At 37.0% G+C, this 288358-nt stretch overlaps 14 protein-coding genes, 1 long non-coding RNA gene and 4 other non-coding genes across 25 annotated transcripts in view; 12 read left to right on the top strand and 7 right to left on the bottom strand.

The window, feature by feature from the left end:
- Positions 1-64906, top strand: part of LOC131521757 (uncharacterized) — a 71585-nt gene extending 6679 nt beyond the window's left edge. Inside the window, exons 11-64 of the mRNA XM_058746792.1 lie at positions 426-591; positions 708-893; positions 6381-6533; positions 6671-6815; positions 7815-7973; positions 8076-8194; positions 8302-8499; positions 8576-8731; positions 9464-9648; positions 9737-9919; positions 10521-10612; positions 10733-10902; positions 10993-11146; positions 11297-11376; positions 11519-11699; positions 12697-12852; positions 12933-13063; positions 13227-13385; positions 13499-13682; positions 14572-14783; positions 14940-15128; positions 15263-15405; positions 15544-15703; positions 16518-16601; positions 16756-16893; positions 17274-17390; positions 17510-17727; positions 17832-18025; positions 18288-18500; positions 18583-18734; positions 19978-20055; positions 20184-20263; positions 20378-20459; positions 22215-22352; positions 23180-23339; positions 23454-23557; positions 23652-23678; positions 24075-24188; positions 26089-26217; positions 26318-26476; positions 27787-27948; positions 28120-28282; positions 29020-29201; positions 29308-29400; positions 32605-32809; positions 33155-33342; positions 33774-33871; positions 50150-50334; positions 50690-50892; positions 50997-51159; positions 52242-52351; positions 53688-53807; positions 54107-54263; positions 64245-64906. Of these exons, the coding sequence (XP_058602775.1) occupies positions 426-591; positions 708-893; positions 6381-6533; positions 6671-6815; positions 7815-7973; positions 8076-8194; positions 8302-8499; positions 8576-8731; positions 9464-9648; positions 9737-9919; positions 10521-10612; positions 10733-10902; positions 10993-11146; positions 11297-11376; positions 11519-11699; positions 12697-12852; positions 12933-13063; positions 13227-13385; positions 13499-13682; positions 14572-14783; positions 14940-15128; positions 15263-15405; positions 15544-15703; positions 16518-16601; positions 16756-16893; positions 17274-17390; positions 17510-17727; positions 17832-18025; positions 18288-18500; positions 18583-18734; positions 19978-20055; positions 20184-20263; positions 20378-20459; positions 22215-22352; positions 23180-23339; positions 23454-23557; positions 23652-23678; positions 24075-24188; positions 26089-26217; positions 26318-26476; positions 27787-27948; positions 28120-28282; positions 29020-29201; positions 29308-29400; positions 32605-32809; positions 33155-33342; positions 33774-33871; positions 50150-50334; positions 50690-50892; positions 50997-51159; positions 52242-52351; positions 53688-53807; positions 54107-54263; positions 64245-64249 (7882 nt within the window). The 3' untranslated portion in view covers positions 64250-64906. The remainder of the gene's footprint in view (positions 1-425; positions 592-707; positions 894-6380; positions 6534-6670; positions 6816-7814; positions 7974-8075; positions 8195-8301; positions 8500-8575; positions 8732-9463; positions 9649-9736; positions 9920-10520; positions 10613-10732; positions 10903-10992; positions 11147-11296; positions 11377-11518; positions 11700-12696; positions 12853-12932; positions 13064-13226; positions 13386-13498; positions 13683-14571; positions 14784-14939; positions 15129-15262; positions 15406-15543; positions 15704-16517; positions 16602-16755; positions 16894-17273; positions 17391-17509; positions 17728-17831; positions 18026-18287; positions 18501-18582; positions 18735-19977; positions 20056-20183; positions 20264-20377; positions 20460-22214; positions 22353-23179; positions 23340-23453; positions 23558-23651; positions 23679-24074; positions 24189-26088; positions 26218-26317; positions 26477-27786; positions 27949-28119; positions 28283-29019; positions 29202-29307; positions 29401-32604; positions 32810-33154; positions 33343-33773; positions 33872-50149; positions 50335-50689; positions 50893-50996; positions 51160-52241; positions 52352-53687; positions 53808-54106; positions 54264-64244) is intronic.
- Positions 64907-70169: 5263 nt separating this feature from the next.
- On the bottom strand, positions 70170-73657 carry asip2b (agouti signaling protein, nonagouti homolog (mouse) 2b). Its single transcript, XM_058796638.1, has 3 exons — positions 73452-73657; positions 72133-72209; positions 70170-71898 (listed from the first exon to the last, which is right to left on the bottom strand). Exons 1-3 carry the CDS (start codon positions 73597-73599, stop codon positions 71713-71715), a joined length of 411 nt encoding a protein of 136 aa, XP_058652621.1. The 5' UTR covers positions 73600-73657; the 3' UTR covers positions 70170-71712.
- A 21647-nt stretch (positions 73658-95304) lies between these two features.
- On the bottom strand, positions 95305-107369 carry LOC131521232 (sorting nexin-16-like). Its single transcript, XM_058745767.1, has 8 exons — positions 107185-107369; positions 103793-103966; positions 102907-102990; positions 102648-102793; positions 97357-97426; positions 97102-97238; positions 95976-96083; positions 95305-95810 (listed from the first exon to the last, which is right to left on the bottom strand). Exons 2-8 carry the CDS (start codon positions 103943-103945, stop codon positions 95717-95719), a joined length of 792 nt encoding a protein of 263 aa, XP_058601750.1. The 5' UTR covers positions 103946-103966; positions 107185-107369; the 3' UTR covers positions 95305-95716.
- Positions 107370-107409: 40 nt separating this feature from the next.
- On the top strand, positions 107410-126483 carry ripk2 (receptor-interacting serine-threonine kinase 2). The gene is made up of 11 exons (XM_058745745.1): positions 107410-108124; positions 109575-109728; positions 109897-110052; positions 111478-111635; positions 112898-112947; positions 114681-114842; positions 119120-119205; positions 119390-119479; positions 119593-119677; positions 121433-121657; positions 122588-126483. The coding sequence occupies exons 1-11, from the start codon at positions 107934-107936 to the stop codon at positions 122968-122970; spliced, it is 1740 nt and encodes a 579-aa protein (XP_058601728.1). The 5' UTR covers positions 107410-107933; the 3' UTR covers positions 122971-126483.
- Positions 126484-127778: 1295 nt separating this feature from the next.
- LOC131521225 (Y+L amino acid transporter 2) lies at positions 127779-140082 on the top strand. Its single transcript, XM_058745755.1, has 10 exons — positions 127779-127993; positions 129091-129611; positions 133468-133593; positions 133821-133965; positions 134673-134796; positions 134905-135008; positions 135088-135184; positions 137369-137518; positions 137608-137791; positions 138569-140082. Exons 2-10 carry the CDS (start codon positions 129092-129094, stop codon positions 138661-138663), a joined length of 1545 nt encoding a protein of 514 aa, XP_058601738.1. The 5' UTR covers positions 127779-127993; position 129091; the 3' UTR covers positions 138664-140082.
- A 4059-nt stretch (positions 140083-144141) lies between these two features.
- wu:fc46h12 (uncharacterized protein LOC568958 homolog) lies at positions 144142-148028 on the top strand. Its single transcript, XM_058797216.1, has 5 exons — positions 144142-144239; positions 145867-145975; positions 146371-146487; positions 147710-147788; positions 147906-148028. Exons 1-5 carry the CDS (start codon positions 144142-144144, stop codon positions 147995-147997), a joined length of 495 nt encoding a protein of 164 aa, XP_058653199.1. The 3' UTR covers positions 147998-148028.
- Positions 148029-148510: 482 nt separating this feature from the next.
- Positions 148511-175323, bottom strand: ccdc39 (coiled-coil domain containing 39). Its single transcript, XM_058794105.1, is given in 24 exon segments — positions 148511-148880; positions 149481-149572; positions 152735-152800; positions 153014-153759; positions 153930-154021; positions 154719-154898; positions 155193-155333; positions 155616-155722; positions 157315-157474; positions 157935-158058; positions 159488-159696; positions 160002-160139; positions 160514-160678; positions 160796-160950; positions 160953-160989; positions 163312-163444; positions 163676-163779; positions 164180-164371; positions 164552-164680; positions 164797-164889; positions 165332-165490; positions 174673-174819; positions 174898-175017; positions 175118-175323. Coding segments are annotated over 21 exon segments (2841 nt in total). The 5' UTR covers positions 175208-175323; the 3' UTR covers positions 148511-148880; positions 149481-149572; positions 152735-152800; positions 153014-153593.
- A 1020-nt stretch (positions 175324-176343) lies between these two features.
- dcun1d1 (DCN1, defective in cullin neddylation 1, domain containing 1 (S. cerevisiae)) lies at positions 176344-181476 on the bottom strand. 3 transcript variants are annotated; one of them, XM_058750886.1, is made up of 7 exons: positions 181364-181476; positions 180521-180734; positions 180229-180397; positions 179993-180123; positions 179814-179896; positions 179090-179186; positions 176344-177185 (listed from the first exon to the last, which is right to left on the bottom strand). In XM_058750886.1, the coding sequence occupies exons 1-7, from the start codon at positions 181439-181441 to the stop codon at positions 177109-177111; spliced, it is 849 nt and encodes a 282-aa protein (XP_058606869.1). In that variant the 5' UTR covers positions 181442-181476; the 3' UTR covers positions 176344-177108. The 3 variants fall into 3 exon arrangements, with proteins under 3 accessions (XP_058606869.1, XP_058606888.1, XP_058606879.1); XM_058750905.1 differs by lacking the exon at positions 181364-181476 and adding an exon at positions 181214-181334; XM_058750896.1 differs by lacking the exon at positions 181364-181476 and adding an exon at positions 180969-181141.
- Positions 181477-184979: 3503 nt separating this feature from the next.
- On the top strand, positions 184980-194583 carry eif4a2 (eukaryotic translation initiation factor 4A, isoform 2). Its single transcript, XM_058750874.1, has 11 exons — positions 184980-185122; positions 185905-185962; positions 188051-188183; positions 188348-188487; positions 191306-191474; positions 191675-191784; positions 192439-192582; positions 192888-193025; positions 193294-193383; positions 193717-193796; positions 193880-194583. Exons 1-11 carry the CDS (start codon positions 185094-185096, stop codon positions 194022-194024), a joined length of 1236 nt encoding a protein of 411 aa, XP_058606857.1. The 5' UTR covers positions 184980-185093; the 3' UTR covers positions 194025-194583.
- Positions 191531-191600, top strand: LOC131533423 (small nucleolar RNA SNORD2). Its single transcript, XR_009269104.1, has one exon. It is a non-coding gene; the product is annotated as a small nucleolar RNA SNORD2 (small nucleolar RNA).
- On the top strand, positions 191824-192001 carry LOC131533494 (small nucleolar RNA SNORA81). Its single transcript, XR_009269132.1, has one exon. It is a non-coding gene; the product is annotated as a small nucleolar RNA SNORA81 (small nucleolar RNA).
- On the top strand, positions 192621-192806 carry LOC131533502 (small nucleolar RNA SNORA81). The gene has a single exon (XR_009269137.1). It is a non-coding gene; the product is annotated as a small nucleolar RNA SNORA81 (small nucleolar RNA).
- LOC131533425 (small nucleolar RNA SNORD2) lies at positions 193144-193221 on the top strand. The gene has a single exon (XR_009269105.1). It is a non-coding gene; the product is annotated as a small nucleolar RNA SNORD2 (small nucleolar RNA).
- Positions 194584-199857: 5274 nt separating the features above from the next.
- On the bottom strand, positions 199858-210194 carry b3gnt5b (UDP-GlcNAc:betaGal beta-1,3-N-acetylglucosaminyltransferase 5b). Of its 3 annotated transcripts, none has more exons than XM_058752301.1 (2): positions 210113-210194; positions 199858-201623 (listed from the first exon to the last, which is right to left on the bottom strand). In XM_058752301.1, exon 2 carries the CDS (start codon positions 201481-201483, stop codon positions 200344-200346), a length of 1140 nt encoding a protein of 379 aa, XP_058608284.1. In that variant the 5' UTR covers positions 201484-201623; positions 210113-210194; the 3' UTR covers positions 199858-200343. The 3 variants fall into 3 exon arrangements, with proteins under 3 accessions (XP_058608284.1, XP_058608265.1, XP_058608274.1); XM_058752282.1 differs by lacking the exon at positions 210113-210194 and adding an exon at positions 206519-206657; XM_058752291.1 differs by lacking the exon at positions 210113-210194 and adding an exon at positions 203619-203956.
- Positions 210195-212673: 2479 nt separating this feature from the next.
- LOC131530561 (uncharacterized) lies at positions 212674-214797 on the top strand. Of its 2 annotated transcripts, XR_009268427.1 has the most exons (4): positions 212674-212940; positions 213438-213487; positions 213846-213944; positions 214081-214797. It is a non-coding gene; the product is annotated as an uncharacterized LOC131530561 (long non-coding RNA). The 2 variants fall into 2 exon arrangements; XR_009268426.1 differs by having other exon boundaries at positions 213438-213944.
- Positions 214798-216276: 1479 nt separating this feature from the next.
- On the bottom strand, positions 216277-251171 carry tbl1xr1b (TBL1X/Y related 1b). 2 transcript variants are annotated; one of them, XM_058752451.1, is made up of 16 exons: positions 250895-251171; positions 247728-247792; positions 242934-243034; positions 241561-241706; positions 241228-241438; positions 236426-236558; positions 235691-235832; positions 235488-235551; positions 235310-235407; positions 235158-235218; positions 234650-234771; positions 232205-232279; positions 231964-232091; positions 231632-231797; positions 227562-227663; positions 216277-218589 (listed from the first exon to the last, which is right to left on the bottom strand). In XM_058752451.1, the coding sequence occupies exons 3-16, from the start codon at positions 242989-242991 to the stop codon at positions 218563-218565; spliced, it is 1533 nt and encodes a 510-aa protein (XP_058608434.1). In that variant the 5' UTR covers positions 242992-243034; positions 247728-247792; positions 250895-251171; the 3' UTR covers positions 216277-218562. The 2 variants fall into 2 exon arrangements, with proteins under 2 accessions (XP_058608434.1, XP_058608435.1); XM_058752452.1 differs by lacking the exon at positions 250895-251171 and adding an exon at positions 249850-250835.
- Positions 251172-263338: 12167 nt separating this feature from the next.
- On the top strand, positions 263339-266574 carry kcnmb2 (potassium large conductance calcium-activated channel, subfamily M, beta member 2). The gene is made up of 4 exons (XM_058761579.1): positions 263339-263385; positions 263538-263708; positions 264738-264933; positions 266290-266574. Exons 1-4 carry the CDS (start codon positions 263339-263341, stop codon positions 266572-266574), a joined length of 699 nt encoding a protein of 232 aa, XP_058617562.1.
- Positions 266575-267849: 1275 nt separating this feature from the next.
- kcnmb3 (potassium calcium-activated channel subfamily M regulatory beta subunit 3) lies at positions 267850-271124 on the bottom strand. Its single transcript, XM_058746778.1, has 4 exons — positions 271038-271124; positions 269923-270116; positions 269206-269374; positions 267850-268212 (listed from the first exon to the last, which is right to left on the bottom strand). Exons 1-4 carry the CDS (start codon positions 271122-271124, stop codon positions 267850-267852), a joined length of 813 nt encoding a protein of 270 aa, XP_058602761.1.
- A 3782-nt stretch (positions 271125-274906) lies between these two features.
- Positions 274907-283620, top strand: mfsd8l2 (major facilitator superfamily domain containing 8-like 2). The gene is made up of 12 exons (XM_058759742.1): positions 274907-274982; positions 275233-275418; positions 275535-275597; positions 276649-276768; positions 276850-276929; positions 277903-278200; positions 278470-278543; positions 279702-279915; positions 280586-280708; positions 280893-281023; positions 281828-281936; positions 283184-283620. The coding sequence occupies exons 1-11, from the start codon at positions 274907-274909 to the stop codon at positions 281906-281908; spliced, it is 1446 nt and encodes a 481-aa protein (XP_058615725.1). The 3' UTR covers positions 281909-281936; positions 283184-283620.
- The last annotated feature ends 4738 nt before the right edge of the window (positions 283621-288358 follow it).

Genomic DNA, 288358 nt, shown 5'->3' with positions numbered 1-288358 from the left:
TTGTGACCTGATCAGATACAATCATTTTTTTTAAATAATTAAGTTCAACAGAAATTCAGATGGCAACGCAAAGTTTCTCGGGGAATGCAATACTTTTGTGAGAGAACTCAAAAACACATAATTTCTTTTTCAATGAACGCATTAGTTTTGCAAGAGAAGGCAATTGTTTTATGAGAGAACAAAGTTTCACTTGGGAACAATACTTTTGCGAGAAAACTTAAAAGGTTTGAAATTTTTATTTCAATGAACGCAAATATTTTGCAAGAGAATGCAAAGTTTCTTGTAAGAGCTCAATACTTTTGTGAGAGAATTCACAAAATGCAATTAAATCTATATTCCAATTATACAGAAATTACAGTGATTGTTTTAAATGTATGTTATATTTTTATTTTCTGATGGTAATGTTGATTTTGGTGCTATGGCAGGCAGCCTCTTGTAGATGCACTGTCAGCCTGTGGAACTGAGGATTGCATCCTTGTCACTACAAACCTCATAATCAACAAAGAAGTTGACCAGGAACATGTTCTACCTCTCCTCAATACTATCAGTTTTGCCTCCCACCCTACCTCATCCATGATTAGCCACCTCAGTGTATGTTTTTGAGTTGTTCAATGAATTAATTTAAATGAATTATAATACAAACGTGGAAGCCTCTTAAACAGAGTGTGACCAAGTTGACATGGATTTGCTGGTCTTTTCTCCTCCAGGCTTTGCTGCAAATACCTCTTATCTGTCCAAAAGCTCTACTGGTTGTGTCTTCACTGGTCCAAGGTCTTTGTCAACAGGAACAGGGTCCATGTAATGATATCTCTGAAGTCCAACAGTTCGTCCATGTTCTGAAGCAGAGTCTTGATGCAGGATGTGAAGTGGACAATCATTTGCAGATCACAGAGGTACAGTCAGTGCTGAGTAGATTACTTACAAATTGTAGTCTGTTTACTTATTACAAATTACATGTTGAAAATTGTAATCAGTACTGTAATCAACAAGATTAGTTATTTTAGATAATGTATTCTGACTACTTTTGGATTACTTTTGTTTATAGATATGTATAGAGATAGTTATAGATATAGATATAGTTATCTATAATTGTTTATAGATTTGCATGGGTTTATTGTTATTAAAAAAAGATAATAAAATATATTTGTCAGGGAAAAACACGGATTCACTTGCAGGTTCAACTCAAAATATTTATTAAAGTCTCAAAACACAAAACTCGGCCGGGGCAGAAGGCCGGGAGCCACAATTCAGGCCAGAGAATGGGGACAGGAAGAAGGGATCAGTCCAATCAAGCCTCCAGTCACTCCACAAGGCAGAGAGGATAATGTGTAGGGAGATCAGCGCCCACAGTCCCGGCGTCGGTGTTGGCGCAACGTCAGAGTGGGGAGAGACAGCGCACAGAGTCCCAGCATCAGTGCTGATGCAACGTCAGAGTGGAGAGTTCCCCGTTGAGCGCGCCGCAAGGGAGGAAGCCGCAGAACACAGCTCCGGGAACGCCAGGACAGGAACTTGGAAACAGAAAATTGGAGAAACGAGAGGCAGAGAGGGGACAGACGAGAAATCAAACTTTAAGCACTAAACTGAACTTGGAGCCTAGGAAGACACGGCAGGACAAAACACGACTAAATAGAAAGTAGGTCACGAGCAAAGCGTAGCGTGTTCACACCACAACGATCAGACATAAGACTACAGACAAGGGGAGCTTAAATAGAGGGAGAATAGATGGATAACTAGTCACAGGTGTGATGGCAGCTAAAGTAGTAAATGAGATAACGATGGGGAGGGGAACCACAAAGACAACGAGCACATGGCAGACTGTCAAAACAAAACCCACGTGATCAACAATAAACACGTACAAAAGACACACACAACTTGCTGATCAGACCGAAGTCATGACAGTACCTCCCCCCCCAGGAGCGCCACCTGGCGCACCCAGGAGGGGCTCACCTCGTCGCTGGCGGAAGTCCTCGACCAGAGTCTGATCCAGAATGTCCCGGGCCGGTATCCAACTCCTTTCCTCTGGACCGTACCCCTCCCAGTCCACCAGAAACTGGAAACCCCGGCCACGCCGTCTAACGTCCAAGAGCTTTCTCACAGTGTACACTGGAGTACCATCCACTATGTGAGGGGGAGGGGGGGTTGGGGAAGAACCAACAGGGTGAAGAGAGGAACGAAACACTGGCTTAACCCTGGATACATGAAAAACAGGGTGAACCTGACCAAGCGTGTGAGGAAGCTTGAGCCGCACTGCCACTGGACTCAGAACCTTGGTGATGCGATATGGCCCAATGAACCTGGGTGCCAGCTTACGAGAAGGCACCCAGAGAGGCAGGTTCTTGGTGGAAAGCCATACTTTCTGACCACACACGTACTGAGGAGCAGGAGTCCTGTGGCGATCAGCCGCTGCTTTGGTCCGTCTGGAAGCCCGGGCCAAGACTTCCTTAGCCCTCCTTAGGTGTGGCGACACCGACCGCAGCTTCGGGTTCCTGAGCAGGGAAAAGAGGTGGTTGGTAACCCATGGAACATTGAAAGGGAGACATACCTGTGGACGCTACAGGAAGGGAATTGTGGGAATACTCGACCCACGGTAGCTGCTGACTCCAGGAGCTCGGACTATGTGATGCCAGGCAGCGGAGAGCTCTCTCGAGATCCTGGTTGGCTCGCTCGGACTGCCCATTGGTCTGAGGGTGAAAACCTGAAGACAAGCTCGTTGAGGTCCCGATCTGTCTACAGAACTCTTTCCAAAACCGGGAGACAAATTGTGGTCCTCTGTCGGAGACCACATCCACCGGAAGACCATGAATCCGGAAGGTGTGGTCCACCACCATCTGTGCAGTCTCCTTGGCGGAGGGGAGTTTGGGCAAGGGAATAAAATGGGCCGCTTTGGAGAAGCGATCCACCACCGTCAGAATCACGGTGTTGCCTCTCGATGGGGGAAGGCCAGAGACAAAATCAAGGGCCAGGTGTGACCAAGGACGAGAGGGAATGGGCAAAGGCTGCAACAGACCAACAGGAGATTGGTTAGAAGTCTTATTTTGAGCACACACCGAGCAAGCCAACACAAACTTCCTGACATCCTGGGCCATGGATGGCCACCAGAATCCGCTAGCGATCTCCGAACCCCTGGATGACAGGTTACCCTGGACTCGTGACCCCACCGAAGGACCTCAGGACGCAGCGCAGCCGGCACAAATAACAGACCCTCCGGACATCTCCTCGGGGCCTCCCCCTCCCACACGGCCTTCTTTACCCACCACTCGACATCCCAAGAGAGGGATCCCACCACCATCCCCTTGGGGAGAATGGTGTCAGGAGCCACATCCCTCCCAGGACCCTCGAACAAACGAGAAAGGGTGTCAGGCTTAGTGTTCTTGGAACCCGGCCGATATGAGAGGGAGAAGCTAAACCGCCCAAAGAAGAGTGCCCAGCGGGCCTGGCGAGCATTCAACCTCTTGGCCGAACGGATATATTCCAGGTCCTTGTGATCCGTCCAGACCAAGAAGATCCGTCCAGTTCCAAGAAGCTGCTCCCTCCAACCAATGGCGCCACTCCCCCAGAGCCAGCCTGACTGCAAGCAGCTCCCTGTTACCTATGTCATAATTTCGTTCTGCAGGGCTCAGGCGGGGAGAGAAAAAGGCACAGGGGTGCACCTTCTCATCTCTAAGGGACCGTTGGGACTGAACCGCGCCTATCCCGACCTCAGAGGCATCTACCTCGACAATAAATTGCCGTTCAGGATCTGGAAGACAAAGAACAGGAGCAGAGATGAAATGGTACTTAAGAACATCAAAGGCCTCCTGAGCCTGAGAATTCCACCTGAACGGTACCTTGGGTGAGGTAAGTGCCGTTAAGGGTGCAGCAACCAGGCTAAAGTTCCGGATGAATCGCCTATAGAAGTTGGCGAACCCCAAGAACCGCTGCAGCGCCTTCCTTGGCCAATCGGCTACGGCCCTTACCTTAGCAGGATCAGCCTTGATCCCCTCCGCTGAAATAATATGCCCCAAGAACGAAACTGACTTGGCGTGGAACACACACTTCTCCGCCTTGGCATAGAGCTGGTTCTCCAGCAGCCGTTGTAGCACCTGACGAACATGTTGAGTGTGTGCCTGCAAGGAGGGAGAGAAGATGAGGATATCATCGAGATACACAAAGACAAATCTGTTTACCATGTCTCTCAACACATCATTGATCAGGGCCTGGAAGACAGCTGGGGCGTTAGTAAGCCCGAAGGGTAAGACCCGGTATTCAAAGTGTCCCGTAGGGGTATTGAAGGCTGTCTTCCACTCATCCCCCTCACAAATACTGACCAAATGGTAGGCATTGCGGAGGTCTAACTTTGTGAAGACCTTGGCTTCCTGTAACAATTCAAAAGCAGATGACATCAGAGGCAGAGGATACTGGTTTCTTATGGTGATGTCATTTAGGCCCCGATGCAGGGCCGCAGGGAGCCATCCTTCTTTACGAAGAAGAACCCAGCGCCAGCAGGTGAGGAAGAGGGACGGATGAGGCCGGCATTTAAGGATTCTTTAATATACTTGTCCATGGCCTCTCTTTCAGGACCAGACAGGGAGTACAAACGCCCCTTAGGCGGAGAAGTGCCTGGGAGGAGATCGATGGCACAGTCGTACGGCCAGTGAGGTGGTAAGGACGTGGCCCGGGACTTACTGAAGACCCGGCAAAGATCGTGGTACTCCACCGGGACTCCGGAGAGATCAGCTGCCTCCACCTGAAACACAGAAGACAAAGAGCCAGGAGACAAGGCAGCACCTAAACAAGCAGCAAGAGAGGACTGACTCCAAGATAACACAGAGTTTCCCGACCAATCCACATGAGGGTTGTGCTGCACCAACCACGGGTGCCCCAGAACAACAGGAGCACCCGGGGAATCAAGGAGGTATAGCTCAATTACCTCACGGTGATTGCCAGAGACAACTAAACTTACTGAAGGAGTGGAGTGGGTGATGGAGGAGAGGAGAAGGCCATTGAGGGAACAGACAGAGATGGGAGAAGGGAGAGGAATGGCAGGAATGCCCCACGCCAGGACAGGAACTTGGAAACAGAGAATTGGAGAAACGAGTGGCAGAGAGGGGACAGACGAGAAATCAAACTTTAAGCACTAAACTGAACTTGGAGCCTAGGAAGACACGGCAGGACAAAACACGACTAAATAGAAAGTAGGTCACGAGCAAAGCGTAGCGTGTTCACACCACAACAATCAGACACAAGACTACAGACAAGGGGAGCTTAAATAGAGGGAGAATAGATGGATAACTAGTCACAGGTGTGATGGCAGCTAAAGTAGTAAATGAGATAACGATGGGGAGGGGAACCACGAAGACAACGAGCACATGGCAAACTGTAAAACAAAACCCACGTGATCAACAATAAACACGTACAAAAGACACACACAACTTGCTGATCAGACCGAAGTCATGACAATATTACCATTAACTGACATCAGAGAACATGCAAATGTGTTGTAAAATTATTGAAATAATAACTTTAAAACTCAGGGGGACTTCAACTAAATATTGGTTTGACTGACAAAAAGTTTGTGAATCCCTGCATCATGTGAACAAAAAAATTCTAAAAAAAGGATGAGGGAGAATCAATAAATTATGAATAATTTACTGCCATTGTGTGAATAATTTGTAATCATGCAATCCACAAAAAAAGTAACTGTAATCTGATTATGAGAGTTTTAAAACATAATATAATCTAATTTCAAGGGCTTAATTTTGGAATCTAATTACGTTATTGTCAGTCCTCTGTCGTGTGTGTCATGTGTTCCTGCCTCTTGTTTCCATATTTGGTCATGTTCCTGTCCTTGTTAAGTGTTATCATTAGTTAAGTCTTGTCCAGCTGTGTTTAGTCATTATCTGTGATTGTCATGTGTATTTAGTTCCTGCCTGTTTAGTTAGTTTTCGTCTGGTCTACTCGTTATTCCCCGGTGTTCCTGTCTGTGTCAACCTTGCCTTGTGTTGCCCTGCCCTGATGTCCTCATTAAAGACTATTATTTTGAAGTTTACTCCTCGTCTCCGTGTTCCTCGTTCCTCGCTGCTGTGTGCACCGTGACAGTTATCCTTTTCAATATTAATTAAACACCAATTGGCAGAATTTTCGTGACATAATATTGATTACTACCAAAATAATTTTAATTAAAAAAATCTAAGTTATGGTGAGACGCTTACAATGGAAGTGACTAGGGGCAATTTTGCCGAGTGCCTCAGTGTAAACCAGATTTTTGCTTTTTACATAGAAATAGTTGGACAAGTGGAAATAATTTTTTTGTCGTAATCGATATTATGCCACAAATAATTGAGCTTGACTTCCACTGAACCTGAAATATTGCTTTAAAGTGTTCTGTACCTCTTGTGCAGCTGCTGCATGTGTTAAAAGCAGTGGAGAATGCAGGAGCGGCTGTATCAGATCTCATCCCCACGTTGAGCCGCTGTGTGCAGAATCAGTCTGTGGTGCTGGAGCTTCGGCTGGCGGCTGTACGAGCATTCAGGAGAATCCCATGCCATCATGACGTCAGTGTCATCAAATTTAAGACATACTGTATATATAACACTTGACGTGAATGCATGTGCTGATACATTTATATTGATGTTATTCCTATTATGGCATGACTTATGTTCTTGCATTATGTTCTTTCTTATGTTATCAGAGGACAGCTCTTGCTCAGGCATTTCAAAGCCAGCAGGAGAATGTGGAGGTCAGAATCGCAGCATATCAGCAGCTCATGACCTGTCCAAACCAGGAGATTTTCACAATTGTGAAGACAACCTTGAGCAATGAGAAGTCTAGTCAAGGTATTGAGTTATCAAATAGTATTTATTATTACTAACTCGATTGTGCTATATTTCAACACTGTTAGAGAAAGTTTAAAATTCAAATACTTTTGATATGGATAGATAAATATTCATAAGAGCAAATTCTTATAGTATTATTCTGCTTGGTGCACTGTAAAAAAAAAAAAGTTGAGCAAACTTAAAGGTTTAAGGCAACCAGCTTCAGCAGATTTTTGAGTTTTCTCAACTTATTTTTGTAGGAGATTTTTGAGTTCTCTCAACTTTTAAGCTTTATAAACTTAGAACAACAAGTTGAGAAAACTCAAAAATCTGCTGAAGCTGGTTGCCTTAAACGTTTAAGTTCTCTCAACTTTAGATTTTTTACAGCACTGTTAAGTTTATACAAAAAAAGTTGAGAAAACTCAAAAATCTCCTAAAAAATAAGTTGAGACAACTCAAAAATCTGCTGAAGCTGATTGCCTTAAACCTTTAAGTTTGCTCAACTTTTTTTTTTTTTTTTTATAGTGTGTGCCTTACAATAAATCACACAATATATCACACAATATATTTGAAATAAAAAACAAAAACATGTTTAGTACCAAGCCTTCCAATTGGGGTAATGGGATGGAAGGTCAGTGCAAAACAAAAATTCTCATTAAAATATGTCCTTAAAAACAGCTTAATATAAATATAATGAAACAAAAAAAAGTGTACCCAAAAAGGTTTTAAAAAGTGCTTAAAAAAACCCTGCATTTACAGTGAAAGCATGATTTTCAATGAAATAAAATTTGAGTTAGAATTCATTTTTTTGGTATTAACAAAAATTATTATTTATTTTTTTTAATTAACAATGAAATTATATCTACATCAGTAGTAAGTCACAAATGGCACCATTTCTTGAGAATGAACCAAATATGTTCTGCATGGAAGAGGTTGCATATTTTCAGCTTTCATTTTTCTAGCACTCTACAGCTATAAAATGAGATACATTTTGATACATTCTCTTTGATATCTCCTCAGTTGGGTCATTTGTTTGGAGTCACCTTTTCAATATCCAGAAAACAGAAGATCCTCTGAAAAAAGACCTAATGGAGTCACTGCCAGATGATATCTTAAGTAAAGACTTTGAAGCTGAAACATGGAAATATTCTTCACATATGGACTACACAGTGGACACAGGTACTACACATAATGTAACATTTAAATCTGTTTACAATACCTTTCTATTTATAACACTGATGTTCTCCCTTTTGTAATGTCTGGGTTTTATGTCTACTCCAGGAGTGGCTGCTGCTAACATCGAGGGAGCTGTAGTTTTCTCCCCTGAATCTTTTCTTCCACGTTATGCTATGGCGAATCTGACAGTTCACATCCTAGGCAGAGCATTCAATCTTCTAGAGGTGAAAATCAAATCTGTTTGACATCTGTTTGTTTTTTCCACAAAACATAAAAATCTAAACTGACACTGTTTACTGTACTGTTCCTGGTCTAATTCTTTTTTTTTTAGATTAGCCTAAGAATGGAAAACCTAGAGCCTTTTCTGAAGAAAATCTTTGAGGAGCATCCTCTAGCATCTGCTGATCACTCCAGACCTAGCAGTCAAACAGACTCTATGAGGAATGAACAGAAAGGACGAAACAGGGACGAGAAACAAGGAGGCAGTGATGGCTGCCAGTCCACAGGTTTAAGTTCCATCAAGACTAAGGTGAGAGTCTTGCAGATTGTGATTTTGTGTTTGTTATTTGGCTCCACATCAGGCATGATCAATATTACTGTTTAAGTTCACAGAGCAGAGGAAAAGAGACAGTAGCCTCCGATGTTGGATGAATGTGAAGATGTTCGGCAACGACCTTGCCTTTATGAGCTGTGATGACCTCCATGCGTATCAGAGAAAGCTATCACTTAGTACAGCTGGTGTTGTTGTCAAGTTGTTAAAGGTAAGAAGTTCTTTCTCAAGCCGTTACTTAAAAGAGTATTTTGGGTTTAATATTGACTTTGGTCACACTTTCACAAATATTTCAACTATCAACTACGACTTTTGCCTCAAACTCCTAATTTGCTGCTTATTAATTGTTAGTAATGTAGTTGTTACATTTAGGTATAGGGTAGGATTAAGGCATCTCAACATGGTCATGCAGAAAAAGGCATTAATATGTGCTTTATGAATACTAATGAACAGTATGCTAGTAAAATGTATATTATATGCATTTAATAGTGAGAAATGGTCGTTAAAAAAAATGTTACCTTTACTTTTTCAATATTATAGCCACAAGATGTGAACAATATGCATTTAAACATAAAAATCTCTTACCAACCTTTTCTATCAAAAGGTATAACCAATTTTATAAATTCATCATCATGATATGTGACTAAAAACGATACAACTCAAATACAACAAGTTTAAACAGAAGAATAAATGTAAATGCTTTTATATAATGATAAGCTTCAATATTTTAAATTGATAAACCTTGATGTTGGCTTTTTCTTAAGAGATAATGTTGTATAATGTGGTGAAAAACTTTATGTCATAAATGCTGTTGAATAAGCTTAATTTGTATTAAACCCTGAATATTATTTTATTGAAACTGAAATATGTCTGTAGTATATTTTCCACTTTTTATGTTGTAAATACTTTGTTGTAATAGTTTAAATATCTTTCCTTTTCCCAGGGTCAAGAGATTAAAATCAGCCAAAGGCCAATTGTTCTGGCAGAGGAACTGGTTTTACCATCTCTCTCTGGATTACCCATGAGGCTAAGCATCAACATGTCCGCTCTGTTCTCCCTCAGACTTAAAGGCATCGCTAACTACAAGAATTGGTCACACTTCTCACTGGCTGGCTATGTCAAACCAAAGTATGTCTGATGAAGTTTTGAAAACGGCAGTGTGCTGTCAGGTTGAAGTCATGATGGCTAGTCATCTCCTGTTTGTCCTTTTACACAGTGCACTGGTTGCCATCTCTGTGAGAGCTGGAGTGGATGGAGCGTTTGGTCGTGTGGGATTAGAGTGGGTCTCTCAACTCAAAACCTTCACCAGTTTGGATGGAGCTGTATTTCTACACCATGGGCAGAGCCTGAAGGTGGTTCTCAATACTCCAGAAGATGTCATGGATGTACTGACCTTCAAGTATGAACATTATTTACATGTTCTTTCGAATATATAAATTAATTATGATATGTTATTTGGGAGAAATAAAGGTACAAATGTCCTGATATCATAATGAAAAAAAGAAATAGTTAAAAAAAGTTCTGTTTTTCTCCTGTCATGTGGTGTGACTACAATTCAGAACAAGTCAGAAGCAGGACGTTATATCAGTTATATCAATTAAATAAAATGTCATCTAGTGCAACTCCCTAAAACTCAAATGTACTTTATGAATTTAAGAATAATTATTCATGATATTTGTGCAAATTTTATTTCAAATTTGAAAATGACTAAGATGTATTCACTTTAGTTTGTAATGACAATGTTATTACTTACGTGGTGGTTGCACCACAGAACATTGTAATAAAATTTAATTCTGGAAAGACATATACATTTTTTTTTTAAACCATAAGAAACTAACAAAATACAAAGAGTACTTTTCTAAGAACTTGTGTTTTAGACTTGTGTTTTTCTGAAAAAAAATCATTTTCTTGAATGTAGACACTTTTATTTGTGACTGACCTATAAACAGCTGTTTTATCTTGACTCTAAAATTACCGCTTGGTTGTCTACACAAAAAAAGCTCCAGAATGTTTCATGTGAGCGGGGACAGTAAGGAGGAGCTCATAGCTACGAGAAATCTCAAGGAGAAGAGCACTTGCACTCCTAAAACATGTGAGCTTATTTAAAACAACATAAAATATACATTTCTTTAAAAAAAAAATTTGTTAGTTTTTTTTGTGGAAAGAACTAAAAGACCGTTTGGTGTCGACATATTTGTATGGTTATTTGCAGGGTCTAAGATGGTTGGGTGGCAGTTGTGCTCTGATGTCACTTATCCTTTGACACTGATGGGAAAAAGCTTTCCACCACTGGGCCCAGTTCTTTTTACTCTCAGACTCCAAAAACTTGACAAAGGTCTCAATCAGTACCTCTTGGAGGCAGCCTATACTTTTGTACCCCAGGTAGGGAAGATTTCTGACAACTATCCATTCGAGTTGAAATAACTTTCTCATTCAATCGCTCTTCCTGTGCTTCTTTTGGATCTTCGACAGAGGAATTCCTGGACGCCGCTGGAAGCCACTCTGCTTCTCTTTCTTGGCACACCGCAATCCACTATCCCCAGAGACATGTCCCTGGATGTCAATCTCAGTCCAAAAAGGCTGATTCTGAAAATAACACATCCTCTAAAAAACATTCTTATTCAAGGTTTCAGAACCACTTAAAAATGGATTTCCTTATGGATATTTTAAGGCTGCATTCAAACTTGAACATGATACAATTGTATTGACATAACATTTACTTTATTGAATTATTTTTGAGAATGTTTAGGATATTTTCCCATCTTTTTAATCACAGCGCAGATTGAAGAATTAAACAACCAACATTCAGGCAGAATCGAACTACTGATAGACAACATCCACCATTATTTTATCAAGGTAAGTGAGAAGAGCAATTGCTTTTTTATGATCAATTTCAAAATCTCAAGAAGGGCGGTTGTGATATATTATTTAAGGTCTTGTCTTATTCAAGAACATGGTTAATTAAAACATAATTAAATCATTCACCATTGTGCCCAAGGGATTACTGGAGACAGTGAATCTTCCTTCAGAGACGAGAGCCCACTTTCATCTTGATGCCAAAGTAGTAGCAGATGGGCATCCATTCTCCCTCTCAGTCAACACCACACATGCTCGCAGCAGGAGGTTCATAATACAGGCTTTGCTTAAAAATGTCTTCAATAAAGATGCATCGCTCTCAGGCAAGTCTTAGCTAATACTTTTTTAACGGTTCCATAAGTACTTTTTTTTCCATTCACTTTCTCATTTTTCATTCATTGGGGATTTCAAAAGATTTGTTTGCGTAAGGTTCTAACCAAACCGACTAGCTCTGAGATGATTCACAACATTACAAACTGAACTACTCATCATATAAGCATTGTAAATGACAAAATGGATTTTGTACAGCATAAAATGACTGATTTTTATTACAGTTTTTTACAATTGCTAGGACATTACTTAAGTCATTTCTTCACACAGCTCTCCTAACTAACTATCAGTTTGGCACAGCAGGTAATTTCACATCCAAAATGCACTAAAACTACCAAAACACTTCATACTCGTGTCTAAAATCAAACCATTCTTCCAAAAATCTAAGATTTGTCACCCAACAAACACACTTTGTCACTCAACGCTGACCTAAAAAACACTAACAACAGTTAGCAGGTATATTGAGAAATGTCGAGTGTGTAAAAAACTGGAATTGATTACATAGCCTAGCATCTTGAAAAAAAAAATTGCATAATTTTTGGATTATTGCATAATAATCAATAAACACTTTCCATCACATACAGGTTTTTTTTTTCCCCAGAAAATAAGAATGAAGATATTTCAAATTTTACATGTATTAGCTTTAATGTATTAAATTGCATATATGGATGGAGGGACAGATGGATTGAGATAGATAGATAGATAGATAGATAGATAGATAGATAGATAGATAGATAGATAGATAGATAGATAGATAGATAGATAGATAGATAGATAGATAGATAGAAAAAAGCTTTTTTCATTGCTTAAAACTATACGTTATGGTAGATCTATCTTGAAAGATACTCAATTTCTCTATGGACAAAATGAATGGGTTTTTTAGTTCCAGAACCGTAAAGTTGTGCTGTATAGTTGTTACTTCTCTTTAACATAATTTATTGTGATGTGATGATTTGCAGCCAGCTTTTTATGTTCTGCTTCACTTCACAGTGCAGTTGGAGAGAAGTCTGGAAGATGGCCAGAGACATTATTCTATAGATGCCGGGTTTCTTTTGCCAAGCGCTGTCAGCATCAGAGCTCTTGGGTTACTGAAGCAAAGGGGCCCAGAGTGGAGCTCTGCTGTGAGGGTCAGGTATGGTGTACAAGGTAAGTAATTTCTACAAATAACATAACGTTTTTAAGACAACAATGCAACAGACTGTTCATTCATTTATTTATTTTTTCAGAGGATTCACAGAACATGCAGGAGTGTCACATGACCCAGAACCTCCACAGCGAGTCTGACCCAGTCCAGATGTACCGTATAACAGCAGCACATAAACTGCACTGTTCCCATTTCATCAACATAAACCACAAGGTCAAATTTATTGTCTCACAAATACAAATGTACTATTTGGTTTCACAGGTTTAAAAAGTTTTCTAACATTGATTCTAGTACTGATTGTTCTTTTGCACTGTAATGCACATAATACGGTTCATGATAACAGATATGGCAACCTTCTGATTGTTTCCACCAACAGATTGAACTTAAACATGAACGGAGCCCATTCAACGTCCAGTCATCACTTGATGTAAGCTTTGGAAAGCAGTGGAACCAGAGCAGCAACAAACACAGGATCCTCTTCAATCAGTCGCTCAGAAACCAGTCTGGACCCGGCCTCACCAGTTATTCTGTGGAGGTTCAGCTTTACTAAAACATTCAGACTGAATCTAGACTGTGTACATCAAATGCGTTCTCCCATTGGTCTTGATTATTATTACGTACCATAATAATGTATACTGCCTTTTCCAGCTCAGCCTGCGACTTCTAGACAGGGGACTGAGTTACAGAACTCAACTTCTGCACTCTTATTTCAAGAAGCAAAGATCTGAGAGCAGCACCCACCTGAAAATCAACTACAACAATCAAATGCCTCTGGTAGCTGGTGTCCACTGGAAGGACGTGTCAACAAAGACCTCCCTTCAAAAGTGGGAAGGTGTGTAAGTATATATTCCCTTATATATTCCAACCAGAATCAAACTCTCATTTGTGAAGTTGTAGATTTTAGAGAGAGACAGTATATCGGTACCATATCTATTATCTGCCAATATTAGAGTTTGTTTTTTTTCTTTCATTTGTCATATTGGTCAACATTGGATTTTTAACTGTGCATGTTCATTTACTTTTTTTTTTCTTCACCTAAAGTTAATCTGGTTAATCTAAATACTTATACTGAATAACACTTTTAAATGTAATCTTTAGCAAATCCCCAAATTAATATCCATATTTCTTATGTTACATTATCATTTTGTAATGCTTAAATTCACTTTATTTAGAGCAGTGATTATCAACCAGGAAGTCATTCACTTCCAAGGGGGTGCAGGATGACTTAAAAGTATTTTAGTTTAATACATTATCATTAATATTTTAATATATAACACAAAATCAAGATAAATAATTGACATCATATTTTTCCCCTCTCAACATTTTGTTTTCATTGAAGAACATACAATTCTTAAAACACTTGGAATGACTTTGAAAATGTAAAAAATCGTGGTACATTTAATCAGTTCTCCCAGTTTCTGTTAATAAAGTTTAGAAACAAGCAACTTTGTCAAAATTAAAGCAGAAACACCATATATATCTCAGCCTATATTGGTTGGGGGCTTTGATTTAGACAAAACAGTAAAGAATTTTGTATCTGCCATTTATCAGTTATTAGATATAACAATAATTGTAGGCTTATCATTGTCCTGAATTTGACAGCGGTGCATCCCCATAGATTTTATTGGAAAGGGCCCATTTGAAAAAATGCCATGAATTTCTACAGTTCTTGTTAATATTCTAGTTCATGTAAAACTGTACTTCATTCATTATGTTCACAGGTTCATTCAACATGGATACTCCATGGCTCTATGTGTACATAGTTCAAAAACTAACTCAGCCCCAGCGTGGCATCACACAGTTCAGCTCTGAGATCACCACAAGGAAACTGGTGAACATCCGAAGTGTTACGCTGGAGGGTTTCTACAAGGATAGAGGCAAAGAACGACAAGGCCAGCTACACCTTTTTACACCAACTGTCAGTTATATTAAGGTTTGTGTACCTTCTATCACCTCTCACTTCGAGTTTTTAAGTATTTCTCCCAAGGTACCTCATTCCTAGCCCTGTTTAGCTGTAGAAATGTTCATATGGTCCCTGGAGAAACTTCAGGATAAGTGCATGATCTGAAGGGTAATGGTGTCGTTGAAGGTTGGTGGATGGAACATGTTGGGCAAGCGTGGAGTTAAAGCTTCATACTCCATCAGCACAGCCTGGACACCAGCGTTGCATGGGCAAATCTACATAATCAACGGCAAGCAAGTGAAGACTCTGGAAATAAGTGCAGGCTATGGCAAGCAGGACCTCAATATTTCCGCAGTTCTCAGTACTCTGGATAAGGTAACAGAAAATGAGTTATATGCTGCTCTTGCAGTTTAAATATGTCCAAAATGTGTACTGGTCCAAATCTTTACATGTTTGCATGAACGTTAGCCATTCTGGACTTCATTGGGGTTTTTTTTCTTTTTGAGCAGAAGCTAAAGAAGAGGCTTTTGATGATGACAATGACCCTGTCGGATCTCAAAAACCCTTTTGCAGAGCTACAGATGGAGGGTGCCATAGAGGAGATACGGAAGGAAAGGAAGGTTTATCAGAAAAGATGGAAGCTAAACTTCAGGTGTGTCTGTAATATGAAAATGACTATGTATAGTAATGATAATGGTGACAGCAGTATAGGAACATAATGACTTTATTCACAGTGCTGTATTACTCAATATCCATAAGCTTGTTTAGTTATGTTTGCTTCTTCCACCAGACAACCATTCAAGTTTCTCCCTCAGAGTCTCATCCTACAGGAGACATTCACAAGTGATCTACATCAGAAAGTTTACACCTTGGAGTCAAAGGTTCTTGTCCATGGAAACAAAAAGGGCATTCACATCCTTACTCTGGGTTTCCAGCCACAGCAGCCGTATGTGAGTCTGAAATCAACACACGGTGTAGTAATTGTGTTCATAGGCTGTACTACAGTATTTGTATATTGTTTTGGTAGAGTCACCCAAGTCTTTTACCCAAGAATTAAAGTCCTGGCAGTTGGTCAGAGTATGTGAGCTTACCGGCTAGCTTAGTTAACTGAAATTTAATGTAAATGCTAGGGCCATACACACAATGCTTAGATGTATTTTTATGCAACAGTTCAATAAACATTGTTATAAGAGTACACATTTACATTTTAGACACAATATTGCCAGTTGCTTGGGTCTATTTTTTGCTGTAGCAATGAAAATAATTCCAAACAAAACCAAACCAGAATCAACAGTTCCGCTTCTCCAAGCAAAATACAGTAGCAGTGTTCCTGAATGACTCGGTTGTTTGAATGGCTGAGTGAGTGATTCAGTGACTCACTCATAAATACGATCACTTTTCTTTTCTGAACATATCAGTAGTGTTTGAATGAATTAGCTGAGTGAATGATTCAACGACTCGTTCATAAAGATGGTCACTTGTTTCATTACTGAATGATTCAGTGTTGTTTAAACAAATGGTTGAGTGAATGATTTCAGTGACTCACTCAAAAAGACAGTAGAACACAAACAAAATTAGCAAAATTAGCTTCCGCCTTGGTAGAGACTGTGTCCCATGGGGGTTTGCGTAGTGCCTAAACGCATTACTGACCCAGACACTTGTTTCATTTCAGTGTTTTTGAACAAATCGGTTGAATGAATGATCCATTGACACACTCATAAAACAGAGCAAAGCTAGCAGTTGTGTAATGTGGTTTATTTTTAGGTGTGCTCTTCAATAGTCCAGTCTTTCAGCACTGAGAGAATTCCCCAAGACTCAAAGATCTGTGTTACTGTCCAAAACCACCAGGTAAACTAGCAGAAATATTTTATGTATCTCATCTCATTGCCGCATTACTCTACAGCTAGTGTCAATTTGAATATAATATAGGATCATAACTTTAAAGTGGGTCCATATTTTGTCTTTGCTCCTGTCAATGTTCTGTCTTCACCTCTCTGTGAAGACTGCTTGTGAAATTCAGGGCAGGTTGTGGGTTGGAAAGGATGAAATACTTGCAGCCTTTGGTCAGGTACAACTTCATGACCTAACTACATCTCAGCATGGTATTACAATGAAAGCCAACCTGTCCCAGCTGTTTCAGGTAAACAATGATGTACACTTTATTTTACTTTTACTTTCCTCTAATCTTTGTAATCAAGTTAGCAAGTGTTTAGCAGTTGATTGTACTCTGTTCTAGTTTACCTTCATGTGAAATACCTGTATACAGTTTGCCTTGGCAATATACAGTACACTGCTGTGAAAAAGTTTTTGCTCCCATCTGATCTTCTGTGTTCTTGCATATATTTGCACTGAACATCATTGGATCTTCAACCAAAACACATGAATACATAAAAGTGACCCTCTCATGTATTTATTATTCAGATAGTCAAATTCAGATGAAGGGCATCAAATTCTTCACAGCATTGATGTGTTGTACATTTACAATTTTTAGGTGGAATTAAATTAAGAGTCTTTTTTCAGACGGATTTCCCGACCTCTGTCAGCCTAGATATTGAGGTGCTCAGAAGTCACAGGAACAACAGCGAGTTCGAATATCATTCTGAAAGCAAAGTAGCCATTGATGACAAGAATTACCATGTAAATACCTTAAAAGTGACATTTTGCGAGTAATTAATTACATATTTCTTAGTTCTGAGTGTTGTTAATGATGTATGAGCTGATATTGAGTGTTTTTATTATTTTTCATGATATTCCAGGCTAATGCAGCAGTAATAGTATCTCCTCTTGGAAACATTGGCAGTTCTGTCAATCTGAAGGCAAATGAAAAAAATGTAACACTTCACTTTAATCTAAACAACAAGATGGCAAAGGGCATTAATACTGTGTGCGTCCATGCTGGCTTTCATCAGACCTTATTCCCAGGGGTCACTTCTGATGGTCAGATTCATTTAGCTGCTAATACTTCTTCAGAAAGGTAAACTGATAACAGAAGTTATGTCTTATTTTAAGACATGTTAACTCATCATTTCTTTGTTTATATTACCTATAATTTTCAGACATCTTTTTTCCTCTCTCTAGTCTTTTCTTGCAGTGTACAGTAAAAAAGAAAGAAGAAACATTTAGTGCTCACTTAAGTGGAACTCTACCGCATGATCAAGAATCGCAGCTATCTCTTTCAGCAGATATTTTCAATTCAATACAAGATCTCGCTGCTTTACCTAATTCAGCTAGTCTGGTTGGAGTACTAACCCAGTCAAAGGGTCTAACTGAAGGTAAATCCAAGATCAATTTGCTGATGCATTTACTCAGTGTGCAAATTCACTTTTCAGTGAAAACAGTTCCGTTTTAGAAAGTTCAGTATCTTTCAGAGACAAAGCCCAAAATTTGGGTAGAATTCAAGTTTATTTATTAATTTCATTCCATGATGGGCGCAGTAAGTTCACAACCCAAATACAATATCTAATTGAATGTGTTTGTCTGATATGTACATGTTAGTGTTTGGTGCTCTCATGTTGTTGTGTGTTTGTGGTGCAGGAGAGCTGACTGTAGTAGTGGATGATGCTGTATATGGACTGGAAGTGACTCGTCAGCATGAGAGGAAGTCTGGAGAAGATCTTAGTGCTTTACTATGTCTAGTTGCTATGGAAGAGTCACTGTGTGTAAACATCAGCAGTAATGTAACACATTGCGGGTGCAGAAGTCTTCATGCCCAGCTGTCTCACTCTATCCCTTGGCTCCGTTCTGCAGGTATGTTCAGCAGCATTAGCAGACTCTTGCCATTGCTGTGTAGTGGAGTGCAGTATGTTTCTATCTCTGTCTGTTGGAGCAGGGCTTCCGTTGAACAGAAGCGCAGGTGTGTATGTGAACTGGAGTGACAGCAGTGTCTGTGCCCAACTGGAGCTGCATGCAGGAGCCAGTGGCCTGACAGCCACGCTGGAGCAGAGTTCACCCCACACCACACAAACTACTGGACAATCTCAGGTTAGAGAATCACAGTCATTCAGTAATTGTGAATCACTGAAAGGCTCCCATAGTTCTCAGATCTCATTGACACCAGCTGAGACACAAGGACAAATGAAGTATTTGTGCAGTTTTTTTTCCTCCTTGTTCCTCTTCTAAGCAATTGAACTGGCTGAATTTCTTAGCTATATGCAAACAAAGAAGTTGCTGTGTATTAATGAAATCACCAGATTCAACTGACGAAAGTCAAGATTTTCAGCGAATAATGAGTCATGAACTACTTTATGGGGGTTTTATGGTACTTTTTTCCTTTTGCAAACTTGACAATCATAGTCTTTCATTCTGCTTAACTTCTTTCATACTCGCTAATGGTGCATTACCATTATTAAATGTATTAATACATTAAACATAAAATTTACTCACCCTCATTCTTCTGTGGAACATGAAAGAAGATATTTTCAAGAATGCTGAAGAAGAGGAAGAACACATTTGTGGCCAGATTTACTAAACAGAGCAAAGATAGATAGACACCAAAAGACAGTTTTGTGCTGGCGCTAAGGTAAGCTGTTAGTAAATCTGGCCCTTGGTTATCATTGATATGGACCAAAACACTGAGACATTTTTCAAAATATCTTCTTTTGCATTCTACACAATATTTATTAAGCAAATAGTTTTGGTGACCATTGACTTCCACTGTATGAACCAAAAAACTTTTTTTTTTTTTTAAATATTGTAAGTTTCACAAAAAAAAGAAAGTCATGCAAGTTTGGAACAACATGAGGGTAAGAAAATTATGACAGAATATTCATTTTTAGGTTAACTATCCCTTTAATATTTCTCACACTGTTTAAAATGTTTTTTATAAAAATATTTTATATTATAAAAATGGAAGGAAAGGTGATCATCATAGATCACAAGGGTCCTTGGCGTCAAAAAGTTTGACAGCTCCTGAACAAGCAGACTTTGCAGTGGAATAAATGAATATGCTAGTCTTGAAACCTCCAAATAGGTTGAACATGGATCAGTGATTGTTTTGAAAACACCTGAGACGCCTACCTTAATCACACTTAAACACAGAGTTATAATCACTTGTTGAAGAATAAGCAAGCATCGGTTTAGTATGCGTTAGTATCCATATGGATGCCCCAGAAACCCCTTCTACACTCTGGGTCATTTCCCATGTTGATGAAGGGAAATGCCTCTGATTCCACACTCCTCTCCTACGAGCAAAGCAAACTGAAGGCACGGAGGCTTGTTTTTACAGGTGAACTGCACAGAGGGGATCGACACAGGCCACCTGCTGGGCGCCTGCTCTGGGCAAGACCAGGAAGACTCACTGAAGGTACGTGGGTGAGAACGTTCAAGAGCGTTTCCTTCTTTTGAAGAATGGTTCAGTGATCATTGTGAACATTGGATTGTGTTTGTATCATATGGTGAGGGACGTCTGAACCCATCCTGATTTTTGTGTAGGTTGGAATCAGAGCCAGTTTTTATAACTCCCAGAGTTCAGCTTTCTCATTTGATCTTCAAGGTCACCACAATACCTCCAGGTAGAATAGTCTTTTGGAGATATCACTAAATTACAGCAATTCATTCTATGCTTTTATTTACTGTAGTGTATATGTATCTGTAGACTATCCAACCAATTTTGATGTCTTTTGTAGCACTGGACTACTGGTGAACATTTCCCACAACATATCTGATTTACATCCATACCTGCCGTTTGAGTTTCACTCAAAATCACAGGTATGACACAATCAGATGACTCTGCACAAAATACTTTTTTTTTTTTTACATAAAATATATATAATAAAAAAAAAGGCACAAAACTACTGAATGCACCTTTAAGTATGCTAGATTTTTGTCATCTCACCTAATATCACCTCGTTATGTGCATGTTTATTTCCCAAAGTAGCTTCCAGTAATCATCTTAGAAATAAAATGATTATTTTGCATTTTTAAACCTTTTTTACAACCCGAATTCCGGAAATGTTGGGACGTTTTTTAAATTTGAATAAAATAAAAACTAAAAGACTTTCAAATCACATGAGCCAATATTTTATTCACAAAAGAACATAGATAACATAACAAATGTTTAAACTGAGAAATTGAACAATTTTATGCACAAAATGAGCTCATTTCACATTTTATGCCTGCTACAGGTCGGGGGTATGTTACACCATGGTGTAGCATCGGGGGCATGCTACACCATGGTGTAGCTTCTCCTCTTCTTTTCAAAACAGTTTGAAGATGTCTGGGCATCGAGGTTATGATTTTTGTGTTGGAATTTGGTCCCATTCTTGCCTGATATAGGTTTCCAGCTGCTGAAGAGTTCATTATCGTCTTTGACATATTTTTCGTTTAATGATGCGCCAAATGTTCTCTATAGGTGAAAGATCTGGACTGCCGGCAGGCCAATTCAGCACCCGGACTCTTCTACTATAGCCATGCTGTTGTAATAGCTGCAGTATTGGTTTTGCATTGTCCTGCTGAAATACACGTCATCTGGAGGGGAGCATATGTTGCTCTAAAACCTTTATATACCTTTCAGCGTTCATAGTGCCTTCTGAAACATGCAAGCTGCCCATACCGTATGCACTTATGCCCCCCCATACCATCAGAGATGCTGGCTTTTGAACTGAATGCTGATAACTCTTTAACCCGGAGGACATGGCGTCCGTGATTTCCAACAAGAATGTCAAATTTGGACTCATCTGACCATAGAACACTTTTCCACTTTGAAACAGTCAATTTTAAATGAGCCTTGGCCCACAGGACACGACGGCGCTTCTGGACCATATTCACATATGGCTTCCTTTCTGCATGATAGAGCTTCAGTTGGCATCTGCAGATGGCACAGAGTATTGTGTTTACCGACAGTGGTTTCTGGAAGTATTCCTGGGCCCATTTATTAATGTCAATGACAGAATCATGCCGATGAGTGATGCAGTGTCGTCTGAGGGCCCGAAGACCACGGGCATCCAACAAAGGTCAACAAAATGTTATGCACTGTAGATGATGAGATTTGCAAAGCCTTTGCAATTTAACGTTGAGGAACGTTGTTTTTAAAGTATTCCACAATCTTTTTACACACTCTCACAGATTGGAGAGCCTCTGCCCATCTTTACTTCTGAGAGACTCTGCCTCTCTAAGACATCCCTTTTATGTTACAGACCTGATGTCAATTAACTTAATTAGTTGCTAGATGTTCTCCCAGCTGAATCTTTTCCAAATTTCTTGCTTTTTCAGCCCTTTGTTGCCCCCGTTCCAACTTTTTTGTGACCTGTAGCAGGCATCAAATTTGAAATGAGCTCATTTATTAGATAAAAGTGTAAAATTTCTCCATTTATTTATGTTATCTATGTTCTATTGTGAATAAAATAATGGCTCATGTGATTTGAAAGTCTTTTAGTTTTCATTTTATTCAAATTGAAAAAACACCCCAACATTTCCGGAATTTGGGTTGTATGTAAAAATGGCTTACATGTTGTTCCATTACAGTTGAGCCACGCACACTCTTCAGTTAAAGGTACTGCAGAACTTCTGGTTGGCATGAGCGGATTGGCTTTTGAAGCAGAGATCTCCAGTACAAACTCTGGCTTTAAACAAGTGCTGGTGTCCAATCACTCAATACCTCAGGTAGTGAAATTATCTGTCATCTGTAATATTATGTTCTTTAAAGGTACGGTCGCATTTACCAATGTTCAGTGAAATCCAGTCATTTTAAAAGGCATTCACACAGTCTGAAATTTCAAACGAGTGCAAAAGATTTCCCCACACAGATTTTGCATCGGATTCAAGTTGGTCACTCAAATATATTTTTTCACTACACTATAAACAATGAACAGTAGGCCTTTTTGACCACAAAAATTTAGCAGAAATTTTACTAATTTGCGGTGCTGGGTAGTAACTGATCATTTAGATTCCATAAACAAATTCCAAAAATGAAGCACTTTTAATTAGACTATTACAATTTAAAATACTCGCAATCAGACTACAGTTACTTTATCGATTACATATTACAATTACATTACAAACACATTCAAATTCCCATTATGTCTTATTTACATGTAATGCAGGGATTCAAGCACCTCAAATATTTTTTGTCAGCTAAACCTCTTTCACCTAATATATTTACTTGAAATACCCCCTGAGATTTTAAGGTAACAAGTTAATAATTAACACATTTACATGTTCATGGTTCTCTGATGTTAGTTAATGGTCACGTGACATGTAGGTAAACAAATATAATATTTAATCTTTTTTAGTGAGAGTGTATTTTAATGATAAAATGTTTTATTTTATTTTTCTTTTCTTTTTTTTACGTTTATTTCATTTAATAGCTTTTCATAAAAAAGAAAAAAAAGAAAGAACCCCCTGCCGTTTCATCAGGAATCCCAGCATGTATGATACTTTACATGCTGTTACATTACATTTTTAAAAATGTGCTATTTCTGTACCACTAGCTGCACTTATTGCCCAGGAATCTGACAGTGAGGACACGCTATGATGGAAAGAGAGGGTCACACACTCTCACACACCGAGCACAATGGGAGAATCAGGATTTAACACAGACCGACTCCTCAGATGATGTCCCACACTTACAAAGTTATCCAGAACTAACAGGTGGATATGCCACATTACTATCGGGATGAAGTTGCTGATCCGTTCACAAATGCCATCGGTTTAATTATCATGAACACTGTATTCTGAAATGCTGACATATCTTTCTTATTATAGGAAAGGCTCAGGGTTGGGGCTTGGATCTTAGGGTAGAGAATGACACTCAAAGAAAACTAGCTGATCTAAGTGTCGACTGGATTCTGTTTGGACGCCATGATCAGGTAAAGCCAGACAGATGTTTCAGGAGTTACTCTTGTGGTTTGGTCATTTGTTATGACATCTTCCAGATATAAGTCTCTTGTGTTTTGTTTTCAGGTCAGAGTTCAAGGCTCTTGGACTTTGGTGAGCAGACAAACAGATTCATTAGAACAGAAACAACTCTTTGTCTCAACATTGACTCACTTTCACATACATGCCCTGTCCCACGGACCCGACCGCGGACAAAACCACAACAAGCAGGTGCACAGCTGCCATTCCCAAACACTCTCTATAGTCTCAAATAATCTCCACGCTTTCAAGGCCTCCTCATATTCCCAGTACTCTCAAATGCTCTTCTTTTTTTCAAGTACTTTCTCTCCATACAAATCTTATCTCTAATACATTCCTCACAACTAATTCTGTCCAATTCTGTCGATTTTCAAACACTTGCCACACTTTCTTTAGGCTGCACTTCCTTTCTAATAGTTGTTAAGATCTAATCTATAAAATCTATGTAAAAGGAGTGTTGTGTGTCTATAGGCCCGTTTTTCTTGGGAGCACGGAAAGCCTGTAAATGTTTCTGTAACAGTGAGTGAGCACTGGCATGATGACTCCAGCAGAGGGCAGGCCTGTATCTTTCTCTCACCAGGACAGGTACACCACCTTTATTTTACAAACACTATTATTACCAGCAATGTCTTAATTACATGGCTCCCTGGAGTACTTGGTAAATAAATCCTGACTGGTAAATATTAACTTTCAGTGATCAAATATTTTTATATGATGGCCATTAAACTATAATTTTCCATACAGCTGTCTTAGTTACGTTCCTGTCTCTTTATCCTGACATAGTAAAATAATGTAAACTCCAAACTCAGATCAATATTTAACATCTGTTTTTTATTTTATTATTATTATTTTAATTTATTTTCATTAATTTTTGAATTTCTTTTGAAATTTGTCATTATCATATTACAGTCATTATCAATAATCTCAATAAATTAGAATGGCGTGGAAAAGTTGATTTATTTCAGTAATTCAACTCAAATTGTGAAACTCGTGTATTAAATAAATTCATTGCACACAGACTGAAGTAGTTTAAGTCTTTGGTTCTTTTAATTGTGATGATTTTGGCTCACATTTAACAAAAACCTACCAATTCACTATCTCAACTAATTAGAATATGGTGACATGCCAATCAGCTAATCAACTCAAAACACCTGCAAAGGTTTCCTGAGCCTTCAAAATGGTCTCTCAGTTTGGTTCACTAGGCTACACAATCATGGGGAAGACTGCTGATCTGACAGTTGTCCAGAAGACAATCATTGACACCCTTCACAAGGAGGGTAAGCCACAAACATTCATTGCCAAAGAAGCTGGCTGTTCACAGAGTGCTGTATCCAAGCATGTTAACAGAAAGTTGAGTGGAAGGAAAAAGTGCGGAAGAAAAAGATGCACAACCAACCGAGAGAACCGCAGCCTTATGAGGATTGTCAAGCAAAATCGATTCAAGAATTTGGGTGAACTTCACAAGGAATGGACTGAGGCTGGGGTCAAGGCATCAAGAGCCACCACACACAGACGTGTCGAGGAATTTGGCTACAGTTGTATTCCTCTTGTTAAGCCACTCCTGAACCACAGACAACGTCAGAGGCGTCTTACCTGGGCTAAGGAGAAGAAAGTCCTCTTTTCAGATGAGAGCAAGATTTGTATTTCATTTGGAAACCAAGGTCCTAAAGCCTGGAGGAAGGGTGGAGAAGCTCATAGCCCAAGTTGCTTGAAGTCCAGTGTTAAGTTTCCACAGTCTGTGATGATTTGGGGTGCAATGTTATCTGCTGGTGTTGGTCCATTGTGTTTTTTGAAAACCAAAGTCACTGCACCCGTTTACCAAGAAATTTTGGAGCACTTCATGCTTCCTTCTGCTGACCAGCTTTTTAAAGATGCTGATTTCATTTTCCAGCAGGATTTGGCACCTGCCCACACTGCCAAAAGCACCAAAAGTTGGTTAAATGACCATGGTGTTGGTGTGCTTGACTGGCCAGCAGACTCACCAGACCTGAACCCCATAGAGAATCTATGGGGTATTGTCAAGAGGAAAATGAGAAACAAGAGACCAAAAAAATGCAGATGAGCTGAAGGCCACTGTCAAAGAAACCGGGGCTACCATACCACCTCAGCAGTGCCACAAACTGATCATTTCCATGCCATGCCGAATTGAGGCAGTAATTAAAGCAAAAGGAGCCCCTACCAAGTATTGAGTAGATATACAGTAAATTAACATATTTTCCAGAAGGCCAACAATTCACAAAAAAAAAAAAATTTCTTATTGGTCTTATGAATTATTCTAATTTGTTGAGATAGTGAATTGGTGGGTTTTTGTTAAATGTGAGCCAAAATCATCACAATTAAAAGAACCAAATACTTAAACTACTTCAGTCTGTGTGCATTGAATTTATTTAATACACGAGTTTCACAATTTGAGTTGAATTACTGAAATAAATAAACTTTTCCACAACATTCTAAGTTATTGAAATGCACCTGTATATTGTATCAGATACAGTCGTTGCTCCCCCTAGTGGAGATGGAGGGATGTGTTGCCGTGGCTCAGGAGGGGAAGGCCTACTCCCAAAACACAGAGCTCAAATGGAAGGACAAGAGGATAACACAAAGCATGAAATACCAGGTGTGGATTATTTAAGGAATTGAAAACTTGTTTGTTGTACTGCCTTTATTTAGTATCTTGGGATCTGAGCTGATCTTTCTCTTTATTGTTTGCTGTTTAGGGAGGAGTAAAAGGAATGCACACGCTCCTCATGGAGCTGGGGGCCCAAAACGTTTCTCCGTCTCCCTGTCCATCTTACACTCTTCTGACCCAGATTCACACCAACCTGAGGGACCGTCTTGAACACCATGTCCAGATCGGCCTTTGTCCGCCACAGCCTGTGAGATCACATACTCGCTGTCATTAAATTACATTAAAACGTGCATATAACAACTTAACATTCACACATATCAACCGTAGAAGGATAGTTCACCCAAATATAAATTCAGTGTTATTTTACTCTGTATTCCCACATCATTACAAAACGTTTTTAAAGAGTTAAAGTAAGTGACATAAATGTCTGTAAATAATACATTTTTTCCTGGTTGAAAAAAATGTGTGTTGAATTGTACTGAATGTGCACTTCTAGTGTACTCCAAATCTTAAGTATGCATTTAAAAAAAACTGTACTTGTAGATAATGTAATATTAACGAAATAAGAGGCCACATGTATGTGTAATTAAAGACGGCACTTTTAAAAAACTGCACTTTGTAATAATGTCAAATTAAAAGTTTTTACTTTAAAGTACATTTTAAATGCTTTAATTATTGTTTGTTGTGCTTTAAAAAGTGCACTTATTTTGATTTGTTGACTAACATACTAAAGCACATGTAATGTACTTGATTGTAATTTTAACTGGGTTATTTTATGTATTGCTGTGTACAAACACCAAGTTCATTATAACAAATGTGTAATTACAAATATATTTAAATTCATCATACAAATTTCAGTACCGTAAAGTGTACTGTCAGTACAATTAACAGTACACTTGAACTACATTTCTAAGAAGTATTTCTAAAATTACAAATAAAGATATACTTAATTCTTACTAAAGTGGGTCAAACAGTTCAACTAATTGCATTTAATATACATTTAAATTAATACATGTTCATTTAATTGTCAATAACATGCAATTAAGTGCCCAAAAATGTTGTATTCAGTACACACAGTAACACTTTAAGGACCAATTCTCACTATTAAATAGTTGCTTTTTAGCATGCATATTAGTAGCATACTGACCGTTTATTTGTTCTTATAAAGCACATATTAATGCCTTATTTTGCATGACCATATTTTAGATCCCTTAATCCAACCCTATACCTAACTAATAAGCAGCAGTTTAGCTTTTTATTGGGGGAAAGCTTTAATATGAGTTCCCTATTCTAAAGTGTAACCGTATGCGCTCAAGTGTATATAGTTTTTTTTTTTTATTATTATGCTATTTCCTTAAAGGAAGTTCACCAAAAAATAATGCGTGCACGCTTTTAAATAGAATATCTATTAAGACTTCAAGAAATTAAAAATGTGCCACCAATAATTGAGTAACTAATAACCAAAATTTGGGTAGTCTCTACAAATATATTAGTAGCCAAAACAAGAAGTCTTAATTTAGTTCAGTGGTAACATTGATACATTTTTTCCCCTCGCAGGCTTTAATTTGGTCTGGATCTCACAGAGTGAACTCAGGCAAGGAGCTGTTTCACACTCACACCCGTGTGTCTGTGTCCGGACACCCTCAGCACAACACCTTCACACTGTCACTCAGAAACATCAGCAGCAGTCAGCGCTCCAACTACTCACTAATCACAGAGGTACTCACACTGCCCAAATCACCCAAATCATTACATTAAAAAAAGTGTAACTTTTCATGGAGGTTGTTGTTATTTCTAGAGTGTAGAAAATATCATAAGCTTACTATAAAACCGTAAAAGCCAATGGAATTTCCTCATCATGATAGAAAAACAAATGTGTGTGATTTACAGTGGCAGGTAGGAAACTGGAGTGTGGAATTGGCCTGCAGTTCCCTGTCTTCAGGCAGGAATGTGGCAATCCAGGTTCATGCAAAACTAGACCGCAGTGAGATGCTATGGCTGCAGGGGGCGCTGGGAAAACACTGCCTTCGAGTTGCTGCTGGATACAACATGGGTGATGATTGCTAGTTAACCCTAAAAAACCTAATGGATCATATTTGATACACAAATTTCTAGGGCCTTAAAATTATCAACATGATTACAACTGTGCTGTTGTACACAATCTACTACATGCCTGTTATCCGATTTATAGTTCATGCATTTTTAGCGAGGAAAAAGCCTTTTAGTATAATTGTAAACACACAGGTTGTTACATGTGACTTTTTGCTGTGAAATCTTTTTATTTATTTTTATTTTTTTAAAGAAGTAAATCTAAGAATAACTTTTATATTGTTTGTAAGATGAGCATTTACTGGATTGAAGCAACTTCGGTTTACTTTATTGTCTAGACATTTAAAAAAAAATAATAATAATGTTAAAATGTGAGTATCAAATATGATGCATCAGGAACATTTAAAGAACATTTATTTGTTTATCTCTAAATCACCATTGTGTCACATTGGATTATATGCCTTGCCCCCTCACCCCCACCCAACAAAAACTTTTGAGTCTTTGATCATAAAAGTAATTGTTTTGTTTTTTCCCCTTTGTTTATGAGTGCCATATTCTCACTTTATCCTCCTATATGAGACACAAAAGCCTGATGTATGAAGTGTGAAACTTTTTTATAAAGATTTTATTTGACTATTATTTAAAATGTCAACTTTATAGGGTTAATAACTTTGCTGTACAAGTGATTATTTATTTAAATTTTTTTTATGAATGACATTTGTTTGCCTTTCTACTTGCCAGAAACGTCTGATGATATCAGAGCGGCGTTCTGTTTGGAGGGACATCGCTGGTTTACCCTGGAGGCTCAGCGAGGCGGTCAGGGCATTGAGAATGAGACCCTTACCCTTATTTCTGTTGGAGCAGCCAATCAGAGTCTGCTTTTTCAAGCTAAGGGATGCAGTGAATGCCTGTGGGCCACGGAGGTGAGGATAGCAAGGAGTTATGATTTTTTTTTTTCATTCTATAAATCTGCCAGATAGCTTGTAAAACATTGTTTTTCATGTCTGGATTGATACCGTATCTTTACAGGCACGCCTCCAGCAGCTGGGGTACCGGATAAGGAGTAAACTGTTGGACAGAGTTCAGAGACTTCAGCATCTACTCTTAACATTCAGAAGACAGGTTTGTTTAATCTCGCAAGCTGTCCTGCTGCATATTTAGACATGTTAAAGGGTTAGGTCAGCAGAAAAAAAACATGTATGCCTTTCTTTCTTCTGTGGACCAAAAAAGAAAAGATATTTTGAAGAATGTCACAGTGTTTTTTTAATCCATACAGTGAAAATCTGTGGGGTTCAATGTTCTGGACACTACTGACTTTTATTGTATGGACAGTTGATGCACTCTTTAAAATATTTGTATTCCACAGAAAGGGTGCTTTGTAAGAGTCATATAGAAAAAAAAGTGTAATGAGCATTTTAGAATCAAATACATACCCTTTCAAAAGTTTGGGGTCATTATTTATTTATTTATTTATTTATTTTTATTAACTTTTATTCAGCAATTTAATTCAGCACATTTATAAAAAGTGACTGTAAAAGTGACCGTAAAGTATAATGTAATGAAAGATTTCTAAATGATGTTTTTTGAATGTTCATTTCATCCTGAATAAAAGTGTATCATGGTTTGAACAATAATATCAATCAGTACAATTGTTTTCAACTTTGATAATAATAAGAAATGTTTCTTGAGCACCAAATCAGTATATTTACTCTAGTAACATATTTGGTAACACTGAAGACTGAGTAATGGCTGCTGAAAATTCAGCTTTGCCATTCCAGGAATAAATTATATTTGAAAATATATTAAAACAGAAAACCATCATTTTGAATTGTAATATTTTACAATGTTACATTTTTACTGTATTTTTGATCAAATAAATGCAGTCTTGATGAGAATAAAAGACTTATTTCAAAACCATTAGGAAATCGTACTAACCCCAAACTTTTGGAAGGTAGTGTGTATTTAATAAATCTCTCAACCAAGGTGCATCCTGGGTTGCTTTTCAAAAGGGATTGAAGGAGTTTCCATATATGCCAGACTATTTGCTCCAACTCATCTAAAAAACAATATTAAAATAAAACTGTAGTTTTGTATAAATTACAAATCGCTCCTGTTACAAACGTAAACTCGGTTCCCTAACATAAGGGATAAACTCATGTTTACTTTGAATACTGAAGCCTGATTTGTTCACGGTTGTGTAGCTGCACAGACAAATGGTGCTTCAACCCACCAAAAGTTGAGGAGCCAGCTGCTATATAAGTTGGCTCTGAGCGCCATTTTAATATGAGCCCCAAGCCACTAGGCTGGAGACTACATATAAGAACTTTCTCCACTTGTAGAGAAGATTAGGTAAATTAAGTGGACAAAATCCATGCCTGGAGGGCACAGACGTCCAAATTCTAAAACCTAGTGAAGGTGGATGGCGACAACCAGTCGGCGTCTGCAGAAATATCACCATTAGACATTTTTTAAAAATTAGAAAAAGTGGAGTTAGGGTTAGTTAGGACCTCCTATAGGACACTGTAAGCCCACTGAGGCATAAGCTAGGGCTATAGAGTTCACTATCCAGCAAGATAGCCTCTGCTTCATAACTGGCAGCGACTTCCGAAGCATACAAAGAGCTGCTCTGAGTGCCGAAATAGGCCAGAGAACTCCACATACATTCTAAGAGCCTGGACCGGGCAGAGTGAATTGGGACCCTGCTCATCCTCTGAATTGGGAAGAGCCAGAAGAGTAATGACTTGTGCTCTGAACGGAGTGGAGAACAGTTTAGTGCTCAAGCCAGTTGTCTTGACCATGTCTTGGCTTGAGGACGTCTCTACAGTCCTTAGATCCAAACTCAAGATGTGGAGCACTAATTGACAGTGCATGCAGGTGCAACCACTAATTGACAGTGCAACCACTCGCTTGACCAATGCTAAAGCTAAAAGGAGAGCAATCTTAAACGACAGGGGCCACAAATCGGCCAAATGGAGTGTCTCAAATGGAATGCCTCCGTAAGGCCTTGAGGATTATAGATAAGTCCCAGGTCAGTACAGTACAAGGACTAGGCAGATTCAATCTCCAAGCTCCACTCAAAAATGTAATGACAAGGTCGTTCTTGCTGACTGAATGACTGGCCAGCCACTAGAGTATGATTCGCTGCGGCTGCCATGTATACTTTGAGGGTGGAAGGGGTGCGCCCCCTATCCTGCAACTCTTGCAAGAAGGTTAACACGGATGACACGTCACAAAAAGATGAATCCACATTTCGTGCTACACACCAGTCAGAAAAGACTGACCATTTAAGGGTGTAGATGCATCCTGTAGACCTGGCTCAAGCCTGCAAAATGGTTTTAGTCACACTCACGGGGAGCTGTACGCTCCTAGATTCAGTCTGTCCAGCACGTGAACTGCTCTCAGTGAGAGTAGTTTACCCTGTGCCCATAAAAGGAGGTGTCGAGTCATCCTGTAGAGGGGGAGTGACCTGAGACCTCCTTGGTGATTTATAAAAGCTTCCAACGTCATCATGTCTGAGTGGACCAAGACGTGGTGCCCCTTAGGAAGGTTTTTAGGGCTAGAAAAGATTCCAGTCTCGAGGCAGTTGATGTACAAGCATCATTCCAAGTCTGCCCAGGAGCCGAACGCTGGTCTGCCCTTGTACAGTGCTCCCCAACCCGAGTTGGAGGCATCTGTAGTGAGATGCTTCCTTCTGGAGGTCAGTCCCAATGGGATTCCTGACTGAAACAGGCAAGAGATTTTCCAAGGGGCTCTGATGCAATGGTGGGTGACCCTGAGGTGAAAACGCCCCAGACACCAAGCATGGGATGGTACATTGGCTTCGAACCAATATTGCAGGGGAGTCACACTCACAGCATGACATTTGCAACAACATTGCTGGAAATGTGAGAAATTTGCTCAGGAATTTCCTCCTGTTGTTGCCGGATTGCCGCATAGTAAGTGCTTGTTGGAGGCGTTCTTCCGCTGCTGTGGCTTTTCTATGGCGAGCAGGTGTAATGGCGCTCAGAGCCGATTTATGTAGCAGTTGGCTCCTCCCCTTTTGGCAAGTTGATGCGCCATTTGTTCATGCAGCTACATGAACGTGAACAAATCAGGCTTCAGTGTTCAGAGTAAACAGGAGTTTACCCTGTAAGTGGTCAATGCACTGTTTGAGACCGTTCGAAAAGGAAGAAAGTATACTGTTCAATCTGAATGTTTCAAACATAAATTCATTTGAGTGTGACCAATTGTTTAGACTTAGGAAATATTTCCATCTACAAAAAGGAAACTATCAAATATCATGTTAATCATGTATCATTACTTACACTGATGCTATCTGTCTTCTAGGCAGGGGACAGTATGTTCCTGTTGGAGTTGAGTGAGGGGCCGCTGTCTCTGACCCAGCGAGCCGAGACTCTGCTGCTGCAGAGAGCAGGAGCGCTGTGGAAAGCGTGGACCACTGGCCCGCTCCGACACACGCTCACACACAGCCTTCCGCATACGCTTCATGTCCTAAATCTCATATCTCAACAGGTCCAACAAGAACTCAGGAGTGAGTTTGCTCTGTCAAGTTTTGTTTGTCACTAATCATTTATTCAGGTTCCCACTGATTTTATTTACAATCACATGCACAGTTTTCTTTGAGCTGCACTGGGTGAATGACAGGAAACACACCTTTATTTTATAAAACCCAGGGCACGCTTAAGTAATTTTCTGGCAATGTGAGATTACGTTATCAGTAATTGATCTTGACAGCGTTATAGTGGCATCACTGCATAAGCATCTGTAAACCAGTCACAATTATGCACCAGCACAACTGTGGTTTCATGTCAGAACCTTTCACTTGGAAATGCCTGTCAGTGTGTATTAGTGTTATTGAAGTTTTAATTTCTTCCAGAACCCCTGGCCACTCTAGCTGGAGCGTACCACGATGTGACAGGGGTGCGTTTGGACACCGCGTGGCAGCAAGGAGTGCAGCTGTGGACCAGAGAGCTGACTGAGCTTTTGCCTGCAATACTTCACGATCCTCACCTGAGGGCACCGTCGCTGACCACATTGCATGTTGCCATCTTTGCAATGGACATGGCAAGAAAGATGCATTAATTTGTTTTCCTGCAGTTATGGGGGTGATGTTTACGTGACACCATTTTCAACTAAAAACTGAAAACTTTTTATGCATTCATTTATGGGCCAGAAAACGCAAACTTCTGAAAACATGCCATGTCTTTGAAAGAAATATTATTATCATCTCTGTGTAAACTACAAAAATGTGAATTTGTAAAAACAGTGGCATCATGCGCATTACATGTTTGGTCTATGGGCATGCACAAGCCTCTTTACAAAGTGACATCACCAACTACTGGCCTGGCATACATAATACAGCATTTTAGTAGTTTTTGTTGATCCATGTGAAGTGGGATTATTTGTCATCTGTGAATTAAACTTTTCTGTTTTTGGTACATCATAGTTGTGTAAAACCTTAATAAGAGGGTGATGATGTATGTCATGTTCTTCAGGTGAGCCAGCAGACCTTTCAGTGGATGGAAGCCCGATTGGCTGCCATGCTAGTGGGTATCAGAAGACAGCTTGCACTAATGTACCAGTTCTCTAAAAGGTATGTAGTAAATCTGCCAGAAACATGGCCCATCATTGTTTGTTGTGCCCGAACAAGGGTTGCTCACTGAACTTGGCTGGTGTGATTCACGTGCTGGTGTGTTTGGGACACATTTACAGTATGTCATCCCCTTGACTATGTCTGTGTGACTTTGTATAAAATTAGTCTCTTAAAGTCTCTTTAAAAACATTTCAGTCATGACAACTCTCGGAAAAGTCTCTCCCCAACAGAGCTGGGAGAAAAAAACAAAGCAATTGATTATGTATGCTGCTGCTATATAATAATAATACGCTTAAATCATCCCTATAGGCAGAAGGGATATAAAAGATAAAACCCCCCAGAACAAGCAGATCTATTGCCAAGACATATGTACTGCTGCTGCTCCGGAGAGCCGTGAGACCGTGTGTTTGCTATCTATGTGAGCCTGGGCCAGCTTTGCCGAATGGCTTAACGCTAGTGAACTATGGCTGTGTGTACCTGATCGGTTGACCAGATAGCTTAAACTAGTGACCTGAGTTAAATGTGTTTCTGGGCTAATGGAGCCCAGATAAATTAACTAGGGGCTTAACAATGTTGAACCTGGGTGATGTACCCTTAGGTTTATTTAACTAATGACCTAAATAACTATGTGTGTCTGAGCCAATAGCTCAAACTTACCTAGGTAGAAACGCGCACTGTGTGTGTCATTAACAAACGGAATCACACTGTAGGCTGATAGATTAAGTACCCCCAGCAACCACCTGACTCGGGCTCAGCGGCCTGAGCAAGTAGTTTTAAATTTGTCATTAAAGTTTTTTGGGTTTTTTTCTAAAGTTACTGCAATGGAAATACTTACCTTTGACTTATTAATAGCTAACAAAATATTTAGCAAAAGAAAGAATCACTGTACTCCCTGTAGTTGTGGTGTCATATGCCCAGGACTAATTCTGCCTCAAAGCAGCTGCTCATTTATTTTGATAATTTAAAATATTTATATTGCATATTGAGAACAATAAATGTTTGCATTATGAACACATCATTGCTAAATGCATGGCTCGTTCCAGAAAGGTCTTGAGCAAGACACTACAGTGACTATATTTAAATGCAGTTGTCTGCTTTTATATTATTGTGTCCAAATTAAAATTGCTACGTAGTAATGCTGTGCATGCTGCTGCTGAGAAATCTCGATGACTGAATGCCTATGCAAGCTGCTACTACCACACAGAGACTGACTGCTGAGAGCTCCATTAATTAGGCATATAAGTAGCTAGGCGAATGCCTACTTTACTCTAACACGGTGTCTACTCCAGACGCCAGCGGGAGTCAATAAACCTGTTACGATCGGTAAAGCTGTCCGCAATGTATACAGTGCGATACGGCCAATGCAACAAAACTTCTGCTACTGCTGCTATTGATAATATTCACTAACATTGCAATACTGTGTTGAAATAAATGCTGTTGCCGTCAATGATATTCACAATGTTGTAGTAGGAATTTACTGTGCGAGCTGTTGCGGTTGTAATATTTAATCAGAATTTGCGAAGCATAAACTACTGCTGCTGTGCGAAACCTGCTGTAAGCCCTGTTTAATAAGCGAAGTAATAAATGCCTGTTGCACTTAAAAGAGTTAATTAACCCTCCATGAGTTATCACTAAATTTTCATGCAACTAAAGTGCTTTCTGCTATACAGCAACAATAATAATATGACTTGCTATGCATGCTATGCATGCTGCTGCTAATATTATTTCTAACCTTGCATCTGAATTTTCTATGCAAGCTATACAATTTGCTAACAATGCGATCTGAATAGCTATGCATACTGCTGCACGAAAGTACTTAGAATTGCTACTGCCCCTTTATTAAATAACAAAACACAACCAATTAATGCTGATTTTGCTTTGAAGATTTCCATAAACCCTGTTGAATTGAATAGCAAAGTAATAAAATGCCTAAATCTCCTAAAGTTCGCTACCATCCAAACGTTATCTTTTCAGTGAATTTCATGCAAGTAAATGTACTTTCTGCTGCCGATGCTATATTAGCAACAATGATGATTGGATTGCCATGCAGACTGCCGCTAATATTTCTAACATTGCGTCTGAATTGCTATGCGTGCTGCTGCTATATAAATTCACTAAACTAGCGATCTGAATAGCTATGCATACTGCTACTACAGCTGCACGACTGTACTTAGAAATGCTATAAGTGTCTTTATTAGCAAGCAAATGGAATCAAATAATACCTATTTCACTTTGAAGAGTTCATAAAATCTACTGTATGCCTTAAATAAGCAAAGAAATAAAATGCCTATGTCACTTTAAAGAGTTACTTACCCCATGCGTTACCACTGAAATTTCAAGCAACTGAAGTACTTTCTGCTGCCGCTGCAGCAAGAAATTTCTGTAGAAATTTGCTATGCATGCTGCTGCTATTAAATTCGTTATGTGCAATCTGAATAACTATGGATACTGCTGCTACAGCTGCACAAGGTACTTAGAATTGCTATTAGCCCCTTTTAAATAACGAAACGCGAATGATGCCTATTCGCTTGAAGAGTTCACATACCATCCATTTGTGTCACTGAAACTTCAGCAATTGTAAGTCGCTTTGTGTGAAAGCCTCTGCAAAATTAATACATGTAAATGTGAACCACGGTCTACCTACTGCTGCTTCAACTAAACGCTTGATTTGATTTGCTACGCATACTGCTATTAATATTTCGCTAATAACGCAATCTGAAATTCTATGGATATTACTGCTACACTCCATAAAAGTACTAGAATTGCTGTAGCCCGTCCATGCATAATCACTGAAATTTCATGCAACTAAAAGTACTTTCTGCTGCCCCTGCTATATTAGCAAATGCTCATTGGTTGCTATGCAGACTGCTGATAATATTTATTTCTAACATTGCATCTGAATTTGCTATGCCATTCTGCTGCTATTAAATTCGCTAAAAATTGCGATCTGAATAGCTATGCATACTGCTGCTACAGCTGCACAAAGTACTTAGAATTAATATGAGCATCTTTATTAAAGAATGAAATGCAAACGAATAATGCCTATTTCACTTTAAAGAGTTCACAAAATCGCTGTACACCCTGTTAAATAAATGAAGTAATAAAAGCGTATTTCAATTTTAAAGAGTTACTTACCCCATGTACTGTCACTGAAATTTCATGCAACCAGACTTTATGCTGCTGCTATAAACAACAGTAATAATTTGACTTGATTTGCTGTGCATACTGCTCAGGGCCGTTTCTAGCCAATTTGACGCCCTAGGCGAAATCCCTATTGCCCCCAAATTATATAAATATATATATATATATATATATATATATAAATTTTTATATATATATATATATATATATATATTATTTTCAGACACCAGTTTCTTGTTACATTCAAATTGGTTGTCATAGTAACGATACTAATTTGTGGAGATTGAGTTCCACAAATCTGAATGCTTTATTTGTAAATTGACTTAAGATAAACATTTTGCACAATTTATTATCTGTAATATCATTGTGTTGCCACTAGATGGCTGTATAGCCCTATGTAAAAATCCCTAGTAGCTAAGACATTGCACATAATTTACACATAAATCACACATAAATTAATTTTATTACATTTGGATACATGTTTATATACCATCAATGCCTACTTTTTGTCTTTATCTGTTTTTTGTTCAATTGTTTTGTTGTTGTTACTTGAAACATTGATTTAAAGTGTCAGTTATTGCATTATTATTTCAGTCAAACCTATAAAACCCTTTGTTGCCCCAAACTACATATAAAAGCCTGATCAGTGGCATAAAAGTAATCAATACAGCTACTTAATCCTTTGCTACTCATTAACGCGTGAACTTCCCCTTTAAATAACGTGACGCTCTGCCCTCTATGTGTGTGTGACGCTTCTCTCATTAAGTGCTGTGTTAGAATTGAATGAATTGATCAGCATTTCGACACCTCAATAAGGATGTATTAAACTCGACAAAGCAGTTTAATAAAGGATTTATTGATCTCGTGAATTAGCGGATTTTATTTTTTTTAATTGGCTGTTAAAGTTTATATGGGAATATTACATGACACGCTGATCCTTTAACAATGCATTGGCGCAAAAAACGCACACCTTTTGGACAAATCTCGCAACACGATTAATCAACTGCCACAAATACTGCCTAAACAAAATACTGATTTTGTGCACTTTATTTACTGTACCAATATTTTAAATTGGCCTTTGAGCTTTATTGCATGGCAAAAAAAAAAAAACGTTACCTTGCCAAAGCACTGACAGAGCCCATTGATTTAATGGCGTTGATGAGCGCTCCAAATGCAAGCATGCAACAATCAGGCAGCAATTCAGAGTGCTCTGGTCAGATTGACAGTACTCTGGCCCAATGATGTTGGGGATCCAGTGGGGGCGGCAGTCATATTTCAGGGTGACCGTGCCACTCTTTATCACAACCCTGCTAAAATGTAGTACCAGTACGTGCGCTCATTGGCGCCCCTTCAGCTGGTGGCGCCCTAGGCGACCGCCTAGCTCGCCTATGCCTAGAAACGGTACTGATACTGCTATTAACAATTCGCTAACATCGCGATCTGAATTCTATGATACTGCTAATTTCTGTTGCTCATAAGTTGTTATGGTTAAATGGGTAAGGCTGATGGCAGCATGACGTTTATGAAGACGGTTATACGGGTTCACCTTGCTTAAACTGTGAACAATGTGAAACGCCAACTGCAACCGACCTCACTAGTGAGGTGTGCATCTGAAGTGATCCGTTCGTGGTTAATGTAGAAATGAATGCCCACAGAAGATATTAAAAGCATTGCGATTTCGGGCAAATATGGTAATCCCCAATTCACTTTACTGTTCTAAAATCTGCGACGCTTGACATTGTATTCTCACATGAGTTACATGACAAGGAAAACTGCTTGCTGCTGCTGCTGTTATATGAATGAATGAGGCATTTATATAGCGCTTTATTGTGTATTGCAATACACCCAAAGCGCTATACAATCATGTGGGGGGTCTCTCCTCAACCACCACCAGTGTGCAGCATCCACTTGGATGATGCGACGGCAGCCACAGAACAACGGTGCCAGTGCGCTCACCACACCAGCTACAGGTGGAGAGGAGAGAGTGTCATAGAGCCAATCAAGTGGATGGGGATTATTGGGAAGCCATGATTGACAAGGGCCAGTGGAGGGAATTTGGCCAGGACACCGGGGTGCACCCCTACACTTTAAGATGAGTGTCATGGGATTTTTAATGACCACAGAGAGTCAGGACGTCTCATCCGAAAGACGGTGCTTTTTTACAGTATAGTGTCCCCATCACTATACTGGGTGTTAGGACCCACACAGACTGCAGGGTGAGCACCCCCTGCTGGCCTCACTAACACCTCTTCCAAGAGCAACCTAGTTTTCCCAGGAGGTCTCCCATCCAGGTACTGACCAGGCTCAGCCCTGCTTAGCTTCCATGGGCAACCGGTCTTGGGCTGAACACACATGCCTAGTAATTACTCCTAATGCGAATACCCTGCACAAAGTTTTACAACTTGTATGTTTTCTAATTCAAGAATGAAAACTGACAAATGCAAAATTGCACTGAAATCAGAGTGAAGACCGTTTACTTATCTAGCTGTTGGGCTTCAGAGAACTCTGAAAGCCCGCTGCAGGAATTTCAGTGGATACTACCCAGCCATATAAATGCAAGGCATTAAGCTCATTGGCTGCATGTCCAGCATGAACCAATCAGCTTGTGCCAAGTCGTTTAACTCTTTGAATATTATCAGTTACGTTAACAACCTGTCAGCTTGCGCCATCTAGAGTTTCATGGCTGAACTATTTATTTTTAAAAACTTAATTTTGATGAGCTCATCAAACATTCTGGTTAATATAAGTACCTTTGCAACTACATGTTAAAGGGGTCATCGGATGCCCATTTTCCACATGTTGATAAGATTCTTTAGGGTTTTAATGAAATGTCTATAACAGAAAAGCCTGATCTGAGAAAGTTATTATTTTTACTGGGGATTAAAAAATTTAAAAAAAGCACTGGGTGGATTTTTATCATTATAGGGTAGATGTGTACACAAACTGCCAACACACATTTATTTTCAAACAACATGTAAAAGTGAATTTTGCATCCGATGACCCCTTTAACGAATTCTCATTAAAGTATTAGTAGAGTATCAGTAGACTTACTAAAGTTATTTATAGTTTATTTATGTTTGGGGACCATCAAAATAAAGTGTTACCCAAAAAAAAATGCTCCTTGAACCCAATCGTTCTTAACCAAAAGAAAACATTACAGGGATATTTCACCCAAATATGAAAATTCTGTCATTAATTACTCACCTTCATGTCGTTCCAAACCCGTAAGACCTTTTTTAATCTCCGGACTACAAATTAAGATATTCTTAATGAAATCCGAGAGCTTTCTGACCCTGCATAGACAGCAACGCCACATATTCAAGGCCCAGAAAGGTAGTAAGGACATTGTTAAAATAGTCCATGTTATGAAGCTTTGAGAATAGTTTTTGTGAATAAAGAAAACAAAAATAATGAATTTATTCAACAGTATCTTCTCTTCTGTATCAGTCTTTGACGCGCATTCACGACAGTACCACAGCGGATACATGTGCATTCCTCTGCTTGTAAACAAGATGCAGCACATCCAGGTTCTACATCAGAATGCCGGCTCCTCCATCAGCAGCACCACATATATGCACTGTGGTATTCTCGTGTAAGTGTATTGAAGGCTGACATGGAAGAGAAGAAATTGTTACAGTAAATGAAGTCATTATTTTTGTTTTCTTTGCACACAAAAAGTATTCTTTCATAAAATTAAGGTTGAACCACCTCTGAAGATGAACCAAGTTGAATGAAGGTTTTATGGGTTTGGAACGACATGAGGGTGATTAATTAAAGGCTAACTAAACCCCTGGTTAGAGCCTAACTCCACCCACTGGCAATATTTGAAAAATGCTGGAAAAGTGGGCAGAGCCCAGCGGAGACAGAGGGGATGAACCGAGGGCGGGGCTGAGCTAACTTAATGCTATCCTAACTGATACAATACTATGCTACTAACTATGCTTCTAACAATACTACACTAACAACTGTATGCTAATTAACTAACTAGGCTACACGAAATAATCTAAACAACTATATAAATGGCTATGCCAACTAGATGCTAATATACGCTATCCTGATCGTTTTCAATACTCGCAATTCCAACTCCTGACTCGCTACAGTGGTTTTGACAGAACAATATGTTTTTATACCAGGGGCTGAGCCTATGCCAAGGGCGTGGTGAGCTCGTGCAGGGGCATGGTTAGGAAGTGCCATCATAAGTCACAGGGGTATGCAACGTCCAATAGGAAAATTCAACTGCATTAGCCACCGTTCAACCTGAAGAGGGCAGCACTCAGACGTTTTTACACCATATATTGTAGAATTAAAACACTTTATAACCAAATGTCAAAACATTTACTCGAATCAATGCACAGCACTAATAAAGACAGTCTTACAGATCATTAACTCAAAAAAAGTTGATTTAGGGTTTAGTTACCCTTTAATGACAGAATTTTCATTTTTGTGTGAACTATCCCTTTAAGTAGTTTGCCATAATCTTTCATTATTATTTCTTTGGGAGAAAAAAAAACGGCTTATTGTAAAATGTTTGACTAAGAACACAGGCAAAACTGGAACAAGCTTGGTAAACCAAAAGTTCAGGTTTTGAAATATGTAGTGCGACTCCCCAAACACCTATGATATTTATGAATTAATTTCATGATATTTATTTAAAAAAATGAACCTTGAAAAAAAGTATAACAGACCATCAGAAATACACCATCTACTGATCATAACATTCACCGCACTCCAAAAGAACAGCGTTTTGAATTTTAAGTTTGCTAGGGACCACCTGGATGTTGCGAGCACTACTGGAGCAATGTTCTGTGGGCAAGTGAGACAAAGTTTATCTGTTTACTAAATATACACAGTGGGATGTTTTGTTAAAAACAGAGCATACCAACACTAAAACCTCATCCCCAACTGTGAAGCATATGTCTGGAGAGGGATGTGGAGCTGATCTGATGCCTGAGGGAGGACTGCTACAGTCATTGAGGGACCAATGAATTTTAAGTTGTACAGCAGATTGTCAGGACATGATCTAAAACTCATGCGGTATGACCACAATCCAAAACACAGAAGTAAATCAACAACAGAATTCTCAAATTGCGTAAATTAGAATGGCCAAAGTTCTGAGCTCAATTTGATTTAAATGCTGTGGTGTGATCTGGAACAGAACGTTCAAGAAGCATCCCAACAATACACATCAGCCGAAACAACTGGGCCATACAACTCCCCTTCACCACATAAAATAAAAGATTATGTCATTATTTATAATATATATTATTTGAATACTTTTGAGCAGGATGAAGATTTGTACATTTTTCTTATTTTGCATCAGAATGTTTCCAAGAAGACAAAATAAGTACAATTTACCCAGATCTTCAAATTATAAAATTTTTCACCCCCCAGATCTTAGTGTAGTGTGTGTCCTTCTTGAGAGTCAGTGAATGTTTGAACCTTTTGCGTATGTAATAGTTGCATATGAGTCCCTCAGCTGTCATCAGTGTGAAAAGATGGATCTCAAATATATACAGTCACTGCTGGAAAAAGTTCAGATTTGCAAAAGATGCTGGAAAACCAAGAAATCTGCAGAACTTGAAGGGGTCTCATGAAACAACCTTCACAAAAAAATAAAATAAATAAAAACAATAATAATAGTCCAGTTATGGTAATGAGTTAATGAATTAAATTAAAGAATTCATCGTATATACAGTATACTTCCATTTGGATGCTATCGTGTTCTGTTCTCCATAGAAATCCATGTTAAAACTTTTTCAGTGTAACTAAATATAAAACTGTGCCTATGGTTCAGCTGTGCTGTTGTTGGCTGCCACAGTAATAGCAAGTAAGCCTACTTGTTTTGCGCACCAGCAAATCTGTCCGTGTCCAGCAGTGTATGTCTTCCATTCCGTGCCAAACAGTGACAAGAAGTCGCTGCACGGAAGAGAGGGGCAGGGTCAGCAGAGCTCATTAGCATTTAAAGCAACATGGACTAAAAAACAGCTTGCTGAAAACAGAGCTGATTTTGACAGGGGGAAAAAGGTGTTTTTTACACTACCATTGAGAAATTTTAACGAAAGTGTGTTTTTCCTTTCATTAAGACCCTAAAGAATCATATCAACTTCTGGAAAATGGACATCCGATGGCCCCTTTAACCCTTAATCACTCCTTGGGGTCTATCTGACCCCAATAGAATTTTCCTTTATTTTTTAAAAGTGTTCCCTTCATCTCAGGGGCATGAGACTCTGTGACTTTTCCTAAATATTAAATTTCCTATCTAAACACACACAAAAAATCTGGACTTGATTTGGTTGTTCTAAAGGACATTTCTGCAAATTTATGTAACGTACAATTCAAAAGACATCAGACAACAACAACAAATTCTAACCTTTGACAAAATATAGATTTTTAATATATTTTAGAATGTTTAAATATATATTCATAATATATATATATATATATATATATATATATATATATCATAAAGTTGCTAGGAGAAGTTGAAACATGAAGAAAAATTTACTTGAAACTGAACTGAAAATGAATGAGTCCCTATGGAACTCTGCTGGATATATGTGGTCATTGCACTTTCTTTCTTTAACTGTAATTCCTAAAGTTTTTCCTCTAACCTGCAGATGGCAGCATTCTATGCCTAACACATGGGCCAATATCTAGAAACCTTTTATATTTAATTTAGGTAATCATTAAGTCATTTTTCATAAGCCAATTTATGGTGTAGTTGAGTAATTGTGCAGTAAATAGGTAAAAAATACATAAATGCATAGTTGAGAAGTAAATAAAAAAAATTATGTATAGTTTATCATATAAAAAAAATTATATTTCCTTATGCAATCCGCTCTTTAAAAGATTGGGGTCTATATGACCCCGAAGAACTTAAGTGTAAAGTCTACTTGAGGAGTGATTAAGGCTTAAGTTAAAATACTTTGTGTGAAATAATAAAATAATGTGTGCTCTTATCATTTTGTAGACAAAATCCTCTTAACTTTGACCCGATTGGGAGCTGTATGTAGGATATGTGCACTTATCTGTTTTCATAGCAGCCAACCTCCAGCCCCTTCGATTGGAACCCTTACCCGCAGCGCAAATCGGACAGGCCGACATGAACCGTCGAGCATTCTGCTCCATGGACGGCCACCAAAACCGCTGCTTGATTAAAACCTATAAGTACGAGTCGCTCCAGGGTGGCAAGCTAGGCTAGAAGAGTGGCCCCACTGTAGGACGCTAGTTCGGACTGACTCGGGCACGAACAGCAGACTCTCTGGGCACCCCGCAGGGACCGTAGCGTCGCATTGCGCAGTGTGGACCTTGGACTCCACCCCCCAGGTGACAGCCGCCACAACCCGTTCGGGATGTAGAATAGCCACAGGAGGAGTGGGTCTAGCCTCAGCTTCAAAGATACGCAACAGTGCGTCAGGTTTACCATTCTTAGAGCCAGGGCGATAAGAAATGGTAAATCTGAAACCTTTCGAAAAATAATGCCCAGCAAGCCTGCCTGGAATTTATTCTCTTGGCAGTGCAGATGTACTCCAGATTCTTATGGTCAGTCCAAACAATAAATGGAAACTCCGTACCCTCTAGCCAGTGACGCCACTCTTCCAGCGCCAGCTTGACAGCTAGTAACTCCCTATTCCTGATGTCATAGTTCCGTTCCGTGGGGGTTAAACGATGAGAAAAGAAGGCGCAGGGATGTATTTTCTCGTCTGAAGATGATCTCTGAGACAACGCTGCCCCAACCCCCACCTCAGACGCATCCACCTCCACAATGAACAGCCGATCCGGGTCAGGGGTAATTAAAATGGGAGCCAAAATGAACCGACTCTTTAAACTCTCAAACGCAGTTTGGGCCTGTGATGACCAACATAATCGTTTCTTAGTGGAGGTGAGATCCGTCAGAGGAAGGGTGACCTGACTAAAGTTCCGAATGAACAGCCTGTAAAAATTCGCAAGCCCCAGAAGACGCTGGACCGCTCTACGATTATCTGGGGTGGGCCAGTCAGCAACAGCCTTTACCTTGGCGAGATCCATTCGGATACCTTCAGGCGAGAGAATAAAACCCAGGAACGGAACCGACCGTGCGTGAAACTGGCACTTCTCCACCTTGGCAAATAAACGATTCTCCAGCAGCCTGACGTGCTGGACATGATCGCTCTTGTTCTGGGAGAAGATCAGGATTTTGTCAATGTACACAAAAACAAACCTATCGACCTTGTCTCTGAGCACGTCGTTGACGAGTGCCTGGGAGACCACCGGGGAGTTTGAAAGGCCTGACCAAATATTCAAAATGCCCTGTATGGGTGTTAAAGGCGTCCATTCGTCCCCCTCCCTAATCAGAACCAAGTGATAAGCACTGCGGAGGTCCAACTTTGTAAAGATGGTTGCCCCCTGCAAGAGCTTGAAGGCCGATGACATCAACGGCAAAGGGTAATGATTCTTTACCGTGATGTCATTCAACCCCCGATAGTCGATACAGGGAACCATCCTTCTTCTCCACGGAGAAGAACCCCGCCCCAGCTGGAGAGGAAGAGGGACGGATAATGCCTGCTACCAGAGAATCGTGAATATACCTCTCCATGGCCTCCCTCTCCGGTCCAGACAGAAAGTAAAGGCGCACCTTAGGTGGAGAAGTACCAGGCAAGAGGTCAGTCGCACTGTCGTACGGGCGGTGCAGAGGCAGAGATGAAGCTCGGGACTTACTGACTTACTCTCAAGTCGTGGTAAGCCTCCGGTACATCCGCCAGGCTCACCGGCTCCTCCTGCAACACAGAACAAGACATGACCAGGGAAAATGCAGCACCCAAACATTGAGCTAAATAGAAAGGGCTCCAAGCCAATCAATATGGGGGTTAGGTTAAACCAACCAGGTGTGACCCAACACCACTGGAGCGGTGGGCGAGTGAATAAGGAGGAATAGGATCTCCTCAGCATGATTACCAGACAAAGTTAACGTAACAAACTTAGTGACATGGGTAATATTAGTGAGTAGGATGCCACAAAGAGTCCTAGCAGAAATAGGTTCGGCCAGGCCAACAGACCAAATCCCCAGGTATGTGGCCAATCCAGAATCCATAAAATCGCCTTCCGCTCTAGAGTTGATTAACGCAGAAACCTGGAAAACAGCTCCCCTGAACCGTAATGAAGCTTGAAACTCTGAACGACAACCAGATGGCAGTCGAGTAGTCGTGACGCTCACCATATGCTCTCCCTTGCGTGATAAGCGTCGCCCAGCTACAGGGCACGAAGCTGTCACATGACCCGCCTCACCGCAGTAGAGACTGATTGGTGACGCAGTTGCTCCCCCACAGTCAACTGTGCTCTTCCGACCTGCATAGGCTCCTCCTCCGGGAGGACGAGGCGTTGAGACAACGTGTCACAAGCTGTTACCGGCTCAGCGCCCGTGACGCGCTCGCGGGGAAACCCCCCTCTTCGGTGCCGGGAACGGAGAGCAATCTGGTCGTCAACTCGAATGGCGAGGTCGATCAACCCATCCAAGCCAGCAGGCATTCTCAAGGGAATAGATAATAGATCTCGTCCTTCACGTGCTCAGCCAAGCCGTGGAGGAAGTGATCCCAGAGTGCTTTCTCGTTCCAGCCACAGGCTGCGGCGAGCGTACAGAACTCAATGGAATAACATGACACGGACTGCTCGCCCTGCTGAAGCAGCGACAAGACTCGTGCCGCCTCAATTCCCAGAGCTGAGCGATCAAACATCTTGCGCAGCTCCTCTGAGAACGCCTCCAACGACTGACAGCAGACATGCTCGCCATCCCACATGGCCGTGCCCCACTCCCTCGCTTGACCCACCAAGAACGTAATGATGTACGCTACCCTGGAAAGCTCCGTGGGAAAACAGGAAGGCTGGAGAGCAAAGATCAGCGAGCATTGGGACAGAAATGACCGACATGAGTTGGGCTCACCCGAGTAAGGAGCGGGTGGATTAAGCCGCGGTTCCGCGTGGCAAGGAACTGCTCCTTCCGGGCCAGGAGTGGGTGTTGCAGCCTGTGCTGCAGAAGGGCTGACCTGTAGCTGGTCCAGCCATTCCACCACCGACCCAGTAGAATGCCCTGCTGCGAGAGGGCTCGGCGCAACTCCGTTTCCTCTGCTGAATCATTATGACATTATGTGTGTACTAGGGCTGCACGATATATCGTTTCAGCATCGATATTGCGATATGCACATCCGCGATAGTCACATCGCAGGATGTGCGATTTTTAGTATACTGACCGTTATATTTATACTGATCGTTTTCGCGACAGCTATCGCATCACACCACCCCGCGACGCACTGTCTTCACTGAACGCGAAAAAGCGACCGTTGCAAATCCTTTGAACTTTGTGTCAGTACGTCATAAAAAGAATGAGGGATTTACTCGCAAGGATTTGCCGTGTCGCGCTGCATCCAGTGTAGACGGCATCACTGATTATAATGGGTTCTATTGTATTTTGTCAGCGCCCTTTGTAGACACGGTGAGAGCCACTCAGATATATGTGAACACTGAATTCCATTCAGTTCCGTGTCTATTTGTGCCTGAAATGACACATACGCGCGAAACTGTCAAAACGCATGTCTCTGCAAGTATCCTTGTAAACACAGTTGCTTATGGCTTAGGTGAAGGTAAAAAATTTATAAAGAAAATGGATAGTATAGGCTCACAGCAGTTTAATGTTCCTAAGGCTTTCAGTGTAATGAATGTTAATCAAACAGCAAAACACAGAGAAAAATCACTTTTGTAGCTTTAACAGATTTATTAGATTTAATTTATACAGTGTTATTTTACATTTGATTATTCAACCAGTATACCTGAATACTGTTAGACTTACTGGAAAAAATATAAAGCACTGTTTATTTATTTTATATCTTTGTTCTGTTATATTTATCTATGTTTGTAATTTGTTCATTTTTCTATGCTGATTTACTCATCTACAATATTTTTTTTCCCAAATAGAGCTTTTCAAGTCATCTGAAGTTTTTTTTTTTTTTTCATATCGCAATATATATCGCAGAAATACAAAATATCGCAATGTGAGTTTTTTCCAATATCGTGCAGCCCTAGTGTGTACAGAGTTTTTGTGCTGTGTATTTTGATTATTTATATATAAAGACACACATACAGTATATATTTTGAAAATATTATATACATGTATATATTTATATTATATAAAAATATATTTAATGTATAAACATAACATATTTTTCTTAAATATATACATGCATGTGTGTGTATTTATATATGCATAATAAATATACACAGTACACCCACATACAGTATATTATGTACACAAACACTTTTATTTTAGATGTGATTAATCGTTGCCCAGCACTGTTTCAATGGTGATTCAGTCAAAAGTACAAAGGCAACACTCTGATATCCAGCATTAAAGTTATATAAAATAAAATGTTATGAGACTTTGCCCTCAGCCAAAACTATTTGCTCATATCTCATGTTTAACCACTATAGAGACATCAAAGCCAGTGACAAATTCCAGAGCTGGCCAAGGTAAGGCTGCTCTCAGTGGGTCCATGAGTGCTGAACGGCTGCTAACGCCCTGGAGCTCACATCTCCGAAAATTTTCATAACGATTTTATTATTTATTACTATTTATTATTGTTATTATTATTGCTCTATTCTTTTTCTATTCAATCTGTTTTATTTTTATTTATAATATAATAAAAAAATAAAAAAAACCTTGCTACGTGTACTGCGTTAAGCTAACTGAGACTTGCTCTTTTGTTGATTTTGATTGCTTCCATTGTCCTCATTTGTTAGCCACCTTGGATAAAAATGTCTGCTAAATGACTAAATCGCATATTTTAAGTCAAAACAATGGCATTCTTGCCTAAAACAAATCTTACAACTACATTCCATGACACAAAAACAGTATTACACCGTCTCCTAACTACACGTGACAAGACAAATTTTGCGTGTCGCCGCTAGTTAGAACAAAACCTCGGATTAATGAAAATGGATTAACAAAGGATTGTTCGAATGGTGGATGAAGAACCCCGATTAACTTCCAAACAAATTCAAGCTGATCTGCAGACACAGGGTACAACAGTGTCAGCTCGCACTATCCGTCGCCATCTGAATGAAAAGGGTTATGGTAGGAGACCCAGGAGGACACCACTGCTGACACAAAGGCATAAAAAAGCAAGACTGGTGTTTGCCAAAACTTATGTGACAAAACCACAATCCTTCTGGGAGAACGTACTGTGGACAGATGAGACAAAAGTAGAGCTTTTTGGTAAAGGACATCATGGCACTGTTTACAGAAAAAGAAATGAGGCCTTCAAAGAAAAGAACACGGTCCCTACAGTCAAACATGGTGGAGGTTCAAAGATGTTTTGGGGTTGCTTTGCTGCTTCTAGCACTGGATTCCTTAACTGTGTGAACGGTATCATGAAATCTGATGATTACCAAAGAATTTTGGGCCGCAACATAGTGGCCAGTGTCAGAAAGCTGCGCCTCCACCAGAGGTCATGGGTCTTCCAGCAGGACAATGACCTGAAACACACTTCAAAAAGCACTCAGAAATGGTTACAAACAAAGCGCTTGAGAGTTCTGAAATGGCCAGCAATGAGTCCAGATCTGAGTCCCATAGAACACCTGTGGAGAGATCTCAAAACAAAAAGGTATCCTTCAAATCTGAATGACCTGGAGCAGTTTGCAAAAGAAGAGTGGTCCAAAATTCCAGTAGAGAGTTGTAAGAAACTCATTCATGGATACAGGAAGCGATTGATTTCAATAATTTTTTCCTAAGGGGGTGCTGCCAAATATTAAGTTAAGGCTGCCAATAATTTTGTCCAGTGCATTTTTTGGGTTCTGTGTGGAATTGTATCAGATTTGTCTTTTCTTCTCTGTTTTTTTGTGTTGTTCCAATGCAAACAAACAAAAAAAGAAAACATGTGAGTACCAAAACATTTGCAACTGCAACAATTTTCTGAGAGAAGGGTTGCATTTTCTGACAGAATTGCAAGGGTGCCGATATTTTTGGCCATGACTGTATTTATATATGTACACATGTGTGTATATATGTATATATTTTGTATATATTTTGATTTGGACTGACGTTAGGAGTGATTAGGAGAAATGTACAGAATATAATTGCAAATTTTTTTCCGCAACCGTCTGTTACTCCAGTGAGGGTGAGGTGATTTTTAGGGTGCCACTTCCTGTGGGCCCATGGCTGAAGGTCAAGGAGGCAGGTGTGACTGAAGTTCTTCTGGAGGAGTTTGTCCTGAAGCCTCTACTGGCCTTGAACTCTTTGAGCCCTACTTCAGAACTCTACCGGCTGAAGAGGAAGATAATGGACAGTCCCGTTAACTGTGAGTTATTGGGTGTTTCAGAGTCTGTCTGCCTCATGGGCCTTACACATGTTTTCTAACACATGTTTTCCAACTCTAGACCACTAATTGAGTTAATGTATACCCCTGAGAGTTTCCTTCTTCAGATGCATTTTCTATTCATGAGACAGAAAAATTTAGGTTCAGCCATGTTTTACTCACCCCATGTCCTTCCAAACTTGTATGATAAAAGATATTTTTAAGTCTGTGTTCAGCATAAGAAAGAAAGTCATAGAGGTATGAAACATGAGTAAATGATGACAGAATCTCATGGGAAACAAATGACTCAGTGATTATTTCCTCACATCTGTCTTTGTACTTTATTTCCTCTGTCCAGATCAGGCATTTCTAGTGGCAGACGTCTATTTGGTGTCATTTGATGGACATCTGTTCAAACTCCCAGCTTCCTGTGACTTCATTCTCGCAGGTGATGTCTTCCAGCACACCTTTAGCATTGCGCTGAAGTCCGACAGGTTCAAACATCGCTCACTTGTGGTGCAAATGCAAAACACAAAGATTGCAATTCACCCAAATGGAGAGGTACATTTTCTTGTTATTATGATGTCTAAAATTGGTTTCTTAGCTGATTTAGAAACTTAATATGATACAATTAAATAGAGTAATACAAAATTTCTTGATTTTAGGTGGAGGTTAATTGCCATGTTGCGCAAATACCATACACTAAACGTGAAGTGGCTATCAGAAAGGATGTGAACTTAATTGAGGTGTCCAATGAGAGAGGACTTCGGGTATCATGTGACACTCATCTAGAAGTTTGCAGTGTGATCCTAGATGGATGGCTTCATGGTAAGATCATTAGCTTTGTTTACTTTATGACTTATTTTTAGCAATTCAATTTTGCCTACCATGAGCTCTGAGCTCTATATGCTGTGTGCACCATGATTTGTTTTACAATAAATAAAAATAACACACACACACGCACGTTGGGTTTCCGTGTTTTCTGTGGGCTTGCCATAGATATAATGATTTTTCTACTGTACAAACTGTATTTTCTATCCCCTCTCCCTAACCATGCCCCTAAACCTACCTCTCATACAAAACTTTCTGCATTTTTAGATTTTCAAAAAAGATTATTCTGTATGATTTATAAGCTTGTACATACACATTTTTTAAATGATAGTAAGTATACAGTATGTTAGGTTTTTCATGTTTTTGAAAGTTTCTAATGCTCACCAAGGATGCATTTATTTGATAACAATTTAAAATAACTGTTTTCTATTTTAATGTTAATGATTGCAAAGTTTTTAATGAACAGAAAGTTAGAAATATCAGTGTTTAAGTCTTTTGATCAATTTAATACATTCTTACTGAATAAAAGTATAATTTCTTTAAAAAAATAAAAATCTTAATGACCCCAAACTTTTGAACAGTATATTATATTATAATATTCTGTACTATATTAATATAAATATAGTATATATTATAGTAATTGTTTAATATGTTGTTACTGATTTGAGTTCATCATTTGCAATGTTTTATGGGATATATAACTAACTCCTTCACAAAAGGCAAAATGCATAGTCTTTTTTCCCCGTTTTTCAAATATTTCTTTTTGCTTTGAATCAAATGTTGTAATATTATGATTCATCTCTGAGCTGGCTGGTTTAGTTCAAAGCCTATAACTAGAACATTTTTAGTGGTTATGGAAAAAAATAAATGTGAAAAATTCTTTTGAACCAAGGCCTCTGAAAAAGTGGGCAGTCACTGTTTTGATCTATTGTAAATGCTAATATGCTGTAACGTGATGATTGTAATGGGTTTAATGGCACTTAAGTTCACTGCTGTCTACAAAGAGTTCAGTACTCTGAGGTGAATCATTGTAATATCCGTCATGATTTAACATGTTATTTTAATGAACTGTTTTTCAGGTGTGTCCGCTGGTCTTTTAGGAACCAATGATAATGAGGCAGCTAATGAGCTGCTTCTGCCAGATGGCTCTCACACACACAGTGTGCTTCAGTTTACTCACAGCTGGCAGGTAGTGAGAGGAATTTGTGAGAAATGTACACCTGTTCAGCATATGGTATCACAGCCAGGCACAAACCACAGACTATTTCTATTATTTTGCTTCATATTTACATACACTGTACATGCCTTTTTTCATGTAATAATACATCAAACATAATGTACAGTATAAGGGCTTAAAGCTATAGTTAGGTCGTCCCAACAGTTTGGTGGTTTTTATGTCCCCATGAAACATTACTGCATATTTTACATAAATTATTAATCAACTTTCATGCCACATAATCTTCACACGGATTAGCTCCTAAGAAATGTTTTTACATTTTTAATAAAAAATGCTAAATTAGCAATTTTATTATATACATTTACATATTCTCATAAAAATACAATTTATTGTAATTTATTATATTATATATATATATATATATATATAAACTCCAAGAACAAATTAAGTATTAGTCTTAAACTTTTCTCTTTTTCTCATTTTTAGAAGATTTATCTTATAGTGTAGACATAAGATGTCCACCCTGTTTTGTCTAAATATACAGGCCATTAAAATGTTTTATTTTTTTTAAATAAATTGTATATATCTATTCAAATTATTGCTAAATGTTAAACTTCTGCTAGCATGTTGCTTTTTCCTATCTAGTAATGGGCTTCATTAGCTTAAAACGTCCCTGTTACACATTGCATTGGAAAAATGTCATGCAACAGGGTGGACAAATTTCCTAGACCACATATGAAACATTTAAAATAATTTAAAAATAATTTTATTTTTACTATACGAGTGTACTATATGAGTATTTCATCTTCTCAGTTTGATATTTACCTCCAAATATCCAAAGAGCACTGTTGATTACGTGAAGAGACCAGTGCAGCATTCTTGGCTCCTGTTGTTTTATCAAAAATGTTTAGTTATACTAGCCTGAGGTTGCCTTTTTTTTTCTTTCTGATATACAGACATTTTTCTCCTTCTCATAACACCAAAATAATAATTGAATTTTTACCATTTCTTTTTCAAAAATTCTGTTCATTCCAAAATCCACCAAACTGTAGGAATGATCCAGTCGACTCATGTCATCGGAACCTGATTTTTTTTTTTTAGAATCAAACCTCCTTATGTCCATTAAACAAAAATGGAAAACTTAATGTTCACACTGATCAGGCATACTGTATAGTGACCAGTGACAAGCTTCAAAAAGAACAAAAGGTACCAAAGAACAGTGTCAATATTGGTCAACATTTTTGTGTTTCGTGGAAAAGAAGAATGTCATGCGGGTGACTAAATAAAGGCAGTTCCATTACATGGACTGTGTGGATCTAATATAATATTTTTATGCTCTTTACTGTAGGTGGATTCAGAATGTGTCAGCGGGAAAGCTGAAATCTGTCAGAATGGCACTGCCGACTCCCTGTCATGCACATCACTGTTCTCCTCCACAAATTCTCCTCTGAGCCCCTGTTTCAGAGTGGTAACTACTGTACTCAGTTTCCTCTCACTCCATGACATGTGCTAACTATTACAAGCCAGTGTATATAAAGATCCCTTTGATTAGATTGATCAAAAGACATCCACTCCTTGGGGAAAGTGAGGAAATGAAAAAGAGAATGAAAGGAATGCAATAGTAAACAACACAATGAACTTCAGATGAAGAATTCTCTCTCTCACACTGCTTTTTGTTTTTACATTGCATTTATGAGCATTCGTTTTTTGTTTTTGTTTGTTTGTTTGTTTGTTTTTATGGATGAAAGTGTTTTCTGTCTTTTTTAGGTGGATCCTGTGCAGTTCATGATGAAGTGTGAAGGACTGGACTGTGCATGTGATGAGCATGCAGATGTTTCCAGACCAGCCTTTTGTGCATTGACCTCTGCCTATATCCATCTATGCCATAGAAACTATGTTCCACTGGAGCTGCCAGTGCAGTGCGGTTAGTATTCCTGCAAACGCAGTGAAATCTATAACCATAATTGAAATAGATAACTGCTAGGGCTGCATGGTTTGGTTAAAATAAAAGAATTTAAAAAATCACATTGCGATTAATCTGACAAATATTGTGGTTTTGATTTGATCTGCAACATGGCAAGCATTTAACATCTCATATTGCTGTTGCCTGGATATATAAAAATAATTTTAAAAACACTGTAAAATCACAATGAAACAGCAAGTCTCATGATAAACAGAGTGTGCAAAAATGATTTTGTGAATTATCAAGTTATGTAATATTTTTCCCACATCCTTTTGTATACCAGTAGTTACTCTTTAATCCTCTATAAAAGAGACAAACTTGGCTGAAAAGGGCTGACCCCAAACTGAACTGAATGAAAAAGCATCCAGTTTTTGTTGCATTCATATTGTATCTGGACTCAGATCACTTTGGTCCACTAAGTTAATTTTTCATGCTCACTTCAATGAAGTCAGTCCTACTGAATAATACATTACAATGTAATACTCATAAAAACTTTGCACACATACCAGAAGTGGAGAAAATTTACATCTGATATGGGTTTCAGAAGTGGGTGTGGCAAAATGGCTCAATAGCGCCACCTATAAAATATAAACGAAGTGCCCCTCGAGCTATGTTTCACAAACATGTACGAAATTCAGTAGACACATGCGACACTCTAATACCTACAAAAAAGTCCCTCCGGTACAAAGTCCGAAACCCAACAGGAAGTCTGTTATTTAGAATTTTCTCTGCAAGTTTTGTGCCATTTCTGCCATTTTCAGGCATTATATTTAAACAAACTCTTTGAGATTTAAATGGATCAACACCACATTTGGTCAGTGTAATCTAAAGCCCTTTGTGACGTTAAATTATGAAGATCTTGAGTTTTCATTGAAGGGCGTGTCCGTGGCGGCCTGACAAACTTCGATGTTTCTCCATAAAATAGGAAGTTGTTATAATTCAGGCATAAAATGTCTGATGTCCCCAAACTTCACATGTTTGATAAGAGTCCACATGCCCATATTCAGTTATTGTCATAGCACCACCTACTGGCAACAGGAAGTGCATGTGACATGTCCTACACTGTAACTAACTCCTCCTTGAGATTTAATGACATCAGCATTATATTCGGTCAGTCCATTATTATGTTAAATTGCGAAGATCTTGAGTTGCCGTTAAAGGGTGTGTTCTTGGCGGCCTGACAAAGTTCGATGTTTCACCATGGAAAAGGAAGTGGCTGTAACTCAGCCATACAATGTCCAATCTGAACACATCTAAAGGCCAAATATTTTGTTATAATCATAATGCCACCTGCTTGCAACAAGAAATCACTTGTTTTACTTACATACAGTTTTACTTGTTTAACTTAAAAATGCAATGTCCAATCTGCACTAGACTTAATATGGTTGGTAAGAGTCCTGGCCTGAAGACATCTAAAGGCCAATATACAGTTATAATCATAGCTCCACCTATTGGCAACAGGCTATGACATAACAGGATATGATATTTACACTAACTGAAACATACCATGTCCAATCTGCACCTTTTTGTTGCGTTGATATAGGCAAGTATTGCTGTGTTTGTATTACATTGCTTCAGGTTTGTATTGCGATGGTTTATAATTCAAATATCAGAGGAGTGTCACTAAAAGTTAATGCTGTATGGTGTTGGAAATATCCCCTACACCAAACCAAACCCAACCCTAGATTTAGATTTAGTCATTTTGCAGACGCTTTTATCCAAAGCGACTTACAATTGGGGAATACATAAAGCGATTCATCTTGAAGAGGCAATCAGACAGACGAAGTGCTTGCAACACCAAGTCTCAGGCATTGTTCAAATAAATACAAACTACCAAAGGAAGGAATAAGTAAAGAGAATTTTTTTTTTAGGATGAAGTCAAGTGCTGTCGAAAGAGATGAGTTTTCAGTTGTTGCTTGAAGATTGACAGGGATCCAGCAATCCGGATAGGGGTGGGAAGATCGTTCCACCAGCCAGGAATGGTGAACGAGAATGTTCTGGAGAGTGATTTTGAGCCTCTCTGTGATGGTACCACGAGGCGTCGTTCACTAGCAGATCTCAGATTTCTGGAGGGGATGTAGTTTGTTAGTAGAGAGTGCAAGTAAACGGGTGCTGAGCCAGTGGTTGTTCTATATGCAAGCATCAGTGTCTTGAACTTGATGCGAGCCGCGACTGGTAGCCAGTGCAGGGAGATAAAGAGAGGTGTAACATGGGCTCTTTTGGGCTCGTTGAAGACCAGTCGTGCCGCTGCATTCTGAATCATTTGTAGAGGTTTGACTGTGTTAGACGGAAGTCCAGCCAGAAGAGCATTGCAATAGTCCAGCCTAGAAATGACAAGGGCCTGGACAAGAAGTTGTGCAGCATGCTCTGTCAGAAAGGGCCTGATCTTTCTGATGTTATATAGTGCAAACCTGCAAGATCGAGCAGTCTTTGCAATGAGGTTTTTGAAGGTCAGCTGATCATCAAAGATTACACCAAGATTTCTGACCGAAGTTGATGGGGTTATTGTTGATGAACCTAACTGGATCGTGAAGTCATGCTGTAGAGTCGGAGTGGCCGGGAGGACAAGCTCAGTCTTTGCCAGGTTGAGCTGCAGGTGATGTTCTTTCATCCATGCCGAGATGTCCGCCAGGCAACCTGAGATCCTTGCAGCTACCGTTGGATCATCTGGTTGAAAAGAGAGGTAGAGCTGTGTGTCATCAGCGTAGCAATGGTATGAGAATCCATGTGCCTGTATGATGGGACCCAGGGATGTAGTGTATGTGGAGAAGAGGAGGGGTCCAAGAACTGATCCCTGAGGAACCCCAGTGACCAGTGTATGTGCTTTGGATACCTCCCCTCCCCAGGCCACCCTGAAAGACCTACCAGTGAGATAGGATTCAAACCAGCGAAGTGGAATGCCAGTGATGCCCAGTGATGAGAGGGTGGACAGGAGTATCTGATGATTGACAGTGTCAAAAGCGGCAGATAGATCCAGCAGAATGAGGACTGATGATTTGGAATGGGCTTTTGCAATTCGCAGGGCTTCAGTGACCGAGAGAAGCGCAGTCTCAGTTGAATGGCCCTCCTGAAACCTGACTGTTTAGCATCCAGTTTGTCGTTCTGTGAAAGAAACAGTGAGACTTGGTTGAAGACAACTCGTTCAAGTGTTTTCACTATGAACGGAAGGAGAGAGACAGGTCTGTAGTTTTCTATAAGAGAAGTGTTTAATGTAGGTTTTTTGAGCAGTGGGGTTACCCGAGCCTGTTTGAACACAATGGGGAAGTTGCCTGTGAGGAGGGATGTGTTGATGATGTGTGTGAGTGCAGGTAAGAGTGTGGGTGAGATTGCTTGGAGAAGGTGTGAGGGATTGGGTCAAGAGGACATGTTGTAGGATGGTTGGAGAGGAGAAGCTTGGATACTTCAGCTTCAGTGAGGGACAGAAAGAGAAGATGGGAGTTTTAGCAGTGGATGTGGTAGGGTGAGGGTCCTGTGTGCGTGGAGGTGAGAACTGACCACTGATTGATCTAGTTTTGTCTGTAAAGAAAGTGGCAAAGTCATCAGCTGTAATAGAGGTGGTGGGAGGTGGTGGAGGGGGACAGAGGAGAGAATTAAATGTTCTGAAGAGATTACGCATGTCTGGAGCGCTGTCGATCTTGTTGCGGAAATGTGAGGATTTGGCAGTGTGGACTTTAGCAGAGAAGGATGTGAGCATAGACTGGTACCTACTGAGGTCCGACAGATCGTTTGATTTGCGCCATTTTCTCTCTGCCGCTCTGAGTGTAGTCCGATGTTCACGAAGAACCTCGGATAACCAGGGGTTGGAAGGAGTGGCCCGTGCTGGCCTAGAGGAGAGAGGACAAATGTCGTCTAGACAAGAGGTTAAGGTAGAGCATAAAGTCTCAGTAGCTGCGTTTACATCCAGAGATGAGAAATGGGTGGGTGAAGGAAGAGAGGAGGATACTACAGAGGAGAGATGGGAAGGAGAAAGGGAGCGCAGGTTTCGTCTAAAAGTAACTGGTAGGGGGGTTGGTGGCACAGGAGAAGCAAAGTGTAATGTAAATGTAATGAAGAAATGGTCCGAAGTATGTAGTGGTTGTACCAGAATGTTATCTGCAGTACAATTGCGTGTGTAAATTAAGTCAAGTTGGTTGCCTGATTTGTGCGTGCTAGTAGTGGTAAGGCGTTTGAGATCAAATGAAGCTAGGAGTGAATGGAAGTCTGTAGCATAAGGCTTGTCTAGGTGAATGTTGAAATCACCAAAGACTAAGAGTGGAGTGCCATCCTCCACGAAAGAGGACAGCAGCCCGTCCAGCTCCTCTAGGAAAGTGGCTAGAATTTGGCTAGGGGGACGGTAAATGACCACAATCTGGAGTTTTATCGGAGCTGATACAGTAATGGCATGAGATTCAAATGAGTTGTAATTGCATAGGGAAGAGCGGGTTGAGTATTTCCAATTGTTAGAAATGAGCAGACCAGTGCCTCCACCCCGGCCAACTAGACGCGGGGTATGAGAGAAAGAGAGATTAGTAGAGAGAGCAGCTGGGGTTGCTGAGTCTTCTGGACGAATCCAGGTCTCAGTCAAGCCCAGGATGCTGAGCGTGGATTTTAAAGAAAAAGCAGAAATGAAGTCAGCTTTGTTGACAGCTGACTGACAATTCCAGAGACCCACAGAGAAGGAAAGAGGTGTAGTGGAGGAGGTAGAGATAAGGCGCAGGTTAGCAGGGTTACGTTGCCGTCTGCGTGGGACGTTAGAGCGTGGTTGAGAGAGAACCGAATGGTTTGGAAACACATGATAGAGGTGGCAGGAAAGAGGATGGAAACAGAGAGTGTGTAAGGAAGGGGAAAAGAAAAGATACTTAAGTGTGTCGCTCGGAGTCGTTGCTCGGTTAAAGTCGCGCAGGAAAAGTCGATGGTCTTTACCCTCGCCGGTCTTCACACGAGGAGGCTGAACGCTTCGCTGATGCTTCCGCGTCAGCGCCGGACCTCTGATAAACACAGCCTAACACACTACAGTGAAAACAGCTGTGGTCGGCTTCTGATTGGCCCAGCCAATAGCCAAGTGCAAATAACTCAAGGCGAAACTAACACTTCGCTTGCAAGGAGCAAAGAAAATGATCCAGGTTCCTTCTTAGCCGAGGTGCAAATTATTATAATTAACAGAAAGTGCAATCAAACATCGAAACCTCAACGAAAATGCAGAATAGAAATAGAAGGGAAACGAAAGTATTCCTTCCTAACAGCAAGTAAATAATTTAAACAACAGATCTATGACCAAGTATCGCAACATTTACGAGCTGCTGTCCGTCTCTTCTGGTGAATATTCGGCTTCTCCCGACTTGTAATAGCGAACAGGCAGTTTAAATACTTTTACAGTCGCTGTGGCCGGCTTCTGATTGGCCCAGCCAATAGCCAAGTGCAAATAACTCAAGACGAAACTAACACTTCGCTTGCAAGGAGCAAAGAAAATGATCCAGGTTCCTTCTTAGCCGAGGTGCAAATTATTATAATTAACAGAAAGTGCAATCAAACATCGAAACCTCAACGAAAATGCAGAATAGAAATAGAAGGGAAACGAAAGTATTCCTTCCTAACAGCAAGTAAATAATTTAAACAACAGATCTATGACCAAGTATCGCAACACTTACGAGCTGCTGTCCGTCTCTTCTGGTGAATATTCGGCTTCTCCCTAAACCTTCCCGATAGCGTTAACAAATGCAAAAGAGCTGTTTTGAGCTGTTTTGTTGAACCGTAGTTTCACGGGGTTCATACCAAAGCTGTTCATCAACCAAGTGCAACGCTGTATAGCGAGAGCTACCTAGTAAACCTACTGAATCAGATAACTCCATGGCAAAGGAGATAGCTCAGGAAGCTAAGGAGGCGCCGGCCATTCAAGGGGCTATGGAGGATGGGCCTTTGTGGCCTTGTCCAGGTTCCCAAGCTCGGCCACTATGGCCATGGGTATATGCCCCCACCCCACCCCAAAATGAGGTTTAGGCGGACCTTTCTGGGACTCAGAATATGCAGGAAAGCTGGCCGGGACCAGCGGAGAATCAGGAGCCGAAGGAGAGCTAGATGGGACCAGCAGAGACGAAGGGGAGTTGGGCTCATGGTTGAGCTCTGTGATGTGAGCGGGCTTCCCGGTTGAGCTCTGCGACATGAGTGGGCTCCTGGTTGAGTTCAGGGACATGCACTGGAGCAGACTCTGGAGGGCATGCTGGAGGTTTTTACAGTCTCTGGCTTAGTTTCTGGAGCGGATTCATGGGCTGTGGTGGATTCTGGAACAAACTCATAAACAGACATGCACAGGGGTGACAGTGTTTGAGTGGAGATGGTGTTCTCCTCAACCTCACCAACTGTGAGGGAAGAACCTCCCAGCCACAACGCATAGTCTATATACTGAATGAGGGAACCTGTGGTAGCGGCTATCGAGATGGTTATCGAGTCCAATCCAGAAAAGAGTCTTCAATGTGCCATCGCTCCAGGGCACAAAATGAATGAGTTCAATAAACTCCTCAACGTACTGCTCCAGAGCCTGATGGATGGAAAAGAGATGATCCTCTGCCCCCATTTGTTTCTAGTCCATCTTTGTCTTGGATCCTGTATTCTGTAATGGAGTGTGGCTGTAGAGAAGCACACGACGATGGAGTAAACAGAAATAGTCTTTAATTCTAACTTAAACACAATGACTAGGAGAATCACAAGGAGCACATACAACCACAAACACATCAACTCAAATCAATACTAATAGATAATGTACTCATAATTAGATATTTAACAAGACATAGGTGAACAGAATGACATAATCAGGCAACACAGGAAAACTAGGTCAAGGGAAAATCACACACAGAGAAAACAACAGACAATGAAACTAAAACTGAATCTAAACCACACACGGAATGTGACACATCTGTTTGCTTTCATATTTAATGTTTCTCTAATTTTATATATATATATATATATATATATATATATATATATATGTAATGAATTCAGCCACCACTAGGGGCCACTGGCGAGCTTACTTAATGCGGATTAACCCCTATGCTACCACCACCTTTAATTCTGACCCGGTCTGGTCCGGGAGGAGCACACAAAACACACTCAACAACAAGAATTACAAAGAAATACACTTTTTATTAGCACCAATAGCAGCCTTATGGCATTGTCTCACTTAAATATCCTGATTACATACACTGGTCATTACAAACCGTGAACACATATTTAAAAGAGAACCCAAGTACTCATTCCAAATTCACAGCAAACTATAAGTGGTGTGATATGTCCTGCAAAACACACTTAGTTAGAAACTCCAATCATAAATCACATGCCCCATATATAATAACCAGCACAGGCAATCAATATACAATTCAGGAGGACAATAATCACTGATGGCTGAACACAACCACAACATACATAAATCTTATGAAATAATTAAAATAATTTCTGACTTCCCTGTCCACGTCCGACGACACCCTGCCATCACTGTGAGGACTCAACCTTCCCCTCCGTGGCAATGATAGGAAGGTCTCTTTCAACCAGTCCGCCAGGTCCACCTACACTCTCTTCCTTATCTACCTAAATTTCGCCCCCCACTATCTACCTCCAGGCCAATAAGTGGGACCCTGGTTTTCTTCACGTCGGTGGTGCTAGCCATCCACGAACGCCACGGATCCCCTTTGTGAACCCAGCAGGCTTAGAAAACATGCAGGTGATCCTCCTTGGTTTCCAGGGCGCCGCTGATGAGCGCTCGGGACACCCGTCACAATATATATATATATATATATATATATATATATATATATACTGTATACGGAAGTGCAAGAGATGATTGACACATCTTGAGTGAACGCGCTCTGACTCATAACACTCGTGCATGTGGAATAAAATGGTCGGTGGTCTCCAGATCACATAATTCAGTGGAGAATTAATAGAAATGTTATTCTGTATGAAGAACGTGAGAATAAATCTGTTCTCAAATACCAGCGATAACAAGAACTCAACACCCGCTTTCTTCTCTCTACTGGGGTACTCTTCTTCGGTGTTTGTTAACAACGCCACCACTCTCACCCTTGTGTGCAACAGCAGCTGCTCCTGGCACCTGACCTAAACTCAAATCTGATTGGACGGCCTGTTTCATCGCGGAGTGAGAGGGGGAAAAAATCGACACACAGGACAAAAAAAAAAATAAATCTTTGCTTTTTCGTGCTGCGAATGATCGTGCCTGTTGTGAATAGCCTAATTAAGGATCTACTGTTTGATTCAAAAGTGTCATCACGCTGAATATTTGTGCCGATTTTCGAGTTCAGTATGCAAAGCGTCTTTAAATGAAAGGGATAGTTCACCAAAAAATGAAAATTCTGTCATTAATTACTCACCCTCATGTCTTCTCCTCCTCATCCCGTAAGCTGTGGCGCGCCGCCATTGTGGAGACAGTATCACGACGCATGCGCTTGATTCCGCATCATGTAAATGATGCATGCGCATACTGACACTTGTGCGTGGTCAACGTAAGCAGTGGCACCATGTAGGGCTGCACGATTAATCGAACGTGAGTGTCATGCACATCCCGTTAGTAAAGCCAGTTCTGTGATTAGAAGTGAATCTCCATCACCTGCTTTGAGATGGAGCAGCATACACAGAGCCGTAGTTCTCTGACAAGCTACACAAAAAAACCGCAGACGATATATTCGTACGATTATGAAATCGAAGAAATCGTTCGTGATAATGACAGCTGTTTGCGTAGCTTCTCAGTGAACTATGGCTCTGTGTAGTAAATGCTGCTCCATCAGAAAGCAGGTTAAAATACCACATTTAATCACATGTTTTTACTCCAAACTCACTTCATGACCTTGATCGTGGTATACCCTTGCTGTCTATGGAGGGTCAGAGAGCTCTCAGATTTTATCAAAAATATCTTCATTTGTGTTCTGAAGATGATCGAAGGTCTTACGGGTTTGGAACAACACGAGGGTGAGTAATTAATGACAGAATTTTCATTTTTGGGTGGACTATCCCTTTCAAAATTTCATACAATGGACATACTGTGTTCATACATTTTTCATATTTGAAAATACCATCCTCACTGTAAAAAGTGTAAGGTGACTTAACTTTAAAAAATTGAGGAAACCCGTTGCCTTAAAATTAAGTACATAATAATTTTTTTTTTTTTTAAAGACAATTCAATTAACTTATTTTTTTAATTATCATTTACTTAAAAATTTTAAGGCAACGGGTTTCCTCAATTTTTTAAAGTTAAGTCAACTTATCACTTTTTACAGTGCTGTAATTGCATCTGTAAGTATTGTCAGTGGTTACACTGGTCTATAATTACACTGTTGACACTACCTCTAACCTTTAAACCCAAATATACCACCAAACCTTTTGCAATTCAACATGAACATAATAGGTACATTGTACCTAACAGTTAATTATTTTATTATTAAATATGTTTATTATTAAAGACTCCTAATATAAAGTGGAACCATTATTATTATTATTATTTACATTTATTTTTGCAAATGTTAACCTGAAACAATTCAACATTTTTAAGAAATGCACCACAGACTCGAATCAAACCAAACTCGTACTGAGACATTTGTGTGGTGTGAGCACAGTGTGATTCATTCTGAGATGATGAAAACATTATGTAATAACATAGACATTATGTTCCAGTCTTTTGCTGTTGAAAAATTGCACAAGGCCATATCCCATTTGCTTGAAAAAAAATGAATATTATTTGTGTCATGACAACTCTGAGAGTTTAGCATGGTAGCAACTGATGCAACAAAAACTAATCGGCTGTGCTATGTGAATAATGATGTGATTATATCAGATTGATTTACAACCTATCAATCTGAACCATCCAGAGTTTCATGACAGAACTTTGTATGTAATAGCAAAGTGAATTCATTTTTATGAAAAGTATTCACAACCTTCATAATTCTTGTGCTTTAATTTCAGTGTAAGAGTGGCGTCTGGTCTACTGCAGTGATGCTGGGACTCCAGTGAAGACATGAGGTGTCAGCTGACCTGTTTGAAAATGAACAGAGACGTGTACAAAATCATTACTATTAGTATCTTTATTACTAATACAATTTTTTTTTTGTAATATGCAGCATTTCATGTAAGAACATAAATTGTTTTATTAATGAAAGAAAATAAGTGTTACAAATTCTAAATGTATTTGTAAAGTTAGAAATTGGTACATAAGTGTAATTTAATCTTTTTATTGTTTTATTGAATCATTTTTTTTTTTTTACATATTACATGTTAGATAACTGTGTTAATTACTAGAGTACTAACAGTAACTAGCCTATGTCTGATTATTACAAGCAGTTCCACAAAGTATACACAAGCATATGTAGTTCTTTAGTATTATTGAGTACTTTTTACTGTACTTTGACCTTTGAAGGTATTTTTGCCACATTCATTTCAAAACAGTTTTTCTAAAAATAAAAAAAATAATCGGCAGTTAAATAAAGATGAAACAATTTGCACACTACACAATTTCACCGTGTGATGGGTGTGCATTTCAAAAAGTTGAAATTTTAATATTAAATATCCTCCTGTGTAAGCTTAAATGTGCATTAGCTCTCTACGTTGTACTTGATTCCCTGCCAATAAAAGAGATTCCAATTCATAGATCTTTCTGTATTAAAGTGATGGCATGCAAACTCATTAGGAAGTTATATCCGTGGGAGATGTTTGGCTGTTGTTCTCCTGTTACTCCTTGGAGCAGGTGCATGACAGGTTTTCCAGACATGAAGGATGGCAGAAATGTTCCTCTTACTTTGAGTGATGATCTTGTGAGGCTCATGTAAGAGCAGCCATGTCAAATCACTAGAAAAACTCAAATGTGCATTTTTGCAGAAGAACACCAGAACAGATATTTATGGTCCTCAAGACGACAGATCTGTGGACTAGTTCTGTCATGCTGCAGATAATTCATGTCAAAGTTTATTTTTAAATATTGCATAGTTTGTAAAAGGCTCAGGGATGGCTGGTTGTAAATATTCACAATGAAAGTGCACTTATTTAACAAGAGTTCATAAAAAGTTTATGGAACACCGATAGACTGCAAAGTGAATAAGCATTTTATGGTACCTTCCTCCCTTTCTTCGTTGATGTTATAATGGGCCTCTCTCCAAGCCTTTAAAAATATAAAAATAAACACTTTAGTTCAGGGACCAATTCTCACTATTAACTAGCTGTTTATTAGCATGCATATTACTAGCATATTGGCTGTTTATTAGTACTTTTAAAGCACGTATTAATGCCTTATTCTGCATGTCCATATTTTAGATCTCTTAATCCGACCTAAATTTAACAACTACCTTACTAACATTTAGGCTAATAAACAGCAGATTAATTGTTTATTGAGACAAAAGTTGAAGTTAATAGTTAATAGGGAGAATTGTTCCTTAAACTTAAACTTAAAAGGTAGTTCTTTTAAACTAAAAATAAGTTAATAATAGCTAAAAATAAATATTCTACTTTTAGTACTGCTTTATTATCAGAGATATAAAAAAATTAGGTAACACTTTATTTTAAGGTGTCCTTGTTACACGTTACATATACTTACTATTATAATAACAATAAATAAATTATTCATAATTACATGCAAGTAACCCTAAACCAAGCCCTAATCCTAACCATAAGGTAAGTACATGTTAATTAACATTACTCAGTATTTAAATGTATAATTACACTGTAACAGGGAAACCTTCAAATAAAGTGTAACCCAAAATTATACTAAAGTATTATTGGCTTATACTGTTTGTACTTAATATTTTGATCAAGCTATACTTGAGAAAATATAATTAAGTCTACTTAAAGTACAGTTAAAAGTATATTTCAGTTATAAAAATGGGTTTCACTTTATTTTGATGGTCCCTTTAACACATTCTATTGACTATAAGTAATGTTGCACCTACATTTCTACTGACTCTCATTAGAGTGTTAGTAGTGTATTAGTTGACTGGTAGGGTTAGGGTTAGATTAAGTTGACACGTTCTTGCAAAGTTACTTATAGTCAGTAGAATATCTGTTGGGAGACCAACACAATAAGGAGTTAGTAGATATGAAGCAGACAGTCTACTAATACTCTTATGAGAGTTTGTTGACGTGTAGTTGCAACATTACTTAGTCTCAACAAAATGTTCAAAAGTGACCATCAAAATAAAGTGTTACCTAAAAATGAATACCTAAATATGTTTCAAGTTTGTTTTATTTATATAGCACATTTAAAAACAAAGCAAGCGCAGCTGACCAAAGTGCTGAACAAAACATAAAACAAAAGCACCCAATATTCCAAGGAAAACCACACATTCATGATGGAAGCTCACAACATGTTGAAAGCCAAAGGAAAAAAAAAAAAGATTTAAGGAGATGAACTAAAAGCAGTTAAAGACTGTGCCGATCTGATATAAGCCCCTATAGGGCCAGCAATAGCAAAAGCTCTATCCCAGGGATCCTCAAATCTGGCCCACGAGCTACACTGTCCTGCAGAGTTTAGCTCTAACCCTAATCAAACACACCTGAGCATGCTCATCAGCGTCTTCAAGATCATTAGAAAATCACAGGCAGGTGAGTTTGATCAAGGTTGGAGCTAAACTCTGCAGCAGATTGGCCCTCCAGGGAAAGATCTGAGGAACCCTGGACTATCTATGCTTTAACCGCAATCTAAGGACAGAAAGGAGTCTCTGTTCACCAGACCTCAGATTTCATGTGGGACTTGATGAAGTATAGCTCAGACAGATTGCTTAAAGTACAAAAATAAAATATACATGCTCAAATGTAAGTATGCTCACTTAAAGAAAGCTTTCAACTATATTTGAGGTATAAAAACCATTAAAGTTTACTTACAAGTATCAGGGTGTGCTTTCATAAGGTAAAAATGGGCTGAGAAGAACATGACTATAGTAAACTATCATTATACCTATGTTTACTGGTAGTATAGTTTACAGTAAATTTGAGAAGCTTAAAAGTAAACTAGTTATGGACTGCTTCTGTTACACTTAAAAATGACACTTTAATAAACTAAAACTGATAAATGTAGTCCCAATCAGTAAATAGTATACTTAATTGATATTAGCATACTTACAACATAAAATAAACTTGACTTTTACTTAAGTTTACTAAATCAAACAAGCTTTAAGTATAGGCTTACTTCTTTTTTGTGAGTTGTTATTCCTGTTGCTACAACAAAAAATGCTGCTTGAATGTCATCCCTTATTATCAACACCTCTTTAAAACCATTAGTTTAAGTAACATCTATATTTAACTGACTTTAGCTATGCACTCTACAAAAAAAGACAGCTATATCTGATATTGCAGAATTCTATTCATTTGTTTTTCATCTCCAATAGTGCGACGCACACAGTCTCTTACATAATATACAAGTTCATGTCCACACTAGGACACATTCCCTCGTCTTTGAAGACACACCACAACTTGTAATGAATCAAGCTCTGCTTAAATAGTATGCAAGGGAGATTTACTGTGTAGTCCTGGCACCAAACCAAATTGCAGATACTTTTAAGAGCTTGAAGAAATATTTCAGCCAGAAATGAAAATTAGCTGACAATTTTCTCAGGCCATCCAAGATGTGAGTTTGGTTCTTCATTGGAACAGAAAGGGAGAAATTTAGCATTACAGTTACTGAATGGGTGCCGTCAGAATGAGAATCCAAACGGCTGATAAAAATATCACAATAGTAATCCACATGACTCCAGTCCATCAATTAATGTCTTGTCAAGTGCTGAAAGTTTGTAAGGAACAAATACATCATTAATGCATATTAACTTTAAACCATAATCCATAATAACGCTTCTTCCAGTGCAAAAGTCCTTCCCCTGTTGTTTTCTCACATCAAAATCCACTGGCATATTAGTTTAGAACTGTTCTGGAATGGTTTCACTTGTAAACGGTGCTTGATCTGTGCATATTTCTCTTCTGATTCAGACAAGATTACTTTTTCACTGGAGAAAGTATTATGGATAAAGGACTTGTATTTTAGCTAGAAGCAACTATTTGTGACCCTGAACCACAAAACCAGTCTTAAGTTGCTGGGGTATATCTGTAGCAATAGCCAAAAATACATTGTATGGGTCAAAATGATAGATTTTTCTTTTATGCCAAAAATCATTAGGATATTAAGTAAAGATCATGTTCCATGAAGATGTTTAGTAAATTTCCTACTGTAAATATATCAAAACTTGCACTGCTAAGAACTAGGGTTGTCACGATACCATAAAAATATCTTACGATACTATACCAGCTGAAGTATCACGATACCAAGTAGTATCACGATACTATGCAGTATTGTGTTAATTCAAAATTCAATTCTACAAAATGAATCAAAATTTAATAAATAAATAGATGTAAGTGAAAACAGACAATATTATTCTCTGAATACTTAATGTGAATGAATGACTGGCTATTGTTTTCCATGAAATAATCTAAACAAAACTCATCTCAGCACTGCACAGAAGCTGCATGAAGTGACATTTAGATGTGGCATTTATACATAATTGCATAAATAATGTTATGAGATTAGTGTTTTAAATACTAAATTCTGAATATAGAAATATGTTGGAAAATAATGTAATATGCCTACTTTTAGACGGGAAACTTAAAAACGGCCAGCAGGTGGCAGAAGTTCGTGATTGAATCACTGAGTCATTCAAATGATTCTTTCAAAACGGCTGAATCCTTCAGGAGCGAATCAAATGACTGTTTTTATGAATGGCTCAGTGAATCAGTGATTCGCCCAAACCAACGCGGATTTGGATTCGAACACAAACGAAACAAAAACAGCGCTCTTGTTCGTGTCGTATTGCCGAACTGTCAGGAGCATTTTTTTTGCTCGCGTATCTTGAAATTTCCGAGTTAGCAGCATGTATATTAAAACATAACATTATAAATTAATTTAAAAAATATATATATAATGATTGATAAGAACCAAGTGCAAAGCCGCTATGCTGATGCGTTCGTGATCGCAAGATGCTTCCAGAAACGAACTATTACACATGTTCTAGAAGTGGTCAAATTAATTAAACTGTGAGAATACTTTCTTGTAAGATATTATGATGTTGAATAAGTGATGCTTGAGCTGCTGTTTTTTAAAATGACATAAGATGGTCTGAATCAGACCCTTTCTTCTGATAAACTGCATGAACAACGACGTGCAAGTGCGACTTTTAATTGCAAACTGAACTGAAGCATCGGGAAACACTCAATACCATATAATGCGTATACACAAAGCACAGCAGAAAGACATTTGGCAATCAACTTGTAATGTTTCTGCTGGCATGAATGTTCAAATGAACGTTTTAAACAGTGTTCTTGCCGTGCATACAACATATCTTACAGTACCGTATGGACGATACTACCGTTTAAAAAATGCAATGGCACCGCGGGTATTTTTAAGCTTTAGTATCGCGATACTACCGTAGTACCGGTGTATCGTGCAACCCTACTAAGAACTTCATTTGGACAACTTTAAAGGCGATTTTCTCAATATTTTGATTTTTTTTGCACCCTCAGATTCCAGATATTCAAATATCTGTATCTCAGCTAAATATTTTCCTATCCTAACAAACCATTAATTATGGATTTATTTATTACAAATACACAGCTTGTTGATTACTTACACTGCTTGTGGATTATTGTGATGTTTTTTGGACTCTCATTCTGACGGCACCCATTCACAGCAGAGGATCATTTAGTGAACAATTGATGCAATGCTAAATTTCTCCAGACCTGTTCAGATAAAGAAACAAACTACATGATATGGGTCAGTAACTTTTTTTTTTAAGCAAATTTTCATTTTTGGGTGAACTGTTCCTTTAAGAAGTATTATAGAGGAAAGTAAAGTTGCCATGATGCAGTTCTAAATGTTTTTATTATAAAGAAAGCACATTGAACATGTTTTAATTTTTTTTCTAATAATATTCAGTCAATATGACCTGACATTGCATAGAACTATATAATGATAACAACTTTTCTCAAAGAAGCTTTTCATCCACAATAGCTTCTTCTTGACATCCACATATACTTTTTTGTGTGTAAATCAGAAAAATGACAGTGGAATCATCACAGTAGAAATGAGCATCTTAAAACTTATTATTAAAAGATCACAGTATGAGGATAACATTAGATTCACATTTACTGCACCTAAAATGATTTGTCTTATTTAAAGCTTTTTTAGGCACTGTTACATTGATTCTGTACTAGTTAAACAGTATATGCCCCTTGCTTAACAAGGGTTGAAAAATATTGAGAATAACAACAAAAATGAAACTTTGCCAGCATGAATTCTACAAGAGTTAACTGTAATTACTGCAACCGAGTCACATTACCGTCATGGTGCAAAAAGAGAGTGAATAACTCGAGTCATATGGATGTTAAACATTCACTTTACAGTTAAATGTCATGATCCATGGTGTGTTACATAGCAGTATGTGAGTATGTAGCAGCACTGGCATAAATTGTGATGGTGCACAGCTGCATAACAGTGGTTCTCATATTTATTCATCTTTGTTAACCAAAAAAAAAAAAAAGAAGTTGTTAGTTCATGTTAGCTCAGGTTCATGTAATAATATTAACAGATGACAACTTTTGATTTTGAATGTTGAAATGAACATTAACTAAGATCAATAAATATGATTTTTCATTGTAAGTTCATGTTAACAAATGAAACCTTATTGTAAGGAGTAACCAAAATGCTTTCTATTTGTTTTGAATATTCCAGATTCAACTGCATTGTGTTTATTACCACAAATATGAATCCCCGCTTGTCCCTCTTTTTCTTTAAAAAAGCAGACATTTTGTGTTACACTGACAATTCACAAAAAAAAGTGACCTTTTCTGTCTACAGTTATTTCCAGTTTTGCAACTTGTAAATTCTAAAACCATAAGTGACAATAAAAATGATTTAAACAGCTTCACAGCTCCAATAATACAAAGAAAAAAAAATGATGTAGGAGCTTTTTTTTAAATCACAAGCTTCACATCTCCTCCAAAAATTGGCCTCGTTCACTTCCAATGTACTGCCTGCGCTTTCTGCTTGTTTTAAAGAAAACATGTGATGGGTCAAAATCATTTCCGTGGTAATCAACATTATGCCAGTTGTACGGAATATTCCTTGAACATCAAAGTATGTAACTAAACTCGAGCAGTATTTTGGCACAATCTTGGTAGAGGCGAGTCAAATTAGATGTGTCATCACCAAAAAAACAAACAAAAATGGCTTTGTATGGTGAATTGCTGAAAGCTGGGAACAAGATACCATCAGACTTCAAGAAATATTTATAAACTAACCAATAAGCAACTTTTCATGACTTTGTTTTTGTATACTAAACAACATTTGATGTCCAATGTGCAGAGCTAAAGTGAAAGCAGCTGAGAAGCACCGATACATAGGTGATTAGGTCTTCTTGGGGCAGAGGTGTCCGAGCCTCCAGCAGTGGCAGATGGTGTTGAAGAGCCTGCAGTGGCAGGAAGCACATGGGTCACAGCAGGGAGTGAGCGGGGAGCAGCTCTCCATCAGACCGGCGCAGCGCCGCGCTGGAGTCTGGGCTGGAGAAACCGCCTCAGGCCTGGGCTTAGGTCTCTGGAGGACACATATTTTCATGAGAAACGAATAAACAGAGTAAAGAACAACTAATGCAGTTCTATTTTCTCAAGGTTTTTAATGTAAAAAGGATTAACTTCCAAATTTCCAAGAAGGAATATTTTATTATTGCTCTTGCAAAAGGACAGATGTGCATTAGTCCACTTGAACAATGATGGTTTTGTTGTATTAGGGTCCACGTTTAAGGAGGACGGTGTGATGTGTGGAACGTACCACCACATGATGTCTCTGCTGAGACAGATAGCGAGTCCTGGCAAAGAGTCGCTTTGGCTTCTCCTGACTCCACGCTCCTGTTGGGATGCACAGATGCACTGAATTAGGACTGTAAATGCATTTATGCGTTTGTGTTTTTCACATTTTAAATCTTAAATGGTAGAAACCCAGGTGGCACTTGAAAAAGAGACAGTGGTAGATTTTCCCGTCAGCCTGTTCACATGAGACGCCTGCCGAAAATAATGAGCCTTTCACTGGAGCTGCTGAGCGCAGGGTAGTGAACGGTGAGACTGTGCGTGGAAAAATGCTAAAAAATCGGTTTTCTTCTAAGCCTCATTAGTGACGTTGACAGTAGCTGCAAATCTCAGAGAAGAAAAGAAGCCTTTGTGTTTGGAAAGCATGTTTATACTGGCCTGATTACTGTATGTGTGAAAAGCAACACGTTGTCAGGTGGCATAGTAAATGATCTAACGTCATGCGATCAGTAGTAAATGATAAAAAGTCTTAATTCATCAGTGAATTCAGCCCAAAAAGGTCACACACAAACATTTAAACGCTGCAAAGTAGCCTACAAAAATGCAATATATGGATTCAAAATAAAAAGCTCAAGTTAAGCAGATTACAAATATTATTGAATATATCTAACCTTATGCTAAATTAATCAGCTGGTTATCATATACAACTATACACATTATATTTTAAACAGTAACTGATGGGTGTAGCCTGATGGTTAAATTAATATATTTGAATATATTGTGACTAAAATACAATTACTTTTTTATATTATAACAATATGTGCATACAGACAACTATATGCATTATACTGTATGTATGTGTATGTATATATATATATATATATATATATATATATATAATTAAGATAAAACTGTAACATTAACTGTAACTTTAATTAAACTGTCATCATATAATATAATATTAAATGTTGGTTTTAGGCTGATGGTTAAATTACTATATTTTATTCATTTTAATTCAAATACACCTATTGTATCATTTAATATAATTATATAAAGCAATTAAAATTTGATAGGTATAATTGAATATAATTATATGTAAACTGAATATTAAATGTTCGTTTTAGGCTGCTGCTTAAATTAAAATATTTATTAGTTTATATATATATATATATATATATATATATATATCATTATTTTTATAATACAATAATATGTGGATACATGCAAATATTTACATTTTGTTGTAAACTGTTACTATCATTGTATTAAATTAAACATTAAATACTGGTTGCTGCTTTAATGATTCGATTTTCTATTAGTTTTAATACAAATATAACATGTTACCTGTTGTTATGGCAGAGCTGTGGTGCGCCACGTCATTTTCGTGCTTTTTGCGCGCATCTATCCTGTTCGCCTCGCATGCGATGGACTGAACAACTGTGAAGAACAAGCAGACGAACAGCACAAATCCTTTCATCATTGCCGTCGTCATTTTCCGATCGAGCGGAGTGTTAAAGTGTGTCAGGTTCAGACTGTCCTCCTAGAGATCACTCAACAAGTGAGGTCCGCGCTGAAGCCCATTCGCTGCGTTTATAAAGCCCAAACTGACCCACGCCCACTCCGAGAGACAGACAGCACTCCTCATTCAACACTCAGCCAAAGTCTGTCTGTGCATTTCACTCATCTATCACAGTGTTGCCAATCATTCAGACAGGTGCATTAAAAAAGAATAGCCTATAGGAATACGACAATATCTAGGCTTGCATTGATCATCTATATCTAACGAAGCCATGAAGAAGCCATCAAGTGCATTTTTAAGTTGCTTGATTACCTGAAGTTCAAAGTTGTTTGCTCTCCAGCTCCATCGAGACTGTTTGTGTGCAGTTTTCAAAAGTCATTTTACAGATGCACAATTGGAGCACACCCTGGGTTTGACTGGGCCATGCCAGGACACTAAACTTCTGAAACCTTAAAATCGCTCTGTGTTTGGGTCACTGGAAGCTCCAAGAGCTCGTGCGGATTCCCAGCATGTCGTCCTCCAGCATTTCTCTGTAGCTCTGCTTTTTTTCCCCCCTTCATGAGTTTTCCAGTCCTTGCTGTTGAAGCATCCTCAGAGCTTGATGCTGCCATCATGCACCAATAACGCCAGAAGTTCAGGTCTGTTGAGCCTTTGATAGGAGTTTAACAGGTGGACTCAGATTTTCCACACTTAAGTTTATTTCAAATACTCAATAAATTAATTCATAAAAGTGTCTTTGGTGTTTTGTTCTAGAATTTTTATCTTGAATTGGCTTGGAATGTTTTATTAGATCATATTCAGTTACTCAAAGAGACCTATGAGGAGATAATTAGTTACATAAGGAGTAGTTGCATCAGGATGGATAAATATTTACACATTCAAAAATGCATTTTCTTTTTTTACACAAAGGAAAAGTAATATTGCTACATAGATTGCTCTTTCATAGCTTAAGAGGCACCAGTTAATATGTGTTTGTGGCTACTGTATATATATATATATATATATAGGTTGTAGATATGCATCACATTTTGTAATCAGTACCAGTTCCAGCTGACCTCGAACAATCCCATTTATAACTGCAATGTTATATAACAACACCTGATAAATCCAATTTAATGCTAAATAAATCTTTGTTCCCACACTTTTAATGAAACCTGTTTAGAATTATGGATACTGCGCATCAATTCATAATATGATATTTCAACACTGTGACAGTGAGTTATCTGAAAGTGATTTACTTTACAGGTTTGCTGGGTTCAACTAAACTTTTATAAATAATTTCACTGCAGCATATTGTTTCTGAGAAATGTTTATTCAGCAAGTGCTAGGAGCTATTCATTTTGACCCAATGTACCACATCACAATAATTCACACAAGTTCAGTCCATCAATTATTGTCTAATGAATTAAAAAGCTGCATGCTTGTAATAAATTCATCATTAATGCATTGCTTCTGGCTAAAATATGAGTCCCCTATTCGTTATATAGCTTTAGATGTACTTTTCCACTGGAGGAAACATTATTATGGATTATAAACTCATATTTTGGTCAGCAGTCACCCTTTAAAGTTAAAATGCATTAAAGATGGATTTTTTTTCTTACAAACATACAGCTTTTCACGTCATAAGGCATTATTTGATGGACTGCTGGGTTATTGTAATGTTTTTATCAACTGTTTGGACTCTCATTCTAACGGCACCTATTCACTGCAGAGGATCCATTGGTGAGCAAGTACACTGTTAGACATTTCTGTAATTTCCACTGTTATTTACTGTATATCACCCAGTGTAATACTGCAAATTTCCTTTACAGTAAATAACTGTAATAACCTTTGCATCATGGGAATTTTCTGTGACGTCAGACCCCACATACAGAGACTTACTGTATTTTTTTAAATTGCTGTATTCTACTGTAACGGTCTCTTTGGCGCCATTATAATGAGGTCGTTTTATTTTCCTCATTTCTTACATTTGGATTGACACAATTTGCCCGGCACCATGTCTACAACGCCGCAGCAGCTTGGGACTGACTACAGGACGTGTTACATTGCTTCTAATGATTGGAAAATATGTGTCAGAAACAGTGCGAGCGCTTGGAGTACATCTGTACGTCAGAAATATACCGGGCATCAGTTTACTGTCCGCATCCACTGTAGATAGTATATATAATGGGTTCTATATTGTTGTCTGTTGTCGAGTTGCGCCGCTCCGCGCCACTCGCGTCCGAGGAGGACATGGAAGCAGCGGGGCAGCGGGGCAGCGGTGGGTTTTTCCCGGGGATGAACCCGCAAGAGTGGAAGAGCTCCTGCGCTGTGTGTCGATGCACCTTAGGAGAGAATAAGCAAGGTAAAAATGTGTGTACGTTTGTCTGTGTGTTTGTGTCAGATTTTTGCACACCAGTTCAATCATTTACTCGTCAACATGGCGGTTACAGAACTTACTATGGTAAACTGCTCTGTCGTTTCTAACAACTTCTGTCAGTTTATTGAATTAAGTTACCTAATTAAAATTGTTTTTAACTATCAATGCTTATCTTATATTAACATTAGGTTAGCTAATGTGAAATTTAGTTCAGGTGTTAGTAGTTAATGTTGGCCAGTAGCCTATTGAGAAAATAAAATCGTATGTTAGCTAGGTTAAACTAGTTTTATGGCTAGCTGCCTTTCTAGTTTTAGAATTAGTTTTGTTATAGTTTTTAATGGAATTTAAAATTTACTGCATTTATTTGTGTTTTAAAGGCAACTGCAATGAAGCATCAAGAAAGACATGAGCAGGCCAGCCACCCTGAGACTGATAATTCATGGTAAGAGAACAACTATGGTTTTGAGAGATTTGTGTATTCTATATGAGGTTTGCCTTTTAAAAGTGTGCTATTTCTACATCTTATTTTTCAGAGAAGACATTTCTGTCAAAGTGGATGGTGAGCAAAAATGGTGGCCACATTTTGGAGCAGCACCTGGGTTTTGCAGATGGCTATGTATTCTTTGGCTGCTTGTCTTTTTCCCCATTATGTTTCTGTTGCCTAAAGATTCTTTGTGAGGATGAATCCAGAGGACACAACATAATGCACTGCAAAACATCCTAAGACAGGAGAAATGGTGAAGATGCACTGTTCCAGCATTGGAAGTCTGTATTTTTAAGTGTTATGCATACAGTGTTTTAAATAAATAATTTGATATTTTGTAATTATTGTGTCTGTTTTAATTGAATGCCAGTAGTACCTATGTAGAGTAAAAAATAAAATGAATTCTATATAAAAATTATAAAATCTAATGAAATGTATATTAAAATGAATGAATTACAGTAGTATACTGATAAATCAAATGCAGTTTGCTACTGTAAATCTTAATTACAGTAACTGACTGGCAACAGTGTTGCTAGTAAGTTATTGTAAAAACCCTTTGAAATGTCTAACAGTGTAATGTACTGCTAAATTTCTCCAAATCTGTTCCAATTTGGATGGTCTTAAGCCCAAGACACACTGCACGATTTTTGGCTGTCCCAGATGAAAGATTGGCATCGTGAAACAATCATGGCGAATCAGAAATCGCCACGGTTGTTTCACGATGCCAGTCTTTCATCTGGGACAGCCGAAATCGTGCAGTGTCTCGGGCTTAAGGGTGAGTACATTTTCAGCAAAAAAAAAAAAAAAATATATATATATATATATATATATTTATTTATTTTATTATTTTTTTTTTTTCATGTTGCTGATCAAGCTGAGCACTGTAATCAACATTCCTGAGTTCTTGTTAGTCTATCTGAAACCACCATAAACTTGGTTACATAAGGTTAAAATGCAGCTCTCTACATGTTGGCAAGGAAATGCATTTTGTATTGATATACAGCATATTACATCTAAAAATAATGGTCTGGGAGATAAGCGGAGTTCATTTGACTGTACTCATGTAAATCTCTCATGTACCCCTTGTTTGTGGGGGTGTACAATGTAGTCTTGTAATAGTGGTTGGTATTTAAGATACGTCAGCTTCACCTGTAGATAACTGCAATTAAGATAAGGTGAAAAACATAAAATGGGATCCAAAATTTTGATATGACATCAAAAAGTTGAAAAATGTAAAGCAAGTGTTATGTAGAAGAAGAAATGTTTAAAGTTCTTCTAGGTCTCTAATCAAATTAAATGTGGAGCCTTCTAAAACGGTGCTGGATAACATGATCATCAGGTTTTGCACAAACTTGTGGAATTCATGTCAGCTCAGATTGTTGTTGAAGCAATAGGTAAATAATGCCACACGATGCTTTTCCCCAGACAAATTAACACACGTTCTGCTTGTAATTTATTTCATTTCCCTGCTCCATCCATCAGTCCTGTATCAACATTTACTCTAGCATGTGTAGATACTCATCTCGTCCCAGAGGTTTCAGGAGTCCCTTGTGTGATACGGTCTTGAGTAATCCCTGATATCTTGCCGTTTTCATGCCGGATAAAATGCAAGTGAATGCAAGTGCCTGCCCGGACTCTGTTCGTTGATTTTTCTGAAAACACATTGCTGCCAAACTGTCACTCAACCGTCTTCGTTCCATAGGTCACATCTCCTTCCAGAGCTGTGCCGTTGTTATTGTATATCCTATTTAGAAAAGGAATTTGGTTTCTGCTGTAAATCTTGTCTGCCCCAAAGTGCCTCAATGTTCAAGACTATACTTTCTCAAATGCACGTGTTGACAAGCCTCTAATGGCTCCCTTATGTTACAGAAATGTGTTCGGTGCAAGAACTTTAAATCTCTTATTTCACACGTACTATGTGCAAGTGTTAATGATGCTTTGCATCAGTGAAGTTCTGTAGCTTCTTATTTGACCATTTTGGGGGTATTTTGAAAAAGGACTAATTAAAAGCCTCAACTGACATTTTTGCAAACTTAAAACGTACCTTTAGATCTTAGTCAGGTAGTGGAATATTTAATTTCTGACAGGAGTGAAAATAAGGCTGTGAGGGATATAAGTACAGTGCATTCAGTGGATTATACAATATATGGATTGGTCAGCTGATAAGTTTTTATGAAAAAAACTTTCAAAAACTTGAACCTTTATACAGTGCATGGCATTATGAGGGAAAAGCTTACGGTCTTTACAGTCTCATTTTCATCTGTGTTAAATTCAGTGTGGCATCTAACCTGATTACAATCTATACATTCAATTCAGTTTCCAGTTGAAATGAACACTAGTGGCCTTAAAGGGTTAGTTCACCCTTTCTTCTTCTTCTTTCAGACGAATCCAGTCGGAGTTATATTAAAAATTATTCTGGCTCTTGCAAGCGTTAGAATGGGAGTAGGTGGGTGTTATATATACATAATAAAACGTGCTTCACATGGCTCCAGGGGTTAATAAAGGCCTCCTGTAGCGACTCGATGTGTTTTTGTACGAAAAAAATCCATATTTGAAACATTATGAACACTTTTCTCTCACTTCCGCTAACTGTTGTAGGTGGAAGCCGTTCTGGGTGGATGACATAGGACTGTATATATATACACAGTCCCCTGAAACAAGAGTCATGTGAGCCAGTTGAATGGCTAAAAGCAAGCTAAAACTGCGTGGCTGCTTCTGCAAATGTTTTTTAAGGACGTTTTTATATCACATTTCATTTTTTTCACACTATCAGTGTTAACTGCAGGTGGTGTTATTTGCAAAGGCAAGTTACGTTATCCTGCATTCCCCTACATTTTTGCGATACATACAACAACCAGCGTAATAAATGGGGACTGAATGGGGGCCGAGATGTAGAAGCCCAAAAAAATCCACCCATCCATCATGAAATGTACTCCACATGGCTCCAGGGGGTTAATAAAAGACTTCTGAAGTGAAGCAGTGCTTTTGTGTAAGAAGATATAGATAACTTTATAAACCGTAGTCTCTAGCTTCCGTTAACTGTCGTAAGAGCGTTCACAAGAGAGTTCCAGTGGATGGCGTAGGATGTAGGTTAGGTGAATTGAGGGTGAGTTAATCATGGAATAATATTTATTTATTTTTCTTCCTTGAATGAACGTTTTTTAAAGGTAATTTTAACGGTAACTTTTTGTCCCCATTAAACATTTTAAATGTAAAGTAAAAAATAAAATAAAGAGAAAGCAATTTTGTTCAAATGTTTAAAATGATGTCCACTCAAACGAGATGAAGACAGTAGTCTAAGAAAAGCTGTTTTATTCTGCATGGGTTGGGTTTCCACACTGAGATCACATTACTAGTCTCATACAACAGAATACTACTGAAGATTTGAGCTTGCACACAACTAGGATTTAAGCACAAAGTCCAAGACCACTGTTCTATGGTCCAGTGAAACAACAAAATTAAACATTTCTTCTTTCACAAAATCAATATTAAGCATTTGGTCTTTGTAGAACGCAGTTTGCATTACAAAGTTGGTGGCAGAAAAGCGATGCCATATGTCAGCTAAAACAATCCAAAACATACTCAAACATATTGCTATGTGACGGTAATCGACAGCTTGGCTCATGTGAAATTTCTTCGTGGACATCACAAGAGGCACATTATGAGTAATCAACAGTGTGTAAATAAAGTCAAATATGATATCATAACCATTCATACGACAGCCTTAATTCCAAAAACTATGACAAACAACCAGCATAGAGAATACATTAATCTCACAAGCCAACTCATATAAATTAGAAATCATGCAGATCAGAATTGAATAAACAAATGGAATTAGGACTGCTCTGGAAAGACATCAATAGAGAATAACATACGCCTTATTTTAATTTCTAGGCTGGAGATGGCCAAGTGCATCTTGTTTCAATAAAGAACAAAAACTATGTGGGCTCCCAACTCCATCTTAACCAAACTCATTTTAGGCTCGACAGAGGAAATGCTGTTGGAGAAAATAATTCCTAGAATCGCGGTTTGTTAAAGATTTCATGATTATAAATAGTTGAGCCCAGCAGCATGACAGGCCCCCTTCAAATATAATTGCACATGGGTCTCATTCAGGAAGGAAATATAGAAGAGCTGTATTGAGAAATAGAAAAGGCTCAAAGCATGAAAAATTCAGCCTAGTGCAGTAGGTAATTACAACATCTGGTAACACTTTATATTACGTTTACACCTATTAATTGCTTATTAGCATGCATATTACTAGAATATTAGCCATGTATTAGTGCTAATTAAGCACATATTAATGCCTTATTCTACATCCCTAATCCTTCCCAATACCTAAATTTAACAACTACCGCACTAACTATTAAGCAGCAAATTAAGAATTTATTGAGGGAAAAGTCGCAGTTAATAGTTAACAAGTGTTCACTGGTTTTGTGTGTGTTTTTTTTTTTTTCATAGTTAATCCATTATAATTTAAAATGTTTCATTGAACTCAACATTGGCTCAACATACACATTTTTAATTGTGCCTTTTATGACACTATGGTTAGTTCTGTTATTTCTCTGTTGTGTTGAGAGTGTCTGTAGTTGGTTTAGGAAACACCGTCTGATTGGCTCCTGCAGGCTGATTGTTGCTGTATCCTCAGATTGGTGCACAGCACTTCAAAACTTATTATTTCTGTTTTTGGGTTTGGTAGTTAGCGTAGTAGTCTCTGTTTAAAAACTAGCAACGTTTTGTTTGTTATTTTGGACTTGTCAGCTCCCAAACCTAAACTCCCAATAAACTAAATATTGTTTTGCACATTTTTGTCCTCGTAAGTCTTTTCATTTTGCAACTTTTTCCTAGACAGGGTTCAACAGAACCATTGGTAACAGGCTGCTGCCACAAGTGATACAGGCCAATTGAAAAATTTAATGCGACTCAAAAATGTATTTAGAGAGGTAACTAACATTTTGGAATTACAAGGGAAATCAAATATGTGTTTAAATGCAAGTCAGATATTTATCTGATTAAAAACACAATTGGAAGTGGCTCAGAATGGATGTGAAAAAAACAGATCTCAAATGAATTCCTGTCTTTATACGTGTGCAACAAAATTTTATTTTTTGTGCCACTGTAAATGTAGCCTTAAACACAGTTTTGCCAGCTGTATTTTCTCTGTTTGCTTCATCAGTGCTAATAGTTCCATATAAAGCCAAAGCTGCTGTTGGCATCTCAGAGTGACAAATCTTCATTAATGAATCGGTGTTATGAATGAATCTGCTTGCCACCATCTAGTCTGGAGAATCAATGTACTTTAAAAAAGAGTCACTGAAAAAGCCTGGTTTCAATCTGAAATTCGCCCCTATACCAACATACAGTATTCCCTATACATTCCCTATACTATTTGTCAATAGGGTAATAAACTTATTTCAAGATACGTCTATGTCTTAATTATATTACAATTCTTGGCTTCTCAATGTCAAGTAAATGTTACTTGTTTTAAAAAAAATATTTAGACTGATTAAAATAATCAGCTCTAGTGCAACAACATCTTCTAGCTGCTCATTAATTTGTGTTTTTGTAGCTTGAGGCCAGGAACAAATGATTCACTCGCATTCATCAAGTGGGGCTAATTGTCAGGCCTTTCAACTGACCCTGAAATCCTGAAGTAGTTCTTTTTCGGCACATAAGCATATCCTAATAAAACACATTCTCCTCCCTTAGGCATAAGTAGATATTAAATCATTACCCAGTCCAATGGCCCATATTACAGCTAAAAGTGTTACATTCCATGCCTGGACACACTATCAGCATACACAAACACACACTCACACTCAGCATGAGGTGTTTGGTGACAGTTAGCGCTTAAGGTTAAACAGACAACTGGAGCCGATAGTCTTTTGTTTTGTTTTATTCAGTAATTAATAGAGTTCCACAGTGAGGCTGTAAAGCGTCGCCTAGAATGTGTTTCACATTTGGCATGGGATCATATTCAAGTCAAACTATGAATTCATGGGAACATATTCTTCTTCACACTTGTGCTTATGCCTCCAGTTGAAACAGACTTGTGAACGCAGTGTCCAAACTTTCAATCTGACTTGACAGGTGTGTAATGTGAATGAAGACATCGTCCAATTCTTCACGCTGCTTAATCCACCGTTTATTTTTCGATCCAGTTCGATTCATATCAAGACTTAAGTCTTGCAAGGACAGACTAGGTGTCTTGCTAATGATTAAGGAAATCTGGAAAGTAATCGTCTTGGGGTTAGAATTTAGCTTTGCTTTTTGTTTGCCCTTATTGAGCCTCAGGAAAGAGCAAATGGTCCAGAACAGGTTGGACTGAAAAGGTTTGTGGCTAGTTTCTTGGCTTTAGAGGTGCATTTTTACACATTATTATTGTTCTCCTTATTTGGTTACTAAGCAACTAGCCTTTTCACACTGATAAAAGCTTAGGAGTTGGACTAATTCTAAATATCACACATTGCAAACTAGATGGTCATAAGTGCAATGAAAGCTGAAAAACGATAATAGAAAACCCAGAAATATGAAGGAATTTAAAAAACAAAACAAAACCATTTATATGGAAATAGAATATTTCTTGCTCTGTTGCAAGACGTGTCTAAATTCATGCTTTTGTTCATTACACATTAAAATCAAGAGTGCTTGGTGTTCTTGTTACATTTATTGTCGCATTAGTGCACATAATATGAAACAGACCTGCCACAAAAGCAATTGCCTATATAGATCTGAATTAATTTGTTTATTTGTAGAGCTGAAATGTGTCATTTGTTGAAATACTTTCCACAAACTGTGCAGGGATGACAGTAATCAATTTATAGATTCATTTATTTGAGGTGCTCTCAAAACGTATGAAAATATGGCAAGACTGGCTCAACCAATGGTGTGAGTATGGGGGCAAGGCTATCAGATTTTCAATGACAGGAAGCCCTAAATGGCAAAATGGTAAAATGGCATCAAAAATGTTGTATAATAATTTTTAATGTCTTCCTTGGCATTTATTATACATTCCTTGGATTATTATAATTAAAGTAAGTTTTATCTTGAAATTTTTTTTCTTTTCTTTTTTTAATCCAATGCAGTTTTCGCATCACTATTTGGAGTTTTTTTTTTTGTTTTGTTTTTTTTAATGCTTTTTTCTTTCTTTTTTTATTTTAGCTTTTTCCTTTTTTATGTTATGGAGCATGGTTAATGTGTTTGTAAACTGCATGTGACATTGTATCAAAGGAAAATGCAAGACACACGGCCAATCAAACCCATCAAGGACATAGACATTAATCAACTCTGAAAATAATTAAAAACATAATTCATAGAATCGATTCATGAGATGATTCACGATCAGTACTGAGTGGATTCTGTGTTTACAAAGAGCATTAAGAGCACAAGAATACTGCTTGCAGATGTTTTCTTGTATACGCTTCTGGTAGTCTCTCAAAGCAACGTCTGCCAATTTGTGAAGAGCTGTTCAAGGAAGCCTCAGAAAGGGTAGTGTACAGTTCAAGGACAGTGGGGTGTATTATTTCTCATTCTCTGAGTTGAAAAAAATGAAATATTAATCTATTAGGATTTGCTCACAGATCATTTGCAAAAAAAATTGAATTTGCTTGACTTGTTTTGTTGCTTCCCTGAATGGTTTCCTAAATCAGTTAGACTTTGTTAATCTGGCAGTACACAGAGCCAATAGATATTGATGCTGTATCAATGATAATGTACTGAAGTAATTGCAGTTATGACTTACAATGCAACTCATTATACACCAGGGCTTTTGACTTGACATGTGAAAAAAGAGATGTTACATAACTGTTTTTGGTGAATTACCAGATGTGACTACTCTACGGCTCTGAACGATTTGCCCAAAGTCAGAGATTTCAATCAGAACTCAAAAATCTCTTATGTTCTTCCAGCACATGATTTGAGCTTTCTCGTTTATTTACTTGTTGCTCTTTTTATTATTATTATTATTATTATCTCTTATGGAATCCTAGAGACTCTCTCTGAAACATATATCACCACTCTATGAAATCTCCCGAGCTATAAAAGAGCAACCACCAAGCAGTAAGTCAGCTCAGCTTACTGAATTGTTCTGAACATGATTCCAGCGCTATAGTTCTTCTGTGCTGTTATCATTCTAACTGTGGTGTGGACTTTTTAAAAACCTGTTTCTTTACAATTATCGTCCTTGCTGTGAACAAGCCATAGGACTGCAAAGCAAGAGATCTGCCATATCTTCTGTATTTAAGCACCACTTTGCATTTTGTGATTATCTTACAGGCACGTACTGCAGGGAGCGTGAGAGAGAGAGATGTATGCTCAGTACATTGTGTTCCTTTTACATTGCACGAGGGTGTGATCTACTTTCCCACTCAGATTGAGCAGACAGACACTGAAGAAGCTGTTCACTGGAAAAGTTCCCCAAAATACATTATCTCCTCCTAAACAGCATGTATGTATGTATGTATTTATTTGCTTGCTTACTACTTACTTGATTAGTTACTTACTTTCGGAGCCCATATCCCTGCCTCCTGCTGGAGCTAAACGCACAGCATATGGTTTTAACCTACAATATCACAGTATGGTGTATGTTTCATAATATTTTTCCCATGGAATACTGAGTCAGCCCATGCAATGACCAGTAAAAATGACTTTTCTCGCAGCTTTGAGTCCTGAACATATGCAAACTATTACCACATTTGCTTGTTTCTAATCAATGGTATGTTCTATGCCATTTCTCTGCATTTAATTCTTCACAAAACGTCATAACCAATTATGGTTTAATACGCTGTGAAGAGATAGGGTTTTTCTGTGCAAGATTTCTTGCAAATTTGTGCAGGCTTAGTGTTCTGAAACAAGCTTAAAAATGAAGTATATTGTTGTATTACATCACAGTGTCCTTAACACATGCACCATTCATGAGCAAATGATATGGACTTTTATTATATTGAGATGAACTGTGGATAAACTAGAAGCAAGTTATCTTTGATGTTATTGCCAAATGGAACAGCGAGTTCGTTCTAGTACTGTTGATTCACTTGCCTTCCTTTGTTCCATGACTAACCGAGATTGAAGGATCCTGTGAGCAGGATTACTTTCGAAAACTGACTGCTTAATTTTAGAGCAACATTGACGGGAAGTCCAGGTTCTGGCTGTTGCTAATTTTGGAGTCACACAACAGAGGTGACCCCATGATCCCACCAGCTCACAGAATCACCTTCGCTCAAGACCTGGCACTTATTTAGCAGTATCATGTTTATCAGGCCCCCAACTTTCTGTAAAAACATCATAAATGAAACATCATGTGGCCATTGTGTGTATTTTTAAGTATACTTTATGTAGGAAGTATACAAATATCAGTGTACTAGTAATATACTTGTAAGTGTACTATTTCATACTCATTGGGACTAAATTAGCCCACTTTCTAGTGTATAAAAGTATACTTTTAAGTATGCTTTAAGTATAACAGTAGTAAACTTTAAGTACACAACTAGTTTACATCAAAGTTTTTGCTTGGACTGCAACTATACGAAACGTGAACTTATAGGTATACTGACAGTTTACTAATTAAATGCGTGTAGTAGCATTTTTAGTACACTTTGAAGTATAGTCAATAAACTACTAGTTTAGTAGTTTTATACTGCAAGTATACTCGTAAGTTTTTTTTTAAAGTGAACTTTACATCATACTTTAAGTATACGGTAACACTTTACAATAAGGTGTCATTTGTTAACATTAGTTAATGTATTAACTAACATGAACAAACAATGAACAATGCATTTATTACACTATTTACTCCACAAGACGTTAGTTCACAGTGCATTAACTAATGTTAACAAACACAACTTGTGATTTTAATAATGCATTAGTAAATGCTGAAATTAACATTAACTAAGATTAATAAATGCTGTAGAAGTATTGTTCATTCTTAGTTCATGTTTACTAATGTTGTTAACTAATGTTAACTAATGAACCTTATTGTAAAGTGTTACCAAGTATACTGCTATGTCCCTATTTAGGTATTAATTTGTATATATTTTATTCTAGCTTCATGCATTCTTTTTTAAACACTTGAATTTGGGTAAGTTTCATAAATAAAAAATAAAGAAATAAACAACATTTTGAACAAAAAGCTGAAAAAAGATTATGAATTGGATTCAGAATGATAATCAAAACGTAGATGGAGTCGATCAACACCCCAAGGCTTGACAGTCATTATTACCTCTTCATTGGTGACATTTTATTCCATTTACATTTTGATGCTGTTTTATGTCTGATGATTATGTTAGATGACACGTGGAAGCATCTGTTGTTTTGGTTTCTTCTTCACTTGTGTTTTTTTTTTTTTTTGGTAATTCTGTACAGAAGATGTGTACTAGCGCCCCCTACGGTATAACAATGAAAACACGGATTGTAGGAGCACAAGTATAGCTCAGATATATTTAGACTTTTTCCTAAGTATAAGTCAAGTATACTTAAATGTAATTTTAAGTATATTTCTGAGAAGTACATAAATCCTATTTCTTAGAAGTACTTGAAATGTAGACTAAAAGTATACTTTCCTATTTTTTAGTACACTTGAATAAACTTATTTTTCATAAGGGTTTCACTACTGCTGAATGTCTACAGATATTCTAGTGATCGATGGAGAGCACAGAGAGTGTAAAGTAAGGGAGTAACTGAGTCTAATAGTGTCCGGGAGATAAAATTTGATAGCTTTATCCTCAGGGATAAGCGGAATTGCTGCCTGGCCCATATTCACATGTATGACTTTAGCAGGCTGAGATATTTGTCATCCACTGATTGCAGATGACAGTGTGTTTGTTTTCCACTCAGTTACAGTGGCCAGAAATCACTAAACCCTTCAAGTCATGTTAACATTAAATGTCTGAACTAAAACAAAGGCTTCCAAGCTTTGGACCAAATCAGAAAACTGCGAAAGTGGATGTGATACTTTTTTTTTCTGAGTTTACATTTTTGCTGAGTTTACATTTTCAGAGAAGGTTTATTATTGTGCTCGTTGCACCATTTGATGTGTTATTAATCAAGCTGAGGGAATGATTTAAATTGATTTGAACAAAGTTAAAATTTTAAGTTCAATGATATTTAAATCACGAAGGGCTCGTTACAAATGACTAATTATTTACTGTGCATAATTTCACACACATCAGTGAAACGGCCTCACTGACCTTTTACAGAGATGGATATCATGCTATGTCTCAGATTATTTATAAGACATGAAGTCTTCATCTTCAATTTAAATGTATTACCGTAATACACTGATCAGCCTCAACATTAAAACCAAATTCCTACTTTTTTATGTAGGTCCTCCTTGTGCTGCCTCCATGGACTCCACAAGACCTCTGAATGTGTCCTGTGGTTTCTGGCACCAAGACATTAGCAGCAGATACTTGCTACAAGTCCTGAAAGTTGAAAGGTGGGGCCTCCTTGGATGGGATTTGTTGGTCCAGCACATCCCAAAGATGCTCAATTGGATTGAGATCTGGATTTGGAGGCCAAGGCAACTCCTTGAACTCTTGTTGTGTTCCTCAAGCCATGAACATTTTTTTCAGTGTGGCGGAGGTCACTGCCATAAGGAAACACCATGAAGGGGTGTATGCGGTCTGCAACGACCTTCAGTAGGTGGTATGAATCAAAGTAACACCCATGTGAATGCCAGAACCCAAGGTTTCCCAGCAAACATTGCCCAGACCATCACACTGCCTCCGCCAGCCTGCCTTCCTCTCATAGTGCATCTGTGGCCATCTCTTCTCCAGATAAACAGTGCACATGCACCCAGCCATACACATTGTGGATACTCTGACTGATCTGCAGCTACAGGTATGCATGTGACAGCTTCATTTGGTTTTAATGTTGTGGCTGATCAGGACAAAGAATCTTTGCACTGAGGTTAGAAAATAACTGAAAGCTGCCTCTTTTTGAATAACACACATTAAATGTCCCTTAAATGTAAGCAGTAATGTGTTTGTGGCCTGTGTTAGCCAATAAGGAAACTTGCACACAACTCTCAGTCAGTCACATGAGTTTTGGGCGGGGATACATGTTTGTCGGGCAAAGGCAGTGTTCCCTTACGAAACAAAAATATACGTGAATATATTGGAAAATTTAATGTGATGTATGAAATAATATATTTTGATATATGGGACTCTAGTTCTTATATTTTTCAATATTCTGCAATATATGCATGAACCATGTATAGCCATATATTGATACATATAAAATATATATTTAGCAATAAGACAGAAACAATACAGTAGCCTACTACATAACTTTATTGAAACACTTATTCCTTTTTATTAACACATGGGTTTACATACAAAATTAAATGTCTACATTCCTAATATGCCTACAAAGGTCTCCAATTCTGTACAGATTCAGGCAAATTAACGTCCACATTTAATCATTCAGCAGACACTTGTATCCAAAGCAACTTAAATGAGGACAAAAGCAATCAAACCAACAAAAGAGCAATAATATGTAAGTGCTGTGATAAGTCTCGGTTAGCCTAATGCAGTACATGTAGCAAGTATGTGTGTGTGTGTATATACACACATACATGACACAATAAATTTGCTCATATTTGGATACATATACTGTATTTTGCATACATGTTCACATATATATGTGACATTATACTGCATATATGTTAAATTATATGTGTAGCCAATATTTATATAATTACAAATATATAATTCCATATAGGAAAATATATTAAAATAAATATTTATCTTGAATTGTGGTCATATATTGCTAATATATACTCCCATATAAATGTGACTATATGAGCACAATATATGTTGACATATATTCCCAATATATGGAAAGAGGAAATTCTTTATGTATTATTCAGTATATTGTAACATATTACCACAATGTATTATTCTATATAATTACCAATATACTGAAAATTATTTAATATATTGACCATTCATATATAATAAAATATACTTTCTTTCCATAAGGGTTTGGCAGACCTGTTTGAAAACAGTTGCTTTGTCCGAAATCAATTCCTCATCATCTTGTCACAGTAGGCGGAAGGCATTGCGTTTGCACCTACTGAGGGGCAGAAAGACTGCGTAAGTGTTCAGAATGAATGCAATGAATCAATGAAAATACAAAAACATCTAAAAATGGGAATGAGCTGTTGTGCGACTGACTGTACAAATGGGTTCATCGGGGCAGTCTTTTAATAGACTGCTGACAGCTAGACAAAACGAAAGAAAGTGGATTAAAAATTGAATCCAGGCACCGAAATGTGGATTTGCACTTGTCATTTTGTTGAATTTTGGAGTAAAGTCATTCCTTGGTTTTTTTTTTATTGAGTACCCGCCAATAAATATGTGTGTAACCATATTATATCCTGTGTAACTGCGAAGTTTTGTATGTCACCAGCCCTTGCTTGGAATTACTTATCTGTGGATTAATTAAAGAGTGTTTATCTTCATCTTCGTCTTTGTGACTGTATATCGACACAGTACCATGACAGAAGACCTGACCTAAAAGTATATTTATTTGCGTATTTACCACCATTTGTTTTTCGTGTTGTCAGTGTTTTTATTTTCTGTTTCTTCATAGACCATTTCGCCACTGTCACGCCAATCAGACCAGCTGAGACTGAGACTGCACACACCACCAGTGCTCCTTCTGAGACAGCAATGTCTGTCCCTGAACTGTCAATCTGCCCTGAACGATCTGTCTGTCCTGTCACGACCACGCAAGTAGTTCCCCTGTCCATAGTGCTCCAGGTACTAGGAGTCACTATTTGGTATGTGTGGGCAGCAAACACCATCCCAAAATCCCCTGACTACCATGAACTCCCACCCAGCCTCCCTCTCTCACCTCCTCGCCTCTGTCACCTTGGCTCCTCAGTCCCGCCTTTGCTGGTTCCTGTCAGCCCCTCAGCTCACCCTCGGTCAGTGCTATCCCGGAGCTTTGTCTCGTAGCGGGTCTTCCAGTCTCCAGCTCTGCCTTGGCATGAGGACCCCAGTCTCTGCCTCCGAGGCCTGGATTCCACCTTGGTTCTTTGACCCATCGGCGCCACCTTGACTCCTAGCTCCCTTGTCTCCACCATGGCCCATCATCCCACTGGCTCCACCGGGCTTCCTCATCCCTCCGGCTCTGCCTTGGTCAGGCGTCAACCCTCCATTGCTATGGGATTCCGCTCCTCAAGTTTCGCCTTGTCCCTCCATCCCTCAGGCTCCTCCTTCCTTCCAGTTCCACATTGGTCCTCTGTCGCTCCGGCTCCGCCACGGTTGCCTGAGCCGTCAGCTCTGACTTGGCCCTCTGGATTCTCTGTGTCACCCTGGCTCTGTGGTTCTCCGTCTCCATCATGGGTTCCTCCTCCATCTGAGTTATTTCCGTCAGTCGGCCCCCTTGAGTTGTCAGCCCTTCCTCCACCATGGCTCCTCCCTCCATCGACGACTTCATGGGGCATTTCTCTAGTTGTGGCCTGGGCTCCTACTATCACGCCCCTGCTCAAGGCTCCTGCCTGGCACTTATCTCCGTCATCTCTGGAGATAAGAGTCCAACCCTGGACTCCGTTTGTCATCCTCCTGCCGGTCGGCCGTGCTCATCAACCTACACCACTTTTGAATGTCAAATGTTATGAGTGTCACCAGCCCTTGAATAGAATGACTTTTCTGTGGATTAATTAATTACCACTGATGTCACATAGACTATTTTAATGATGTCCTTACTACCTTTCTGGGTCTAGGAACACTTCAGTTACTTTGCTCTCTATGGAGGGTAAGAAAGCTTTCGGATTTCATCAAAAATATATTAATTTGTGTTCCAAAGATGAACAGAGTTCTTATGGGTTTGGAACGACATGAGGGTGAGTAATTAATGACAGAATTTGTATTTTTGTGTGACCAAACACTTTAAGTAAAGGGTAATCCACTAGGTGTACGTTACACAGTTTAAATGCACAATACGGAGAAGAAGTCAACACGAAGTGCATTGTGTCCTTTAATAAAGGAATAAGCCCCAAGATGCCACTCTGCATTGTGCTTTTTTATTGAGGTGGCAATGCTGTTAACTCACAGAAACAAGTACAAGTACACTCTTCACACTTCACCATTTACATGGCACATAACAAAGTGCTAAACCAAACCAATAATATGTTTCACTGGTGTGGTCACTTAACAAAAAAAAGCATGACACAGGTTTCTGTTTTTAAAAAATGTCTAAACTCTGGTGAGCTACATTCGTTTCCCTCTAGTGGTCTCACTTTATTTAAGGTGTCTTTAAAAACTGTGTACTTAATAATAAAACAATGAATTGTTAGGACCAGTGTATAGTGTTCATGTTTAATTGCAAAACATTTTTCTGTTATTGAGGTGGGATATGGGCAAGGTTAAGGACATGTTTGGTGGTATTTGGGTTTAAGGGGTAGAGGTAGGATCAGCAGTGTAATTTTAAATGTAACTACAGAAATTAATAACAGATGTTATTGCATGATGGTATTTTCATTTAAAAGTACAATGTAAAAATGTGTGTTGGCAATACTGCATTGTATGATTAATTTAAATGTAAGTACATAGTAGTTAAGAACACTTAATATAAAGTGGGTCCCCACTAGTTAATTTTTAATTTCATAATAATGAACACAAATTAAGCATGCACTGTAAAAGTTTTTTAAAAACCGTAAAATTACATTAAAATATCTTAATTGAAACAAAGTGCAAAAACAAGAATTTTACAGAAATTTTCATTTCTGTAAAAAAATGTTATTTTCCAGATTTGTTCCTTGTTTCAATTACGATATTTTACTTTAATTGTACGGTTTTTGTTTGGCAGCCGTAGCTGCCAGTCATTTGACCATTTTTTTTTTTACTATACTTTTTTTACAGTGTGACAAACCTTTTTTTTTTTTAAATAATTAACCATCTATGAAACTACAAATCTGGCAGGTATGCATAATTACATTCCTTATTATTATTATTAATAATAATTTATTAATATTATTTTCTAAAGTAAGCTTGGCTACGCGTAACATAAAAGTAAACATCTGAGAAAGCTGCAGCCCTCCAACACAATGCATAGTATGTACATCCGTGTCTGAATTTACTCACTTATACTGCATCCCAATTCACCCATTTATACTATGCCCTAAAAGTATTTGATGTAAAAGTACATACATTTGAGTGTGTAGCAGAGTAAAGCTTTGGGACATACTACTTTCTGCATAACTGCGTCTTTAATAGAGTTACATGCATTCTGTCACTGTTTAAACTGCTCTGTCAATCATCCTGTCACAGTTAACAACCTCCACATTTAGTTTCATTTAATTTCCTACCGTATTGCAGAGAAATGAAGAGACACGTTGATCTGCCACTAGCGGGTCTTTCATGCGTAGACCTATAATGTTTAATGATGCATTGAAAAATGAATGACCAAATGTATCTTTATAAAAGTTCATAATGTTGTTGCAGATGAAATTCTGTGTAACGCAGATAACATTAAAAAGATATTTTTTTGAGGTTAGATATTGATTATTAATCACGTAAACCCCCTTATCTAAACCTCTAAACCCACTGAACCAGGTCTTGCATATCCGCCATGTTTGTAGCTTTTTAACACTTTTAATTCATGTTTCATAATTCATAATTCATGTTCTAATTGAATCTTCATCCAACATACAATGGTTTGTGGCCAATAGTAGCCGTTAGGAGTATACATGGATCTGCACTTTGAAATTTCACCAGAATTTGTAAACCATCCAGTACCTTTGGGATACTTATTTAAACATACAGTACTACGATTTGGGACACACTAATTCTATTTTCCAATAGGACAGATAGTATGCAGATTGAGAGGCAGTTCATTTCCATCAGTCATCGCTAACATAGCACACTCAACTGCCTTTCATTATACAGTAGATACTGCAGGGAATAGTGAATGAGTTCCAATCCCATTTGGTGCCATTAGTGGCACAGAAATCATGTCTAAGACCAAACCACTGAGATAGGCCTATTTGAACTGAGGCATAATACTTATCGTCTTATCCTCGTCTGACACAAGCCAAAACTATACTGTAGGCAATTTATCTTAAATGAAAACATAATGTCGTTGTGGTGAAAACATTTATTCACACATTAGACCTTGAGTTTTTAAAAATTAGGCTGACAGACTGAGTTTACTGCTCCACCAAGTGGGCAGCTATTTACTTAGTAATATATCTTTCATAGTTGTTCGGTATTTCATCACAGTAAAATAGAGTGCTGCAGGGATGACATATTTTTGAACGAGTTAGCACTTTAGCACTTCCGGTTCCATATCATCTTTAAGACAATGGGTGTTTGGTAAAATGTCTGACGTAAGGTCTGCGTTTAACACAAGCTCAAGGTATTTTCATGTTTTATTCTGCAACATAAAATACATCAGTAGAAAAAAAAAATTTTTTGCTAACAAGTGACTAAATGGGACTACAGAGGTTGTCTGAGACATTAAACGGCATCATTCTGAACAGCAAACTCATCTAGTCATTGTGATTATAATCATGATCTTGCAAACTTTTCGGTTACACTTTATTTCGATAGTCCACTTTAGACATTCTACTAACTATAAGTAACTTTGTAACTACATTAACTTTGTAAGTCTCATTCATTTTCAACTACATGTTTACTAACTCTCAGTAGGGTTATTAGAATAAGTTGACATATACTTGCAAAGTTTCTCATACTCGGTATGTTGTATGTTGTGGACCCATCAAAATAAAGTGTTAGGAGATATTAAGCAGACAGTCTACTAATACTCTAATAACTGCTAGTTGACATGTAGTTGCAAAGTTACTTACTGTTAGTAGAATGTCTAAAGTGGACTATCGAAATAAAGTGTTACCAACTTTTCTAACCCAGACTGTCAGGGAAAATGCTTTGTAAATAAAGACTGAAGGAATTGTTGAAGCTTAAAGGGTGGTGACAAATGAAGTCATGCGAGTGTGGAGTTCGTTTATAGTCTACGTTTAGCTCTTTACTTCTCTGTATTTAGGCTTTGAAGTTGTGTTAATTTGTGGAGATTATCATGGAGAAAAAAATATTGTATAAGAATAAGCTTTTGTTTCACAGATCTTAAAGCCTGCAATAATCCAAAAGCCAATGAAAAATCCTATTGGGTTCCAAGGGTAATGTTAAACAAAAATACGTCATCACTGCATTTCATGTTGAATTTTGGATGCTGCATAATATACCAACCAGGCTTCTTATCTAGCTCAATCAGCTTCACCAGAAAGATCACTAGAACAGTTGATTCAGTTATCAAATATGTGACCCTGGATGACAAAACCAGTCTTAAGTGTCAATTTTTCCAATAAATAAAATAAATAAGCTTTCCATTGATGTATGGTTTGTTAGGATTGGACAATATTTGGCCGAGATACAACTATTTGAAAATCTGGAATCTGAGGGTGCAAAAAAATCTAAATATTGAGAAAATCGCCTTTAAAGTTGTCCAAATGAAGTTCTTAGCAATGCATATTACTAATCAAAAATGAAGTTTTGATACATTTACTGCAAGAAATTTACAAAATATCTTCATGGAACATGATCTTTACTTAATATCCTAATGATTTTTGGCATAAAAGAAACAATTTTGACCCATACAATGTAGTGTTGGCTATTGCTACAAATATACCCCAGCGACTTAAAACTGGTTTTGTGGTCCAGGGTCACATATGTGACAGAAAATATCTCTACCGCATACGATACATGTATGAATAAAACATTCAGATAAGTAATACATAGAAGTATTTTTTGTTCCTTTTTCCAAGAAGTTATACAGTTTCAGGCTTGATGACCCATTTGAATCAGAAGAATCCGAGTGTATCAATTTATTCCACAATCCAAATCACAAAAGCCAATACCAAAACAGAAGTAAAAAATCTGGGTAACGAACAGAAAATTGCATACAAGATTGTATCAGAGAGCGAGTGACGTTACTTCTTTGGCTGCTATAGTCCAAGTGTGAGTTTGATACAGATGTCCTATTAAATCTCTACAAAACAAACCTTCCAGAATCACACATGTACTCACAAACATCATTAAACCTTTTAAAGAACATCTTTTCAGTTAAGTCGTTAAAAGTGTTTGTGCTCCAAATCATGTTCTGGCATCAATCAGTTTTGATTCATCCAAAATAAACAAAACTGCTTTTCTGTTCTTATTATGGACTAAGAACAAACTGAAGATTTGAAGAAAGTGCTGGCTTTTCCCCCTTTCTTTTCTTTTCTTTTATTAGATGGGGTTCTTAGAACGGTGCTTTTCTGGACTGTCAGTTGCTGATCCGCACCAGCACGCTCCATGACTCCTTATGAACCCCAGTTCAGAACTGAAAAGAGATACAAGCAATATAATAAGACAAAATGCTCCCAAGACACATCCTGATTCTCAGTAAAATTATGGGATGTTTATTTAAATAATAAGACTCAACTAGGATTCATTGCAGGGAGTATGTGGAAAATGAATCAATTATATGGTAGACATGTATGATCACCTTTTATTTGGTCTCCTGAGGGCGTCTCTCTCCACTTCTTTATATTCCTGTGCTGTTAAAACGTCTCTGGGCTCTCTGTCCAGCTTCCCTTGGGTTCCATACATGCCACTATATGGAGTTAAACAGGGAAAAGTTAAACATACGTGATATGTTAGTCTTGATCAACGTGAGAACTGAGGCTGGATTTTACTTTAACTTTACATTAATCATGCAACTTAATTCATCTTAACTCATTCTCAACCCTGTAAAGCCTACTGTATCATATTTAATACAGCCTTTAACTTATCAACATGATCAAACCTTCTCTGAAAATCTGTTATACACAATCTTCTACATGCCTTCTATCATCTACATCTACATGCCTAAACACTTACTGGACTGAAGCAACTTGGGGTTACCCTTTTGTTTTAGAAAAATAATGCTAAAATGTGAGTATCAAATATTTATTTGTTCATCGCTCAATCATCATTGTATTGCATTGATCGCTTTACATTTTTGACCCCACAATAAAAACTACAGTGCTCTGATTACAAGCTATCATATATTTCATGTTAATTTTTAGCCATATAAATATCAGCGTCTGCACCAAATTGCATATTTTTGCTCAGTTTGGGACTTTGAATAAAACTGACGTGTCCTACTTGAGTACGAGTTCCATATTCTCCAGTATCATAATCTATGAGCTGACGTATCAGATATGATAATTTAAAAAAAACACGTGCAAACTTTTTTTCTAAAGGTTCAATGAACCGTTCCATTAAAAAAAAAATAATAATAATAATATATTTTTTTTAATGTTCCATTTAAAATATGCAATTTTTTCAGACTATTATTCAGGCTTACGGGGTTAAAAGTAACAAATTTTTGCTCAATGTTGCATTTAAAATCTGCAAATCTAATACAAATATAAAACAAAGTACATTAACAATTTAAATGGGAATGACACTTCGGTACTTCTACAAGCAATTAGCGTTGCTGGTAGAGGCTACATTTTGTGCAGCACTTAATCCAATTAGACATCATTTCCTTGAGCATTAGAATCATTTTGGAGTCATTAATTTCAGAAATCCACCTGCTTGTCCCTGTTTCCTAAGCAACCCACAAATAGGTTGTGTTGCTACATTACGTCTTTGTTCTCTCGGGCTGGCTAATTTGGAGTTCTTTGTGCAGCAGGACATTTCTCAGGGACTCAGTCTCTCTCTCATCGTCCATTAAGTCTCTTTGAAGGCAACAGTCGGTCCCTCCCAGTGTCTCACAGAAGGCCTTCAGTAGGAACAGCAGGAGAAATGGATTAGTCCATTGTGTTATTTATTTTTGTTTGTGGTCAGGGATGTGCTTGTAAACCAAAATAAACCAAATTAAAGTAACTGAGCGAGCTTACCCATCTCTCTCTAATATCGTCAAAAGCAGTGGGTGGGTCATCCAGACATAGGAATTCTCTGACTGCCTCACTTCAGTAGAGAGAAAGCAGTGTTACTCTGTTACCTCATGGTTTTCCATTAAAGTGTGACATTGTGGCAGCAAATAATCTTCACACATATCTTAACAACAGTGCTGGCACGTATTATAAAGCTGACTGTGTTTGTCAAGCTCAATCATTCAACCCTGTAACTGTAGCACAATTATCAAACAAATATATTTTTAAAGTAATATTGAAAGGGCGAGTTTACAATAACAAGATCAACATTTGGTCCCAAATTAATCAGCCTAGTGTCTGTTTTATTTAGGCAAAATCTGCAACCTTGTTATCATTTCAGACAGCTCACATAATGATTTATTCACCCCTTGAGGTGGACAATTTTTTTTTTTTAAACCTCTTTTGTACCTTGTGCAGATTTTAAATTCAGAACTATTTTTCTTAATACAGATTAAAAGCAGTATTAAACTTTGTCTCAGCACAACCAGAGGTTCTCACATGTTTTTTTGTTTTAATAATACATTGTACCAAACCTATTTGATTTTCTTTCTTCTTTCTTCTATTTTTAAGAATGTTTCAAATGTTTTGTGTCTAAAACAACAATGGAGCCCCGTTGACTTTCATCGTAGGGACAAAACCAATTTCCAGTATATATATATGTGACCCTGGACCACAAAACCAGTCTTAAGTGTCAATTTTTCAAAACTGAGATTTATACATACATTTATACATAAGCTTTCCATTGATGTATGTTTTGTTAGGATAGGACAATATTTGGCAGAGATACAACTATTTGAAAATCTGGAATCTGAGGGTGCAAAAAAATCTAAATATTGAGAAAATCGCTTTTAAAGTTGTTCAAATTAAGTTCTTAGCAATGCATATTGCTAATCTAAAATGAAGTTTTGATATATTTACGGTAAGAAATTTACTAAATATCTTCATGGAACATGATCTTTACTTAATATCCTACGACGGCGTTTTAGTGCCTCCTTAAAAAAAAAAAATCTAAGATTACGAGATTAAAGTCGTAATATTTCGAGAATAAAGTCGAAACGTTACGAGAATAAAGTCGAAACACTATGAGAATAAAGTCGAAATATTACGAGAATAAAGTCGAAATGTTACGAGAATAAAGTCGAAACACTACGAGAATAAAGTCGAAATATTATGAGAATAAAGTCGAAATGTTACGAGAATAAAGTCGAAATGTTACGAGAATAAAGTCGAAATATTACGAGAATAAAGTCGAAATGTTACGAGAATAAAGTCGAAATGTTACGAGAATAAAGTCGAAATACTTGAGAATAAAGTCGAAACACTACGAGAATAAAGTCGAAATGTTACGAGAATAAAGTCGAAATGTTACGAGAATAAAGTCGAAATGTTACGAGAATAAAGTCGAAATGTTTCGAGAATAAAGTCGAAATATTACGAGAATAAAGTCGAAATACTACGAAAATAAAGTCGAAATGTTACGAGAATAAAGTCGAAATGTTTCGAGAATAAAGTCGAAATATTACGAGAATAAAGTCAAATACTACGAAAATAAAGTCGAAATATTACGAGAATAAAGTCGAAATGTTTGAAAATAAAGTCGAAATGTTTCAAAATAAAGTCGAAATATTACGAGAATAAAGTCGAAACACTACGAGAATAAAGTCGAAATATTACGAGAATAAAGTCGAAATGTTACGAGAATAAAGTCGAAATGTTACGAGAATAAAGTCGAAATACTTCGAGAATAAAGTCGAAACACTACGAGAATAAAGTCGAAATATTACGAGAATAAAGTCGAAATACTACGAAAATAAAGTCGAAATATTACGAGAATAAAGTCGAAATGTTTCAAAATAAAGTCGAAATGTTACGAGAATAAAGTCGAAATGTTTTGAGAATAAAGTCGAAATATTACGAGAATAAAGTCAAATACTACGAAAATAAAGTCGAAATATTACGAGAATAAAGTCGAAATGTTTGAAAATAAAGTCGAAATGTTTAGAATAAAGTCGAAATGTTTGAAAATAAAGTCGAAATGTTACGAGAATAAAGTCGAAATGTTTCGAGATTAAAGTCGAAATGTTTTGAGAATAAAGATTATATAGTTGTAATATTTTTAGATAGGCTATTCTAGCTTTTTGCTCATGCAAATGGCCCGGATTGGGAGCACCGGGAGATATTCAAAATCTCAGTTTTCAAAATCTGTCAGTTTTATAGCGAAATACAAACAATATGTAGGCTATATTGCAATAATGTGCTTGTCAAGCGGCATGTGAGTCAATCATCTTTCAGATTACAATAACGAACGACCAGACATTTTCATTATAAATTAGGCTAAACTTTTTTTTTATGCCTTATGATGTTCCTTCAACATCATTTATAATTTGCATTTCGTTATAAAACTGGCAGAATTTGAAAATAAAGTCGAAATGTTTCGAAAATAAAGTCGAAATGTTACGAGAATAAAGTCGAAATGTTACGAGAATAAAGTCGAAATACTTCGAGAATAAAGTCGAAACACTACGAGAATAAAGTCGAAATATTACGAGAATAAAGTCGAAATACTACGAAAATAAAGTCGAAATATTACGAGAATAAAGTCGAAATGTTTCGAAAATAAAGTCGAAATGTTACGAGAATAAAGTCGAAATGTTTCGAGAATAAAGTCGAAATATTACGAGAATAAAGTCGAAATACTTGAGAATAAAGTCGAAACACTACGAGAATAAAGTCGAAATATTACGAGAATAAAGTCGAAATACTACGAAAATAAAGTCGAAATATTACGAGAATAAAGTCGAAATGTTTCAAAATAAAGTCGAAATGTTACGAGAATAAAGTCGAAATATTACGAGAATAAAGTCGAAATGTTTCAAAATAAAGTCGAAATGTTTAGAATAAAGTCGAAATGTTTTGAAAATAAAGTCGAAATGTTACGAAAATAAAGTCGAAATATTACGAGAATAAAGTCGAAACACTACGAGAATAAAGTCGAAATATTACGAGAATAAAGTCGAAATGTTACGAGAATAAAGTCGAAATGTTACGAGAATAAAGTCGAAATACTTGAGAATAAAGTCGAAACACTACGAGAATAAAGTCGAAATATTACGAGAATAAAGTCGAAATACTACGAAAATAAAGTCGAAATATTACGAGAATAAAGTCGAAATGTTTCGAAAATAAAGTCGAAATGTTACGAGAATAAAGTCGAAATATTACGAGAATAAAGTCGAAATGTTTCGAAAATAAAGTCGAAATGTTTCGAGAATAAAGTCGAAATGTTTTGAAAATAAAGTCGAAATGTTACGAGAATAAAGTCGAAATGTTTCGAGAATAAAGTCGAAATATTACGAGAATAAAGATTATATAGTTGTAATATTTTTAGATAGGCTATTCTAGCTTTTTGCTCATGCAAATGGCCCGGATTGGGAGCACCGGGAGATATTCAAAATCTCAGTTTTCAAAATCTGTCAGTTTTATAGCGAAATACAAACAATATGTAGGCTATATTGCAATAATGTGCTTGTCAAGCGGCATGTGAGTCAATCATCTTTCAGATTACAATAACGAACGACCAGACATTTTCATTATAAATTAGGCTAAACTTTTTTTTTATGCCTTATGATGTTCCTTCAACATCATTTATAATTTGCATTTCGTTATAAAACTGGCAGAATTTGAAAGCTGAGCTGTGTGTAAAAGCAACAAAGCACAAAACTTTTGTGATTACTGGTTGGCTGGCGCGCTACAAATAATGAATGGAAGACGTTAAATATTATGTCCTCATTTACAGTATACCATGAATAAAACAGTTAGTGAATGGTCACTTAACGTTTACAGCAGAAAAGACAACAACCCAGTCAACAATTTGATCTCACAATGACCTCACGCTTTACTCACATAGTGAGGATCACAGTATGACGATCACGTGAACTCACAATGAGCTCACATACTACTCACACGGTGAGGATCACAGTATGAGGATTGTGTGATGTCACTGTGATCATCGCGTGATCTCACGTGTTGACTGGGAATATAACGTATTTGAACAAATTTGAGTCCACTTCAACCTTTAGAACGTTTTATTGCTGTTTAATTAGACAGGCTGTGTGAGGAATGAAGGTTTGGACGCCACAGACGTTTTTGCGGAGTAAGTGGTGGAATTTTCACAATAATTTAATGAATTTATTCACATAAATACAGCGATCTGTCACGCCACATTAAAGAGCTTGAAAATCACATTATTGTAAGACACATAATTTGTGTTTCGTTATAAAACTGATTTTGAAAGCTGAGACTTTGTTTTATATTAAAAGCACTAAAAGCACAAAGCTTAATTGCTATTGTGTGGCTGGCGCACCACAAATAATGAATGCAATGGAAGACATGAAATATTATTTCCAAGCATACTGTCCCCGCGAGTATGACACATGATTTCTGCTAATAATCCCACATATATTTGTAGTGTATTAAAAAAGGGTTAAATAAGAGAGCTACAGCGCCCCCCAAATGAATGTCGATTGAGTGTGTGAGCTGATGTTAAGATAAACAGTTGTTCCTGTTCAGTCTGTTAATAAATATCAGATTCTTGATATTAAGCTGTTTCATGAGTCCTTAAAATTGATATCCCAGTAAGATGATGCGGCCGCTCGGACACAACAATATTCAAATCAATTCCGGTGGCCTGCAATTTCTCCCGGTACTCTCAACGCGGGCAATTTGCATGAACAATATAGGCTATACTCTAAAAATATTATAACTTTAATTTCTACGATTTAAATGACCGAAACATTTCGACTTTATTCTCGAAACATTTCGACTTTATTCTCGTAACATTTCGACTTTATTCTCGAAGTATTTCGACTTTATTTTCGAAACATTTCGACTTTATTCTCGTAATATTTCGACTTTATTCTCGTAATATTTCGACTTTATTTTCGTAGTATTTCGACTTTATTCTCGTAATCTTAGATTTTTTTTATTTTTTAACGAGGCACTAAAACGCCGTCGTAAAAACGCCATCGTAATATCCTAATGATTTTTGGCATAAAAGAAAAATCGATCATTTTGACCCATACAATGTATTTTTGGCTATTGGTACAAATATACCCCAGCGACTTAAGACCAGGGTCACACATACTTTAGTGTTCTGCAGTAGAAAGAATGTCATACAGGTTTGGAACAACATGAGGGCTATTTTTTAACTATTTTTTTTAAGTCTGTTGGTAAAAGAAGCATACTGTAATAAGTACCTATTTCTCACATCTTTAAGAGCAATCAGATTTTGTAGAAAGTTTTGTAGGCCCAGTTGTCTCTCTTCTAGAAATTCAGCGCTGAAGTTCTTGAACCAACGCTTGGGTGGTAGGGCAAAGTTAAACGAAGGAAACATCTCCTTCAGCTGAAAACACACACATAAAGGGTCACCCACATCTAAAAGAAGGAAATTCTAAGAAAAACTGAGCATGTCTCCATTACTGCACTGTCAGCTGACATGAGTCACCTGTGCCTGACCTTGTCATGTAGCCGAGAGAAGTCTGTGTATCGTCTAAAAATGTGCCAGCTCTCTGGTGCACGCTTCACTAAGATCTTGTAGACCTGAGAAGTGCAAAAAGGGAACATCATGTCCTCTTTATCACTAAAAACTGCCTTTGAATAATTTTCCAATTGTTTCCATGTGATTCTTAAAGGGATAGTTCACCTAAAAATGAAAATTCTATAATTTACTCATCCTCAAGTTGTTTTGAACTCACAAGACTTTTGTTCATCTTCGAAACAAGAATAAATGTATTTATAATGAAACTGACAATTCATCTTTTGACAATTCAAAACGTTCATAAAAATAATGTAATAGTGATTTAAACCAAGTATTCTGAAGAGACACGATTGTTTTAAATGTGGTTTTTATTCACATATAAACAACTGATTAACACACATTGATTCATATGGATCATATTTACAAAGTTTTTATAAACCTCTTGAATCATCAAAGTTTTGGTTACATGGACTTTCAATGGAGAGACATTTTTGATGTCCTTTTTGGGTGAACGATGCCTTTTAATTTAGGTTTGTTTTGAAACAAAGGCACAAAATGACTGTAGAAGACACTTGTATGATACTTTTATGATGCTTTTGTTCCCTTTTAAAGTGTGAAGCGCCAGTCCCTGTTTTTTTAATTGCAAATATAAAGTTAGCACATTATTCAGAATTTTTTGCTTTTGTGTTTGAAAAAGACATGCAGGTTTGGAACAACATGAGGGAAATAAAACGATGACAGAATTTCCATTTTGGAGAGAAATATGCCCATTGAGGGCTATTCATTTAAAATATGAACAACAGACAATCTAATATAAATTCATAACAGCAGAGTGAAAAGAACCACAAATAAGTAAATCCTTACTGTAAACTTTGTCTTTTCCTCCATGACCTTATATCCAAGCAAGGTGACCTTGAGTGCCCTTTCTTCATTGCTTCCTCTGCAAAATCCATTGCTGTAATACTCCATCACATTTCCTCTCCTTACAACATCTGGACTGTGGTTCTGGTAAAACATGGTGTATCTTCTGCAATGGACCTGGTGAAAAAAAAAAGAGTCACAAACCTAATGTTAGCAGAAGTTGACTGAATGTCATCTTCTGCATTCCTCGCTATTAAAAGAAGTGAATCAGGTCACAAATGAGACACAACCAAACCACACCTTCTTCTAGTATGATCAATTTTAAAGTCATTTGTAGGCTATTTGCATAGTATGGTAAACCTAGCATAACAATTACATTTCCGATATTTTTTTCCCCATTTTATTTCATTTTAGCTACATTTTATTACAGTTATCTGAAACAGATTTGCAGAATCATGTAGCATCTTAGTGTTGGTCTGAGAGAGAAAAAAGACAAAGTATCAACACATTTTAGTCCTTTAATAATGAAGAATTAAAACTGGTCCATTCTTCCTCCCTGCTGTCTCAAGCCCCGGCTCCGTCCTGGGCGTCTCAAGCCTCCGGCTCCGCCATGGCCTTCCAAGCCTCCGGACCCGCCATGGCCTCTAAGAATCTCCTGTTCCGCCCTGGATGCCTCCTCTGTATCCCTGTCCTGCACCGGCTTCCAGAGCGCCACCCAATGCCTGCGCCACGAAGGCGCCTCCCTAGCGTCTGCGCTGCCAGAGCGCCTAGTATCTGCGCTGCCAGAGCACCCTCAAGAGTCTCCGCTGGTTCCGTCCAGCTCCGCCCAGAGCGCCCCAAGAGTCCGCTGCCAGAGCGCCCCAAGAATCTCCGCTGGTTCCGTCCAGCTCGCCTGTGTCTCCGCTGGTTCCGTCCAGCTCCGCCCAGAGCGCCCCTAGTATCTGCGCTGCCAGAGCGCCCCAAGAGTCCGTGCTTCCAGAGCGCCCCTAGTATCTGCGCTGCCAGAGCGCCCCAAGAGTCCGCTGCCAGAGCGCCTAGTATCTGCGCTGCCAGAGCGCCTCAAGAGTCTCCGCTGGTTCCGTCCAGCTCCGCACTTCCAGAGCGCCCCTAGTATCTGCGCTGCCAGAGCGCCTAGTATCTGCGCTGCCAGAGCGCCTAGTATCTGCGCTGCCAGAGCGCCTAGTATCTGCGCTGCCAGAGCGCCCCAAGAGTCCGCTGCCAGAGCGCCTAGTATCTGCGCTGCCAGAGCGCCTAGTATCTGCGCTGCCAGAGCGCCTCAAGAGTCTCCGCTGGTTCCGTCCAGCTCCGCACTTCCAGAGCGCCCCAAGAGTCCGTGCTTCCAGAGCGCCCCAAGAGTCCGCTGCCAGAGCGCCCCCAAGAGTCCGCGCTGCCAGAGCGCCCCCTAGTATCTGCGCTGCCAGAGCACCCTCAAGAGTCTCCGCTGGTTCCGTCCAGCTCCGCGCTTCCAGAGCGCCCCTAGTATCTGCGCTGCCAGAGCGCCTAGTATCTGCGCTGCCAGAGCGCCCCAAGAGTCCGTGCTTCCAGAGCGCCCCTAGTATCTGCGCTGCCAGAGCGCCCCAAGAGTCTCCGCTGGTTCCGTCCAGCTCCGCACTTCCAGAGCGCCCCTAGTATCTGCGCTGCCAGAGCGCCTAGTATCTGCGCTGCCAGAGCGCCTAGTATCTGCGCTGCCAGAGCGCCCCTAGTATCTGCGCTGCCAGAGCGCCTAGTATCTGCGCTGCCAGAGCGCCCCAAGAGTCCGCTGCCAGAGCGCCTAGTATCTGCGCTGCCAGAGCGCCCCAAGAGTCCGCTAAGATTGAAAGCCCCTAATTTCACCTTTAAAATTTTTTGGGGGGGCTATTCCCCGGTGAATTCGGCTCCGTCCTGGGCGTCTCAAGCCCCCGGCTCCGTCCTGGGCGTCTCAAGCCTCCGGCTCCGCCATGGCCTTCCAAGCCTCCGGACCCGCCATGGCCTCTAAGAATCTCCTGTTCCGCCCTGGATGCCTCCTCTGTATCCCTGTCCTGCACCGGCGTCCAGGGCGCCCACCCCTGGAGGTACTGTAAAGTGTCTGCCTGTCCTAGTCCCCGTTTTCCTTATTTGGTTAGGATCCGTTTCTTGTTAATTAATTACCTCTCATTATCCCCACCTGTTTTCAATTACGTTGTTTGCTCTTTTGTTCCCTTTCCTTTAAGTCCTCAGTTCTCCCTTTGTGTTTGTCCGTTCTTATATGTTAATAAATGGGGGGAAAAAGTGCGTTGAAGCCGTTTCATTCTTTCGTCATTCATTTAAGTTTGGGTTTGCTCACGCCACAACCACAACCCGTAACAGTGGTCTACATAAATTTATATTTATATCGTCTATGGAAGACATAGGACCATAAAATGTTCATCCAATCATATTCCTCGGTCCGAGGGCTATGATAGGCTATCCTAATTGCAGTGTTTTCCAGTAACATACAGTGGCATTGAATCCGTGCTGACAGTCGCTTGTCGCCATCTACTGGGGAAACGATGCAATTTGCAAAAAAATGAGTCACTTAATAATCACCCTGTATACCCTGACACTGTCTGGATTAAAAAAAGAAAAGAAAAACATTTGAAAAGCAGTGACTTTTAGCCTATAGCTGGGTGTTTTAAATTTCATATTGTTAGATGGCTATCTCTCTTCCACAACTGATGTAACTTTACATTAAAAAATACCAAATAACTTACTCCTCTACACCACATTTCCAATAATATACTTGGTTGTTATTGGCACTATCATCACCATTAACAGAATGAGCAATAATGTAACTCAGGGCACTTCCTCTCCCACTGTGCCAAGAGCAAAACACTTCAGGTTACCAAGGCAACCATCTCCATCCTCTGCATGACAGCTTGTTGTTGTTGTTATTACTCAACCCAGAAGCACAGGCATTGATGTACCTGAGGAGGGAATTTATTTCATGTCAGCATAGATTTTAAAGTTTCTCTATTTTTTTTATAAAAGGCTGGATGCAGTGCCATATTATTGTGAGGGAAAATCTCTTGGGAATTCCCGTTGTTACATCATAATGGAATAGGCTAACTTTCATGGGTCAAAAACATGTATACAAACGTCGGATCGACGTCTTTGACCATTTTTTTAAACCGCTCAAATAAGTTCAAAAACGTGAACGATAAAACACTATAAATAACCATATTCTATTTAATTATTGCACAAATATAATTATGAAAAACAAACTAAATAAATAAACACGATAGCAAGCGGCAGTCGAAACTGTGTATTGTGTATAAAATTTCACAGCAAACGTCCAGATAACAATATTTTCAGCAGTTTGAAAAGTTATGAGTTATGTGTAAAAGTTAAAATATGCTTAATAACAACAAAAATAACGCTAGTAATTAAAAGCTGTTCACAGTTCACAATGTTCAGGTCCGGTGAATGAACGCCCTCAAAAATGTAATCAAATCAAAAGTAGAGCCCTTCGACACCCAGAAGCTGAAGTCACAGTCTTGTGATCGGCGTTGATTTTTTTCCCTACCTGTATTCCGAGAAATCCCGCCCCCTGCGACAGGATTGGCTTAAAGGGTTTACAAGACGTCTGTGATTGGCCAGTTGAGATGTCATTCATCTATCCGCATGTCAAGGGCGGGACTATATGGGTGGTTACACACAAAAAAAAAAACCCAAAACGTTGCGGTTTTAGTCCGACCCACTCATTCACACACCTGCGAAATATTCACCGAGCGCTCACTCACCACCACCGCCGCGCTTCGTAATCGTTAAATCTCAAACAGTGGTGGTTTTATTTGATTTTGGCGCTAATTTGCCGTTTGTTTTTATGGCGTGATATAACATGCGTTGTTCGGATTGGGGGCGTGTCTCCAAGCGCTATCCGTAGGACACATTTCTTTTCCATCTGTTGTCCAGGGACACTTTTAACAAGGATATTTTGACCACATAAATTAGTAGTCAGACAGATGCACCCAAACGCCTGTCTCTTGGTAGTGTAGATTAGACCGCATTCACAACATGTAGATATAGGTGCTCGATATCGTCTCTCTCTGTGAGGGTTTTTAGCTGTAACTGTTAGCAGTGCGCTTTCAGTTCCCCTTTCTACTACTGAAGCTGAACGGGCCCGTCTCATCTCATAATATCCTCAAACATGGAGCACGCCGGCTGCGTCAACATCTGCAGTCTCACCAGCACCTTACCGGTGATCCCGTATCGGAAACTAACGGACCTGCACTACATCAGTAAGGGAGGCTTTGGGACCGTGTTCAGGGCGCAGCACAGCGACTGGCGCACCACAGTGGCGATCAAGTGCTTAAAACTGGATTCACCGGTTGGTGAGAGGTGGGTATAGTCTGAGCACTTACGATCTCTACTTTGTTTCCTTATTAGCTCAAATGCACAGTTCATAAAACGTTGATTGCTGGGCTTTTTATGCGCTGAGGTCGTTTCAGTCTGGTGTGACCGTAAATGCTGGGTGTTGCAGGTTTTTACTGTGCAGATAAGGTCACTGATCTGAACTATTATGCAGCACTTACGTACATGCCTTAAGTATGCGGCCAGACAGCTTGCTTTAAAGGTACTGCAGTTGGGAACTATATGTTCAAGACGTTTGAATGTGTTTCTAGTTCTGTGAAAGTAGGAATATGATGAGCTGTGTGCTCTTTTGGGACAAACACTGACTGACTGTTTTGTGCTAATAAGCACCGAGTTACAACTGAGAAGTTTCTGAGATCATGGAAAACCTGGAAATGTCATGGGATGTGATTTCCAGACCTGAAAACTTGAAATTTAAAGTCGTGAAAATATTTTGAGTGAAAATATTCAAAGTCGTGAAAATATTCATCTTTTACTCACCCTTATTTATTTAATTTATTTATTTATTTTTATTTTTTCTGTGGAATACTAAAGGAGAAATTCAAGATAAAGTACTGGTCACTCTTCTAGGGATGCAAAATATCTGTTTCATAATGTTTATCGACTGTTTTTAGAGATTTTTATATATTATCCTATATTGGATAATTAATGTTAAAAGTGGGGCAAATGAGCATCTATCGCTCAGTTATAGTTTGTCGTCATTTCTCACTCATATAAGATCTGCGAAACACAAAGAACAGTTAAAGTTATCCATACCAATCAAATTTAATGAATTTTTGAAACATTGAAAATATCTTAACTTGTGTTTTGAAAGATGAACAAAAGTCTTATGGGTTTTTAGAATGACGTGAGGGTGAGAAATTATGATTTTTGTTTGTGAACTATCCCTTTAAAAACAGTAATATTTCACTAAAATTGTTAAATGTAATCTTTAGCGAATCCCAAAATTACATGTATAATTTTAGACTGTATACAATAACATTGAGGTGTGTTAAACTCACTTGTAGCATTTAAAATGATTGATTTTAGTTTACGGTTTAATTTTTAATTTATTCAGAAGATAAAAATACATTTTATTATCATCCATTAATATGAAAATAATTATCAGCTCATCAGTATTGTCCAGAATTTTAATATTGTGTATTTTAATATTTAATATAATTTTAATATACTCTTTCTATGATGTTATTATAATGAATGGCCTTTAAAAAGGAAACTGAAGCACCATAAAAGTATCTTAATTTATGAACTGTTCCAAGATGCCAAGATTTTCATTGAACGAAGTCCATGGAAGAATGGATAATGCAAGGAATAAAGGAAACAACTGTGTAAATTCATTGGTCAAAAGCTGTGGAAATCCAGGCAGATATTGTCTGACAGAGAAACCCTCAGTCCTATCATTCATCTTTTTGTGCAGGGAAAGGAATTGTTTATTGAAGGAAGCTGAGGTGCTTCACAAAGCTCGATTTAACCACATCATCCAGATCTTTGGGGTGTGTAACGAGCCCGAGTTCTTCTGCATTGTGACTGAGTACATGACCAACGGATCACTGGATGAACTCCTGCATGAGGTATAAATGTACAAACAGCATTCCTTTTACATGACATACTTCCTCTTTAGTCTGGTAGTATTAGTGTAATAAATCACTTTGAGTTTGAGTAACGTACAGTTTCACTTTCTGCTTTGTGGCATATAGGTTCTTGAATGTTCACTTCTGTATTTTCATATTGCGTTACAGAAAGAAATGTACCCAGTGGTGGCCTGGCCATTGAGGCTGCGTGTGCTTTATGAGATCGCTTTAGGAGTAAACTTCCTCCACAATATGACGCCACCCCTTCTACACCATGACCTTAAAACTCAGAACATCCTGATGGATGGGGAATACCATGTTAAGGTTTGCTTGAAGATGTCTCCGTACCCCATTTTATTACACTTTCACATATGTGTTTGGATGCATTTGTAGATATATTTTCCTGGAGCTTGCAAATGAAAGCAGTTATTGAGGTATTTGAACGTCAAGGTGATCAACTATTGATGTTTTTGTTTGAATTTGAGCTCTTGTTGTAAAGTACTGAGCTCCATATTTGTCTGAATGTTATCAGTGTCAGTATCTTGTAAGCCTGCTCTTCTCATCTAGCTATTCTTTCCAGAAAGTTTTATGTTTCTTTCCCAAGTTTGATGATCTTACTGCTATAAAAAGCCTCTTTTGTTCTCTTTTAAACATAATAAGTGAATACGGTAACACTTTAGAATAGGGAACACTTATTCACTATTTACTACGACTTTTCCCTCAATAAATTCCTAATTTTCTGCTTATTAATAGTTAGTGCGGTAGTTGTTAAGTTTAGGTATTGGGTAGAATTAGGAATGTAGAATAAGGCATTAATATGTGCTTAATTACTACTAATAAATGGCTAATATTCTAGTAATATGCACGCTAATAAGCAACTAGTTAAGAGACCCTAAAATAAAGTGTTACCATGAATACTCATACTTTTGAAACCACCTATGCCTTAACATGTTATACTACTTTAAAGGTATAGTTAGCCCCGGAATGAAAGTTCTGCCATAATTTATTCACTGTAATGTAAATTCAAACCTGTATGACTTGATTCTGTGGAACACAAAAGGAGATATTTTTATTAATCTACTGGTCACTCTTTTACTTGCAATTACAATGGGGACTGGAGCTCTAAAGCTTCAAAAAGGACACAAAAGCACCATAAAAGTATCATGGGAGTGCTCTGTATGATTTGTGTACTGTAATTCAAGTTTTTAAAGCCAAAGAATAGCTTTGCATGAGGAGCAGACTGACATTTTAGTTGTTATGCACTAAAAAGTCTTGACATGCAGCCTTTAAAACCCCTGTCTTCTTTCATTGTAATTGGAAATGGATAAAAAATGCTAGCACAACATTTTGTTTCTGTTGTTTTACAAAAAAGTTAGAAAAAAACAAATAAACAAGGTTTAGAAAATGGTGATGAATGTATTATAGTGGTGCCCTTTTTAATTTTGTATCTTGACATTGAAAAAAACATATTGGTTATTAAAATTCAACCATTAATCAAGCATAAATTTTGAAAGTATGCAATATATTTGGTCACACTTCAGTTTAAGACCAATTCTCTCTATTAACTGACTATTAACTATGACTTTTGCTTCAATAAACTCCAATATGCCAGTAATAGGCATGCTAATAAGCAATTCGTAAATAGTGAGAACTGGTCCTTAAACTAAAGTGTTACCATATATTTTGTTGTGACTTCACATGGGATTTTCTGATCTAATGTGCATCTTGTATGTCTGTGTTTGTGAACAGATAGCTGATTTTGGCTTATCTAAATGGCGCCAGCTCTCTATCACTAAAGGGTCCGGCTCCAAACCTGCTGAAATGGGAGGCACGGTCATTTATATGCCACCTGAGGAGTACGAACCCTCCAAGAACCGCAGAGCTGATGTCAAATATGACATGTACAGGTCAGTTTCTGTAGATTTTATAAAGCTTCCAGTTTTGACCAGATGGGTGAACTTCTGAGTTTCAAATTATTTCAACTACAATCTTTTAAAATACTGCTCTCTCTCAGTTCCTGTATTTTTTGAGGGGGCATCCCCTTAAGACGTTCAGATATCCTTATTGCACCATGGCCCGAGTCTTTAGCTGACTCAGCAAAATTCCTGTCAGATGAGGGACATGTTCCACCCTTAAAGGAACACTCCACTTTTTTTGAAAATAGGCTCATTTTCCAACTCCCCAAGAGTTAAACAGTTGAGTGTTACCGTTTTCGAATCCATTCAGCCGATCTCCGGGTCTGGCGGTAGCACTTTTAGCGTAGCTTAGCATAGATCATTGAATCTGATTAGATCGTTAGCATCTCGCTCAAAAATGACCAAAGAGTTTCGATATTTTTCCTATTTGAAACTTGACTCTTCTGTAGTTACATCGTTCACTAAGACTGACTGAAAATGAAAAGTTGCGATTTTATAGGCCGATATTACGCAGCGCCTGAAAATAGTCCCCAGCTATATCATAACTAGTTACCTAGCTGGGGACTACTTTCAGGCGCTGTGTAATATCACTGCGCCTGCTGCACCCATGGTACAGCAGCAAAGTTCCTTGATTATTACGCCGGAATGAGAGTATAGTTTCTAGCCATATCGGCCTAGAAAATCGCAACTTTTCATTTTCCGTCAGTCTTAGTGAACGATGTAACTACATGAAATGTTTGTTTTTCTATTTATTCTTATCTCTAAAATATTTTATTGTCTAGAAATCTATAAAATCCTTATCCAAGGCATAAGTGAATGGAAAAAGTCATGGACATTCATAGATTAACAGATGTGCAAACTCTTTGACTGGGAGGGAGGAATATAGCAGTACAGGATATTGGAAATTATGGGTGGATTTTTAAAATTCTTTACCAATTTTTCAGAACAAAGAGAGAGGCTGGGAAACGGAACAAAAAATTAAACCAGTTTCTGGGTTTAATCATAGCTCACCAAAACTACCCATGAAAGAGGCCTTTATTTTGTCCTTCGCTGCTCTGGTCAAAAAAAGGGAAGTGATTTAGAAAGTAAATGTCAACCTGCCAACATATCTGAGGTTTTGTGATCTTAGTCAGAGGGCATGTTGAAATTATTACACAGATAGGACAGTGTGTGTTTAACTCCAAAGGGGGATTGCCAGATGTGAATGCAGGAGTGAAACCGTTCTCTCATCTGTTCTGTGCTTCCTTTTTCAGTTACGCCATCATCATGTGGGAAGTGCTTTCAAGACGGATACCATATGAAGGTAGGGTCCATCATGAATTATAGAAAAGTGTACCAATGGGTTCCATGACAGTCACATAGTTCATATGTCTTATGTTACATTTTGGCCCCACTTAAATGTGGCCCAAATCTGTGTGAACATTGAAAATAGTGAATAAAGCGTTCTTTTTAATCCGATCTTTTCTGTCAATCTAGTGATCTGGTTTAAAAAACTGTTCACGGTTCGGACTGAATTGGTCTCATCAATTCTTGGGTTAACAGTCTTTCAGAGTGTTTCACAAATATGGAAATATGTTTACAGCTTGACTGTATGACATTTTTATCAACAGTCTCATGAAAAGAGTTTATTCAAAGCATTTTATTAAAACATGCAAAAACTTCAGCCAAGATACATAGGGTCATTTTAGATGAATTCATTTTTAATGCTGATTATATTTGGGTTTTAAATTACATTATTTTCAGCTGAATCCATTGAGTTGATTCAAGAGCAGATTGTTCTCTTTGTGCGTTTAAGACAACAAAGCATATTTCCTCATTTGTGCATCACTGTTTGTGGTGTGCTTTTGGTGAAGAACTTTAATGTTGATATCTGAATGTAACAATGGGACTATTTTGGATCATGAATACTAACATCAGTATGAGTGGAAGCAACAAAGATATTAGAACTGGAACACACAAGACTGCAATAACCACCCCAATTAACGTTTTTAACTAGTTAAAAAGGGCATAATAAACAGCAGGATGTATATGCATATGGTTTTATTGGACCTTTATTAGACCTGTATTATGCCATGCTTAAAATACCAGTAAAATAACAAAACCAAATTTTCATTAAGTTATAAAGCCTTTCTTTGACATGGATGAAATACTGGACTCTTTTATTCAGTAAAACACAAACAGCAGGGTTATTAAAGTTAACTAAAACTGTAAAAAAAAAAATTATCCGTTACTTCAAATAAAATAAATGTTAACTGGGAAAAAAAAAAAAAACTTAATCTGATTTTATTTCAGCTAGTTGCCAAGACCAAGTGGTCACACTTTAGTTTCAGGGCCAATTCTCACTGTTAACTAACTATTAACCAAGATTCTGCCATAGTAAACTACTAATTTGCTGCTTATTAATAATTAGTAAGATAGTTGTTAAATTTAGGTATGAGGTGGATTAAGGGATCTGGAATATGCTCATGCAGAATAAGGCATTAATATGTGCTTTATAAGTACTAATAAACAGCCAATGTGCTAATAACAAGCATGCTAATAAGCAACTAGTTAATATTGAGAATTGGTCCCTAAACTAAAGTGTTAGTGGCAAAGTTTCTCATTTTCATTTAGTTTAACTTGATGGACTAAAATGACTAAACAAAAACTAAATCGAAATGAGAATTTTTTTTTAAATTATATAATTTGTAAATAAAAAAATAAAAAATAAAAAAAAAAAGCACAACAAAATTACTAAAACTTCAACTAAAATTAAAATGAAAACTAAAATATAAAAAGAAAAACTAATTCAAAATATTGATAAACTGTACTAGTATTTGAAACTAACACAGCAACCAGTGAAGTCAGAATCATTGTGCAGCCCTACTCGGCACTAAACACATTTTGCTGTGTCATGTTTTTGATACAAAAAAAACGATGACACAGATTTCCACTCACGGACACTTCCTCCTCCATTTCATAAACTGCAGCAGTCCTTCTTTCCAGGCTCCATTTCTCAATCCTCTGACACTGTCCTCTTGTTCTCTCTGTGAGCAGAGGCCACCAATCCCATGCAGATCATGTTCAGCGTTCTCCGCGGATCTCGACCCGACACGGGCCTGGACAGTCTGCCAGCAGACATCCCCAGCCGAGAGACCCTCATTAACCTCATGACCTGCGGCTGGACCACCAACCCAGATGAACGGCCCTCCTTTCTCAGTGAGTGTCAGCCTGCGCCTGACCTTTCCCCTGCTTTTTGCAATCCCTCTGAACTTGTTTGCTTCATGCTGTCACAATCCAATAGGGTGACCTGTTCTTGTGGTTTAATTATTTTAAATGTCTAACCACAATTCAGTCATTGGTCTTTACTGGCAATTTTGTCATCTCATGATAAAATTTGGTGTTACATTTACATTTACATTTAATCATTTAGCAGACGCTTTTATCCAAAGCGACGTACAAATGAGAACAATAGAAGCAATCAGACCATCAAGAGTGCAACAGTATACAAGTGCCATGACAAGTCTCAGTTAGTCCAGCACAGTAGACGTAGCTAGTTTTTTTTTTTTTTTTTTTTTTTTAAGACAGACAGACATAATAGGTAAGTGTTAGTATTAGTTGGTCAGGTGCTGGTGAAAAAGATGTGTCTTTAGATGATTTTTGAAAATGGCTAAAGACTCAGCTTTGCGAATTGAGATCGGGAGGTCATTCCACCAGATGGGCACAGTCCAGGAAAAGGTCCGTGAGAGAGATTTGGTACCTCTTTGTGATGGCACCACAAGGCGTCGTTCACTTGCAGAACGCAAGCTTCTGGAGGGTGCATAAGTTTGAACTAGTGAGTTTAGATATATTGGTGCAGTGCTAGTTGTCATCTTGTAGGCAAACATCAGTACCTTGAATTTGATGTGAGCGGCTATTGGTAGCCAGTGCAACCTGATGAAGAGAGGGGTAACGTGAGCCTTCCTCGGTTCATTAAAGACTACTCTGGCTGCTGCATTCTGGATCAGTTGTAGAGGCTTGATAATATTTGCGGGAAGGCCTGCCGAGAGCGCGTTACAATAGTCCAGTCTGGACAGAACAAGAGCTTAGACAAGGAGTTGTGCAGCTTGCTCAGACAGGAAGGGTCTAATCTTCCTAATGTTGTATAAGGCAAATCTGCAGGACCTGGCCGTTGTAGCAATATGGTCTGTGAAGCTTAACTGATCATCTATCACAACTCCAAGGTTCCTGGCTGTCCTGGAAGGAGTTATGGTTGACGAACCCAGCTGTATAGAGAAGTTGTGGTGGAGTGATGGGTTGGCTGAAACCACGAGCAGTTCTGTCTTTGCAAGGTTGAGCTGAAGGTGATGGTCTTTCATCCAGCTAGAGATGTCACTCAGACAAGCTGCAATGCGAGCAGCTACCGTCGGATCATCTGGTAGGAATGAGAGGTAGAGTTGAGTGTCATCAGCATAGCAGTGATAAGAAAAGCCATGCTTCTGAATGACCGATCCTAATGACGACATGTAGATGGAGAAAAGAAGTGGTCCAAGCACTGAGCCTTGAGGAACCCCAGTAGCCAGAAGTTGTGACTTTGAAACCTCACCCCTCCAAGACACCCTGAAGGACCTATCTGAGAGGTAAGACTCGAACCACAGGAGCACGGTTCCTGAGATGCCCATCTTTCTGAGAGTGGACAGGAGGATCTGATTGTTAACTGTGTCAAAAGCAGCAGACAGGTTCAGTAAGATGAGTACAGAGGATTTGGAAGCCGCTCTTTCCAGTCTCAGGGCTTCTGTAACTGAGAGTAGGGCAGTCTCAGTAGAGTGGCCGCTTCTGAAGCCAGATTGGTTGTCGTCCAGAAGATTGTTCTGTGCAAGAAACAAAGAGAGTTGGTTGAACACAACTCGCTCAAGTGTCTTTGCAATGAATGGAAGAAGAGATACCGGTCTGTAGTGTTCTAAAAGTGCTGGATTTAGAGAGGGTTTCTTAAGCAGTGGGGTTACCCGAGCCTGCTTAAATGCTGTGGGAAATGTACCAGAGTGAAGAGAGGTGTTGATAATGTGAGTAAGCGCAGGTATGACTGAAGAAGAAATGGCCTGAAGGAGGTGAGTGGGGATAGGATCTAGTGGACAGGTAGTGAGATGATTGGAAAGGATGAGTTTGGAGACCTCCGTCTCTGAGAGAGGAGAGAAGGAGGTGAGAGAGTGTGTATTTGTCGGTAAGAAGTTATCAATTTGTGGTGGGAGGAATTGGTCACTGATGGTTTTTGTTTTATTTGTAAAGAAAATTGCAAAGTCATCAGCTGTAAGAGTTGATGAAGGAGGAGGACAGAGAAGAGAAGAGAAAGTTTTGAAAAGTGTGCGAGAGTCTGAACAGTTGTTGATTTTGTTGTGGTAGTATGTCGTTTTAGCAATGGAGATATTTGCAGAGAAGGAAGAGAGGAGTGACTGATACGCACTAAGGTCAGTAGAGTTTTTAGATTTGTGCCACTTCCTCTCTGCAGCCCTTAGTTTAGCGCGATGTTCACGGAGAACATCAGACAGCCAGGGGGCAGAGGGGGTAGTGCGTGCTGGTCTGGATGAAAGGGGGCAAAAGTTGTCTAGGCAAGATGTTAGAATGGAGCAAAGAGTGTCAGTAGCACTGTTTGTGTCCAATGCTGAAAACTGGGAGGGTGAAGGAAGTGCAGATGAAACCATTGAGGAAAACCAAGAGGGAGAGAGAGAACGTAGGTTACGGCGAAAGGTGACCTGTGGGGGAGTGTGTGCTATGTCAGGAGTTAGTGTGAGGTTAGAAGTGATGAGGAAGTGGTCTGAGATGTGCAGTGGACTAACTAATGTGTTGTCAGTGGAGCAGTAGCGTGTGTAGATGAGGTCCAGTTGGTTACCTGATTTGTGAGTAGCCATAGTAGACACTCGCTTGAGGTCAAATGAAGTGAGAAGAGTGTTGAAGTCTGTAGCCTGGGGTTTTTCTAGGTGGATGTTGAAGTCACCAAGCAGTACCAGAGGAGTACCATCTTCAGGAAAGTTTGAGAGCAATACATCCAACTCCTCCAAGAAGTTTCCCAGTTGTGTTACAGACAAGTAGAAATGTTGAGTCATTACAAGTAAAGTTTTCTCTTTTACAAACCCTGCAACAGATCAGGGGAATGAGGAAATGACTGTGAACGGACAGAGAGAGCAGTGGGGTCATCTTCATGCCTCGTTCATCCAGAATAGTCTGTTAACCAGATAAGGTTTATTAAAACTTAAAATACGTGTGTAAAACTATTTTAAAGATTCTATGCCACGAACTTTAAATATTTCACATACTTTTGAATATCCAGCGTTTAGTTGATCCTGATAAGCGCTCGTCATCACAGTTGTAAGCACGACGGCTTTCTTCTTTCGTGAGGGGGTTTGGCATCACGGCATCTTTGTTTCTAGGCAGAACGTTAAAGAACGCGACACACGCGTCTCCTGGAAATCCTGTATAATTCAACCAATCCGATGTCGACTTCGAAACTCCTGAAGTGTTTCCACTTTTGTGTGCCGTATGCATCAGACGTTCAGCAAACGGTCCGTGGGTGTGACGTCTGAGGCTGAGACTAGCCTTACCCTGGTACCCTTGACAAAAACCCAATAGGATCTTTCCATTTCCTTTGGGATTATTGTGGAAAATAAACTGTGGGATGAGCAGAAGTTTATGATTCTTAGATATGTGGTTCATCATGATAATGTTCACAAATGAACACAGCTTTTCTGAATTTTGAAGTCTAAACACAATCAACCAATTGTCTGTGAATGCATTACATGACCACGTTCACGTAACATTACCATCAAGATTTTGATAGTTCTTTCAGTCTTTATTTAAAAAAAAACATTTTCCCTGAAAGTTAGACAAGTTTGCAAGTGATTATTAGTAGATGAGATGGGTCAGTGCAATGACATTTAATGTCCCAGAAAACCTCTACAGTCCTATTTAGCTGCTTGTTAGCAACCACCTTTTTTCAAGACAAGCAAATGTTTAAAAACAAATCACAGACCTTATTTCAGGCATTTAACCAAAAAAACTAAATTAAACTGGAAGTGCTCAAATTCTAATTCGTTTTGGCATACAAAAATGCATCCTCCCTGCAGCACTGTATTGGTGTGAAAGCAACTCTTGGAAGTGAACAATTATTGATGCCATGTAAGTTATAACAGTTTCCCAAACTGAGATTCAGAGCTGTTGAAAAGCTAATAATTAATTAAATTACAATTTATTTGTAAAATAAAAAGTAAAACACTTACTAAAAAGATTAAGTATCAAATAATTAATTAAAAATGACCATGACCATTAGGCAACATCAGAGAGCTGTGAACATGCGACTGTGCATTTCAGGTCAAAGGAGTTTGGCTGGCAAAATAGTTTGTGAATGCTTTGGATGAAGCTAATTCTTAATATTGTTTATTTGTTTTTGTTTTTTGTGTATTTAATTATTTTTATTTTATTTTATAATTTTGTAGCTTAATAGCCACTTTGTCTGTACTGTACAGATTGTCTTATTGAACTGGAGCCCATGTTGAGAAGATTTGATGAGATTGATTTCTTGGAAGCAGTGTTGGAAGTCAAACGAAGTAAGGTGAGTCTTTAAGGGTTAGACTGACTTTGCACGGATTTATATGTGGAGGATTTGAGCTTTAATGCCTATTTTTGTCTATATTTAGTTAGTGTAAATATATTGATTGTATCTTCTGGCTCTTAAATAAAAAAATAAAAAAAAACTATTGAATCTATTGTAATTTCTCATGCATTTCTTCCCTCAGTATATGAGGCCTTCAAGCTGCTGCTCATCGACATCGACAAATGGGAAAAGAATCGAAAAGATTGTGAAGGAGCAAAATGTTCCTTGGCCAGTAAGTTACTTTTTTTTTAAATATATGTCCTGGGTTGTTGATGATTCAGTATTTAAGCTGAGATGAGAGCGGTCTGGTGTGTGTCTAATTTTCTTGTTCATGTTACATGACAGGACACATCTGGATCAGAATCCTTCTCTTCCCAGGAAGCAGAAATTTCCCATCCGGGCTTCCTTACCATATCAAATCCCTCTCAAGGCAAGGACTCATTTATTTTAAAAGCGATAGATCACCCAAAAATGAAATTCCGCCATCATTTTCTCACATTCGTGTTGTTCACTACTAGTGACTTAATTTTTTCCATGGAAATAAATTGCTGAATGGAAAAAAATCATAATAGGGCTTTTCACACTTGAAATAGTTAATCCCTGTGTCATTCTAAACCGAATCCTGGCTTTTTAAAAAAAAAAAAATTATTTCCACACTTTACCTGGGGATAACAATTAATCCTGTTTTTTCATAAGATGATGTTTCAATCTGTATATTCCTAAACCCTGGGTAAACATTCTTATTTGGATATATGCGGTCTCAGTGTCATTGATCGGATGAACGAATGTACATAAATGATCTAGCATCGCACATCCTCGTATTTATATATTGCCGACTGATATTTTCCTGAATGGACTTTTTGGACTATAAAGGTAAGAATAAAACAGTCTCTTTATCACTCCAATTCATGTGTTTTTCTTCACCATTTGTCCATTTTCCCCTCAAATGCTGAAATTAAAGGGTTACTCCACCCCAAAATGAAAATGTTGTTATTAATCACTTACCCCCATGTCGTTCCAAACCTGTAAAAGCTTTGTTTGTCTTCGAAACACAATTTAAGATATTTTGGATGAAAACCGGGAGGTTTGTGACTGTCCCATTGATTGCCAAGTAAATTACACCGTCAAGGCACAGAAAAGTATAAAAAACAATCGCCAAAATAGTCCATCTGCCATCAGTGGTTCAATCTGAATTTTATGAAGCCACGAGAATACTTTTTGTACACAAAGAAAATAAAAATAACGACATTTATTCAACAATTCGTCTCCTCTCTGTTTCAGCGTAGCGCCATTTTGGAGAGCATCCGATGGACGCAAAGTGCGTACGCTATTCTCTGTCATCAGTAATGTATGGATACATATTGTACATTTATTTCCGTACTTGAACGGAACTTTGTACTTTGATTTGAACGGAAACAGCATATCCATTCGCTACTGATGACAGAGAACAGCGTATGCACTTTGCGTCCATCGGATGCTCTCCAAAATGGCGCTAACGATACGCTGACACAGAGAGGAGACGAATTGTTGAATAAATGTCGTTATTTTTATTTTCTTTGCGTACAAAAAGTATTCTCGTCGCTTCATAAAATTCAGATTGAACCACTGATGGCAGATGGACTATTTTGCCAATGTTTTTTATACTTTTCTGTGCCTTGACAGTATAATTTACTTGGCAGTCAATGGAACAGTCACAAACCTCCCGGTTTTCATCCATATCTTAATTTGTGTTCCGAGGACGAACAAAGCTTTTACGGGTTTGGAACAACATGGGGGTAAGTGATTAATAACAACATTTTCATTTTGGGGTGGAGTATCCCTTTAATGTTGAAATATATTGCACAATTGTTTCTGTGACTGTGCAAAGCATGTGAATATGGGTTGCGTTAGATGTGTGTTGCTTAGCATCTAGTCATAATGTTGTGACACTGCATTGTTTTACACTGTACAAGTTTTTGCACTACAATGCAGGAGCAAACTCCAGAGCAGAGTTTAATAACAAACTAGGTCACCATGAACGTTCCTTTAGATTGACAGTAACCCAGTGTGAAAAGCCCTAATGAGTAAACAATAACAAAATGTTGGGGTACTGTAATCACATGCACCTAATCTATTCGTCTTATTTCCATCTGCCCTTTGGATTCTTTTAACTGGCTCGTTTATTGGTGTTGTTCTACATCATCAGGTGTGTCAGGTGCTCAGGCTGGTCCGCAGGCATCATTATTGTCCCTTCCACTTGATCCTCCAAAGCCTCTTATGGACCACTGCTCTCGGAACAACCTCAGCCCTGAATACCAGACGGCGCAGCCCGTGTCCGACCTCAACATACCTTACAAACCGCATGCGCCTCTGAGTGAAAGAGACCTGGCTCTTGTCATACAACCCCTCACGCTGCAGCCACACCCACAAGGTAATCACGCCTGTTAGCCAAACCTTGAACAGGGCCTAAGCATCGAAGATAAGCTGCTATCAACTTTTCTCTTGAATGTCATCTATATACAATGAATAAACTTCATGAAATTAGTCCCAATGTTGGAAAAATAATTTTCTATCAGTTTTCAAACTGATGGGACCAGATTGTTTATACCTGCTGTAGAATCTCTTCTCTTTTGAAGAGAGTTAAAGGGTCAGTTCACCCAAAAATGAAATGTCTGTCATTAATTACTCACCCTCATGTCGTTCCAAACCTGTAAGACCTTCGTTCTTCAGAACACAAATGAAGATATTTTTGATGAAATCCGAGAGCTCTCTGACCCTCCCATAGACAGCAAGGATATTACCACGATCAAGGCACAGAAACAGGACATTGGTTAAATAGTCCATGTGACATCAGGGGTTCAACCGTAATTTTACGAAGCCATGAGAATACTTTTTGTTAACAAAGAAAACAATAATAACATAATTTATTCAGCAATTCTTCTCCCTGAGTTACCTTCTTCTACCATTTTGGAGAGTATCCCAGAACGTAATAAACGTAATCAGCGTTGTTTACGTTCAGTGGAAAGTGTGCACTTTTTGTGCGTTGATTGTGGTAATATCATTGCTGTCTGTGGAGGATCAGAAAGCTCTCGGATTTCATCAAAAATATCTTCATTTGTGTTCCGAAGATGAACGAAAGTCTTACGGGTTTGGAACGACATGAGGGTGAGTAATTAATGACAGAATCTTCATTTTTGGGTGAACTAACCCTTTAAGCCAAATACAGTTTTGGAGTTTTTAGCAAAATTAAATAAAAAAAAAAAACATGATATAATCCATATTATTTCTCGCCATGAAAATAGCCACAGAAACTGGAATGGGGTTAAACACAAACAAACAAAACACTTGAATGTCTTTGCAGATTTTGTCACGGCATCGGACACTCAAGGTCCAGCGGCTCGCTGGATTGCTGCCCGAAGGGAGGACATCGTGCGGCAGATGACGGAGGCGTGTCTCAATCAGAGTTTAGACGCTCTGTTGTCCCGTGAGCTGCTGATGCGCGAGGACTATGAACTGGTCGTGAACCAGACCACACGTACCGCCAAAGTGCGGAAGCTTCTGGACACTTGCGAGCGGCACAGCGAGGACTTCTGCCGCGTGGTGGTGCGCAAGCTCCAGGACAACAAACAGATGGGCCTGCATCCCTACCCCGACCTCAGCAACAACAGCCCTCCACCGCCACCTTATACCGCCCCCAGCGCCCCCTTCCTCTCCAGCTCCTTCAACAACACACAAAACTTCTGACCTTCTCCCAGCTCCCAATCACTGCTCTTGAACCGGAGCTCTGTGAGTCCTTCTTTCAGTTAAGGATGGTTCCTGTTCACACGCTCTTATATTTGTTTGTGCTGCTTGGCGGATACTTTGTTTGCCTGGACAAGTGCTTTTGCCCCTGTGGTTAAGGTGTTGGTGCCTATGACACACTTTTTATGGTATCAACTTGAACAAGGCCGACTACGTTGAAATAATAACTTGGCTTGTGTTGATGTAATGCATAAATCCTTGATGAATGGGACACAAATTGAAGCAGTACGGTGGGTTGACATTGTCACATTTAAACCTTTATTCCAGCCATCAAAAGAATCTGGTTGCTGCTACACGGAAAAGCAGTGAAAAGCCTAAGCAATCGATCCTGCACTTTTTTCATGCCAGCAAACTTAGTAAAAAACACACCCTCCTGTAATGCCAAGTAACGTATATATTACTACACAGTTACATGTCTGGACTTGATGAAAACTCATGTGAATCAGTGGTTTCGTTCTTCCTCGTTTCCCACAGTGGCACTCAGAGTGAGGGCTGTTGGTTGTTTCGCTTTGTGTTGAGTTCTGTGTTAGGGTTGGTGGACAGATAGTCAGGGTAGACGCAGTTAAGGCTTTGATGGATTGAAAGTTACGTTGTATTCAATGGGTCCAGTCAACAAATACGTCTTGAGAATTAGACATGATCTTGAACATCACCTTTTGAACAGATGGTATGCTGCATACTGTGTATCGTGGCCCTTTTTCATTTGCATCACTTTAAATAAGAAGTTTGAAATAAAGTCCATTGGCACACCAATGGTTTGATGGTTTGGTCATGCAGGGATAGTTCACCCCAAAAATGGTTCTGTCAGCATCACCCTCATGTCTTTCCAAACCTACATGACTTTCTTTTGAAGAATTTTTTTATCAGTGGGGTTCAGTCAGTGTTGGTTTGTTTTGGACTCCATTGACTTTTATTGTACAAATTGTCTTAGGAAGAAAGAAACTCATACAAAGACATGAGGGTGAGGAAATGATTTGAGTTTCACTCAAACAGGAAAATTACTTCATTTTTATCCTTTTAAACTATACTGAGTGCCAAAAGGTTAGCTTTGACATGTTTGGATTTTTGTGGTCTTTTGACAAAAATTTTTTTGTTTTTTTTGCCCAGCTGGGAGTGACAGACTCAACAAACTGAGGTCTTTGCCTGACTGTTTTTTTCCATTGAGTCAATCAGATGTCATTCTTTCCTTGCTGACTACTGTAGCATCTTGTTCATAAGCAATATTAGACAACACATTCGATGAAGCCGAATCAATCCAGTCTGTATAGGGCAGTACACTGGAGTCTATAATGATGGAGTTCACACAAACTGGCTGAGGCCACCTTTACTTACAAGCCTTTTCTTCTCTTGTGTTTTTGTTGTTCTCAAATGGCATGTCAGTCAAGTATAGAAGCCCGTTTCCGCCACTGAATAAAAAAAAGAAAAAAGGTAATTGCAACTTTTTATCTGACAATTCTCACCTTTTTTTCTTGCAAGTTTACATCTTGCAATTCTGTCTTTTTTTTTCACAGAATTGCGTGATATAAACTCGCAATTCTGAGAACAATCTTTTTCCCCCTCAAAATTAGGGCTTTACTACTCGCAATCGTGAGTTTATATCTCACAATTCTATGAAAAAAAAAAAAGTTGCATTTGCGAGAAAAGTCAGTTGCGAGATTTTATCTTGCAATTCTGACTTTATTTCTCACAATTGTAAGTTTATATCACACAATTCTGAGAAAAAAAGTCAGCATTGCGAGTTAGTATCACGCAATCCCGAGGAAAAAGTCAATTGTGAGAGAAAAAGTTGCAATAACCCTTCTTTTTTTTTTTTTTTTCAGTGGCAAACGGGCTTCCATAGTCAAGCGCGTTAACTCAATAAATAGGATAATCACTGACCTGCTTATTGAACCGTATGCGGCCCAGATTTGTTCACACTTCAGCTTAGATGAGTGTCTTTGATAAGTTCTTTCTTCGTAGTATTGTGCCATCTACAGTATGTAGCCTAGTTTGCACTGGTTATCATTGACTCCAGATGTAGCAGCAGACAGAGGACAGTTTACAGCACTTTTAATAGACTCTAGCATGAAGCAACTGTATTGAATATACTGATGTTTACATCACATCTGGATAGATTTTAAGAAACGCTCCTGGCAAGACGCTTTTATCGAGGAACAAATAGTATTGAGTGCTACTGTTTATACAACGTCGCCAGTTTAGACCAGCAATTTTTTGCCATGTTGTTCGAAGTTTTGATTTCCAATGTTAATTATGCTTCCTATGTTTTAAGTTATTTAGAAACTAAACCAAAGGGAATGCCTAGAGCTAGCACTGTAAATATCGTCTCTACTGATCTTCAAGCAGAACACAAACTGAAATTCATGATGCTGAATTAAATTTGTGCTGATGCTTTGATCTTTTTGGCTTGACCGATGAGCCAATCATGTGCTTGATTATATGAAGCATTTGATTTTTATTTTTTGCTAAGTTTTCTCTTATTTAGTGTTTTCAGGCATTGGATTCTTGTGCTGGTGGGTATTGCATGCGTCTGCGCTGTAGACTTCCCGTCTGTGCAAACAGACATTGTTTTAGAGGCCTTATCCTTACAGAGGTTGTGTATTTTCCCTAGACTGATTACGTTCGTCCTCTGGAATGCCCTGAAATTGGTTGTTTTATGTTTCCTTCTCTAAATTGGTCATGCTGTAGTTTTGGACTTGATTTCGTTCTTGCTGTTGGTGTTTGATGTTATTGACTTGTTTTCAAGGCAAGAATCAGATTTGTAGTTAATATTTTCTTTTTTTGAGCAGAAAGGAACAGCCTTTTTATTACAGATTTGTATGTTGACTGTCCAGGGTTTGGGACCATTTACAATATAAAGAGTATTTGTGGTCTGTTATTGTTTTGTATTTATTTATACGGTTTCTTGGTGATAATTTACATGCATCTTAAGTGGTTTGTAATGTTTTTATATATATATATATATATATATATATATATATATATATATATATATATATATATATATATATATATATATATAATATTAGTTTTGAAAATATCATTTGCTTCTCATTGCTGTACCAATCCGGTGATGCTATGAGGCTGAATGCATCTTTAGATTGTTCAGAGGCTGAATATACTTTAGCACTCATCTCAGCAATATATCAGACAAATACTGAATTGCCTAATAGGCTCGTTAGGTCTGGATGCAGAAAATGTTGCATTTTTGTTCATATCACATTTAAAATCACACAGGCTAGGGTTTTTTTTAATGACTACTACTGATCAATGTAAATTTTTTTTGCCTTGAAGCTCTTAGACTTAAAATCTAAATGGTTTGTCATCTAATATAAAATTACAATAATGTATAGCATATGTAGCAGTGTACAAGTAGCATACATCTGTGCTCTGGTACTATGTGAGGAACTTCCACAAAAATGGTCAAATTTGAAGTGTTATTAAAATGTGTAGAATTTCCTGAATGTGTGGGGTTTCTTGTTTTTATGTTACCTGAAAGTACATTCTGAACTCTTCTATTCCAGAACTGTTTACACAATAGTTGGTTACTAATCTGGATTAAGCGTGACCTCTCTCTCAACAATAGTGTGCTTTTGAAATCTCTTATTACCTACAAAAGCCATTTCTCATTGATTTGCATTAGAATTATTGGTCTCTTTGATATCTGGGGCCATATTCACAAACCGATACTAAAAACGTACTGTATCTGAAATTTACGAGCAACTCTTAAATGTGGTAATTTTAGAATTGTTCATTTAAAAGGAGTTCATAGATCATTCTAAGGCTGAAAATAAATCTTAAACCCAGAAGGACGAGATCTTTTTGCATTAAAGAAGTCTCTTATGCTCATCACAGCTGCAATTATTCAATTAGAAATACAGTAAAATATATTTATGAATATTATTTCTGATGCAAATCTGAATTTTCAGCATCATTACTCCAGTCTTCAGCATCACACGATCCTTCAGAAATCATTCTAATATGCTGATTTGCTGCTCAAGAAACTTTTGTTATTATAACAAAAGTTTATTTTGTTATAATAACAAACCGTTTATTTGGTTCCAAAGCATTTATTTGAAATGGAACTCTCCTGTAAATTTGTTACATTAAAAATGTCTTTTACTTTTGATCAATTTAATGCCTCCTTGCAGAATACTAGTATGAATTTCTTTCTTCTAAAATAAATATTTATTTCAGCTCTGCCTCCACCTCTTACCTTCGTTTTCCTTCGTAAAACATTTCTTAGCAGTTTTGTTAACAGGTTTTAAGCAAAAAAAAAAAAAAAAGAAGTTCTATTGATGAAACAAAAGATGTTTGTGAATATAGGCCCTGGTAAATAAATGTCTAACACTGAGACTTTTCACCAATTTTATCATCTGCCAGGCAAACATAACCCTTGTGGGGTTTGATCATTGAATAAATATCTCCTCAATAAACTGCACAAGTTGAGGTGTCATTTATGTGTGTTGCACAAACTGTGCAGAACAAGTTGCGCAAGTTTAATACTCGAGGTGAGAGGGTTCATAGCAATAGCGCTGATTGTCTTAGCAAACACCTCTAATAAAGGGGAAACAGCCTGTCTTTAAACTGAATTCTAGAGCAGAGCCAGAACTGGAACAGATCAGATAACAAAGACAAGCTTTAGTTCAACGGGGTTTTGCTGAGCAATTTTGCTATCAATAGGAGGGGACAGGCATTCTCTCTCTCTCTCTCTCAGTACAGACCTCTTAAAATAGATAGGGCAACTCAAGAAGCCATTTTGCCTCTGGTGGAAAAACACATCAGGGTCTGTGGTCTGGGATTGCGACAGCACTCATCCTGTTGACCCGTTACACCCTGACAGTCTAGCTTTCTTCATTCTGACCAGGATCACCATCACTCTGGAAACTTGCATAACTCATCTCTACTCTCTTCTTCTCCACAATCCATTTTCAATTTTTTCACAGCATTCCTTCTGACATGATTAAAGGTAAAGTACAGTTTGTTTTTGGCACGACATTTAAATATATTAAATAAGACCACAAACTAGTGGCCATTTCGATGATAATACAGGGGTTAGTGAGGGAATTGCCTGTTGGTGAAATATTTCAATTTGAAGTGATTTCTATTATTAGTGTCATTTATTAATTAAAAATGGAATTAACTTCAAGCTGTTTTTGATTGTACTGTTTCCCAAACTCATTTGTAAAAGTGCTAAAGACAACATTAAATACAGGAATATTGGTGACAAAAAAGCACTTATTAATCTTAGTTTCATTTAAATTTTTAGTATCGCTTTAGGGAACTATTCTCACTATAAACTAGTTGTTTATTTGCATGCATATTACTAGCATACTGGCTGTTTATTAATACTTATAAAGCACATATTAATGCCTTATTCTGTATGACCATATTTTAGATCTCTTAATCTAACCCCAGAACTAAACTTAACAACTATCTTACTAAATATTTATAAGCAGCAGATTTATTGAGGAAAAGTCGTAGTTAATAGTTAATGTATTAACTAACAATGAGCAATACATTTGTTGCATTATTTCTTAATATTTGTTCATGTTAGTGTGTGTATATATTACTGATATAAAATATAGCAATTGTTATTTAATTATTAGCCATTGTTCATTAAGCTCGTTAATTCAATAATATTAATAGAAAAAACTTAAAATTTTAATAATGTATTATTAGTATGATAAATAAATGCTACAGAAATATTTTTACTGTTAATTAATGTTGATTAATGTAGTCAGCTAATATTAGCAAACGGAACCTTATTGTAAAGTGTCACCAATATTTTTGTATATTATGTAATATTTTATGCCAATCACAAATTTGTTATGTTCTGAAATATGGTATAGATCTGTAGACAAAATATAGTTTGGTTGTTCTGAAAGAGTTTTTGTTTGCAGAAGTAGAAATTCCAGTAAAAAATATGTTCGGCAAATTAGTCAGACACAAGATATCTGGGATGTTAATGCCAAACAAAAGCACTACGCTCATCATCAAAACTGTGTTTAACGAGTTTTACCAGTGATTACAGATGTAATAATTGTTGACTTCTTGTTCCTTCAGCATGAAAAAACCGATGTCTTTAGGCCAAAAACTCTGTCCGGGGTCACAGGGAGACCTGGACCTGAAGAAGCCGGCTGGGGCCTGCAATGGTCCAGACGCGCCGGAGGAGAAGATGATCATGAGGAGGGAGATTTCTCTCGCTAACGGCATCTGCTTAATTGTGGGCAACATGATTGGCTCGGGCATTTTCGTGTCGCCCAAGGGTGTGTTGATGTACAGCGCCTCCTACGGCCTTTCGCTGGTCATCTGGGCTCTCGGGGGAATATTTTCCGTCTTTGGCGCACTGTGTTACGCAGAACTTGGAACCACTATTACAAAGTCTGGTGCTAGTTACGTGTACATCCTTGAGGCCTTCGGGGGGTTCCTTGCTTTCATTCGCCTGTGGACATCCATCCTGCTGGTCGAGCCAGCCAGCCAGGCGGTCATCTCGCTGACGTTTGCCAACTACCTGGTGGAAGCGCTCTACCCAACCTGTCAGCCTCCGTACGATGCTGTGAGACTGATAGCAGCGGCTTGTCTCTGTGAGTCCTCGGTGTGAGAGAGATCGTGAATGCTCCCTCTGTAAAGTCTTGTCTGCTTTCTCTTCAAGTTATTCCAAAGAACAATACGGTCTTACTAATCTTTCATCAACCACCTTTCCTTTTCAGTCAATTGTGTTGTGTGAGATCCTGTCCCTCTTTCACCCCAAAGCCATTGTATTACCTGAGACGTTTTTATGTGTCCAATTCAGTGCCCGATTAGAAAAACACAAAAATGTCATTTTTCATGATTAAGAAACATACATTATGAAATCTTTAATGTATTTTTTTCTTGATCGTGAAAATGAATTTGTCATCTAAATTGCATATATTACCAAAGCATTTAACATTTAACTTTGTGTTTTCAAATAGCTTAGCTAATTAGCTTAGCATAGCATTTACTCTTAAAGAAAAAGTCTTTTGACTTAGGGATACTTCACCAAAAATGTTCATTTTTGTCATCATTTATTTACCCTCGTGCCATTGCAAAACTGTGTGTCTGTCTTTCTTCTGTTAAACGCAAAAGAAGATATTTTGAGAAATGTCTCAGTGTTTACAATACAAGTCAATGGGCTCCAATGTTGTTTGCTTCCCAGCGTTCTTTAAAATATCTTCTTTTGTGTTTTACAGAAGAATGAAAGTCAGTCAGGTTTAGAACGGCATGAGAGTGAATACATGATGACAGAACTTTCATATTTACTGTGGAGATGAACTAAGCTTTACCTAAAACAAGATATCACAAACGCGTTATGTTTTTGTTGAGCATTGAGGAAGGGGGATAGGATCATAAACAGCACCTGAAATATATCATTTGATAAAAACATTTATAATTATTTATTAGAAATTGCATTATATTATTAATGCAGATATTATTTTAGTGATTTTTATTTATTTATTAGACCTATGCCCAGATAGCACATGTACGTCTGCAAGATGTCTGTTAAAGATCTCTTGATCTGGAAAGCATCTGCTGTCTATAAACGTCTGACAGACGACTGTAAGATGTCAGTTTTACATACATTCTAAATTATAAACATCTTAAAGACATCTATTTGACATCTAAAAGGAGACGTCCTATAGACGTATTGCAGATGAGCAAACACCCTAAAAAATACATCTTGCAGATGTAAATGCAGACGTCAAATAGACGTCTCAGAGATGTACGTGTGCTATTTAGTGTGTGTGTGTGTGTGTGTGTGAGAGAGAGAGCGAGAGAGAGAGAGAGAACTATTTTTCCACTTCTGCTGTCTTTCACATCACAACACACAAAACCTTTTTTTTTTTACTTCACAAAATTTCACATACAGACGCATACAGTATATCCTTTTGTCTGAAATGGCATTCGCAACCACTGTACTTCCCTAATGTATTTCGAGTGTGAAGTGAGTGTGTTCCATCCCAGAATTAACCAATACGCTTATAATGACCTGCAGTGGTATTTCAGCTGAAAAGGGAAGTTGTTTCAGTTGTGAGCCAAGCTATTACATTAAACAAAAGGTCGTGAAGACTAACATTTATTTTCGTTTAAAATAATATGCACTTATGAACCGTCAAATACTATCTACAGTATAAAGTAGGCCCTTCACTACACAAAAATGTTTTTTCTTCTTCTTTTTTTCTAATAGCCGAGTGTAGCATTGCACAGATATTACTCCTGATGTAGTGTAGAACTATCGTTTTGTGGTTCTGTTTGGCACACACTTCCTTACAGCATCTAGTTCTACCAGAGATCATCACATGACCCCTGATGATATGTGCTTTTCATCAAGTTTGAATGTAAATAACTTTAGGCATCCAACACACGTCACAGTTACCTGCATGATTAAGCAAGAGATTCTATGCATCAAGAAACAAAAAAACATGATTAACCTGTAAAACTGTAGAACATACCAAGTACATATTTCAGCAGATCCCAGTTCAGGTAGTATCTATTATCAAATACTTCTGCACTATTTGTTGTGACACTCGATTACCAGACCAAACAATTTTAGTAGCACTCAAATCTTTTTCTGTGACTCAGCTGGCTTGACTATTGCAGGTACTGATATTTGTGTGAAAGATCGACAACACGTGCCTTACAAAAAAATGTGATGGTACAGCAATGGTTTCAGACGGTAATACAATGGTACTGAATGATTACCATGTTCATACATTATTATATTTACAAAGAATACTATGGTATCACTATAACAGGTCCAAATCCCATGAACTTTTTTGTTGGTGGCTCGTGTTGTCTAAGCCTGAGTGTATACATTCATTTGAAATGGTTTTTGTTTAAATTTACAAATCTAGGCCTATTTAAATTTCTTTAGGTTCATGTATTCTAAAGCAAACAGAGTTTGAGCAAAGTGAAAGCAAAACAGGGATGAATGTGGCACTTTTCTCAGATTTGCCCAATTTTCACTTTTGGCTGATCTAGCACACGAGACAGAGGAGGTGTTTTTGTTTCTCTTTCCTTCTCAGCAGCTGTTGCCTTCACACAGTTTCCAGTCAGGGCTAAATGTGTTCTCAGAAGGCAGGGACATGATCCACCAGTGCATGAGGACAGACTGTAACAACACACACAATTCATGTGCTAACTGAGATGGGACCTGGCACTTTCCAAGAATAGGGGACCAAAAGAAAAATAGTTTGTTTCTTTTTGGCAATGCTTATTGCTTAACCTTCAGAAAATGTTGATTCTCAACCTCAGATCAAACAACATATTATATTAGCTGATTTATTTTACTTATGCCATGGTCTGTCTGAATACTGGATTCTGATTGGCTGGCAGGTGTTGATTAAATTCATTTAACTGCACAGGTAGTTCCAGGTCAGTTTAATCACGTTCTATATTAATGCGCTTCCTATAAACATTGGTAACCATAGTAACATACAGTTACAGTTAACGCTGCGCGTCGGGCGGTTCTTCTCCTCCACGTCGTGCATTCAAATTGTTTAATGCACAGCTAGCCGTTGATTATCCCTTAAATATATCTTATATAATCTTTGCAATTTTTGCTAAACTGTTACCAAAATGTATTTATTTATTTTTTTGTTTTTAACAAAAAAACGCTAGGAAACGATCTGTTAATTTTATTTTTAATTTTATTTTCTTCAACCCTGAAACACAACACAATGCAGTGTGTGATTAAAATAATGGGTGAACACCTGTGGGAAAAATCAGGATTGAAATGTTCATTTTAAAAAAAAGTACATTGACCCCTATTTTTATGGGCTTTTCTTAGAGTGTAAAATAAAATGTAAAAATGGGACCAAGTGTTGTTTGTAGCTACTCATAAATTTATATTTCTTTATATTTTTCTTATAATAACATTAGGAAAATGGTTGAGCTTTGTGTAAATTTGTTTAACTAAGAAAACAATTTTGAAAATCCTTATTTTGTAAAATCATTCTACTGTATAAAATGTGGGATAAAGCATTACATTTTTGATACTGATTTCTTAACACAGTAAATTGAATACTCTATAATCAATAAGATAACATATAGTGTTGTATTATTTTATTTGTTGCATATTGTTGAGAAGTTCAAGACCCTAAAGTGGAGCAGGCCAAAATCACCATTTGAAATGATTTTGATTTATGAATAACCTACTTTCATGCTTATGATGTATAATAGCTTATATAACATATGGAGTAGTTCTCATTTAAAAACATTTAGACACTATAGAGTACTGTATTCATGGAAAGTGCCTGCTGTGGTTTCTGAGAAAAATACGAGCAAAACAAAAAACAACTTCTTATGTAATATCTTGTGAGTCTCCTTTTGACTAAAACATTGATGTCAAAATGTTCTGATTATCACACAGTTGATTTCATAATGTATTTAATGTGTTCCTCCTTATTTCTCTTTCCTCAGGTATTCTGATCTTCATAAACTGTGCTTATGTGAAGTGGGGCACTTTGGTTCAAGATATTTTCACGTACGCCAAGATCATGTCTCTGCTCCTCGTCATCACAGTGGGCATCATTAAGATAATTAACGGTAAAAGTAGTTTCTGTAGGATACTGATGGCGTGGATTTGTTACAGTAAATAAGAGGAATTAAGATCGCATGAACAAGGAAGCAACTCTTAATTATTTTCAGGTTGCGCCTACAATTGTTTGAAAAGATTCATATCTAATTAACTAGAGATCTCAGGGTGTTTCTCGTACTGCTCAATCTTATAATTTTCTCTCTGTGTTTCTCATACTTCCTTGTGTGCACCACAGGAGAAACAAAGAACTTCAATAGTCCATTCGAGGGTTCCTCCACGGAGGCGGGCAGCATCGCCCTGGCTCTTTATTCAGCTCTGTTCTCCTACTCTGGCTGGGACACACTCAACTTTGTTACTGAGGAGATCCAGAACCCTGAGAGGTGTGAGCACATCCATTTTTCCCATATTGTCATTTTAATATTTTTTCTCCTTCAGTAACTGTGCATCTGTGTTCAAAAATCACATACTCCTAGAGGCCTTAGAAACCAGTAATTTAAGGCAATTATATGACTCTACAAAAGCATATTTGTATATAGAGTAAAAATGACACGATGACAAAATGTAGCCTGGCGAATTAAAGGTCTGAAACACGACTGCATGTAGTCTAGGCCTACATAAAAGAGAGGTAACATTGTGTGGAAAGCCCTTATATGTACTTTTTTGGGGCATGTTTTAATGTACAATACTAGCTGCAGTTACGCGATTTCAATAATCCTGATTTATTAACACTGAATGAGGGTAATAACAAATTTATGTGCGTACGCGCCTGCCATGAATCTGGAGGAGATGTTATATCATTTTTTTTCTTCATAAATAAATTTGCAAATTGTACAAAATTAAAAAAGAAATGAGGCCAACTTTTCTAAATGAATCTGCATTTTGAAGGAATCGGTTGAGCGAATGATTCAATGACCCATATTTAAATATTTGTAGTAGACCATTGTTGTTGCATTGGCTACAACCACAAGTACATTTCAGACCTGGCATGTTTCTCTTTCCACATTTACATTTGCATTTATTCATTTACCAAATACTGTTATCCAGAGCTACATAAAAATGAATGCATCATCTGCTTAATCGTTCGTAGGAACCTTCCCATCGCTATAGCCGTCTCCATGCCAATAGTGACAATCATCTACATACTGACCAACGTGGCATACTATGCTGTTCTGGACATGCCTTCTTTCATGGGTAGTGATGCAGTGGCTGTAGTAAGGATCTTTATGATGATCAGATATCTAATTTTTAGTCTTTATGACTTTATTGTATACATTAAGCAATCATTTGATTAAAATGTCAGTTTGTGTCCCCATCTGTAGACATTTGGAAATCAGGTGCTGGGCCCCATTAGCTGGATCGTCCCCATCGCTGTGGCCATGTCTTGCTACGGAGGACTCAATGCCTCCATCATTGCCGCCTCCAGGTTCTGGTTCCAGTTAAAACAACAAGGACTCTGAAGTCTTGATATATGTGCATAGTAATGTTGGGTTCTTTCATGTTAGGCTGTTTTTTGTGGGGGCGAGAGAAGGCCACCTTCCCAACAGCTTAAGTCTGATCCACGCTGCGCGCTACACTCCTGTACCTGCACTCCTCTTCAACGTAAGTCCCTTTACTATTTCTAAGAAAAACCCTCGTTAAAATAAAAACAGGCCCAACTAATTCATAAAAGATTGGATAGATTGTACATTCAAAAAACATTTGCAAGGTATTTTTATGCATGGTTTTGGGCTGAGATTTTATTGCATTTACACCAGCAGAATTATTTTACAAAGCAATTGATTAAGAGTTTTGAAAAGCTCCATTTCCCCCCCATACTGGTGATGCTATTTTATTTTCAAATATGTAAATTCACTTGGACAATAACAAAAAATAGTCATAATTTAGTTTCATGTTCCTTTCAAGCCATTTTATTGCCTTGAGAATTAAGCTTCTATTAGTCTATTTTTCTACTGCTGTATGTTTAAGTGTGCACTCAGTAATTTTTGTAAATGTTGCACCAACCAATAAGTGTATGAACAAAAATTACTTAGTGCACTCTTAAACATGCAGCAGTAGAAAAATATTGGTTGGTTCAACATGAACAAAAGAGTGCACCCTTAAACATACACTCCACCATTGCACCAAACAATAAGGCAGTTTACTTTCACTTAATGTGCAGTCACAAGTTCAATTTCAAATTTGTGCAGTCACATTAGCGAAATGTGTAATTTTGCATGGAAAAAAGGTCCATTGTCAATATCATGAACCTTCACTTCACTAACTTAGAAATAAACTCTACTGACGGTTTTAGAGTTTAAAAAACTTTTTTTTTTTTTGTCGTTTTATTTCTATTTTAAACATTACTCACAGTAACAGTATTCATACAGTAATAAATGCAGTGTAATTTCATGCCCTCTGCTCTGCATTAAACAGCATTAAAAATGAAAAGTCAGTTTTCATTGACTAAAACTAAAAATACATTTTTAATAAAAAAAAGTTTCAATTATTTTTTAAACTAAAATTCACAGCCTTTTACCCCAACTAACACTTGCTAATAGATTTCGCTAATGTGACTGCACAAATTTGAATTTGAACTTTTGACTGCACATTAAGTGAAAGTAAACTGTCTTATTGCAACATGAACAAAAAATTACTGATACTAAGACTTAGTTTAAATAGAAGCTTAATTTTCAAGGCAATAAGAAAGAAACATATTATGACTAAATTATGACTATTTTTTGTTATTGTTCAAGTTCATTTAAATATTTGTAACCCTGGACCACAAAACCAGTCTTACGTGGCTGGGGTATATCTGTAGCAATAGCCAAAAATACATTGTATGGGTCAAAATTATAGATTTTTGTTTTATGCCAAAAATCATTAGTATATTAAGTAAAGATCATATTCCATGAAGATATTTTGTAAATTTACTACTGTAAATATATCAAAACGTCATTTTTGATTAGTAATATGCATTGCTAAGAATTCATTAGGACAACTTTAAAGGCGATTTTCTTAATATTTAGATTTTTTTGCACCCTCAGATTCCAGATTTTCAAATAGTTGTATCTCTGCCAAATATTGTCATATCATAACAAACCATACATCAATGGAAATCGTATTTATTCAGCTTTCAGATGATGCATAAATCTCAATATCGAAAAATTGACACTTAAGACAGGTTTTGTGGTCCAGGGTCACATTTGATAATATAATGATAAATTACATCACCAGAAGTGATGGGGGGGAAAATCAATTGCATGGAGACGTAGCCTATGAACCTTCTCTCATGGAAGTCGCTTTCAAACCAAGCAGCTTTCTCTTGGTCTAACAAACACGAACATGAGCTAAATCTGTATGAGAAAATTCCTTTTGGAATGACTGGATTTTATCCACAAAATTTCACAAATGTGACTTTACATTTATACTGACACCTAGTGGTGTGGATGTAGCATCACGCAAAGCAGTTGTTTTTGCTTACTGATGTCAGTGTAGCAACACCCCATTCACATTCAGCTAAAATCAGTATATTTTGAGAATGAAAATGTAGTAATGGTGTGATTTGATCACGAGGTGATCCGCTTCATGTATAGAATAGTTTTTATTAGACTACTAAAATGAGTGGACTGTTCATCTGAAGTGGATGGAAATCATTTCATTTGTGGTAGAAATAAACTGTAATGTGAGAAAAAAAAATCACATGCACCTTAAGATTAGTGTGTAAATGACTGCCGCCTTTGTGTGTGAAATCAGCCAGGTAGCTGAATGAGCTTTGATAAGTCCTGGATTTGTGGGTGTTTGCAGGGCGTGATGGGTCTGATCTTCCTGTGTGTGGAGGATGTGTTTCAACTCATCAACTACTTCAGCTTCAGTTACTGGCTGTATGTGGGTCTGTCTGTGGCCGGACTCATTTACCTGCGAATCACTCAGCCTGACAGACACAGGCCGGTCAAGGTGCATTCCCATCTGATTATTTACAGTAATGTTATGTGTTATTCTGTGTGTTTGTTGACTCAGCTGTTTTTGGTCTTTTTCTCCATTAGCTCACATTGTTCTTTCCCTTCGTCTACTGCCTGTGCAGTGTGTTCCTCGTGATCGTTCCTCTGTACAGCGACACCATTAACTCGCTCATAGGAATTTCCATCGCACTGTCTGGAGTGCCAGTTTATTACCTGTGTATCTACCTGCCCAAAGAGAAACAACCAAAATGGTTTGGTAAACTGAATGGTGAGGATAATCGTATTTTACATTTACTGATATGAAAGGATCACCAAAAAAAATCCTGACGTCATATGCATAATGCGTTTAAATGCATAATCACCCACATTTAGGTTGAGAAGGAGGAGGTGTCTGAAAACCTGAAAGACCTGGTTCCATGATTCCATGAAGAGTGTAACATAGTCATGAGAAAATGAGGACTTTTGCTACAAAAAATACTAAAATTTTATTTTAACCGGAATATGAAGAAAGCAGTGAAAGGAAACATGTCAGCTCTGTCAGCAAGGAACTGTTTTCCTTTTTCCTTTTTTGTTCATATAGTCATGTGGTGAAAGCATTATAACCATAGCAGGCACTGCTCCACCACAACAAACATGTGACTGTTATTCATGCTAGTTCACAGTTCTGCTTAATTTATTCTATGTGAATCTATTAACTAAATGTAAGCAAAGAAGTGGTTAGATGTGCCTCAAATTCAGACTCGAAATATTTTATCACAAAATGTTTTAGTCTGGATTGAAGAAGGAAGGCTATGTGACAGACATATCATGTTTACAGCAGCTCTAGTCTCTTAAATACTTACTTCATCCTCAAGCTATCAATACACTATTAATATCTACTCCAATATAATAAAGCTCATCCTTAATATAAAAAAAAAATATTTTCCAGTGGGATGGTGCAGGTAAAATGATAGGTACAGTAAATGTAAATATATTCCATTTAATTTGAAAATTTTTTGCTCCTGTTTTCTCCAACCTGTTTCTCTCTCTCTTTCCGCCATGCCAGATTCTGTCACCAAATACACTCAGATCATGTGCCTCTGCTGCTTAACTGACTTGGATGTGGAGCCAGAGAAGTCGGCAGAACCAAAGACCCAATAACTCTTTCAAGAGGACGTGCCTGGAGCATGGATTCCATCTCTGAGAAAAAAGACACTATTTGTCAAAAACAAATACCTCATGGATTTATAAACTTCTAGTACATATATCTCACAGAGATCAAATTCAGTTCAACTGAAAAGCAAAATACTATGTGTAATTTATCATACTGGTGTGTTTCATCACTTTTCGCCATGTTTTTATTTCATTTATTCTGTCAAGGTCTGAATGAAGTTCCTTGTTAAACCATTGACTGAAGAGGATTGTGCTTAAAGACACTGGGAGACGCTGAACTTCCGTTTAGTTTCATACTTGGAAAGAAAACAGGTCCAAGAAGCTGAATGTACAGACAAACTGGACGAAAACTCATCTCAGCCATTTTGGGACTGTGGTACAGACTCGTGGGATGGTCTTGGAAAAACAAAAACAAATGCACATTTTATTTTTTTGTACTGTTTGTCAGATGCAGTAAAAATGGAAGAATTTTCGATATTGAGTTATGAAATTCAAAGATAAGTGATTTTGTCATTTTGATATTAGTCCACTTTTCTGTATGATAGCTACACTTATAGTGTCTGGTTGTCTGTATTTGGTGTCCTTTGTTCATTTGTGACCCTGGACGACAAAACCAGTCTTAAGTGTCTTAAAATGGTTTGTTAAGATCGGACAATATTTGGCTGAGATACAACTATTTGAAAATCTGGAATCTGAGGGTGCAAAAAAATCCAAATATTGAGAAAATCGCTTTTAAAGTTGTCCAAATGAATTCTTAGCGATGCACAACGTTTTGAGATATTTACAGTAGTAAATTTACAAAATATCTTCATGGAATATGACTTTTACTGAATATACTAATGATTTTTGGCATAAAAGGAAAATCTATAATTTTGACCCACACAGTGTATTGTTGGCTATAGCTACAAATATACCCCAGCGACTTAAGACTGGTTTTGTGGTCCAGGGTCACATTTGACAAAAGAAAACCGGAAGTATCACTTGGATGTTACTGAATATGTCTGAAGTTCTTAGAAAGTTATTGGCTTTGATTTGCTTTTCTGCCTTACAGATGTTATTTGAACACCTTAAATATATATATATATATATATATGCAGGGTTGATATGGAATATGTTGCGATTGATGGGTCATGACTTGGGGATTTTTCCAGATGGCTAAACCTAAAAATAGAGAAAACTATGGCCGTCTGGGAGCTCCAGTGTCAGATGTCCGGGTGTTGATTGTGAGAGATGCGTTTAGCCTCTGACGCACACCTGAGACAATCCAAACATTTTATGAAATCATTAGATGTCATTTCCATCTCTCTCGCACCTCTGTCCAACTTATATGTATTTAACTTGCTCTTATGGTTTTGTGGTTGTTGGTTTCTGGTTTCATATAACGATTGAAATAAAATCAAGACTTTACTATGTGTCATGGAAAGCAAGTAAAACTGAGACCCACGTAACTTTATGCTGTCCATATGACTGTAATTTCAACATATTTACATCATTTGATTAAAATGAACTCCTCATTTCAAGATTATTTCAAACAGTCCTGTTTTCTAAACATTTTTCACTTTTTGATTTTATTTTTTCACAGATGTGGTAATGCAGTACATACATACTGGTGAATGCAGTCACAGGGGAAAAAATTAAAAAGTTAGGTTCAATTTGTAGGCTAGTGCACATCAAAAACCTTATTAGCCTACTGACAGTATTTATTTTTCAGAAAAGTGTCTGTGCAGTGATGACTAAACTTGACTTTCTGAATAGTGTGGATACAGTAGAGCAACCAATATGAATGTTAATGTAATGTATAAAATAGTTGTCTGTGGTGTTACAACGATAGATGTCACCCCTTTAAGAAAAGGGAGAATTCTGTTTGGACTACTTCCTGTGTGTAAAGGTCACCGCAGGAGCTGGTTGATCTGAGGGGTGCATGGGGAGTACATTCTTTCTTATTCATTTTCTTAAATTTAGCTAAATTTCGGACAATATCATGTGTCACACTTTATTAGTGTCTGTGGTGTTATGTTGATAACTTGCAGAGCTGACATACTTTGATCATAATTTTGATAAAAACATACTTATTAATATTTCATAAATGTCTCCTGATCTTGAAATCACCATGAAGGTTAGATTTTTGTGAATTTTGTAAATAAAAGGATTAACAATGCAGATTCATTTTCACAGCCTTCTTTGATCATATTTACCAAGGGTGCCAATAATTCTGACCACGTGTGTACACAGTTCTGTAGACGTTTGTATGTGGTTCACTGTTCAACTGTTTGGGGTCAGTAAGATTTGTAAAAGTTTTGTTGCATGTCTTTTATGCTCATGTTTGTCTCTTAAGCTCACCGAGGCAAAAATACAGCAATATTCTGAAATATTACTACAAAGTTATTTTAAACATTACAATATTTTTGAATTATTTTAACTGTTTTCTTTTTAATACACTGTATTTTGTAATTCATTCCAGTAAAGGATATGTCCCCAAAACCTTCAAATTGGCTGTTATTAAGCCTCTCATTAAAAAAACACAACTTGACCCCAAAGATCTAGTTAATTACAGACCGATCTCAAATCTCCCTTTTCTGTCAAAGATACTAGAAAAGGTAGTATCCTCACAATTATATTCCTTCCTAGAGAAAAATGATATCTGTGAGGAATTCCAGTCAGGATTTAGATCGTATCATAGTACTGAGACTGCTCTCATTAGAGTTACAAATGACCTGCTTCTATCATCTGATCGTGGTTGTATCTCTTTATTAATTCTACTGGATCTTAGCGCTGCGTTCGACACTATCGACCACAACATTCTTTTGAATAGACTAGAAAACTTTGTTGGCATTAGTGGAAGCGCCTTAGCATGGTTCAAATCGTACTTATCTGACCGCCATCAGTTCGTAGCAGTGAATGAAGAGGTATCATATCGATCACAAGTGCAGTATGGAGTACCTCAAGGCTCAGTACTAGGGCCGTTACTTTTCACGCTCTATATGTTACCCTTGGGAGATATTATCAGGAGACATGGTGTTAGCTTTCACTGTTATGCTGATGATACTCGGCTCTATATTTCTTTGCGGCCTGGTGAAACACACCAAATTGAGAAACTAACGGAATGCATAGTCGATATAAAAAACTGGATGACGAGTAATTTTTACTGCTAAATTCTGAAAAACAGAGGTGTTAATTATCGGACCTAAAACCCCACATGTAACCTAGAACATTATCTAACACTTGACGGCTGCTCTGTCAATTCTTCTTCATCAGTCAGGAACCTAGGTGTGCTGTTCGATAGCAATCTGTCATTTGAAAGCCATGTTTCTAGCATCTGTAAAACTGCATTTTTTCATCTCAAAAGCATATCTAAATTGCGACCAATGCTCTCAACGTCAAATGCAGAAATGTTAATTCATGCGTTTATGACCTCAAGGTTAGACTATTGTAATGCTTTATTGGGTGGTTGTTCTGCACGCTTGATCAACAAACTACAGTTGGTCCAAAATGCAGCAGCTAGAGTCCTTACTAGAACCAGGAAATATGACCATATTAGCCCGGTTCTGTCAACACTGCACTGGCTCCCTATCAAGCATCGGATAGATTTTAAAATTTTGTTAATTACTTATAAAGCCTTGAATGGTTTAGCTCCTCAGTACTTGAGCGACCTCTTATCGCATTATAGTCCTCCACGTCTGCTGCGTTCTCAAAACTCCGGCCGTTTGATAATACCTAGAATATCAAAATCGACTGCGGGCGGCAGATCCTATTCCTATTTAGCACCCAAACTCTGGAACAGTCTACCTAACACTGTTCGGGAGGCAGACACACTCTGTCAGTTTAAATCTAGATTAAAGACCCATCTCTTTAGCCTGGCTTACACATAACACATTAATACGCTTCTATTATTCAAATCCGTTAAAGTTGTTAGGCTGCATTAATTAGATCAACCGAACCGAACACTCCCCATAACACACGATGTACTCGTTACATCGTAAGTTGAATGGCATCTACGCTAATATTTGTCTGTTTCTTTCCTAGTCTGTTTCTCAGTCCGTATCCGATCAGATGGTGGATCAGCACCAAGAGATGATGTCTACAGCCCTGATCATCAGCGGAGACCAGGACACCCAGATGACCCCCAGAGACATATCCCCAGATATATCAACCAAAAATAACAAAATAACTAAAATATAATAAAATACCTAACTACATAATACTACTATTGTTAGAAATTGCAACAAAATTAAAATAGAAATATAAACTTTTGAACTGCGGGTTTCGTCTGGTCAGAGGAGAACTGCCCCCCCGACTGAGCCTGGTTTCTCCCAAGGTTTTTTTTTCTCCATTCTGTCACAGAGGGAGTTTTGGTTCCTTGCCGCTGTCGCCTCTGGCTTGCTCAGTTGGGGACACTTAATTTCTAGTGATTATCGCCGATTTGATTGCACAGATACTATTTAAACTAAACTGAGCTAGACAATGACATCTCTGAATTCAATAATTAAATGCCTTTAACTGAAAATTGAAAATTGAGTGTTTAATCTTATCATTATACATTACTGACACTCTATCCTCCAATTTGATACTGTTAAGTGCTTTGACACAATCTGTATTGTAAAAGCGCTATATAAATAAAGGTGACTTGACTTGACTTAAAGGCAAAGCTGAATTTTCAGCATCATTACTCCAGTCTTCAATGTCACAAGATCTTACAGAAATCAATGTAATATACCGATCTGCTATTATTATCAATGCTTAAAACAGTTTAATATTTTTAATAGCTCTTTAATATTTTTGGGTAGACCATGAGTCATTTTTACAAGATTCAAAAGAACAGCATTTATTTGAAATAAAAAAAATTATATATTTTGTAACATTATGAATGTATTTACTGTCACTTTAATAAATGTAATCCTTAAACGTATTAATTTATTTTTAAAACCCACAGATTTGAAGAGTCCGTATACACTGCTCGCATGCATATTATGTTTACATATTTAATACAAAGACATTTGTGCAGTTGTTGCAGTCTACACCAAACTTGTGAACCTTTTTTGAAATGACTATCTTACAGTTAATAGTTCTATTTATCAAAAGGCTGCTTGTGTCTGTGTTTGTGTGTACAGCATAAATAAATATCATATAAATCCTCAGAAGTTATACGTTAGCCTACTTAATGGCCTTAATACATTATACAAAAAAAAAAAAAAAAGACCACCAGATCAGCTGACATTCAGTTAACGAATGCATTTAATGCATGCATCTTTAAGAACAGAAGGACACACATTTAGTGCTCAAACACTTCTGTTTGTGCTCCTCACGCGACGTGACCTTTGCTAATCAATGCTGTGGCTCCTCGTCCCATATGACCCCACATGACAGCTCTGAAGCTGCTCTGTACACACACATTACACCTCAGTATAAAACCCAAGCACATCTCTATCTGTTCACTGACAGGAGACAGAGCGCTGACAGATCTTCACCATGCAAATGAGAATCTTGCTGCTGACTCTGGCCCTGACGCTGGGGATCAACATGATGGCAACAGGAGAGCCGCTTCACGCTCAGTGCAGAGTCATCTGGTAAGATGCTGTTTACATGGAGGCTTTCGTGTGCATATGTTTGAAAGGTTGTTTCAGGTCCTGTCAGTGTGTTTGCATTCATATTATAGTGTAATAAAGTGCAAGTTGACCGTTTCGTTTGTAAGATTAGTGATCTTTAACTGTATTAGATGGGTACAAAAAGTGTGGTCATCATTATACTGTATATCACTTATTAATAAACATAACATCAGCATAACTTAAAAGAAATATTTCAACCAAAAATGAAATTTCGGTCACCAGTTACTTACCCTCAATTTTTATTTTTATTTTTATTTTTACAAACCTGTGTGAGTTTCTTTCATATGTTAAAAGCAAAAGAAGATATTTTGAAGAATGTTGGTAACATACAATGGAAATCAGTTGCTAACGTCACCTGTTTGGTTATGAAATTATTATAAAATTTAAGTTTTCTAAAATTACTAAAACCTAAGCAAAAATAAGCTATATAGAAATATAACAAATAATAATAGAAAAAAATAGAAAAATAAAAGCTAATTCAAAATGTTATTAAATATAATAGTACAATATATAAATAATACAAATAATATTACTAAACATGCATTAGTAAAAAATATTAATAAACAATATATATAAATGATACTCAAATAACACAGCTCTACCTCCTTTCAAAACGTTGTGATACTTATTGAAAGTGCTTATAATAAATGCCTTTCTTATTTCTTTTTCTTTAATTTCTCATGTAACTTTCATTTTTATGGCTGTGATTCACGTCATTTATAATTGTAAATAATTATCAGTCTTTCTCGTCACATGTTTTCATTATGTTTTCAGTCAGCATAGTAATAATTTTGAAAAATAAATTCCGAAAGAAAGAAAGAAAGACAACGGAGAGGCTGTTTTTATATTAAAGTGTGGGTGAGAGGCAGATTAATGACTGTATTTCACTTGTATTGTACTGTATTTTAAGTGATATTTTAGGGTTTAAAGTGCTTCATAATCCGAGTATGTTTTTATTATGTATTGACTAACAATATATCACATATAAATATATTTTACAGTAACCACAAAAGTATTTGAAAAAAAAAAATGAATGAGAATGAATGAATGTTATGTATCACAAAATATCAAACCAAATGGCACTGATTTGAACTAAGGATGCACAAGCAAAATATTTTTAAAGGAAAAAGAGGCTTTAAATGATCAAATGTTAGATGTTATAGTGCTTTGCTGTTTTTTTTTTTTTTTAAGTGATGTTAGTTCTGAGAAAAATTCCAGCATAATTTTTCTGCCAATTGGTTTGACATTGTTGATTTTTTGGGGGATATTTGGAAGAGAAAAAAATCTATAAATCTTATGACTGAGCTGCATATAAACCAAGACAAATCGCAAACTTGTGACTAGCACCACAAGGCTTTGATCTTTATCTCTATCATCCACCATGCAAATTATTCACAGTGACTGGCCCTCCACATAAATATCATTTGATATGCATGATGCAAGCCTAAAGATGTCAGTGGTCTGAATTCTGTCCCTTTAGTCATGCCCCAGATCCACAATCAAATTTACAAATTCACGACACCTCTAGTGGTTACAATCAGTCTTCAGAACATGGCATTGCACTGAAACGTCTCTCGTTATTTGTCAGGCTCTTTGGGATCCCATGCCAGGACGTTTATGTGAGTTTGGTGAACCAGATCAAGGCCTGGAAAGGCATGTCAGGCTGTATGACCGTTGGGCAGAGATGCCTGTATGAGGTAAGATCATCTATTGTACTGTTTGCTAAAGTATCGCTATTATTATTGCTAATGTTTTAAAAGAAATAGTTGACCCAAAAATGAACATTTACTGAAAATGTACACATCCTCAGGCCATCCAAGATGTAGATGAGTTAGTTTTCCTAATCAGCACAAATTTGGAGAAATTTAGCATTGCATCACATGCTCACCAGTGGATGGTCTGCAGTGAATGGGTGCCGTCAGAATGAGAGTCCAAACAGTTGATAAAAACATCACTATAATCCACAAGTAATACAAACCACTCCAGTCCATCAGTTAATGTCTGATGGCACCCATTCACTGCAGAGAAAGTGAAAATAGCTGGTATTTCCCAAGAAATAGCCAAAAATCTAGTGAACTGTTGTCTTCTTCAGCTGGTGTCTGCCACACCTTTCCACATCGTAGGCAAACACACCAACAGACAGTGGACCAGCAAGGAGGATCTCAACTTTCACCTGGTGTCGACCGAAGAATCTGTTTGTAGAGTGACGGTAAAATGCTCTGCTGCCGATATTTCCTCTTATAATATCAAAAACATGTGAGGGATAGTGGGGGAGACGAAGCAGTTTTTAATTATGTTGCCTCCTATACAAGGAAACATTTTATTATACCTTTATTTCAATGTTTCTGTTATCACCTTTATTATTATAAAAATGAGTGAATGACAGAAAGCCACAAATTTATGGCATTTTTTGTCTCTTATTAATTAAAAAATAAATAAATAAATAACAAAACATGTGACCCTGGAGCACAAAAGCAGTCATAAGTAACACGGGTATATTTGTAGCAATAGCCAACAATACACTGTATGGGTCAAAATTATCAATTTTCTTTTATGCCAAAAGTCATTAGGACATTAAGTAAAGATCATGTTCCATGAAGGTATTTTGTCAATTTCCTACGATAAATATATCAAAACTTAATTTTTGATTAGTAATATGCATTGCTAAGAACTTCATTTGGACAACTTTAAAGGTGACTTTCTCTAATATTTAGATTTATTTTGCACCCTGAGATCACCCATACATCAGTGGAAAGCTTATTTAATCTCAATTTCAAAAAGCTGACCCTTATGACTGGTTTTGTGGTCCAGGGTAGCAAATAAATAAACAAATAAAACATTTGTTTCTAAAAAAAAATACATATTGCTGGACTACGACTATGACTAAGTCGTGTTCATGCAAGAACTCTACATTCCCCCATAAAGTCTTGATTCATTTTACCCCATCATCACAATTTTTTTCTACTTAAATATATTTGATTTATTCCTGTGATGCCAAAGCTAAATTTTGAGCAGCCATTACTCTTGAGTGTAACATGATCCTTCAGAAATAATTCTAATATGCTGATTTGATGCATTTCTTATTATTATCAATGTTGAAAACAGTTGTGCTACTTCTCTCTTTCTCTCTATTTTGAACTGTTGAATCACAAAGTACACTCTCAGAAATAAAGGTACAAAACTGTCACTGGGGACAGTGTTACCTTTTCAAAATTACATGTTTGTACCTAAAGGGTCCATTTTGGTACCTTAAAGGTACATATTAGTACTTAAAGTGTACATATTTGAACCTAATAGGTACAAAAGTGTACCTTTTGAAAAGGTACCACCCCAGTGACAGCTTTTGTACCTTTATTTCTGAGAGTGTAGCTAACTATTCTTCTCAATGGCTTTCATACTTTTTTGGCTTCGTTTTTGTGCCGCTGCCACAGGGATTTTCTATCTCTAAAGCGTGGGCCAGAGTGGAAGACAATGGCATCACATACTGCACTCTCTACAACCTCATCGAGGGTGAGACCCTTTCACTGAGACACCCTTTGATCTCTGTGCTATATGCTGTGATAAAATACTGCTTTTGCTTTTTCAGTCACTCAGAGAAGCTATTGAATCTGTTTTGTGCATTCACAGGCAGCGGGCTGGTGGAAGCTGCGGGTTATAAGCAGTACACCAATGAGTGGATTTGTCTGGACTACTCGACTGCCAACTGCACCATCTACTGATGAGATCTGTTGGTCTTTGATATGATTTAATACACTGACAAAGACCATGAAACATTAATGAATCGCTTGTCATTCTTCAAATGTAGCTTGTAGTATTTTAGCAGTGGCTCATTCATTGTTAATAAATCTTGACAAGATCACTGTGATTGAGAGCGGAATGCATTATTTGTTTGAATGACAAATGAATAAAAACAGCTGTGTTGAACTGCACCATTTCTAAAGTATTGTGCTTGTTGCAATTGTTTCCTCCTCATCTTTGTAATTTTATACATAATGTAATTTGATCGTAGGCTATACAACACAGAAAATGTAGTGTTATTGATAGTATCTGAGACATCCATTGTCTATTATGAACAAAAGAGTCTTGAGATCTATTAAAAGGAGCAGTATGTGACAGCTAACGGTTGAAAAGGGTGCTGCAGTCCAAATTCAAAATATTAGAGAGTTGTTCCTCCTCAGACTCGAGTCACTCGACCCTCATGCAGGTTGCCAGATTGAGGACACGCAACTGGCTGTAGCATTGTTGTTTATTGGAGAAACAAGTATGTGAACATAGCATGTTTCCTAAATATCTGCAAGCATATTATGGTAGCTTTCTGCTTTAGTACAATCAAAAAATTACATATATAATATATAAACCATGACACTACTGCTGATTTAGAGTAATTTATAAACAACAACAAAAAAAATCACATTCATGTATGTGCTCTGAGAAAACTACATAAAGAAGCATACCAGAGTCATGGCAACTTATCTGACTTCACTAAAATATGAATACTAGCTTACAATATTAATATTTCTACAAAGTTCTGAAGCCTTTCTGGATGCTTCTCACGGTAATGGACGTTGTTTCTTTGTGTTGAGAAGGAATTAAATTTTCAATCTGAAATGACAAAGAGCAATTTAAAACTTTATGTAGTTTTATATTTACATATTTATATAGCAGTGCAAAGATTAAAAAAATTAAAAGTTATACAGTAAAACAAATAAGAAATATTATACGAGCCACTTAAAAGGTAACTTTTAATAACTGGTGTTTTTTCTGATGATGTTTCCACAGGCGTCCAAGCAGGTGCGCTGGGTTTAAAGTTGAGCAAGGTTTAAAATAAATACCCCTTAGTTTTTTTTTTTTAAACGAAAGCAACGACATTCATACATACATACATAAGCACAAGGTTTGGTCACATTTACCATTGTTTTGTGAATTTTCACAGTCAAAATTAAGTAATTTCAATGCGCATGATCAGGAATTTCGAGAAATATTTTCTCATGTGAATTTTACATTGGGTTCAAGTTCGTCACAACAGCTGACCAGCAGAAAGCTGCTTGGTTTGAACCGTGTAGGCTAAGTGACACTAGTGACAATAGACAATCAACCTTTTTTGCTTGTGAAATTTTGTTAATGTGACAGCGTATATACTTTACATGTCATAAGATACACTTTTAGGAAGGTGGAAAAAAAAAAAGACTAAAGAATTTATACCTCACGCACAAGTAGCTCCATCTCAGGTGAGTTACTGGACAGATCAATCAGGGATTTGACATTTATTCTCAAGCCAGTAATTACTGGAGGGCCTATGAGAAAAGAATGTGTCATATTAAAACCAAAACTTATCCCCAAATTACAACAAAGCTACATTTCACCCCCAAAAATCATCATTCTATCATAATTTCGTTCCAAATATGTATGACTTTCTTTCAAACAGGGTTACAGTTGACTGAAACTAAATAAATAATTAGTGGTGTCAATCGATTTAAAAAATAATAACAATTAATGGCAAATTTTTTTCTGAAATTAATCGCGATTAATCCCACCTTACATTAAAGTTTTTAATTATACTTTTATATTGAAATAATTTCACATTCAAGCTTCAAAGTATATTTTTATTGTGTTTAATGCCATCTTTTTTTATGACTGAAGGCAAGTATCACTGATACCAACTCTATGAATTTGTTTCCTAATATTTAACCATTCAACATTACAGTAAAATTAAGAGCTATCAATTTAACATTTATTACACTTTAAAAAATAACTTCTAACTTAAGTGAACTTAAACAATCTTCACATAAGCCCATTATAATAAATGCCCTTCAGCAAGAAAATATGGCCTAATTTAATAAAGTTATCAAACACTAAATTCTAAAATAAATAAAGATAAAGTAAAACTACAGAGGTGATTGATTTCCTCTTTTTAATTTTGTTCTTTGATTAACAGACATCACAGAAGCTGGGTATTAGGTTATTTTGGCTGCTGCTCCTGACGTTATCAAGCAATGATGACACTACACATTTAATTTTTAACAACTCTGCGCCATGTTGCATCAATTAACTGATGCACAAACGCGGATATGTTCTGTATAAAGCAAGAATAAACCAGTCTGATAAACTGATTGATTTAAGTTAAACCACTTAAAATATGATCTGCATGCACAATAAACCGTACTTAAACTCAGGTTTTTCCATGTTTTAATAAAAACTCAGCTTTTTAATAAAACACTAAAGCATAGGCTATCTCCGGTATCCTACGTTTTGTTTGTTAATTTGAGCCAATGGGATCGCTTGGGGTCCTAATGGGACCGAATTTCGAGGGGAGACTCAATTTGCCACCACACCGGTCCCATTAGGACCCCAAGCGATCCCATTGGCTTAAATTACTTTTAATAGGTACACTCTTTAATGCCTGATTACAATTCCTACAAAATTATGTTATGATAAATGCTGTTTAAACTACGTTACAATGATAATTAATGTCTGTATTCGTTAGCTTATGTACTAGCATAGCATACAGATACCTGATTAGCCGCATAGCTTATTTTATACAGGAATTTGCGCTTACATACATTCACAATTATTTTTTTAATTATGTGTCAAATTAAGTGTTAAATGTCGAATGTTTTATTTTAAATATAAAACTAATCAATGATTTTAATTTTTTCACTTAACTTATTATTTTTATTTATTAATTAGTAGTTAATGAAGTGTAAGAAATTACAGTTAATTTTTTCATTATGCACTATTCTGTTCTATTATGCACTAAATAGTAAGCCATACGTTTTTACATTAATCTATTTATGTATTTATTTAGGCAATGGGATCACTCGGGGTCCTAAGCGGACCCGATTTCAAGGAGGGACTCGATTTCTCACCACACCGGCTCGATCGGTTACTTCCTAAGAACCGGTGTTGTGCCGAGTTCTGACCCCCGCCAGATTATTACCCCCCTAGTATCAGTAGGTTTAGGGTTAGGTGTGGGGGAGGGGTTAGGATTAGGCAATCAGGTAGCGATTTCAACGAGGGGGGTAATAATTTGTCAGGGAGTCGAAAATGGGCACAACACCGGCTCAAACATCACTAATTTAATACACAAGTGCACTTATACTAGAAAATATTTTTTTCTGTTAATTTGAAAAGTACAAATGAAAATGAAACCATTTAAATGAATAAAATAACTTTACATTCTGGCCTTTATGTGCTGTTGACTTTTTCACGTTCTTATCACTATCTGCAAATCTCATCTATGATGAGTATGCAATGTTGGAGAACAAGCTTTTGGGGGATTTGAGAATCAGAACCAAGCTGACTGAGCAATGAACTATAGTGAGCCTCTTTATTAAAATACCCAGAGGTGAGGATTGGAATAATACAAAAATTGTTATATTCACTCAGTATTACTTGATCTAATTCACACATATCTCAATTAAGTATAAATGTATTGTATTCAGTTGTGTTTTAGGCACTAAAACAGTCTAGTAGTCCTACTTTAGTCAAACACATTTTTATATCGAAATAATGAAGATTTCTGTGCCACCCCAGACTGGTTGCTGCTGGCCCCTCCCTGGCCACCACAATGAAAACATCCTGGCTCCGCCACTGAATATGATACAGCGCTTTAATATAGTCTAATAGAGCATGGTCTACGAGCACAGTATAACGGCTGGCAGGACAGGAAGATTAGTTTTTACTGACATATGGCCTGACTGACAACATCTCATCTGACCGCAGTTCACTAATGTTCTACTGAAGCTCCTCGTCTCCAGTAACGTTTCCGCGCTCGTTTGACTCGCCACTAAATTAAATAAATGTTAATTGAAATAAAATATAAAGAACTGTACTTATTTTATTTCGGCTAGTTTCCAAGGCAACATTTCTCATTTTCATTTAGTTTAACTTGATGGACTTAAATAACTATGTATAATAATAATAATATATATATATATATATATATATATATAGCCTATATATAAAATAATATAAAACAATTGTGTAGAATAGAGACATTTTAAAACATCAAAAACTAATAAAAATGACACACACACACACACACACACAACTTTAAAATTAACATGAAAGCAGAAAAAAAAAATCTCATTCACAATATTAACAACAACTAGAATAATATCTCAATTATACTAAAAAGACACTGCTTAAACAGTCATTGGGGTCCAATGTTGTTTTGGATCCCTTTGACTTTCATTGTATGGACAATAAAACGCTTAATCTTTCATCATATTTTGTTTTCTTTGCATTCCTTAGAAGAAAGTAAGTCATACATTCTGAAACAACATGAAAGTGAGTAAATAATGACAATTTTTGAATGATTAGTTTTGGTTGAACTATCCTTTTTAAACTAAAGATCACTCTTGCAAGTTCATGTCTGTTTGAATAGATGTAGGCTGACTAATATTAATTTGTGATATTATGCCAACTATATCGACCAGCAAAATATGATATTGTACCAGGCTGCTGAGTTGATGGTGCAGAAGTCATTGTCCAGTAGTCTGTTGGTGTTGATGTTGTTTCTGCTGTTGTAAACAAACAGAAAAGTCAATATTTCAGCATTTTATCATAATCCATTCAATCGTAAAATGAATCAGAGTAAAGACTTAGACTGACTTTAGTATAGCTACTGTATAACACAGCAAAATGTTCAGCCTCAATCTGAATAATAACTTAAGATTAATTGTCCAGTATTTTTGCCACTTTGAGCAGAAGTACGAGTTCGATCAGTCACTCACCGGTAGTGGTCGATTGTCCCACAGAAAAACACAGAAATCCAACAAACAGGACGCAAACTTTCTCCATGTTTCTGATCCTTTAGGAGGAACGTGTCTGAATAAATGTTCAGTGGCTCTTCAGGTTTCTAGGCTGTCTGAGGGCGTTGACTGAACTGTGTCTCATGGGTTTCCTTAAATAATGAGACTGAACACACCCCAGCACTAACAGCACAAACACAATGGGCAGTAGACGGAAGTTATTCAGATTTTTATTTTGTTCACCTGATACCTTTGATTGATCACGGGCCAAAGCATTTCATGAATGTAGGGTTTTATTGTTTCTTTCTTGTTGCTACCATGTAACACAATCAAAGTAAGAAGTAAAATGAAACGAGACCTGTGTCTGTACTTCCAAACAAAAGAGTTTTCACGAAAAAGGTCAAAAATCAAACTGTTTACAGTAACCGAAGCCATTTTAAAGAAACACTGAATTGAATAAATTAAACATTGAGTTATAACTGGAACAACAATAATGGTGGTACTGCTATAATTAGACATAATAACTTCACTGTTCTTCATAGAGACTGGCGTCTGGTTCTGTCTAAGGGCTTTTGCACTTGCTGCTCCTGCTGCTGCTGCCAGCGCTGGGCGGCCGAGATCCTTGCGGGGACGTGACAGAGAGGCCCAAACCGAGATCCACTGTCTTCACTGCAGGGGACGTGACAGATGGGCTTCTGGGACTGCTGCTGGCTGATGGATTTGAGGGTCTGATGTGTATGTGGGGCACATAAGACAACAATCAGGACTTTCTGCATGTCATGCCTGTCTGGTTTAAACTGTCACACTTGACTGGATAATTATGCTGTAATAGGAGCAGATGCGTATGTGGGTTATAAATCACAACAGTTTGTGGATAAAAGCATGATTATGTGAATACCGATGGAGCGAAGCAGAACTGCGGGCTGAGTTGATCTTTGAGCTCAGACGGCTGGATGGAGTGGAAGTGGGAGAGGGCAGGGACAGACCAGCCTTAAAAGAGGAAAATAACAACATTAGCACTAACATTAGAGTTAATTATTACCTCAGTTCTATGAAAAAAGCTAGTAATTACTAAAGCAGTCCCACAGGAAAAAAAAGTTTGTGGTAGGTAAGATTGTTTTAATGTCCCTTATGCTTACCAAGGCAGCATTTGATCGAAAATAAAAGAAAATTGTAGTATTATGACATTTTATTACAATTTAAAATATATGTTTTCTCTGTAATGGTAAAGCTGAATTTTCAGCAGTCTCTAGTCTTGAATGTCACATAATATTCCAGAAATCATTCTAAGATGCTGTTTTGGTGATCAAGAAACATTTTTTATTGTTATCAATGTTGAAAACAGATGTGCTGATTCATATTTTGTGGAAACCACGATACATTTTTGTTTTCAGGATTCTTTGATGAACAGAAAATTCATCAGAAAAAACAGCATTTATTTGAAACAGAAATATTATAAATCTCTTCCTGTTCTTTTTGATCCATTTAATGCATGCTTGCTGAATCAAACTTCTTTAAAATAAATAATCTTTTATTTCTTACTGTTACATTTGAGATTTTTACCATTTACATTTGAAAAGTGCAATTAACTTATCATTGCTTCTACTTTCTACCAATTTGTTGTTTTTACGTTGCTACGTGTTGCTTATAAATGATGATGGGTAATTGTTCCTATGTCGTGCTGTACCTGCATAAAACGTATCTGCAATGCAGATGACAGGTCAGGATTCTCCACCATGGTTTCCAGGAGCATCTTATTTAAGCTTTTATTTAAGTCTCTGAGTTCTCGTAGCTCTATGTCACGTTCCTCAAAGGTCTTTTCATTGGTGTTTTTAGCAGACCGAATTTCCCTGGTATATTTGGCACACTGTGAGATAAGAACAATAGTTTAGAGATAAGGTGATCAAAGCTTATAACAGATAATCACAACAATATGGGTATAATCAGTCATTACTGGCCATACTGTGTGTGTATATACATATAAAAATATAGGAGAGAGCTATATTTGTATAGAGTTGTCACACTTTTTTAAGTAGTGGGCATGTTGTCACAATGGAACCAGTCTTTTGTTAACTTTTTTTTTTTTATTGAAAACAATACTTGATGATGAATCTGAAAAGATAAAGCAGGAAAACTGCAGGATATGTGAGGGCAGTCAGACCTGTTTGATGGCTCTATTGAGTTTCTCCTCCTGAGAGAGGATGTCTTTGTTGAGAGAGAGCACATGGGCTTGAGTCCTCTCAACGCTCTCATTCTGGACTGCTTCCTCTTGAAGAAAACCCTCCAATGTGCGGGACATGCTCTGAAATATGTGGAAAAAACATGCTTCATGTACTATCATCTAAATTAATTGGTTTTAATTCACATAAAAATATAATTTGCTATCACTGAACCTGACCTAGTTAATTAACCTTAGGATTTTCACTTTTCATAGGGCAGGTTCACGGAAACCTGTTTGACCTGTTGTGAATGATGTTTTCAAACACTGTTTGTAACATGAATATAAAAGTAAAAGAACAAATTTGCATTACAGTGCATTACACTTTCGGTCTGGTGGAATGATTACGTCAGTAGAAATATTTACTTCAGTGTCCTCCTGCAGTTCTCGGATTTGCCGTTTCTTGTATTTGTATTTCTCCTCGGCTGCTCGCCTCTGTTCCTCCAGCTTCAGTTTCTCCTGGTGCGCAGGACCTACAGTGACATGGAGCACTTTTCTCAGTTCACAATGAAATTCTAGGTGATTATATACATTGCAAAATTCCAGATATTGTTTATATGTTAAATAAAAACCTGCACAGTATCTATAATGCAAACAAGTGAACATTTGCGCAGAGGTATGGCTTAAGATAAATATATTTCATTTGACAACAAGTTGTTACGAGTGCATGTAGTTTAGAACCAAGAACGAGAATGAATTATTTCTAAGAGACTTCAACTCTTTCCCTGCCATTGATGGAATTGTGAATAAAAATGCTGGCAGTGAATTAAGGCATGGTCAGAATTTACTGACAAACTTTCTAATACAATAACTCGATAGACCAAATACAGTGAAAGATAAATAGTTGGTATTCTAGGTGTGCGCTGATGTGGTATGCCACCCCTATATATATATATATATATATATATATATATATATATATTTAAGCTTTTTTTTGTTTTGTTTATATATATATTTTAAAAATGCAAACTCTTTCTTGTATATAGTTAATGTAAGATGTAGGCAGTGGCTGGCAACTTAAAAGAGAGAGAGAGAGAGAGAGAGAGAGAGAAAGAGCTTCTGAACACCAAAAATTAAAACCACTACACAGTAACCATAAACATTAACGTTCCAGACAAGGTCAGATAAGGAAACATCTGAGTTTAAATGCCCCGCTTCCAACCTCAGGGAGTTGTATAGTCGCCATTACACAACAAGAGCATTTCCAGTTTTTGTATCAATTATTGGAAAAACAGAAAAAATAACATTAAATGCTGCTGTTCATTTTGTAAAACAGCTAAAAATTAAGGTATCATTTTAAACAAATAAGGTCTAATGTTTTGAAGTTTGACTCCACACTATGCTCGTAGGAAGGAGCGACGTCAAATGACGCGTCTCGCTGAGGTTGGGTTGATCAATCTGCCCCGAGTTCACAGGACAGATGTCTGACTTCAAGCGGCATTCCAGACGTTATTTCCAAGTAGGAGGTGAGAAAATCCAAATTTCGAGTTGTCTGGAACGTAGCATATAACACACTGAGGAATGATAATCAATGAACCAAAGAACAGGTGTGAAACTAATAAGAAACCATGGTAACAAATGAACGCAAACTAGGGCTAAGACACAGTCAATTAAATCCATACGCTAGAACATAACTACGAAACTAAACAGAACATAATCGTGCGTGACACATGTAAATGAATACCAGTGTTGCTCAAGCATAGCTACATCTGTTTCCTCATACTTCAGATAAGTTTACCAGACCGTTTTACCATTAGAATCACACATCAATGCATTATGGGAAAGTGGTGACATTAGTGATGAAGAATGTCGTAAGAAGCTGACAATGAGTTATGGTGTTTGAGATTGATTTTATAAACAACGAGAAGGCCTTGACTATGGCTGAAACATCACGTTAACCAATAAAAAGTTGTAATTCTTTAAGAGTGCATGTTGCACCTTTTCCCTATTTAAAAGAGCTTTTGTTTATTGGTTGCACCTCCTCTTTTGTTGGTAAAGCATCTCTTTTTAACACTTCTTTCTATAACATAGAAATATTTAAAGTGAATGATGTGAATGAACTTACTGGACTCTGTGACTTTGGTCAGGGCTTTGCGATAGGTTGTATTGCAGTTGTTGACGACCTGCAGGGTGTTCTCCAATGCGTGGATCTCTTTCTCTGTCTTGCGGATTTTGGCGTCCAAATCATCCCCTTGCCGCTGGAGTTCTTCTTTCTCTTGAGCTGCCTTCAGGAAAAGTCCAGGATTTATTAGATATTGAGATGTCTGGAGTGGTAATGTTCATTCTGATATGAAAAAATTCATGAGGTAGAAAAGCTTTGAATTTCAAAGACTCAAGCTAGACTTCTTTGTTTTATATTAATTAATTTGAACTGTTTTACATTTTAATACACTTTAAAATGTAACTTTTTCTTGTGTTTTCTGAATTTTCAGCATCATTATTCCAGTCTTCAGAGTCACATGATCCTTCAGAAATAATAATAAAAAAACAGTGACGTACACTTCACTAAGCATGCCATCACATTTTTACTGATTACAGATTGAAGCTTTTATATATATATATATATATATATATATATATATATAGGAATCTGATGCATGAAGCAATATTAATTATTTTACTCTGATTCTACCTTGAACAGCTCTGTTCATCTAATTGGCAGAATACAATACAGTGGTATGGTACCCTTATAATGAAGTAGGCCTGGGATTTCTCCTCTTCTCCCTCTGGTGCAGCCAAAGAAACAGTCAGGATCTCGTACCTCTTCCTCATCTTGTCAATTTTGAACAGTCTCTCGTTCACCGCAGCGCTGAGGACATTTGTCAACCAACAGAGTGTAGAAAAAAATCAATTCAGGAATTAAATATATGACATGAAATCAGTGCAGATCTTCTTCTACTTTTTTCTGGTTTTATAAAAAGAAAATATATAATTTAAATAGCACTTACAAATTACAGTGCGTGCATAATTATTAGACATGTTGATATTCTGATCATATTTTTTTTCCCCAAGTGCATTTTACCAATTCCAAACCACATCTATCTTAATAACCATTATTAATTTTGTAAATTATTTACAAGTGATATATAATTGTCCATGAAGGCTGGAACAGTAAGAAAAAAAAAAGATCTTATATTCAGGTGTGCTTATTTAATCAGATAAAATGAGTCAAAAAAAGAGATTTAACTCATTATGAGAAGGATGCAATACTAGAATGAGCAAAGTTAAGGCATGACCATTGGACACCAAAATGCTCATTGGGTCAGCACGGTCAGAAAAACAGGTGGAGAAAAAAAGACACGTTAACTGCAAAAGAATTAAGAATTACTGTGAAGAATAAGGTGCAAACCCGTCTGGAACCATTTAGTCTCCAGCGCCATTTTTAGTCCATTTCCTATCCTGAAAAGTCTGTCTTGCAGAGATGGACTAAAATGAGCTCCCAAAACTTACTGGCAGATTCTGGAAGATAAATTCCTGAAAGAGTGGTACAAGAGGATGTGGTCCTGGCCTTTCAAGAGTCACTCTCAAATTATCTGTCTATAAAGCCTATAAAATCAGTCTTTGTGTATTTCACAATACTTAAGCATTTTATTCTTATTAAGTGAGGGTCATTTTTTACCCAAGCAAAGTCTCTGAGAACTTGACACCTTGCACTTCTGGAGACTCCAGGAAGGTTGCAGTTCTGGAAAATGATGGCGCTGGAGACTAAATGGTTCCTGATGGTTTCTCACCTAATTCTTCACATTAATTCTTAATTCTTTTGTAGTTAACATGTGTCTTTTCTTCTCCACCTGTTTTTCTGACCATGATGACCATTGGTGTCCAGTGGTCATGTCTTAACTTTGCTCATTCTAGTATTGCATCCTTCTCATGAGTATTTCATAATTTTTGACTTTCAGTCTGAGTTAAATCTCTTTTTTGGCTCATTTTACCTGATACCTAAAAATTAAGCACACCTGAATATAAGACGTTTTTTGCTTCCAGCCTTCATAGACAATTATATATCACTTATAAATGATTAAATACAAAATTAATAGTAGTTATTAATATTGATGGGGTTTGGAATGGGTAAAATGTGCTTGGGAAAGAATATGATCAGAATATCAACGTGCCTAATAATTATGCACGCACTGTACACAATTTCAATATGAACACTTAAAAATGAAATAAAAATAAATCTGTCTTTCAAAGCCACACTAGACATCGGCTCTTGTGCTCTTTAGTCAGTAGTGTTTTACCTGAGCCCTTGTCTCTCCTGTTCAGTGAGCTTGATCTGTTTAGCAAGCATCTCTCGGTGCACACGGATCTCCTCCTCTCTCTCTTTCATGGCCGTTTGCAGCTGCAGACGTCTCTTCTCCAGGCTCAGCACTCCATCTGCTCGGTCATACAGCAGATCTCTCAGCCGCCGCACCTCCATCTTTAGGAGACCTTTCTCCACCATGCTGTCCTGAAGGGAGGAGACGTACACACGTGTGAAACAGACGCAAATGTGTTTTGATGTTCTCTCCCATTTTTCACTGCTGATATTTTTAAAATGCTTTTGCTAGATTAAGTTATCTAGAATAGATGAGAAATATATTTGATATTTTATTAGTTGTTCTGATAGCAAGTGCTGATGGTGGGGGAGATGGTAAATTCTGTTTATTGAGAAACTGATAATTAAAGGCATTATCAAATTTATCAAAATACTTCAAATATACCAAAAGTTCTGTGGCTTTTGCTGAAGAATTCTGTCTGATTCAAGTTATTCACCTGTTTTTTGAGTCTGAGTTTCTTCTGGTCTTTCTCAGAGTTGTCAATGAAGAGTTCCAGCTCATGGATCTTGGTGGTCAGTTCTCTTTTTTCTGTTCCGATCTTCTCTGTGTCTTTCCTAACGCAGCGGATATCATCCTGAGAATATATAATATACACACCAAAACAGATGTTTAAAAGTTTTAGATTTCTCTTATGCTCACCAAGGCTCCATTTGTTTGATCCAAAATACAGCAAAACAGCAATATTGTCAAATATTTTTACAATTTAAAATAAGTGATTTCTTTTGGAATATATTTTATATATATATATATATATATATATATATATATATATTTTTTTTTTTTTTTAATTATAGTTTTCAGCATCATTACTTCAGCGATCTTTCAGAAATCATTCTAATATGCTGATTTCATCAGCATATTGTTACATTTGTAACATTACTAACCTAAAACTCTTGAATGGTAGTGTGTGTGTATATTGCACATATATAGTGCAGTGCACACTCGCACCTGGAGTTTCTTCAGCTGTGTGGTGAGGGTGGTGGCTGTCCTATTCTTCTCCTCTAGAGCTTTTTCCAGATCAGAAGCCCTCTTCTCCAGAGCTTCCTTCTCCTCTGTGTTCACCTTCCCCTGCAAGTGTAAAGTCTTCCTCTCCAGCATTTGGATCTGAAAGTCCTAGACCAAACAAAAGAACAACACTGGAGTCATCTGTCAACTTCTAGAAAGCAACCATCCAGTTTGTGTTAACTGGATGATAATAACTATTTATTGACAGAGACATGGTTCTCTTGCCTGGTTGGAGACGATCATCTGCTGTTTGAGCATGTTCTGGTCCAGTTTGCTGAGTTTGCTGTCCAGGTTGGAGATAGCGGCCCGGGTGGCGCAGATCTCAGCCATGATGTTCTTCTCTTTATCACGCATTCCCTGCAGCTCCTGACTCTTTCTAACATGAGCTCTCTCTGCCGGAGCATCTGAGCATCCATCTCCTACACACACAAACAGTAACAAAAACCTTTGATTACAAATATAATTAAAGTACAATAAAGACAAATTTGGAGACACTGTCTTCGCGTACAGCCTAAATGTTTACTAAATCGTATTGATCAGTCTAGGATTATGCATTAATACTTTATTAAACCAAATACAATATGACTTGCAGATAAATGGAAAACAACAATGGAACAACTTTCATAAATAGGTCATTAACAAACATGCTTAAAATTAGTAATTTATGTACGATCATTAATAATAATTCGTGCTGTCAAACGATTAAACACGCAATTAATTGCATCCAAAATAAAAGTTTTTGTATGTATGTGTACTGTGTATATATATCATGTATATATAAACACAAAATATATATATTTTGAAAAAATATACTTGTATATACATTTATATTATATATAAATATATTTAATATATAAACATAACATATTTTTCTTAGATATATACATGCATGTGTTTGTATTTATATATACATAATAAATATATACAGTACACACTCATATATTATGTAAACAAAAACTTTTATTTTGGATGCGATTAATCACAATTAATCGTTTGATAGCACTAATAATCATTGAAAAAGTATATGTATTAGTCGATACTGGATAATTGCACTTTTCCACGATTTTTAAATTTAGATTACATTTGCTGTCAAATGTACTGTCCTCAAAATGTCCTAGTAAATGTAATCTTTAGAAAACCTGTAAACGAATATCCATTTTTCATACTGTACATTATAATGTTGTGATGCCTAAATTCATTTGTAGAATTTAAAATGACTGATTTTAGTTTTCAGTGTTTTATTTAATGACAAAAAATGGTTCATGGGTTATGGACTGCAACAGAGCATTGTGTGTTCTATTTTTTCCAAAACTTTGCATGAACGTTATTATTGGTCATCAAAACTAAAACCATTAAAATATTTAATCAAAATGAAGCTGAAATATGACATGAGATATCTAAACTAAATGAAAATTAGAAATGTTGCTTTGGCAACTAACTAAAATGAGTTCAAGTAAACTTGAATTAAAACTACTAACTGGTCTGGAAATAAATAAAAACTAAAATAAACTAAAAATAACACTGTAATAAAAATAAATTAAACCTAAAACTAATAAAAAAAAATAAATAAATGACAAAATAGAAAATATAACATAATGACTAAAATGGCAATGGAAATTGAAAATGTAAAAATAAAAGCTAATTCAAAATATTAATGAAAAGTATAATCTATATAATAATAATAATAACAATATACTGCATAATTCTTCTCCTGGACACTAAATGGCACTGAATGGTCAATAGATGGTAAACAAAATAGTAACATTTATAGAGAAAGAGAGAGAGAGAGAGAGAGAGAGAAAAAGTGATTACACATTGCAATACGAAAAAGAGCTGTTCAATTCTGGCATCACCTGAGTCAATCTGACAGTGAATCTATTCAATATAAAGCCTTCCTTGCCAATGAATTCCCCCACAGTGTCTCATTCTCGAAATACACTCGTCCTTCAACGAATGAATGAAACTCAAGCTGAGTCTAACTCCAACCACAACCCCAACATTCATAAAGCAATTGACAAAAATCTGAAGTATAATTATGATGAAAAATTTAAAAACTAATTTGACCTCCAAACCAAACTCCAGTGACTTAGCAACCATGACTTAGAAATAGAGAAAGGAAGACATAAAAAATCCTGGATTCCTAGAGAACGGCGACTATGCAAACACTGACCTGAATCAAATAGAGGATGAGAAACACTTTCTTCTTGTCTGCCCCAAATACATCACTACAAGGCAAAAATTCTTTCCACAATTTGAAGTTCTGAATTGTTGGTTTTTTTTCTCTGGATGACTCTACGCTATATACTCGGAGAGGATGAGATGGCAGTCAAACTAGCTGCAAAGTATGTATACACTATACACACCATACGAAATGGTCAATTCATTGTATCCAATTGCTTTATCTGACATTCTTCATTGTATATAATTGTAATTATTATTAATATTAGAAATACTGTCTGCTGTTGTTATTTTTAAATTATTGTATTTATCTATTTATTTTCTCTCATTTATTACTCATTTATTGTCTCCTTATTTACTTTGGTGTAATAATATTCTGTATTCAAATGCTACAAATGTCATGCTTGAACTTGAACTTGAACTTGAGAGAGAGAGAGAGAGAGAGAGAGAGAGCAGCCTCCTTCTTTTATGAGCCATATGGCTATTCAGTGCAGAACAAAATGATGCCCAGATTGGCAATGAATTGCTGAAGAGTTAAAAGGAGTCAAAGGAGTGAAACTCACTTTGATGTTCTGTTCCTGTTCTTTACGCATTTGCTCCATCTGTGCAGCTTGTTCTTCACCATCCAGCACCGCCTCCATCACCGACCGCAGCTTCTCCTTCAGAGCACAGTTATGCAGCTTTGCCTCTTCAACTCTACAAAAAAAGAACTGCATACATTACTACATTGTTTATGTAATGTCAGACCTGACTTTAGGCACCACACTCAGTGTGTTTTGTTCTGTTTGTACTATTCTCCTGATTTACTTGTAATAGATTTTCCTATTAGATGTGAGTGAAAGAACTGAGGAAAAACGAGTCAAAAAGTGACTGCTGGACTGTGAACTGTAAGACTGAGTAGTTGTATGAGAAAAGAGAAAGCATTACTTTGCTATTTTGTTCTGAATGTCCTTTTTCATGCTGGTTAACTGAGATCTGGTGGTCTCCACATCTGTGGCTGTTCGGTCTAAAGTTCCCTTCAGCACTTCCACCTGAGAGCAAAACACCACATTTGATTAGTTTAACCAAATTCATAAATACACTGGCATTTGATTAACATGAAAAACGGATGTATTAATATGTACTATACCATGGTACACTAATGGTATAATATGATAAAATCATGGTACTTTTTAATAACCATATTCATCTGCTATGGTGTTTGCAAGGTTCCCTGAGGTCTTTGAAGAACAAAAAAACTTAAGTTTTGTCATGGTCAATCCTCAACTCAATCCTCCTCACAGTGTGTTTTGACAAATGATACGCCTTTCATCAAGATAGACTTTGATCGGTTTCTGGGTCACCGCTTGAGGACAGTAGAGCGTGGAAACATGGATCCAGACTTTAGTTTAGGAAATGAGTTGCGGTGTTGGGAAGCTTTGGTAGACGCACCTCATCCTGCAGACGTCTTTGGTTCCTCTCATCTTCCTGGAGCTGCTGCCTGAGTCGAAGCGCCTGACGTTCAGCCGTGCTTATATTCCTCTCCAGCTCCTTATTGTTCCCTATCTCACGCTCCATGAAGTCCTTCCTCTCCTTGAGCATTTCATTCTTCTCTCTAATCAGTTGGTTCACCTCTGCCTGCAACTAGATCAAGTGATTGACATTCAAATTTGAATAAACCATTTTCTAAATTAAACTGTAGATATTGAGATTTTTATGTTTCTCATAAAAAAAAAAAAAACTGCACTATATATGTTTTCACTTAAAGAAACACTGTGGATTTAATCATGTCTTTGTATTAAAAGAGTGCCATCTTCAGGTTACCATGGCACACTGCTGTATCTCCTGGTCTCTTTTTCTCATTTGTTCAATGGTGTTCTCCCACTGGCTGATCATCTCTTGTCTCTCAATGTGAGCCTGACGAAAGCTCTCGGCTGTCTTGTCAAGAGCAATCTGCATCCCAAAATACAAGTGCATTTGCTAGTCTATAAGAATGATAGCATGGTCAAAGCATAAAAATGTCCTCTCACAACTGAAAAATGTGGTGGAGCAAGAAATACATGTATCACCTGTCCTGTAACAGTCTCAGTGACTTCACTGTCCAAGGTTTTTCTCTTCTGGTTGGCTTCAAGAGTCAACTTCTCAATGTTCAGCGTCAACTCCTGTTTCGAAAGGCAGACATTGGGCCAGTTGCATAAACATAGCCACTATGTTAAGACTGTGTCTTAAGAACTAGTTTGACCAACTAGCGTTTAGCCAAGAGGTAATTAGTCTTACTTTAATGATTCAAATTGGGCCAATCTACCATTCTGTAATTGACTTTACGAAAAGTTATGACCAGTCTTTAAGAAAACAAAGTCGATGACAAAATTTTTAAGACTAGTCTAAGCAGTTTATGCAACCAGCCAATTATGTCAGTTCAGACATACAAACTATTAACTATAAACTTAACAGCATACTGCTTAATAAAATAAAATATGTGCCATAAAAGTGAGTGAATAAAGCAAGGACAGCTTGTGCAAGACAGTCTCCTACATTTTCCTTATGACAGCCGAACTGGCTATACAAAGTGACCCAACTCAATCACCGTTACTAGGAACTCACTCGAATCTTGCTTTCGTCCTGCTTGGCGTACTTGATGATGGCCATGGTGTCTTCATCCTTGTGAGCTGATTCCTGCAGCCAGGCCTCCAGGGTCTGCTGATCCCAGTTCAGCTGACTCTTCAGTTCATCAAGCTTCTGGGTGGCTTTAAAGATGTTGTTCTGTGAATGATTGACAGAATTACATTAGGTTTTTAATTACATTATACAATAACATAATGTGTACACTACAGTACTATTCAAACGTTCGGGGTCAGAAAGATTATAAACGAAATACTATTACAATTCAAAATAAATGTTTTGTTTTTTAATATAGTTGAAATTTTCATTTTTCCTGTGATGGCAAAGCTGCATTTTTAACAGCCATTACTATCATTCTAATATGCTGATTTGCTGCTCAAGAAACATTTATTAATAATAGCAGTGTTGAAAAGAGTTGTCCTGCATAATGTTTTTGAATTACAGAATTCTCTGATGAATAGCAAGTTCAAAATGACAGCATTTATTTGAAACAGAAATCTTTTGTAACATTATATATGTCTTCACTGACACTTCTGATGTTACTGACCCCAGACTTTTGAACTGTAGTGTGTATAAATGTGTTTGTATACATCTGTAGTTTGTGAGACACCAGTGATGGTTTCTTTATATTGCTATAAGCAGTGTTGGGAAAGTTACTTTGGAAATGTAATAGGTTACAGATTACAAGTTACCCTACTTAAAATGTAATAAGTAGTGTAACTTTTCAATTACTTTATTAAAGTAATGTAACTGATTACATTTGATTACTTTTTGATTACTTTTCTAAATTTCTAATGTTTGCAACTGTTAACCATTTTCAAATATTATTTTTATATTATAGGAGACATTGGATGCAAAATATCTTTATTTGCATATAAATGTATCTTAGCAGTGTGTGGACACAACCACCCTCCAATGATAAAAAAAAAAAAAACAATTTTTAATCCCCAAAAACCTAAACAGTCTCAATTATCAAGCCAATTATATTTATATTTATACCAAGACTGAGGTGAGACCCTTGAGCAAGGCACCGAACCCCCAACTGCTCCCCGGGCGCCGCAGCATAAATGGCTGCCCACTGCTCCGGGTGTGTTCACGGTGTGTGTGTGTTCACTACTGTGTGTGTGCACTTGGATGGGTTAAATGCAGAGCACAAATTCCGAGTATGGGTCACCATATCTGGCCACACGTCACTTCACTTTCACTAAATTCGTTTACGTCAGACTGCTTTCTAATGAGGGACAATGTAAGGCAGGTTTTGTTAAAAAGTTAAAACTCAAGGATGGATCAGTACCCATTGTTCATGATCAAGCTGCACCTCCAAAAGAAGTAAGTCTCACACTTTATATTTTTTATGATCATTTGCGAATCACGTTTGCTCTTCCACAGAAGAGAGGGGCAGGGTGAGCAGAGCTCATTAGCATGTAAAGAGTTATGCACCGAAACGAGTCGCTGTGAACAAAGCTGTTTTTGACAAGGTAAAAAGGGTGTTGTTTTTCATGACCACTGAGACCATTTCAATAATTATGGAAGCAGAATAAGGACAATAGTTTTTGAAACATAAAGCATGCTGAATTCCACAAATCGAAAAAAAAGATGCATTGCAATTAACAGTGCTTGCATTTTAATGCTTTGTATTTCCAGGGCTTGCATTTTTAGGTCCTGAAATTTAACACAGTTGTTTATTTAAGCTGTGAATATTTCAATTCAAAATATTTCACACACATAATTTCATAATTAAAAATTCAACAATTCATATTCACCTTCCAGAATTCACTTCCAAAATATTCAACCTGTTTAAAAATACGATGTATAATATTCGACAGGCAAATTTCGGTCACTTTATTTCACTTTCCAAATTCGCTGCCACAAATTCAGTGGTTAAAATTCGGCAGAAAATTTAGCGTTGCACATCCGGGAACCGCAGGAATAGCAGTAGAGCACTGATGCATGATCTCCAGCTGCTGTCAGCCGCTCACCAGCAGGTGGCGCATGTGGCTGTTGATGAAGCAGGCCATATGTGGATCAAGTCATTCATTTACAAAAACTGATTTGTATGGAGTCAATTTAATGCCGCATATATATGCAAAAGAAAATAAAGTTTTGCAAAAGAAAATAAGTTTTGCAAAGAAAAATAGAGAATTGCAAAAGAAAATGAAGTATTGCAAAAAGAAAATAAGTTTTGCAAATAAAAATAAAGAATTGCAAAATAGATAAATAAAACAGAGCAAAAGCAATGATTTTGCAATACATATTTTCCATGGCCATATCTACAAATTTATTTGCAATGCAGCTTTTATTTTGCGTTTCAGTCAAGTTTGAGCTTGCGATACTGTTTTCCCTTTGCGCTTCACGTTTCTGCGCGTCTCACTTTGTGGCGCTGTTTTGACATGGGGTGGAGTCAGGGACGGGGTGTGTCCAACAGGCCTGGGCATGCCTCCCTGGAAGTGATGTCATCGGCCGAGACGCAGATCACAGCTGATCCAGGCACCGTCATTGAGCAGAGGCATGCGGGCGGATCGTTTCCTTTTATTCACTAGCTTTAAAACATGCATGCTTTCGTTTTATTAACAAATGAATATGTGTATTAGCAGCGTTGCTCAAGTTAAAGAAGTTGTTAATATGAACATCTGCTGTTTATTTCTCTCAATGTGTGCACACTTTTAGAGCATTAAAATGTGTATTGTTTCATCTGGTTAACTAAATGTGCATTAATAGTGCTTGTTTAAAATCTCTTAACCTGTGCACAGCGCTCTTTGTTTACATTAGTTCAGAGTTACTGCTAGTTTTAATGTAAAAGAATGCAATTAACTTCACAAACTATACATCATTAAAAGGTCTAAGACTCAAGCTTCATATCCATCTCGACTTCGTTTTCATTTACATAACTCCTGGCATAAATTAAGAAATGACTGGCACTGGAAGTTTAAAAAAATGAAGCTTGAGTCTTTTGGTTTAAATTTCTCGTGGCCACGAGATATTAATGGGTAAACAAACCAGCGTGACCATAGCAACCTGGGATTATCAGAGATGTATTTATTAATATTTTATTTTTAATTAAGAAATTATATTAAAAAAATACATTATTAAATTATTATATTAACACCACCACGGGGTAATTTTACCCATGGCTGTTTTTCAAATAGGCTACATAATATATTTTCAATTAAAATATCCAAGTCTTACAGTCATTGACTTTTACTAAAATTGTGTTATTTACAATCCCTGTTTATTGTTAAAAAATTGTTTAGATAAAACCAGAACAAAAATGGGGCATTTATACCTATAAGCGCCATCAGGACAAATTTATGCATAATTCCTGTCATCACGTTCAAATGAAGATGTTTTAGATGTTTATTCCTCTACTCATAAATGTTCAAACTTTGGATTAAATATTAATTTGTGTTTGCAATTTTTTATCGTTTATGGTTCGCTACTGTGTTGCTTATTTATTCCTGAAAAAAAAATCTGTAATGAATAAAACAATTTTTATGATTACCCCAAGTTTATTGGTGTTGTTCTCTTATTCAAATGATAAATTATATAACTAAACAAATTAATTAATTAGGTTAAACTGTGCACTTGAATTTGTCATTGTACATCTTTTGCAATGTGGTGAATTAGTATTGCTTATAATAGTCTATTTAGGGTGTTTTAGTCATTTAAATAACATGGGTTATCTTGAAACATTTTATTAGCTATAATATTACAACACCCAAATATGTATTTATTTCCTCGTAATTCTCGTTGTCATTGCAGACTGGTTTATATTCATCATTAAGAAAAGTGATTAGTGTAACCTGCTTAAAAATAGCTGTGAACTTAAAACAACAGGACAAAAACATAGCTGATGACTAAAAATAATAATTTTATGACTCTAGACATTGTGAAGACAGTGGCATAATACAGTGACATACTACGTTTTAGCCATATCAAAACAGTAGTCATGGCATGGGTAAATTTGACCCGCTGGCGCTTTTAGGTATACAGCGACCTCTGGTGGTTGAAGTGTTAACCATAGGCTACGTACTGGACTGTATTGCACGCGATGTAGACAACATTCGAATTAAGTTTATTATGAATAAATGTTACATAAAGTATAATAAAATAGGCCGACAAGAAAACATTTTTATCCATCCCACAAGTCTTGTAAGTCCATGTATTTTATTAGTATTAGTAATATTTTTATATTCGTTGTTATGTATTTGATTTATTTTCCCTTCATTTCGATCTCTTAACGTTCAGGGCTGTATAATAATAATAATAATAATAATAATAGCCTAATATACACATATATTACATAAAAGACACGATCAACGGACTGTGGGATGGATAAATATATTTGATCAGTCTCTGATAATCCCAAGTTGCTATGGTCACGCGGGTTTGTTTATGCATGATTAAACTCATGGCCACGACATACAGTATTATCATGTTCCCACGACTTAATATCTCGTGGCCACGACAAAACTAAACCAAAATGACTTTTTAATCTTTTTTTAAACTTCCAGTGCCAGTCATTTCTTAATTTATGCCAGGAGTTATGTAAATGAAAACGAAGTCGAGATGGATATGAAGCTTGAGTCTTAGACCTTTTTAATGATGTATAGTTTGTGAAGTTAATTGCATTCTTTTACATTAAAACTAGCAGTAACTCTGAACTAATGTAAACAAAGAGCGCTGTGCACAGGTTAAGAGATTTTAAACAAGCACTATTAATGCACATTTAGTTAACCAGATGAAACAATACACATTTTAATGCTCTAAAAGTGTGCACACATTGAGAGAAATAAACAGCAGATGTTCATATTAACAACTTCTTTGACTTGAGCAAACGCTGCTAATACACATATTCATTTGTTAATAAAACGAAAGCATGCATGTTTTAAAGCTAGTGAATAAAAGGAAACGATCCGCCCGCATGCCTCTGCTCAATGACGGTGCCTGGATCAGCTGTGATCTGCGTCTCGGGCCGATGACGTCACTTCCAGGGAGGCATGCCCAGGCCTGTTGGACACACCCCCGTCCCCTGACTCCACCCCCATGTCAAAACAGCGCCACAAAGTGAGACGCGCAGAAAAGTGAAGCGCAAAGGGAAAACGGTATCGCAAGCTCAAACTTGACTGAAACGCAAAATAAAAGCTGCATTGCAAATAAATTAGTAGATATGGCCATGGAAAATATGTATTGCAAAATCATTGCTTTTGCTCTGTTTTATTTATCTATTTTGCAATTCTTTATTTTTATTTGCAAAACTTATTTTCTTTTTGCAATACTTCATTTTCTTTTGCAATTCTTCATTTTTCTTTGCAAAACTTATTTTCTTTTGCAAAACTTTATTTTCTTTTGCATATATATGCGGCATTAAATTGACTCCATAGATTTGCAGAAATGGACCAAGCGCTAGAAGTTTTGATTATCGGGCCAGTATAAACATGTAGAAATGCTGATTGTGTGCGTTTAATTCAATATGTTTGCTGTTTCCCGTAGCATACACTCAAGCAGTTTTCTCTACCACAAAGGAGATTATAATGCTCTTTTACCCAACGCTGAAGTACAGAACTAACATTACATCTGAGGAAGACATATATTGCTTTCGGTTGTTTAGTTTCTGTAACTCTGTATCATGGCTTGTGTGATGCTGTGCTGTAATACTGGGGTTCCCCTCATACATCACACTCCAGGATTCCCCAACGACGCATAACTTGCGCCTCAGTGAACTAATACAGTGATATAAGACCTCAGATCTCAGAATACACTTTAGTGATGATTATGTGAGCTATATGGACAGTTAAGCAGATGTAGAATATGAACGAACGCGCAAGGTTTCACGCTGTTTCCCTCAGATATCGGTTAAAGAAAACACATTTCGCGGCTCAGTAGTGCACTAACAAGATAACAGCTATTAGACATGTTTGAGATGCCCCTCGCCTGAAATGTAGGCGGCTGCAGTGAGGGGAGGAGTGAAATAAGCACAGTCAAGGCGGACAGTTCTGAGCTCTCGAAGTAGAACAGATACGCGTTATTCTCACTCATGTCCTGTGCTGCTAATAAATGTGATATAATTTCAGTTCTGTTGCTTTTATATAAATATAAATAGATGAACAAGACACCCAAAGTGCTTGCTATTTAATACGAAAGGCATATTTATCATCTATTTCTACTTTAATATAAACATGTATTTTAGATTTTTATAGAATTATGACAACAATCACATATCTCACACAGTCATAGTGTTTGGGAATATTCAAGCATAATTTAAATACACAATCACATGAAATCAGATTGGCATCAGGAAATCAGGCATGCATCTCGCGGTGATCGGTTCTGCGCAGATTTTGCTCATCTCCAACAAGCCTATTAAAAGACCAAACTCAGATCTTACTGATGATGCAAACAGATGAGGATATGAATGCAAGTTTAGGAACGCGGACGTTAAACATTTCCCATAAAGAAAACACTTAAGATGTCAACTTCAGCATCTAATTAATCAAATATATTACTGTATATTATGTACATTTAAGCAGATGAGCGCAGAATATGAGCCCACAACCAACAAGTTTCACCAAACCATTTTTTCTCCCATAGAAAACCAAGTGCTATAGTTTTAGGTTTGATATTCACCTAGGCTGCTTTAGGGACCGTCTGCAAAGTTACCTCACAATACAAAACGAAGTAATAATTTATTAAATTATTTAAATTGAATTATTAAATTCCAATAACTAAATTAATGTTTACAGTAAATGAATAATTTACTCAAACTGACTAAATATATATTGACAATAACTCGCCTTAGATAATAATTTCCCTAAATATGTACACTACACAAATATTAAAAAAAAAAAAATTACAGTAATTCACCAAAATGTTACTATTGACCAGACTTGACTTACTACAGTTGAAATTTTGCCAACATCACTGTACATAAAGTATATAATTATTCTTAATAATTTTTTTTTTTTTTAAATAAATGAAGACAAAAACGTTCATTTTCTGGTTGTCATACCCTCATTAAGTTACAATTTTCATATGCTCAAGCAGAACGTTAATGTTATCTTGTGCTTTAGCAAGGTATCTCTGGCTAAAACTAGCTAACGTAAACCCTCCTTCGAGTTACCCACCGTATTTATTTTTAAATGTTTTATAAATCCCTCCATTGAATATTTAATTCCCATTTGGTGGCCTTTTGTGTCCAAAACTGGCAAAGAGATACTGGCAAAATTTCACAACTTACTACAACCTGTGGAACATGAAAAACCCTTTTGGTGAATTACTGTAGTTTTAAAAAATATATATTTGTGTACTGTACATACCGTAAGGGAGATATTGGCAAAATCTAACCTGTAGTAAGTCAGTTTTGTATCTAGCAACGTACTACAACCGTTGGAACATGAAAAAAACCCATTCCAGGGATCTTTTATAAGTAAATAATTGTGTACTGTACATATACATAAAGGGAAGTATTGTAAAAATCTCATCTGTAGTAAATCACTATGAGCAATACAAGCTTTAAAATTTGACTGTGTTATTTTAAATGTTAAAAGTCATTTTAATTTAAATACATTGGACGGTTTAACCCAGTGGGTGGAATTGTCAGACGGCCCCTTGGGTGCGATAGCGTGTCAATGCTTTCTCCGGTTTACATTTGCAGCAACAATACACCTAGGCGGTTTTGAACTAATTTTTTATGTCGATATAAAGTGGTTGCTTACTGTTAAAACTAATCGTGGTATTGATATCTTTGTAGGACTGTCGACTCTATAGATCAGTGGTAAGGGAAAGCAACGAAAATGCAGCGCATTGCGTTCTTCTGACCTCATTTGCATGCCTGTATATAGTTCGCATAATCATCAGTAAAGTGTATTCTGAGATCTGAGGTCTTATATCACTGTATTAGTTCACTGAGGCACGCTACGCGTCGTTGGGGAATCCTGGAGTGTGATGTATGAGGGGAACCCCAGTATTACAGCACAGCTTCACACAAGCCATGATACAGAGTTACAGAAACTAAACAACCGAAAGCAATATATGTCTTCCTCAGATGTAATGTTAGTTCTGTACTTCAGCGTTGGGTAAAAGAGCATTATAATCTCCTTTGTGGTAGAGAAAGCTGCTTGCGTGTATGCTACGGGAAACAGAGATGTTGAATTAAACATACACACAACCAGCGTTTCCACATGTTTATACTGGCCCTGATAATCAAAACTTCTAGCGCTTGCTCCATTTCTGCAAATCAGTTTTTGTAAATGAATGACTTGATCCACATATGGCCTGCTTCATCAACAGCCGCGTGCGCCACCTGCTGGTGAGCGGCTGACAGCAGCTGGAGATCATGCATCAGTGCTCTACTGCTATTCCTGCGGTTCCCGGATGTGCAACGCTGAATTTTCTGCCGAATTTTAACCACTGAATTTGTGGCAGCGAATTTGGAAAGTGAAATAAAATGACCGAAATTTGCCTGTCAAATATTATACATCGTATTTTTAAACAGGTTGAATATTTTGGAAGTGAATTCTGGAAGGTGAATATGAATTGTTGAATTTTGAATTATGAAAATGTGTGGGAAATATTTTGAATTGAAATATTCACAGCTTAAATAAACAACTATGTTAAATTTCAGGACCTAAAAATGCAAGCCCTGGAAATACAAGGCATTAAAATGCAAGCACTGTTAATTGCAATGCATCTTTTTTTCGATTTGTGGAATTCAGCATGCTTTATGTTTCAAAAACTATTGTCATTATTCTGCTTCCATAAAAGAATACCCTAAAGAACCATAGCAACTTGAGGAAAATGGGCATCCGATGTCCCCTTTGAAGCACAGCCACCACACAATCAGACTTACTTTAAAATCAATCAAGTTTAAATACAGATTTAAAATCATAACAAGAAATAGTTTAATAGCTATGATACAGTTTAAAAAATCAAATCTTTGCATATGACAGGAAACACTGGAATCTAACAATGCCTTGGAAAAAAACAGTTAATCTTAAAAAATTAAGCATATACATAAAACCATATAGAGTTATCGGATAAGCATGTTATAAACTTCTGAAACATTTACTGCAATTTATGAAATAAATCAATTAAATCTGTACGTGGGAGTGTGTGTGTGAAAAAATCAGATGTAAGCCCCTTAACATTTTCATAAGTAAGTTAACTGTAATTTAATTACACATTTTTTCTTAGTAACTGTAACTAATTACAATTACTTTTATTCTGTAATTAAATTACGTAATTCCGTTACATGTAACTAGTAACTCCCCAACACTGGCTATAAGCACAGGTTATGTTATATGGATGGTGTATGTGTCAGCTGCAACCTCTTGTGCGTTCTTCTTCTCATTCAGTGTTTTCAGTTGATTCTCCAGCTGACTGATCTCCTGCATCAAGCGGCCTGTCTCTCGCTCCGCCAGGGCTCTGAAATGCACCTCCGATTCAGACTCCTTTTCTCTGGCTTTGCACAATGCCTGAACACACGCAAACATTGCATCTTAAAAACAGAAAAAATACGCGAAGAATCAAGCTCCTTCACAATAATCTCGTACCTGAGTGTGAGAAACCTCTTGTCTTAGATTTTTGAGGTGTTCAGTCAGAGCATTTATCACATCCTTGTTTTTATTTATTTTGTTCTCAAGATTTAATTGCTCTTTTTGCTTCTTCTGAAGCTGTAGAGGAAGAAAAAATAATGAGATTTAACGTACAAACACCTCTAAACATCAGTTATTGTGATATAGTCATTTCATAACGGATGAACTTCTGACTCACCTCCTTCTCTAAAGCTTTATTCTCTGCGTCAGCTACAGGGATGGCAAACCCCGCGTCCCAGCCAACTTCTGCTAACAGGACGTTAGACATTTTGTTGTTTCAGAGACGTTCAGGAGTAAAACATAAACGGCTCGATGATATTAGACCGACCAGTCACTTAGGAACGCAGTAGTTTATCTTTGTGTTTTCAAGACTCGTTTCCTAGCAACGACGCTAACTATCGACATGCCGTATACGAGCGATAGGTGACGCCAAACGCTCCTAACGTCTTTTAAAATATTATTACAAGCATGTTTTGGAAAGATTTAAACTAAACATTTCATTACTTAACATTTCACTAAACATTAACCTGTGAATTTTGTGGACAAGAAAAATAAACCATTTTGCGTTTGTTTTATTGTAACCAAACTTTTCACATTTTAAAAATGACGTTGAATTATATATACAATTTTTATTTCATTTTTATGGCAACTGTTTATAATGTGATTATGTATTACCTCTTGTTATTGTGGCATTGAAAAAAATAACACTTTAATTCTGTGAATTAAAGTATGAATTAAAGTATGAATTAAAGTTCTGTTTAATTTTGTGATTTAAGAGTCCCTTATAATGAAAAATCAAAACAGACATCCAAAAATTACTTTTGGAAATCATTTCCTCACCCGCATGTCATCCCAAACCTGTATGACCAACTTTCTTCTGTAGAACATAAAATATTAAATATATAAGATGATATATATATATATTTTTTTTTTTTTTAAATGTAATTTTATAATGGAAGTCCATAATGGTCAAGTCAAGTCACCTTTATTTATATAGCGCTTTTAACAATACAGATTGTGTCAAAGCACTTTAACAGTATCAAATTGGAAGATAATGTCAGTGTCAGTAATAATGATAAGATTAAACACTCAGTTTTCAGTTAAAGGCATTTCATTATTGAATTCAGAGACGTCATTGTCTAGCTCAGTTTAGTTTAAATAGTATCTGTGCAATCAAATCGGCGATAATCGCTAGAAATTAAGTGTCCCCAATGGTAACCAAAACTGTTTGGCATCATCTTTTGTGTCCTTAGAACAAAGAAAGTCATACAGGTACGGAGCAACATGAAGGTGAGTAAATTATGATTTTCATTTTTGGGTGAACTATAAAGTATTCCAATGACTTTAAAAGGAAGTTGCACTGTGTGAGTAAACACTCACTGAACTACCACACACACACAAAAATATTTTCAAGGCCATCCGACTTTATTCATCAACTATAACCTGATTTTATTGTATGGATTATGTGACTTATCAAAGTGCTGAATGAACTGCAAACACAGTATATCAATACATCAAATGGAGTCATTAATCATGGAAAACTGAGGTAATGTTCAAATTAATATTATTTCTAGGATTGTAAAATATAATATTCTCAGTTACTATGACCTATCGATTTAATCAAAACCAAACAAGCAAAGTGAAATCACTGTCTGGGTATTTTAACAGAAAATGTACATTAAGTCACAATAAAACACAAAAAGAAAGCAAACGTGACTGGCTCTCGAGACACCAGCTACTCTGTTTTATAAAAAAAGAGCGAACAATCAAAAAACTCTGACATATAATTTTCATAAAAACCAATTGGAAAGAAATAAACATTCAAAGCAAGAATGCACATGGAGTACTAAAATTAAGATCTTGACATTTCCTAACTGTATCTGTGACAGCTTGTTCGACAAACTGCTTCATCTGGATGAGACCACTGAAGTCCCAGAGATTGAATAAGATCCTGTATGAAGTCAAAACAAAAACCGGCCCAAAAAGATAAAAGCCCAAACCACCATTAGACGACTGAAGAGAAAAGATGCCTTTAATGTCTCTGGTTCGTATAAATGTCTCAGTCCTGAGGGCTTGGAAAAGGCAAAGCAGATCTCAGTTCAGTCCTCTGTGCTCAGCAGAAGCTGTTTGTTTTCAGTGAGGTCCAGACGGCCCTCAGAAGGAATGTACTTATACAGCTGTGCTCTTGGTGCCAATGTACGGTCGCGCAAACTCCACAAAATCGTCAATAAGTACTGGCCATGCTCCTAAAAAATAGAAAACGTCAGAAGAATGATATGAATGAACTCACATGAATAAATTAAAACAAGGACTGAGTCTAATCATTTGACATCATAACCACCTTGTAAATGTTAACTAGTTCTCTAAATATATATATATATACAGTGCTGTTTGAAAGTTTGTGAACCCTTCAGAGGTTTCTATATTTCTGTATAAATGTGACCCAAATTATCATCAGATTTTCCTGAAAGTAGACAAATAGAACCCAATAAAACAAATGAGAAAAATATTTTCATAAAAATATTTTTATTTATTGGGAAAAATGATCCATTGTTACATCATCTGTGCATTGCAAAAGTATGTGAATCTCTAGGATTAGCTGTTAATTTGAAGGTGAAATTAGAGCCCATCTGAATGACTGTCAGGTGTCCGTGTCTGCCGGTTCATATCAAGAGCAGGGATCTATCAAAGTTTAATCAAGTTTGTGGAAGTGAATCATGGCACGAACAAAGGAGATCTCTGGGGACCTCAGAAAAAGAATCACTGTTGCTCTGCAGGCTGGAAAAGGTTACAAAACCATCTCTAAAGCGTTTGGACTCCACAAATCCACAGTCAGACAGATTGTGTACAAATGGAGGAAATTCAAGACTATCGTTACCCTGCGAGGGTGCAAATAAACCCAGGGTAACTTCTAAATAACTAAAAGCCTTTCTCACATTGGCTAATGTTAATGTTCATGAGTCCACCATCAGGAGAACACTGAGCAACCATGGTGTGCATGGCAGAGCCGCAAGAAGAAAGCCACTGTTCTCCAAAAAGAACAGTTTGCTAAAGATCATGTGAGGGCTGTTGGAGAAAGGTTTTGTTGACAGAAAAGAACAAAATAAAACTTTGTTTTAAATGAGTAGCGTTGTGTTGGGAACACACTGTTCCAGCATAAGAACCTTATCCCATCTGTGAAACATGGAGGTGGTAGTATCATGGTTTGGGCCTATTTTGCTTCATCTTGGCCAGGATGGCTTGCCATCATTGATGGAACAATGAATTATACCAGCAAGTTCTAAAGGAAAATGTCAGGACGTCTGTCCGAGAACTGAGTCTCAAGAGAAAGTGGGCCATGCAGCAAGACAACGACCCCAAGCACACAAGTTGTGTTACCAAACAATGGTTAAAGAAGAAGAAAGCTAATGTTTGGGAATGACCGAGTCAAAGTCCGGACCTTAATCCGATTGAAATGTTGTGGAAGCAGCTGAAGCAAGCAGTTCATAGGAGGAAACCCAGAAACATCACAGAGTTGAAGTAGTTCTGTACTGAGGAATCGGCTAAAACTCCTACAAGCCACTGTGCAGGACTGATCAGCAGTTTCAGAAACTTTAGGTCACTTTTCGCACGTTAAAAAATAAATACGACCTCACGTTGTCAATCATGTTTACACACTGCCTCCGAAACTTTCATCTGTCATAAAAAATTTGGATCAGGTTCGATTTTCTGCGTTTTCGCATCTGTATCAAGCATTTTGATAGGAAAGGATGACGCATACGAATATTTCAGACTCAGTGTGCAATGACCTTTTACCTGCAGTTATTGCTGCATAAGGGGGTCACACCAGACTGAAAGCAAAGATTGACATACTTTTGCAACTCACAGATATGCAACAATGGATCATTTTTCTCAATAAATTAATGACAAAGAAAATTTTTTTTTTTGATTGGCTTCTATTTGTTTACTTTCAGGACTTGTGCACAAAACTGATGATGTTTTGGGTCATATTTATGCAGAAATATAGAAAATTGTAAAGGGCTCACAAACATTCAAGCAGCACTGTATATATATATATATATATATATATATATATATATATATATATATATATATATATATATATATAAACATGTAAAAGATTAATTAAATGAAAGAATTCCAAACTAACCTTCTTCATCGTAGTTTGACATATCGTCTGTGATCATCGTGCTGAAATCTAACAAAAGGTTCCATGTGTCTTTGGGAATGGATCGCTTATGATGCTCCTGCAATGCATAAGCAAAAGCAATCAAAACAATCCAACAACTTTTACCAGTTAAGGTTGGAATACACTACACAACTTTTAGCCCCAATTTTCAGTCTGGACACATCAATGATAATTGTCAGTCTGTAGATTTTGGGTAACTAGAGTTGACAGATTTCGCAGAAAAATCACAGCGTTTCATGGGCACAGGCCCTGATTTTTTTTAGCATCACACTATGAATACATCCAAACATGTTTGGTATTTTGAGCCTATTCTGGAACACATTTCGTTTTAAATAATCATGCATTTTCTAGCAACAATGTGCATGTTTCTGTCCGAGTTTGTTGTGTTCAGAACAACTTGAAAGTTTGTTAGTGTGTGATCTTCAGCTGTTTAGTGTATGATGCACAGTTTTTCCTTTGTAACCATTTTGAAAGTCTGCAACTATATGACACCTAGTGTTTTAAAAATGTTTTCAGACATTAAAAATTGTGTAGCGTATTCCAGTCTTTAGAAATTACAATCTTAATAAACACTATCTGTTTTTCAGTTTGGTGATGCTAGTTGAGCACAGATTTAAAAAAACACATTCAGGGTTAAAAGTTACATCTACACAGAACTTAAAGCCATGAACAGAACAATACTCACCAATAAAAATTTGTTCCATAGATCTAGAAATTTAAAACGCCCAGCCAATATTAAATTCCAGTATGCAATTGCCATTTCTAGGTCTAGAGAAAAACAAAACAAAACAATAAAACTGAAAAAACACTAGTTAACTATAAATAAAAATTAAAGGAACAAACGAGGATGAACCCAACACATGCCTAAGCCCTTTTGTCCTGGATTCTTAGCAAAGTTGAATGTGAACTGATAGAAGTCTTTAAATTTCCCTTGGTCCTTCAACTCTTGCTCCATCCTGGGTAGCTGTGCTTTGAGTTTCTCTATACTATCACACCTTGACAAAACAAAGGCAAAGATTAGCATTTCAGCATGTAAGACATTAGATGAGGAGAAAAGACGATTCAGAGAGCTCAGACGTGATTAAAAAAAAAAAAATTACCCTTGCTCAGCCATTCCTTCCATAAATTCTTGTTTGGAGAACTCGCATTGTGTTGCTGCCCGAAACTTCCAAGCTATTAGCAGAACACTTACACTGGCTGGATCAAGTCCCAAATCATCGCAGAACTGCTGGATTCCATCTATACCAATCTTGTTATCATCTTGAGGGTCTGTAAAATGAATACAATGCAAAACATAAAGCATGGTTTAGTGTGTTTGTACTAAAACTCTCTTCTTTTTTTTTAACACACAAAACACTATTTTAAAGTAATGACATGCTGCTTAATCCTTACCTCTGTACCGATTGTAAAGCTGTTCTAACTTCTTCCGGTCTAGCGTTCCCTTTAGATTCTGTATGTAGAGGTCAGGATTTTGGAAAAAGTTGTCTGTAGCAACGTCTAGTTTCCAATCATTCTGAGACAAACAATTCAATGCTGTTTTCTCATTTGACTGGGTAAAGATCATGAACTGGCGAACTTTATCCTTCTGAGAGGATTTCAGCTTGTTCTGTAATAGGGAAAAAGTATAAAGTCACATTCACTTAGTTGGATATTGTATATCAACAGTTACTAGTACAGCAGCATGTCCTTATATATAGACCCAGTCTATGTTAAGAATCAGTATCTCAATGGCATATTGACACCAAATGGCTTATCTTTCCCTGTAATTTTATATTTAATGACAAGTAATAGAAATCATTTATTTGCTCTATATTAGCAAGTATGAATATAAGTTATATACCACGAAGACCTCCCACATAACGAACGCTTGTCTACTGAACTGCTTTTCAGCAGCATTTCACACTGTTTGCATAAGGTTTTGTAACAGGTAAACAAACAAATAATCCTTTACTGTGGCCCATTAGTCCGGCTTCTTATTTGTAAAATGAACTTGACAGTCCTGCTGTCCAACAGCTTTGACCTCGCTAGCTTCAAAGCTACCTGCTCTGTATAGCTGTCTAACAATTAATTCATCAATAAACCCACTCTCATGCTAGGTAGATTTAAAGGAATGTCGTCGTCAAAACAGCATAATATCTAAACGGGATTCGTCGTAGCGCTTTATGGGTATTTTATAACTGTAACACACATTAGTAAAATAATTGTTTTTTTTTTTTTGTTTTTTTTCACATTTACCATGTTTGTGATTTCCAGACTCCCTCTTCCGCTATCCCTCTCTGCCCTGCACCTACTTCCGCTCATGCGCAGTGACATTTGTACCGCAGTCAGCTGTTCGCAATAGACACTCAGTTGGCTATGTTCATATACGAAATACTATTTCCGTAAAAAGCAGTCTGTAAGAGGTAAATGGTAATGGTAATTTTGGATGACCTTTCGGATGTATTTAAATATAAAGCACATCTATAATAACATTTTATATTTAATATAAATTTTTATATTTTTAATTTTTAATATTTAATATTTTCTCTAAACCTTCTTGTATTTTAAAACAAGCACCTGCAATTCTGGCCAAATTAAGATACGTTGTGTGTGAATTTGCACATGTTATAATGTAAGCATCATTAATGACCTCCTGTGTTTAATAATAAAAAAAGGTTGATTAGTGAAATTAAAGAATGATTTAATAAAAAATGAGAATGATTAGTCTCTCTAATTGGCCTGTTTAGCTAAGCCCTCAAAACACTTATTCACTGGTACAGTATTGCATGATTTGTAGATTATATTGAATAGTTTACACTTTGCAAAAACGTTTGCAGTTTTTAATATTACATTCTTAAGGACTCTACGCTTACATTTCTTTTCAGGAGCAGTGCTCCTGAAAAAAAAAAAAGGAAAAAAAAAGGAACAGGCACCTTCTGATCAATGACAGAAATGAACCTTCCCATAGTTATTTAACTCCTTAAAGTTTTTGTTGTTGTTGTTGTTGTTGTTTTTTACCTTTGTAAAGTCATTTTCTTAATTTTTTTTAATGTCAGCTATGTCATCTTTTGTGCCAAAAATTCAGATTTATAAACTTTTCTCAAATTTTTTAATTAAACAATAAATTCAGTTAAAATAATAAGATACAATCAGGAAGAATAAGTTACCAGTTAAATGAAATCAGCATCAACAATTCATCATTGCAGGCACAGAAGAGCACAAATGTGGCATTAAGAATATTTACAGAATTTTTGACAAGACTCAGAGGTGGCATTAATGCATCTCATAATTACAATGTTATGAAACCGCCAGCAGGTGGCAGCAAGTCACTGTCTTTATCACTGAATCATTCATTCAATCGATTCGTTCAAACGACTGATTCATTTAGGAACGAAGCAAGTGACTCTCTTTATGAATGGGTCATTGAATCATTGACTCACTAGATTTGTTCAAAAGCAAAGATTCATTCAGTGGATACGCTGTGACTTTGTTTTTTAACTATATTTTTGTTGACGAAATAGAGCAAAATAGACAACAGTGTTCCTAAAATGTCACTTAATATTAACTTTTGTATAAAATCAAAAATGTATAAACTGTTGTATAATTTCAATTTCACATTTGCCAACCTTAGTTCATCGCGATCTCACAAACTTCCATTTTAATGAATCTGCACACTGAATATTATTTACATCGTCTCTACACTTCATTTGTGACAATGAATGACAAAAACTGCAGTCTGCTTTCATGATCTGTGTGCTGTGAGGAGCCGGAGCGATAGAGAGGCATTTCTATTGGCTGCAGTCTGCAGGGTTTATGCACTGTAAAAAGTGATAAGTTTTAAAGATAAGTTGACTTTTTTTTTTTTTTTTTTAAGTTAAGTGAACTTGACAATTCAATTTTTTTAATTATAATTTACTTAATTTTAAGGCAACAGGTTTCCTCAATTTTTTTAAGTTAAGTCAACTTATCACTTTTTACAGTGTGGCAAAGACTGCGTTAGCCAGGGCCCTGCAAAGGCTTAACACGACACTGATACTGGTGAATAAAATAAATAAATAAACACATACATTTCCATCTAATCACAATGAAAAAGAGACAAAGTACATGAATACAGACAGCAATTGTAAATGGAAAAGAGGGATCAGCCTCTGTCCCTCATTTAATGGCAGGAGAACACATACTGCGCTGCCAGGTGAACTTTTCTTTCTCTCCCAAAATATACAAGAGTTTCTCTACAGTATTTTGCTCGCTTGCTGGAATTCAGGCATGTGAGGAAGTGCAGGTCGTCCTCTATGTGCTGTGTGAACACAGTCTGAGCTCTCTGGCTCTCCAGCTCTGCTTCTCTCTACACTCAGACTGTGTTCACTCATACGGTATTTCTTTAGCAGCTTTCTCTGACGATGGTCTTTAATGCTGCTCAAATATGGTGCCAATTTAAAATCAAATTTTATTCTGTGGAAGTAAGTTAATTTCTTTAATTGAGTAACTTTATGCTGCAAATTATGAATGCATTCTTTCTGGGTTTTTTTTTTTTTTTCAGTTTCTTTAATTTTTGAATACATAAACTGAATTGTTGAATCGAGTTGATGTTTTTCAACTAACTAGTGCATGGGGCCACTCTCTGGGTGTGTTCCCCCCCGTATGTGAAAGCACTGTGATGGTAGCTATCTGTCGGAGTGTCTGATCAGTAGAAGCAGAACTTCGCTGCTCTCTTCTGGATTTAAGAGAGCAGAGGACATCTGCCCAGTTCTGCCCTGCAGCCGAGACTTGGGGAATTTACTAAGATGTTTTTGCAGAACTCAAGGTGGAAATTTTCAACAGGGTTTTGGTCCCATGATTCATAGTTTAGTTTAAATTTGGGAGAAAGAATGGGTTTGATGATGCTATCGAAGATTTTCAGTCACAGGTTAAACGGGTGAGTTGAATTTGAACAGTGGTTTTCTTATAGGCCTACTGTAAAAATCCCTGTGTGCCTTATACGTCAGATCTTTTTATCAGATCTTGCAGTATAGGCTGAGATGGTCAGACCCAAATAATTATAACAGGTGACATGACTAAGAATTGTTCCCCCAATCGTAAACTCAGCAAGACGAGGCTTTTTCTGAAAGATCATGATTTCAGATTATCAGTAAGGCCCAATCATTGCTGTACTTTTCCGGCTTTGGTGGTGCTCCTATTCATGAGGCGACAGCAGCAGAAAGTCATCGGCGTATACAGAAGACATTTGATTTCTCTGCCCTCGAGGGTCAGACCAGGACAAGAGAACTTATCTCTCCTTTATTTTTTCCTCAAGTTGTATCGAATAATATTTTTGGTGTTTTGAGTGGATCTTAATTAAGATTGTTAAATAAAGTAGCTTTAAAATTCAAAGATTATCTCTCTCTCTCATATATATATATATATATATATATATATATATGTGTGTGTGTGTGTGTGTGTGTGTGTGTGTAAATCCTTTTAATTATTAGCCATATAATATTTTTAGTCATTCACATTCTTTGCAGTGTTTCAAACAGTTAAAGTGAATGGTGACTGGTGACTGAGGCCATAAGTCACTAAAAACTCCTTTTGTGTTACACAGTGAAAGAGAGCCATGCATGTTTAGAACAGCATGAGGTGGTGAATAAATTAAAACTTGTATTTTAAGGCGAACTGTCACTTTAAGTCAGTCCCATTTTAAGGCCAGAACTGTGGAGACCCCGTAGCGATTCCACTACTCCCTATCAATGGTGCAATATCCTTGCGCTTCTCCATATAGTCCCATGCAAACTTCGACATAACAAAGATAAACACTGCAAAAAATGAATACGTATTTAGCTCGAATTACATCTCTTGTCGCAATCGATAAAACGTCAATCGCGTGTAGCTGCTTTAGCGTTTATATAGTTTTACTCTAAATGTGCAAAAAAAAGTTCCGGTTAGATAAAATCGCCAGAGATTCACATGTTCTTCCTTTCCGAGTGAATGCCGAAGTCGCGAACGGACCATGTCTAGCGGTTCTGCTGATTACAACAGGTAAAATCTTTATGGCATGTAACCTTCATTCACTTTATGTCAAATACTGTCCGTGAATGTGTATCTTGTTGAACTAGAGAGGCGTCGGGCAAATTATAGCGCCGGTGCATATATTTTTATATGGCGCTTTTGATATGAAGCAGGCCGCGCAGCTAACAAACGCCTGTTAGCTGCGTGTGCTTACATGTGTATTCTCACGTACACCGCACTCATGTGAGTCTATGACTAAATTGGCTATTTTAATACTATTTTTTTGTAAGTGTCTTTATTAAGGATCGAAACGATGACTGTTAACTAGGCTTCACGCCCACCCTGAAATCTAACTCGTGGCCTCCATGCTTGAGGCCTTGCGTTCACACCGCGTTCACTAACGTTACCTTTAAATATTGCGGTTATGTTTCATAAAGTCGTAGTTGTTGTTGTATTTTTAGCCATTTTTCTTATCGGGAGCTAAATAAATATATAAAATAATTATGGGTGGTAGAAACCGCTTTTAGCACATCAAACGTGACGAGGTGATTCTGCTGTAAATAAGTAGGACCAATTTTGGGCGGAGGCTTTAAGGTAGACCATGACTAAGTTATTTTCACTGAATACAGCCCAATATTCATTAAAGTGGTTATTTACCGCTTTGATTGTTAACGGTCGTCCACGTGGCATTCTTGGAATGTGTACTCGCTTGCACGCGCGTCTCCTGAAGGTTCGAGTTATGTAATACTATGTTTTAGAAACTTTTTGTACTAAAAGTTTAACGTACACTTTATTTATTTATTTATTTTTAGCTCACGAGATCGAGACCATGGGGGGCCTGAAGGAATGGAGCCTGATGGTGTCATCGAGGTTTGTATCCTAGTGAAGCCTGGAGGGGTGATTTAGTGTTTATGAATATCTGGGTTGTCCATGAAGGTTTTTTTGGTCAATCCATGCACTGCCTTTAAGGTGCTGTCACATTTTGAAATGTTTTGAAATGCTCACTTTTAAACCAAGCAACTTTGTTGGTAAGCATGGCAAATGATTGCACGGATTCCTGTAAAACCCACTGGATTTTGACTAGCAAGAATAAATGTGAGCACACCTTTATATGTCGGCATCTGAATTATGGTAGTTATAAGTGTCCTAGTTGGCAGTTGGACATGAGTGCATGAGTTGGGTGGGCGATATGACTGAAATCTTATATCTCGATATGAGTAATCTTATTTCTGGGTAACGATATATCACACTACTTATTTTTTTGCTTTAAGGTCTTTTTGATGTCAGACTTTTAATACCATATAAATTTCATAATTTGTCACGAGTGTCAATATCACAAACTAAGGGTGAATCCCATTTCTCTGTCTTACCCCTTCCCCTTAGTTTTGCGCGTTCACGTGAGAGTAAGGGCTATCCCATTTCTCGTTTTGATCGAGGGGTAGGGCTAAGGGGAAGGGGTAGATACCCCTTAAAACCAAGCATTTTCGCGAGCTTACTTGAAACCAAGGGGTACCCAGAACACACTGCGCAACCGGCAACAATCAAGTATTTTCGGCTTAAATAATTTATTTAAAAATTACGACAGTCTTGTTTTGTGCTCTAGACAGTCCTGTACATATATATTTGCAACCATGTTCTTAATTGAAACGTTTTTTAAAAATCACTAGTTTGCGACGCTAATGTTACATTGCTGATTTGCACAACAGTCCCGCAGACTAGCCTTGAATGGACTCCATGCATGTCTACAGTTTTAACAAGTTTGTAAAACGATCCAAAGTTTGTGATCAACACTTGTCGGCTCTGGTGACGTAGCAGCCAGCTAGCGACGGTGTATGATGACGTAACCGTAACCAAGTGGTGTCTCATTTCATAGGGGTATGTTTTCACCCCTAGCGCTTACCACTCGGTTTCGAGGGACAAGGGCTAGGGGTAAGACGTAGGGGAAGGGGTAAGACAGAGAAAAGGGATTCACCCTAATACTAGCTTCAATTTAAAGAAACAAAACTCAAGCTTACTGAAGTCAAGTAGTTAGTGATTTAAATAAGAAACTAATGCTGCAGTGTAATCAGTTGTTATTCCCCCACAACATCTATGTTGAGTTCTCTTGCCTTCACAACTATTTATGCATGTGTAAATAACCATTTGATGCATATTATATTACATGCTGAAAACAGCATTTATTTGACCTGATATTTCAGAATTGACCGCAAACTGTCCAGATAACATGGTGAATGTATACAACAGCATGGGTTATGATACTATGATTGTCATTTAATACATTTTATTCATTTTCAGAATCTGTTGGATATTCATTTAATATCTTTAGTGAATTTCAGTTAATAAGATTTTCCCCTGGAAAGAAGCAAAAATGAATGAGCCAGTTGCATAAACTCAGCCTTTCTTAAGACTCCTTCCTTCTGGTGTCCTATGATTCTTGTTCTTTCCGACTACAAACACTTGAATGCAGTGAATTCAGAAGTGGGAAGTAGGAAGTTTGAGAACATGTGAAGGCAGCAAAAGCCCTGTTTGTTGGTTGTGGCTAGAAGGGATACAGCTCCGATCGGAAACTAACAATGAAATGTAATTTTTATTAACGTCTAAACCTACCCCTTACAAGAACGCAAAAATAGTAACTGTTGTACAGTGTGAAAAATAAAAAACAAAAATGCTGTTTTGATGTGCGCGTGCCCAGTAGCTGCATGTGTATCCCTTCTAGCCTTAACCATGTTTGTTCCCATTTAAAACCTGACCAATTGACATGCCCCGATATAGAACAAAGGTGCTTATTGAAAATCCCGATTGTAACTACAATATTACAGTGTTTTTCATGTGTACTCATTGTTTGACGTGATTTTGAAGGCAGCATATTACCCCATCCCATTAGCTTACAGTAAGGATAGTGTCTGCCATTCATGAGCTGAGTGTATTAAGTGAGATCTTGTGCGCATTATTTTACAGAGCAACTGGAACGAGATTACGGACAATTTTGATGACATGAACCTGAAGGAAACTCTCCTTCGTGGAATTTATGCTTATGGTTTTGAGAAACCCTCGGCAATCCAGCAGAGAGCTATAATCCCTTGCATAAAAGGTACAAATATTTACCGTTTGCTTGAAATGCTTTTTCAGTATTGTGTATGCAGTTTGCCTACTGTATTTATTTGTAATCTATTAAACTCAAGTGTGAATCTCCGCTCATTTTAAACTGATAGCATGTGTTGCGCATTAGTGTGAATTGCTTTTATTTCTCCATAGGATATGATGTTATCGCTCAGGCCCAGTCAGGCACTGGTAAAACGGCCACATTTGCCATTTCCATCCTGCAGCAGTTGGAGATTGAGCAGAAAGAGACTCAGGCTCTGGTCCTGGCACCAACCCGAGAGCTCGCTCAGCAGGTATGCTGTACCTGAGGTCACCATAAACTTAGTGTCTCAGACCAAGGCGGCATATTCTGGCAGTAGCCCGATTCAAGGTACTCTTTTGCTGTTCTTCCTGCTACATCAGTCATTAAATGTGGATGTAATTTTAATTTGTGTAATTTTTTTTTGGCAGGAAGTAATTAGCTAGTGCTTCAGCCAGAATAATTTACTTGAGTATGTGCGTTTACTGTAAGTGGTTGGAAATTAGATTTTAGTTTATGGTTTGGTTGTTGGACTGCCAGGTGATTTCCATGCGTTGATTGTAGCCAAATGGAGCTGTGGACATAAGTGTGAAATGGGTTACTGTTTTTGGGACCGTCTTATTAGGGATGGGACAATACACCTACCTCCCGATTCGATACTATCACGATACTTGGGTGCCGATACGAGATGTATTGCGTTTTTTTATTATTTTAAGAATTTAGAATCTACAAGTATTGCGATTCGATGCTGCGATTTATTATTATTTTTTTTAACTCTAGAGTCTAGACCAGTGGTTCCCAAACTTTTTCTGCCGGGCCCCCCTTTTGCAGAATAAAAAAAATGAAGGACCCCCCCCACCCCCACACATACACATAAACACACCTCCAGGAGGATTTGTTTGAAACATTGTAATTCATTAATGGTAATTAACACGCATTCAGTGTGTGACAACTTACTGAAAAAAAAAATTTATAAAAAAATAAATAAGGAACTAGTCACTTTTAGAGTAGAAGCATTACAAGTAAAGCATGCATCTTCAACATGTATTTATAATTATTATTATTTTTAACTATGTAACAGTATTCATTGTTTTCAACAGATTTTCTCAAACTGCAGTTCAAAAATGAACATTTTTGAACTGCAGGATTTAGACTTATTCTTACTAGTCCCACAGTCTTTTCAGTGACTGAGGTGTGCTTGCTTTGTGCTGCAGATCCTCTCAAATCGGGGATGCAGCTGTGAGACTGCCACTCTTAGCTCATTTTCAATGTCCAGCTTTGATCTGTATTTTGTCTTGATTGAGGCAACCGCAGAAAACCCTATCTCACAGGATGTGGCAAAAGGAAGGAGTATTGCCAGGGCTCTCCTGCCCAGCAATGGGTAGTCCTTTTCCACTCCAGTCCAAAATGCAGCCAATGCCTTGGACTTAAACCAAAGCCTCGTTGTTGAATCAGAGGTGACATCAATGGCCGAAACCAAAACTGCTTTGTAATTATTTATTATTTTATTAAATAATAAGTCATTTTTGTAAGTCTTTTTAATTTAACTCAATTTTAATGATACTGAATTTAAAAATCACAAGCCAATAAAATAACCACGTTTATTGAAAGTAACACAATACAATTGGACAGAAAATATAGCCTATTAATATTAAATATCAATCAATGTATTATTTTTATTCAGTTCTATGAAACCGAATCGGATATAACTTTTTTTTATAGTCCTACAAAGCTATTATTATCAGAGCACGTGAGCAGAGCTTCGCGTCACGAGAGGGTGGCGTCATTTTACCAGCGTTGTGCAGTACAGCTGTACTACAGCATGCTATCACAATAGCGCTATTGCAAAAAGGAACAAGTATACATAGAAATTTTCTGTCGGCGCGTTATTTGAGCGGTCTTTGCTTTGCGCAGATTCATAGAGCGGAATATTCAGCGGAGTGTCACGACGGCAGTGATTAGAGAGAGAGAGAGAGTGCGCGCGCTGAATACTGCCGGGCGGCGCGGCAGATATTGTCGGCTCATTGGACCGTTTTTCTCTTTTGAAATTTCGGTGAGTCCCTATAAATATCGGCTGACTGTATGTACACTAGCCTTGCCGCGCCCCCCCTATCATAACTCCGGGTCGCGCCCCCCAGTTTGGGAACCACTGGTCTAGACCATGGGAAAAAGTTGAATGATACACTTAATATACAGACTGTTACAATTTAAAAAAAAAAAAAAAACACATCTTGGTCACTTTTGCGACTCAAATTTATTGTGATTTTTGTTTGCTTATTGAAGACTAGACAATGAAAAAGTTGATCATACCCTTAAAGGAGACTGTATATTATGAGTCATATTAACAAAAACAATGCATCACATCTTTCTGAACTTTCAATATTTAATGTACTTTGAACCATGAAACTTTCAAGTACCAAAACCATGAACTTGCACATTAATATAATAGTCAAATGTTCAACAAAATGAGTAGAAAAAAACTTTCTGAAATAAAATAAAGTGCTATGTTACTTTGCATACCGTTTAGTCATGTTTTCCTGGCAGGTGGGATTCAAAACGTGAAGGTGCAGAAAGAATTCTGGAAGAGTTTAATCCTCTGCCTCCATCATGGTTTGGCTTTCTTGCGCCGGGTTTAAATGTGCATGACGTCATGTAATGCGGCAGCTCCGCGCAGACGATCAGCGTATGACATCAAAGCACTGCGAGAGCTACAGAGAACAGACGCTCCGCATGCTTTCGAATCGCTCTCGTACTTTGATGTCATACGCTTATCGTCTGCGCGGAGCTGCTTCAAGTCGAACACATACATTTCGTCCTCTGTTGGAATTACAAGGCACTAACAACTTCCCACCACCTCTTAAGAAAAATAATTTAAATTGATTCTGAGGTAAACCAATTGACTTTTAAATTGTTTTAAAAAGAATTGCAATAGTTAGGTGAATCGTCTTTTTGTTTTTTTTCTCCCACCCCTACTTATGGAGATGACCTTTTCAACTGGTCATACCTGTCCAATATTTGGCTTTATTAATGCATCAAACATGAGTACCTGAAGAAATAAAGCATTCGTATTCTTTTCTCTCTCTGCTCTCTAGATTCAGAAGGTTATCCTTGCCTTGGGTGACTACATGGGCGCCTCTTGCCATGCCTGCATTGGAGGCACCAACGTGCGTAACGAAATGCAGAAACTCCAGGCGGAGGCTCCACACATCGTCGTTGGCACGCCAGGCCGTGTGTTTGACATGCTGAACAGGAGGTACCTGTGTAAGTAGTGAATGAAAATAAATTACACTAAAACAGGCATGCCTACGTGGGATGCAGTATGACATGATGGTATCATCTTTCGGGACTGACCTATTATGGAGAAATTTACAACTTAACTGATCATACATTTGACCACTGTTTTAACGGTTTAGTAAGGGTTTGAATCACTCTTAAGTTTTTATTTACTTTTTTTTTTACAGCTCCCAAATGGATCAAGATGTTTGTCCTTGATGAGGCTGATGAAATGCTGAGTCGTGGGTTCAAGGATCAAATCTATGAGATTTTCCAGAAGTTGAGCACAAACATACAAGTAAGTCAGTGTCTTGATACCAGACTCTCAATGGAGGTGTCTTCCGCTCAAAAGAACTGTGCTAAAATTGCAGATTCTAGGTTCTCCTGGTTTATGCAATAATGCTAGCAGAGTATCATGTGGAAGAAGAGCAATAGCCCTGCACCGGAAATGAAACTGAGTCGGACCTCTTTCTTAATGTCCAGTGGCTTATGTTTCAAGGTCCAGAGCAACAATACATTTTCAACTGGAGGAAGTGTTGAATACCATATTGAAAATCTGTGACTTTAAACTTTCAAAAAAAATAGTAAAACCAAGTTGTGCCACACTGGAGCCATTCGGTGCCGTTTCCGGGTCACTTGTCAAATTTGTGACTGTCAAATGTTCCCGCTTCCATTTGAAAATTATTTAATGAGAACCTTGTGCATCAAGTCATGCTGAAGAACACAAGCATCACATGCTACCCAGACTTTGTTCATACAGCTCAGGTGCTGCTGTCATTTAAAACAAGACGTGACAAATCAAGTACTTAGTTTATTTTCCTCATTATGCTGATAAAATTTTCCCTTTTACCAGTTATATTACATGCAGAATCCTTCACTAGTGTTTTCAGAATTGACCCAGAACTGAATGAATTGTTTTTGTTCATGCTCTAACAGTGTCGTTTGTTGCCAGGTTGTGCTGCTTTCGGCCACCATGCCTGCTGATGTGCTGGAGGTGACCACCAAGTTCATGCGTGAACCTGTTCGCATCCTGGTGAAAAAGGAGGAGCTGACTCTGGAGGGTATTAAGCAGTTTTACATCAATGTAGAACGTGAGGTGAGGAACCCCGGTTGTCCCTTTTTAATGTCTCATGTCCCTTCTTTTAAAAGCGCCATGCTAAAATCACCAGCTCAAGGCCTTCTGGTCTTGCTCTGGTGTTCATGCTAGTACTGGTTAATCCTAAAGAAGGAAGAGCAAAAGCACACAGTCAGAAATGAGTCTAGGGCGGACCTCTTTCTTAATGTCCAGTGTCCACTGTCTCGAGATTTTGTGCCATACATAATTATGAAATCAGGATGTTGATGTAGGATGACACCTTGTGGTGATTCTCCGCTAATGCTAACTTATAACTCTTCCTGTAGGAGTGGAAGTTGGACACGCTGTGTGACCTCTACGAGACCCTTACAATCACCCAGGCTGTTATCTTCTTGAACACTAGAAGAAAGGTTGACTGGCTGACTGAGAAGATGCATGCCAGAGATTTCACAGTGTCTGCTCTGGTAAGTTGATAAACACGTTAATGGATGAAACATGAAAAATGTATTGCTAGTTAATGGTAGGTCAGGGATTGATCTACGATCGACCGATTGCACATTATGATGTTTAATGCTGGATAAAGTATGAAATGATGGTCTACCATCTTTCGGGACTGACTTCTCATGGAGAGATTTGTTTCTAAACACAAACTGATCATACTTGTCCAGATTTTCTAAATCAGTGTGACGTTTGTGATGACTTGCATTGGTTAAAGCGGTCTCTGTTTTTCAGCATGGAGACATGGATCAGAAGGAGCGAGACATAATCATGAGAGAGTTCAGATCTGGCTCTAGCAGAGTGCTCATAACCACAGATTTACTGGTGAGTAGGGAATTTCTGAAAGGCTTGTTGCATTCCCCCAAGCACTGGGACAAATGGCCATAAAACTAAGTTATTTTAAGTTGTAAGAAGATTCAGTACGAAGTTGCTCCCTAAATGTTCATGAATTGTTTCTACTTGTATGGGAAAAATTGACAGATTTTGAATGAGATTTTACTTAAATTGTTTCTAGTCCTCTGAGAAAACTATTGTATACTAGTAATATCCATGTAAAAGTCAATAGTCTGTCCAGAATCGATCTCAAAGTTTTTATTCAGAGTCATTTTGAGTTGTGCATCTTTAGCATTACTGACCCTGATATCCCTGTATCCTCAGGCTCGTGGGATTGATGTGCAACAAGTTTCACTTGTCATCAACTATGACTTGCCAACAAATCGTGAGAACTATATCCATAGGTGAGAAACTTTCAGGTGTCGACACTGCATTTAACGATTCATATTTTAATGTTGATGATTTCGCTATAATTGTCATTTCTCAGGATTGGCCGTGGAGGTAGGTTTGGCAGAAAAGGTGTAGCCATTAACTTCGTTACTGAAGAAGACAAAAGGATTCTTCGAGACATTGAGACGTTTTACAACACAACTGTTGAGGAGATGCCCATGAATGTCGCCGACCTGATTTAAACTTTGGAGATTTTAATGCGGGGATAGCTGTCGAATGATCACTTCCATTTGCGCTTATTTTATTGGAAGAAAAAAAACCTACTCTCCTCAATGCTGGCTGCGGAGCCGACTTACGAATTCGATACGTGACGTTGACTCTCTGTGTGGACGGTTGTAGACTCCAACCCTATCAGTGTTTACTGGTGGTGGCGTTTACAAAACATGGGTTCTTTACATGTATTCTTTTTCAGGTATTTTTTCCCTAGTATGTTCAAAATGTACGTGTTAGATGTTCTTCATCGTTTAGTAATTTACTTGTGGACTAAAAGATACAAGTGCTGCATTAAGTCTGCCAATTATGTTATGCTAACATATGTGTGCAGTTTAACTTGGTTCACTTCATTTATTTAGTAATATAAAGGCACTTTTTAGTTTTGTGGAATGTATACTTTAAATGTATATTGTTTTATCAAGTACTTCTTTTTGTGAAGTCCTCTTCAAAGGTGGGTCTTAACACCTTAACTCGATGTTCCATGTAGTGTTTGGCCCATTTGACAATAAAGAGGATGATTATTCTGTCCACGAATTGTTGTTGTCCATTGTCTTTCGAATTAGTTTATTCCACACAGAGTATTTGCTTTTCTGTAAAATAACGATTTAAAGCAACGAATAGACGTAGAACCCATTTCAAATTTATTCTGTTCAGAGCTGGAAGAATTTTTGGTCCGAAGACTAATTTTATTCACTTTCTTTTACTGATTTTCTTCTCCTGCCTTTATCCAAATTTAACGCTTCTGGGAAGATTTACCACCAGAGATTTGTTCTAATTTTAGGGCAGGGATTTTTGGGTGATGGGACTTGGTTTACTGTCACCATGCTGCTCATTTCAAGGTCTGAGCTTTGAGGCATTTCCGGTAGTTTTCCCCCACTTTTGCAGCCTTGGGTTTTGTCTTCAGTGGGGTTAAGGGGCCCAGGAGTTATATTTTTGTAGCCCGAATCGGAGTCTGTTGCTAACAAGTGACTCTTCTGGCTGGACTTCCATCATGCACAATCAAACATCTACAAATGATTCAGATTACAGCGCAGTGGTGGAGGCAGAGAGTTGTTGGTGGGTGGGCCTGAATAATAATAAAAGAAAAGAGAGGAAAAAAAATGATAGACTGGTCCGAAACGCCTTCAAATTACAATCAGATCTCGCAAAACACTTCAGAAGGTGGTCTGCACGCATTCCAGAAGCAACCAGACAAGTGTAAATACATCTGGTTGTTGAACAAGATACTAATTTTAGCACAACAGCGCTACAGCAACACGCATCTGCACAGATATGATGGCTATCTGACCAGTATGAACGCACAAGTGCATGCATTTCACTGCTTCATTAGCGATGGCGCTCTTTACACTAATAAACCCTTTATTAAAATTATTTTTTTGAATTTTAGTCTAACAGTGTGCAATGACCAGGGGCGTAGCTAGAGGATTGGGGGCCCCCTGAAAAAATATTGATGTGGGCCCCCCCCCACACATATCATATACTGTACAATATACAAGCATGGAGGCCCACATATATCCTAATAGGTGTTTCTTACAAAATAACAAAACAGTTAGCAAATAAATGCATATAAAGGTTTTTTACTGAAGCTAATGCCTTTGCGCCTGAATAGCGAGCCAGACTACTACCATCTGACCAAGTTTCAGCTCTCTAACTCTTACGATTTGGGCTGCACGATCAGTTTTAGCGCGGAATAATAATAATAATAAATCCTAACAAATACAATGGTAACCTGATTTTCTTTTCCCCGACATTGTCAGTACATTAGGGTCGTTCTTGAACGATTCGTTCTTTTTGAACAAATCTTTAATGTGACTCGGGAAGAACGAGTCATCTCGGAGAGTGATTCGTTCAGTCACGCATGCGCAACATCCTATAGGTTCTGCACTGAATTAGTTCACCTGTTTTGAGTCTTCGGATTTGAGTCGTTCGTTCATCACGTGACAGCCCCATAAGCGTAACCTATGCAGTAACTGTAAGAGTAAATAATAATAATAATAACTATGCCCCGTTTGTAAGGAAGCTTGTAAATTAACTAATTTATGTGTCCAATGCTGTCACATCACTTGACAAAAGAACGAACGACTCGAAAGACTCGAGAGATGAACTAATCAATTCTCTTTCCGGCTCTGACTGCATAGGTTTAGCCATAGACGTAAATCCCGGGGGAGACGGGGGGACAGGACCCCCCCATCTGAGGGTTGTCCCCCCTAAAAATATCATTACAAGCCACTCTGTGTATTAAAAATAATATAATGGACATGTACTTAAAATAACTGTGTGAGTAATAAAACAAAATAAATGCAAAAAAAAAAACGTTTTAAATTCAGAAATATTTTGATTCCCCCCACCCTTTCCTCACAGTGGTTTGGTCCACTGCTTGCTTTCCTCTTTTACCGATACACACACACAAGTCCGGTCACTCCGGTGGGAGAGAGCAAGTTCCTCAGTAACAGTTAGTTATGTGTAAGTAACTTAGGCTGTCGAGGCTATTTTATTCTCTTTAAACATCGGGTGAAATGATTATTTATCTTTAATACAGATGATGCTGGATCATTAATAAATTAGTCATGACAAAACAATTATGATATCCCATGTTTTTTCTATGAGCGATTATAAGGTTAACAAGCTTAATACCGTAGCTTGTCACCCACTACAACTAACACGGCGATAAGCCTGTGTGTGAACTGATATTAGGCTAATATTGTAGACCTACCGATGTGTTGGGTTTTGCTCAATATGGGCTTAATGCGGTTGAATATCTAAAGAGACATACTCGGTTTCAGACAAAACCTAAAATACCATGGATGACGCAAAATAATAATTATAATATGGCCGTGTGGTGAACCATATGAACCAAACTCATATTTAAACACGGTCTCTATGCTGTGTACACAGCCAAGTACAATTTTGGCTGTATTATTTGTGTCCCCTTCAAAAATTGCTCTTGAGAAATTTTATGTTTATTGTCCCCACCTACCGTTAAATGAAATTTACGCCCTGGGTTTAGCTTATGAGGCTGTCACGTGATGAACGAACGACTCAAACCTGAAGACTTGTCAGATAAGAGGTGAGCTAATAATAGACAGACCCAGGTAAACAATGAATGAATCTTTTATGTTTCTTATAGCATTAGTTTTGTATTGCGTAGTGTGATCAACGTTTGCATAAGTAGTAGATGTGTTAGGAAGTAGCATGTAACATTTTAATTATATTTTGCTAAAATGAACGAAATGACTCGAAAAAGATTAGTTCATTTTGCTGAATGAGACTCAAAGGTCGAGTCAGTAAAATGATCCGAACTTCCCATCACTAATGTACATCGCTAACTTCATCTGACATCTCAACTCTGATTGGTCGTCTTGTTCACGATCTGGATTTATTTAACCAAATTGCATGCTTTTTTGTGGTTTTCATAATATCTCAGTTATACAACTAATAAAATATTAGAATTATTCACAGAACATGGGCCTATATAGTATAATTCCTGGATTTTGTGGGGCCCCCTGGGCGGTGGGGAATTGTCACTACCTTTCACCCCACTAGCTACGGCCCTGGCAATGACCTTCAGTGTGCAAGTCTAGAAAGCCCGCAAAGAGGGATCCCTTTATAAGAAGCTGCCACTCCAGTTCATTGCGATCTCACAAAGTTATATTATACTCTATATGAATCTCTCTACACTGCACATTTGCTCTTATTTACACCGTGTCTATTCTTTGTTTGTTATAATGAGAAGATTCGCGAGCGTGCTATTATTTTGCAGTTTGTACATTCCAGAAAATCCCTTGCTCACAAATATTTGAATGCAAATACTGCACAACCATACCACGGCGGACCAGACTAAAAACTACCCATATAGGCCTAACCTTACCTTTAATGACCGATGGCTGTTCTAAACAAGTTAAGTCGTCTTTGAATCGAATATGGTAATAATTTCGTCGTAATCCAAATGTTCTGTTAGTATAGATGGCTGTTTTATTATAAACATTCAGTGGAGCTGCTAGTTAGAATCCGGACAGCACTATCGGCGCGAAGAACGTAACCGCAAGGTAACAGAAGATTAACTAATTAGCAATGTTATTATTATTATAGGCTAGTTTTAATGAAACACAACAAACAGAAATCACATTTAAAGTAATTAATTAAAAAACATAAACGCTGGCTACCGGTTGCATCTCGCATCAAGTTCAAGACATTGATGCTTGCATATAGAACAGGCTCAGCACCCGCATACTTCCACTCACTATTACGATCTACATCCCCTCCAGAGTCGTGGTACCATCACAGAGAGGCTCAAAATCACTCTCCAGAACATTCTTGGCTGGTGGAATGATCTTCCCACCCCTATCCGGAATGCTGGATCCCTGTCAACCTTCAAGCAACATCTGAAAACTCATCTCTTTCGACACTGCTTGACTTCATCCTAAATTAAATCATTTGAACAATGCCTGAGAATTGGTTTTACGAGCACTTCCTCTGTTTGCCTCTTTAAGATGAATATATTTATGTATTCCCCGATTGTAAGTCGCTTTGAATAAATGCTATTGTGTTTTTGTTGAGGAAACCGGGGGTGTGTTTCAAGAAAGCATTAAAATAGTCAGCCAACTATTGTCGCAAGTTCCACTTAACTCTATCGCTAATGAGGAATCTTGATTTCAGATTTGATCAGATTTACCTTTCTTCAGAAAGTCATTTGTACTTTCAAGTTTCAAGTTTGTACCTTCAAACGTCTCCTGTGGAGCACATTTGAAATGCAAATCTGCCAATTTTCGTACATGGCTACAGAGGCCGTATCCTAAGCCTTAAAGTGCCCAGTAAAGCAAAACTAGTCCACCTGATGAACAAAAACTGATAAAAAAAAAACCTGCCTCATTCCAATCAAACACCAAGATTTAAACAGACTGTTTGCTTAAGGGTTTGCAATCAAATTCCATTAATATGATTCCTTATATATACCATGATCCCTGACCAGGATAAATGTTTTCATTGATAACCATTAACCTTAATTATTGTATTCAGGAATATTCAGAAATAATTGCATATGTCAAAAACAGACTGAGCAAAGTCAAATTAATGAAATATAAATATTCTGGACAGGAAAAGATTTCATCTGCTTCTATAAAGCACACACGAAAACCGCAGCACAGAAATATGTTAAAAGAGACTTTGAGAGTGTAATGCGTGGGATGACAGAAGAATGTTTTAGGATAAATTTTAAGACATTATTGATCTTTATCTCAAAATCAGTCCAAATAGTATGTGGGGCTACTATTTCGAAGCACTATTAAACAAAGAAAAATGTAACCTAGACGTTTTTATATATATATATCTCCATTTCCAATCAGACCTGGAATGGAATGGACTGGCCATCCATTCATGTCAGGGCTTTTCGCTGCCTTTTGCCTTTGGCACTGGGATAGGCTTCAGTATCCCTGTGACTCTACACAGCAAGTGGTTTGAAGAATGGATGTATTTAATTTAGCACCGTCTCTTTAAGAGAAATTATGTTTTTAGTAGTGCTGTCAAATGCATCCAAAATAAAAGTTTTTGTTTACATAATATATGAGTGTATACTGTGTATATTTATTATGCATATATAAATACACACACATGCATGTATATATTTAAGAAAAATATTTTGTTTATATATTAAATATATTTATATATAATTTATATGAATATAAATATATACATGTAAATATTTTCAAAATATATGTTGTATGTTTGTGTTTTATATATACATATACACAGTACACACACATATATTATGTAAACAAAAACTTTTATTTTGGATGCGATTAATCGCGATTAAGCACTAGTTTTTAGGCAATTAGTATTGATTTAAGTTCAGCTGTTAGTTGTAAAACAAACTTTAATAGATATCTGCTGTCAAAAATCTAAAAAAGAACAGAACATATATACAGTATACTGTATATGTACAAACACACAGATGAAAGCCGAATTAATTTGATGGCAAGTCAGCTTAACGCAGGAACCTATGCATGCTGATCATCTGCTCCCCAAGATAACAGATTACATTTTTCATAATCCGGTAGTAACATTTTCTTTTCATTGAATATAAATTACATGTTGCACAGTGAACACTGCACTTTCATTTCATCTTAATTTTCAACTTTATTTCATGTTAATTGCAGTAAATTACTTTTTTATTTCTCTGAACACACCACTGAATTCTTTACCGAACCAATCTAATCTACTTGTCCTGTGAAATATAGTACAAAGCTACTCTGGTAATCTAAGAGTTCTTTTCAATTTTAACAACTGTCGTATTCAAAAAAAAGCTGCCTTACATGGGTAAGAGTCTGACAGAAACGGTACACATAGAAGCCTCACTTTCGTGACAGTGCAGTAGAGCCTCCAAATCAGTCCTGAGGATATCTGACCAACTTCAGCTTCTGTTACACGCTTCCACATTTCCCGAATGTCTCTGACGTGTCCATGCGAAGTCATCATCTGGTTGTAGATACAAGGGTGATGAGGAGCTTTTCCCTCTCCTGAAAAGAACGCATGGTCCTTGGGAGCAACGTCTATCACTTTGGCGCAGATCCCGAGGAAGACGTCATCAATGTGAAAGGAAGCGTTTATGGTGAGCGCAGCTTGATAGATTTTGGTAGCCACATCTCTGGAGAGGACATACCCAGATCCAGGGGTGTAATCTGGGTAAGACAACCACGGGTACAAGTCTTGGGACATGTAGTACTTGCTCTCTTTGTCTCGGACGGGTGGTGAACCGCGGTGCACCTTTCCTATCCAAAGGTCTTTGGCATTACTGCGGCCAATCCCTTGCAAGAAGTGAATTATGTTGGGAATGTGAACGAAGATGTCGTCGTCTGCAGACATGAGGAACTGGGCACGGTGGCAGTAGGTTTCTTTCCAGCCAAGCTGCAAGAGTAGCTTCAGAGTAAGATTGTGGAAGGTGTCCATGAAGTCCTGCTGGATGAGGTCGTGATATCTTTGGTCCTCAAACAGCAGTTGCATCTTAAGTAGTCTTCTTTGCTCTGGTTCAGGATGGAGGCCAAGAGCGAACAACACCTTTACAGTAACACCCAGCTTCCTTTCAATGTACACCTCGTTTCCCCAAGTAGAGCGAATGGCTTGTCTTCTCTCAAAGTTCTCAGAGGAGCTTTTCACAAAGAGCAGGAGCAGAACGTCCTTTTCACCACACTTCCCCTCGTGGTTTATTAGGTATCTGTGATTGTTGTACTTGGTAGCTTCTTCGGGACTAACTCTAAAGCTTGCGTTAATGAACGTGAAGCTATTGAGAAGGTAGCGGTACGAGAAAGACATTACATGGGTTACAATGTTATTGTTAATCTGTTCCCAGTATGCCGTGAACATTAAGGTACTAAAGCATATTATTATTAGCTGTAGTTGGTATTTTTTGAATCTAGGCATTTTGAAAAATATCATGGCTTCTCTGAACTTTGGCTCCCGTTGCAATTCATGAGATTTTCATTTAGAGTCATAGCGGCCTTCAAACCATGTCCAAGTCTGGGTTCCAATATGAGACAAGAAAACCAATGAGGTGCTTCCGCTGTGATTGTCAAAATCTGTAAGAGAAACATACACGACAACTTCAATGGACTTACTCTGGACAAGAATGACCAGTGAGTGAGATAACATGAGACCATGAAATCAATAAAAAGGAATTAAGACGCCTGAATTATTTTTATTTACATTAACATAACCTGGCAAGTCATTTAAAAGGGATAGTTCACCCAAAAATAAAAATTCAGAAGAAATACAGTTATTTCAAAGAAAAAACATCAAATTTGAAATGCAACGCAGGGAATTCTGGGAATGTCAATTTACGTTTTTTTCCCTGTAGATTTTACATTCTTTTTCACTTCCAAAAATAGTATTTTACTGTAAAATAGTTTATTACAGTTTTTCACCGTATATATTAGGGGAACTTACCATTAACCATTTAACAGGTTTTTACTGTAGCATTTTCACAGTTTTTTACCGTTAAAATCACGGTCATTTTTTACAGTGTGAATTATCTTCTTACGCTCTCCCATTATAACATTAACAGACATGCCTTCTACAAGAATATCCAGATTTGTACAAATTTAATAAATTATACAAAATTAATTTGGGGAAAAAAGAGAAATTACTTTTTTACTCCTTTACATACAAATCCAACACAAGAGTGCAACACAAAGTGCAGTGTCCTTCTGCTTTCAGTGGTGTTGGATGAGTTTTATTCAAATTAAATGGTTTAGCAAGCTTGGTTGGTTATTTCTAATGTACCTCATTTCGAAACATCCTGGTTTGCATGAATCTAGTCTGTTCAACTCTCAAACAAGATTTCATTTAATCAAGTAAATCTTGCCAAGATATAAAAAATAACCTCTACTACACTGAAAGGTCATTCTCATGATTCACAATTTTAAAAAAATGTATCCGTTCTATATATATATACTTTAATTAAATTTAATTTTGAATGGTGAATCGTGAGAATGATCTTTCAGTTTTTTTGGAGTTTATTTAATCTATCTATATAATCTGTTTGACACTTGCAACTTGCAAAATGCAGCATATCCTCACATCTAAAGCACTGCAATGCTATGCAATGCAAATGCAAGGCCTGAGGGTCTCTGTTTTCTTTGTGGAAACCCAATGAAATCACTAAAGACTTTAGGATACACTTGGCAGGACAACAGAGAAACGGATGATTTAGTTACCCTCATGTTGACAAGAAACAATCTTTAAAACCTATTTTGTGTTTCACTGAAGAAAGTTAGTCATAAAGGTTTGAAATGACACGAAAATGAGTAAATGATGACAAAATCATCATTTCTTTTAATAACAAACAGAAATCTGACAAATTGCACAAGTATTTAGTAAACGCTAAGAACAGTTAACTCACTGGACATGTGAATCATTTAACCTCACATAACATAATCAAGTGTTTGCCAGTATTCATCTGACTCATTAGGAAAAAATCATATGATACTCTGTCCACTCCATTTAAAATAAAACGTTGGTGAATCTTAGGGTTTTAAGGTTGCCTAATTCAAGTGTCTGGAACATGAACGATCAGATTTCAAAACTTAGCCACAGTGGCCACAAAAAGTATCTGGACACTTACGTAGGCTACTTAAAATGCATTTTATTATTTGCATAAGTAGCAACTGCAAACAAATGATGCTGGACTTTTTATCAAAACTAACTTTGCTTGCCTGAGCCTCTGAATTATTATTATTTTTAAAATGACATTTAACTACGTGGTGTTGCGGTGATTTTTAGTGGATAGGCTATTTGAAGCCCGTTCATCTCAAGTTCACACAAATAAAAGTGTCCAAATACGTTTTGCCTTCATTTTGAACAATAACTTTTGTTTTACCATTTCGAACTTTATTTTATTTATTTATTTTTAGTGAAATGGTTCAAATTAAAAGTGTGTTTGTACTATATTTAACTTGTACCATCAGCCTACTTATGACTCGCAAATGTCGGTAGGCTGAATGTGATAACGAATGACAATAATTCGTAATTTTAAAACACAACTTTACAGCATAAAGAACAAAAGACGGTCTTACCAGGTCGATCCACAACATTGTTTTAATTAAAGCTCCAAGCTAAAGTGAGTCTCCGTGTAGTAGCCCCTCACTGCAGAACAAAGATCCAGGGGGCGGGGTTGGATCCACATCTAGGGGGTGGAGATGGTAGGTTTAAGGGTGGAGATGAGTAGGTTTAGGGCTGGAGATGGGTGGGTTTAGGGATCAGGGGGTGGAGACGGGTAGGTTTAGGTATTTGTAAGATGGGAGGAGTTGGATCTGGAGTTCTGCAGTGAAGGACCATCTCTCTCCGTGGTCTAAACATTAACTTTCCTCGCTAAAACAGTTTCACACATCTGTGACCAGCCAGAGCAACACACTGTCCAGTTTTTGCTCGGCGACGAACCCTGTCCTGTATAAGTTGTCGCGAAGTGACCCAACCACAAAGACTGAGTGTATTTGAGTAATGAAGGACACTCCCGTATTTGTTTAAAGGAGACGCTCGTGGAAAAGCCTATTTGGGGACCAGATTTCTGAAATGTACCTTGTTCGGTTAACAAAATATCATTGAAATATCACTTGTTGAATCGAAGATCCCCACATGAAAAAATACTATCGTGATGTATAGTAGGCTAAGTGTTTTTGAACCATACTATAGTAAAGTACTTGAATTGATTTATTGTGGTAATTCTCTAGTTGCTGTGGTAATATAAACAAATTACTTTACCCAATACTGTAGTAAGTGTTCTACAACTATAGGGTATATTATACTACAATACACTACAATATCTAAAAACTAAAATATACTACAGTATTTATTACAGTTTATCAATTCACTATAGTTAATACTACAGTATGCTGTAACATTCATTAATAACAAAGTGTTGTAGATACTATAATATATACAGTATAATACACTTTACTATAGTATGGTTCAAAAACACTGTAATGAATAAAATAAGATGAAACAAATATTTTAACATTTTCTAATTGTATTTAGGGTGAAGTCAGCTAAAATGGGCCACGTTTTTGGTAAATGACTTATAATACCGTTAAATAAGCTATGCATGCGATCTAATGATCTTCTTATAAATTAACATGGGTCTCTTAAATATATTTATATTTTTTTAAATGTGAAAAAGTTTTAAAATTATGAGAGTTCGAGTATCAGCAGGTACCTTCTTGAGCCATGGCACAACATTCAGGTAAAATGGGCCAATATAAAAGAGAACAACACAGGTAATTTCAGCTCAAATCAGTTTATTTTAGAGACTATTGTCTTTAGTGTGCCATAGCAACACCATAAATGTATTTCATTAAATAGAAAGTCGAATGAATATTTAATTAAAAAATGCAATTAAAAATGAACTGATCATGTTGTGTAGGTGTGTGTTTCTGTGCATTGGTGTCTTTTGTGTGCATGGATGTGTGTATGCTTGTATTTTTTTTAAAGACTGGTAAGATTTTGTATGGATACATATCTACAGTAGGCCTATAAACCTATTTTCACCCTCAATTTCTGTGTAAAAGTGTGTGTGTGTTTGTGCAGTCCATTTTACTGACATCTTCCTTTCTTTCCCTTTCTCTTCTCGTCTCTCTGTTTCCTTTCTTTGCTTGTCCTCCTACCATACTGTCTGCAATGCAATTTTTTTTAAAAGACTTAAGATTTTGTATGTATACATATCTAGGCCTATAAACCTATTTTCACCCTCAATTTCTGTTTAAAAGTGTGTGTGTGTGTTTGTACGCAGACCATTTTAGCTTAACCAGCCACGAACTTTTTCAAAAAAATCAAAGTTTCTTTTATAAATTAAACTTTTTTATTTGAAAGAGCATGTCAAAACATTGTTCATAAACCTCTGCTTTGTTGGTAAGCTTACTTATAATACCCTTATTAGTGATTAATTCAATTTTCTATGTCAGGCTCATTACCTTACAATTTCTCTGACAAGCTTCATGTAACACTCTGCCCTGCCCGCCTTAAAAAACTCAGACCAATAAAAATTATTGTTACATGTCAACAAGTGTTGAAGCAACAATGCAAGATCAGTTATTGTGATTTTCTGTAAAAATTTAAAGAGATATGATGCCACAACCTTATTTGGCCCATTTTAGCTGACTTCACCCTATACTTACATATTTTTCTTCTTCTTCTTTTTTTTTAACATTTTTTTTAATGTTTGTGTTTTTGGACGTGGATTTTGTCTATCCCTAACTAGGATTATTTGCATTTCAGACTCATTTCGTTTAATTATTGATTTCTTAGTTTATTTTTTTGTAAAATGATTATTCATAACGGGATGTAATATCATCCGCATGGTGTTCCTTTTTTTTTTTTTTTTTAGTAGTATCCATTTAATTCTAATGTGCGAGACTATTAATAAATAACTAGAAGTAGATTAAAATGATAACAAATACCAATGCAACGCCGAAGCTCACCGGCGCCATCTTGTGCACCGAACCCATTAACTTAGCAGTATCAAGTATCATAACAGTATCATCGCGTTTACTTTAAAAAATAAGTTGGATAGTTAAGGTAGGCCTGGGCGGGTGGATGTTTGTGGAAATCACCGTGTTCAGACCCTGTTACCTCGTGTAAACAAACTCTGGCCCTGCTAAATTTGAAATCAAGCCACGATACCAAACAATTTTCTGAAACTGGTTGCAATGCGCGGTTTGTCCTGTTGGTGGAAGTGATGGAAAAACGGCGATTGTGCCCTAATCTTTTAAATTCAGTGTAGAAGAACAAATAGTATATCAAGTTTAAAGATTTAGAGGAGTGCCTAGATGCGTGTGTTACATCATGAAACAAATAAGTGAACTTGAAATCGTTTTAGCATATCTGGAGATTGCAGATTGATGACCTAGCCCCTGTTGTTATATAGTATATACAAACAGTATTACTTTGATTTAACATGAGGAGTTAATTAGTCTGTCACTACCTTGAAACGGATAACGGAGTCTCTTGATAAATGATGATAATAGTGCTCATCTCTCCTTCAGCTTATGTTGTTCTTTGATGAATTAGCGACACACGTCTGTGTAATCAGCGCAGCCTGCGGCCCCCTCTGTTGGTGAAAATGATTACTACACTCTGACAATTGAGATGCGATGTTGGTCATTTATTTGTTTATTATTATTATTATTATTATTATATGCAGTCCCTGGGTTTTGTGGGGTGTTATGAACGGGCTGTAAAACAAAGAATGCGGGTAACCAACCACTTACTGGTAGCCTGACTTCTATAGTATGAAAAGATAAAAATACTATGGATGTCAGTGAGGAATAGAAACTGATGAAAAGATGACAGAATTTTCATTTTTGGGCGATCCAGCTCTTTATTACCCAACAAACATTGCTTTTGTTTGTTTGTTTTTGCAATAACCAAAAACCCTACTAAATACAAAAAAATATTTCCATTCCTGGCCCAGCTACTCCAAGACTTTAGTACATTTACAAAGTACAAATAGTTAAATTCCACATTGAATACTTTTTTGTTGTTGTAGTTGTAGGCTGCCTTTGTCTTCACTTGTGTTGTTTTGTGTGGTCGAGCAGTCTACCATAAGAAAGATAATTGTAACAGTTTAGGCTTATTGTATTTTAGAATATATTACCCTGTATAACATTTATAATGTACAAGCACATTATGCTTCTTTTTAAAAAAAATTTTTAGGATTTTGAAGGTGAAAAACTAAATTATGACAAAATGATGATTGTGCACTAGCCTATTTCTACAAGACTAATGAAATAAGCAGATGCGTGACTGATCATGTGACTTCATTTATACACAGTGAGTTCTTGTTTTCGACTGAATCATTCTGTAGCTGGAAAACATGATCATCAGGTATTACACAAACCTGAGGAGTTCATTCAGCTTGAGTGCTGCTGTTATTAAAACCAAAGAGAGACAAACCAAGTACTACATTCTGGCATTCACACACTATACATAGGGCTGTGTATCACCAGCAAAGTCACGAGAATTTAGTAAAACAGCTGTTTATTAAACACTGCATACTAGTCTATAGGGCAGGGGTCGGCAAGTAGGGTGAATTCGGGTAATCTGGGACACCTAAACTCCAGTGTGTTTATTTCCTGTTCTAATCAAATTTAGTCAACAGGATTTTACTATAATTTTAGCATGGATGTCATGTGACAAAAATCACATGACTTCATGGGGGTGATTCCACAGAAAGGGGCGGGGCACCTGTCAATCAAGAAGCTCCCCTGGGAATTGCATGACAAGGTCAATGACATAGGATTCTGACTAGATTAATGTTAAGGACATAAATCTGTCATGAATAAGACAATGTTCCTAATCGTTGTCAAATTATGTTTGTGATCTATTCAAGCAACAAAATATGTATTAAAGTGTTGAAAATGTGTTTTAGTTTTTTTTCTTTCAAACATTTTTTTGTTGTCCCACATTATCAAATATGATTGAGAATGTGGGACAGCATGCTTTGGGTAATCTGGGACAGTCTTCAAATGGGGGGAATATGCATTTAGGGACTTTATAAATCTAATGACAAGGGTTAATATATGCCATAATGAGAAATGGGTGTTAATTCTGGAGGTTATAACATTAGCACAAGTTCACAGTAGGTAGCAGCTAGCTAAAGCAGCTAGCTAGAGAGATGCTACAGAGACGGAATCTGGGAAACGTATTCCAATAGCAAGCAAAGGTATCAGGATTAAGTAAACCGTTAATTTCATTTCCCAAATTCCCAGTTAGTTTAGTAAATACAACGGGTCAAATCACTGAGCAGGAGGGGGATCTGCACCCAGGCCAGTTCACAATGTTCTGTTCACACACACACACACACACACACACACACACACCCATACACACACAGTCATTAAATCAGCTAAAATATGAAAATATCCATGGCCTTTAATTAACTCAATCAAATGTATTACAAAATGCAATGGCACCACAGCGTCAGGAAAAGAGATGGCAACAGAAAGATCGAGGAAGAGAGAGAGAGGGAAATAAGAGAAATATGAAGCTAAACCAATGGAATGAGAGCAGAATGAAGGGAGCTATTGGTGATATTGTGTTTGGCATGCATAAAGTATGGCGAATATAGGCCTTTCTTAGGCCTAATACATATGTCCCAGATTATAAACTGACCTGTCCCAGATTATCAAATTCAGGCAGAATTTTTTTGGGGGGCACAAAAACACTTAATAGGTGTGGCATGTCTCCTCTGGGCATAATATCTACATTATTTCCTCTGGTGTGGTTAGAAAACATCTTAGGGATTTCAGAAAAGTCTAATGTGTTGATCTAATGTGTTAGATAGATATCGAAATAAATCGCAGAAGTCAAAATTGCAAAAAATGTCCCAGATTACCCGAATTCACCCTAATAAAAGGTATAATTGCTGTTTTTTGCGGTGCAAATTTTGTTTATGATGAAAACAGTACGTTATTTTTTTTGCCTACGGATCGATGCATTTCTTACAGATTTCTGCTCATTCGAAATCGAATACAGATGAAGTAGCACTGTAAGATTACATTTGTTTGAATGCATTATTGAGAGAGCGATTGCATGTGAATAAGTGCTGAAAATATTCAGTATCTAGAAGGAACAAACAAATTCCTTGAGAACTATCATAGCCTTCACATTCTTTCTGATTTGAGTGATCCTTCTCTATCAAACTAGCTAAATATGTTTAACGTGAATTCTTGCTAAATATGCAGTTATGTTATGGGCTGTTGGCATGAACTGTACTCGGGATGGAGCGCTCTTGGAGTGAAAACCACAACCCTCCGACCTTTAAAAAATCCGCTCCTTGCTCCAGTCAGAATCACATCGCTCCACTCACATACTCTGATTGTGAGTAGCTGTTGCTGTCGTGACAGATCTATTTCAGAACCAGCAACTATCAAAATAATCTGGCTGCGGGTGCAGGCCACATATTATTCCTGGCGGGCCAGTTTTGGGCCTGTTGCCGACCACTGCTGTAGGGCCATTTCTAACTATAGGCAGAGCAGGCGGTTGACCTCTGCATTACGAAGGGCCTCCATAAATGTACCACAGTACAATATTGATAGTTTTCACATGACGTCACACTCTTATAGGAACGCCCACCTGGCGGGAAAAACGAAGCTTTGCTCCATTGACCGCCAGCTATTTTTACGCAGATTGCATCAAGTAATAATGTAGTAAAACGTAGATATTAAAATTATACACCTTATTGATGATGTATATTTTGTACAAGAAAGCAGATGAAGCCAGAATATAAACGCAACGTGCAAAGTTTCACGTTAAATGGTTTAACCATTAGAAGGAAAACGCTGAAGCGAATTGCGTTCATATTCCGGTCTCATCTGCTTGCCTACGTAAACTATGCATCATTAACTACAGAGATTATTGAATTTATTATTGATATTTTAATATTACTGTTTTAAATATATTAAGGCACTTTTAAGTGTTTTTACAACGTTTTGTCGCACTGTTTAATGATTGAAATATTGCCGCGGGTGTCTAATATGGATTGAAAATGCCCAAAGTTTGCGTTTTGTTTACATACCTTTATTTTATTCTTTTGAGAGGTGATCTAAATATTTGCGACTGTGAAACATGATAAATTGACAGGCTTGTGCAGCAGTTATGGATGTTTTGCCCTCCAGGTCTTCGAGCCGGTCACGTGACTGAAAGCTATGAACAGATAATGAGCTGGCATGTTTCATGTTTACATTGGGCACTGCCCACCAGGTACAAAAATCTTGTTTTTATGCCCATAAATAATGTACTCGTTCTAATAAATTTATATTGTAATGTACTCATTCTAATATATTTTAAAAATCAGTCAGCGCAGTGCCCTTTTCTCAAATAGCCTAATGCTTCTTACCTTTTCTGTTTTGTCTGTTTTCCAAGTTGTTGTTATATAATCTATAAAGAAATATAATTTTACTTGTTTGTAATTTATATGGCCACTCAGACCGCTGACTAACATAGTTTTAGGAGCTCATTTTTAATCAATCCTGCAAGACAGACTTTTCAGGATAGGAGATGAACTAAAATGAGCTCCCAAAACTTACTGCCAGATTCTGGAAGATAAATTCTTCAAACAGTGGTACAAGAGGATGTGATGCTGGTCCTTCAAGAGTCACTCTCAACTTATCTGTCCATAAATAAAATCAGTCTTCATGTATTTCACAACACTTCAGCATGTTCTTATTAAGTGAGGGCCATTTTAAATAATTTTTTTACCCAAGCAAAGTCTCTGAGAACCTGACACCTTGTAATTCTGGAGACTCCAGGAAGGTTGCAGTTCTGGAAAATTATGGTGCTGGAGACTAAATGGTTCCTGATGTTTTCTCACCTAATTCATCACATTAATTCTTAATTCTTTTGCAGTTAATGTGTCTTTTCCTCTCCACCTGTTTTTTCTGACCTTGCTGACCCAATGAGCATTTCGCTGCCCAATGGTCATGCCTTAACTTTGCTAATTCTATTATTGCATTAGTATTGCATCCTTCTCATGGGCATTTAATCATTTTTTTTTACTTTTATTCTTGAGTTCAATCTCTTTTTTGGCTCATTTTATCTGTAAAGGAAAACCTGCCTAATAATTCTGCACACCTGAAATAAGGAGTTTCTGACTATCAGCCTTCATGGACAATTATATATCACTTACAAATTATTAAATACAAAATCAATAGTAGTTATTAAGATTGATGTGGTTTGGAATTGGTAAAATGTTCTTGGAAAAAAAATATGACCAGAATATCAACTTTCAACAATACTTTAATAATAATAATAATAATAATAATAATAAATATAGCTGGTGGTCTTGGCCAACCTGGATGTATGGCCAACAGTTAAACACATCCAAAACGGAGAGGCTCACAGACACACAACACACACACACTGAGTTTAAATGATTAAACTAGTTTATTAATACTCTATAAACATATTTACACACACACACACACACACACATAGAAATGAAATGGTTAAACTATCATATTAATAATCATTAAGCCTGCTTACACACAGAGACACACTCATACATGGACACACATGCACACACATTTTGTTGCAGATATAGATATTTGAAATAAATGATAGGTGACAATAGTTTTTGCAAGTCTTCTCTTTTTAAGAGTTTATATTTCTCTGTGATCATAATATGGTAAAATTGTAAAAACTGACATAACAAAATGGTAAACTTGAATTAAAAGTGATTTTAAATGTTATAACTGATTTTATAATATCTCCATGAGAAAAGCTATGAACAGTTCTGTTTGAGAGTTTAATAAGCCCATTAGTGGTCTTCCTCTGCCATCTAGTGGTTATAAATAGCAATTTCTCATACAACCCTGTGTTTTATGGTTTTTAACCTTTATAACTATCATAGTGGTATTTTTTGCCCAATCTCTCTTAAATTTTGCATGCTTGTTTAGAATTAAATTATGCATCATTTTACACAGTTCTGAGAGAAGGTGTGGGCTTTTTTTTTTTTTTTTTAGGAATAATAGGCCTTTGGGTAAACTATGTAAAGAACATATTATAAGATGACCGTTTTATAGTTGTCCAAATGCAAATGTTCAACTCTTTTTTTCTTTTTTTTTTTAATAATTATTGACCTAGAGAGTCTAGACAATAGTCCTGCACTGATTTTTATTGATTTTCAGTTAAAATCTGACGGCTAGTTCACAAAAGCAGGTTTTTTTAAATAATCTCAAATACTTAAAGAACAGTTTGATTGACAGCAGTGATCCTAGAGGCAAAGTTGTTCAGAATGAGAAGATCTGTATGATATGAAGATATAGTGTTTAAGTTTTATTGCAATTTGAGGTCATTTACTATGGAAAAATTGTGTTTTGGAGGCCTTTTTTACTGTTATAGCACCACCTATAGTCTGATCTCCATGAAACTTTTCTTGCTTGTTAAGAGTCATGTGACACGTTTTCACCAAGTTTCGTAAAGTTTTGAGTTTTCGTTTAGGTTTTATGGGCTTCTGGTATTTGGCTACACCCTTTTATTAATGACCCCGTTACAGCTAACCAAACGACAAAATTCAATTTTTTTTGATAATTCTTGATCCAGAGTCCAGAGAGTATTACTGCAGTGGTTTGATGGAGATTGAGTGAAAAACCTACACTCTTAAAAGTGCTGGGTTATTTCTGTAAACACATTGTTGGGTTAATTGTGCTGGGTCAAAATTCTGGGTTGTTTGAGGTACTGTAAACACATAGTTGGGTTGTTAGTGCTGGGTCAAATGACTGCAAGGGGTTCTTTCACCACTGAGCACCTGGGTTTGTTTATTTTTCCTCTTCATCGAATTTTCTGGATTCTTCACTCGTCTCGTCGTCAGATGGTCAAGCAACTCGCGGCAAGCATGATTATAAGGTAAATTAATATGATAATATGATAATTTACCTCTATTTTTAATAAGCTGTGGTAAGAGCACAGCACACTGATTTCATGGTTAATGTGATATTTGATCTGTCGCTGTGCAGGTTAAAGTTAGGGTTATTCTGTGAATGAAGTACGTTAGCCGCCTACATTTTCTTTTTTTGACAAAAAAAGCCTCAACAATCTCTTTATAGTTATATAAAAGTTATATATATATATATATATATATATATACAAGTATACAAAGTTGTATACTTATTTTAACGCCTCATGGAAAAGGTATGAACTATGGTTAGGTCAGAAATACAGGGTTAAGTTCAGTTAATTTAACGTTACTGTCTGTGTAACGTTTCTGTATGGCTTTGTAATGTTTTGTCAGAATTAGATCATTTCGTACTAAAATTGATCTTTTAAGGACTTTATTTTCAAGTTAATGTCTGCGACTTGCCGAATCCAACAATAACTTTCATTTTCGCGCTCTTTTTCCTCAGGTAACGTTAGCTGCATTAGCTACCCTTAAAGTTAAACCACGATATTACTGGTATGTAATATTATTCTTAAATGTTATGTAATATTATTCTTAAATATTGTTACTTAAATGTAATGTTATCTTAGCTACAGTATGTAAAGTTAGAATTAATCTCTCATGGTGTATGAGGTCCTTTTAATCTTCCTCTTTTTTTAGTGAATGCTCGTGTTGCTTTAATCAGGACACAAGAGGTTTATCCAGGTTAACAGTACGTTAGAGAGGCCATGTAAAGTGTTCTTTATATGTTACTGTTAGAAATAATAATTTATATTTGAGATTGATGAATAATAGGCAAATCACTGGATTTCCAGGCTGGCATACTGTATGGTTTTGCTAGCTTTCAACCCAGTTTTTCATCCTTATTTTACAGAATCTGTTTTGCCTCCCAAAACAAAATTGAGATGATGGATTCGCAGCAATGGGTCTACAAGCATCCCAGAAATCTTGAAGGAGTTCCCCAGGCTTCTGAGTGAGGATGCTGTCAAAAATAATGTCATAAATAGATTTCCTTTATCAATTAACTTCTATTAAATAAATGAAATCAACATTTGGTGTGAGCATCCTTTGCATTTAAAGCAGCTTTTGCCCTTGGTGCACTTTTTCAGGAAGCTTTGCAGGGAGGTTTCTTGAAGCATTTTGGAGACGTTGCAACAGTTCTTCTGGATTTAGTCTGTCTCAGTTTGTTCTGTTTAGACAGACTGATGATAACCAGATCAGATCTCTGTGTGGAGCACTGGCTGTTTTCAGACTCTTTGTGCAAACAAAAATCTCACTGGATTATTACATTATTATTATTATATGTATATTATATATATGTAATAATTATACTATATGTAAATATTATTACAATTAATGGCAAAATGAATGTTTGGAAATGTAAACTGATATTTCCTACAGACACATTACAGCAAAAGATCGAAATAACTGACTTAAAACCTTTTTTCTAATCTGCATCCCCAAAGTCTTTTTTGTGCTTGATGTTAGCTACACTAACATCTTCCTTCCTGGGAATTTCTCCAGCATGCAGTATATCATATTGATGGACATGAGTCTTCATGTGTGAAGTATTTGAGGGCAACAGTTTTTTCTGGCCACTTGTAATGTTAAAATTTTTGTCACATGTATTGTCTATTGTAGGTCTCTTTGTTTGGATTAGTTTTAATGGCACAATATTTGGACTGATTCTCATGTCGCAATAATCAATTTCATAGTGTTATGATGCTGCAATGTTGACAAAGAATAGGAATCTACAGTACCTAGTTTACAAAGTTTTGTGTTTTAAAGAAACCGATCTACAAAAACAGTTGTTTTATTAGTGTCTGTAGGGGTTGGATGTAATGTGTAACAGTAGGACCCATACAAAAATTGTTTTAAAATGAAATGTGAAAACTCATTAAATTGATATTTACAGTTGCATTTTTTGTGTTGTGTAATTGTATTACAGAAAAAGAATAATTTTACGTTCCTTTGTGATTATTTATTATTATTGGTAATGTTGGTAAATATAAAGGTAGCAAGGTAATGAGACAACAAATAACCCAGTGTTTGGGTAATGTTTAACCCAGCAACACAGTTAACCTGACCCACTGGTTGGGTTAAATAAGCCAGCATTCTGGGTCAAATGGTTAAACCCAGCACTTGGGTCAAAACAACCCAGCGCGTGTTCTGTCCCTCAGACACCCAGCGGCTGGGTTAAGGTTGGGTTATTTTTTAACCCATCCTTTTTAGAGTGTAGGACTAGTTCGCAAAAGTAAGTTTTTAAGATAATTGAGAATATTTAATAAACGATTTGACTGACAGCATTAGTCCCAGAGGCAAGGTTGTTCAGAATGAGGAGATCTATCAGATGATATGAAGTTCTAGTGTTTGTGTGAATATATGAACATGTTCTAAAATTTGAGGTCATTTTCAATAGAAATCTTGTGTTTTTGAGGCCTTTTTAACTGTCATAGCGCCATCTATGGTCCAATCTCCATGAAACTTCGCATGGTTTTTAAGAGTCACGTGACACGTGTTTTCACCAAATTTCGTAAAGTTTCGAGTTTTCGTTTAGGTTTTATAGGCTTTTGGGTATATTTGGCCAGGCCCCTTTACTAAATGACCCCGTTAAAAGTAACCAAAGAACAAAATTCAACATTTTTTTGATAATTATTGATCTAGAGAGTCCAGAGAATATTACTACAGTGGTTTGATCGAGACCAGAGACTAGTTCGTAAGGTTTTTAACATATTTGTGAATACTTATTGAACGATTTGATTGACAGCAATGGTTCTTGAGGCAAAGTTGTTCATTATGAGGAGGAAGTGTGAAAAAGGCTAATTGAAGTGGATCCCTAAACTGCAAGCTAACAGGTGCTTTCAGAAAGCAAGCGCGTTTATCCACAGTGGAGAGAGCGCGCGTGCACATGGTTGCCAGGTTGACAAAGATAAGTACCAAACTTAGCAGATATTTCTGTATTGCGCAAGTGGAAGGCTCTGTTTCGGGGATTTCATCTCTTTACATCAGGCAACCCAGTTGTGTTCCTCTGCGGCCAGGTTAAACCTTGTTGTAGCCTATATTTTATGCTCTATTCGTTAGTTTTTAGAAACCTCGCACTTTTCTACTCGATTTTAAACGGTGTTCCCACTGCTGCACACGTGCCACAATATCTGTATCGATACTCAATCGATGCATCGTCGTATCGATATATCGAACACAGCACTACTATGCAACATACACAGCAGAATCTAAATGCAATACTCTCGATGCAACACAGCGTTTCTGCATTCATAGAAATTCATAAGAACAGACAGAGAACACTATTATCAAAATATATTTTATTCTGGACTTTTCATTTGATCTGACTCAAATCACAACAGTCAAATCAACATCGCAGTGAGTGATTTCTGCTAGAGAGTGAGCAAAACAGGAAAAAGAACTAAAAAAAAATAAAGGAAAAAACTAGATTAAAGATTACCTAAAGTGAGACAAAAATCACTGAACAAGTATTTAAATGGTCCAAGATGTTTTGATATGCCCATGTACTGCTTTTGCTTAGAGCTAAAAACAACATTAGAATTACAAAAGATTTTAAAGTACAAAATTTCAAAGGGCCGTGGACACAGCAAGCAGAGTGCTAGGCTTCGAGGACCAAGAGAAGCAAACGCTTGCACGCACACTGTAAAAAGTATATCTCTTTAAAATTAAAACATTATAAAATACCATTCCACTGTCATAGACAATATAATAAATAGCGTATTTTCGTACAATCTACTTGTTGATTATATTAGAGCAAGCTTCAAAATACTCATCTTTTAAAAAAAAAACGAAAGGAAAGAAAAATCAGGACATTTTGACAATTTTAGGAGGGGATGCAGATTATACTTGATCCGTGGGAAGAAAAAGGCATTTGTTAGCATTTTGGACTACACTTGTAAAAAACAAACAAAAAAACAAACAAAAAAAAAAGTTACATAGGTTTAAACCAGCCGCCTCACCCTCTAATAATCATCATCAGAAGATCTGGTTCATTCAAGTAAATGTTTAATGTCACTCAAGTAATTTCAGTCCAAAGGATAAAAAATGTTTTAAGTGCTCATTGGATTTCATGGGAATACGTGCTGTAAAGTGCTGAGAGGCCACATGAGTGTGCTGGCTAAAAGCTGCTTCTCTGGACTATGACTGTCTAATGGTATTTTATAAAGACACGTGACAGCATCTAGTGAACTCCAAATCAATGTGCCGTCACCTGAAACCAGGCTGCGAGAAATCCCAAACATCAATGGAGGTTACGTTAAAATCCATCCATTATAACAGTAGCATGTAATAGTAAAAATACCTGTGGTCACATTTACATTTTTCCACGTCAGTTTCTGTTCACACCATACCATCACTGCGCAATGACGTCATTTTACAAATGAAAATAGTGAGCAAAATGGGCGAAAACGGCACCACCTCAGCCTCTACTTCCCCGCTGCCTGACTGGAACTGATTAAAAAAAAATAAAAATATCGCACCGACCCATAATTCTGTCACTCACGTGAAGCCATACAGACTACAGCCATTACAGTCACACACGCACACACCAATTCACTGCAGCACTGAAAGAGTAATGACCAGACCGGATCAGTCAGAGCTCGGACCGCTATAGAAAAGCAGGAAATGACATCATGACGCAACACTAAAGAAAGAACATCAAATCGGAGGAACAAATCTAGGTTATAAACATTTTTAAGTGAGCTGTCATGTTAAATACCAATGTAGGAGGACAATCATGAACTCCCCAAAAAAAGGAATGAATAACCTGATAGCTATGTTTTCTGTAACAGCGAGAGTGAATGTGCCGTTGCGTTTTTAGGGTGGGCCTATTGGATATTTTAAACGCACAGGCTTCACCTACGAGTTTCACCCATTCAAGTTCGGTTTTGTCTTGCCACAAAGTTGCATAGGTTGTACAAAATAACACAGGGCATTCGTTTTAGAAAATATAGTTGAGTAATTTAATAGGATTTCTGTACTCTTATAACTCTGTATTAAAAAACAAAAAAAAAACAAAAGATCAAATTATTTCTCAAAGTTTGGCAAAAAAAAAAAAAAAAAAATCCTTGAGCATTTTTGGAGAACAGTTCCAAAAGTCGCAGAGCCACTAAACATACAGTGCCAATACTCTGAATTGTCAATATCACACGGCCACGAGTTGGCCATATTCAACAGCTCTGCTCTTTAGCTCATGCAGTTACACCTAAACCGTCACTGAAGCGCTGACGTGTGCAATATGCGCACGACAGCTGCGTGGACCTCGGCCCTCTGGGTTTGGAATGATGAATACAGGAACTAATGAGGTGTGTGTGGGTGTGGGTGTGTGTGCATATGCGGTGTATTTCTCTTGTGTCCAGTGTGTCTGTGTATAACAGTTCTCTGGCACGCTGATCTTGTGTGTGTCGTATGCGTCATGGGTCCGTGTTGTGATGGATCTGAGGGACTGTTGGTCTGGGCTGCGGTCTGGTGCCTCACGCGTGGACTACAGCAGTGGATGATGGGCCAGGGACAGTCGGTAAATTTGGCTATGCACACATTCATAGTCGGTCCATGGCTTCCCAGCGGCAGCGTCATTTCCTTAGGTCTAATACACAAACCTGAGAAAGGGAAGAAAAGTTATTATGGCTTGGGGGCACTTATTGGCCAAATTTGTGTTTATTATGGAAACTTGTTTCCACCATGGGATTAAAAAAAAAAGTTAATAAAATTCGTTATTGCAATTTTGCATCTCAAAATTTAGACTTTCCTCACAATTCTTTGTTGTTTTGTTTATGGCACAGAATTAAAAAAATAAAATTTAACCGACACAATTGTGACTTTTTCCCCACGCAATTGCGAGTCTGAATTGTGATTGGCAGCTGGTCTCTTCTGGTCTCCAATGTTTCTAGTCAAATTAGCGTATATTCCCAACTGATAATCTAATGTTAAACCCATTAAAATGTTAAAAAAACAAAACACATGGCTCCGTAGTGCCATCACTTTTACAGTGTTGCAATGACCGTCATTTGTCAGTGCCTCACTCCTCAAAGTTTAATGAGTGTGTAGATGACACGAAGCTGCGATGTGAGCAACATTAAAAACAGATGGGCACTATTTGAATGGGTTCCTATGGAGACCGGAACAGAAGAGCATCCAACTGGAAATTAGAATTCGTAATGGTGGCGCTCATCGTTTACTCAGGAAAAAGGTCTATACAGTGCCGGAAAAATCTTCCACAGATTATATATTTATATGGCTATAAAATAAAAATATTATTATTATTATTATTATTAGCATGCATAGTATTACTAAAAATAAAAAAAATGAAAAGAAATATCACTACTGTAATGTTTTGCTGTCAAATAAAAATTGAGTATTTAAATATTATAATAATTTAATTTTGCAACTGTAAACTTACAATGCTAATATTTATGGCTGTTTTGACTTCTTTATTTTCAAACATTAAACCATCAAGCTATTATTTTGATGGAAACTCTTTTGTAGGGCCCTATGTAGGGAAGTAGCTATCGAATATTTTAGTAATCGAGTATTCTACCAAAAATTCTATCGATTAATCGGATAATAACTTTTTCTTTATTAAAGAGCAATACTAAATATACAAGAGAAAATAAGACCGGTCTCTTAAAATTAACAAGTCATTTGTTTCCTTTTTAGAAAAATTTACATTTTTATTGCTGAAATTGCATATATTAATAACTGTGAAAACTAAACCCATTTAGTGTATGTAATTGCCATATTACATTCAAAATACAAATATATAAAAATTTAAAATTACTTTAAAAAAGGTAAACATAGTACAACCTAAAACTAAGACATAAATCAAAATAATAGTAATAAAAAAATAACAATAAAACCTAAACATTGTGCAACTTAACTTTCAGCCTAACTACAGCTCAGGCGTGACATAAGCCTTTACTGTCTTCTTAGAAGGCTTTGTGGCTTTTGTAAAAGGCAAAAATTAGTGGGCAGGAAGCTAACGTGGAACAAAAACAAGAGTCCATACACAACATTTATTAACACATTTTTCAGCAACATGAATTTAAAGTTATTTGGAGAATAAACCCTCTTAAATCTCTCTCTGCATACTGGTGTGTGTGTAATCCTTTAAAGGAGCATGTGGTTGCAAACACTGTGCACTCTATGCAGTTACAGGGATGCACCAAAATGAAAATTCTGGGCCGGAACCCGAGAATTCTGATGTGCTTGGTCGAGAACCAAACGGCTTTGTAATAATTATTTATTCAATAATATAAAGTAGTTTTGTAAGACTTTTTAATTTAACTCAGTTTTAATGACACAGAATTTAAAAAACACAAGCCAATAAAATAACCACACTTTTATTGAAAGAAAATTGGACAGAAAATATATTAATATTAAATATCAATGTATTATTTTTTTATTCAGTTCTATGCAACAGAATCAGACATAACTGTTGTTGTTGTTTTTGACTAATTATCCAAATAATGTATAGTCCTGCAAACAGAGTTTTTCCTTTCTCAAAATGCGGCGGAGGTGGTACCATCCTGATCATGTGCACTGTGCACACAATGTACCCACCCTTCAAGTGGCTGAAACAAACACTTTTTACACGCAACACATTTTAGGTGTTATTATAATTATAGCTATGATTAAAGAAAATGACAATTATAAAGTTATGTTTTATCTTCTCTCATCTATTGTTTTATTGTTATTTATTCTTAAAATAGCCTTATGAAATGTTTTATTTTTCCTCAGAAATTCTGTGTTGTGTATCTGTTTATCAAATGAAGGCATAAAACATTAATTTTATTTATCTTTAAATTATTGAAAATTAAACTTTTGGCAAACAAAGGGGATTTACTATTAAAATTAAAACATGGAAGAAGTGTTGTGTGATCATTCCTTAAAAAAATTAAGTTTTCATAATTTTAGTAGTAGTAGTATGTACATTGAACAATAGTAATATATTTCTGCTGCAATGTCTTCAAATTAATCCGGACTTTTATTTTGACGGGTTGCCGTGGATTCCTTCTGTGTGAATGTGATATGAAGCTAGTTTTACTCAAATGAAACGGTGAAAGGCTCATGAAGTGACTCTCAGATCAGTTCTGGAGATGTTGTTTGTGTGTTTATGTCCTCATCGAGTCGGCAGACGCTGAAATCACCGCGAGCGTCACGCGCGCTTCTGTGTGTGTGTGGTAAAGGAAAACATTCATTCATAGAGATATGATCGCGTTAATATGAGTAATGCTCATCACATCGCGTAAATCAGTGGGAAATGAATAGAAATGATGATTCTGTGTGCAGAAATATCAAGTAAACGTGTAAAAATATAAAAACCCTGGCAAAGCTATTATTATCAGCGCATGTGAGCAGAGCGTAGCGGGGAGCAGATCTGTGAAGGAGATTTGACCAGCGTTACTACACTACAGCATGTCACATAGAAATTTCTTGTCGGTGCGTTATTTGAGCGGATTTAGCTTTTCTGGTGAGCATGAGCGGTAAATGAGCAGAATGCACATTATAGAGCGGAATATTGAACGGACAGTGAAACCTGAACACTGCTGTGTGGCGCGGCGCGGCGCGGCATATATTTTCGGTGCATCCCTAGTAAATGAACTAAACGATTCTTCGAAGCACAAGAATTTCGTTTCTTCTGCCATCGTCTTGTCTTCCTCACCTCACTCTTCTTGTCAGTCAGCTCGACTCAGATGAATTAATCAAAAGTTGGTCATCACACTTTAATCAAATTGCAATATGGACTAGCATTTGTAAACATTAAGCTGCAAAATACAAATTTAAATATGAATTCTGCGTGTCTCTGTGTTGATGAATGGTGCAGACGTGCGGTTGTGTTTACTTGTACTGAAGCCAGCGTGATGCTCGTGGAGATATTAGTGTCTGCCCTCTGACTAATGAGGACATCAATACATGAACAACATCTCCAGAACTGCTCTGAGAGTCACTTCATGAGCATTTTACAGTTTCATTTGAGTAAAACTATCATCATATCATATACACAGAAATGTAAAGGTATTCACGGCAACTTGTCAAAATAAAAGTTTGGTTTAACAGGAAGACATTAGGTGCGTTTACATGTACACTTTTTTGTCATTCCGATTAAAATCATTCCGATTGAAAGATTCGATGAACTGTTTACATGAGACGTTATCTAATCCGATATGGTGTTTACATGTGCCTGTGCTTTCCATTTTAGGATATGCTAATAGCCTACAGTGACAACAAAAACAAGTCACCAGAGGAAAAAACGCCCATATTTACGTTAATATTTTTAATATCTGTTTGCACTTGCTTAGAATAAACAGTTAATATTTGAATCCTTGAGTTCATTCGAGCGCTCAGTCATATGGCCAGAACGCGATCATAGAAATCATATGTCCCTCTGTAATGCAGCTGAGATTAATTGTACTCTGATACTACAAAGTTGTACTGTACTTAAATGGAACAAATACACGATTTCTTACGAAGAGTTGCTGAACAATGAATCAAAGGAGCATTGCTTTATCACAATCGTGTTTCGTACAACATTCATGGCGTGAGCACGTATAAATTCAAGCAGATCGGAAATTATGAATCTGTCATCTATACAAATACAAATGACAAAGGCAACTTTTGGTCAAGTTGTTTATTTTCATTGAGCTACTTTCACTATCATCACTGTGTTGTTTCTAAGCTGAAAAGCAGAAAATTGCGCTTCATTTCAGATCTGTTTTCCACTCCGGACATGAGAGCAGATAGTCTGTCACACAGCAAGCGTTCTCCTTTCTAATGTGTTTTTAACTGTATAATGGAAATTTTAACTTTATACCTCCACTATTACCCAGTCTCTACTGTAGTGTCGGTGTCCTCAAATCACAGAATGTACCGTTGCCGACATCATCACGTTCACGTTCTGACGACCCGACCTCTGGACGTGATGGCGTGACGCAAAGTAATCGGTTTAAAGTGTTTACATGGCAGGATTTTAATTTTGTTCGGTTTATAGAAAGGTTTATCCACCCTCTCAAACCGATTACAATTTCATTCGGTTTGGGCATTTTTATTCCGATTGAGGTGTTTATATGGAGCATTTTCATTCGGATTGGACTTTTAAACCGATTACAATGCTCCATGTAAACGCACCTACTGTGGCAGAAATACATTACTATTGTTCAGTAGTATGTACGTAATACTAGTACTACTACTATTAAAATTATTAAAACTTTATTTTTAAGGTATAATCATACATTATTTCTTCAATGTTTTAATTGTAATAGTAAATCCCCTTTATTTGCCAAAAATAAAATTTGTTTAATTTTCATTAATTAAAAGATAAATTAAATGAATGTTTTATGTCTTCTAGGGATATAACGATATCAAAATGTCATGATACAATAATATCGCGATATGAAGTCCACGATACGATATTTATTGCAATATTTAAAAAAAAAAAGACCAATGAAGAACTGGAAAAAAGAGAGAAAATTGTACATTTTAAAGTTAAATTCTTCTCTCTAATGCACTTTCAGAGTTCAAATTAAGCGCTCCAACCCCTGTTCTTAATTAAGAAAACGTAAGTCAGAAAAAGTCAGTGAATTGACTTCTACCTGAACCTTAAAGGGGACTCAACCCTCTTTGTATTTGTGATATACTGTCTCAGTCTAAACTACATTCACACTGGTTTTAGGAAGCCAAACAAATTAGAATATAATAATGATAATAAAAACAATGACAGTAATAGTCATATATTGTAAAACAACTGCACTGTAAAATAAATGAAAATGAATATTTCATAGGTATATAATTTTTGCTTTACACTAGGGAAATTACAATACTTCTTTCCTAATTTCTACACTTGAAAGAGATTTTTTGAATTTGGACTGCATTTAAACTGCTAGCTGTCAGCAATTCATACTGCACTTTCATACTGCTTTTATTTTGAAGGAAAACTCCAGCTTCAGTGAAAACATGCTTACAAAAATGCGTATCACTACAAATCTAGTGAAATGCTGTAATTGTCTGCCCTTCTGAGGCACGGAAAACACCGGATCACGAGCTGATCGCCCCAACAATATGTGTGCTTTGACTTGATGAAGGGATTAAGCCATATTGTGCTTTCGGTTTTAGTTTGTTTGACAGATACTGTGCCAAAGCATGACCCAAAACACAACTTTAAAGACCTTTCTATGTTAGAATAAGAAGTTTAAATATATTTTAAAAACTACACTTTTGCCCAGAAGACCTATAGTTTCATATCGTCATGTGACCATGATAATATCGAGACAGTCTTGCTGATATTTCATTTCAATAAAACATTTCATAGGGCCCTAAACGTAATTTTTGTTAAACTTTTAATAAATTGATGTTAAATTGTTTAAGTTTCATGATTTTAATTAATTAGACATGCTTTTTGATTAATAAAATTTTATTTAACCATTAAAAAGGAGTCCAGAAAAATTTAAGTGGAAAAAATGGAATTTGGATTACAAAAAAAATGGAATACAAGTATGGAAAGATGGCTGGTACATGTTGCGTTCTCAAATGCAAGTAAAAGTGACCCAAACATGCAGAGATGTAGTTTGGGTGGAGCAGCATTTAATGCGAACTAAGATGTACTGACAACACCGGTGAATAATGAACCGCTCACGTGTAAGAAGCAACCCTCTACATTGTGAGAAAATCACTCGCATATGCAACTAAATCTTCACTCTGGGCGACTATATGATAACTAATATTAGCCACTGGCTAATAAATTCTCAGATTTTACTCGCCAGTGTGTGAGCTGGAGGCTAAGTAAATAAGTTTAGCAAATATATAAATTTAACTCGCTGAACACTAGCTTCAGAGCTTCACTCTCAGTCAAGCGATCGGTGCTATTTTTTTCCCCAGTTCATCTGAATGGATGCGCAGCGCACCTGTGTTTGACGTACCGTAAACTCTAGTGTGAAGGAGCACGACTCGCCGTCACACACGCAAAGAAAGAAAGAGCGAGAGAGTCTTACATAATATCGTTTACATGTAGCGTGTCAATTCTGCATGTTCTTTGTTGTATTTTCCTGTCAAAATAACAGCGTTCCTTTTGGAATTCTTCAGCTTTTAAGAACTGCTGGGTTCTTCGGTAGTGGGCGGAACTAATGCGCAAATCTCATTGGCTGGCGCTCGCCTATTATTGTTCCTGTTTTATTTCAGCAAATCAGTTCGAGCGAACACAGATAACCTGATTAATATTCATGAATTCAACAGCTCATTAATCCTTAGTGCGTTTTATATTGTTTATTATTATCATCTTATCAGTATTATTGTTATTTTTTCCCTTTTTTTTTTTTTTTACAGAAACGAAACACTGAATGACCAAAAAAAGCACCACCACCAGTCCTAAGTTCAGTTAAAATGACTAATATGCATTCATACATGGTTACCAAGTTTTAATTCTAATTACTAAAGATCATTAAATAATAGACCTACTTGATTATCATATTATAATGCTTGACTGACTGATGTTAAGAGTATACTTTCAGATATTTAAAAGCTATATATATATATATATATATATATATATATATATATATATATATATACACACACACATATACATACATATACACACACACACACAGTGGAGTACGGAAAGTATTCAGACCCCTTAAATTTTTCACTCTTTGTTATATTGCAGCCATTTGCTAAAATCATTTAAGTTCATTTTTTCCTCATTAATGTACACACAGCACCCCATATTGACAGAAAAACACAGAATTGTTGACATTTTGCAGATTTATTAAAAAAGAAAAACTGAAATATCACATGGTCCTAAGTATTCAGACCCTTTGCTCAGTATTTAGTAGAAGCACCCTTTTGATCTAATACAGCCTTTTTGGGAAAGATGCAACAAGTTTTTCACACCTGGATTTGGGGATCCTCTGCCATTCCTCCTTGCAGATCCTCTCCAGTTCTGTCAGGTTGGATGGTAGCGTTGGTGGACAGCCATTTTGAGGTCTCTCCAGAGATGCTCAACTGGGTTTAAGTCAGGGCTCTGGTTGGGCCATTCAAGAACAGTCACGGAGTTGTTGTGAAGCCACTCCTTCATTATTTTAGCTGTGTGCTTAGGGTCATTGTCTTATTGGAAGGTAAACCTTCGGCCCAGTCTGAGGTCCTGAGCACTCTGGAGAAGGTTTTCGTCCAGGATATCCCTGTACTTGGCCGCATTCATCTTTCCCTCGATTGCAACCAGTCGTCCTGTCCCTGCAGCTGAAAAACACCCCCACAGCATGATGCTGCCACCACCATGCTTCACTGTTGGGACTGTATTGGACAGGTGATGAGCAGTGCCTGGTTTTCTCCACACATACCGCTTAGAATTAAGGCCAAAAAGTTCTATCTTGGTCTCATCAGACCAGAGAATCTTATTCAGGTGTTTTTTAGCAAACTCCATGCGGGCTTTCATGTGTCTTGCACTGAGGAGAGGCTTCCGTCGGGCCACTCTGCCATAAAGCCCCGACTGGTGGAGGGCTGCAGTGATGATTGACTTTCTACAACTTTCTCCCATCTCCCGACTGCATCTCTGGAGCTCAGCCACAGTGATCTTTGGGTTCTTCTTTACCTCTCTCACCAAGGCTCTTCTCCCCCGATAGCTCAGTTTGGCCGGACGGCCAGCTCTAGGAAGGGTTCTGGTCGTCCCAAACGTCTTCCATTTAAGGATTATGGAGGCCACTGTGCTCTTAGGAACCTCAAGTGCAGCAGAAATTTTTTTGTAACCTTTACAAGCCTTGCCACAATTCTGTCTCTGAGCTCTTCAGGCAGTTCCTTTGACCTCATGATTCTCATTTGCTCTGAGATGCACTGTGAGCTGTAAGGTCTTATATAGACAGGTGTGTGGCTTTCCTAATCAAGTCCAATCAGTATAATCAAACACAGCTGGACTCAAATGAAGGTGTAGAACCATCTCAAGGATGATCAGAAGAAATGGACAGCACCTGAGTTAAATATATGAGTGTCACAGCAAAGGGTCTGAATACTTAGGACCATGTGATATTTCAGTTTTTCTTTTTTAATAAATCTCCAAAAATGTCAACAATTCTGTGTTTTTCTGTCAATATGGGGTGCTGTGTGTACATTAATGAGGGAAAAAAAATGAATTTAAATGATTTTAGCAAATGGCTGCAATATAACAAAAGTGAAAAATTTAAGGGGTCTGAATACTTTCTGTACCCACTGTATATATATATATATATATATATATATATATATATATATATATATATATATATATATATATATATATATATACACACATATATATATATATATATAGCTTTTAAATATCTGAATATACGTATATATACATATACACATACATACACACACACACACACACACACATAGTATATCAGTCTGGCGAGTAAACAAACAAAAAAAAAATTACTATCCAATGGCGATTCAATTGCCAAGGTGTCCGTAGAGGGTTGCTCACGTTTTTGGTTTTATATAATCGTGCAGCCCTACTTAAAACTATAATGGCTTTCAAACGGATTCAGTTCATGCTGTCATAGTCAAAAGGACATTTAAGTGACTTTGCTTTGCAACACAAACTCACCGATCCATCTGATGCACTTGCGCCCACTTTGTCTCCAGTGGAGTTCCAGCATACTTCAAAAATCCCCCCCGTCCCTCTGTAGCTGTTGACTAAAGCACCACTCTGTAGGGAGGAAAATGAAACTCAAGTTAAAAACACCAATCATAATGACAGATCAGTATGTCAGCCAGGTCAGTTAATGACCAGCAGATGAAAACTGAATCGATGATTAATGTAAGTCTGATACTCCTAAGTATATTTATCTTGTCTTATGCCTAAACATCTAAATTAGGGTATAAACGGCTAAACTGATGTTGCCATTTGGAAGTTGGAACATTTTAAAACAATGAATATTAAAAACAATAAAATACGAAATTTTATTTTAAGATTTTATTTACAAAACTAAAATGAAAATAAAAATTAAATGGATGAGTTAGATGCGATTAGGGATGGGTATCGTTTACATTTTATCGAGAACAGTACACGAATTAAATGTTTTACCGGCAAGGCTCTAAAGCACACGCTAATAATGTACTTTTGTGATTGCGAATAAGTGCAGTATCTCGTGAGTGTAACTCTACCGCTGAATCAACATTTGATGTGAATGTGTCTCGTGAGTTGCAGCTGGAGCTGGAGCCGGAGACAGTAAATACAGCACATTGCTTGAGGTAGATGTTGTGTTTTATTAGTAAATGTTTTATTATATTACTGGTGTTGCCTCCTTTGTTCACTATTACACTACAGCTTATATTGCATGATCTGACGCTGGTTAGAGCTGCACGATTCTGGATAAATTGAGAATCACGATTTTTTTGTCTCAAATTGAGATCACGATTCTCCCACAATTCTGAACTAAACAAAATAGTGTGTGACAAAATATTATTGCTGCAGTCTATTTAAAAGTGTTAAACTAATTTTAATGAATTACTAAACATGTTAATATATATATCTTCAACATATATTTAAATACACCAATTTTTTATATTAAAATAAAAAAAAAATGGTTTGAATGAATACTTCACTTGTTTTATTTATTAATGGATTAATCAGCGTTTTTGAACAAATCTCTTGAATGAAAGATTCAATGACAAATATATTTTAACAGCCACTAGGTGGCAAAACAATGCAATCGACACATTATTTGAAGTGCCAGTTACTTTCAAAAAGGGATTTACTCTGTTTACTATATTTACATGCCCACGAATAATGTAAGGACTTAATCGCATTATGATGTTTACATGTCAAGAGCAAAGCTCTTCACTCCCGTTTACATGCAATTTCCATTATTCTTATTATTCGCGAGTCGTAGGCTACTTTTATTATTTATTTTTTTTACTGCCTCAGGTACCCCACTGCACAGCACAAATGATGGACTCAGAAAGAGCAGGTGTGTTACTGGCCGCTGTTTTAATTTATTTAAGTCTAATCCAAAACACTTATATGGTTGTATTCCATGCTTTGGCGCCATAGAAATGTGACGGCAATTCGTTTGCTTACGCTGCCGTCGCGTTCTGCTTGCCGTTTCTGGATGAGGGTAAGGAACAGAGACTGGTGGCAGCGAGTTGTGTTTTCCCGAGAAATGCGATGCTTTCTTCCCCGCCATCATTTCTAATCTGCGTATTATTACAGGTGTCGCGTCATTCATGTCACGAACGCATGCGCAGTTTGGTCAGAGCGTCAATAGGCTAGTACAATTAAGGTGTTTACATGCCTGTATATTTCTATTAAAATCAGCGTATGCCACCTATGTTAATACGATTAATGCTTGCTCCGATTATGAGCTTATTATTATCGCATTATTTAAATCGAAGTATTGAGTTTACATGAGATAAAGTTTAAATCGCAATATTGCCAAAATCTCATCGCATTAAGAGGGTGCATGTAAACGCTGTTTATATCTGAACTGCAAACTTTCATCCCAGTATTTCTGTGATGATGACTATATAAGACAGAAATAATACTGTGCAGTTAAAAAGACTGTTTGTGAAGCGGTTTCTTACCCAAACATCTTAAATGTCTGCTCTCTGTGTCAGTGGCAGCGCGAACGCAGATTTGAACGTTGTATGATTTTTTTTCAAAGGTTTAATAGACACGGGCGAATCGTTGTCATTTAAAAATGAGATTGTGTGGGTGTTTGAATCGAGATCGCGATCTTTTAACGATTAATCGTGCAGCTCTAACGCTGGTGTGGCTTAGTTTTGTAACGTGAGCACACACTTTAGAACGTTTCACTCTTGCCGCCACTGATTGCACGCAAACAACACCGCACATGGGCACGGATATCACACACATGTCGAGCAAACGTCGGCCACATAATTCAGGGAAGGAAAATGTCAAGCAGCAGCTTCTAATTCGTCATTAACATTGAAGTATACTGAGTAGTGTTGTCAAAAGACCCGGTACTTCGGTACCAAGTCGGTACCAAAAAAATGAAAACGTCACGGTACCAGGTTTTTTTAAGTACCGGTGGTACCGAGTACCCGGTCGACCCGGTTCTTGACGCGTACGGACCTATGATTTCCACGATGCAGAAAACGCGGACGGAATCTCGGAATCCAGTTATAAAAACGGAGTTTACAGTTTAGCACGGAATGTCATGGAATTTGTCAAAGTTTGGATGAATTAATCAAAAGTAGGTCGTCACACTTTAATCAAATCGCGACATGGACTAGTATCTGTAAATATTAAGCCGCAAAAGTCGATTCAGATATGAATCCCGCGAATCTGCGAGTCTCTGTGTGTGTGAATGTATGAATGAATAGCAGAGACGCGCGTTTTTGTTTTGTTTTTTTACACTGAAGCGCGCGACGCTCGCGGTGATTTCAGCATCTGCCGTCTCAATGAGGACATAAATACATAAACAACATCTACAGAACTGCTCTGAGAGTCCCTTCACGAGTATTCTACCGTTCCATTTGAGTAAAACCAGCTTCATATCATATAGCTACACACAGAAATGTAAAGGTATTCACGGCAACCCGTCAAAATAAAAGTTTATCTTAAAGACATTGTGCCAAAAATATATTACTATTATTTAGTAGAATGTATGTGATACTATTACTACTGTTGATAAAATATATATATATATATATTTTTAAAGAAATAAATCACACAATATTTCTTCCATATTTTAATTTTAATAGTAAATCCCCTTTATTTACCCAAAAAATAAAATGTTTAAATTTCATTAATTAAAAGACAAATTAAATTTGGGTGAAACTTTACTGTTTACTGTTTTTCATACTTTTATTACTTGCAGAAAAACTTGAAACACAATTTAAATAAGTATGAAGAATGGCATTGATTTTTGTAAATTTAATTTTTGTTTGACTATTATTAAAAATAGTGAGTTTTTAATTAGCATGTGGTACCGAAATTGGTACCGAGAACCGTGGATTTTCACAGGTATCGGTACCGAATACTGAAATTTTGGTACCGTGACAACACTAATACTGAGATAAAACAACGCAAGTATCGATAACAGTACCGTTTGTCCTGAAGCTTATCGGCAGTCCGGTATTGACCCAATTACGTATCGGTCCAAAAAAAAAATACTGGTTCTCGGTACCCATCCCTAGATGTGATTGTGAAGGAAAACCTGGATGTTCAGTATTAGGGACAAAGGGTGTAATGGCATTTGAATTGCTATATTATCCGTTGTCATTTTATATTATTAATATTCTTTCTTATATCGGTCAACACTGGATATTTAATAATACACATGATTTCTAAAATTTTTCCATTTAGATTTCCCTAATTCTCATATATAGTTCATCTTTCAAAACACTTTTTCATTCTGTACATTATATTTCTTCATGAAAGGAATTGATAATCAGCTTATACACAGCCTTTCAAAGGTTTGGGGTCAGTAAGATTGTTTTTCTTTTCTTTTATTTCTTTTATTTTTTTAAATCAATTAATACTTTTATTCAGGAAGGATGCATTCAATTTATCAAAAGTGACAAAAGACATTTAAAATCATTCTCGTCACAAAACAGTTGGCCAAAGCAACTGCGTCTAATAAAATGAAGACTTTAATATTCTCATGTGAATATGTAATGAGTATTAGTTTGTTAATGAGCCTACAGTACCTGTGTGTTCCAGATATGCACACACTTGTCGAAGGAACCGCTGGCCAGGTGCCGCCCATCTGGGCTGAATGCCACGCTGTAGACGGGCTCCTGGTGTTTGGTCAGTGTGTGGATGCAGGCGCCACGCTCTGCGTCCCACAGACGCACCGTTGAATCGAACGACGCACTTTAGGCAGAAAATAAGAGAAAAAAAAACAGCTACTCAATGTGTATAATATATAAAAGTTCTAAACTGAAAACAGATACAGATTTTAAATTTAGCTAATCAATCAAAATTATATTTAAAAAGGACAGGCTTTCCAAATGAAGAGTGATGGCGGCTGGTTTTGTACCTGGCCAGCATGAGGTTGGCATTGGGGTTGTTGGTTCCAGGGCCAGTTGGGCTCCATTTGATGGTGTAGATCTCCTTACTGTGGGCTTGCAGGTCATGAACACAAGTGTCCTGTTTCATGCTCCAAAGCTAACGTTCAATACAAATCACAATATCATTATAACACTCACTCCCACTTAACAATGCACATTAGTAAAAAGCTAAATCATCAAAAGAGAGATGGCTGGTTGGTTGTATCTCACCTTTAGGGTCATGTCATCAGAGCAGGAGGCCAAGAGATTTCCTGTTGGATCCCATTTGATTGCATTGACTTCATTCTGAGGATAAAGGAGTGCAAATCATCAGTGATGTAATCAGTTAGGATGCTTAACCCTAAAATGTTGGATCTATCATATTTGGTGCATATTTGCTCATTCATGCTCCTAGAATTCTAAATATATTCAGGTGATACATTTTTGAGCATGGTGCTAGCAATGCTGATATCATGGGCTTGATATTAATAATGCCTGAACTTTAAAGAGGACCTATTATGCAAAAATCACTTTTATAAGGTGTTTGAACACAGTTGTGTGGCTGCAGTGTGTGAAAACAACCAGCCTATAATGCTAAAAATCCACCCACTCATTTTTTTTTTTATAAAACCAATAAATCACGAACAGTCTCTCCAAAAGAGATGTTTCAGATTCTCCCTCTGTTCACGTCACCGAGGGGGAAAAGTCCCGCCCATTTGTGATGCTCTCTGCCCTATTAGCATAAACACAGCCCTGAGTGAGATGCTGCGGTCCGCCATTACTGGAGATATATACAATGTCAGCGCCAAAGAGGCATTAAAAGTGTTGTGTTTTGGGATGCATTAATGAACAGAAGAGTCACCATAATCTCCCCCCATCTGAGCCAAGGACACTGTGGTTAAATTTCATTTTCGAAGGAAATATCCTGGAAAAAAATTGGTAACATCCCCTAAATGTTTAGGAATCAATACCAACGCTTCGTGTGCGAACGTCAGCTCCAGACAAAGTAAGTATCACGCGTTTGTTTTCCAAATTGCCTTTCTGAAAGAGCTTCTTGGCACTCTGTAAGGCTAATTGCTAAAGCTATCATGGTCTCTGCCTGTTTTCACTGATGCTGCCTTCAAGTGCTGCCAGAATAATCGTGAATAGGAATGTGGTAGTTAAAAGTTGCATATGAAAACAATGTGAGTCGATCGCTTGAAGTTGTCGAGCTCATAATCAGTAGTGGGACTTATAAAGTTTTTGATAGCATGAGACCATCTATGTTGTTATTTTTATCCCGCCGTGTTCCCTGTTTGTGTAATTCATAAAAACGCAAATTTATTATGCACAGTATAATCAGATGACTGTCTTTGAAACGGAGTATGTTTTCTGTAAAGATAACAGGCTTGTACTAATAGTGGAATGTTTATTTGCAAAGGCTGGCACTGCTAATGCCTGAGCTTGAGCTCTGCCCTCTTCTCCGGGAGCAACAGCTCATTTGCATTTAAAGCAACATACTCAAAATCTGGCGTTTGGGCTCATACCCTAAAAGTGGCAATTTTAACAAACTATAAAAATGTATCTGTGGGGTATTCTGAGCTAAAACTTCACATATACGCTCTGGGGACATCAGAGATTTATTTTACATCTTGTAAAAAGGGGCATAATAGGTCCCCTTTAAATGTGTCGTCTGCATGCAGAGCAAGTCACTTTGGATTAAAGCGCCTGCCAAATGCAGAAATTTGGATTTGTTTACTAAATATTTCGTACATGAGACGAACTAAAAACAAAACTGAAAATGTCTATTAAAAATGATACAGCAGGTATTTGAGGTACATGTATTTTAAATCATCATTGTAACACATTTTCAACCATAAGTAAATTAAAAATGTAATCACTAAATTAAAACAATTGAAAACTTCAAGGTCATTTTATTAAGATATATTTTCAGGGATAGATAATCATATCTATTTTTTTGCTGCATTCGTCCTCGGAACACAATTTAAGATATTTTGGATGAAAACCGGGAGGTTTGTGACTGTCCCATTGATTGCCAAGTAAATTACACCGTCAAGGCACAGAAAAGTATAAAAAACAATCGCCAAAATAGTCCATCTGCCATCAGTGGTTCAATCTGAATTTTATGAAGCAACGAGAATACTTTTTGTATGCAAAGAAAATAAAAATAATGACATTTATTCAACAATTCGTCTCTCTGTGTCAGCGTAGCGGAGAGCATCCGATAGACGCAAAGTGCCTACGCTATTCCCTGTTATCAGTAACGCATGGATACGTATTGTACGTTTATTTACGCTTTGATTTGAACGGAAACAGCGTATCCATGCGTTACTGCTTCATGAAATTCAGATTGAACCTCTGATGGCAAATGGACTATTTTGGCGATGTTTTTTTAATACTTTTCTGTGCCTTGACAGTGTTATTTACTTGGCAATCAATGGGACAATCACAAACCTCCCGGTTTTCATCCAAAATATCTTAAATTGTGTTCTGAGGACAAACGCAGCTTTTCCGGGTTTGGAATGACATGGGGGTAAAGTGATTAATGACAAAATTTACATTTTGGGGTGGAGTATCCCTTTAATGCAAAAAAAATAAATAAAAATAAATAAATATTGATGAAGATTTAACAAGAGAATATATGCAATAGTAGAATATCTAATGAAAGTGCCTTACTGTGTGGCCCTGGAATGTTTTGACTGGTCTGTCCTGGCCCAGTTTACACACGTGAATGCACATGTCCGTGCTGCAGGAGGCAAACGTGTTGTTGCTCTGCCAGTCCACGTCCAGAGCTGGAGCTGCAGGCGGAAAATGCAAATTACATCATTCATGACCATTCTTTTGAAACTAGCTAATGTACAACCGGTACATTTAGGTGACAAGGAAAAAGTTTTCTAAATTGAAACCAAAAGTAGATTTCTATATAATAATGAACCCTTCTCAGTGGGGGTTAAAAAAGAATCCCACAGCTAATCGCTATACCGAAATACTCTCTCTGAAGATCCTGCAGTTCACATCTCAAAAAATACAGCTGAGAAAACCTGTCATGCATATGTTTATTAATGTGCATTAATTAGTGTATTTAACAAAGAGTTCTCCCTCAGTTCTCAACTGGATTAGCAAGAATGTCAAGGTCAGTTTTGAATAAATGAATGTCCTGCTTGTGGTGATTTTTGTTACTCACCTGAATGGAATGGGAACTGCTGTTTGGCCTCTCCCGTGTGTGCGTCCCAAATAATGGTGGTCTGAATGGTGCAGATTCACATTAGCATCTCAACCTCACCACATCATCTTATTTTGACAGTATATGATAAATCACAGAAGATTACAATGTACCTTATCAACACCAGCGCTGAGGATAAAATTTCCTTTTTTGTTCCACTTTAAAGCAAATATGGGACCTTTGTGCTGCCCCAGTGTACTGGCAAGATTACCTGCCAGTTATGGGACACTTATTAGATAAACAGGATTTTGTAATTGATGAAGTAATGAGTTGTGAGTATATAAAGCTCACCATCTTTAGTCCATATCCTGGCATAGCCATCATAGGATCCTGTGGCGAGAAGTGTACCTTCACTCTGTCCAAAACAACAGACAGAAAAATATGAATGAGTAATTTGTTCTTTGTATGAAGTGTGTGGAAAAAAGAAAGAGGCTGAGAAGCAAAAGTTTCAAGCAGGGTTACTGCAGTTCATAAGCGCTAGTCCCAGCACTCACATTCCAGTCCAGTGAGGTGACGTCTTTGTTACTGGGTACATCCTGCCCCCCCTCCCGAATGCAGTGCCGCAGCACCAGCTGAGTGGATCCTCCTGCACTGCTCTCACTCAGGTTCCATATCCGTGCGGTTGAGTCTCCAGAACTGATGGCAACAACAAAACACAGAGATGAACTCCCATTCATTAAGGGCATTAAGCCAAGATGTGCAAAACAATAACCGGACTTGTGTCATGACAACTCTCAGGAAGATTAGTACGGTAATATGCATGGCAATGTCGATGTGTTTGGTCTTAGTGGAATAGATCTGCTGCACTGCTGCTGCTGCAGAGCAAATACAGAGATTTGCAACTGCCAATACTTGCACAGACATGCTGCAGTGTGCATGTAAGAAATGCTGCTGCTGCACATATAACATATGAAATAACCCTTAAATATAACATACATGAATTACCCTGTAGCAGATCTATAAAGGTGGAGCTGGGGATGTAGGAGGGTTTCTGAAGCGCACTGCAACTGCTACAGCAAGCTCTAGCTAAGTATCTGAATGTTGTGCAGCAAGCTCATTGGCTGCTGATGCGAAATAAATCAGGCAGCTGCACCACGTGAATAATGGTGCCATTATATCAGACTGAGATAGAAACTATCATCCTGCGACCATCTAGAGTTTCATGACAGAACTTTGTATTAAAATTCACAGTTTGAGAAAATAAACTGTGGCTTTGGCTTAATACCGACCCAGACGCCAGCAGATCACTGACAGGGTTCCAAGCACAGATGAAGACTTCAGACTCGTGGCCCCGCAGCACCATGGCTTTATTGGCTGGGATCTCCACTGCCCTGTCCACTTCCATCATGTCTGAGTGGTGGTCTGTCAAAGAAGAAGCATTATTAGGGGAGGGAGGAAAACAACAACAACAACACTAGATTCTACAATCCATCACAATTCTCTCTTCTATGATTCGGAGATAGTTTTTTTCTGTATATGTGAGATGACACTTGTGTACACTAGAGACATTTGTACTCTGCTTGCTGCCAGTTATGCCCCAAAATGCAGAAAACCATCAAGTAAATAAACTTGTTTTCATGCTTGAAACCAAATAAAAGAAACTCATGGACTTTATTGCACAGTATATACATTGTGAGAAACTTTGCTTGAGCGTGTGAGGTTTCATTGTTTTTCTTTCCAAACGCTATACGAAGGCATCTTTTATGCTGCTTGGAATGCAGTTATAATTTGACACATTAAGCCTACTTACTGACAGACATCTGCTTTCAAATGCTCAAGTTCACTTTGTCTCTTTGTTCTGAAGTGAGTTTGCAGCATAAGGTTGTGCGTGACTTCATGCAAGCAGTTATGTGATTGTGATTTTAATGTAAACACAGTTATGTCTTATGTTGGTTAGGACAGGATAAAACATTGATATATTAAAATAGATTTGTGCATTAGTGTGAATGCAACATATTCACACAATGATCGGTCTGCGCAGCTAGGATCTAGACGTTTCACATAAATTACATTTTGATTCAAAATGGCGAATTTTGATTTTTTTTAATTCAAATTTTGAAGTATGATTTATACTTGCTTTGATGTTTGGAATATTTACTTAGTTTAGTTAATAATTCTTGACATGTTTTGATTTAATATTAATTATTTGTAATTATTTTAAAAAGTAATTTGAATTATGAAAGTAACTTAATAAAACTGCACAAAAAATTTTGATATTATTAATGAATAATAATAATAATGTATGTTAAGAATTGTTTTAGAAATGGATTGTGAGAATTGGAATGTGATTGTGAGGTGCTTAAAGATTCCCACCCCCAGACATCATTCATCCTAAAGACAACCAATGTGCTTGTGTGTATATATACACATACATGCATACATACATGCATACATACATACATACATATGCTGGTCATATAATTAGAATATCATCAAAAAGTTGATTTATTTCACTAATTCCATTCAGAAAGTGAAACTTGTATATTATATTCATTCATTACACACAGACTGATATATTTCAAATGTTTATTTCTTTTAATTTTGATGATTAGAGCTTACAGCTCATGAAAGTCAAAAATCAGTATCTCAAAATATTAGAATATTACTTAAGACCAATACAAAGAAAGGATTTTTAGAAATCTTGGCCAACTGAAAAGTATGAAAATTTAAAGTATTAGCATGTACAGCACTCAATTAGGGATGCAGCGATTAACCGGTTTTACGATTAACCGTGCTTTAAAACGTCACGGTTAATTAATCGTAAAGGCTCTGCTACACCGAGTGTTTCTGTTGCACAAAATGGAACTGTTGAAACTTGCAAAACAAAAACAAAGTTACACTAGCGGTGCACCATCTTAAAATGCCGTGCTTATCAGAGACATGGAGGCTACTAGATTAACTATGACAGAGGAACCAAACAGCGATCCTTTATTTCCACCAGAGAAATGACTGAAGTCGATAGTGTGGGACCATTTCGGGTACACCAAGAATGACCAGGGCCTCATTTAAACAGTGCCGTAAAAATTGCTAAAGAGCGAATACATAAGGGATAATGCACAGCTCGCCAACCTGTTCTCGCTATGCAATAAACAATTTTAATGCACGACGTGAAGAAATAGTGCGGTGAGAGAGAGAGAGTGTGAATTAGCCTACCTGCATCTGCACGTCACTTTAAGCAATGAAGATTTGAGTTTAGTTATTTAAACAGTCATTTTACCCCCTCTTTGCTGATTAATATAATGTAGCGATCCAGTCTCTATAAGCTATTTTATTAATGAAAGTCGCTGGGCAGCGTTGACAACACGTTTCTGTCCTCCTAAATGTTTGTGTGGGCAGCTCGATCTCACAAACCAAAATAATAGATATTTTCTCAGGCCATATGTGAAATCAGATGAATAAAGATTATTAAAATGAATAAGTATGGATGACAGTTGATTACAATAATAGTTTAGTTTATTCCCCTCATTAGTAACAGTGTCCTCTGTGGGATAAAGTTAATATTAGTCTTATATTAATAATACTTAATTAATATTGTGATTTATCATCCCTGTTATAGTATTATTCATAAGTCAATTTATTTTTCACCATCTTTCCAAGTTCTGTACCTCAGGTCCAAAAGAAATGTAGAAAGAATATACAAAATGAAAACACCAAATGCATTTGTGATCTATTTCCATTTGTTATTTTCAAAAGGGAAATACTGACATGGATGTTTACAGAGCAGAGGTCACGTTTTTTAATTCCAGTAGGAGATGTACTTTTTTTTGTGCTGTATTATTGGTTACTGTGTTATTTCTGTTTCAAAAGGCAGCAATCAATAACACTTTAATATCTAAAGAGTGTTTATGTGATTTTATGTTGTGAAATGAATACATGCATAATAATCGTAATAATCGTGTAACCGTGATTATTCCTCAGACTATAATCGTACCAACAAAATCTATAATCGTTGCATCCCTACACTCAATACTTAGTTGGGGCTCATTTTGCCTGAATTACTGCAGCAATGCGGCGTGGCATGGAGTCGATCAGTCTGTGGCACTGCTCAGGTGTTATGAGAGCCCAGGTTTCCTTGACAGTGGCCTTCAGCTCATCTGCATTGTTGGATCTGGTGTCTCTCATCTTCCTCTTGACAATACCCCATTGGTTCTCTATGGGGTTCAGGTCAGGCGAGTTTGCTGGCCAGTCAAGCACAGTAACACTATGGTCATTGAACCAGCTTTTGGTACCTTTGGCAGTGTGGGCAAGTGCCAAGTCCTGCTGGAAAATGAAATCAGCATCTCCATAAAGCTTGTCAGCAGAAGGAAGCATGAAGTGCTCTAAAATGTCCTGGTAGATGGCTGCGTTGACTGTGGACTTCAGAAAACACAGTGGACCAACACCAGCAGATGACATGGCAGCCCAAATCATCACTGACTGTGGAAACTTCACACTGGACTTCAAGCAACATGGATTCTGTGCATCTCCACTCTTCCTTCAGACTCTGGGACCTTGATTTCCAAATGAAATGTAAAATTTACTTTCATCTGAAAAGAGGACTTTGGACCACTGAGCAACAGTCCAGTTCTTTTTCTCCACAGCCCAGTTAAGATGCTTCTGACGTTGTCTCTGGTTCAGAAGTGGCTTGGTAGCCCTTTTCCTGAAGACGTCTGAGCGTGGTGACTCTTGATGCACTGACTCCAGCTTCGGTTCACTCCTTGTGAAGCTCTCACAAGTGTTTGAATCGGCTTTGCTTGACTGTATTCTCAAGCTTGCGGTCATCCCTGTTGCTTGTGCACCTTTTCCTACCCAAATTCTTCCTTCCAGTCAACTTTGCATTTAATATGCTTTGCTACAGCACTCTGTAAACAGCCACACCTTTCAGTAATGACCTTCTGTGACTTCTCTGCCTCCACAAAGAGGGTGTCAATGTTCGTCTTCTGGATCATTGCCAAATCAGCAGTCTTCCACATTATTGTGGTTTCAAAGAACAAGAGATACCCAGAATTTATACTGTAGGGATGGTCATTTATTCAAACTCAAATGTAAATATTCTAATATTTTGAGATACTGATTTTTGACTTTCATGAGCTGTAAGCTCTAATCATCAAAATTAAAAGAAATAAACATTTGAAATATATCAGTCTGTGTGTAATGAATGAATATAATATACAAGTTTCACTTTTTGAATGGAATTAGTGAAATAAATAAACTTTTTGATGATTCTAATTATATGACCAGCACCTGTATATATAAAAATGAACAGCCAAAATGTTCTTTAAAAATTCAAATTTTTTGTTTAAACTTAAAAATTAGAACTACACTAAAATAAGCTTGAGTTACTAAAAAAAAAAAAAATAATAATAATAGCAATAACTAAAACTAATATTAAAATAAAAACTCAATATCTAAAAAATACAAGCTAATCCAAAATGATAATAAATACTATATGAGAAATATCACACGAGTAGAAGTGAGATATGGCTGTATATTGCCACGGCTGTGATTCGGCCGTGAAAGGTGCGAAATTGTGGTGCGAAAGGGCGTTCCTGTAGCAATACCAGTACAATATCTCACGGTTCTCAACCAATCAGATTTGAGAACCAGAACAAACTGTTGTATAAAATAGTATAACCTCGAAAAAAACACTGGTTATGGTGGGAAATGTCTATTCAGGACAGACTGATGGTATATCAGCAAAAACCAGAGACAAGATGTTATTTAAACAGGTCGATGCCACAAATATGCAAAGAACATTAATCTGGGGTTTACAAATGTACTGTGTGAAACCATGCAACCTGAAAATCCAGAATTAATTCCTAACCCAGTGAAAAGACTGAAAACAATAACCCAGGGTTGAGAATGACCAGAGGTTAATTGCTAATTATTATTAGCTAATATTATGAAAAGCCCTCACAAGGATAGGTAAATGCTGACAATTTTTTTGTGTGTTTTTTTGTAAAGTCACATGTTGAACTGTTTATGGACTAAATAGTATTCCTTATTGACAATTCCAACAGTTTTGACAAAGTAATGTAGGGCGTAAGCTTACTAGACAGCGTGTGAGATCCGTTCTCCTCTCCATTAGCCGTGTTCTCTCCGTTCTTGGCAGCGGCGGTCGCTGTGGTGCTGGAGGCGGCGGCAGCTTGCTGCTGAGCCAGCTTATCCTTATACACCTGCTGCCTCGTTTGCACCACATCTGGCATCACTGCATCAATCAACGACAGCGACTCGATCGGTCGTCCATCAAACAGAGTACCGTCCTGTGACACATTACACAACAGGTACAAGAAGGTTGAGTACTTTTTTTCAGATTGAGCGTATCCTGCATATATAATGGGCAAACTGCGAAATATCCATATCTGGTAGCAGTACCAGCGCTGACCTCATTGATGCTGACTTCAGCCTCCACATACTGCAGGCCTTTCTGGATGATGGAGATGAGAGCAGCAGGGGGCACCAGAGCTCCGTTGATGTTGGACTGGCTGATGTGGCTCTCTATGCCAAAGGTGAACGCCGAGTGGGAGAAGCCTGCAGGGGAAAGGAAGACGGCTCCTGTTACCATTTAGGAAGAAGTATTTGTGAATAATGAGGTCAAAAGTATTGGTACTCCAGTTCCAAGTCAATAAAGAAACTGTAAAAACGTTACATAATCAATTACATGTACTCCTGACCCAATTTTGTCAACTGAAAGGTTGCTAATTTCAAACCAGGGTTATTCTCAATAACTAAAACTTAAAAGCATAAAAAAAAAAAAAACATTTGTTACTTGAAACGAAGTAATAACTGAAATTAAATTATTAAAATTACTACATAAACTGTTAACTTGTTTTATTTTAGCTAGCTGCCAAGGCTATTTTTAGTTTTATTTTCATAATCTAATAAATAAGAACTATATAGACATTAAAAAACTAACAAATTAAAAAATTACTACAACTAAAATTAGTGACAGAAAACAAAAAAAAACAATAGTAAATCAATGATAATAAACACTCATATAAATAAAGCTGTGTATTTGTGTTTTAAACAACCCTGTACATTTCAAGAAAATCACTACATTTAATGCTAGGCGACCAAATGTCAATTGTTAGGATGTAAATTGTAGGAGGTAAATTGTTAAGATTTCACTTGCCAGTGTTTGGGTTAAAGGTTAAGACTAAGTTTAGCACATATAATTTTCACTTGCCTACTCCTGAACACTGACTGGCTAAAGTTTCACTCTCTGTCATTACAGTACACTATTCCTATTGATATCAATGGATGTGCAGCGTTTGTTTGTTTGACAATCTGTAAACTCTAGTTTGAAGGCGTTAAAAGGGCTTGAAGGGTTAAATTATTGAATAGTACACTAAAGTGAACTATATAGTGAAATACCACTGATATTAGTTCTGATAACTTTAAAAGAACAGCATATTATAATAACAATAATAGTAATAATAATAAAAAAATCAAATTTTTACATTCAATGAACAAAACGTATGTGATGTTTTCCCAAAACACACTGTCAACATGTGGATAATTGCCAAGGAGTTTCTGTGCAGCTGCTATTGTCCTGAGTGGTTTTTAGTATGCAATGTGGGTTCTAGGGTGTTCTGGGTGGTTCGTTAGGTGGTCGAACCACTAATTAGTTCCTAGGAAATAAACATGACTGAGGGCAAAAACCTGCCACTGCATGCAATATGAAACCGTGTACACACAGAGTATGTGCTGTTTGCTGAAATGAAGAAGCTTGTGTGCAGATAATGATCAGATACACACCTGACTCCTGCAGGTATCTGTAGACCAGGAAATTGACCTCATCACTGCTTATGCTCATTTTGGATCCTGGGTGAACCAAGAGGTCAAGGCGAGAGTGGAGCCTGGAAAACAAAGGCATGTTGTGTTACCGTGCATCACCAACAGCATAGAGTATTGACATTACTGGACACACTTTACAGGGCTCGAAATTAACTTTTTTACTTGGTAGCACTGGTGCTCCCAACTTTAAAAAGTTAAGAGCACCAACAAAAATATAGGAGCACCCACCAAAAATTAATGAGCACCATAACTACAAATTATATATTAACAGATTTCATCTTTACATTCTTAACTTTAATGCAGATTGGTTAATATATTAGCTGTCAATCACCCAGTCACTGCTTTCTGCTGTCAGGTGACGGGGAGCTATAACTACCGCGGGAAATGCAAAGGGCTGAAGAAGAGAGAAAATTAAAAGAAACACTGACAGATTTCTTTCGTAAACCACCGAAGTTAATCTGAGTTTGGTTAAACACAGAGAGAGAGCTCCTCTTTGGCGAGGGTTAGGATGGTGTATGCCGTGTTAAATTTTACATTCAGCTCTGCCAATTGCGCAGAACGAGTGGCAGCTAGGAGTCTGCAATATTGACAAAAAATTATATCTCGATATTTTCTAGGATTTTATCGATAATGAGAATTAGACGATATTTTGCTTTTGTTATTGTGCTGATCTTGTGTTATTGTGCTGGTAGTCTTAACTCATAAGCATCCCATTTCCTGTTTACACTAAAGGCCTTTGGTGTAATTGTAAAAAAAAAATACATTTTTAATGATACAAATAATATATCTTTTTTTTGTTTACTTCTCATCTATACATTAATGCTGTGTTTTGGGAGATATGAAGTACTTTTGTACCCGTTTACCACAAAAATCCTCAACTACACCATTAGCTTGCATGTGAAATATTAAATTATTATGAATAAATCTCTTAAATGATTATCTAATTTGAATTTAAATCGTTTCTGGATATTGATCTAGGTGTTAGGTATACAATTCTGCCATCTGGTGGTTAGAGAAAAACTTGTAGAAATCACAGTTTTTGAAAAGAATAGTGTAATGACCATATATATCCAGCAGAGGCCCATAGAGAGCCATTCATTTTTCTGAAAGTGGTCAACTGCTCCTCTCACAACTTTTCTGATATATATTTTGTAAGTATATATTGAAACATTATAAAATACATTAAAAACAGTATTTTTGCCAAAGTTTAGAATTAGTTTTTGTGGTTTGATGTATTTTGAAGAGCCCGTTTTTGCAATAATGCCACATAAATTTGCAGAAATGCCACACAAGTTGTCACTAAAACGTGATTGCAGGTACATATTTATTTCAATATAAAAAGTAAAAAAAACATTTTTTTTTACATAAATGTAAATAAAAAAACTAAAAAAAAACCTAAACTAAACTAAAAAACAACAACTGCAATAAGCAGATATGAATGGTGGGTATGTGTGTAAGAGAGAGTGTGTGTGTTAATTTTTTTGTGATTTATTGCAGATTTATGCAGAATTTATTGATTTTATTTGCCAAATTCTATAAAAAAATGCTCTTTGTTGCAGTCACACGTGTGTGTTTTTGTGTGTGTGTGTGTGTGCGTGTGTGTACGTATGTGAGTGAGTATGCTCGTTCCACATTGCATTTGTGATCTAGTACCAGGCCTTCATTTCTGTGTGAAAATTTTCAGACTTATGCTGGATTTATTATTATTTTTTGACAAATTAAAAAAATATATATAGGTTTTTTCGCATTTCCCATTCATTTTCAATTGGGGTCATATTGACCCCAAAGGCCTTATTAGTAAAAAACTAAAATTACATACCTTCAGAACAACCGAATCAAGCCCTTTTTTTTTATGTGAATACAGATAAAAAATGTTGAAAAGTAACAAAATCTTATTCCATTGAGATGAAGGGAAACATATTTATTAACTAAAGAAAAGTCGATTGGGGTCATACTGACCCCAAAGGCCTTATAAGGGTTAAGGACTACCGTGGACAGCTGATTTTGATATTCTTCATATTCTTTGTGGTGGTCAGTTCACAGCAGTGAGAGAAATTAATCTTTTTCCAATAAGTTTAAATTGATTTTTACCTTTTATGGTCATTTTCACAATTAAGCCATTTTTTCTAAAAGTGTGCATCATCATTGGAGTCAAATTCTTACATTTAATCAGTCAATTAGAATAAGAAGACATTTGGGCTGTTATCAAGCAAATGAAATCAGAATAAGCAAAATTCTTCTTTGAATTTGAATTTTGAATTTCTGAAGTGGCATTTAGATGCACTTACACCCTGCTTAATGCAGGACATGAATGCATTTAACCTGCAGTTACACATGCATATATAATGTTTTAATACTGTAAACATAATACGTTGAATACTGATATTTGAAATTATTTTTAAAAAAAAATTTAAAGATACTTTAAATGTGAAATTACAGTTGCCAGTAGGTGGCATCAAGTCACTGTTAATAAGTGAGTCACTGCGATTGAACCGAATCGTTTAAATGGTTGATTAATTCAGGAACGAAACAAAACACCTGTCATGTTGCTCAGAGACGCAAAACAGTGCTGTGGCTTTGTTTGGAATTATTTTTGTTGTCGAAATGGAGCAAAAACAAGAAATATGGTGTCTAAAACATAAGTCTCTTAATATTCACTTCTTGTTTATTGAACTGTTGTATAAAATCAATATCACATTTGTAATCATGCTGATTTTTGGAGGGAAAAAAATGGCACTGTTTGTGTGATATTAACTATATGAAACGATATAAAGCCCCCACATCTTGAATTTTGTTATGCATTTTAATAGAGTGCACTCTCTGTAGGTGTTTGGCTTGGTTTTTGCAATATACTCGGATAATGTCAAATCGCACATCGTTAAAACAACAATTACGATATTATCGCAGCCCCTTACGTGAGCATCCTGACAATTAAAGGCCTTAACGACTGAACCTGATGATCCTGAACATTTTGCCACACTTGTCCCTGCCTTCTTTTCAGCTGGTGGGTCAACATTCACCAGCACCATTATTTGTAACTTTAGGTGGTTTACAAAGAAATCTGTCAGTGTTTCCTTTCATTTTCTCTCTTCTTCAGCCCTTTGCATTTCCCACGGTAGTTAGCTCCCTGTCACCTGACAGCGGAAAGCAGTGACTGAGTGATTGACAGCTAATATTAACCAATCTAAAATCTGCATTCAATTTAAGGACGTAAAGATGAAGTTATGTAACGTTTGATAGTCACTGTATCAGCACACAGAAGGCACATAACTGAACGTTTTTAGAGAAATGAAAACAGGCACTACAACAATTATATGCACTCGCACAAATGATCCCAAATATATTTTGAGGTCGCACAGATTAAATTATGGGAAAAACCAAAATGGTCGCAATTTCGAGCCTTGCTTTATATAGTACACGCCAACTTGCAAAATTTAGGGTCAGCCAGATTTTTGTAAAGAAATTCATAAACTCTCACTTTCATAAAGCAAGGACATGAATGTATAATGTTTCATGATTTCTATTTCAAATAAATGTTTAGTTTTTTTACTTTCTATTCAAAGAATCCTAAAACACAATACTTTAAAAAATGGTTTCCCAAAAAATAAGCAGCAAACCAGGATGCTGATTTGGGATTACATTTTAATATGAAATATATTAACACTGAAAACAGATCATTTAAATTGTATAATATTTCACATTATTACCAAACTTTTCACCAGCTGATAGCTCATAAAATTCTAAAACAACCAAAAACAACCATTTTATTTATTACCTGTCATTTATTAACAAGTCATGCACATTACTTATGTTACGTTTTTCTTAATAATTTTGGGATTTTAATTTTGCCTGCTGCTTTAACTTTTTTTTTTTTTTTTTGCTAAGGTGAAAAAAAACAAATAAATAAAGGTAAGGTATTATATTTTGTAACTTTCTGACATAAATATGTTTTAAGTATTTGATAGATAGATAGATTTTTTTAAATAATCCCAGCCAAGGTGGCTAGATGTAGTAAACTTGCTCTCAGTACACAAACAACGCAAACCTTTTAACCAAACAGAGAACTGAACCTGACCTCCTTGACTGAACTTTCTCATGGAAGCCCATTTGAGCCCTGGGGACATTTTCCAGCCATTTGCTCACCACTGGAAAGAACTGTTAGGAAGCTACACAGTAGGGACGGATATTGCGATGGGAAGAACCGTATGTGTTAAACAAGAGGAAATACTCCAGATGCACTCGTATAGCCTCTTGTTTGGTCTTTAAGCCTCTTTCACAGTCTAATAAGCCTTCACGTAAAACAGCAACCCATCATATTACACGACTCCCTGATGTTTATGATGTGTCAACAGCCCGAAAGTGCAACGGTTTCCAAATTGACAATCAAATAAAATGTGCTTACACAACATAGCATTCTTAAGCAATATAAGATCAGTCTGGCTAAATGTCTATACATTAAAATCTTTTATCAGTCATAGTAATCACAGATCAGAACATTTTTTTTTCTGAAGAAAAAAAGCACTGATTATTCAGATGTTTTTTTTAAATACCCATTCATCTCAACAGCAGTTACTCAGCTGGTGCAAGTCCCACACATATACAAAATTTGATTCTGTCATCAAATCTAAGACCTTTTCAAACTACTTTTTATGCAATGAAGGATATTTATGACTTCTTATGACTTTACAAGGCGAAATTTGAGACATTTACATGATTTTTAAGGATCCCTGTTAATAAAGTATGACACTTGCTTACCATGATACCAAGTGTGGATTAGATGCTCATACTCTTGCTATCCATGGGCGCAAAGTCAAATCAGCCTGTCAATAAAAGAACGTATTAGATACAAATCAGATTTACAGTAAGTCTTTTATTTTTTTTTCTCTTTCATTAAGAAGAGGCAACAGTTTAACAGAATACAAGTGAAAATGTTTGTTAACATCATCCATTAACTCAGCAAGTACATTAATTCAGCTAGCAATTGTCATTTAACATCAGAATCATTTAGCTTTAAACAAATGGTAAATCATCTACACACGTCAAAGTTTAGAGGAAAACCTCCAGCTATTTCACATTTCCATTTTTATATTTCTGGAAACTGATTTTTAAAAAAAAATTAATTCAGTGGTGTTTGTATAAAATCGTAGACAACTACAACATTCCTGGCCATTCACTGTGCTTCTTCTCAAAAGAAATTAATTTAGGCTAAGTCCTCTATTCCCACATTTCAAGCACAAGCAGAAAGTACTCATCACAAAATGTAATAATCATAAAATTACATAAAAGATTACATAAGTGTTACATTCACAGACACAGGTGTGGTCTGTGTAAAGTATCTGATATACTGGCAGGTTGTGACCTATTCCGCTCTGGATCTGACTGTACAGGCACTGATCACACAGTAATCAAACCGCTGAACTGGCAGCCAATGCCGAGATAGTGTGATCAACCTAAAACAAGCCTCTGAAACTACTAGAATGATACTTTCACTGCACTAGCGGTTGACTGATATGGGCTTTAAATGGCTGACCAATGCCTGTCACAAAACGAATAAGATGTGCATAAAATTTCCTCAAAATCCATCAAAAGTATTTGAAAGGAAGGCCACTGGCCAGGCTGCTGGAAGATTCTGGAACTGACTCTTGATGAAATGATAGGGCACAGTATTTACCCAAATCACAATAATGATCCAGTGTTTCCCCTGCCATTATATTGGAGGAAGGTCAAGTTAATTTTATTTTCTCTATGGCACCAGATCACAACAGAAGTCATTTAAAGTTACCTTTCCTATAGAAGGTCTACAACTTGTTCTTTTATTAAACAAACTAAATAGCCTTATGTTATTTATCTTATTTTCACGACGGCATTCCATTTCTTTCTCAATGTTACATGGTCACGCTCTCTGTATTGCGCAAAGTGGAGTTCCACCCCGATGTGCGCACACACACACACACAAAACGCACATGCACACAAGTGAGCACACTCCCACTCCCACTAGTATTTGTAAATATTAAGCCGCAAAGAGACTATTTAAATATGAATTCTGTGTGTCTCTGTGTTAATGAATGGCGCAGTCGCAAGGTTTTGTTTACTACTTGTACTGAAGCTCATATACACACAGAAATGTAAAGGTATTCATGGCAACCCGTCAAAATAAAAGTAAAGTTTAACTTGAAGACATTGCGGCAGAAATATATTACTATTGTTCAGTAGAATGTATGTAATAGGCTACTACTACTAAAATTAAAACCTTATTTTTAAGGAATAATCATACAATATTTCTTCAATGTTTTAATTGTAATATTAAATCCCCTTTATTTTCCAAAAAATAAAATGTATTAATTAATTAAGAGATCAATTAACTGATTTATGCCTTAAAAATGTAAATACACAAAAATCATAAGGCTTAGGTAACAGAATTAGGTAACAATAAAACATTTCATAGGGCCTTAAACATGTAATTTGTGTTAAACTTTTAATAAATTGATGTTAAACTGTTTAAGTTTCATGATTTTAATTAAGACATGCTTTTTGATTAATAAAACTTAATTTAACCATTAAAAAGGAGTCCAGAAAAATTAAAACGGACGCCGTAAACCCAGGGGAAACTGTGGTCTCAAAATAGCCAAATAATATAACAACTTCCGGTAAACTACACAAGTAAAATTTGCTTGTAATGTTTGTTTTTACAGTTTCAACCATGCACCTTTGCATATACATTTATTTTACACAACGCAAGATAAAACTTTAAAAGATTTTTACCCCTATTTTCAGTCTGAACGGGTCTACGCTAGTTGCTAAAAGTCAGAGCCAGTCTACAGATTTTGGCCAGTCAGAGCTGACAAATTTCACGGATCAGTCTGAGGATATGAAACACCTTTGATATTTGGAGCCGTGTGTTCGGAACAACTTGAACGTCTGTTATCATGTGATTCTCCATCATTTAGTGCAGGGGTTTTCACTCTTTTAGATGCCACCGCGGACCCCAAAATATGATCATCCTCATGTGAGGGACCCCCACGCTGAAATGTTAAAGGCATCTATACAGTTAATGAACACTATGAACAATTAATATTATTTAGGAAAATGTTTAGCTTCTATTAGACATTATTACATTGCTTTTCTACTCATTATTAGTACTCAACTAATAAACTTATTATTTAACTTATTTTAATCTAATTGTATGCATTTGTATCAAATAGCAAAAATAAACAACGCAATATTATACATCACAGAGCAAAATCCTAATTATGCAGCAGTTATAATAATATACATCATCATTGTTAAACTATGAGACAAACGCCCGTCAACAGGTCGACTATATTTTCTCTATTCAAGTCTTCAGTTAAAGACACTCGTACAATTAAAGGGTAGAGTTATAACAGGTCATTATGCTAAGTTACCTAATAAAACACAATAATACATTTCGTTAATAAAAAATAATTAAAATGCATAATTAAAAAAACTGAATACTAATATGTTTTAATCTGATCGTAACAACTGTCACGCTAAGACCCCGCCGGAAGCGCCATTGCTTGTCATTCGATTATTAGCTTACGGCTAATGCGCATCGTGGATAAACGTCACCGGAAACAACAGACTCCCCAAACAAATGCAAAAAATGAGCGATTCTAGTTCCAACACGTGGCAGCTTCCATAGCAACGCTGCTAACTAGTCGGTTGAATAAAAGCTAACGTAGTTGTTGTCAACGGCCATCTCGCGTGCGCGGCGCGAGGAACCAGGGCGCCCATCCCCCACCGCGCGGCCGCACGCGCTGCAGTTTCACTCTGCAAAAGCAACACTTCTAATGGCTTATAAACACACTTCAGCCATCTAGAAACGCAAACGGAGAACGGAACGGTCAGCTCGCGCGCAGCTGGGTTACGGGATGTGTTTGGGGCGAAGGAGAGGCTTGACTTACTTGTGCCGATGCTTCCAGTCTCGTCAACCGCTAGCTTCTGGAGCTAAAGTATTGAACAAATGTGCCTCAGCGCCGACGCAGATCCGACAGAAGGGTATCCCTCGACCTTTCCACTCCACAGTGATACTTCTGTCCTCGAATAATATCTATTTTCCTGCTTGTTTGTAGGAAATATAAAGGAATAAAAGAAACATTTAGCAGCTTATGGACAGCCAAGCGCTTCAGAGGAAGCCGACGGCCTCAGACTAGCAGTAGGGCGGAGACTTTCCAGGCGAAAATGAGATATTAGGCCAACGGGGCTTCCTGCCAGTCACAATAAATAAATAAATAAAATAATAATAAATAAACACACAAACAGGTAAACTAAACATTATTAAACACATTTTAAATGCGGGAGAATGCCTATTAAAGCGAAATGTTGATGTGCGGTTTTAAATTGTAATAGAAGACTTCTGATTTTTGCCGTATTGAATGTCAAAGTCAACTATTTTCAAAAATACATAACAAAACGTTGTTAAAGTTCATAAAATCGGATTGATGATCAACAACACGGTTGAACGCCCAACCCCCACCGCTGAAACAGAATAGTTTTTGCCTGGCTGGTCATTGCCTGCAATTCCGCCACACCCACAATCTCCTCTGCTCAGTCATTCAATAACAGACTGACATCATTGGTCTGCGTATTACACTGCTATTTTCAATATACCATAAGTTTTCTAAAAGCATCGCAGTAGTCCCGTGATTTACAATCAGTCCCTTGAGTATTAGAACTGTTTTCCCCCTCCATAGCTGGAAAATATATATATATATTTTTACACACACAAATAAGTCTGGCCTAATTTAATTTAGGAGCCCCTGTACAAAGCTTCCTCCCCTCTTTATTTGGGAGATGATGACACAACAATGAAACATCTTTGCTGGTTGGAAAGGTGTTATAGGATAGGACTGAGCTCTGAACCCATCAGATAAACCACCAGCACGCGTGCTATCCATTTGAATTACTGCTTGACACATCATAATCCATACTGTTTATCATTTTGTGGTTGCTCTATAATTTGTTCTCAGACAGGCGGCTATGATGAGATCAGTGTTTATGAGCATTATATAAGGACCACATTTTGGACACTACTAAAATTTATCTGGGTTATATTTATATAGGAAGCAGTACTCGTATCAGTGTATCATAACTTGACGTTTATATTCGTGCATCTTAAATCCTGAATGTCACGTGCCAAGTAATGATTGGCTTATTGGATTTTATACCAATAATAATTTGTACTGTACAGTGTGATTGATTTCTGAATGAACATGCAATCTGTTCTCCCTCTCTCTGTAATATGACAGCCCTAAAAGTAAAGTTCAATCCAATCACTCATTAATTTGTTTTAAAGGAATAGTTTGTCCAGAAATTAAAATGTGCTGAAAATGTACTCACCCTCAGGCAATCCAAGATCTAGATCAGTTTGTTTCTTCATCAAAAGATATTTGGAGAAATTAAGCATTACATCACTAGCTCACCAGTGGATCCTCTAAAGTGAATGGGTGCCGTCAGAAAGAGAGTCTAAACAGCTGATAAAAACATCACAATGTATCACAATAATAAAAGCTGTGTGTTTGTAATAAACAAATCCATTATAAAGACATTTTTAACTAAGCTAAAATACCTTCCATAATTCCTCTATACATGATATTGTATATCTTGTCTGAATCAGGAAATAAATATGCACAGATCAAACATGAAAACAGTCCAAAACAGTTCTAAACAAATATGTCAGTGGGTTTTGATGTGAGAGGACAACAGAGATGAACTTTTTCACTGGATGAAGCATTATTATGGATTATGGACTTGTATTTTGGCCAGTTTAAACATCTTAATGATGGATTTGTTTATTACAAACAAACAGCTTTTTGCCTGACAAGATGTCACTTGCTGGACTTGAGTTGTGTGGATTGCTTGCTGACGGCACCCATTCACTGCAGACCGTCCACTATTGAGCACACTCTCAGAAATAAAGGTACAAAAGCTGTCACTGGGGCGGTACCTTTTCAAAAGGTACACTTTTGTAACTATTAGGTTCAAATATGTACACTTTAAGTACTAATATGTACCTTTAAGGTATCAAAATGGACCTTTAGGTACAAACATGTACCTTTTGAAAAGGTACTGCCCCAGTGACAGCTTTTGTACCTTTATTTCTGAGAGTGCATTTGATGTAATGCTAAATAATGCTAAAGGGTGGGTAAACTTTCAACAAATTCTCATTTTTGTGTGAACTATTCCTTTAATAAGTGAGTAATTAATGTTTTGCTGCTGTTATTAGAACAACTGTGCTTTAAAAGAAATCAGGTTTGCCCCTTTATCTCGCTCAGAGTGGCTTATGCGCAAATAATTCTGTCCTTGATGATTGTCTCTTACATGAATATATGCCCTTGGCAATTGTATCAGATGTTTGTAGAGTTTTTCACGCTTCAATACCAGCTTTATACAGAGATTGGATACAAACAGACCAATAAAAGTGTTTCCTGTATCCTTGGCAACAGCACTGGCGCTGGCTGTAAATGAGGCAATCAAATTAATGCTGGAACATAAAGCGGGGAAAGAGAGAGTAAAAACTGGAACACTCGGAGCCAGGCACGATTATCCATTTTACACCAAATTTAGCATGGAGTGAAACATCACACATTTGGATGCGATTCTCAGCCACTGGTCTCCTATCAAAACACATATTGTCAGTGTAATTAGAATTGTAAGCGATGCATTTTGGTTGTCTTGCACAGTTGTCCCTAATTACCAAGACCTTTGCAATTCAGTTGTGGGACTGTTTTGGCCAACAAAGAGAGCAGGAGCAATGCTTCTGGCAAGCAGGGGAAAATGTGGCCTTTAAAATGACTTTAAAATCAATGTAATTTCAAACAAAATGATAATAGATGAATTCAGATAAGAAACACAATCATTCGATGTGTTAAAATCCAAGCACGTCTGTGTCAGGCCCCATTATGCCATTATGCTGCATCGCATAAACCCCAGATTTAATGCACCACCAAGCTGTGAAACTGCCCAATCCATCTAAATGTGACTTTGATCATGGAAAGGTCATCGGTCTTAGCAGCGAAGTCTGAGTCTGGCATCACAATAACTGCTACTAGATGGATGGTTTCCAGAGCTGTGTGGTCCCAAGATTACAGTGTTGTGAAACTTGGTGTACGCACCATTAACCTGAAATATTATGTCTGAGTAATGAATGGTACGAGGAGATGGCACACTTAAATAGCAGTACATTCATAACTTGCAGCACTCCAGAAATACACTGTAGATACAGATTGCATACCCCGCATCTATATATAAAAACAAAAATCTGTAATTGCTGCAACTGGGAGGCCTTTAGTGCAACAACAACAAATTATGCTTGGATTTGGACTGGAAACAACATTTCAGCACACTGTAACCAGTTTTGTCAGTCCTTTGATTAATGTCTTGAACTAAGAATTCAGTTTAGATTTAAAATAGTAATGGTGATTTTAGGTATGATGAGTTGGGGGGAAAAGGGAACAACTCCACCCAAATATAGAACCAGCACATGCACATTGCACACTTATTAGTGTTTAGCCAGTATTGATATAACAGGCAGGAACTCCAACAGAGACACCCAGTGGTACAAACTGGCATTAAGCCTATTTACCCCCTCAGTTCAACTCTGTGACTCATAATGCTAGTTGAAACTATTATTTCCAGGAATATATAAAATATAACTGATAATAATCTAATTCAATATATTTTTTAATAAATTAATACTTTTATTCAGCAAGGACCAATTTTAATGGGTCAAATGGGATAGTAAAAACAATTGTTTCAAATGTTCTTTTCTGCTAATAAATGTATCACGGTTTCCACAAAAATATTAAAGGGATAGTTCACCCCAAAATAGAAATTATGTCATCATTCACTCACCCTCAAATTGTTCCAAACCTGTATGATTTTGTTTTATCTGTTGAACACAAAAGAAGATATTTTGAAGAATGTTGGTATCCAAACAGATGACAGTAGCTATTGACTTCTGAGTATTTTTTCCATACTATGGATGTCAATGGATACCGTCAACTGGTTACCAACATTCTTCAAAATTTCTTATTTTGTGTTCAACAGATAAAAGAAACCCGTGAATTATAAGTGAGTGAATTATAACATAATTTCCATTTTGGGGTGAACTATCTTTAAGCTGCACAACTGTTTTAAACGTTGGTAATTATAAGAAATGTTTCTTGAGCACCAAATAAACGTATTAGAATGATTTCTGAAGGTTCGTGTGACAATGAAGAATGAACTGCTGGAAATTCAACTTAGTTAATCATTTAAAAAAAATATATATATTATTTTAAAATGCAGTGATATTTTATTGTTGATCAAATAAATGCAGCCTTGGTGATAAAAATAGAATAACAATAATGTCAAATTTTTAGTCATATGATAACATTTTTTGTAACTGACCGAAATTTAAATGGATAGTTCACCCAAAATGAAAATTACCCCATGATTTACACACCCTCAAGCCATAGGTGTATATGACTTTCTTCTTTCGGATGAATACAATCAGTTATATTAAAACATGACTCTTCCAAGCTTTATAATGGCAGTGAGTAGTGGTCAAGATTTTGAAGCAAATGAAAGTGCATAAATCCATCATAAAAAGTACTACACAGTGGCCTTGGGAGGTTTTAATAAAGGCTTTCTGACGTGAATCGATGCATTTGTGTAAGAATACAAATAAATCATATCTCTAGCTTCGGCTAACTGTCTTATGCATGTTCATGAGAGAGTGGCGTTCCAGCGGATGCCGTAGGACGTAAGCATAGAATATGCTTGTCTCGCGAGAACCAAGTTTTCGTTTCGTCTCCTCTTGGCTTATATTGAAATCATCCAACATGTTCCTATACAAATTTGCACTTTTTACTTCTAATTCATGACGGGTGTTTTGTTTTGCTCTCTCCTCTGCGCTTCCACGTTCGTCACTTCTCACCGGACCTTACACTACACTTACAACCTGCGTCATCCACTGAAAAACCACCAGTACGACAGTGGAAGCTAGAGATTGGGCTTTATAAAGTTTTAAATATGGATATTATTTTTACACAAACGCAACAATTCTGCTCAGAAAGCCTTTATTGAGAGAAGAAAGTCATATACAATTGCTTGAGGGTTTGTAAATCATGGGGTAATTTTCATTTTTGGGTGAACTATCCCTTTAAAGCAACTCTATGTAGTTTTTTTGCAACTTTGGAGCCCCGTAAAATGAGTGGAATTCACTGTTCTAAATATATCACTGTGGATAGCTGTGCGTGTGCATTTGTTGATGCCATAAATTAATCTGCCCTTTTTGAGGAATTTCGTACCGCTACATTCTCCCACAACAGACCTTTGGTGGGGAGCGCGGGAAACAAACTGAAGCCAACAAACATGTTGTGGGGCCACAGGATATTTACAAAACCAATTGACATGTCTGTGTTTTGAAATGTGTGGTATTTTGTGATGATGAGACAGGACTTTTTAAAGACCTTTCAGCTCAACTGAACACTTGTCCATGATGCTATAATAGTCCAACACTAGGCAGAAAATACTACCTGGAACATTCTTGGAAAAGGACAGGCACATTTCTCAGAGAGTTGAATGGGCACATGAAGAGAAGAAGCTGAAAAAACGATTGCCAGCAACAGGTGTAAATGTCCACCATTTAAGCATCTGCTCAACACACTGTAAAGCACACAAGGGTGTGTGACTGGTCTGATTGTTAAATAAAAGATATGGGATTTCTAAGTTTGATGTAATCTAGAAAATAATGTGGATGTAGTACTTTTCCCCAAAAAGAACTAGTCAGCCTCAGCAGAGTATACAGAGATGAAGTTGAAGTCAAAGATAGCATCATTTTGAGACATGGGCTCTTTGCAGAAAAAAAAAAAGGAAAATGAAAAGATTTGACTCCATTCCATTTGCGACAAAGTGTGAAAAGTGTTAAATGGATTTCAGAATTTAAAAGAGACTATCAAAAAGTCCAATTATCATCTCTATGTGCATTCACATGGACAGACTGCACTGAGATAAAAGAGTCTGCCTTCTTGCACAGCAGTTCTGGCTTCTTCTCATCAGTTTGCCCTTGGGACAAAATGATATATCTGTCATCTTTCAGATATGTAGAGAATTTCAGTCAGCAAAGAAACCCTGCTGTCTCACGGAGGTTAAAATAAAGCCATGTTTGACATGTGTGATCCTTCACTGAAGTACTTGCTGTCATTGCCACCGAATATTTCTTAGTTTCATCTTTATCCTCGATATAATGCATTTTTGAAAATGTGTACATAAGAGTAGCCTCAAACAAGAGTGGTGCTTGCTTGTTCAATTGCCATAGTCCAAGAAAAGGGCAGCTAACATTTTTCCAGCATAAGGCAATAGAACGTCTGGCTTTTTATAGGCATAAATTCACCATCTTTCTTTTTTAATAGAAAGAAAACAGTTGGAACTACATGACTTTTAGAATCTAAGCAGATTTTAAAACACTAGGCGCCAAACATTTGCAGACTTTGTAAATGGCTACAGAGGAAAAACTGGGCATCATTCACTGAACGACTGAAGATCAGACACTTACAGACTTTTAATTGGTTTCCCGCACAAACTCATTCAGAAACATGCGTCTCCTAGCAACAAAGTTGAACAAACTGTAGTTCTAAAATCGACTCAAAATTTCAATCGTGTTTCAAATCCTCCAACTGGATGGAATCATAGTCTGAAGCTAAAAAAAAAAAAAATCTAAGTTTGCATCCATCATACACTTCACAAGTGATTGTGAATTCAGTGTGTAAAGTGGGGCAAAAATCTGGGCAAAAGTAGTGTAATGTATTCCAGGCTTTGCACAGCAAAGTTTAATAATAAAATAACTGATTCTATTAACCTTGCAAATGCACATGAGCTCATTACATGCATTTGTAGGAGATTTCCTTTCAGATGCAAAGTTTATGTGAGGAGAGCTAACTGTGCTGAGAATTTCAGGCTGAGAATAGTTCGTAATCATGCCGTGCCGAATCGGGCTCAAGTGGAAACATAACTGGAAGCATTCTCTATCGTTCTTAGAACCGTTTGGACCAATGGTGAAAAAACAGTTAAACAATATTGTTCCTCTATGTCATTATCATTTTAGTTGAGATGTGGACAAAAATATATTTTAGTGGTGAGATGTTAGTCCAAACATATATGAATCTCTCTCTTCTGTTGAACACAAAATAAGATATGTAGCCATTAACCTCCATAGTATTTTTTTTCTCATATGAACATTCTTCAAAATATCTTCTTTTGTGTTCAACAGAAGAAAGGAATTCATACAGATTTAGAACAACGTGAGGGTGAGTAAACGATGACTGAATGTTAACTATCTCCTTAATTCCTATAATCAGTTTTCTCTTTCAGGTCAGCTGTTGTGACAGTTGTTTCAAGCGAATCATGCTGAACAAGTTAGTTACAAACAAAACCGCCTTGTCCTTAGTAAAACTTGTGCTCAGAAATGCAACTGGAACTGTTCCCTTAGCATGCTCAGAATCGTTTGGTTTTATAGTGTAAAAATGCTTTATTTTTCTGCCCTTAGGTTTAGGGGATCAAATCACTAATCCTAAGTATGAGTAATCTTAGTAGTGATGCTTGCTTTAGTAAACACCATAAATCATGCATGCAAGCTCAATGACAGGGCTTTGACGAAAAGTGGCACATGGTTATTTCTGTTCAGTTCTTCACCTCCATGCTTCAAAGGGGCAAGGTCAGGGTGTCGGGCCGGCTAGGAAGGACTCATTCCACACATCATTTGGCAGGAAATTGCTGCCCTACACAGTTTCACACATTGGCACACGGCCCACGAAGCCACAAATCTGCCAGCAGCATTATCGGGTATTTTAAAAACCCTTACAGGTCTCAAGAGGTGCAAGAGAAGGCTGACGGTTATTGACTCAACATGCTTTCTTGAAATTTCATTGCTCTACTTTGGCTCAAATCTATCAATCCAGGTATGTATAGAGACCTTGGCCTTGCAAGAGATATAAATGGAAAGCTTTGGATTAAATATATTGATTAGTAGACAGAGCATGCATGTTGGGTTTAAATGCTATTATGCCTCCTGATAAGCACTCAGAGGATACCAGAGCACATTTCGTGAAAGGAAAATGTTTCAGAAATACATTTTCACTCATGTGCTTTCTTTGATTCGAGTTGTCCTGGAGTTAAATGCAACTGCTCTACAAAGCCACGTCAAGTGAGACATAGAAAAATATAATAGAAAGCCACTAAGCTGTTGTCCGTTGACGTGAACGAAAAGCAGATTTGATTTGTGAATTCCAAGGAAAACGGGACTTTGTGTGCATTGATTTTTAAATCCATTTATCAAATGGATACAACGTTTTTAGATGGTTTCAATCAACCAAAAACCTTTATCGATTAGATGTGATAGAAAAGGCCTATTCATTCTCAGCAGGAACTTGTAAAAATATTAGTACGTCCCTCATTGCTGAGTGCTTTCAATCATCTCATTACTTAAAAGTCATATGACATTGGACAAAAGGAAAGAGCTTCAGCAATTTTTGTCCAAGTAGCCTCCTTCTCCTTGTTTCAGGGATAAGGATTTGGGCTGTTTTCCAAACCAGGGTCAGTGAATCAATAACGCATTTACTCTAGAATGCTTTATGTTTGGCATGGTTCTGCATTTAGCGAAAGCATGTTCCGCTTAAGAAACAGTTGACATTGCCGATACAGCATGTATATGTGAGTGTTTACTTGTAATAGTAATGTAATTCCCTTCATGCCCTGATGCTCTGAGTAATGACAAGGCAATCTTGAAAGTGGGGCTCTATCAACTGTCAACTCCATTGCTGCCCCCTAATGACCTGCTCTTCATAGCTGCAAATAAGAGTGCTCAAGCTTTGTTTGAATATGCATAGACTTGATTTGAATATGCATGTGCCACCTCTAAAAGATTTTTTGGGAGCACTTTCAAGCATGCTAATCATGTTTGAGCACTGTATGTTGTGATAGTGCTAATAGCTAAGAATTAGGTTTGTTTAAGTTGAGTGGAATTGTCCACATCTCACAGGATGCTGAATATATATATATATATATATATATATATATATATATATATATATATATATATATATATATATATATATATATATTTTAGGGTGTACGGTACACAGATGTCACGGTTCGGGGGTCACAGTTCGATACGATTTCGGTACAACAGGGGAAAAAAAAAAAAATCTACTATGCTCAGTTTCTTTTCATTTGTTTTGAACAGACAGTAGTGCAAATTACAATTTTTTACATGTTATATAAAATCTGTTTTGTTTTGTTTTCATTGTGAGTGTACACAAATAAAAGCAGACCTTTATACAGTGATTATTAATAAGACAATAAGTGTTTAAAGTTGATTCTGCTGGTATAAGGAAACAGTTGAAGTGATCAGACACACACACAACACATCAGTTCCATCATTGCTATCTTGACAGCGCAGTTGGTACTTTATCAAAATAAAATACAGTGAGCCAAACATCAGCGCGCGCCTCTGTGTCACCGCTGGAACGCGTCTGAAGTACAAAGCCTATCATTTACATAATAAATTATAGTTTCGCATTCAGATACGTTACATCGCAAATATGGAAATATTATGGAATATTTGGATTTGTGCCGAATGAGAGAGGTAGGATACACGAGCACAAAGCTCCTTTTCGCAAACAGTTGAATGCGCAAGCCTTTAAAGTATACTCCTTTGCCAGTGAGAGATGCATTCTGCATCAGCACATGGTCACTGTCTAGTGGGCTTTGTTTTCAAGTGTGCAACTCATGGCATTCTGCTGGCAGTTATCAAATAGCGTTGCATTACTGCGGGCGCCCCCTTCTGGATTGGGGGTGATATGCCTGTATTCGTCGTAAGGCCTCATGCACCGAACCAAGATGTCCGTACCGTGACGGTTCGGTACGAATACATGTACCGTGCCACCCCTAATATATATATATATATATATATGTGTGTGTGTGTGTGTGTGTGTGTGTGAGTATGTGTACATACAGTGTCCTCCAAAAGTATTGGAACAGTAAAGACAAAATTGCTCTGTTGGCTGTGGAGTCAAGACATTTACAAATATGATTAAAAGATGAATATGAGACAAAACTACAGAATGTCACATTTTATTATTGGGTGATTCAACACATAGATGTTTTACCAGATAAGCAGTTCAGCACTTTTAGAGTTTCATCCCTCTATCTGATGTGAGCATAAGTATTGGAACAGTTGCCTCACAGGTCTTTCTAAGTGATCAGCTGTGTCCTGTTGCATTAATTCTTCAGATATTAAAATCAGGGAATGTGTCCAACCTGATCTCACAGAATTCCGTGTAATGTTCACGGACTTAATTAACCTCCGAATCTGTGGTGGAATCACGGAATCGCCGAAAATTCCGTGCTGGGCTCACAGAAGGCATCAGCCGTGGTCCATGCACGGATTCACTGGTTCAACACCAGCGCTGCATCGGACCACGTAAAAGAGTGACTCGATGCGGTTATACTTTCACTGGAGTACCTGACCCCACCCCTACCCTAAACCTACCCAGTTCTGAACAATAATGATGACGATAAATTATCGCGTCGGCATATTGAAAGTGTTGAACCAGTGGATCCGTGCGTGGAGCACGGCTGATGCCTGTCACTGACTTACATTGGTATCACTTCTGTGAGCCCATCACGGATTTTTTTCTGTGAGCCCATCACGGAATTTTCGGCGATTCCGTGATTCCACCACAGATTCGGAGGTTAATTAAGTCCGTGAACATTACACGGAATTCTGTGAGATCATGTTGAATGTGTCCTATCGGTTATATCCATTACTTCTGCATTCTGAATCTTGCATTCGATGATGACACACACAAACCAGGATGAAGATGAGGGAGCTGACTTTGAGAGAAAAGCAAGCAATTTGGATGCTAAAAGAAAAGAGGAAGTCAATTATAGCTATAGCAAAAACAAAGGGCATGGAGAAATCAAGAGTTTGGAAACCACCATCAACCAACTACCTGATCGGCTGAGAAAACAACAGTAGCTGATGACAGACAAATCATAAAAGCTGTGAAAATGAACCCTAAAAGACGTGTCTGTAAAATCACCAACAACCTCCAGAAAGCTGGGGTGATGCTCTGACAATCTACTGTCCTCAGGAGACTTTGACACAGAATTACAGATGCTACACAGCAAGATACAAACCTCTGTTGATAGAAGTTGATAGAGCCCCACAGATAGAACGGTTGATAGAATGGTTGATAGAGCCCCACTTTCAAGATTGCCTTGTCATTACTCAGAGCATCAGGGCATGAAGGGAATTACATTACTATTACAAGTAAACACTCACGTATACATGCTGTATCGGCAATGTCAACTGTTTCTTAAGCGGAACATGCTTTTGCTAAATGCAATACTTATTCAATACTTATGCTCACATCAATGAGTGGGATGAACTCTAAAAGTGCTGTTCTTTTTATTTGGTAAAACATGTATGTGTTGAAACGGCTAATAATAAAATGTGACATTCTGTAGTTTTGTCTCATATTCATCTTTTCGTCATATTTGACTCCTCAGCCAACAGAACAATTTTGTCTTCATTGTTCCAATACTTTTGGAGGGCACTGTATATACACATACATATACATACATATATATGTATATGCATATGTATATGTATATGTGTGTGTGTGTGTGTGTGTGTGTGTATGTATATGGAATCAAATATAAATCTGCATCCTGTTCTAAATAATTTCCAATTTCCAGAATTAATAAGGCTGGACATGACTGGATACTCAGTCTCTGGGTCAGTTTCAGTTTGTCTAAAGTCAATGTCAAAAGGGATTTGAGAAATATTTATTTAAAATGGATTTTGTTTCCAGACTAAATTTAGATTTTAATGGAAGTAGACACACTCAAACAAACCACTTGATATTGCAAAGGCATTGCTCAGTCCGCCCCTCAAGCTTTCTTAAGGCCATCTCCGCTCAGATTTATTCAGAAACTGCACTTACGGAGTTATGGACCATCTTTTCTTGCTGATTTATGCATCACTGAAGTGCACTGTCAGTGAATAGTTAATATATTCTTTACATAGTAAAACCAGTCTATTGTAAAATCAATACTGGCTTCTGTTCAAACAATGTGTTAAACTATGAGAGAGTCAGAGAGTTGTATAGCGGAACTATGGTATAAATGGAAAATTAATCTCAAATCATTTTCAATATGTACATTTTTAGATCTGTAATATTCAAAGACTTTTTACCATGAGTGCAGTGTTCGGTGTGACAGAATGTAAAATGTTTGTGTGTCGTAATCCAGCGATTTCTCTTTTTAGCTCTTCCAGATCTCACTGACAGGCATCAGACAAGATGTTCTTTGTGAAGGGGGTCAAAGCAACACGAGTCACACAACAAAGGTGTGCGATTGTTTAGCACCTGCTCTACCTACTTCTATGTGCCTTAACTGTCATTTGGGTGATTGTTGTTCATGTCATCTGTGGCCAATCAGTACCCAGGACTGGAACTATACATTTTATAAATTATTCACAGTTTGGACTTCTTTTCCCAGGGTGATTTATAAGACATTGTGGGGAAATGAGCTAAAGGACAAAAAAAGGACAGAAACGGCGCAGAAGGCCGGGGAGGACAGAGCCATTCTGCTGGGGTTGGGAATGGTGTTCAGCTCGGTCATGATGTACTTTGTGATCTGTATCACCATGGTGCGTGCTTATGCAGACAGGTAGTGTTATATCATGACTGCTTGAATAATATTTAGCTGTGAACTAAAACAATAACTACATCATCAGTGTATCTGCAGTTGCAATCAAAAATATTCACCCCCCTTGACCTGCAAGGTAGTGAACAATATTTTCTGAAAACAATTCACCCCAGGTATCAATAAACTATTATAGAAAGTTTATTAATACACATTTCAGTGATTCGGAGAATGTAAATTTAATGAAAGAATGAACTGGCTCTAAACGTTCATTTCCAAAATCATTCAACCCCCAAATTTTGCCTTTTATTCTTTATAATCTCCAATAAATCTTAGCCTCAAAAGCTTCCAGATCACGGAAAATCTTTGGTTTTCATGTTGCCACTTTCTTTAAATTACACCAAATATTTTTAATCAGATTTAAAACTGAAGACTGAACAGGCCACTCAAGAACATTCTATGACCAATACTTGAACAAAGCTTTGGTAGATTTGGACATACAATATATGGATTTGTATGTTTGACCATGGGAATGGTGTTCTTCTGCTCATAAGCATTTTTTTGCACCACACATACCAATAATAAGTTCCAGTTTGGTCACATGATTCCAAAAACATTCTTTCAGAACTCCGAAGGTCTATTCAAATATTTATTTTTAGCATATTCAAGTCTGCCTTTTATGTTTTACTTGGTCAAGAGTGGCGTTTGGTGAGGTGTCCCAGCATGAAGGCCATGCTTGTGTAGTGTTCTTCTTATAACTGTGGATTGGTTTCATCACCATAGGGGTTGAATAATTATGACAGCTGGTTTAGTGTTTGCTGTACTGTGCACACACAAATGTTCATCCCATTATGGAAAACTTATTTTAGAGTGTATTTCTCTTTTAAAAGTTTTCTTTTTAGTGTAAAATGCAACGTATTGACAGACGAAACCACCTGCACCGTGCTAAACTCCACTCTAACAGACAAATGTTCAACCCATTATGGAAACCTTATTTTTGAGTCTAACTTTAAATATTTTTCTTTTAAAAGTTTTCTTTCTTTTGTATTGTAGTGTATTGACAGATGAAACCACCTGCACTGTGCTAAACTCCACTCTAACAAAGGATATCAATTGTTCATACAACTGTGGCTCAGACTGCTGGCGGAGCTCTAAGTACCCCTGTCTACAGGTCTACGTCAGCCTGAACGCCACCGGCCGCATTGGGCTGCTCTCTCACAATGAGGAGATGCTGGACGTCAGTTCTGAGGTCAATTATTCAGTGAACTGAGGAATTCAGTGGTTTCTCCTAGACAGCAATGAGAATAATTTGAGACCAAATGGAATATTTTCAACAGTTAGAGTCAATAAACTCAAATGTTTCACATCAATTATTTGAAGACAGTTTCCAGTTTATGCAGTCCAGTTCCTAAGGAATTTTAGCCAATCCAAAAACTAGACATTCAGAAAAGCTCCCTCTCAGTCATTTTGCATTTTAAGATTTGCCAGCCTGATCTCACGGCAATTTGTACATATTTTGCAACGACCTCACTTTGCCAAATCGTACGTTTTTTACGAGTTGCACAATTCGTATGAATTTGTACGAATGACCTACACCTAACCCCGCCCCTAAACCTACCTGTCACTGGGGTTTAGACAAATCGTACAAAATCGTACGAGTGAGGTCGTAAGAATTTGTGCGAATTAGCCACCTCATAAAAATCGTACGAATTGGTCATGAGATTGGATTTGGAGATGTTGGATTGACTGACAGGCCTTTATCAAATCACAAACAGAATCCTCAAAACTCATGAGCTTTGAGCAATCTCTTAGAAACAACTGTCATGATTATTATGATTAAGAGGAACTTTGAAAAAAACAAAAAGGATATTATTAAAAAGAGTTACTCTGTGTTTGTTCTGCTAGTGAATGAATTAAAATTTAAAAGTACCTCCAATTTAAAATTAACCTTATATACACACAACTGTTCAAAAGTTTGGGTTTAGCAAGATTTTTTAATATTTATAAGAGGTCTCTAATGCTCACTCAGGTTGCCTTTATTTAATCAAAAATACTGTAAAATGATCATATTTTAAGATATTGTTACAATTTTAAACAATTAATTTATCAACAAAGCCGAATTTTAAGCGTCCATTACTGGTCACACGATCCTTCAGAAATCATTCTAATATGCTGATTCAAATGACTCAACATTTATCATTTATTATTACTATCAATATTGAAAACACCTGTTCTGCTTAATATTTTTTGTGAAAGCCATTGTACCTTTTTCCAGTTTTCTTTGATAAAATAGAGATATTGAAAAGATTTATTTGAAATTGAAATCTTTTGTAACACTATAAATCTCTTTACCATTACTTTTGATCAGTTTAATGTGTCCTTGCTGAATAAATGTTACTACCCCCCCCCCCCCCAAAAAAACCTTATTCAGAAAAATAAATAAATAAAATATAATAATAATAATAAATATATATTTTAAAATCTACACTACCATTCAAATACTTTTTGAGATTTCTGTAAATTATAAATGATTCTCTTTAAATACAAAATGAATGAATCATTAAATATTATTAAACAAATAACTCATGCCTTTGTTTTTCCACAGTGTTTTTATGTGCCAAAATGCCAGAAGGACCACACCGCTCTGCGTGTTATGGTCCAGAATATTTCGGAGCATCTGAAGATGCACCAGCAGGTGACATGTTACCATGACTCCAGCGAGCATCAGGGCAGCATCCTCCTGAACCGTCTGTATGGCAGCAGTACAGTCTTCCACTCTCTCTTCTGGCCCTCTTGCATGTTATCTGGAGGAACCCTCATCATATTCATGGTCAAGCTGACTCAGTATCTTTCCATACTGTGTGAACAAATTGGCAAAGCCCCAAAGTGAAAGGGGCACAGTGATTGACAGACTTAGTGAAGTGAATGAAGGAGCTTTCATTTCTTCTTCAAATGGTTTTTGGCCTCCTGCTGTTCAAGGATTGACTGCAAATTTAGATGTTAGTCTTCCATGACTAAGCTATATTGTAACCACAACTCATATCTCTGAACTGCTGCTCTATTCCAGATGGAGTTAGTGCTGTTTGTAGAAGGGCGTTATTAATAATACAATATACAGAATAATTATGCAATATAATCCAAACATTAAAACATCTAACTTTTTGACACTGTTTCTAATCTATTATAAGCCTTGGGAATATTATCATAAAGTATATTTTGAAAAATAATGATAATTGAAAAATAATTCATTTGAATAATCAAGAATTTAAATGGGATAAATTAGTGAGAAATTACTGATTAATCATTAGAATATTTTTGCAAATATATACAATCTTTGAAATTTGTTAATGTTTAGTTCACTGATGAATATGACTAATGTTCTTTTTACATGTCATATCTCATTGAATGGAAAATATTATTATGTTATATAACATATTAAGCAGTCTTTATTAAACATTATAGTTATTTTTATTTTTTTTATTTTTTTATAATTTGACTTTAATTCATTCACAACCCATTTACTTGCAATGTGATGTATTTCTGGGTGATACAAAATATTCAACAGGAAAAATGTAGGACAGGGCTTGGTTTTATACAACAGCATTTGATCGATTGGATCAGGAAAAGTGGCCATTTCAAAAGGAACAAGAACTGAATTTTCTGTATTGATTTTTCACCCATATTTTGAATTACGAATTGCATTGCATTGTGTTTAAAGGTTGAAGGAAATGTCAGTAGTCTTTTTTTCCCCTCAACGTTATTAAAATAAAGAAATAGTTTGAAAATTGAAATTTGCAGCTTTTTACTTCACAAGATGTTACTTGCTGGACTGGAGTGGTGAGGGTTACTTGTGGATTAATGTGAAGTTTTTATCAGCTGGCTTTCATTCTGATGGCACCCATTCACTGTAATGCTAAAATTGTTAAAATCAGTTCCAATGAAGAAACAAACTCCTCTACATTCAGTTCATTGAAATGACCCTCTTAACTGCATCTATAACTTCTTGAAATGGTTCATTGCCTATTTGATTATAACGAACAATCACAGTGTATAAAAAGCTATGGCCATAGAGTGTAAGGCACTAATGTTAAGTTCATAAGACACTGAATAAAGTTATTATAACTACTAACCTGCCCGCTGCAGTAGGGGCACATTACACTGTTTTCTATCTAACTGAGTCGCCTCCAGTCTTCCGTCTTAAGAGCCTGTAGATCCTTCCCTCCGTCAGTTTGCTCTGCTTGCCTAGTACCTCCTCTCTACTGATCTCAGTGCAGAGGAAAGCAAGATGCTGGTTGAGCTTCACCAGCCCCACCAGCAGGATTCCACCAAACAACATGAGGCTGGGCCACAGCAGGTAGTACAAGGCTGTTTGAACGGTGTATTTCCTCTTAAAGATGGCGTCATTCGGGTATGTAGCACTGAGATAGCATGTCAGATTCTCCCCTTTCATTATTAATGCATCTGTGATGTTATTGGCCTCAGCCTCTTGTTCTGTCTTGTTTCGTTGGCATTTCGGAGTGTAGAAACACTGAGAGACAGATTACAGCAAGCATTAATGAAATCTAAAATTAAAATTAAAATAGATATTTCAGACATTGCATGGTCAATGACTATGAAAAAATTATATATATATATTTTGTCTGCAACTTGGAACAGTATATAATCTTTAAATAATATAATCTTTTTTAATTTTAAAGCATCACCACTCATTTTTTTGTCATGAAAAACATTAAAAAAAATAAAAGAGGCAATAAATAAATACATAAAAAAGGCAAAAAAGATTTGTTGTAAAATACAGTATTTTTGACTCACTGAAATAAGTCAAAATTAGTATTATATTTAACAGTTTTTTTCATTTAAATTAAAAATGGTCTGCTAATTGTTAAAACTACTGCTTTCTTAAAAAGCCATTTGAAATTTTGAGCTACTTTGTCATTTATGATACATAGTTACCAACCATGTATGATTACAGTTTAGATCATGTTCAAAATTTCAGTTATTCAAAATGTATTTTTTTTTTTTTACTTAATTAATTGGCAATTTATCATCATCATCATCATCATCATCATCATATAATTATTTAGTGTGACCTTGCATAAAATAAGAAATTAAAATACAAAGATAAAGAAGAGATAAATAGATAAAGATAAAATAAATAGTAGGATTGTTTGAATTTTAAGATGCAAATGGCACTGTCGAATTATGCTAAATAATTATTTCACAACATTTAAATTTTGTCTATTTATATTTGTGTAAGGAGCAAACTGAAACAAATCTCATAAATGAAAGTTTATTAATAAATAAAGTTGCATTTATGCAAATATATGAGGATAAATGCCAATTGGTTGGCAGAATTGTAAATGAGATCTACAAAGATTTGAAATTTTGTCTCTGTGTACCTTTTATGGTGCTTGGCACTACAATCATATTCCATAAAACCAGAAGAACGAAAAAACCCTAGGATTTGGAATGACAGGGTGATTAAATTGTCAACTCAGTTAAATCACATTGACGACAGTACCTTTGGCCTATTTTTGACAGCGTCTTCATCGTGGTAAAGTCGAAGTGTTTTTTCAGGGGTGCTGCTCACCAAAACACGCAGGCATTTAAAGCTATCAAGTCCACGGCAATCCATCATTTCATCCACCAAATCAATATGCACCAGTGTGCAGTTATTAGGTTTCCAGTCACTGTTACAAACACAAACATTAAATAAATGATGTGAATGTTTACAATGTAAAAATGTAATAAGGTATGGTTATGCTGTATAGCAATTTTTCAAAAATATTTTTAGAGCACTACAGTGTCAGTTAGGAACATGCTTAAGATTAAATATAAGACGTTTTTAGCAGAAAACACAGAACACTCAAGGAAAATATATTATATGTCTTTGCTAAATTAGAGTCTGCCATAGTATTCCAAAAATATTTTAAATGGATTTTCTGTCACAGAACGCTATAAAACACATTACACAGTTTGAGATATGGAGGAAATAATAATAATAATAATAATAATAATAACTGTGGTGAATGTTCATTACTTAAAAAAAAAGTAAAACTCTTTAGGACTTGCTTTTTGGCACACAATTTATTTTATATTTATTTATGGTCATCATATTTCATTGTGTTGATAGCAACTGATGTTTTAATGACAAGATCAGCAACAAGAAAATGACAACATGAAAGGATACTATTCTTTTAAGGCATATAAGCAGTCTACCTGAAGACCTGAAACTGACCTGTAGAGACTTGGTTTCACCATCACGATTCCCACGAGAAAGTACATGAGGATGGAGAAGGTCATCATGGTGAAGCCCAAGAGAACGGCTCTGTCTTCTCCTATGCTGGACTCTGGGATTTGAGCTCTGGCTTTCTCATTGCACTTCATCTCCCTCGCTTTCCTCCACTTGCCATTTTCCTGCATTTGGGCTTGCTGGTGGAAGACATCGCTAAAATCAAACAAACACAACTTTACATAACTTTACATTACTTAACTTTATCTATATGCTGTTATTTTTCCATGAAATACAAAAGGAGAAATCATCAGAAGAATCATCAGAAATTCATGGCAACCTCAAGCTAAAAAACAAACAAAAAAACAAAACATAATCCTAAAACCAATAAAACCATAAAAGCAGGTCACACTTTCAAAAGCAACTCCAAGGAGTTTATATACAGATAAACATCGATATACATATTGCATATAGTTATTTATATTATGTTTAATGACTGTATGTAGGGGGTTACTTAAAGGATACTTATTATGGAAAGAATATAATTAAGTGCAAACTGAATGTAAAGTTTTTGGACAGTTACTTGCATGCTATTTACAATTAAATGAAAATATATTATACATTTACATTTATATTAAATGCAATTTAAATGTTCTGACATGCTGACTTTAATCTCATTTCAATTGAAACTTGTATGTCATGTATTTAAATATATACATTTAGTATATTTATTACATTTAATATATAGAAACTTTTAATGTAACGTCAACTACCCAAGTACAGTTTTTTTAAATACACTTTTAAGATTTTAAGTACACTACAAGTGCACATTTAATACCGTTAAGCACACTTCTTTTTCACAAGTTGGAACAACATGAGAGTGAGTAAATGATGAAAATTTCATTTTTGGGTGAACTATCCCTTCATGATTTTAAGTTAATATAAGGTTAACTATAAAACAGTAGTGGACAAGAAATAGATGACGGACTGTCAGTTAGACTGCTATTGTTATATTTGGAATAACTCAATGCTTAATTCATTGGTATCTCGTGCTAGTGTCACAACTGGACAAGTAGCTTTAATAAAAGAGAAGACTTCAGCAGTGGATGTGATCTCCATACGTACCGCATGTGTCGTCGCCGCGCGCCATGCAGGGTGATGCTAACAGGAACACTGAAAGACCCCCGCGGGGACTTATTCAGCAGCATTTCTGTCTTACTAAGTAACCCTTAACTGGGTTACAGCACTAAATTAACACATCACTGACCCCACTTTGACAAGGTCAATGTACTATACATCCAGACACAGAAGCAGCGTGCTGCATAGCCGTCAGACCTGTAGTGCACAACAGAGTGCACTTAAGGGATTGTTTTCTTCTCATCCAGATGAGATCAGCGGAATATCTTTCCTTTGCCTGAACAGGGATGCCACAGAGGGTTTCTATAGGAACCCCTGCAGCCAGACCATAATTATGTCCTATGGGACTCTAAGCACTCCTGACTGTTTTTGTTTAACTACAAAACAATGCAGCAAATGAACAACCCCCCAATATATATATAGGCTATATAAAACAATATTATGTAAAAGTGTCCAAATCCCAACCCCGTCTGCAGAAACTCATGGAATTGTCTTTTCTTTCCTGTAACATAGATTATAAAATGATGTAAGTTTCAAATCTTACCTCAAAACATGCGTTCTTCTGTGCATGATAGCTTTATGTAGCTATTACTGCCTAAACGATTCACTCCACTGAATGACAAAACTGAGGACTTTTAGCTTTATGAGTACAACAGTGTATCAATAATTCATGAGTTTTTATCCAAAATAATGTTAATTATTAATGAACGATTTACTGTATATGGAAAAGTAAACAATTTGTTGAAACAGCAACTGCTGAGGCTATGAGCATTGCAGCTTGAATAAAATAACTTGAGAAGTTTTTTTTTTTTTTTTGGCATCAAAGAGTAATTTAGGTGGCTGCCAGGGTGCTAATATGTGTTTGATTTAGCTGTCCTGATTTGTCTTCCTGAAAAAAATGAAATTACTGTCACTGGCTTAAAGTTCATTTTTATATTGGTCTAATAAAATATTATGGATTCTGACCCATTTTGTTCAGTTTGTCCAAAAGTAAATAGCACCATAGAAAACAATAAAAAGAAACAATTTTGTTTAAACAGTAGCCTATATCTTCGCTTGACAGTAGAGTGTTGATGTGAGGAAAACATACTGTTTTATGATGTGTAATTAAAACACCACAATAAAAATTAAGGTTTTTCAGAGTTGTCTTTATGTATAGTAAGTAAACTAAATTTAACACTAACAAAATATTATTATTAGTTATATCCCAAGTGAAAATTCTACCTTTTGCTAAGTTAAGCTTTAGTTTATAGTGAAATTAAGTTGTAAAAAGTCAAAATATTGTTATATTGACCTACATTTTGTTAACATTTTGGCTTATGTCTAATGAAAGCTTATTAAGTATAAGTTGGTAGGCAGTAACTAGGGTATTACTAGTTGGCTGTTCGTTGGTTATAGAACTGCTCTGGCTGGTATATATGAAAGTACTTTCAGAGGCCTTTGTGAAACAGAACATGGTGTCCATATACAGTAAAAGCATATCTGATACAGTACATTATATGTGATTAGGATGCTAAGCAAATGCTGTTAACTCTATGAGAGACAAACATATGGGCCAAAAAAAAAAAAAAAAAAAAAAAGAAGTGATATTGGTTTAAATATTGTATTAAATTTTAAATACAAAACATGGAAGGGCAACATTTTATAATAAATGTTCTACACTGTAAAAAAATGACCGTGATTTTAACGGTAAAAAACTGTGAAAATGCCACAACAAAACCTGTTAAATGGTTAACAGTAAGTTCCCCTAATATATACGGTGAAAAACTGTAATGGACATTTCAGACAATTTTACGGTGAAATACCGTTTTTGGAAGTGAAAAAGAATGTAAAATGTACAGGGAAAAACCGTAAATTGACGTTCCCAGAGTTCCCTGTATTGCATTTCAAATTGGATGTTTTTTCTTTGAAATAACTATGTTTCTTCTTAGTTTTTTCTTATGAGTTATGTTTATTAGGGTTGTATGTTACATCCAATGTTGTTAAATGACTGTTTATTGCATATTTCAGTTTAATGAGTCTCACCATGATGGTGTTTAGTGTTTGTGTGAATGACATTGTGCACCTTCTATATATGTTATCATTTAAAAGCTGCTTGTGATGGGCTTTGGTTCATCATGTGACTTTCTCATCACCACCTGCTTTTGGTGGTTATCAGTGCATTGCAAAGGTACAAAACAGATTTCCGTACTTCAATAGGTTGGCATATTAACATTATATCAGTTAATGAAATTACGGTATTTAACTGTAAATTTAAGTTGAAACTGTAAAACCTAAAATATTGCTGCTGTATTTTTTACGGTAGAATTCCGCCAAGTACAACTGACGTTCTTTAACAAATATTGCATAATTCTTAGCAGACACTTTTAGCATACTTATTATGAAAATAAAATACTTTACACTTTAATAGTATACTTTAAAAGAATATACTTGAATGTAAGGGTTTTGAACATTTAATTGCATGTTAATTTGCAACTTAATTAAAATGTATTATTAAATGTATTATAGCATATATTAAATGCAATTATCTGAAATTTAGTGTGCTTTTTCAATGTACTTAAATATATCTTTATATGTAATTTCATAATTACTTAATAATTTCCTAATTACTATTACAGTGTACTGTCAAATGTACTGACAAGAATTTATGGAAAATTAAAATATGCTTTAATTTCTATTGAATCTTGTACAGTATGTCATGTATTTAAATATATTTCAAAGATAAACATTTTAGAAAGATACATTAAGTACATTTAAATAAATAAATGAGCAAATACATGTATTAATATGCTTTAATATATTAGTCAACACATACATACAGCACATATTTCTCTAAATAAAAAATAAATTAAATTAAAGAAAAAAGAAAAACAGCCACAAAAGCATGCTCTCTTTAAGTAGCTTTGTAATTTCATGAATATTACATTATCTGTAAGTATAGTTAAAGTAGAGTTGAAGTACACTATAAGTTCACATTTAATACAAGTTAGCACACTCCTTTTTTACAAGGAAAAGTACATTCAAATACAAATGCATTCAATAATCAAACTATTATTACATTTCTAATGTTCCCTATACAAATATGTACAGGAGGTACCATGGTACACTGATGGTATCGTAAAACCATGGTACTTTGATATATCATGCTACTGAATGATTACCATCTACTATGGATAATTACACAAAAAGTCAAAAATTCACTGTAATACCACAGTGTGTTTTTTATTGGTATTATAATAAAAACCAATCATGCTTGTTAATGACTATTTAATGAAGTTATCATGAAGTGTCACCCGACATATGCATAAATTGTCAGTTTAATTAGCTGAATTTCTCTAACGATCCAAAGAAGTGAAGATACAGCTTTAAGGGAGTAGAATTACAGTCCACTTCACCTGAACACGATAAATAATAAATACAAGCCCACAGGTAATACTAGATATCTGGTGCTTGTTCTCTGTACAGACACTCCTGGAAATGTCAGAGCCCTGTTTATCTTCAATGCTGCATCAATGAGGAGTACATTATACGGCATTTATCTTCGACTCATGAGGGCGATTTGAATGATCATATTCAAGGAAAAGGGATTCACTGAACAACAACAGCGTGTTTGTGTAAAATCATCAAAACTAAATTTTCCCTATAAACTCGCCGGCACCACACGGTTTATAGTTTTCCTTTTACTGAATAAAATTAATTTGCCATGACCCACAAAAAGAGATATAGCCTACAGTGAGACGAGGTTACATACCAGAGCCAGTAATGGAGAACATCATCCCTCTCATTACAATAATTGGACCATGAGGAAGAGGAATGATCAAGTGCTGAGAAAATAACCTACAGAAACACTGCGATGGATTACAGGCAAAAAAGAAAACTGTCTTTTCTGACTATTGGATTGATATTTCTTTTGAGTGGCGTGGAATATGGTACGTATATTTGACGAGTTTTCTTTTCTTTTCTTTTCTTTTCTTTTCTTTTCTTTTCTTTTCTTTTCTTTTCTTTTCTTTTCTTTTCTTTTCTTCCTAATACAAACAATCCATGCAGCAAGATTGCTTGTTTGAATCAATAGTGCTTAACATCCTCGAGAAAGCCTTAAACTGTATTAAAGTGTAAATGGTGAATGTATTGATTGTATTTTGCACATCTACTGTTTAAATTGTCTTCTCTCTCTCCCAGCTGTCATTCTGCCCACTATATGGAGATATCTGCAGTTATTAGAGGCACCACCTTATTTTCTTGGCTTGGGTCTATCTGCGTTCAGCTTCAGTGGGCTGGTGTCTGGCCCAATGTTTGGTCACTGGTCAGACAAGACCAGAACTACAAAGAACATCATCATCTTCTCCAATGTGTTTGAAATTGTGGGTCAGTACTGTAGAATGGAGATGTATAATGTGATGTGATTTTTGAAATAGATCAGATATCCCTTGTTCTTGTGCAGTTGTGATCTGTTTGCTCATTGCAACACATTCGTCTTATAGGAAACTTCATGTATTTCATGGGATATTCAAAATGGCTTCTTCTGTCCAGCCGTCTTGTTGCAGGTGAGGATATTTTGAAGTTGCACTGTTCTATTAGTCTCAATGAGTTTTGTTTGTTTGTGAACTTCTCTGCTCCTGTGGTGCAAACCATCAACATTAATGTAATTTGAGACATCAAACAGATACTAACAGAGAGATCTGTTGTTTGATTGATGATTCTCATTAGATTGTAATTACTGCAGTGTTGATTCATCCTGACCAGACACAATAACTTGTTTAGATGTATGCATCTATTATGTATAATAAAGTATATATATAAAACTATAAAATATATACACACACACACATAATTGCAATCAAAAGTATTCAACCCCCAAGAGACTGTAATAATTTACAAATGTATGAGGTTTTCAGAAATGGCATCTATAACAGTTTGGTATATTATTAAAAGTGGTAATGTCAATAAACATATTTTTTTTTAAATATTCAACCCCCATCGAACATTAGTGTTCAAAGTCACCTATTTATATGGTAGGGAACAAAATTGTGTTGATACACAATGAAGACTTTGGAAACTCTAAAACAAAACTTAATTAGCTTGAGTGGTTGCACATACATACATATAGCCCATGTATATGCTGAAGTTGAGTAGCACATAGGGCAAGTCAAAAGAGCTCTCAAAAAAGCTATAGAGAAGAAATTGTAGCAGGCAGAAGTTTCATGAAATGACTTATTGAAAAGATGGCATCCTTCCACAGTATCAGCACTAAAATTCACAGCAGACTACATGGCTAGATGCTTGATTTTATATACCAGTGGCAATGGGTTGGACTGAAACACTTGAATTTAGTGATTAGGAGGTGTGTCACAATACTTTTGTCCGTGTGTGTTTAAGATATGCAGATGCTGCATGAATAGTAATACATAATTCCAGTAGTAGACAGGTGGAGCTGGGGGAGGTGGAGGGTTCCTAGACATCCTAATAAAACTGTACGCTTTTCTGTACGCAACATTTAATTTCTATTTTATTTTATATAGTTAAAAAAATTGAAACTATCTATATTTCCATGAATGCAGAGTACACCACATATAAACTACTTCATTCTTCCATCAGGTATTGGAGCAGGAGCTGGTTCCTCAATTTTTGGGTTCCTCACATGCACTACTCTCCCTGATGAGCGAGCAAGAGTCTTTGCAGCTGTCATGGCATGCCGTCAGGCTGGACTTTTGATCGGTGCGTTATTGCTCTACATAATAAGTGGCAAAAGTACTTTCTTCCATTTAATATTTACACAATGTGCATTTTCACTTTCAGGTCCTGCATTCAATATCTTTCTAAGATTGTGTGATTTCAAACTGGGTCCATTTGTAGTAAATAAGTACACCTCACCTGGGGTAAGTCTGTTTTGGCTAATTTCTTATTAATTTACTTGAATTCTGAAACAGATTATGTTGCACATGATTGACACAGCTTGAAATGTGAATGTGGTAACACTGTACATTTTGGATGTCTCCAAATGTAACAGACATGATTCAGCTCATAAGTATAGAGTTAGTATTATTATATCAAATAACAGAGACATGTCCGGCACTCCAGGTGATATTTCACTCCAAAAAAGGTAAAGGGGGAAAAAATGAAGCCTTTTTTTCTTTGTGACTTTATTTTTTTTTTTTAACTTTTGGTTGTAATTTTACATTCCTACATTCTTATTACTGTGATACTAAAAAAAAATCTCATTCTCAGTTATGCAATGCGCAAGAAATACTGATATATCATTTAAGCCGATTACTTTGCTGATTACAAAACAAAATATATAATAATAATATAATAAAATTATATAAAATAATAATAATTGTAGAATAATAAAAATATAATAATAACAATAAAAATTAAATTAAGTATAAAATAAAAATTATGAAATAAAATAAAATGGTAACACATTACAATAAGGTTCCATTTAAAATGGAAATTCTAGTTATAATGTTAAATTCAACATTTATTAAAAAATTATTAAAATCAAAAATATGATTTAATGGACCTTGGCAAATTTGAGCTAACAATAAAAAGTTGTATTTTATTAACTAAGAATGGTAACAAAGATATTGTTGGTATTATTGTTAGTTAATGCATTAACTAATGTTAACTAATGAGACTTTACAAATCTTAATTAAATAAAATAATACAATTAAATTAAATTAAATTAAATTAAATATATTAAAAACACTGGAATCTAACAAGAATTAAAAAATCTAAAATATGACATGATATGTATTTAGATTAACCAGTTATTTATTTATCTATTTATTTGTAATTTTTGTAAGTTGACCTGTTTATTTCAATGCTGGCCTTGTGCTCTTTTTGACCCAGCTCTTCATGTGCGGGATGTGGGTGCTTATGCAGTTTGCAGTAATGGTCCTGTACTGGGACATCCCACCACTGGACTCCTTCCCTGAGCAGAACATGCCCCTCAGAGAGCTCAGAGGTGAAGAAGATGAGCCCCTCGTGAATCTGGAAGATGAAAACAGGGCTGCAGCAGAGGACTCGTATGGATTGGTCAATCCAGAACAAACTGAGACCCAGTTCTCATCTGAACTCCCACCTTCTCCTCCGGATTCCCCCTCTCTAGACACATCTGACCCCTTTCAAAACTTCAGTGCCAGTCAAGGTGAAGCCCAGTGTTTATTGTCAAATGATAAAAGTGCTGTCTTTTTTTGGCAGAGAATTTTGAGTTGGTGTGGCATTGATTCCTTCTTTGTTGTATCTGAGGTGCTAATCTGAGAGAGTAGTGGCCTGAAAAAGCTTTATTGATCTGCTCATTCTGTCTTTGCTCTAAGATTGCAGTGTGTGTGTGCATGGTAGATATCTCCATTATATTCAATCCTGTCTTGGCAGCTTTGAAATGCTTGTGATCTATAGCATTCTCTCTCTCTGTAGAGTTTCTGAGAGAGGAGGTGGTGGTTCTCCTCACCGCTCAGTTCATCACTCTCTTCAATCAGACAGCACTTGAGGTAAAATTCATCAGGAGCGTCGTGCATCTAATTTTTTCAAGGTGGCACCAGTGGCAGTGATTCACTTGTTGTCAGATGACCATAGGAGATTAAACACTTATTAGCAACTTATGCTAAAATATGCTAAAACAGATCACACTTATGGAACCATTAGCAAAACCTAGCTTAGGACATGCTAGCAATGTGCTGAATCATGCTAAATCATATTAATGTTTTAAAACATGCTAGCAGTGTTCTAAAATATGTTAGAAATGTGCTAGCAACATGTTAAAAATGTTAGCAGTATCTTAAAACATGCTATCAGTGTGTTATTATGCTTGCATGGTGTTAAAACCAAAAATGCTGGATGGCTTACGTATCACGGCCCATAGAAACAGTCGCTAATGAGGAATCTATGTATATATATATCTATGATTGTATTTGATTTATAATAAAATAAATAAAAAAAAAAAAAAAATCAAGGTGGGTTACAGTGAAGCACTTGGAAGTAAGTGAGGCCAATATTTGGAGTATTTAAAAGCAGGAGTCTGAACTTTATAATTGTAAAAAAACAAATAATAAAAAAACAATCAATCAATAAACATGTATATTATTTGTAATAGTAAGTACACAGTATATAATAATTATATTGATAATAATAATAATACTTTTATGATGGAGTTACATTCAAAATGTGCTCTGAATGGGCACAATGCCTCTGAAAGCCAGTCTCCAGACCCCCCACACTGTCCTAAATTCATCTGAGCCACTAAATAGGTTCTGTCCAATTATGATTGATTAAGGCTCACAGTAGTAGGAACATAAATTTAATTTAATGTAATCTAATCTAAGCTTTGATTTAATATAATCAGGTATTTGAAATTGACACACATTTACCTTCCCGGTTGCCTGACCTAGATACATGACAAATTGGTTATAGAGTTCATAATGTTCCTTTTCATTATCTTTGATTCTTTCACGCTAAATCAAATTTCTATATGAAAAATCACATGCTAGATACATTATAATTTTGCATTTACTTTACACTGCCAGAACAAAATGTGAGTGATTCTCATACATGTAAGATACTGTATATTTGCTATTAGTTGTTCTGAGTTTGTTGCTATGTGGTTGCTAGGGTGTTCTGAATGGTTGATGTCTGTGTTCTCTCATCTCCAGACCATGGTGACCCCTCTGACGCAGAAGTACTTTGGCTTCGGTGAGCTGGGGAACAGTGTGATGTACAGCCTGTGTGGGGTGGAGGTAATTGCAGGTTTCTTCCTGGTGCGCTGGCTGAGCCGTGTGCTGGAGGACCGGGTGGTGCTGGCGGTGGGGCTGCTCATCTGCAGCGGGGCTTGTGTCTGGTGCCTCATCTTCCTGGCCAATCCACAGGGTGTGTGTATGTGTGTGTGTGGCAGACGTCCAGAGAAACTGGCGTACACCTGGGCATGGACAGACACAATATGCCTGCTCAGTTTGGTGCCAACTCAATGATATGCATTATTAGTTTGGAACTGCTTTAAATCTATCTATCTATCTATCTATCTATCTATCTATCTATCTATCTATCTATCTATCTATCTATCTATCTATCTATCTATCTATCTATCTATCTATCTGTCTATCTGTCTGTCTATCTATCTATCTATCTATCTATCTATCTATCTATCTATCTATCTATCTATCTATCTATCTATCTATCTATGTGATTGTGTCCATCTGTCCATCCATTTATCCATGCCTCTATATAATTGTCCATTAACCATCCATCCATCTATATGTTTATATCTGTCCATCCATCCATCCATCTATATATGTTTATATCTGTCCATCCATCTATCCATCCCTTAATACTTTTTTCCATCCATCCATCCATTTATATATCTATCCATCTATCCATGCCTCTATATAATTATCCATCATCCATCCGTCCGTCCGTCTGTCTGCCTATTTATCTACCCGTCAGTCCGTCCATTTATCTGTCTTTCTGTCTATCTAGAATGTCTGTCTGTCTGGAATGATATTCTCACTTTCATTCTCGATTGGATATGTGTTTTGATCAGGTGGTTTTGCATTCGAGTTGATTGAGTTCATCATTGGAGTGTTCCTGCAGTTACTGGGACTTCCTTTTGTTGCCGTGTCTCAGGTGTCCCTCTTTTCTAAGGTTACAGCTGAGAAAACACAAGGTGAGAAACAAAGAGAAGTCCCCTGAGAATACAAAAAGAGACAGAAGAAAAAGATAGATAAGATCTTGAGAAAACATGTAACACTTGAGTTTGTATAGATGTCACATACTGCCACTGTTTAAATATTCAAAAACTACGTGCTGAATCTAATGACTGGGTGTTTTGTGTGTGTGTGTGTGTGCAGGTTTTAGTCAGGGCGTGCGACGTTCAGTCGGGGGTCTTGCCACCATTCTCGGTCCCCTGTGGGCCGGGGGTCTAATAGGAAATCTATATGTGATGCTGGGCATGATGATGCTCCTACTGACCCTCATCATGGTGCGTGAACAGACTCTTTATTCTGTAACATTATCAGAGATTTCCCTTAGTATGCAATCATAACCACATTTACCAGCTCAATTATAGTTACATTTATTGCTTTGTGCAAACAGTGACTATTATAGATCCAGTCAACTGAAAAAATCTCTATTAAAAGAGATTGCAGGGTCATCAGAATTTGTGGACTGTTTCTTTCAAAAAGGTGATTTGGAAATAAGTATAAATGTAAGATTTTAAACACTTTATCAGACAGTGAATACTTTTAAGAGTTAAGAAACTGTATAGTACCGTCTCAAGCTACAGTATAATAATAATAAATGTTGGTAAAAAAAAAAGTAACGGAATTGACAGTATCAAGGCTGGGATTCATTTCTAGTCTTGCGCCCAAGGTCCTGACACTTCAAGAAATTTAGCATAAAAATTTTATGTTGAAATTCCCATGATGTACTGTACAAAAAATCATAGAAATAGAGTTGACAATTTAAGATGGTCCCATTCAGACAAACGTAAATATAAAATTAAGTGAATAAATAAGAAAAAAAAGGCAGTCTATTTGTAGATTTTTTATAATCTTTTCATATATATAGAGTATATATATTATAAAAGATTGTTATAATGGCAACAATCCTTTTAATAATATGTAAACTAAAAAAAGAAAATAATATTTACATCCTCATATGCTCGGTTTATATATTACGTATAAAACTAAATAATATTACAGAATTTTTAATTATATGAAAAATGTCTATGTCATTTGTAAAATGACCCTTTAACAAAGAAACTAATGATGATTGTCCTGCTCAGATCATGATGGTGTTGTCCTATGAGAAGCTGGTGGAGCCGCCCAGGGTGGAGCACGCACAGGACTCAGAGAACGGAGGATAGACGCCACCCTTCACTACACAGGATACAGGTGAGACAGTTCTCAGTGTTAACTTTCACCTGCCTTTTACATCATAGTTTACAGGATAGTTTGTGATGCCATCAGCTAATCATGTCATTTTCGACTACAGAGTCATTTATGGCTCATATTATTGGTTCACAAAAACTGGCCGCCACAGTGTATAAGATTGCAGATTTTAAATAGCACATTTCTCTGGGTTCTACTAATGAGATTGTATTGTAATGCTAACAGATCTTTCTTCAGATATCATAGAGCTCCTTGACTGAGCTAATATTGCTGTGTCATGCTATTAAGAATATTCAAACATTCAGAGCAATGAATGTCTTGATGCCACAGTATTTACCATCAATGTCTTACCTATAGTTGTCTCTGAATAATAAGATTGTATAATAGAACCCTTATGAAAAAGAAGAGCATATAATTGTATTGCATGCGCACTTGTAGTATACCTCAGATCTTAAAAGCATATATATAATATTTTACAAACTGTACTTACAGATACTTACATTAAAATTGAATATCATTTGAATGTACTTAAGTGCAACTTCATAATAAATGTGTAATTATAAATATTTAAATACATAACATACAAGTTTTACTTGAGATTACATTAAATGCTTGTCAGTACATTCGACAGTAGGTTACATTTGAACAATATTTCAAAGACAATAGAAGTAATTATGAAATTACATATACAGATCAATATTGCATTTATTATAAATGTAAACTATAGTACGTTTTAATTTAATTGTAAATCATGCAATGAAGTCTGCATGCACTGAAGTAAATTCTTTTAAAGTATTATTTCCATAATAAATAATTTTTTTTAGCATAAATGTACTTCTTTTTCATAAAGGGGAATTATTTTGACATGAGAAAAAATGGCATTCACATTTCACAACAATACGCATTTCATCTTTAAAGAAAAAAAAAGATATATCTGCAGTTTCACTCTGTATGATCTGTATTAGGGTGACATACTGTCTTTTGAACACAGACGGAAATTCTACTCATAACTTATATTTTGTCTGTGTTAAACTGAGTTAAACTGACAGACTCCAGCCATGCAGCTTTAAACCACAATACAGAAACAGCTCAGAATGGAAAACAGGACAAAATGTGGTGCTAAAAGCAAAGAAGTGGGCCATTGAATAACAAATAGCGACAGTCAACATTATAACACAAAATTACACTCTGCAGTATGACAAAAGCTGTCATTGGTAAATGAATCTATCTGTGTGATTTTCATATTTCAGCACAGAGCAAGAGCCCCTTTCTCTGCGGTCTGTCTGCCAAAGTTTAGCGCTCGTGTGGGGCTGTACAGAGCAGATGCTGAAACAGTGGGAGATAAGAGGCCCTGCCAGGGCTAGCAGACCGCGAACAGCGAGAAGGGCGCACACACACACACACACACACACACACACACACATGCGTGCACAAATATTGCATTTAGTATAACATATCCTAATTCTAACATATTTTAGTTTAATGCTGCAGTTTTTATATTCTGTATTTTTATGATTTATAATTTACTTCATTTTGCATAGTGTATTTACTGAGTGACTCTTTTAATGTAGGCCTAAATGTCTTATATGGTTTGAGTATCTACTGATATGGTGATATGATGGAGTGTGGATATTTGTATTGATTGAACACATGATGGCGCTATTGTCCCTTAAAGAGATTGACATTGAACAGAACTGCAGGACTCTATGCATGAGTGTGTGTGTGTCAGAGAGAGAGGAATGACAAAGGGAAATAAACTGAGTTTCTCAAAAACAAATGATTCATGCAATTATTCTGCACAGATCATCGGTCATTTCCTTGGATATTTACTCAACTTAAGAGGGAAATTGAATATTTATATGTCCTCTGGAGCGTACGATCTGCCGTTTAAGTAGATTGTTTTGAAATATTATTACTGTAAACTCATTCAAATCTGTGTTCACCAAATACAGAAGCTTTAAACGAATTAATCAACACCAACATTATTGTCTCATCCTGTCATTCACTAGTCCTTTTTTGCTGAGGCGCCCTTATATCTCCTGTTTTCTTCCTACGTAAATGTTATAAATATATACATTATTACTGATATTTTATTCATGTGTTGTAAATATTTCACTACCATTTCGGATTGTGGACCATTTCACAGAGTTCAGTATATTACATTTTTAATTTAGCTGGGCAAATCTAGCAATCTTTTTCTTACTTAATGGACATTAATTAATATATAGCTATCCCTAGTTTGTGTCATATTACACTGGCATTAATCTAGTAAACAAATTAACACTGCTGCGATAGAGTTTATGGAAAACGGTTACAGTAATCCAGGGTTATTGAAAGGCTACTAACTTATTTTTTGACTGATATCTCTTCAGTTGTAAGGGTGAATGTGTACGTTGCGTAAATTTAAAGGGATAGTGCACCCAAAAATGAAAATTCTGTCATGATTCATTCACCCTCATGATATTTTGAAAAATGCTGATTTCCATTGTGTTCATATAGACGGTTTCATCGGGCGCACGCGCCTGGACCGAAGTTAACTTCCGGTCTGTGTTTGTTTATCGGTCTTGTTAGTAGCGCCGGCTACAAACACAGTTAAAGTTAAAGTGATAAGTAATGAAGTTGGGCTCAGGTTGTTGTGCTGTGGGATGTGTTTCACATACATTTATTTATTTGTGGCGACCCACCACGATATCAAAACGGACCGATTTTTCAAATGGCTTCGTTGAATAAACATGAGCACCTAATGCACGTTTAAAAATCAAAACGAGGCGCGGGTGTTTTTATATCACTGTATTTCTGAAGGACAACTGTCTTTAGAAAATGTTCGATGTCATTTTCATTTTCATCTAGCAAGTTATATGCCTGATAAAGCAGCGTTTGTAAGCTCAGCGTTGCTTTGTGTAACGTACAACCCAACAGCCGTTTCCGGGGAAAGAATAAATTTGCAAAAAAGTCCTTCCAAGTAGTTATCGCTACATCTCAGTCCGTCTGATTTACGCAGCAAACATATTTTGCTTGTTATCAAAACATAATCTACTCTAGAGGGACTTAGCTGTCATTACTGATTGTATTTGGATGTCTACCGGAAGTTAAGTTAGGGCCACAAAAGCGCGCATGCGCAGTAATGTTTGTTTATGTTGTTGCCGTTGAAACCGTCTATAATAGAAGTAATGGGGAACTGAAACTGTTTGGTTACCAACATCCTTCAAAATATAATCTTTCATGTTCCATAGAACAAAAAAAAGTCATACAGGTTTGAAATAACATGAGGGTTAGAGGGTTACTGACAGCATTTTCATTTTTGAGTGAACTATCTCTTTAATTTTTCATTTTGCTGTAGAAGGAAATGCTGCAATAACATGTGCCATGGCCTCCCATTTTACCAAACCCAGGAAGATGGGAAAACAGTTAATTCCACTCAATGTACTGCAGAGCATCAGAGAATTAGCATTTAACCGTTCACCCCTCAATCCACATGATCTCATAATCCTGCAACAGCTCTGTGTGAAAGAAGATTATAATCCCAATCCCACATACGTGTTCACATCTGTAGAAGTGATGGGCAGGAAGAGCGTGAACACGCCGTGAGAAGGCGGCACAGTAATCACTGTAATTGAGAGCAATTGTGACAGTTATAATCACGACACTGTCATAAATCTGTCAGACATCAGACGTCCGTCCGGTTTTGAGTGATGTCCTCTGATAGCCGCTCAGCTCTGTCGGTGATATTAAAAAGAAAATTTATTTCCTGATAGCTTTACTGTTTATAAATTGACTTTCCTTCACAATACCGGTCACGGCATCTAGAAAACATCAAGTTTTTATGTTAATGAGAAGCATTCTTCGGACATCAGAGTGTAATGACATAAATGATGGAGCAGTTGGAAAAAAAACAAGCTTTTTTAGTAAATTAATGCCAGCTTTTTATCCTGCTGGATGTTCGGCATCAGAATAATGGGTTGCCAGTGGGTTGGCATTTGCATTCAAGAGGCTTACGTGCCATCTCTGCACAGCTCCTCTCTCTTCATTTGAAAATGTCATTTGGAACCAGCAGGTTGTGGCCACGGCAACATCACAGAATAACATTTCTCAAATCCTATTTGACAAATATGTGTCAGACGTCATAAGCGGCTCGGGATTAAACATGTCGGCCAAACGCGTTTAGTGTAACACCAAGGGTAACCCGAAAGAGTTCAGGCCAGTGCTACGAGAGAATTGGGGACTGGAGAGAAGAGTTGGATTTGTTGCCAAAACCTTAGAGTGAAAAGACAGGAGAGAAGCAGCATTTGGCATATATTGTGCATGTTCGTAGTATTATTGAGTGACGAATAGTATTTGTGGAGGAGGCAAATCAGGTTTAAGGTAAATTATGGTAAGTAATTGGTTTATGATTGGTTTATGAACCACATTTGGAGCAATTATCAGAAATGAAATCACATTTATGCAGCGGGTGGTGAAGCAATTAGCTCTGCGCTGTGTACGGGACACGAATGTAATAGCAAATATTCATAACCCCCTTCAAACCAACACTATCCTCATCTCAAAATAACAAAAATGAATTGTTTGCTCTGACACTATGAGATGCAGCCTTCATTCTGCATCCCAAAAGCACAAAAAGATACTGGCATGAAAAACTAGAAATTGGTAAGCTGCTAAACCCATAAAACCAAGATGTTTTTAATTTACAAAATGAGGAAGCGATGATAAAATGCGAAAAGATTCCTGCTGTAAAAAGTGCTGTATAGTTTTAGCTTAGTCTGGTTTACATTCCAACACAGTCATAACTGTTTTTAGGCAGCTTATTATTGTTGAAGGTCAGTGTATCCATGCTAAAACCTGCATGATTTCTTGAACTCAAATGAATCATATTTATGCAGTAATGTATATTAAATGCAATATATGCAATTTTTGCACTCCTGTTTGTCTGAATACAGTTTAAAAGCCTAACTTGTGTGATTTTGTTATATTTTTTCCAATAAATATTGAATAAATGTACAAGAACTGGTATCAGGTTTGCACATTTACTATAAATTAACATGTTGCTTGGGAAGGACTAGCTAGTTTGGGACATATATTGGTTTTTAGCTTGTATACCTTATATTTCCCATAAACTGAAGAAAAAATATTTGTTTGTTAATTTAATTTTTTTCTTCTTCTTTAGGTTAGGTTTGAATGGTTTGACAAATGCACTCAAGCATTATAAATTGTGTAAATATTTAAATAAATAACATATATCTTTAATTTGATGTTATTTGCTATTAAATGAAAATGTATTATAGTAGAAATGTATGTTAAATGCAATTAGTGAACTTGAGCCACTTAAGCAGGTCTTAAGTACATCTTTACAAGTAATTTCAAAAGTACTACTATAGCTTTTGAAATATGGTGTACTGATGAATGTAGCATTTATGGTAAACTAAAATATACTTTAATGTCACTTGTATGTATTCATATATATGTAATTACACATTTGTAACACAGTTGCTATTTATTTTTATTTTTTTAATAATTTTTAAAAACTCTCTATACTTGAAATTATAATCAAGTACTTGTGCTTTAGTATGTGTCAGTACATCAAAATAATTGCACTTTGAAGAATGACAAGATAATGAAACAAAATGTATTTTAAATAATCATACCTTATACCATCAAGGCCTTATACTTTATACTAACAAATTCAAAATGACTTTCACTGGTCATTAAAAACCAACAGTTGGCTTTGCCGTTGTAGGGTGTTTTCTAAGCACGCATCCTCGATTTTCATGTCCAGCTCTGTGGTGTTCTCTCGCCCCTCCAACGGATGAGTCAGCTGGAGCGAAAACCAAGCTTTTTGTGTCTAAACTGTCATCAGCATTGTTTTTCTTACTGATTAGCTGTGATTGGTTTCTGTGGGAACTCAGATGGACGTTCCTGTGCTGTGCTTTTCACAGTCAGCCTCTTGATTGCATTAGAAGTGCACATGGAAGTTATTACAAATTGATAAGGACTCCATGGGAGGTCAACAAGAGATCGATGACTAATTGCGTTATGCTCGTCATCTTGAAGGGCACAGAAGACGCACATACACACAAACACCCATGGCTTGAAAAACAAGGACTGTCCTTCACGAGATCCTAAACCGCATTACCTGTGCTCACATGTGAGAAAAATACCTTTCATTAGCTCACCGATAACAGCAGGGCAAAAGCTATACAGCGTCAGTTGAAAAACGGTACAAAAAAAAAAACAACAACCTTGAAGTGATGCAGCCGCCTCCATTTGTCTTCATTCTGTTTGGCAGGTAATCTATTAGTTTTAATAATCCCTGCTGCCATATTGCAAGCCAAGCAGCCATGTTGCCGGGGCTTGTGCCCAGGACTTCATCCACCCTAGATAAGTCATTATGACAATATGAGCCAGTCAACCAGTAAGATGGTTCCCTTCGT

Source organism: Onychostoma macrolepis, chromosome 02 (assembly GCF_012432095.1).
Source record: "Onychostoma macrolepis isolate SWU-2019 chromosome 02, ASM1243209v1, whole genome shotgun sequence".
Classification (NCBI taxonomy): domain Eukaryota; kingdom Metazoa; phylum Chordata; class Actinopteri; order Cypriniformes; family Cyprinidae; genus Onychostoma; species Onychostoma macrolepis.
This window is presented reverse-complemented; position numbering and strand designations above follow the sequence as displayed.

Bases quoted from the DNA above. Each gene is read 5' to 3' on its own strand.
- asip2b (XM_058796638.1), bottom strand. From the start codon at position 73,599: ATGACGACGGCAATGATGAAAGGATTTGTGCTGTTCGTCTGCTTGTTC. The intron at 72,210-73,451 runs GTAACATGTTAT...GCATCCCAACAG, and splicing joins CAGCTCTGCCATAACAACAG to GAGCGTGGAGTCAGGAGAAG. The intron at 71,899-72,132 runs GTACGTTCCACA...TGTGTCCTCCAG, and splicing joins AGCAGAGACATCATGTGGTG to AGACCTAAGCCCAGGCCTGA.
- LOC131521232 (XM_058745767.1), bottom strand. From the start codon at position 103,945: ATGTTTTACCAGAACCACAGTCCAGATGTTGTAAGGAGAGGAAATGTG. The intron at 97,239-97,356 runs GTAAGCTCGCTC...TTCCTACTGAAG, and splicing joins ACGATATTAGAGAGAGATGG to GCCTTCTGTGAGACACTGGG. The intron at 96,084-97,101 runs GTAATGTAGCAA...AACTCCATATAG, and splicing joins CAGCCCGAGAGAACAAAGAC to TGGCATGTATGGAACCCAAG.
- ripk2 (XM_058745745.1), top strand. From the start codon at position 107,934: ATGGAGCACGCCGGCTGCGTCAACATCTGCAGTCTCACCAGCACCTTA. The intron at 110,053-111,477 runs GTTTGCTTGAAG...GTTTGTGAACAG, and splicing joins ATGGGGAATACCATGTTAAG to ATAGCTGATTTTGGCTTATC. The intron at 121,658-122,587 runs GTAATCACGCCT...ATGTCTTTGCAG, and splicing joins GCTGCAGCCACACCCACAAG to ATTTTGTCACGGCATCGGAC.
- LOC131521225 (XM_058745755.1), top strand. From the start codon at position 129,092: ATGAAAAAACCGATGTCTTTAGGCCAAAAACTCTGTCCGGGGTCACAG. The intron at 133,594-133,820 runs GTAAAAGTAGTT...TGTGCACCACAG, and splicing joins CATCATTAAGATAATTAACG to GAGAAACAAAGAACTTCAAT. The intron at 133,966-134,672 runs GTGTGAGCACAT...AATCGTTCGTAG, and splicing joins GAGATCCAGAACCCTGAGAG to GAACCTTCCCATCGCTATAG.
- wu:fc46h12 (XM_058797216.1), top strand. From the start codon at position 144,142: ATGCAAATGAGAATCTTGCTGCTGACTCTGGCCCTGACGCTGGGGATC. The intron at 145,976-146,370 runs GTAAGATCATCT...TGTCTTCTTCAG, and splicing joins GGCAGAGATGCCTGTATGAG to CTGGTGTCTGCCACACCTTT. The intron at 147,789-147,905 runs GTGAGACCCTTT...GTGCATTCACAG, and splicing joins TCTCTACAACCTCATCGAGG to GCAGCGGGCTGGTGGAAGCT.
- dcun1d1 (XM_058750886.1), bottom strand. From the start codon at position 181,441: ATGTCACTGCGCATGAGCGGAAGTAGGTGCAGGGCAGAGAGGGATAGC. The intron at 180,735-181,363 runs GTAAATGTGAAA...TCCCTATTACAG, and splicing joins GTCTGGAAATCACAAACATG to AACAAGCTGAAATCCTCTCA. The intron at 179,897-179,992 runs GCATGTGTTGGG...GTTTTTCTCTAG, and splicing joins TCCAGGACAAAAGGGCTTAG to ACCTAGAAATGGCAATTGCA.
- eif4a2 (XM_058750874.1), top strand. From the start codon at position 185,094: ATGTCTAGCGGTTCTGCTGATTACAACAG. The intron at 188,184-188,347 runs GTACAAATATTT...ATTTCTCCATAG, and splicing joins TATAATCCCTTGCATAAAAG to GATATGATGTTATCGCTCAG. The intron at 192,583-192,887 runs GTGAGGAACCCC...CTCTTCCTGTAG, and splicing joins ACATCAATGTAGAACGTGAG to GAGTGGAAGTTGGACACGCT.
- b3gnt5b (XM_058752301.1), bottom strand. From the start codon at position 201,483: ATGATATTTTTCAAAATGCCTAGATTCAAAAAATACCAACTACAGCTA.
- tbl1xr1b (XM_058752451.1), bottom strand. From the start codon at position 242,991: ATGAGCATAAGCAGTGATGAGGTCAATTTCCTGGTCTACAGATACCTG. The intron at 235,833-236,425 runs GTCGGTATTAAG...TGTTGCCATCAG, and splicing joins AGTGATCTGCTGGCGTCTGG to TTCTGGAGACTCAACCGCAC. The intron at 235,552-235,690 runs GTGAGTGCTGGG...TGTTTTGGACAG, and splicing joins TCACCTCACTGGACTGGAAT to AGTGAAGGTACACTTCTCGC.
- kcnmb2 (XM_058761579.1), top strand. From the start codon at position 263,339: ATGTTCTTTGTGAAGGGGGTCAAAGCAACACGAGTCACACAACAAAG. The intron at 263,709-264,737 runs GTAGTGTTATAT...TTTGTATTGTAG, and splicing joins GTGCGTGCTTATGCAGACAG to TGTATTGACAGATGAAACCA. The intron at 264,934-266,289 runs GTCAATTATTCA...GTTTTTCCACAG, and splicing joins TGCTGGACGTCAGTTCTGAG to TGTTTTTATGTGCCAAAATG.
- kcnmb3 (XM_058746778.1), bottom strand. From the start codon at position 271,124: ATGCTGCTGAATAAGTCCCCGCGGGGGTCTTTCAGTGTTCCTGTTAGC. The intron at 270,117-271,037 runs GTATGGAGATCA...GTCTTCCACCAG, and splicing joins GGCGACGACACATGCGGTAC to CAAGCCCAAATGCAGGAAAA. The intron at 269,375-269,922 runs GTCAGTTTCAGG...TGTTTGTAACAG, and splicing joins GTGAAACCAAGTCTCTACAG to TGACTGGAAACCTAATAACT.
- mfsd8l2 (XM_058759742.1), top strand. From the start codon at position 274,907: ATGGATTACAGGCAAAAAAGAAAACTGTCTTTTCTGACTATTGGATTG. The intron at 274,983-275,232 runs GTACGTATATTT...TCTCTCTCCCAG, and splicing joins TTTGAGTGGCGTGGAATATG to CTGTCATTCTGCCCACTATA. The intron at 278,544-279,701 runs GTAAAATTCATC...TCTCATCTCCAG, and splicing joins TCAATCAGACAGCACTTGAG to ACCATGGTGACCCCTCTGAC.